Source organism: Odocoileus virginianus, chromosome 24 (assembly GCF_023699985.2).
Source record: "Odocoileus virginianus isolate 20LAN1187 ecotype Illinois chromosome 24, Ovbor_1.2, whole genome shotgun sequence".
Lineage (NCBI taxonomy): Eukaryota > Metazoa > Chordata > Mammalia > Artiodactyla > Cervidae > Odocoileus > Odocoileus virginianus.
In genome coordinates this window covers 27,965,205-28,229,332 of record NC_069697.1, presented here as the reverse complement: position 1 = coordinate 28,229,332, position 264,128 = coordinate 27,965,205, and the positions used below count along the sequence as shown (strand labels likewise).

The 264,128-nt window shown below is 42.6% G+C and overlaps 9 protein-coding genes, 2 non-coding genes and 4 pseudogenes across 19 annotated transcripts; 9 read left to right on the top strand and 6 right to left on the bottom strand.

Moving 5' to 3' along the window:
- Nucleotides 1-5,655: 5,655 nt before the first annotated feature.
- Nucleotides 5,656-6,000, bottom strand: LOC110133164 (large ribosomal subunit protein eL38 pseudogene; annotated as a pseudogene).
- Nucleotides 6,001-9,972: 3,972 nt separating this feature from the next.
- LOC110150708 (tubulin alpha-1C chain) lies at nucleotides 9,973-17,764 on the top strand. Its single transcript, XM_070454486.1, has 4 exons — nucleotides 9,973-10,083; nucleotides 13,859-14,081; nucleotides 14,224-14,372; nucleotides 16,687-17,764. The coding sequence occupies exons 1-4, from the start codon at nucleotides 10,081-10,083 to the stop codon at nucleotides 17,659-17,661; spliced, it is 1,350 nt and encodes a 449-aa protein (XP_070310587.1). The 5' UTR covers nucleotides 9,973-10,080; the 3' UTR covers nucleotides 17,662-17,764.
- A 16,307-nt stretch (nucleotides 17,765-34,071) lies between these two features.
- Nucleotides 34,072-37,725, top strand: PRPH (peripherin). 2 transcript variants are annotated; one of them, XM_020913766.2, is made up of 9 exons: nucleotides 34,072-34,690; nucleotides 35,061-35,121; nucleotides 35,295-35,390; nucleotides 35,776-35,943; nucleotides 36,047-36,172; nucleotides 36,262-36,482; nucleotides 36,598-36,647; nucleotides 36,928-37,007; nucleotides 37,260-37,725. In XM_020913766.2, the coding sequence occupies exons 1-9, from the start codon at nucleotides 34,149-34,151 to the stop codon at nucleotides 37,323-37,325; spliced, it is 1,410 nt and encodes a 469-aa protein (XP_020769425.1). In that variant the 5' UTR covers nucleotides 34,072-34,148; the 3' UTR covers nucleotides 37,326-37,725. The 2 variants fall into 2 exon arrangements, with proteins under 2 accessions (XP_020769425.1, XP_020769424.1); XM_020913765.2 differs by having other exon boundaries at nucleotides 37,257-37,725.
- A 15,802-nt stretch (nucleotides 37,726-53,527) lies between these two features.
- Nucleotides 53,528-59,541, bottom strand: LOC110150718 (ribose-5-phosphate isomerase-like; annotated as a pseudogene).
- A 70-nt stretch (nucleotides 59,542-59,611) lies between these two features.
- On the top strand, nucleotides 59,612-66,481 carry TROAP (trophinin associated protein). Of its 5 annotated transcripts, none has more exons than XM_020913778.2 (15): nucleotides 59,612-59,800; nucleotides 60,076-60,224; nucleotides 60,318-60,504; nucleotides 61,175-61,332; nucleotides 61,422-61,559; nucleotides 61,752-61,834; nucleotides 62,330-62,382; nucleotides 62,852-62,973; nucleotides 64,070-64,186; nucleotides 64,291-64,374; nucleotides 64,476-64,535; nucleotides 64,780-64,914; nucleotides 65,059-65,692; nucleotides 65,971-66,164; nucleotides 66,312-66,481. In XM_020913778.2, the coding sequence occupies exons 2-15, from the start codon at nucleotides 60,081-60,083 to the stop codon at nucleotides 66,357-66,359; spliced, it is 2,157 nt and encodes a 718-aa protein (XP_020769437.2). In that variant the 5' UTR covers nucleotides 59,612-59,800; nucleotides 60,076-60,080; the 3' UTR covers nucleotides 66,360-66,481. The 5 variants fall into 5 exon arrangements, with proteins under 5 accessions (XP_020769437.2, XP_020769436.2, XP_070310586.1 ...); XM_020913777.2 differs by having other exon boundaries at nucleotides 59,612-59,831; XM_070454485.1 differs by lacking the exon at nucleotides 59,612-59,800 and adding an exon at nucleotides 59,839-59,991 and having other exon boundaries at nucleotides 61,803-61,834.
- Nucleotides 66,482-67,109: 628 nt separating this feature from the next.
- C1QL4 (complement C1q like 4) lies at nucleotides 67,110-71,208 on the bottom strand. Its single transcript, XM_020913791.2, has 2 exons — nucleotides 69,955-71,208; nucleotides 67,110-67,929 (listed from the first exon to the last, which is right to left on the bottom strand). Exons 1-2 carry the CDS (start codon nucleotides 70,489-70,491, stop codon nucleotides 67,750-67,752), a joined length of 717 nt encoding a protein of 238 aa, XP_020769450.1. The 5' UTR covers nucleotides 70,492-71,208; the 3' UTR covers nucleotides 67,110-67,749.
- Nucleotides 71,209-81,412: 10,204 nt separating this feature from the next.
- DNAJC22 (DnaJ heat shock protein family (Hsp40) member C22) lies at nucleotides 81,413-84,767 on the top strand. Its single transcript, XM_020913786.2, has 3 exons — nucleotides 81,413-81,521; nucleotides 82,268-83,225; nucleotides 84,281-84,767. Exons 2-3 carry the CDS (start codon nucleotides 82,386-82,388, stop codon nucleotides 84,482-84,484), a joined length of 1,044 nt encoding a protein of 347 aa, XP_020769445.2. The 5' UTR covers nucleotides 81,413-81,521; nucleotides 82,268-82,385; the 3' UTR covers nucleotides 84,485-84,767.
- On the top strand, nucleotides 84,512-86,980 carry GGH (gamma-glutamyl hydrolase). Its single transcript, XM_070454482.1, is given in 3 exon segments — nucleotides 84,512-85,156; nucleotides 85,159-85,528; nucleotides 85,531-86,980. Coding segments are annotated over 3 exon segments (948 nt in total). The 5' UTR covers nucleotides 84,512-84,937; the 3' UTR covers nucleotides 85,890-86,980.
- A 3,372-nt stretch (nucleotides 86,981-90,352) lies between these two features.
- TRNAG-CCC (transfer RNA glycine (anticodon CCC)) lies at nucleotides 90,353-90,426 on the bottom strand. Its single transcript has one exon. It is a non-coding gene; the product is annotated as a tRNA-Gly (tRNA).
- Nucleotides 90,427-99,412: 8,986 nt separating this feature from the next.
- SPATS2 (spermatogenesis associated serine rich 2) lies at nucleotides 99,413-259,183 on the top strand. 4 transcript variants are annotated; one of them, XM_070454478.1, is made up of 13 exons: nucleotides 99,822-99,913; nucleotides 179,651-179,920; nucleotides 217,255-217,334; nucleotides 224,749-224,857; nucleotides 225,952-226,001; nucleotides 233,006-233,267; nucleotides 234,478-234,657; nucleotides 237,089-237,224; nucleotides 248,815-248,873; nucleotides 251,986-252,095; nucleotides 255,007-255,109; nucleotides 256,243-256,457; nucleotides 257,932-259,183. In XM_070454478.1, exons 2-13 carry the CDS (start codon nucleotides 179,896-179,898, stop codon nucleotides 258,241-258,243), a joined length of 1,641 nt encoding a protein of 546 aa, XP_070310579.1. In that variant the 5' UTR covers nucleotides 99,822-99,913; nucleotides 179,651-179,895; the 3' UTR covers nucleotides 258,244-259,183. The 4 variants fall into 4 exon arrangements, with proteins under 4 accessions (XP_070310582.1, XP_070310579.1, XP_070310580.1 ...); XM_070454479.1 differs by lacking the exon at nucleotides 99,822-99,913 and adding an exon at nucleotides 100,194-100,297; XM_070454480.1 differs by lacking the exon at nucleotides 99,822-99,913 and adding an exon at nucleotides 176,454-177,261.
- Nucleotides 107,864-109,962, bottom strand: LOC139030942 (transmembrane protein 79 pseudogene; annotated as a pseudogene).
- LOC139030941 (uncharacterized) lies at nucleotides 174,175-176,550 on the bottom strand. The gene is made up of 2 exons (XM_070454886.1): nucleotides 176,457-176,550; nucleotides 174,175-175,485 (listed from the first exon to the last, which is right to left on the bottom strand). The coding sequence occupies exon 2, from the start codon at nucleotides 175,474-175,476 to the stop codon at nucleotides 174,175-174,177; it is 1,302 nt and encodes a 433-aa protein (XP_070310987.1). The 5' UTR covers nucleotides 175,477-175,485; nucleotides 176,457-176,550.
- Nucleotides 181,393-181,499, top strand: LOC139030995 (U6 spliceosomal RNA). The gene has a single exon (XR_011483425.1). It is a non-coding gene; the product is annotated as a U6 spliceosomal RNA (small nuclear RNA).
- LOC139030843 (abl interactor 1 pseudogene) lies at nucleotides 201,654-204,651 on the top strand (annotated as a pseudogene).
- Nucleotides 256,542-257,852, top strand: LOC110147012 (uncharacterized). Its single transcript, XM_070454884.1, has 2 exons — nucleotides 256,542-256,620; nucleotides 257,179-257,852. The coding sequence occupies exons 1-2, from the start codon at nucleotides 256,542-256,544 to the stop codon at nucleotides 257,709-257,711; spliced, it is 612 nt and encodes a 203-aa protein (XP_070310985.1). The 3' UTR covers nucleotides 257,712-257,852.
- Nucleotides 259,184-264,128: the final 4,945 nt, after the last annotated feature.

Genomic DNA, 264,128 nt, shown 5'->3' with positions numbered 1-264,128 from the left:
CTTTCCCAGCATCAGCATCATTTCAAATGAGTTAGTTCCTCACATCAGGTGGCCAAAGTATTGGAGTTTCAGTTTCAGCTTCATCATCAGTCCTTCCAATGAATATTCAGGACTGATTTCCTTTAGGATGGACTGGTTGGATCTCCTTGCTGTCCAAGAGTCTCTCAAGAGTCTTCTCCAACACCACAGTTCAAAAGCATCAATTCTTCGGTGCTCTGGACATGGAACCGGACATAGAACAACAAACTGGTTCCAAATAGGAAAAGGAGTACGTCAAGATTGTATTTTGTCATTCTGCTTATTTAGCTTATATGCAGAGTACATTATGAGAAACGCTGGGCTGGATGAAGAACAAGCTGGAATCAAGATTGCTGGGAGAAGTATCAATAACCTCAGATATGCAGATAACACCACCCTTATGGCAGAAAGCAAAGAACTAAAGAGCCTCTTGATGAAAGTGAAAGAGGAGAGTGAAAAAGTTGGTTTAAAACTCAACATTCAGAAAACTAAGATCATGGCATCCCATCACTTCAAGGCAAATAGATGGAGAAACAATGGTAACAGTGACAGACTTTATTTTCTTGGGCTCCAAAATCACTGCAGATAGTGACTGCAGCCATGAAATTAAAAGACGCTTGCTCCTTGGAAGAAAAGCTATGAACCTAGACAGCGTATTAAAAAGCAGAGACATTACTTTGCCAACAAAGGTCCATCTAGTCAAAGCTATGGTTTTTCTAGTAGTTATGTATGGATGTGAGAGTTGAACTATAAAGAAAATTGAGTGCTGAAGGCACAATTGGAATAGAAAATATTTTGTTCTAAATTGCTATATGAGCACAAAATATCCCTATACATTATTTGTAACATGTAATTTGTAACTGGACAGAAATAAGTTCTTCAATATTACTGGTAGCCTAGCAGAGAAAACAGACTGAAAAACCCAAGGTTTGGTTTTATCTGAATTCACTTCTCTTTACTATATGTGGATCCTATATATGGTGACATAAAGCCCAAGCTTCCCTGAGCTGGAGTAGGTATTCAGTACTTCTTTTCCTAAAGCATTGTAAGACTCCAACAAAAGTCCCATATATAAGAATGTATCTAATGTACTGGTGATTCTAAGAAGACCCTGACTGAAGCATGTTTTCAACTTTGCTCATTTTTGTACAACTCACATGTACAGCAGAAGTCTCAAGTGAGAGTATTTCAGAATATTAGGGCTGGAAGAGGCCTTAGAGCTGACCCTATCCATGCCCCTCATACTGCATACACAAAGTCTGGGGTCCAAGGAGGAGGAGGAGGACCTCTCCAAAGTTATAGTGCCAAAAACGGCAGAGCTCTGGCTCTCTGTTAACAACTCAATGTTTGTGATCAATTCTGAAAACTGTCAGCTAGAAAGTAAGCCTTTCCTCACTCAGTAATTTTTAGACCCATAAAGACCTGTTTACATAAAAGGTTAAAATTTTAACTGTCCACGCAGGAAAAAGATTCCCCACCCCTCCAAAAATGAAATCCAGCAGGGGGGCATAAAACTTAAATATGGATCCCAACTTAAATATGGATGATTAAAATGATTTTCAAATGCAAGAAGATGCATCTTCGTCTCTGAATTTGTCTACCAGCACCACCACCCTGGTGGTGCTTTACTAGGTATATGTACTCTGTATTGTGTATCTCATTTAGAACCTACAACAGTGTATCAACCTACAAGTTATACATTATCCCCATTTTATAAGGGTGGTAATTCAGATATTAAGAAATTTGCTGAAGCAAAATTTGCTAGAAATTTGAAATTTGCTAGAAAGCAAAAAATGCCAGAATCCAAAACAAGGTAATCAGGACTATAAAGCCTTTAAAGACAGTGTGATTTCTCAGGGGCAATCTGCTTGAATGTGAGGAGGAAGGGAGTTAGAGAAAGAAAAAGAAAAGTATTTTGTTAATGAATCATATGAAAACAGAATCTAAAAATAAAATGACTATTAATATTTTTTTTTTTACTTTTTATTTTGTACTGGGGTATAGCCAGTTATGGAGGAGCCTGGTAGGCTACAGTTCACGGGGTCGCAAAGAGTCGGACACGACTGAGCGACTTCACTTCACTTCATAGCCAGTTAACAAACAATGTTCTGATAGTTTCAGGTGAGCAGGGAAGGGATTCAGCCATACATATACATGTATCCATTCTCCCTCAAACTAAATGCCTATTATTTTTCAATCACCACACTGAACTATTCCCATCCAGGTTACTAGTGACTTCTGTGTGGTCATTTTTGAGTTCTCATCTTGTTTGGCCTATGACATAGGCATATGACACTGCTGATCATTCCTTCCTTGGTTTCCAGGACTTCACACTCCCAGGTTTCCTCCTAACTCAGTGACTGTTCCTTCTCAGTGTCCTTCATGGGATCTGCCTCCTCTCCCAGGGCTCAATCCTTGATCCTCTTCTCTCCTGTTTCTATACTCATTTCCTTAGTGATCTTGCCCCATGTCATGCCTTTAGAATGGCACTTAGATGTATATCTCTACCCAGATCTCTCTCCCTTGAGATCCACACTCTCATATCTAGCTATGTCCTGAGCATCTCCACCTCTACATGGACATCTCAACGTCTGGATTTAACATCATCAAAGACAAACCCCTGATAACACCCCCTTCCAAGCCTGCCCTATTCTCAACATTTTGCATCTGTTGATGGCAAAATCTTGTCTTACTCATTCAGGCTAAAAATCCTGGAAAAATGGTTGGCTTTTCTTCCCCTTCGTATGTGAGCCTCCAGGAAATAATTTCTGCATTATCTTCAGAATGTAACCAACTGTAACCACTTTCTGCCACTCCCTCTACTACCACTCTGGTCTGAGTTTCCATTATCTTTCAAAGGGGTCTGCAGTAAGTTATCATCCTGCTTCTCCCTGAGCCCTCCTATAATCTGTTCTCAACACAACACCAGAGGGATCTTAAAAAAAAAAGGTAGTCAGGTCATGTCACCACTGTTTTGCACCCTACAGTGGCTCCTCGTGTCAGTGTTAAAACCACCGGGACCTTTTTTTTCTCGGTTTGTTACTTTACATACTGAATAGCAAAATCGATCAGCCATGCGTATGCATATATCCCTCCCTTTTGGACTTCCTTCTCATTAGGGTCACCTCAGTGCATTAAGTAGAGTTCCCTTGCTATACAGTATGTTCTCATTGGTTACCTATCTTATTCATAGTATCAATAGCATATATATGTCAATCCCAGTCTCCCAGTCCCGCTCATCCTGCCCCCTTTTCCCTTTGGTATGCATATATTTGTTCTCTATGTCTCTGTCTCTATTTCTGCTTTGCAAATAAGATCATCTATAACACTTTTCTAGATTCTACATTCTCTTCCGTTTAGTCGCTCAGTTGTGTCTGACTCTTTGCAGCCCCATGGACTGCAGCATGCCCAGCTTCCGTGTTCTTTGCTATCTCCCCGAGTTTGCTCAAACTCATGTCCATTGAGTGGATGATACAATCCAACCATCTCATCCTCTGTCGTCCCCTTTGCCTCCTGCCTTCAATCTTTCCCAGCATCAGGGTCTTTTCCAGTGAGTCAGTTCTTCACATCAGGTGGCCAAAGTATTGGAGCTTCAGTTTCAGCATTAGTCCTTCCAATGAATATTTAGGACTGATTTCCTTCAGGATTGACTGATTTGATCTCCATGCAGTCCAAGAGTCTCTCAAGAGTCTTCTCCAACACTACAATTCAAAAGCATCAATTCTTTGGTGCTCAGCTTTCTCTATGGTCCAACTCTCACATCCATACACGACTCCTGGAAAAACCATAGCTTTGGCTAGATGGACCTTTGTCGGCAAAGTAACGTTTCTGCTTTTTAATATGCTATCTAGGTTGGTCATAGCTTTTCTTCCAAGGAGCAAGTGTCTTTTAATTTCATGGCTGCAGTCACCATCTGCAGTGATTTTGGAGCCCAAGAAAATAAAGTCTGTCACTGTTTCATTGTTTCCCCAACTATTTGCCATGAAGTGGTGGCACTGGATGCCATGATCCTTGTTTTTTTTTTTTTTTTTAATCCTTGTTTTTTAAATGTTGAGTTTTAAGCCAGCTTTTTCACTCTCCTCATATGTGTGTTACTATACAATCCCTGGTGGCTCAGATGGCAAAGCGTCTGCCTACAATGTGGGAGACCTGGGTTCGATCCCTGGGTCAGGAAGATCCCCTGGGAAAGGAAATGGCAACCCACTCCAGTACTCTTGCCTGGAAAATCCCGTGGACAGAGGATCCTGGTGGGCTACAGTCCATGGGGTTGCAAAGAGTCGGGCATGACTGAAGGCCTTCACTTTCACTTTATACAATGTTTATATTTCTCTTTCACTTACTTCACTCTCTATGGCACACTCTATAGAACCCCAGGACTTTGTAGTAGCTTATATGAAGCCACAAGATCTGGCTTCCATTGCCTCTCCAGCCCTCACCTCCTACTGTTCATCTCTTCCAGTCAAGCTCTCCGCCTGCTCTCCCTCCAGGATCACTACACCCTCACCTTTGCCTGGGGGGCGTCGGCTGCACCTTCTCAGTGTTCTGGGCCCGCTCGTCTCCCGGGGTCCTGACTAGCCCCTCAGGACCGTCAGCTCTGTTCACATCTCACTTAACATTAAGGCTAACCTTGACCATCTTGCTTACATTGCAACCTCCTCCCACACTCTCCCCTCCCAGCACCCTCATTCCACTTTGCTCTGTTTTTCTATAGTTTACTTATGTTCATTGTTTATCTTTCTTCCCCATCCTGCTCTAGAACATTCACTCCATGACACAGAGACCTGTTTTGTTCACATACTTATTTCCAAGCACCTGGAAACTCTGCTGAATATATATTTATGGAATAAATTTAAAAATGGGAAAGTACTACTAATTAAGACAAAAATATCTAACAACAAACTAAAGTGCTAGTTATTCCAAATTTCAGAATACCTTTCTACACAATAGGTGCTCAGTAAGCATTTGATGAGTGAATTATGTACTATAATTTGAAAAGGAATCTCTGCACACATTTCCACAGCATCCATTTTGTGTACATGAGTTGGAGTGTATCTTGAGTTCTGCCTATTCAGTATCTGAAACTCATTTTGCCGTTTTCTACTTCAGGAAAAAGTACTTTAACATATTTTTCTACTATTCAGTAGAATATTTCTTTTTTAAATTAAAGTACAGTTATGGCTAATTCATTTCAATGTATGACAAAAACCACTGCAATGTTGTAAAGTAATTAGCCTCCAACTAATAAAAATAAATGAAAAAAAAAAGTACAGTTGATTTACAATGTTGTGTTAGTTTCAGGTGTAAAGTGATTCAGTTTTATATATATATATATATATATATATATATATATATATATTTCAGATTGTTTTCCCTTACAGGCTATTGCAACATATTGAGTATAATTCCCTGTACTGTACAGTAGGTCCTTGTTGGTTATCCATTTTGTATATAGTGAAAGTGTTAGTCGCTCAGTTCTGTTCGACTCTTTGCCACCCCATGGACTATAGCCCACCACGATCCTCTGTCCATGGAATTCTCCCAGCAAGAATACTAGAGTGGGTAGCCATTCCCTTCTCCAGGGGATCTTTCCAACCCAGGGATCAAACCCAGGTCTCCTGTACTGCAGGCAGATTCTTTTTTTTTTTTGAGAATTTAAAAAATTTTAATACAGTTCAAAGCAGCGTACGTGGTTCATTTCAGTTCCTTCATAGCCAAACCTGGGGGCAGGGACTGCTTCAGCTTCTCTGCCTTCTCTTTGTCTGTGATGACCAAGGTGTAAAGGTATCTGCTGCATCGAACTTTAAACTTCCCATTATCCTTGTTTTTCTTGATCTTGACAGACTTGGTGTCCTTGCGCCGGGCCGTGAGCAAGAAGTCCTTGATTTCCTCAATTTTGCGAGGCATAGCGACGAGACGCGGGGCGCGCGGCTGGAACGTCAAGGGGCGAGAAGCGAAGACAGCGGAAAAGTGCAGGCAGATTCTTTACCGTAGTGTGTACATGTTAATCCCAAACTTCTAATTTGTCCCTCCTCTCCCTTCCCCTTTGGTAACCATGTTTGTAAGTCTGTGTCTGAGTATTTCCATAAATTCTATCACTCAGAGGTGGCTGAGGAATTTAAGAACTAGGATAACATGATGAAAAGGTTGCAGGAAGGGGAACCCCTTCTAGCGCCCAGGAGTGGGCACTTGTCTAACACTGAGAAATGAATCATCCAAGGAGACACACATACTTATTATTGAAAGGTTGGGTCTGGCTGCTCGCTGCCCAAAAGTCAATAAACAGGCCCAGTTGGTGGAAAGGAAAGTTTGCTTTATTTCAGATGCTGGCAACTGGGGGGAGGGCAGACATCTATCCAAAGGCTGATTCCCCCCGCTGACAAGCAGGGGGTAGGAACTTTTATACACAGAGTAGGGAGGGGGGTTGGCTACATACAGAAACAGCATAGTGAGCTCTGATAGTCATCTTCAGATTGCTCATTGGTAGTCTGACTAGCATCATCTTGATTGTTTTAGGTACAGTTAATCTTCAGTTCCAGAGTCTATTTGTTCCCATTTCTTTGAGAACAGTTCTTGGAATTGTGGCAGCTCATGTCCTGGGTACAGTCTGGTCATCTTGTAGTTAATTTTTCCAACTGGGGTTTCAGTATCTGTAAGACAGCTCACAGGATATGTCTCAGAATATTATCCGTAGTCCTTGAGAAGAAACTAAAGGTCCTTGACTATGCTTCATGACTACATTATTATTATTTGATCTCCTTTGACTGTTTTCCTTTGTTTGCGCATTTCTCACTTCTCTGATGAAACTTATTCTTTGCTAAAGTTTTCCACAGACAACAGGCAGGCAGAGGACATGGCTTGGGGGAAGGACCATAGGGTCATGCTCTGTTTCATGCTGACAGAGCAAGAGGTTTTATTGAGAAGGGGTGCCTGGGCAGAGAGCAGGAGGGTAAGGGCACCCAGGAGGTCTGCTCTGCCACATGGCTCACAGTCCCGGATTTTATAGTAATGGGATTAGTTTCTGACTCAGGGTCCTTCCTGGTGGTGCACACATCTCTCAGGATGGATGGATTCCAGCAAGGAGGATCCCGGGAGGTTGGTAGGACACGTGGCATCTCCTTTTGAACTTTCCTGAATTCTCCAGGTTGGTAGTGGATTTTTAGTTCCCTGTTCCTTACCAGGACCTCCTGTCACAGTGTAACTCACATGAATGGTTATGGTTCCTGGCCAGGGTGGGCCGTTCCAGTCAGAATTTCCCTTAACACCTCCCCACTCAGAGATTGCATACTCAAGATGCTTCTTGGTAATCTCTTTCTTCTGTAATTACTCCCTGCTGAGATTCTTTGCCAACTAGCTGGGGCCTTCCTGGTGGCTCAGTTGGTTAAGAATCAACCTGTAATGTGGGAGACCCATGTTCTATCTGAGTGGGAGAGATCCCCTGGAGAAGGAAATGGCAAACTACTGCAGTATTTTTGCCTGGAAAATCCCATGGACAAAGGAGCCTAGCCGGCTACAGTCTATTGGGTTGCAAAGGGTCAGACACAACTGAAGCAACTTAGCACAAGTGGGCGTAGGCATGCGCAGGAGGCCCAACAGGCCCAGAAAAGGAGGCAAAATTTGGGGTGAATTTTGAATGTGGTGGATGCAGAACTTGTCACTTTCTTCTGATTGGTTGGTGGTGAGATAATAGGGCGGTGCTCCAGGAATCTTGTGCTCAACCTGAAGTTACCATCCTCCACCTGGGTAGGGGCCCAGGTTCTGCAGAACTCAGAGATACTGTTATGCATATTCCTTGAGTAGGAACCAGGCTCCAAGGCTGTACCACCACTAGATTTCTCCTATTTCTGCTTTCCCTTCCTTCCCTGATAAGCAACGGTTTGAATCGGCCCTTTGGAGTTCAGGGAAGATCAAGGAGGCTGAATGAAGCCTATATCACATAAACAAGAAAAACATGAAGTAAAGGATGCTTCTGAGGAATAAATCGTTGCATGGATGGTCAGAGTGAAACTGAGCCGCACCTTGCAGGTCCTTCCCAGTTTCAAAAGCCCCTCCATGTCCCCTGTGTCTTATATGTAGAAAACAGAAAAAAGTCTCCCAGGCCTTCCTTGAGTGCCAAAGAACAAGCCCAAGCAGTTACTGATAGGGTCACAGGACACCTAGTTCTTCCTGAAGCCATAAACATAACAACCTGATGCATTATCTTTGAGTTGTTCTACAAACGCTAAGACCCCCGCCACTCAGGAGGATGTAACTACAAGTCCACCACAAGCACACAGACTCCAGACTGGTTGGAACCAGAAGGTTGAGATTCTGGAAACATCACCCTGTTACCTCACCACCAACCAGAGAGAAGAAGGTCCAGGAGCTGGTCAAGCAACTATGACCCTTTTCGCTAAGTCTTGCCTGAAAGTGATTGGAGGGTTCAGGTCTTTTGTGCACCCAGCATCTATTCTTGCTTTTAGCCTTTGAAATAAATCTTTCTGTGCTCCAAACTCCCAGGTTCTGAAAATTGTTTGGCTTCAGTGAGCCAGGGACACTTGGGAACTTGGGTTGCATAACAAAGAGTGGTATACTTAGGGTGAGGTGAAAGTGAAGTTGCTCAGGTGTGTCTGACACTTTGTGACCCCATGGACTGTAGCCTACCAGGCTTCTCCATCCATGGTATTTCCCAGGCAAGTGTACTGGAGTAGGTTGCCATTTCCTTCTCCGGGTATCTTCCCATCCCAGGGATCGAACCCAGGTCTCCCACATTGTAGGCAGACACTTTACACTCTGAGCCAGCAGGGAAGCCGTAGTGAGGGCCTAACTTTGTTCCAGCTGTGTGACCTGCAACTAGTTTAATTACTCTAAACCCTAGTTTCTTTATCTGTAAAAACGAGGCTAAGGCACAGCATTTGTCTATGGATGACATGTGATTAACATTGTCTGAAAAACAAACAACTCTGCTTAGTAAGCAACTGAAAAGTGGAAACTATTATATGCTGGTGTGCTCATCGTGTCAGACTCCTTGAGACGCCAAGGACTGTAGCCCACCAGGCTCCTCTGTCCATGGGTTTCTCCAGGCAAGAATACTGGAGTGGGTTGCCATTTTCTACTCCAGCGGATCATCCCCACCCAGGGATCAAACCTGCTCATCTTGCCTCTCCTGCACTGGCAGGAGGATTCTTTACCACTAGCGCCACCTGGGAAGCCGGGGTTAGCATTATAATGAATTTGGGGCGGGGGAAAGACTGCTTTTGCACCAGTAGGAAGGAGCTTGCTGTTAGGAACCAAACGGTTCATTTAAAAGGAGGTAGGAAAACAAGGAAAGAAAAGCAACAAAAAAGGTGAGATTCAAGATTTCAAGTTGGTTTGTGCTGATTAGGACCCGGAATGGGGAACCTTAGGCCTTCCCTCTTGGAAGTGCCTCAACTGCGAGAGCTGCGAGCGTCGCGGATCCCCGCGGTGGAAGCAGCCGGATCGTGTGGGAGGTCCTGATTGGGGGCTGTGCGGCTGGGACTGGCTGAAGGCCACCTAGGTCGCCCTCCAGTCCAGGGTCGGGGGTCCGGAGCTCCGGGACCAGGCGGGCAGCGAGAGGAGCCGCGCCCGGAGGGCTCCGCGTCCGCGCCTCCCTCTACCTGGCGCCCCTCCTCGCTTACGCGTCGCCCACTGCCGTCCCCACCCTTCGCCTCGCTTCTCCTTCCAGTCTCCGAGTGCATCCTCTTCCTCACCCCACCGGCCCATTCCGGGACCCCAGGATGCCTCCTCCCCTTCCTGGTTCTTCTGGCTGGTTCCGTAGAGTTTGGCTTGAACTTTTGAACCCACCAATGAGCGCCGTGCGCCCCTCCTCTCTCCGCCCCGAGGGTAAAAGCCGGCCGAGGGCTGGGAGGCGGGGCGCCGGAGGCCGGGGCGGGGCCGGGTGCCGGCCCTCCTGACACGTGGCCCGGGTAGGGGTTTATAGGATGCCTCCGGGCCCCGGGCCTCTCACTACTTCTCCCCCGGACTCCTTAGTAGTCTGTCAGTGGGAGATCTTCACGGCCGTTCCCTCACCTGTTGCAGCCCCGCAGAACCGTACAAGTCTCCGTCATGGTGAGTGGGGGTCCCCGGGCGGTGGTGCGGGGGCAGACTGCGGAGCCCGAAGGGGCGTTGGGACCCCAGTGCGAGTGCAGCCACGTCCACGCCTCCGGGCACACTGGTTTCTGGTGGCCAGGTTGGGAGAGTCGAGTTCACCTGGCTGACTCCTCGTCGGGCTCGAAGACGCGGCCTGGGCACTGCCTGGAGTGGAAGTGAAAAAACCACTTGATCCTAGAGAGGGGCCATTCAGAGATTCCTTCGGGGCCGCTACTGCCCCAGGAAGGTCCGAGAGCCTTCGCACCGGCTCCCAAGGACTTGTGAAAGCTATAAATCCTTCCCATTTCCTGAACTGATCTCACCTTCCCACAGCCTTACGCAAAGGACCCCTGGAGCACCTCGGTGCTCCAGCATAGTAGGTGCAGATGTTTCCCGGCGACCCCTCCCCTGTGCCCTGTGACTTGCTGCTGAGTCACCTGTGGCCAGACTCTGGGAGGAGTTTCCAATTGCACCATCCTCACCTGTGGCCGGGATGGCGGGGGTGGGGTGTGCCCGGGAACTCTTGCAATTGCGCCAACCCACGTGAAGGATATAGGCAGGCTCCTCCTTTGAAGGAAATTAACTGTCACGTTGTTTAATCCTGCGTTTCTAGTGTTAATTTAGTGGGGAATTTAATAGCTGGAACTTTCTTCTTACAGGTTTTGAAAAGTCCATAAAAGAGACATTTACTTATAAAGTCACAGTAAACTAGTACTGACAAAAGTATTCTTGATTTAAAGAAACATGAAATTACACACAACTTGAATATTTTCTATTTAGCTTCCAGAGGTTTTAGAAACAAGTATCTTAGGCAACATCCGTTGGAGGTCTACCTAAAGCAGGCCATGAGTATCAAATGTTTCAAAATATCTTTTCTTTTTTTAAAAAAAAAAGGAATATAGTAAAAATAAATAAATAAAAAGGAATATAGTGAATAAACAGTTACCCTTTTTAGGGACTACCACAGTTATCAAAAGGATGTCTGACTGTAACACTTGGTTGAGTGCTTTTTACTAAGCCAGACCAAAGGACACTGGTAAATGTGTTATTGAGAAAATAGTGGGAGTGTATAAAGGGCAGGAGATCAGCAGCAGCAGCAAACCTATAAAGACATACACTGGTTAGACTGTATTTTACAAAGGACAGGGGCTGATTATCCCGTTAAGGCTAGACTAAGTGACTCTATCACCAGTATCTCACTTCATCTCCCACCTGGCCAGGGGAGAGTGGAGGGCAAGCAGGAGCCACAGTCTAAGCCATACTGTTGCACAATATGAAAAATTTTTGAACTCAAAAGGCTTCATTAGGCTGGCAGGGTCTTCTCAGATATTTTATCTCCTTGGGACCTGGAACTGTCATGGGCAAATATCTGGTTCTTTCCTGGTTTTTAGGGCTGTGGAATGTCCAAAGCCCAGTTAAAGGTAAACACGATGCAGTGGTAAAAAGTCATGGGTTCATCAGAACAAACTCCCCTTTCTCCTACAGCCTTAGAGCTCAACAAGTAGATGCAGGTAATAGTGAGCTTGCTGATGAGGTCAGCAGAGCATAATTGCTTTATGGGGAGTATGGTGACAAGGAGGGAAGCATAAATCAAAGGTTATGAGCAATTGGAGGTTTTGTCTTGGGGTTATGAGACTAGGCCCTTTGACATTTTAGGCGATGTTGAATTTTTTTGAGATTCCTATTGTTGTTCAGGTGGTAAGTTGTGTTCGACTCTTGGTGACCCTACCGACTGCAGAATGCCAGGCTTTCAGTCCTTCACTGTCTCCTGGAGTTTGTTCAAACTTGTGTCCCTTGAGTCGATGATGCTATCTAAAATCTCACCCTCTGCCACCTCCTCCTTTTGCCTTCAATCCTTCCCAGCATCAGGGTCTTTTCAAATGAGTCGACTCTTTGCCTCAAGTGGCCAAAGTATTGGAGCTTCAGCATCAGTCCTTCCAGTGAATAGTCACGGTTAATTTCCTTTAGGATTGACTGGTTTGATCTCCTTGCAGTCCAAGGGACTCTCAGGAGTCTTCTCCAGCCCCACGATTAAGAAACATCGATTCTTCCATGCTCAGCCTTCTTTACAGTCCAACTCTCACATCCATGCATGACTATTGGAAAAATCATAGCTTTGACTATACAGACCTTTGTTGGAAAAATGATGTCTGCTTTTTAATATGCTGTCTAGTTTTGTCATAGCTTTCCTTCTAAGAAGCAAGTGTCTTTTAATTTCATGGCTGCAGTCACCGTCTGCAGTGATTTTGGAGCCCAAGAAAATAAAACCTGTCACTGTTTCCACATTTTCCCCATCTCTTTGCCATCAACTGATGGGACCAGATGCCAGCTTTTTCATTCCTCTTTCACCCTCATCAAGAGGTTTTTTTTTAGTTCCCCTTCACTTTCTGCCATTAGAGTGGTATCATCCGAGGTTACTGATAGTTCTCCTGGGAGGCTTGATTCCAGCTTGTGATTCATCCAGCCTAGCATTTTTCATGATGTATTCTGCATCGACGTTAAATAAGCAGGGTGATAATATGCAGCCTTGATGTACTCCTGTCCCAATTTTGAACCAGTCCATTCTTTCATGTCTGTTTCTAGCTGTTGCTTCTTGACCTGCATACAGGTTTCTCAAGAGACAGGTAAGGTGGTCTGGTATTCCAGTCTCCTTAAGAATTTCCCAGTTTGCTGTGATCCACACAGTCAAAGGCTTTAAAGTCCTATTAAGAGCTTTCAGAACCCTCAAACTCTCTTATTTGGAGAAAATGTAATAGGAGATATTTGATGTGGATACTTGAAAGACTGCTGTCTCAAGCAGCCAATTTGATTATGATGGAAATACAATAAAAATCCTGTTTGTTTTCCTCTTAAATCTGTGGGTTTAGATTCTATGTTCACTGCCTTATTTTACCAAGCAGAAATGAGTTTGGTAACTTATAAATGACCTTGTTCAGCAAGTAAAGGAAAACAAACGCTTGCCTAACATCGTTAAATTTATGAAATTATAGACTCTTCTTCCACAATGCCAGAGAGAGATGTACATTTTACTAGAAAGCAGCTGATTTCTTAAACTATTAGTGAAGTCTTGGTGACACCTCTATCTTTTGTTACCCTATTTCCATCTGCCTACCCTCCCCCACTCTCCCCTCAAGGTGTGTGGACAGTGAAGGAAAATGTTTTTCCCTAAGATTAAATACTTCCACAGGGATAACAGGATGCCTTTGACCACAGTCTTTAAAGTCCAGGTAACTGCCGCTTATCTGGTGTTTTTTCCATGAGTCATACAACTGTAGTTTGCTGGTTTAAGCTGGTTTTAAAGGGAGAGGCAGAAGCTGTTTAAAGAATAGAATGAAAGAGGGATGGGAATGAGCTGTAGTTACACAGTCACACAGGGAATGATTCAGAGCTGGAAGGAGGAATTTTGCATGCCTCTAAGGAATCAGCAGGCATATTTCCCAGGAGTTGGGGAAAATCTATTGCTAGAGCAGCTTGTGTCATTCTGAAGGTAGAAACCTGACCATGAATATCTAATGTGGCTGTAAAGCGAAAGTCTGGTCTCTGGCCTTGTCTAGTAGTTCATTAACATATCTGTGGTTTTCCAAAGCATTTTCTCTGAATTGGCCTGTTGTTTGTGAAATAGTGCCTGGGCAGGCATGGCCTCCAGAAAGGTGCTGGTCTGTCTTGAAGGTTAATAGTCATTTCCGTGTGAATCATTCCCAAATGTCCCATCCGATGTGTCAGATTCTGACACTTCCTTTCTTCCTTCCCACAGCGTGAGTGCATCTCCATCCACGTTGGCCAGGCTGGCGTCCAGATCGGCAATGCCTGCTGGGAGCTCTACTGCCTGGAACATGGCATCCAGCCTGATGGCCAGATGCCAAGTGATAAGACTATTGGGGGAGGAGACGACTCCTTCAACACCTTCTTCAGTGAGACAGGCGCTGGCAAGCATGTGCCCAGGGCAGTGTTTGTAGACCTGGAACCTACAGTCATTGGTGAGTTGACCTCAGTAACCCCAGAGAGATCCCAGGGATCTGGGACAGGAGGTGTGTCCTGGGAGTTCTACTGATGCCCTGAGATGGAGCAGACTTGTGTAGGCTGTTAGTGATGGGTGGCTGCTTCATTTTCCTTTTCCAGATGAGGTTCGCACTGGCACCTACCGCCAGCTCTTCCACCCTGAGCAACTTATCTCAGGCAAAGAAGATGCCGCCAATAACTATGCCCGAGGTCACTACACCATTGGCAAGGAGATCATTGACCTCGTCTTGGACCGAGTTCGAAAACTGGTAAACAAAGAACTTTATAAAATAGGATGATGGTTTTCTCTTAGAGCTTTGAGAGACCAGACTATGAGAATCATTCTTTGTGCACTAGAATGAGCTTTTTACTGCCCACTATGACTTGACTTCTGAACCAAACGGTCCTGTGCTATGGAACAACCTCTTGAGGCTGAAGTGAGTGCTGTTCGGCCTCTTCCTGTGTCTTCTAAGGCAGATTTGGGCAATTGCTCACTCATGAGGGCAGTTTACCTGAAGTCAAGTGAGTACCAGGAAGGCTTGACAGTTTTACTGACACTTAAGCCCATTAAACATACTTGTTCATCTTAATCAGGCAGCTTCCTGGCTCCAACCTGAGGCATCCCTTTTTAGGTCATCTTAGTCACAGTGGTATGTGGCTGGCTCTGAATGTAACTATTTGATCAAACTCATAAAAATTGGAGAGCTACGCTATGTTGCTACACAAAGTTACAGCAAAAGAAGCCGATGAAATCCCGACTAGAAACAGCTGCCATTGGACACTTCCAGCAATCCTGGAAGTGGAGTCAAGGGACCTCCCTTGTTGGGGAAGCAAGTATAAGTCACTGGAACTTTGAAAGTATTAAGATATAACCACAAAAAGCAGTACCCTTGTTTTTCTACTAGAGCTCAGGGCAGTGTAGACTAGCCTTGAGGCAGAAAAATCTAAGGTAACTGTATTCACATCGGTAAGGTTGATAAGGGTTCTGTGCAGATCATTTTAATTAAGAGTCTGGCAATCAGATGACTGTGCTCCTTAGGCATACAGGCAACTTGTAAGTAATTAACTAAAATCAAGAATAAAGGCCTGGGTGGAATAGCTTGTCAGGAAATTCAGTAACGCTAAGGCCAGCAACAACAGGTCTGTTTTCAAAAGAATGGCCTTACATCGTTCTTGGCTTCATACTTTTTCAAATGTTTATCATAGTCTTGGCAACAAAATTGGGCTAATGGTTCCCCTGTTTGCAAGTGAAGCTTGAGCTACAAGTACTGACTTGGAAATCAGGACCTGCCTTCAGGCAGTTCAGTTCAGTTCAGTGGCTCAGTCGTGTCTGACTCTTTGTGACCCCATGAATCACAGCACTCCAGGTCTCACTGTCCATTACAAACCCCTGCAGTCTACCCAAATTCATGCTCATCGAGTCGGTGATGCCATCCAGCCATCTCATCCTCTGTCGTCCCCTTCTCCTCCTGCCCCCAGTCCCTCCCAGCATCAGGGTCAGGGACAAGTAAACTAGTGAAAGTCATTGAGGTGTCAGCTTCTGGAGTGAAGTTAATTAAGCACCAGAACAATTGCATTTGTCCCTGTGTGATTACCGTGTCCACAAGAGTCTTAATGGGTGGAGACTGGTAAACTAGAGTCTGCCCCTTGCACTGATCTCATTCAGAGGGTGGACCCATAGAAGTGACTAAGGGCTTAGTAGCGAATGTCCACAAATCTTGGAGTACCTTAAAGTGAAGATTGTCCAGAGAATACTGTCAGGTTAAGATCATCCTTGCAACCATAGCAGTTTGTTGGCCAAAAGAGCTCAATTAAGTGGTGGAAAGCCCCCGTGACACAAGGACATGGATTTGTGACAGTAAATCACCTTTCCCGGAATGAATAGACTTTCTGCTAACTAGTGCTGACTGTGTCAGGCCCTATTCCAGTACTTATTTAACTCCCAACAACCGGAAGCAGATTACTATTCTCCTCAGTTAGTAAATGAGACACTGAGATTGTGGAATGAATTTGGTCACAGGCACATGGCAAGGAACTGGTAGAGCCAGACCCAGCCTTGTCCTAGTGCCAGGGCACCGAATCTTCACTCTTCTGCTGTACTACAGCTCAGAAAGCAGCTGCCAGAAGTTCTGTAAGACATCCATCGTATGGGGCTGGTGTGGTCTCAGGCCTGCTGTTGGCAGCCCTCCAACTGCTAAGAGGTCGCCTTTGCTCTGTGGTCATGTCAAGGGCAGCAGAGGTGAGCCTCCCGGTCACCAAAACTTGGGCCCTGCGTCCATTCCAGACTTCATGATTCCTGTGCCTGCAGAAATGAAAATAATTCATTTAAAATAGCCTTTTCACAGATCCCCTCCCTCCAGGCCCCAAGAGTTGATTGTGAAGTTTCTCTCAATCACTTAGCACTTAAAAACTCTTTAGGACTGCTTTCTTAGCAAATATTGTTCAGAAATTTTCTGGAAAAAAAAAAAAAAACAGTTTTCTGTTTTTTTTTTTTTTTTAAGATGTTGATCAGTGTGGTTATGGATGCAAAGAAGTCACTCCAGCTGTCACAAAGGGTAAAATTAAACCTTTTCTCTTTTTCAGGCTGACCAGTGCACGGGTCTTCAGGGCTTCCTGGTTTTCCACAGCTTTGGTGGGGGAACCGGTTCTGGGTTCACCTCCCTGCTGATGGAACGTCTCTCTGTCGATTATGGCAAGAAGTCCAAGCTGGAGTTCTCCATTTACCCAGCCCCCCAGGTTTCCACAGCTGTCGTTGAGCCCTACAACTCCATCCTCACCACCCACACCACCCTGGAGCACTCTGATTGTGCCTTCATGGTAGACAATGAGGCCATCTACGACATCTGTCGTAGAAACCTCGACATTGAGCGCCCAACCTACATGAATCTTAACCGCCTCATGAGCCAGATAGTGTCTTCCATCACAGCTTCCCTGAGGTTTGATGGAGCCCTGAATGTGGATCTGACAGAGTTCCAGACCAACCTGGTGCCCTATCCCCGCATCCACTTCCCTCTGGCCACATACGCCCCTGTCATCTCTGCTGAGAAAGCCTACCATGAACAGCTCTCTGTAGCAGAGATCACCAATGCTTGCTTTGAGCCAGCCAACCAGATGGTGAAATGTGACCCTCGCCATGGTAAATACATGGCCTGCTGCCTGTTGTACCGTGGTGACGTGGTTCCCAAAGATGTCAATGCTGCCATTGCCACCATCAAGACCAAGCGCAGCATCCAGTTTGTGGACTGGTGCCCCACTGGCTTCAAGGTTGGCATTAACTACCAGCCTCCCACTGTGGTACCTGGTGGAGACCTGGCCAAAGTAGAGCGAGCTGTGTGCATGCTGAGCAACACCACAGCCATCGCTGAGGCCTGGGCTCGCCTAGACCACAAGTTTGACCTGATGTATGCCAAGCGTGCCTTTGTTCACTGGTACGTGGGTGAGGGCATGGAGGAAGGAGAGTTTTCTGAGGCCCGTGAGGACATGGCTGCCCTTGAGAAGGATTATGAGGAGGTTGGAGCTGACAGTGCTGAGGGAGATGATGAGGGTGAGGAGTATTAGCATGTCTGCTGCAGTTTCTTCTTGGGACTGTCTTATTTATTTGTGTCAGTGGAGATGTCCACTGTGGCTGTATCTTGTCAATAAAGGTGATAGTTGCATAGCAGAGCTGAATTTGTAGGTCTGAAGTGGAGTTTCAACAAACATACTGCCTTTTTAAAAATTTCTGGGTTTTTTTCCCAGTTTTTTTTTTTTCATTTTAAAGCTCTCAGGTATTCTTTTGTTTTTATTTTTAATTGGAGGATAATTGCTTTATAATATTGTGTTGGTTTCTGCCATACATCAACATGAATCAGCCATAGGTATACATAGGTCCCCTCCTTCTTGAACCTCCCTCCCACCTCCCACCCCATCCTACCCCTCTAGGTTGTCACAGAGCACTGGGTTTGAGCTGCCTGCATCATATAGCAAATTCTCATTTACTCTTATATATGGTAATGTATATGTTTAAGTGCTATCTCTTAGCTCATCCCACCCAAAGCTCCCAGGTATTCTTGTCTGCTGTGACCACATGTGGAGTAGCAAGGGGTTGGGTAACATAGCCAATAAATGGTGGAGCCATAACTCAAGTCGCCAGGCTGACTGCCAGAACTACTGCAGTCTTTATTTCATAAAGTGTTGGAGTCACATCGGAAGGGCTTGGAATTTTGTGCTGAGTTTTCGTCCTTGGCCAGATTCTACAATGGCAAACTAGGGCTGTGCTTTAAGAAATCACTGGTTGGAGAAAGTAGAGCATGCTGAGACACACAAGTACAGTAGTCTCAGGTGGTTATGGTATTGGTCCTTGACCCAGTGTATGTCATGGGGAATATTTGAAGTAGGGGAATAATAAGGAAAATTGAAGGAGTATGTATGTAAGAAAGGTTGAAGACCAGAGGTCCCCAATTTGGATGCTTTTCTGAGCACCTACTGGAAGCTGTGTGGTTCTTGAAGGGGGCAGGAGGCAACTATGAAAAGATGAAGGTGGAGGAAGAATGTGCGGGTGGCTGGAGAGTTTGGTGATTGGTGCTCAGGGACCAGTGGTGTGGCCTCTGAGGTTGAACTGAGCAATGAGAGAGGACAGCGATCATCAGGGCCAGGTCATGCAGAAGGGAGGAGCCATTTTTGATGCTTAGGTCCTGGTCTGAGTGGGAAGGCCAAGCAAGTGGCAGGAGGTGAGGGTCAGTGCAGGTCTATTCACCTTGGCTCCAGGACTGAGCTTATTCAATGGTGCTCAGCTACCATCTTTCTTTTCCCACTGGTGTTTTCACCTCTTACTCATTGCTACCCTCTGCCCCCTTACTCTTTAAGGAGAGCATTTTAAATATGCACATTCTGGGAATTCCCTGGTGGTCCAGTGGAATTAGCACTTTCAGTGCTGAGGGCCCACGTTCAATCCCTGATTGGGGAACTAAGATTCCACAAAGCACATGGACCAGCAACCCCCTCCCTCAAATGCACATTCTGTCTTGGAGCACAGCTTCCAGCCTGAGCTGTCTCAGCTTTGTGCTCGGAATGGTTGTCACCAGAGCAACCGTTGTCTCATGCTTTCAAGGCCATGCCCAACCTGCCCCATCCTTGAGTACAGCCAGCCACTGCTACCCAAAGTGATGGGCTAGATTCCTTCTGCAGGCTGAGCATGGGCGTCCTGGGCTGAAACAATGAACCTTGGAGAGGCTGGCCACTCCAGCTGCGCTCAGACTTTCCCAACCTGGGGTTGCGCCAGTGAGAGCTCTGGAGGGAACAGGATACCCAGGTGTGAGAAGGAAGAGACAGATCATCAGCGTCAGCTGAGCACAGCGCCCCACGACACCTGAAAGGTCCATTCTCGGAGCCAAGCCGGAGACCCAGAGAATGGGGTTCAGGGCTTGCCTATTCTCCTCCTCCTCCCTCAGCCTTCAGGAGAGCCAGACAGCACCTGCAGAGCCTGAAGCCCTGGGGCCAGTGCCCCCCTGCCCTAGCCCCCTGGCTAAGAGCGAGCCCCTCCAATTACCTCCATAAGCCTTACAGGTGAATAGCCTGCCAAGACGTGGAAGGGGCTGGAAACGTTTAAGCAGCCACAATGGTGTGGGGGGTGAAAGAAGGTGAAAGAAGAGTTTAGCTGAGAAAAAATATTCCAGTAGAACAGAGCCTGGGGAATTGGAAAGGGCAAAGTGCCAGAGCTTGGAGAGGGAGCTGTCCTTGTAGTGATGATCCCCCCCCCACCCCTGTACTGGTGAGAGAGTGAAGAGAAGTTAGCCTGCAGCAAGAACAAATATACCCCAAGGTCTCAGTCACTGCTTTGTGCCTGACAATCATCCGATCTGCCCTTGAGCACAAATGGAAAGTCTGCACTCAGAACTGCCGCCAGGGCTGAGGCCACTGGGGCTTGATGGGGATAAATGGAGAAAGCCTAAGAGGGTGCAGCCCCAAAATTGGCTGGCACCCCAGATTCTGTGGGCGTCCCCGATAGCTCAATTGGTAAAGAATCTGCCTGCAGTGCAGGATACTAGAGTTCTATCCCTGGGTCGGAAAGATCCCCTAAAGAAGGAAATGGCATCCCTTCCAGTATTCTTGTGTCAGCTACAAATTGGCACAAGAGCGTTGCCAAGGACTGAACAACAAAGGCATTTGCCACCTGCCTCTACAGAGTGTGAACCCCACGCTGCTATAGCTGTTGACCTTCAACACCCCCTGAGGGAGCTCAGGGTGGAGTGAGGCGCTCTTGCTCCAGGGGATCTGGTGGGACAGGTCTTTAGATAGTTGACTGTTTTTAGGAACAGATTTTATGATCTCAATCCTTGCATCTCCTCATATCTAGAGAAGCACTAAATCCCTTCCTGGTGATATCAGGTCCTCATGATTAACAAAAAGCCTTTTTTCAAACTGAGTGCTTCATCTTCTTGAACTCCCCCTTCACCAAATCCTTATATATTGTCTTCCCCCCGCTGCAGGTTTGGAGCATCTCTCAGGTATCTGAGATGCTGCCTCCGGAGCTGCAGTCCTCATTTTGACCCAAATAAAACTTCACTCACAACTCTCAAGTTGTACATCTTTTTCCAGTCAACACTTGCCTGGAAAGTCCCATGGATAGAAGAGCCTGGCGGGCTACAGTCCATGGGGTCACAAGAGCCGGACTTTGTGACTGAACCACCACCAGACTCTGCCTGTGTGCTCAGTCACTTCAGTCATGTCTGACTCTCTGCGACCCTGTGGACTGTAGCCTGCAAGACTCCTCTATCCATGGGACTTTCTAGGCAAGAATACTGGAATGGGTTGCCATGCCGTCCTCCAGGGCATCTTCCTAACCCAGGGATCAAACCCGCCATGCAGCTAATATGCTGCTCTCACCTGACCTGACCGATGGAACAGTCTGCTTCCACCCCATGGAGGCTGCCCACCCTGGGGGGGCGTCCCATGGACCTCCTGGCAAGGCTGCAATTCGTGTTGGGGTGAGGAGGAGAGAGTGACTGGGAGGACCAGCGATGCTGGCCGGTCTGCCGGTCATCCTGTTTGGGAAGCAGCTGGCAGGCGTCTCTGCTCCAGTGGAAATCTGTCGAACAGGCCCCTTTCAGGCTAGGGGTGGCCAGGTGAGGTTATCTCAGAGTGTGTCTTCAGGCTCTAGGTGTGTGGAGGCCCCGCCTGGGGTTGTGGGAGGAAGGGGAAGCTCTGTCAGGGTGCGGGGAGCGCCTTTCCCTTCTGGGGTGTTGCATGATCTTCACAACACCTGTGAGGAGGGGACGTGCCCACACCAATTTCCACAGCTGAGGAAATCGGGAACCTTGGAGAGATTAAGCATGTAACTTAAGGCTACAGAGCAAGGAGCCAAACTGAAATCTGATCACAGAACTCTGACTCCAAAGCAGTACTCCACTCTGCCCAGCAGCCCTGGGGAGGTCGTCACTGTGCCTGGCAGTCTTTCCAGTTCCTGGGAGGAGGGACACGGAGGCCAGCCCTCGTGTGGAGCTCTGGGTGGAGCCACGGTTGGAGAACAGAGATCTTGTCCTGCTGTTGTGGGGAGCCACATTCCTGGGACCGGGTGACCCAGGGGAGCAAAGTCAGCAGCCCCCCTATCCAGGCTGTAGCTTCCTGAGTGAGGGGGCCTTTTTTCAGGTCTTCTTCTGAACTCAGAGACTCAGTTCTCAGATCATACAGACACAGAGTCTGTCCTTGGAGGGTAGCTGCTGTCACCTGGCTGGACTTGTGCTGACAGGACACCAGCCACCACACAGACAGGACGGCTCTCACCCAGAGCACTGCCCCCCTAAGCCCCGGGGCCAGGGTGGTCAGCTCCTGTCAGCCAAGGCCACACAGTGAAGTTGGCAGAGATGACCCAGGCAGATGGCTCCTGGAGCCCACTGCCAGAGTTCCTATCTGGGAGGCCCAGGGCAGAAGAAGGTGAAGGGAAAATACACCTAGTGCGTCAATGTGGGGAAGGTTCCCATCCTCACCCCCGTGGAGAAAGTCCCCTTGGCTGACATCTCATTAGCCTGTCACCGCCCCATTCATTCCTCTGAGTTTGTCAGCCCTGAGCAAAGTCAGGTTCTGGAAAATGGTTATTTCCTCCTCTAACGCTCCCTCTGACTGCAGCAGGAGAGAACCGTTCAGCAGCGAGGAGTCTTTCAGAACTAGAGATGTGTCTTCGGTAGTCATAATATGGAAAATGCTTTTGAACACTTGTCTCACCACCAGATGACTTCTTTTTCTCTCTCTTACTAAAATAAGAACAGAATATAAAGCATTCCTAATTACATGAGAATTTTATCTACATTCACAAATTAGTTTAATTCATTGGGAAGGTGAGTATAAATACACAATCTCTTTGATGTCACCTTTCCCCTCCTCCCACCCCAGCCAGCTCCACTCTGTTCTTACCAAATATCTCATTTGGCTCAAGGGAGATGTCTTGCTCAACAGTAAGCTGATAGTGAAATGCCTTTGACAAAGGTAATCATGTCCAATTGTCCATTATAAAAATTACTACAGTTTTAAAGTTTAATTCATTTTTTTTCACACTTTAAATTTTTTATTTTGTATTTGGGTATAGCCCATTAACAATGTTGTGGTAGTTTCAGGTGAACAGGGAAGGAACTCTGCCATACATATACATGAATCCATTCTCTTCTCATTCATTTTTTTATTAATTTTCCTTGGAGTATAGTCACTTTACAGTTTTGTGTTAGTTTCTACTGTACAGCAAAATGAATCGGCACACATATACACATATCCCCTCCTTTTTGGACAGATTTCCCATTCAAGTCCCCATAGTGCATCAAGTAGAGTTCCCTGTGCTCCACAATATGTTCTCATTTGTTATCTATTTTAGGCATGCATACTAAGTCCCTTCAGTCATGCCCAACTCTTTGCAACACTATGGACTGTAGCCCACTCACCAGACTCCTCTGTCCATGGGATTCTCCAGGCAAGAATACTGGAGAGGGTTACCATGCCCTTCTCCAAGGTATCTTTCTGAACCAGGGATCGAATCCATGTCTCTTATGTCTCCTGCATTGGCAGGCGGGTTCTTTGCCACAGCACCACATGGAAAGCCATCTATTTTATACAGAGCATCATGTCGATCTCAATTTCCCAATTCCTCCCACCACCACCACTCCCATTCATTATTTTTAAAGAGCCTATTTGGTTCAAGCCATTATTCTAGGTTCTACAGGGAATATACTTAGCTTTATTGTCCCCCTCAGTTTTTAGATCACATAGGCACGATCCTAATTTGAGGCAGAACAGACCACATGTCAGAAGCAGCAGGCACATGTGGCAGCCACCATCGTGTGTCTACCCCAAAGCCATTCCTGGCTGGTAGTTTTTAACCTGCCAACATAACCTCTGGGCCTCTCCAGCACCAGGGTGAATCCTAGTCTAAGCTGATCGAGGTCATTAGAGTTCCCTCACCAGGGTCTGGTTAAGGAAGCAGCAGATAACGCAGTTATGCAAATGAGAGGTGAGGTAAAGTCGGCTGGATGGGGCTTGGTGGGAAGATGTTCTTGGAAGAATTTCCTTGCTCTTAAAAAAAGGAACACTAAAAAAAAAAAAAGGAACACTGGGAAACTTTTCTTTTTTGAAACTTTAACATTATTTTGTGAGCACATAACACTTGATGTTGCTGCAGTTATCTTGTGACCACAAGGGAACCGACATGAGGACAAAAGCAAACATTCCAAGTCTAACAGAACAGAAAGATGTAAAGACCCTGGGTCCTTGATTATTGAGCGCCTCAATTGACGAGTCCTGAAACTTCTCTCCGTAGTGCATTTTTCATTATGTGAGATTCTAAGCCTTTTATTGTTTGGGGGCATTTTGAGTTGGGTCTTCAATGCTTCCTGTCAAAAGTATCAATGTTATAATATAAAAGCCTTATGCAATAGTTCATGGAAACTTTTAGTAAGACAATAATAAAAATATTAAGACCTTTAAAAAAAAAAATTGTGTAATCCCTTTGGGACTTCCCTGGTGGTCCAGTGGCTAAGACTGTGCTCCCAGTGCAGGGGGCCTGAGTTTGATCCCTGGTCAGGGAACTAGATGCCACATGCTGCAACTAAGAGTGTGCATGCCACAACTGAAAAGCTCCCACGTGCCGCAACCAAGAGCCGGGGCAGCCAAATAAATAAGTATTAATAAAATAAAATGGTATACTCCCCTTTGCAGTGCAAGCACTGGCCTGGGAGAGTAAAGTTCCATGCCTCCCTTCCTTACTTTGGTTTTTGCCTGTAGTGCCTGGTCAACCAAACCGATCTGCTGCTTCTTTCCAGTCTCCCCAGGAGTTATGGGTGAACTGAAGCTGTAAATTGAAAGCACACAGAGAATATCTGCAGGACTGAAAAAACCTCCTTCCCTTTTACATGCAGCAGGGAACGGAGACAGAGCCTGGTCTGTGGAGATCAGGTAGAAGAGCAAGGAGGCCCCACTGGAAGGAGCATCTCCCTCCAGGAAGCCCAGCCAGAAGGAGCCAGGGCAGTCCTAAATCTTCCAGGGCCAGAGGCGCTTTGAGCTGCCCTTTGAGACAAGGGGGTGGAAGCAGGGGACTCTTAGCACAAGAACCAGGCCAGACTCTAGGGGCTCCAGGGTGTGAATAGGGGTCACTTGACCGGTTGTTTCCTTGTGTTGGGGGGCCCTTGGGTCCTCAAGAGGAGAAAACCTGAGAGGCTTTTTCGAATTCTCTGGTCCACTTGGTTTCTTCTGCTCTCCCCTCCTGCTCCCCTCTCTACCCCACCCTCATCTTCTCTCTCCACTTCCATTTCTCCCTCCCCTCCCCCTTCCTCATCTCATTTCCTCCATCACCTCCCTTCCCTCTGCTCAGGCATCAGCACAGTAATGTGCAGCGGAAAGAATTTGCCTGGAGACTGAGACAGCGTCTAACAGGGATGACGGTCAGCCCTCAACAGCTGGGAGAACCACAGGCTCCGAAAGCTCGGGCCCAGCCAGACTCAGCCGTCAAATGAGCGCCTGCGTGGCCTGCAGGCAGAGGGCAGGCAGGGCAGTTTGTAGGGCATCAAACTCTTTGAACTTGTCTGTTCAGCTGCCACCTGGCCTCTCCCTGCAGGAGGTGGGGGACGTGGATGGCAGAGTGTCATGATTGCAGAAAAGATTCTCCTGGTAGCTGGCCTGAGGGCAGGAGCCCTGTGCTGGCCCATCTCACGGACATGCATGTGCTCAAGAAGTTCTTATCAGACAGTCTCTTATAAGAGAGCTGCAGAATCAAAATGGAGACCACGATGAGCAGCCCGGGTTCCATTCTGATAAGTGATGTGACTAACTGCAGCTGCCCCTTCTCGGTCACACTTACTCAGGGGCCAGAGCCACTGCTTTGTACTGAAACGACACTGAGGACTGACTCTCTAGAAAGAAGGCCATGGACATCATGGCACTTCACCCCGAACATTCCTGCAGGCACCTCCTAAGAACTAGAACATTCTCTTACACAATCAATTCCTGTCTTCACATCTAAAAACAGGAGCAGTCATTCCATAGCATATAATCTACACAAATTTCTCCAGTAGCCTTTTTCTTCTTCAAATCCAGGATCCAATTTAGGTTTGAACAGTGAGTTTAGTTGTTATATCTCTTAGTTTCATGTCTAGAACTTGTCCTACTATAGTCGGCTGAGTGGTGCCCCTCCCCCTCCAAATAAGACTTGTCCACATCCCAAAACCAGCGAATATGACCTTGGGAAAAGGGTCTTTACCAGATCAGCTGGGCTTCCCAGGCAGCTCAGTGGTAAAGAATCCATCTGCCTGCCAATGCAGTAGACACAAGAGAGGCAAGTTTGATCCCTGGGTCAGGAAGATCCTCTGGAGGAGGAAATGGCAACCCACTCCAGTATTCTTGCCTGGGCAATCCCATGGACAGAGGAGCACGGTGGGTTACAGTCCGTGGAGTCACAGAGTCAGACACGACTGAGCACACACGCATGAAGAATGAAACAAGATTAGTTAAGGACCGTGAGATCATTCTGGGTTATCTTGGTCCCCAAATTCAGTGACACGTGTCTTTACAGGAAGGAGAGGAAGACACAGACACAGAGGAGGAGAAGGCCATGTGAAGGCAGAGGCAGAGATCAGAGCACTCAGCTGCAGCCAAGGAACGCCTGGAGCCACTGGAAGCTGGAAGAGGCAAGGAAAGATTCTCCCCTAGGGCCTTTGGGAGTAAATCTTACCAACATCTTGATTTCCAGTCTCCAGAACAGTGAAAGAATCAATTTTTATTGTTTAAAACCACCACATTTGTGGGCTTCCCTAGTAGTTCAGACAGTAAAGCATCCACCTGCAATGCAGGAGACCTGAGTTCGATCCCTGGGTTGGGAAGATCCCCTGGAGAAGGAAATGGCAACCCACTCCAGTATCCTTGCCTGGAAAATCTCACAGACAGAAGAGCCTGGCAGGCTGTACAGTCCATGGGGTCACAAAGAGTTGGACACGACTAAGCGACTAACACACACAGCTAACACCACATTTGTTGTAGTTTCTTATGACATCTCTAGAAAACTCATACACTCACTTTTCTTGGAATCATCTTATAGAATGTCCTAAATCTGAAATTGTCTTCAGATTGACCTTTTAAGGTCATAAACCTGGTCACATCATTTGCCTGCTTAAAACCCTCCAATGTCTTTTCATGGCATATAAAGCAAGCTAGAGGGGAGAAGGAAATGGAAACCCACTCCAGTACTCTTGCCTGGAGAATCCCTTGGATAGAGGAGCCTGGTGGGCTACATTCCATGAGGTTGCAGAGTCAGACACGACCAAGAAACTCACACACACACCCAAAACTGAAGAGATACTTGATGGCGCAAGGGTACACTTTATCCACTCTCCCATCTCCTGCAGGAAGCAGGATGGGGCAGGCAGCACCTGGGAGGCAGGATGGCTCGACTGTTCCCCCAAACCCTTCTGGAGTCTTGGGGCCTCAGTGCCTGCAACAGCTGGCCTTGAGCAAATAAAAGACTAAGTTGTTTACTGTAAAATAATAATAATAAAGTAAGCTAGAGGGAAAGGGAAATGGCAAACCACTCCAGTATTCTTACCTGGAAAATTCCATGGTCAGAGGAGCCTGGCTGGCTACAGTCCATGGGGTCCCAAAGGAGTTGGACACCACTGAGCGACTAAACAACAAAAACAACAAATATTGGTCTCTATATACATACGTCCCACTCCAATACTCTTGCCTGGAAAATTCCATGGACGGAGGAGCCTCGTGGGCTGCAGTCCGTGGGGTCGTGAAGAGTCAGACATGACTGAGCAAGTTCACTTTCCCTTTTCACTTTCATGCATTGGAGAAGGAAATGGCAACCCACTCCAGTGTTCTTGCCTGGAGAATCCCAGGGACGGGGGAGCCTGGTGGGCTGCCATCTTTGGGGTCGCACAGAGTCGGACACGACTGAAGTGACTTAGCAGCAGCAGCAGCATACACATACGTAAAAGAAAAGAAATTTGCACCTTTAACATTAACAAACTACTAAATGTAAAATATTAGATAGCCAAAAAGGACCACTCTGAAGCACAGGGAACTCTATATTCTATAATAATCTAAATGGGAAAATAATTTTAAAAAGAAGAAATATATGTATAACCGAATCACTGCTGTACACCTAAACTAACACAACAATGTAAATCAACTATACTCCAATATAAAATGAAAATCAAGTAAAAAAAAAAAAAAGAATCAAAACAAAAAGGGTAAGCTAGAGGGACTTCCCTGGTTAAGAATCTGCCGTCCAAGGCAGGGGACACAGGTTTCGATCCCTGGTCATGGAATTAAGATCCTACATGCTGTGAGGCAACTAATCTCTCACTCCACAACTACTGAGCCCATATGCTCTAAAACCTGAGCACCAAACTAGAGAAGTCCTGGCCACAATAAAGACACAGTGCAGCCAAAACAAACAAAATAAGCTATAAACTTTTCCCTCTGATTTAAAAAGCCCAAAGTGGCCTGACTCCTCCTCACTCCTCTTAACTCACCTTTCTTTTTCTCCTCCTCACCCATCTCACTCCAGCCTCACCTTTCTGCAGTTCCTCAAACATGCCAAGTTCATCCCAGACTTACCCTTGCCTAAGCGGCAACCCAATACAATTCTTCATCTTTGAATCCTGGGTCAGGGGAAAACAATTATGGAGGACATTACTGGGGTCTTTGTGGGGAGGGCAACTATGAATATGGACCATATATTAGATGATATTTTATCAATGTGAAATGTCTTGGGTGGGTTAATAATATTGTGGATGTGTAGGAAAATGTTCTTATGAGATCCATGCTGAAGTATTTAGGGGTGAAATATAATGTTTGGAACTTACTTTCAAAGGAATTATGGGGAAATATTAACAATTGGTAATTGTTATAACCTGGGGAAAGGGTATTGCATGCATGCTCATTCATGTCTGACTCTTTGCAATCCCCAATGGACTGTAGCCTGCCAGGTTCTTCTGTCCTTGGGATTTTCCAGGCAAGAATACCAAAGTGGGTTGCCATTTCCTACTCCAGGGGAACTTCCTGACCCAGAGATCAAACCTGAGTCTCCTGCATCTCCTGCATTGGCAGGTGGATTCTTTACCACTGTGTCACCTTGGAAACCCTTAGTATCCTATGGCCATAAGCTGCTCTCCTGTTCTCCAGTTGACAGGTAGCTGGTTGGAAGGTTCAGGCAGGTGGATGGAGAAGCAATTTTACCATGCAGGAAGGCCTGGAGATAATGAACAGAGTGGAGGATGGTGGCGGGTGGGGAGTTGAGGACAGACTGCCTCCTTCCCTGGCTTTTGGCTTCTGGGGTGCAGAAGAGGTTTCTAGAGCTCAGGGGAAGAATGAAATCAGGGCTCAGGACCAGTAATACCAGTGCTGCTATTTTAATTTACACACTCTTCGATAACTCTCATCTTTAAAAAGGAGGTGATAAATAGTTTTGGAGCAGCCTCCAAATTTCGATGTTCCTGAGCTTTGAGTGTTAAGCTCAATAAACCTGGATGGTTCAGACGGCAGACATGTCATTCTAGCACCTTGCCAGCAGGTGGCAGCAACATACCTCTCTATTTTCCAGACTCCACAACCATGGGAAAAATTTTTTTCAGACGCCTCTGGGTTCCCTTCAGTTGAACAGTTGTTTGACTTAGATCCTGTACTAGACACTAGGGATATGAAAGTGAATGAGATGTGAATGCTGCCCTCAAATATTGTATTGTCAGGGCGCAGGAGAGTCAGACATATAAACAGATGATTCGTTTACTATCAGTAGCTGTGTGACCTTGGGCAAGATGCTTAACTTCTCCATGCTTCAATTTCCTCAACTGTAAAATGGGAATAGTGTCAGTACTTATGTCATAGCATTACTGTGAGGATTAAAAGTGATAATGTGTAAAATGCTTAGCACATAGGAAATGAATTGTGGGCTTGAGAAGACTTGAGAGTCCCTTGGACAGCAAGGAGATCAAACCAGTCAATCCCCAAAGAAATCTATCCTGAGTATTCACTGGAAAGACTGATGCTGAAGCTGAAGCTCCAATACTTTGGCCACCTGATGCGAAGAGCCGACTCACTGGAAATTACTCTGGCGGTGGGAAAGATTGAGGGCAGGAGAAGAAGGGATTGGCAGAGGATGAGATGGTTTGATGGCATCACTGACTCAATGAACATGAGTTTGAGCAAATTCTGGGAGATAGTGAAGGACAGGGAAGCCTGGCTTGCTGCAGTCCATGGGGTCACAAAGAGTCAGACACGACTTAGCGACTGAACCACAACAGCGAGAGAAGTGATGAGATGGAAAAGATACCCAGGGTGCTCCCTAACTGGGAGGAGTGGAGCTCCAAAATGGAGATCATGGGGAAAGGATTCCACTTTGGTGGAGCCACTCTGTCAATGGGGATCCTGAAGCTGGGCCAGCCTGGGAGAGCCCACCTGGAATGGAGCTGGACTCCTTCTGGCTGGGCCTCATCTCGCTCCTACATGCCCAGAACACAGAACACCAGCAGGCCGTGAAAAACCAGGATGTATCTTCCTGGAGAGGGAGCCATAATCAGCTCACTATACAACCTCAGATCAGCAATTCTGTCCCCTTGAGCCTCAGTTCCTACCTAAGTGATGGGGTGGGGATCACAGGAACCAAGGGATGGTGCCAAGTTCCACATGTGGGACACTGTGGAGAGCTGGTTGTATAGTCGGCCAATTCAGGGACAACAGGGCCTTGCATCTAGGGATGTAAAGATGAAGAAAGCAGGAAAGCAAGGAGATCTGGGGGAAGAAAACTGAAATTTCCCAGAATGTGGAATGGAGGTTGAGTCAGTCCTAGACCTTGAGGGGCAGGGAGACCCCAGCTGACACTTAGATACAACTAATGAGGGCTGTGTCATTGCTTCTGCGTGTCTGTTTACTGTCTGTCATGTAGGAGGGGAAAAGGCATTCAACAATGTTGAGCACTTATTATGAGCCTCACGACATGTTAATTGCTTCATGTACAATACCTCAATTAGATCTCATGACACCTCTGCGAGAAGGTATCATCATTCCTGTTTTACAGATAAAAAAATGGAAGCTCAGAGAGGACATATAACTTGCCCAGGGTCACACAGCGAGTAAGTGCCTGGTTTGGTAACCTGATCTCTTCTTCCATGATTTTTCCTCCATTCCACCTTAGCCTTAGCTGGCCACTCCCTTAGCAACACCCTGGGAATCTTATCCATAAATGTCCCAGGCCTAGAATCTCGAATTTACGCATCCTGCTCTCTGAAAACAGCATCCTACACTCTCAGTGCCTCTTTCGACCCCTTTATACTGTGACTATTCTTTGATCTCACCTGAAAATCTAGCTGTGGACCTCTTAACTCTCCCAATACCCCACCTTCTCTTGCCTACACACCCTTCCTCATCCAGCTTTGAGTCCATGGCCTGTCATTTAGCAGCTATCTTGCCAGTAACCTAAACTTCATTGCATACCTGCCTTGCAAACCTCTGAATACATCCAATTGTCTGTTGAGTCTTCACCAGAGCAGCCAAGGACAGCAGAAGGAGGAGGGGTATTAATAACACTGGCTAATTCTTGTACAGCATGTATTACGTGCCAGGCACTAAGTGCTTCACATACTGGAATCCATTTACTTTTCCAACACTAGGGGGTTACGGTACCATTATTATCATCCCCACTGATGGATAAAGAAAATGGGGTGAACAGAGGTTAAATCACTCAAGCAAACTCAAAGCATACAGCTAATTAGGTTGAGGAGCCACGATCAAATGCATGCAGCCAGTCTGTCCAGTGTCCATGTCTTAATCAGTGCGCATTTGCCCAGGGCACTGAAGTTACCCTTTCCTCCTTCCATCAGCCAGGAAGTACTGGGCTCCTGCCACCCTTTTCCCCACCCCACTGCTCTTAGTGGGGGCAATCCAAAGGAAGTCCAGATCCTTCCTCACTGTATTTGGGGGCTGACAATATCCCTCTAGAGATTTGTAATTGTAGTACTGGTAGTAGTAAAATTAGCTTAAAATTTCAGCTTTTATTATATGCGTCCTAAGTATTTTACATGTATGTATGTAACCCTCCTGACAACACTAAGGTGGAAGCCATAATTATCCTCCTTTGGCTGGAGCTCATGAGAGGACATATTACAATAATGACCCTATATTTGTACAGCAGAGTGTTGGAATCAGATGGCAAATGTGGCAGCTGGACTAGAGCCCTGGTTCTTAGCCGTGACACTTTTCTACCTTTCTTCTGTCCCCAGACCTCCCAGGCCCCACTCTTTCTGAGTGTGGGGGAGCAGTCTTCTCCGAGTTGCCAGCAGGCCTGGTTCCCAAACCCAGGTCAGACCCTGGCCCGACAGCTCCCAGGCCCTGCGGAGGTGGCTCTGCTTCCCTTTACTCTGAGGCTTCTGGGTGGTGAGCAGGGAGCTGAAGCAGGGGAGGGATGGGAACCCCACCCGTGACTTCTCAGGCCAGCCCCCGAGTCTGCCAGCAGTTCCCTACAGAGGTAAAGCCTGAGCTGGTCCTCCCCAGGACTTACCCCTCTGCAAGAAGCACCAGCTCAGACTCCCAGTCCGCTCCGGGGACAGCAGACAGGGGCGGGGCGGGGCCTAGGATGGAGTGGATGGGGCTCCAGTGGCAGCTGGGGGTCAGAGCGCAGGGCTGCAGCAGAAAGCACCACGGCTTCCCCAGTCCCCTCCTCATTCTTATCAGGCCCCCCAGACCTAGCCCAAGCCGGACCCTACCCCCTCCCCACTTTCAAGACCAGCCCTGGTTCATCCATCCCATCCCCTCTCTCCCATCCTCCCTCTTCCCATTCCCCTGGCAACCAAACCAGACTCATCAAGGAGAAGGACCTGGCAGCAGTGCAGAGAGAGACTAATAGCCGGAAGGAAGGAGGGGCCTGGAGAGGAGCCGGAGGCGGCAGGGATGTGAGCGGGAGGGCGTTGGCCCATCTCTGAGGCCATACAAAGGGGGGAGGCTCCTCTGCCCTGCAGTGCAGAGGAGATGGCCGGCCAGGCAACCGCCCTCCTTGTCCAGAGATCCAGCCCGGAGTCCCAGACCTGATTCCCCAGACGCCCAGCTCTTGTCCTCCGGGCCAGTCTTACACAGACCTGTCCTTACTGGAGAGCCCTGGAGTCCCCGGCGGCAGCAGCCCCATAGCTCCCAGCAAGCCCAACAGGCCTCAGCTCCCGGCTCCTGCAGACCACCCACGCTGCTTGCCCACTCCTGAGCAGCCTGTGCCTGCGTTCTGGAAGCCATTTGACATGGAAAGGCCAGACATCAGCCTCTCCACTAATTGTGCAGTGGGGAAGGGTATGAAGGGATGCGTGGTTGTGTGTGTCTAACCTGTGTGCACATAAGTATACGGTGCTATTATGCTTCTGCATCTGTGTGCACAAGCGTGCAGCTCTGTTCTGGGCCTTTTTCTCCTCATCTCTGAACCGGTGGGGATGGGCACCTTCTCTTTCCTCTTCTCTACCCATCCAGCCCCGCCCATTGCTGGGTACCTGCCGCTCCTTAATACTGGAAATGGTCCATCTCGCAGGCTTGGCAGCAGCTGCCGCCCCTCAGCCCCCTCCCCTTCCTACCTCAGGAATGGCCCTGGTTCCCGTAAGGCCGTGACTGAGCAGCGGTTGATTGGGGGGAGGGAGAACCCAGTAAAGACAGACAGCACTCACTGGCTCACTGAGCTCGGCCTCTGGCAGGGGCAGGGCTCAGTCGTCTGGAGTGGGACCCAGAGCTGGGACCCTCCGCCCCCTCTGATATGCCCACCTTGTTGGGGCCTGGGGTGGATTTGGGATCTGTGTCTTTAAGGGTGAGACATCAGCAGGCAACCCCCTGGCCAAGTGTCCAGGGGAGGGGGAGGGGAAGAAGCCAGTCCATTAGCGGCAGAGCTGGCGCCAGGCAGCAACCCTGCCCAGAGCCCTGGGGATTATGGAGAGAGCAGCCCTCCCTCACCCACCACGGCTGCCTCTGCGCTCCGGGCCCCCAGATCTCCCTGGGTGTGGTGACGGAGGGGTGAGCTGACAGCAGTTGAAAGTGAAGCCTAGCCTTCAGGGGACATGTGGAGTCACAGACTCTGGGGCCTAAGCCAGGCCGAATCTCCATCACCTGGGCCACCTCCTCCTTGCTCATGTGAATCCTGCCCTTTAACCTCCAGGCTTCGTATTCCCCCTACTGTGACCAGCTCTTTCAGCCAGGGACACCCCAGTTCAAGTCAGGCCCTCCCATCCTAGGCTCCAGCTCTGGATGCTTGCTAGAAGTCACTGGCCCTCAACGCCCTGCCTGTCTGTGGCCTGTGGTCGCCATCCCTGCTTCCTTCCCCGTCAGCAACAGGGGGAATCAAGTGGGCCGGGCGCCAGCACCAGGAGGGAGCGTGCAGCACTCCCGCGGCTCCGCAGGGGTGGGGCGTCCCCCTCCCCACAGAGCCCCACTGTCAGGCCAGTGGGAGGAGCTGCCCAGCCCCCTCCCCCCGAACCCGCAGGCCTATAAATCCGCCTCGCAGCGGTCGGCGGCTCCTTCCCCGCGCCCGGACCAGCTCTGCCTTCGGTGACTGCCCATCCTCGGCCGCCATGAGCCACCCGTCGGGCCTCCGGTCCAGCGTCAGTTCCACCTCCTACCGCCGCACCTTCGGGCCACCGCCCTCACTGTCCCCGGGGGCCTTCTCCTATTCGTCCAGCTCCCGCTTCTCGAGCAGCCGCCTGCTGGGTTCGGCGTCCCCCGGCTCCTCCGTGCGCCTGGGCAGCTTCCGCGGTCCCCGGGCGGGCACGGGCGCCCTCCTGCGCCTGCCCTCGGAGCGCCTCGACTTCTCTATGGCCGAGGCGCTCAACCAGGAGTTCCTGGCCACGCGCAGCAACGAGAAGCAGGAGCTGCAGGAGCTCAACGACCGTTTTGCCAACTTCATCGAGAAGGTGCGCTTCCTGGAGCAGCAGAACGCGGCCCTGCGTGGGGAGCTGAACCAGGCCCGGGGCCAGGAGCCGGCCCGCGCCGACCAACTGTGCCAGCAGGAGCTGCGTGAGCTGAGGAGGGAGCTGGAGCTGCTGGGCCGGGAGCGCGACCGGGTGCAGGTGGAGCGCGACGGGCTGGCGGAGGACCTGGCAGCGCTCAAGCAGAGGTCAGAGGGCAGGGCCAGGGCTGGGCGGCGACCGTCGAGGCTGCCCTCGGGAGGGAGGAGCCGCCCCCTCGCCTCGTCCGCCTGGAAATGTGCAGGCAGCACCCTCGCCGGCGGGCACTCCCCCACCACCACCACTTTGCTGAGTCTCAGGGGAGGTGAGGGAGGGGGAGTTACTATGTCTCCCCCGTATACAAAGGGGCCCCACCCCAGCTTCCAGCCGTTTACAGAAAAAATGGGGCAAGTCCATCAGGTAGCCCGAAGACCCCTCCCTAGAGACTGCAGTAGCAGCTCTGACCCAGATCCTGGGGGTCGCGGTCTGCAGGCTGGGCGGTGACCCCGGAACTCAGTTTCTGCACACTCTTCCCACCAGGTTGGAGGAAGAGACTCGGAAGAGGGAGGATGCGGAGCACAACCTCGTGCTTTTCCGTAAGGTGAGCTCGGTCTCCCCATCCCCACGCCTACCCACTGCCTGCATATCCAGGGTGGCATCTGTGGGCAAAGGGAGGCGACCAGAAGCCCTCAGAGACAGACGGGGAGGGCCAGGCTCTTCCTCGGCCTAAGCAACCCCTCCCTGCTCTCGAACCCCCACTGCCACCCCCTGTAGGACGTGGACGACGCCACCCTGTCTCGTCTGGAGTTAGAGCGCAAGATTGAATCTCTGATGGACGAGATTGAGTTCCTCAAGAAGCTGCACGAGGAGGTGGGTGGACCCAGGTGTTAGGTGCGACTTCCGGAGGTTGAGGGTGGTCTCTTTGGAGCTGGGGGACAAGCTCATGAAGAGAGTGGCGGGTGGAGCGTTGGAAGAGAAATGAGATTCACTGAGTAGACGTGCGCCCGTCCTCCACCCCCTCTACAGGTGGTTAGACTCACACCCCTGCGCCACCTGGTGGCGAGCAGCGGAGATGCATCCCTGTAACCTGGCCGATGACAGTACCCGCGGGGCGCGAGCTGCGCAGGCCTAAGCGCCTTGCGCTCCCTGGCGCCCCCTTCTGTTCATTCAAGTGTTTCTTCTCTTTTCTGCGCGCCAACTGCGCGGCCCGCGTGGGATCTGTGCGGTGAACTCGGCATCTTGCCCTGGGCGACAGGAGCTGAGAGACCTGCAGCTGAGCGTGGAGAGCCAGCAAGTGCAGCACGTCGAGGTGGAGGCGACCGTGAAGCCTGAACTGACAGCGGCGCTGAGGGACATCCGAGCCCAGTACGAGAGCATCGCGGCGAAGAACCTGCAGGAGGCAGAAGAGTGGTACAAGTCCAAGGTGCGGGGGCGCCGGGGGGTTTGGGAGGGCCTGGAAGGGTGGGGCGCTGGCGGGGTAGGGCCCATCTGGCCCGCTCACCCCCGAGTTGCCACCCTCGCCGCAGTACGCGGACCTGTCGGACGCCGCCAACCGGAACCACGAGGCCCTGCGCCAGGCTAAGCAGGAGATGAATGAGTCCCGACGCCAGATCCAGAGCCTGACGTGCGAGGTGGACGGGCTTCGCGGCACAGTGAGGACCCGGCTGCGCGCCCCGGCCCCGGGGGTGGAGGACGAAGGCTGTGTTCCCCCTACTGAGCCCCTCTTCACCCACCTCCCCAGAACGAGGCGCTGCTCAGACAGCTGCGGGAGCTGGAGGAGCAGTTTGCCCTGGAGGCCGGCGGGTACCAGGCGGGCGCCGCGCGGCTTGAGGAGGAGCTGCGGCAGCTCAAAGAGGAGATGGCACGACACCTGCGAGAGTACCAGGAGCTTCTCAACGTCAAGATGGCCCTGGACATCGAGATCGCCACCTACCGGAAGCTGCTGGAGGGAGAGGAGAGCCGGTGAGGGGCGGGTGGGGCGTGGTCGGGATGGGTGGGGGTGGAGGAGAGGCGGGTGGAAGGCCAGAATCCCCCCCCAACCCCAGGCCGAGTAGCTGACTACAGGTTTCGTTCCCAGGATTTCCGTGCCAATCCATTCCTTTGCATCCTTGAGTATAAAGACGACTGGTGAGTCTTCCGCGTCTGACTTCCAACCTGTCTGTCCCCTTGTCCATTTCTACCCTGACTGGACTCTTGCTATGGCTCTGCTCAGGAACTGATTCTTGCCTGAGTCTTAGTCTGTCCTTGCCCCTGATCCTCGGGCCCTGCCCCTCCCCACCCGTCTCCTCCCAAAGAGATATTCAGTTCAGTCGCTCAGTCGTGTCCGACTCTTTGCCACCCCAAAGAGATAAAGGGGCTTGGATATCCCAAGACTCCTCCCCTCAACCTCTCATCCTGCCTTTTCCAGTACCTGAGGTGGAGCCTCCCCAGGAAACCCACAGCCGGAAGATGGTTCTGATCAGGACCATTGAGACCCGGGATGGGGAGGTGAGATGGGCCTCTTGAGCCCAGGACCCCATCATTTCCCATAGTATTTCTGACACCAGCCTGGTGTAAGTAATCTTCAGGTGTTTGTGGGTGAGTGATTCTTGGGGTGAGGGTGAGACAGGGAGATGGAGGTGGATGTTCAGACGGGAGCCCCAACTGGTTGAGAGGGAGGGGGTACACCTTGCCACAAAGGAGCTAGAGGGAGGTGGTGCTGAGTGAGGGGTACCCCTCACATGCCTCACCCCCCAGCAGGTGGTGACAGAGTCTCAGAAGGAGCAGCACAGTGAGCTGGACAAGTCTTCTCCTCAGAGCTACTGAGCTGATCGGAGCTCTCTGCCCTGCCCCAGGCCTCTAAGGCCAAATCCTGACACCAGTTTGGAATTAGTCTTCTCCCCTCTGCATGTGTCCAGGGGATGGCGCCAGTCACCCCTTCCCTGGCCAGTGGCCAAGCCCTACCCAGCACTGTAGCTGGGTCTGTCCCTGACTCTCCATGCCCACATAGGCATGATCCATATGTTCCCCACTTCTAGTCCTGCTAAGAGTCTCTATGGTCCCCATTTCTTGTCCTGGTAAAAGCCTGTATGTTCCCCCATTTCTCATTCTGGTAAGAAGCTGACAAACCCCAAGACGAGTCTATTCCTGCCACAACCCCAAGGTCAGTGGGTGGGTCAGGGTCTGAGTTTCACTTTTAAATCAAATAAAACTGTTATCAAGGGAACCCTCTTCAGTGGTGATTATTTTGTAATGTATAAATATATGGAATCACTATGTTATATACCGGAATGTAATATAATACTGTAAGTTAGTTATATTTCATTTTTTTTAAAAATCATGGAATCGTAAAGAGAGAGAGAAAACTCCCCAGTGCAGTTGTGTTTGTGTCATGGGAGCATCCATGCAAAGGAGGCTCAGCACTATTTTCCCCTTGCCTCAAGTCATTTCTTCTCTGACTCACTATCTCAAATCTATGACTCCTGTCTACCCTCCTGATTTTCCTCCTACCTCTCTGTCCATTCCTTCTCAACTTCCATTCCCCATCTACAACCCTGAATAACCAAAGCAGAGCCCTTCATCTTGCTCTCCACTGTCTGCAGTCATGGTCTTCCTTATGGATTCTCCATCATAGATGAAGATACCACTAGGACCTCCATTGCCCAAATTACAGCTCACCTCATCTTATACCCTTTCTTTTCTTCACATCCTCCAATTCTGTTAATTCTCCTTCATAGCTGTTTCAAGTTTGTCTGGTTCTCCCTGTCCCCACTGCCACCCCACTGGTCCAGGCCATGCTCATCTCTTGCCTGGGTTACATTTTCTGCCTCAGTAGTCCTTTCCCCTGGCGTGGCCCTGCCACCCACATGAACCTGTTCAATGCACTTAGCAAGCGGATCAGATTCTGCTACCATCACTCCTTCCCATGTTTGGAAGTATCTATTAACATGCTATCGTCCACTCCGTTCCATCCTACCCTTATCTTGAGGTCAAAATCCACTTCTGAATTTAGAATGATTTTCCTCACTCGATTATAGTGCGAGGTGCAGAGAGTAAGCCAGAATCCCTGCTTCCAAGGAACTCACAGTCTGGGTGGGGGACTAGACAAATAAGCATACAATTCAACCCTGAGATGAGTGGCATGACTGGGATAAGGAGATGGTGTTGGGGGAACATGAAGATGAGCACATAATCCAGTCTTGGGGTAGGGATGACTTCCCAAAGGAGGCGCCATCACAATGAGCACAAGAGAACAAGTAGGAGTTATTCAGGTGAAGCAGGAAGAGGAGGGGGACTTTCTAGGTAGATCCGTCAGCCAGAAGATGAGAGAGAGGGAGTTTGGAAAGTAAAAGTAGTTCTATGTTGCTGAAATGAAGGCTAGAAAGGAAGGAATGGTGTTGGGGTTGGAAAGATGATGAGGGCCAAGTCACCGAGGGCCTTATATGACATATTAAAGCCCTCAGAATTTATTCTAAGGAAAAAGGAAAGAAAAGGATTTAATAGGTGAGGTATTTAGACCTGTATTTTAGAAAGATCACTCTGGCTGTGGGGTGCAGAAAGAGTTAGAAGGAGATGGAAGACCAACTCAGAAGCTGTTGCAGTGAAACATGCAAGAGATGATTGTGGGCAAAGAGGTGGATAAATTTGAGAACTATCACCCTAAGGGATGATTTTCAGTGTGAGAGAAAGGGAAATAGCAAAGGTGATCCAAGGTTTTAAAGGGAACAACCAGATAGATGGTGGGACCTTTCATAGAAACAGTGAAGATTAGTGTCGGGGAATGAGGGGGCCATAGACAGCAAAATTAGTTTTTACTTATTGAGGCTGAGATGCTATGAAACAGCCAAGGGAAAGGGCTGGCAGGCAGTTGAGTCCACAGGTTTGGAGTTCAAGTGTGATGGAATACTTTGAGAGACTTGAATCTATCAGGATGCTCTCGGCTACAAGTGACAATAACCCCATTTTTTAAGAAAAAGAAATTAAACATGTATCTCACGTAATCAGAAGCCATAGGTAGGTGGGCTCTGAGGCTGGTTCAGTAGCTCACTATAGTTAATTCCCCTATGTATGAACTTTCAAGTTGTGAACTTTCAAAGATGTGAATGGGCCAACTGTTGTACTGTACTCTGTACTTTTCAAGGTACTGTACTGTAAGATTTAATGTTTTCTTTATTTTTTGTGTTTTAATGTATTATTTGTATGAAAAATATTAGAAACCTGTTATACTACAATACAATACAGCCAATTGTTTTAGTTGGGTGCCTAGGCTAACTTTGTTGGACTTATGAACAAATCAGACTTAGAAATGCACTCTCTGAATGGGACTCCTTGGTATGTATGTAGGGTACTTACTATAAAGTCAAGGACCCAGGCTCTGTCCATGGTTCTGCACAGCCTTCCTCCTTGGAGGGCAGGTTCATCATTGGGATGGTTCTCTTCATGGTCCAAAGCAGGATGCCAGCAGCTACTGGATGATGCTTCTGTTTTCACATCCAGTGAAGGAAAAAGAAAACCTTTCTCCCAGGTATGAGATTTAAGTCCTTTCCTTCCAGCTGTCTGGCAAGGATCATTGGTATGTCTGCTCCTGGAGCAGTAACATTCACCAGGGGGAGCCACTTACTGACTTGGGCTAATCATCTAATATGGAATGGATGCTGGGGATTAACCACAATATCTACTGCAAATATTGCAAGGTTCCCACCACTGTCACCCTTCACACACATTCCTTATACCCCTTGCCTTCTCTCCTTTTCATTCAGTGGTATTTATAACATCAGAGGAGAAATATCACTGCAGAAAAGCAGACCAAAACTTTGGAGTTTCAAATGTTTAGATTTTCAAGTGAGCAAAAATTCCAGTTTGGAAACTGTCACATCAAAGTCTGTGGCCTGGGTTTGTACTGGATAGAAGGAAGGGTTTGTACTGAGGAGAAGGGCCTCTCGGGTGTTGCATATGAGAGGAAAATGAAACCACTCAAGAACAGTGTATTGGGGCTTCCTTGGTGGCACAGTGGTTAAGAATCCTCCTGCCTATGCAGGGGACCTGGGTTCGATCCCTGGTCTGGGAAAATCCCACGTGCTGTGGGGCAACATGCCCTAGAACCTGCGCTCAGCAGCAAGAGAAGCCACTGCCGTGAGAAACCCGTGCACTGCAAGGAAGAGTAGCCCCCACTTGCTGCAATTAGAGAAAGCCTGTGTGAAGCAACAGAGACCCAGCACAGCTAAAAACAAAACCTTAAAGAAAAGAATGGTGTATTAAGTGAGAAAAGAGAAGGGCCTTGGGGAGACGCATAGAGGAGCAGAGGAAGTGACTCTTAAATACTAACTGGCAGAAATGGTAGAAGGCCTTAGGAAGCCACAGCAAGAGAGAACTTTCAGGGAGGGAATGGGTAGTCACATGGGAGGATGCTGGGGACACAGGTTAGCTAATAGCTGGGAAATTAGGGCTTATCGTCAAGGAAGATGTTACACCTCCTGAGGGCAGCTTCAGGCCGGGGTACTTTCAGAGACAAAACATTGTCAACTGAAGAGTGAATGAGAGCTGAGAAAGTGAAGAGCAGACCACCCTCTCCCGAGATGTTTGACTGTTAAAGACAAGAAACTGCTGGAGCCAAGAAAGATCTGTGTTTGAGAAGTGAAATTTTGAAGAAAGGAGAAACTACACCAATAATTCTCAAACTGCAGGTCATAAAATATTATAATAAATATTTTTGGGTCAAGTCAAATATTTTAATAAAATAAAGAGAATAGAAAACTTTAGGATATTGTGAATGTTTTATTTTCAATGTATTTATATATGTATGTTCTAGGTTTTCATGAAAAATACATTTTTTATCTTGGATTTTAGGTGGAAAACTGAAAAAGACAAGATTTGAATGTGTTTCAGTGCTGGGGAGAAGTAGAAAGAATCAATTTGTCACAGCTGGAGCCAGCCACTTATTGAAATGGTACACCTCAGACTTGGCTGTGACTGAAGAATTTGAGGAAAACTCAAAATCCAATTCTAATCAAGGGATCTGATGTTAACCTCAAGAAGACAGGGCTGGGATTTGATTGTAATTAAGAAAGATCATACTGCATTGATTTTATTGTACTCTGCTTGTTGGAAGAAGGGAGGTGATTTTCATGTCATCTTGTAAGAAGGTCACCTCAAAAGTGAGGATGTGGCCACAGTTACTTAGCAGTTCCTAGAGGGAACTAGTTTTGGTGGGTGTCCTGGACTCCAGGTAGGTGCCCGCGGTGGTGGTGGAATAATTCCTCAGGGGCCACCTGCTGGGGGTAGGAAAGAGGGTTCAGTTATCCGATTTGGGAAGAATAGAGACTAACCCAATATCTCAAGTAAAGGGGAGCTCATTGTGATGTTACACAGGGAAATAAGGGGGACAAGAATTGCAGCTGCCTGGGGTGGAGTGGGAGTCACCTCCCAGGACCCCAGCAACACGTGTGTGACAGGCACTCTGCAGCCCCATCGGGCCTCACCGAGCGGGAAGGTGACAGGAAGCCACCTTAGTGGCAGGAGCACAAGGCTCCCTGACCCACGGTCCTTCTGCTTCTGTTGCTGTGGTCACAGGAGCACATGGCCCCACCCTCTGCCCTGGCTGTTGCAGACTCGCAGTATCTTCTTACTCGGGGCTTCAGTCGTCCTACAGCTTCCGTGGCCTGACAGCAATGGCGCGCTGACTTCCGGAGCTTTCTCTGGTTCTGCTTTCACTTCCTGTCACAGAAGATGTTCACTTTGCCAGCCTTGATAGGTTCGTTGACGCTCTCCTTGCCGTCTACAAGACACACTGAGAGATACCCAAAGGCCGATGGGCTTCTCACGTCCTGTGCAATTCCGCTCCCTCGGGTAACAAATGTTGTTCAATGCATAACAAATGTCAGTTGTATTTGTTCCTAAACCTTTGACAATCATAGTTGTCATAGAATCTCAGAGTTTAAGCAGATTTATTTATTTTGTTAAAAAAAATTTTGGTGTGGACTGATTTTAAAAAGTCTTTGAGCTTACCAGATGGCCAGTGGTAAAAGAATCCACATGCCGATGCAGGAGAGGTTGGTTTGATCCCTGGGTGGGGAAAGATCCCGTGGTGGAGGAAATGGCAACCCACTCCAGTATTCTTGTTTGGAAAATCTGATAGACAGAGGAGCATAATGGGCTCCAGTCCATGGGGTTGCAAACAGTTGGACAGACTGAGCAACTGAACACACACATATTTTAGAAGTCTTTATTGAATTTGTTACAATATTGTTTCTGTTTTATGTTTTTTTTGGCCAAGAGACATGTGGAATCTTAGCTCCCTGACCAGGGATTGAACCTGCACCCACTACACTGGAAGGCGAAGTCTTAACCACTGGATTACTAGGGAAGTCCCCAAACAAATATTTTTTAAGCTAATGAAAGAGTGTGAACAGAACAATTTTTCCTTACCAGATGCTATAGTGGCTAAGAATCTGCATTTAAATCTTGTATCTTCTTACCAGTTCACCTTGGAAAAGATACCTGTTTGCCTCCATTTCCTCATCTGTAAAATGGAGATAACAATCATTTCCTAGGCTTGTCATGAAGATGAAATGAGATGATTTGTGCAGAACTGAGTGAACTTGACCACAGTGTCGGCAGGAGAATGAGGTGACATGGTTCAGAATATGGCTTCCTGAAACTGCTTGCCTCAGGAGGGACCCGTCATAAATTATAAACCAGGGATCGCAGTTCTAATGATCCTTCAACAGTGTAAATGTCAAACATTTGTTTTTGTTTTCTGTTTCAAGGGGACAGCTTGAGCATGAAAGTGTTGTACACTTTTTCATACTGGGTTAATTCTTATTACTACTGTAACAAATTACCACAAACTTAGTGGCTCAAAACAATAAATTTAGTATCTTACAGTGCTGTAGGTCAGAAGTCTAAAATGGGACAGATCTGTGTTCCTGCTAGAAGCTCTAGAGAAGCCTTTTCCAGCTTATAAAGATTGACTGTCCTGTGGCCCTCTTCCATCTTCAAAGCTAGGACTCACATCTCAGTTAGCATACCTTCTCTGACCCTGATCTTCCTTTTATAAAGATCCTTGTTATTACATTGATGTACCCAGACAATCTAGAATCACTCCCCCATCTCAAAATCTTTAACTCATATCATCAAAGTCCCCTTTGCCATGCTAATATTAAGGTTGGTGCAAAAGTAATTGTGGTTTTTGCATTGTTACACTTTGCTGTTTGATATTGGAATACATTCTTAAATAAATGCAGTTATATACAGCATTTTAATGCACATTTCTTGCTTTATGTTTTTTGCCAGTGACATTACTTGTTGTTTATTTTATATTTATTTTAGACAGTAGAAACGATGTTGGACAAAAAGCAAATTGGAGCAATTTTTTTTTATTCAAATTCAAAATGGATCTTAAAGCAGCAGAGTCAATTCGCAACATCAACCCTGCATTTAGTCCAGGAATTGCTAATGAACATACAATGCAGTGGTGGTTCAAGAAGTTCTGCAAAGTAGATGAGAGCCTTGAAGATGACAAATGCAGTGGCCGGCCATAGGAAGTTGACAACAATCAGTTGAGAGAGGATCATCGAAACTGATTGTTCAGCATTTGAAACAAATTGAAAAGGTAAAAAAGCTCAATAAGTAGGTGCCTGACCGCAATTTTAAAAAAAATCATTGTTTTGAAGTGTTGTTTTCTCTTAATCTAAACAACAACAACCCATTTCTCATTGGATTGTGATGTTCAACAAAAGTGGATTTTATATGAAAACCAGTGACGACCAGCTCAGTGGTTGGACTGAAAAGAAGCTCCAAAGTACTTCCCAAAGCCAAACCTGCACCAAAAAAAGGTCATGGTCACTGTTTGGTGGTCTGCTACCTTTCTGATCCAGTACAGCTTTTTGAATTCTGGCGAAACCATCACATCTGAGAAGTATGTTCAGCAAATCAATGAGATACACCGAAAACTGCAACATCTGCAGCCAGCACTGGTCAACAGAACAGGCCCAATTCTTCTCCATGACAACAGGCCCAATTCTTTTCCATGCTAATGCCTGACTGCACATCCGACAACCAATGCTTCAAAAGTTGAATGAGTTGGGCTATGAAGTTTTGCCTTGGATAAGGTGGATACCTTATTCACCTGACCTCTTGCCAATCAACTACCACTTCTTCAAGCATCTCGACAACTTTTTGCTGGGAAAACACTTCCATAACCAGCAGGAGGCAGAAAATGCTTTCCCAGAGTTCATCGAATCCCAAAGCACAGATTTTTATGCTACAGGAATAAACAAACTTATTTCTTGTTGGCAAAAATGTGTTGATTGTAATGGTGCCTATTCTGATTAGTAAAGATGTGTTTGAGCCTAGTTATAGTGATTTAAAATTCAATGTCCAAAACCTGTTATGTTTGTACCAACCTAATAAAACTTTCACAGGTTCTGGGGATTGGGGCTGGACACCTTTTGAGGAGGGCATTATGGTTAGCATAGTCTGCTCTTAGGCCTCTAAAGATTCATGCTTATCTCACATACAACATATATTTATCCTATTTCAAGATTTCCGAAAGTCTCAGTTACAGCAGCAACCAAAGAGTCAAAGCCCCTCTAGGTCTTGCTCAGAAGTCCCAAATCTCATCATTTAAATCATCTAAATTAGGTATGGGAAGCTCCAGGTATAATCTATCCTGGGAAGAAATTCCTCATCTGTGGACTTGTGAAACTAGAAAACAAGGCATTTATTTACTCCTAAAATACAACGGTGAGACAGAAATAGGATAACAGTTACAGACATTCTCACTCAAGAAGGGAGAATATGGGGGGGGGTGGAAAAGAAGTTTCTGAAGCAATTTCAAAATCCAGTTGGGAAAACAATATTAGGTTTTAAGGCCCGGGAATAAGTCTCTGTGGTCCTGGCTCTACCTTCTGGCTGCACAGCCCTGCCTTTGGAGTCATCTCTCCTTTTTCATGTGTTTTCATCTACTTGTTTCTTGGTTGTACAACTGTGGGAGTCTGACAGCTTTCTTCCATTTTGCCCTCTTTCTGTCCCTTTCACTACAAGCTGGAAGTGTCTCTGCTTGTGTGACATCCTTAAGTACTGTGTGGGTTTCCTGTGTATGTCTCTGGGATTTACCCCATTAGACAAAAAGAACTTTCACAAATCTTTTTGGATAATCCCATTTCTATGCTTGGCTTTTGCTCAGATGGCTAAGGAGATCCATGAGTCACATGGCTAATCTCTCCAAATGGTCCTTTGTGTTACTGAATACCTTGACCTTTGATGCTTCCTAGCTGCTAAAGAATCCACCTGCAATGCAGGAGACCCTGGTTTGATTCCTGGGTTGGGAAGATCCTCTGGAGAAGGGCTAGGCTAAGCTACCCTAGCTCTTAGGCTTTCCCGGTAGCTCAGCTGGTAAAGAATCCACCTGCAATGTGAGAGGCCTAGGGTTCAATCCCTGGGTTGGGAAGATCCCCTGGAGAAGGGAACAGTTACCCACTCTGGTATTCTGGCCTAGAGAATCCCATGGACTACACAGTCCATGGGGTTGCAGAGTCCGACACCACCGAGTGACTTTCTTTTTTGTTGTTGTTGTTAACAGTTTTATTAAATTAAACTTTGTTGTATTGAGATGTTTGTGGGTTCACAGGAAGTAAAAAATAATGTAGAAAGATGCTATGTACCCTTTACCTGGTTTCCCCCAGTGGTAACATCTTGCCAAACTATAGTACAATGTCACAACCAGGATACTCAACATTGATACATTTACATCTTTACCAGGATCTTTGCTGTTGCCTTTTTTTTTTTCCCATTTATTTTTATTAGTTGGAGGCTAATTACTTTACAATATTGTAGTGGTTTTTGTCATACATTGACATGAATCAGCCACGGATTTACATGTATTCCCCATCCCGATCCCCCCTCCCACCTCCCTCTCCACCCGATTCCTCTGGGTCTTCCCAGTGCACCAGGCCCGAGCACTTGTCTCATGCATCCAGCCTGGGCTGGTGATCTGTTTCACCCTAGATAATATACATGTTTCGATGCTATTCTCTCGATACATCCCACCCTCGCCTTCTCCCACAGAGTCCAAAATTCTGTTCTGTATATCTGTGTCTCTTTTTCTGTTTTGCATATAGGGTTATCGTTACCATCTTTCTAAATTCCATATATATGCGTTAGTATACTGTAATGGTCTTTATCTTTCTGGCTTACTTCACTCTGTATGATGGGCTCCAGTTTCATCCATCTCATTAGAACTGATTCAAATGAATTCTTTTTAATGGCTGAGTAATATTCCATGGTGTATATGTACCACAGCTTCCTTATCCATTCGTCTGCTGATGGGCATCTAGGTAACGGAGTGACTTTCACTTTCACTTTCAGACACTAACCAAAGGTTGTCCAGTTACATTCTTGTATTTCTCCTCAGGGCACACTTTCCAGACAGTAAATGACCTAATTTTACCATCTTTTGCAATATGGGTAGGCCAAGAATTTCCCAAATACCACATTCTGATACTTTTCTTGCTTAACATTTCTTCCTTCAATTTATCTCTTCCCTTTCAGATTTTACTGTAAGCAGCAAGAAGCCAGGTGCTACCTTCAACACTTAGCAACAAAGCTAAATACCCAAGTTCATTGTTACAAATTCTGCTTTTCACATAAATGTAAGACTCAATTCTGCTAATCGTTCTCTGCTAAATAAAATACATTTCCTCTCTTCTGTTTTCCAATAACATGTTCCTCATTTACTTCTGAGTCTTCAATGCCAGCAGCACCTTTAATGTTCATATTTCCACCAACAGTCTCTTTGTGATGATTTATATATTTTCTAAGGTAATCAAATATTTTCTACAATTTTCCTTGCTTCTTTCTGAGCCCTCACTAGGAGAGTTAATATTCATATTTCTACTAACAATCTGTTCAAAGCAAGCTAGGGCTTTCCCTCCTATTTTTAATAAATAGTTTATTTATCAAACAGTTTCAACCCTGGTATTGAAGCCTGTTGCAGAGTTTCTATTATGCTCCTCAAAGTTATTCCAGACTTTCTACATCACCAAATTTCAAAGTTGCTTTCACAAAATTTTAGGTATTTACATTTAGGTATTGGCTATAGCATCCATTTTGAGGTATCAAAATCTGCATCAGTCAGGGTGCATCCAGAGAAGCAGAACCAGTAGGAGGTATATATTTAAAGACTTATTGCAAAGAATTAGATTATACAATTACAGGGGCTTGCTAGGTAAGTTCATAATTCATAGGGTGGCTTCCTGGGCTGGCAGCTGGTTTCCTCCCAAGGGTGAGTTTTTCCAAGAGAGAGCACCCAAGACAGAACAACAGTCTTTTTATCCCTCAACCTTGGAGGTAGCATCACATCACTCTGTCATATTCTATATCCAAATTGCCCTCAAGGGGAGGGGATGACACAAGGCCACATCCACCAGGTAGGAGGGATAATTGTGGCCTATCTCAGAGGCTTTCTGCCACAGGCAATGAGTAGTTGGAAAGGTGAACTACAGTGCAGAACTCTCAACAGAAGAGCTTTTCTGTGGAGATGAGGAGTAGCACAAAGGATGTTCCATGCTCCAAATGCTAGAAGCAGCAGACCAGGAGGAATAAACAAGATGATTAAATTGAAGTTCAAAGGAGCAACAACCCATTGCCTTGATCCCTGAAGAAGTGATGGAAGGCTTCTCCTACTCCTTCCCTGTTTTCACTGAAAACAGCCTAACAATGAAATTATCATGTGAAGCGACATCCTCCTCACCCTATGTGGGCTCTTTAAAAGAAAAGCAAGACTGGTGGTGCAATGGTTAGGATTCTGAGTTTTCACTGCACTGGCATGGGTTCGATTAAGACCTAGCAAACTGTATGGTATGGCAGAGAGAAAGAAAGAAAAGGAAGAGAGTCTAACCAGTAATAACAGTTACAAAAATGAGCACGTAATTAAGAATCACTAAATATTTCAAGAAACTCTGCGAAAGAGAGAAAATAAATTCGACTTTAAAAATAAAAAGAGTATTTTTTTCAGAAATGGAAAAGCTGATCCTCCAATTTGCATGGAATTGCAAAGGGCCTGAATAGACAAAACAATCTTGAAAAAAAGAAGAACAAGGTTGGAGGACTCACACTTCTAGACTTCAAAACTTATTACAGATAAGATAATCAAAATAATATGGTATTGTCATAGGATAAACATACACACCAATGCAATAGAACTGAGAGTCCAGAAATAAACCCGTAACTCTATGGTCAATTAATTTTTTGACAAAGATGCCAAATCCATTCAAAATACCATGACTGGGTGCCTTAAAACAACAGAATGAATTTTCTCACAGTTTCAGAGGTGACAAGTCCAAGATCAAGGTGCCAGCATGGTCAGCTTCTGGTTAGGGCTCTGTTTCTGGCTTGTAGAGAGTTGTCTTCTCACTGTGCCTTCACTTGGGTGGGGGAAAGGAAGAGCAAGTTCTCTGATGTCTTATCTTACAAGGGCACTCATCTGATCATGTGAAATCCACCCTTATGACCCCACATAAACCTAACTAATCTCCCATAGGCTCCATCTCCAAATACCATCACATGGGGGGTTAGGTCTTCAACATATGAATTTGGGGGGATGCAATTCATTCCTCAGCACTCCCTTTCCCCACAATACAACCTCCACAACTGTAACATATTATAGTATTTTTCAAGTGAAAGATAAATAAATTTCTATCTCATTTAAGCCACTGCTACATGGAGCTTATCTTTATAATAAACCATATTACAATCTTTCTTTTTCTGAAGGAGAAATGGACTGATGAAGTATCACTATTGTTACTGGATTAAGGTCTGTCTAGTCCAAGAGATAATTTATACATTTTACAACATACAGCAAAATTCTTTTATCTCTTTGCCCAGACTCATATATTTACTACCTTTAAAAGTTTATGTTAGAGAATAGAAAATGCTTGTTTTTTTCCCTTTCTTTTCCATTGTGGTTTATTATAGGATATTGAATATAGTTTCCTGTACTATACAGTAAGACCTTGTTAGTTATCTATATAGCAGTGTGTATATGTTAATCTCACACTCCTAATTTATCCCTCCCCCACCTCCTTTCCCTTTTGGTAACCAGAAGTTTGTTTTCTATGTCTGTGAGTCTGTTTCTGCTTTGTAAATAATTCATTTGTATCATATTTTAGATTCCACATATAATGATATCATATTTTTCTTTCTCTGACTTACTTCACTTAGTATGATAATCTTTAGTTGCACCCATGTTGTCATAAGTGGCATTATTTAATTCTTTTTAATGGCTAAGTAGTATCCATTGTATATATGTACCACATCTTTATCCATTCATCTGTTGAAAGATATGTAGATTGTTTCCATGTCTTGACTGTTGTAAATAGCGCTGCTATGAACATTGGGGTGTGTACGTCTTTACAATGGAGAAGGCAATGGCAACCCACTCCAGTACTCTTGCCTGGAAAATCCCATGGATGGAGGAAACTTGTAGGCTGTGGTCCATGGGGTCGCTAAGAGTCAGACACGACTGAGCGACTTCACTTTCACTTTTCACTTTCACGCATTGGAGAAGGAAATGGCAACCCACTCCAGTGTTCTTGCCTGGAGAATCCCAGGAACAAGGGAGCCTGGTGGGCTGCCTTCTATGGGGTTGCACAGAGTCGGACACGACTGAAGTGACTAGCAGCAGCAGCATGTCTTTACAAATTAGAGCTTTTTCCAGATATATGTCCAGAGGTGGAATAGCTAGATTCTATGGTAATTCTTTTTATCTTTTTTTTAAGGACTCTCCATACTGTTTTCCATACTGTTGGAGAAGGCAATGGCAACCCACTCCAGTACCCTTGCCTGGAAAATCCCATGCGGAGGACCCTGGTATGCTACTGTCCACGGGGTCGCAGAGTTGGACACGACTGAGCAACTTCACTCATACTGTTTTCCATAGTGACTGTGCCAACTTACATTGTCACCAACAGTGTACAAGGATTCCTTTTTCTCCACACCCTCTCCAACACTTGTCATTTATAGACTTTAAGAAACTATTTATTTGTGCCTTTTTGGTTGCGCTGGGTCTTTATTGCCTGTGCACAGGCTTTCCCTAGTTGCAGTGAGCGGGGGCTCCCTCCGGTTGTGGTGTGAGCCTCTCACTGTGGTGGTTTCTCTGGGTGTGGGGCATGGGCTCTAGGCGCTGGGGCTTCAGTGGCTGCAGCTCACAGGCTCCAGCAGTTGTGGCTCACGGGCTTAGCTGCCAGTGGCATGTGGAATCTTCTCAGAACAAGGACTGAACCAGAGTCCCCTGAACTGCAAGGTGGATTCTTATCCACTGGACTACCAGGGAAGTCCTGTTATTTGTAGACTTTTTAATGATGGCCGTTCTGACCGGTGTGAGGTAGCACCTCATTATAGTTTTGATTTAGAAAATGCTTATTTCTTAATACCTAAAATGAGGAAAGAAAAGTTGCAAATGATCATCATCATTGTCAGTCAATTCTGTGCTAGTCAAGATTTTAAAAGAGGAATACTAGCACCTTTCTTCTAGGAATGAATTACCAGGTCAGGCCCATAGAGCTTGACTGTAAGTGAACCTCTTTGCTACCCCTTTTAAGATAAAAAGGAGTCTTAAATATTTGAAATGAAAGAATAAACCTCTCCAGCAGAGGGCTAAGAAACCACAGTAGGTTATGTCTGTTGGGTATATTACTTAAAAATTTTTTTTATTTAGTTTTGGCTGTGCTGGGTCTTCGTTGCTGTGCTGGCTTCTTGTCTAGTTGAGGCGAGCGGGGGCTACTCCCTAGTTGTGGTGTGTGGTTTTTTCATTGCAGCAGCTTCTCTTGTAGCAGAGCACGGGCTCTAGGGCACGTGGGCTTCAGCAGTTGCGGCACACGGACTCAGTAGTTGTGGCTCCTGGTCTCTAGGGCATGGGCTCAATAGTTGGCACACTGGCTTAGTGGCTCTGCTGAATATGGGGTCTTCCCGGATTAGGAATTGAACCCAAGTCTCCTGCATCGGCAGGTAGATTCTTTACCACTGAGCCACCAGGGAAGCCCTTGGGTATATGAACCTTCAAATAAAGCAACTATAGAAAAATCCGTTTTTGGCTGATCTCTTTTTATTGTGAAATTTAAAATCTCAATTCATTAACTGGACTCTGGCAAAGAGAAGAGAGCCTACCTTATTTTGACAAGCTCCTAAGATATTTGGTAAGGACAGTAAAAGCCTTTGAAGTATTTTAGAGCATGTGAATGACATGGTTTATTAAAACAAAATGCCAGTCTTGAACTCATGGTTTTCAATACATTTAGATATAGAAATACAGATGTAAATGTACTGAAGTTGTGCATGTATGCGTGTGTGTGTCTGTATAGAATATATGCCCCAGCTCTGTCCACTGAGAGGGCCTGGAGGTTAGAAATACCCTAATAGCTATGAGCACAGCTAGGGTCCAGCTCTTGGTTTCTAAATAACATTCTCCTCTAAAAAGAATCAGAGTTCCTTGGAGAAATGGCTGATTCCAGAGCTGATGCAGGGAAAGTATAAATTGAGCCTGAAACATGTTTCTGTGCCAGAAAGGGAAAAAAAAAAAGAGCTAAAAAATGATGAATGCTAAAGAATACAAATATGCTGAAAGGATACAGTGGAAAACTTGAAAGGGCTCCTGCTGACCGAATTAGAGATGACTTGGGGAACAGGATAGGTAATATTAGTAATGGAATAATAGTCCACTGAATATAATAGGAATTTATGAATACATGGTGATATAATTAAGTAAAGTGAAAGTTTTTATGAGGAATGGAATATTTACATAGTATTAAAGTTGTTGTTGAGTCGCTAAGTCATGTCTGACTCTTTTTTTGACCCCATGGACTGTAGCCTGCCAGGTTCTTCCGTCCATGGGATTTCCCAGGCAAGAATACTGGAGAGGGTTGCCATTCCCTTCTCTAGGGGATCTCCCCAAGTCCAGGGAGCAAACCTAAGTCTCCTGCATCGGCAGGCAGATTCCCTACCACTGAGCCACCTTCCTAGGTGGCTCAATTTCAATATTAAAATACTTCACCCTAAATATTAATGACAAAGGATAAAGAGTGGTTTATAGTGAAGAAACCTGGCAGATACCACGTCAATCAAATAATCAGAGTTCCAGGAAAAATGGACACAGGCATCACCTGATAGAATGAAGTGGAAGGAAAACAGCACCATTTCTGTGACAGTCCTGTCAGAGATGCACACCCTGAGTCTAATTATGAGGAAACATCAGGACAAACCTAAATTTAAGGACATTCTGCAAATAACTGGCATGTCATTCTCAAAAGTGTCAGGCCATCAAAGTAGAGAATGAAGAACTGGGAACTTCCCTGGTAGTGCAGTGGCTAGGACTCTGAACTCTCAATGCAGGGGATTGGGGTTTGATCCCTGGTCTGGGAACTAGATCCCACGTGCTGCAACTAAGAGCTTGCATGCCACAACTAAAGACCCTGCATGCTGCAACTAAGACCTGGTGCAGCCAAATAAATAAATAAACTTTTTTTTTTTTTTTAAACGAAGAACTGTTCCAGTTTGAAGGAGACTAAAGAGACATGACAACTAAATGCAACACATGACTCTGGATCAAATTCTTTTGCAATAAAGGACATCACTTAGACAACTGGCAGAACTTGAATGGGGTCTGAAGGTTAGATGATAGGAATGTATAGGTGTTCTTTCCTTGATTTTGATGGCTGCACTGTGGTCATGCAGGAGAATGTCCTTGTTAGCAGGAAATATGCACTAAAGTACTGGGGGGAGATAAGGCAACATATTGGCAACTTACTCTGAAATGGCTGAGAGAAATTTTTTTATGTAATACTCATGCAATTTTTCTTAAGTTTCAGATTGTCTCACAAAAAAAGGCCATTCTTTAGAGAAACTTTAGGTGAATTCTCACAAGTCAAGGTCAAGGCACTGTTAGTGTTTAATAAAATGTTGGTAGTTCACTACAGTGATGTAAGAAATAAACCAGCAAAGTCAAATAAAACAAAACAAAAAAACTCAACAAAGAGTAAGACTGAAAGGGAATTTATAAAACTGTTTTGATTTGCAGAAGACATAATTATGTCTATAGAAAACCCAACAGAATCAATTGACAAACTAGGAAAACCAAGAAGTTCATTAAGGTTACAAGATAGAAAATCAATTATATTTCACTACAGACCTAAAGGAAATATTTGCAATGTCTGAAGTGGACATGGGATTAATATGCAGAATACACAGTGGCATCTTATAAATCACCAGGAATAAAGACAGGAAAACTAATGGGAAAAAATGCACCAAGGATACAAGGAGGCATTTCACAGAAGGAGAGCTCTATGGGCTAATAAGAACATGAAGTAACATTCAAACTTACTAGTAATTAGAGAAATACAATTTAAAATAATAGTTCACTTAATACCCATTGAGTTGTAAACATTAGACATTTGTATAATATCAAATGTTGGAAAGGACAGAGGTAATAACTTTCAAGTAACATTGAAAGCATCTATCAGCTTTCAATGTGTAACATACTCTTATACATCAAGAGTGTAAACAGATTCAGACTTTCTGAAAAAATGATCTGGAAGTACTTACCGAAACTAAGTTTTCATAAATTTCTTGATTCAGAAATTCCATCCCTGTATATATGTCCCAGAGAAATTCATGAACAGGTTTGCACGGGGCAACATAAGATGATTTTTTAGCACTAGTAGTAGAAGTAGGGAATAAATAAGCAAAGTATGATGAACGCTTACCATGGAATCCTATGCAGTTGTCAAAAGCAATGAATTAGATTTTATACAGCACTAAGGATTGATCCTAGAAACAGGGTTGACAAACAACAAAAAAAAATAAAAATCAAATCATATAGGACTTCCCTGGTGGTCTAGTGGTTAAGACTATGCTCTCAGGCTTCCCCGGTAGCTCAGTGGGAAAAAAAAATCCAGCTGCCAATTCAGGAGGCATGGGTTCAATCCCTGATCCAGAAAGATCCCATGTGCCACAGAGTAACTAAGTTCCTGCACTACAACTATTGAGCGACTGCTCTGGAGCTCAGAACCACGACTACGGAGCCCTCGTGCCACAGCTACTGAAGCCCACTCACCCTAGAGTCCATGCTCTGCAACAGGAGAAGCCATCGCAAGGACAAGCCTGCACACCACAACTAGAGAAAAGCCCACACAGCAACGAAGACCCAGTGCAGCCATAAATACATAAATAATTTTTTTTAAAAAAAGGACTGTGCTTTCACGGCAAGGGGCTCAGGTTTGATCCCCAGTTAGGGGAAGTTCTGCACGCTGCACAGCATGGCACGGAAAACAGAACAAAACAAAACATAGTTTGTGCATGCTGAGTCATGTTCCACTCTTTTCAACTCCATGGACTGTAGCATGCCCGGCTCCTCTGTCCGTGGGGTTTTCCAGGCAAGAAGTATTGAAGTGGGTTGCCATTTCCTTTTCCAAATACACACACACACACACACACACACACACACACACACACGGCAATGTTTGTGCAAATTAAAAACACATACACGAAATAACCTGTAGTACATTGAGTAAAAGAATTCCCAAAGATGTCCACATCTTAATCCTCTGAATCTCTAAGTTATTAACATCTTATGTGGCAAAAGGGACTTTACAGATGTAGTTAAGGATCTTAATATGGGGAGATAATCTTAGATTACATGGATCAGACCAATATAATCACAAAGTCTTCATAAGAGGGAGGCAGGAGATCACAGTGTGAAGTAGATGTGACAACAGAAGCAAGAAGTTAGAATGATGGAAGAAGGGGCAACAAGCTAAGGAATGCTGGCAACCTCTAGTACCTGAAAAGGGCAAGCAAACAGATTCTCCTCTGAAGCCCCCAGAAGGAATGAATCCAGGCCAAACGTTGATATTAGACTTCTGACCCCCAGGGAATAAATTTGCATTATTTTAAGTCACCAAATTTGTGGCATTTGTTACAGTAGCAATAGGAAACAAACATACAACCTTACATATTTTATAAATGCATGTGTTAAGTCGCTTCAGTCCTGTCCAACTCTTTGCGACCCTATGGACTGTAGCCCGCCAGGCTCATCTGTCCATGGGGATTCTCTAGACAAGTGTACTGGAGTGACTTGCCATGCCCTCCTCCAGGAGATCTTCCCAATCCAGAGATCGACTGCATCTCTTATGTCTCCTGCACTGGCAGGAGGGTTCTTTACCACTAGTGCCTCCTGGGAAGCCTCATTTTATACACATGCATAATTAAAAACATATCAGTCACATTACAGTGGTGTCTATAGGGGAAAACAGGGAGTAAAGGGGGAGGTGATAGAATAAAACAAGAGAAGTGGCTTGCAACTCCCCATATTCAAGGTCCAGCAAAGACAAACAGAAGCAGGTCACAGACTGCTCTATAGAAAATAGGTTAAACGCTATTATAAGTGTGGCAGATACTCTGATTATCAGCCCTTTTAAAGGCTTTTATGGTATAAAGTCAGTCTCCCTGTATGTTGATGCTGTGAAGGCAGTGCCCTGAGGAGCAAACATAAATATTTTGGTACCAGAAGGTATGTTGCTCATGGTGAATCACTGAATTTCTCTTACTAATTTGATTAGTGTGATCCCAAGACCACCTCTGGGTAGCCTGACAAACTCAAGTTTCCAGGTGTGTGAACTTGGACCTGGACTGTGTTGGTATAAAATTGTATAAATATGTATAAAAAATCATATAAAGGCACTGTGCAGCCAGCCTCCGGTGGTGTTTCTCCATCCTTGGTGTTTCTCCATCTTTCGGACTTCAGCCTTACTCCTCTATGTGTACCAAATGTCTGACAAAGCGCCTTACACACAGTAAGTGCACAGTATTTTTCAACAGCCATCCCTGCTGATCTAGTAGTTGGGATCTGGTACATTCACTGTACCTGTTAGTGGAATGAGGTGACACCCACCTTCCCTCCAGTCAGACCAACTTTCTAGTTTTATTACCTAATATCCTATGTTCCATCCACCCCTGAGGACTTAGTCTTCTCTGAACACTCCAGAGAAGTGTTCCTAGCCTTTGCAAGTACTGTTCTGAGTGACTAGAAGAGCCTTCCCTCTTGTAAAAAGGAAGCTCAAATATTGCTTGTTCTCGGAGGTCTTTGCTATCTCTCCATGTATTCATTTGATCAATTATTCATTCATCTCTTGACTCATTCAACAAATATTGAACACCTCTACTGCCAGGAACAATGCAAGGCACTGAAAACATAATGTAAGCCAAAAATAAAAAGGTCGCCACCTTCATGGAGGTCTAGCAGGAGAGCTCAGGTTTTATAAATATGAAATATTATGTTCACATTGGTGAATATACAATTACCAACTGAGATACAAGCTCTGAAGAAACAGTTCTGTGAGTGCACACAACTAAGGAAACTTTTTTTTTTTAAAGATTAGGGAGTGTTGTGAGTAGAGGGGTTCAGGGAAGGCCTCTATAAGAAAGTAACAGTGAACATCAATTTGGAGGTGTGAATAGGCATGCTGGGAAGTATTCCAGACAGAGAGACTAGAAGGAACATGACAAATTTCAAGGATTGGGAGTGGCAATAGAGTTGGAAAACAGAGAACGGGAAAGTGATATAAGATGGGGAGTTGGAGTGGGGAGAAGTCAAGGCACAGCGGCAATACAATCAGATTTGCATTTTGGAAAGATTATTCTAGCTGCTATAGGGTGAATGGATTATTGTGGAGAGCAAGAGAGAACAGATGGTGGGAGGCTTTTGCAATCCTCTAGGGGAGATTAGGTTGAAGGTAATGAGGAGGAAGCAAGAAAATGAATTCCAAAGATAATGAAAAGGTGTGAAGAGGAAATTGGAAGGGGAGGGAAAGAGGAATTCGAGAATAACTCCGAGGGTTGTGCGACAGGAAACACTGGAGTCAGGGAGAGAATCTATGTGTCCTGTACATTTGAAACCATGGCCCATTCCCCTCACCCTCTCAAGTTGTCCACCTGGCACAGACACGTTAAGGCAAAGGTTCAGAGAGACGTGGCCGCCTCCGAGGTGGGTTGGGGACATGAGAGGAACACACTAGGCTCCTGCAAGGCCGGTTCAGAACGGCTTCTCCCTCCTGTTCACCAAGCTGTTCTGCATCCCGAAGTAGGCTCTCTCCACTATGCTGATGAACAGGCCCATGTCCAGCATGCCTGGGATCATTTTGATAGCTGTGTTCACTTTACTCCATTTGTGGACCCAGTCAAACTTCCAGTCCAGGATAAAGTTCCCACTATCCCTCACCACAGGACCTGCCTTGTTGACAGCCAGCAGAAGTTAAATCGTGCCCCCAAACTTCTGCGTCCTGGTTCAGCTCACTGCGACATTGGATGACCTTGATGGGGATTCCCCTTGTGCCACTGATCCCCGAAGTTCTTTGAATCTTTGCTGAAATCGGCGATCACAATGAAATGGATGGCTTTGCCGGCCACAATCTTCTGGGTCAGGCGGCCTCCACCGCCCTTGTGAGGTTGGGGTCAGCATCTACTTCATCAGCACCATCAATGGCGTGGCCGATCTCTGGTTCACTGAGAGATAAGTCATACTGCAGGATAAACTTATGGGCCTGGAAGAAAGTGGGAAAACAAACTTGGTTCAGATCCCCTCATTTCACTCTTTTAGCTATTTGTTGCACTGTGTGGACAATTGTAGAGTCACTACCAGTTCCCAACACGTGGTTATTCCTCACCTCCTTCTCCACTGCCGTGCAGCCTGCTAGCTTCTTGACCTCCTCTGCCTTTGACATCGTGGAAGAGCCCAGGCAGAGGTTGTTAACCTGCTTGCACCCAGTACTTGTGCTGCCAGGGCCGAGCTGCGCACCTCCTCAGGACTGCCCCAATGATCCTCATTTAAGTCTTCTTTCTTATCTGTGAAATGAAGACCATACCTCACCATTCATAAAGCTTTAGTGAAAAAAAGAATTTTCTGATGTTGCCAAAAACCTTGGCTTTCTCTGTCCACTGAAGCCGGAAAGAAAAAATACGGAGAGAATTTGGAGGAAATAGAAAGGTGGCTTTAAACCTCAGCCAGCCTGGAGGGGAGAACATGCCGCAAGAACTGTGGCCCCCTTCCCCCACTGAAGAATCTGGGGAATCATATAGATGAGGGCTCACAGTCAGGGGTCAGTGATGTGGAACAAATGTGTAAGGATCTTGTATTTTTTTCCCTCTTGCATTGTTTCAAAAACACTAACAGACTAGAGTCAGGCTGTTGTTGTTTAGTCACTAAGTCCTATGCGACTCTTAGCGACCCAAAGGACTGTACCCACCAGACTCCTCTGTCCATGGAATTATCCAGGCAGGAATATTGGAGTGGGTTGCCATTTCGTTCTCCATGGTGTAAGGTAGCCCAGCAGTTGGGTCCACTGTCTTTCATGAATTGTACAGTGGCCTCCTTTCTGTAGTATAAGAAAAAAAAAAAAAAGAGAGAACTACAAGGGGAACTCTGCAAAGACTGGTGTAAAGGTGAGCACCAAACACAGGACGGGATTAGCACTGAGTTAGAATGTAACGAACAGGAGCTACAGGAGCACAATGTAACTCACACAGAGTTTAAGGGAGATACATATAGAATGTAGTTTACATATCAAGTTAGCCTTGATTACCGACTACAGATCCGGAAGTTAAAGTTAAAAAAAAAAGAACTCAGAAAAGAGCAAGAGAAAAAGGAAAACTTTTTTCTTTTTTTCACTGTAACCTTTCATTTTTGTTACTGTTAGTTCAATTTTCTCCAGACCTCTCCGCCCGTTTGGAGGCAGTTCCTCGACCCAGGCAGACTTTTCCCACAAAGTGTCTGGACAGGCGTCCCCAAAGCTTGACGGCCTAACTCTGATCAGAGCTGAGTCAGGGGCTGGGGCCAGCCTCCAACACTGTCAGTCTGCCTCACTCAGGACACAAGCCCTTCCCACAATGCCGAGAGACTGGACCTTCCCGCACCAGTCCCGAGACCTCGCGAGAGTTCGCCAGCGCCCGTTGTTGCCCAGGCTCAGAGCCGATGCCTTCCTGGACCTCAGAACGGTCTCCTCTTTCCTCTTCCACTCCGCGCTCCGCTCTCGGATTGGCTGGTTGAGTCGGGTCATTTTTTTTCCTGGCCAGAAAGCGGCTCGGCAACTAGTCTTTCTTTTGGCCCCGCCTCCGAAGCCTGTAGATTGGATAGCTGAATCCTGCGTCACGCGCCTCCGCGGGAGCGCAGACGAGCCAATCAGGAGCTTGGCGTATTTTACAAACTGGGGAAGTACCTGGAGCAGAGGCCGAGAGTGTCGGGGGATAAAGCGAAGAAAGTGGGGGAGACCCTGAGGGGTTCAGGGGGAGGTGCGGCACGGAGATCTTGGAGGGAATGAGGGCTGCCGGCGCTCGTAGGGAAGAGAGGCAGTTCGGGGTCCTGGGACGAAATAGAAGGTTCAGAGTGTCAGATGACCGAAAAGCGCCCTTGCAGGCGCCGGGTCTTCTGGACGCATGGATTTGGGCGGAGGTAGGAGTATCTGGAATGTCAGGACCGAAGCCTCGAACTGGCTGACCTTTGATTCCTGATGCTTTTTTCTCCTTTTCGTTGTAGTCGTCATGACCACCTTCCAAGCCACGAAGGATCCTCTCCTCCGGGGTGTATCTCCCACTCCTAGCAAGATTCCCGTTCGCTCTCAGAGACGCCCACCTCTCCCCACTGTCAAACCCAGCGCCGTGGACCAGGAGAACCAAGATCCAAGGGTAAGAGGAGCCTGGGGGAGTGAAGACAGTAGCTGCAAGGAAGCAGCAATGCACCCCAACGCTGAGCTCAGCTTTTTTTCTCCCTTACCCTAGAGATTGGGGCAGAAGCTCAGTATTCAGCGCCCCCTCGCAGACTCAGCAGGCCCCAGGCTGAAAGTCACATGTCAGACAGAGCAATCTGAGAAATTGGTGGGGAGCCCTCAGCTCCGGAACCCCTTGGAGGAGCTCAGGCCTAGCCATGGGGGTCAAAATGTGGGCCCTAGGCCACCTACCCAGACAGGTATCTGTTGGAGGCTGTAGAACTGGGTGGGAGAATGGGTTGGTGCATTGAGGTTTGGAGGCTTGGTAGTCCTGCCTCTTCTGCTTACTATAATTCCTAGTCCCTGCTCCTAGAAAGCTCTTTGCTCTTAGAGGCCCTTTCTTTTCTTCAACAATGTGTCATCTCTTCTAAAGCCTTTTCCCGCTCCCCTAGTCACTATCAATTGTTCTTTGTTCTAATTATTTGCTGAACTTTACTTGTTTATTCATTCATTTATCCATTCATTCGTTCATTTATTAGATGCAGCTTATGGGATCTTGGTTTCTGGACTAAGGATTGAACCTGGGCCAAGACAGTGAAAGCGCTGAGTCCTAACCAATGTACCGCCTGGGAATTCCCTGCAGTTCTTTTATAATATGTCCATACTTTGACTTGAATCTGTTACCTGTCTATGGTTTGATGATAGCTTCCTGGGGATGGGGGCTTTGTCGTATTCATCTCTGGGTGGCAGTGTCTAGAATAGTGTCTTATGCAGATTAAAGTCCTATGAATGTTTGTTGAGCTGAGTTCAGTTATATGAGTCTCTTTGGCTCACTCTTGCACCTCAAGGTGACAATGCTAGGCTCTCCAGCCCCTCAGCCTCCCCTCCTTCCTGTCCCTTCTCTCCTTTCCTTCTCTTCTTCCCTTGCAGAGGCTCCAGGAACCATAGAGTTTGTGGCTGACCCTGCAGCCCTGGCCACCATCCTGTCAGGTGAGGGGGTGAAGAGCTGTCGCCTGGGGCGCCAGCCCAGTCTGGCTCAGAGAGTACTGGTTCGAGGGAGCCAGGGAGGCACCATCCGGAGGGGTCAGGTAATGAGCCGGGATAGGAGGAGATCAGGCTGGGGTAGGCTGAGGAGGGAATCCTGAGCCTGTACTGAGAGTCTCTTTTGGGGTCCCAGGATGCCCGGGCCTCTGCATATTTGGCCCCCAGAACCCCTACCCATCGACTGGACCCTGTCAGGGCTTCCTGCTTCTCAAGGCTGGAGGGACCAGGGCCTAGAGGTCGAACCTTGTGTCCCCAGAGGCTGGAGGCTCTGGTGAGTGTTCTTGAGGGGCTGATACTAGGTGCTCCTGGGAACTCCTTCTAAGGACACAGCTGGGCCTTGGGATGGAAGGTACCTCCTGGTGAGCAGAGGTGTTATATGGAGGCTGATGGGGTTGGTTGTGAAACCTGAAGGTTTGGAGCCTGCTTCTGACTCTCCTTTTTCTCTTGCTCCGGTGTGGCTCAGATTCCACCTTCAGGGCCTTCCTCTCACCCCTCTGCTCCTCCCTGTTTCCAGGAACTAAGAAGAGAGACCAGTGGCAGCAACAAGTAAGGAGGGTGTCATTTGGAAAAGAATGATTCAGTGTCTGATACAGGGGTCCCTCAGGGCTGAGCCCTCTGGTAACTTTAGGACTTCCCACCAGCCTGGGGGTGGGGGGAAAATCTGTGAATGCCCAGGGTGAACCCTTGCAATGAAGTTCAGGTCTTCGTAGTCTGGCCTCAATATGGCATCAGTTTCTTCAGGTTGTGAGGGGCGGAACGGGAAAGAAATGAGAGGTGCCATCCCTTGTGTAGTGGCTAGAGCATAGACTGTGGGAACAAATGGGGTTTTGGTTTGATTCCTGACTCTCAGGACTCATTGGTTGTTCAAGCTTGCCTTACCTGCCAAGCTTCAGTTTCTTTAATCTGTCAAATGAGGACAATGTTTGTATCATCATTTGAAGTTGTTGTGAGAATTAGATGATGTTTGTAAAGCACTTAGCACAGTGCCCAGCTCATATCTGGTACTCAGTGACTGCTTGCCACTGTCCTTGTTGTCTTCAGGACTTCAGCAAGCCAGGCCTCAGGATCCCTTCTGGAGCAGCCTGTGCAGCCTGGTGAGTGTGTCTGGCCCTGGGGAGAGAACGTCAGCTGGGAGCCTGCTTGTAGGGAGCAAACCGAGAGAAAGCTCAGGAGGGCTGTCTCGGGAACACCAGATCAGGAGGAGACAGAGAGGAAGAGACCTTCTCCATAGGCCAGAGGTTTGCCCGGTTGCACTTGTGTCAGAGGAGGTGGTCCCCATTTCTATCCTCTCTCTGCCACTTCCTGCAAGATATACCTTCCACTCACTGTCCTATCGTCAGCCCCTCAGAGCCATCACCACACCCCTAGCCCACTCAGGGTATTCAGATTAATGGGTGACTACTGAGATAGTGCTGGGTTCAAAGGGGTACTGGATGGGTCCCCAGCCTTGATGGTACAATGGTGGCTGTCAAACTGGCATACCCTTTCCGGAGGTTGCAAAGCCATGTGCCAGACTTTGATGTATGTTTCAGACACTACAGCAAATTTCCTGTCTCCTCCTAGCTTCCTCTCTCCCTGAAGGGGAACCTGAAGTTGTCACTCAGTCAGATGAAGGAGGAGGCGGCCCCCTTGGCCTGGCCCAGCGGGTACCATTAAAAGAAACCCGAGATAAAACCCACACCAGGGTGAGATGGGACCCTCCTGGGATGGGGGAAGGGGCAGAGGATGTGCATGAGGGATTCCCCAGCAGCAGTGAGGATTGTGTATAGAGCCAAGCAGTCCCCGCTTGGATCTCAGCATGTTCATTGGGTCCTGGTTTGTCCTAGATGGACCCAAGGCCTCTCCAGAGGTCACAGTCTGATACATATTTATGTCACCATCAGGTCAGTGCTGAGAGTGAGACAGATCTGACAGCTCATTCATTTCCTCCACACACAAGGTTTTATTGACCAACTACTGTGTGCCAAGCACTGTTCTAGGTTCTGGATATACAATAGGAAATAAGTTCACATTCTAGAGGGGAGACAGAAAATAAACACTCATGTAAAATATATAATATGTCAGATGGTTATAAGTTATCTGTTAAAAAAAAAAGGTAAGGTACTAAATTGTTAGTTGCTCAGTCGTGTCCAACTGTTTGCAATTCCATGGACTACAACCTGCCAGGCTCCTCTGTCCATTGAATTTTCCAGGCAAGAATACTGGAGTAGGTAGCCATGCCCTTCTCCAGGGGATCTTCCCAAACCAGGGATCGAACCTGGGTCTCCTGCATTGCAGGCAGATTTTTTACTGTCTCAGCCACCAGGGAAGCCCCCAAGGTACTATAAGGGAAGGAGACTGGAGGGAGTGGGTGGTATTGCAGTTTCAGGGGTCGAGGGAGTATCACTGAGGTGTGGCTACATGAAGAGTAGAAAGATTTGAGGGAGTGAGCCCCACAGATATCTGGGGAAGAACGTTCCAGGACATGAGAACTTCAGATGTACATAGGGTGTCTACCTGTTACGCTTAAGGATCAGCAGAAAAGCAAGACTAAAGCAAAATAAGAAGGAGAGGAAGTGAGGGTTAGAGCAATGACAGGATCGGGTTGGGTAAGGATTTATAAACCAGTATAAGACCTTGGCTATGACTTGGAATGAGTGGAAAGCCATGGGGAGGGGGATGACCAAGGGAGGGACATGATTTGATTAGCTGTTAAAGAATCACACTGGTTGCTGAAGTGAGAACAAGACAGAGCAGTGCCAAGTGGGAGGGATCACTCTTCCTCCTGGTTCTTCTCCACAGGACTGCTGTGACTCCTGCCTGATGCCCTCCCCTGGCCAAGCAGTGCCACCTGCCATCACCCAGCCATCACCCTTTGGACGGGCTCAGCGTGTACCATCCCCTGGCCCTTCAGCTCCAGTTTGTATCTGCAGCTACTGGGGGCTGGGCAAGGGCAGAACAGTCTGGCTGGGATCCCTGCTGGTCTCAATCTGTCCTGCTTAGCCACCCCCGTCTCTCCCCAGATCTCATATTCAGTGTTGCGGCGTCTTGCCACCCGCCCCAAAACCCAGTTCACACCACTCCCATCAGCCTCCAGAGTTCAGCAGGTAAGAGGGCAGGGGTGGTCACAGGCCTAGGCTAGGATTGGGGGAGGAAGAGGATGATGGATGGGTACAGGGAGAGTCATGGCATCTCACTTCTGACCCAGGCCCGAGGGTTGAGTGGCCTCTCCCCTCAACCTTGCCCTGAAGAGCCTGCCCTGCCCTGGGTAAGTATCTGAACTTCCCTATCCTGAGATACCTCATTCTGTCCTGTTGACCTCAGGCCCAGCATTGTTGAGGCAGGTGGGCTCTTAAGAAAAAGCTGTCTAACCCTCCAACTCTCCCTGCTTCTCTGTTGCTCCTTCTAATCCAAGTCTGGGGACACTCAGTTAAGGACCTGATCCCTTCCTCATGAGGGTGGGACTCAAACTAGTCTTCTTCTTACCCCAACCTGGCTTCCTCATGTGGCAGGAGCAGATTGCAGTACGGTTATTTGACCAGGAGAGTGGTATAAGGTTGCAGGAGGGGCCTGGGAAGCCACCTGTGTCGACTCCTTATGGACCCCACGCCAGTAGAACCCCCAACTTCCAGGAGCTGAAGATGCAGGTGGGCTGGTGTGGGTAACAGCTTCAATGGCTGATGAGCATTGACAGGGCTGGGACTGAGAAATAGGCGTCGGGGCGGGGCATGGGAACAGGACAGTGTGGGTACAAGGCGTGCTGTTGACATCATGCTCTCTCCTACCCACAGCGCATCACTATCCTGCAGCAGCTTTTGCGGCAGGAAGTGGAGGGGTTGGCAGAGGGCAAGTGTGCCCCCCTTAATGGAAGCTCCTCTCTGGATATGGTGGAACTTCAGCCCCTGCTGGCTGAGATTTCTAGAACTCTGAATGCCCCTGAAAAAGTACCTGAGGCTTTTCACCTTCCTGGACTGTTACAGCACCCTGAGCTGCCAAAACCCTACTTTCCAGAGGAGTGTGGGGAGCCAGAGCCCTGCCCTGGAGCAGAGCCTGAGGTTGCCCCGCCCTGCCCTCCAGCTGATTCAGGCCCCCCAGAGTCCTGCCATGGGGGGAGGCCTGAGAAACCAGAGCCCTCCACCCAGGAGCAGCCTGAGGCGTCAGAGCGCAGCCCTCCAGTAGAACCTGGACCCCTTCAGGCCTGCCCCCAGGGGCAGGTAGGACTCCCAGAGCCCTCCACTACCGTAGATCCAGGGGTATCAGAAGCCTGCTCCCTGGAACTCAGAAATCCAGAGTCCAGCTCATGGCCCCGCACCAGTCAGTGGGCTCCAGCGACCACCAGCCTGACCTTCTCCTCCCAGCGCCCACTTTGTGCCAGCCCCCGTATCCGCTCACTCCAGTCCCTGAAGCTCTCACCAGGCCCAACAGGTAAGGAGTTGCTTGGGTGGGGTTGTGAGCAAAGGAGGTTCTCATCTCTTGCTGGAAGCGGGGCCTGCCCTGCACCAGATGATCCCACGCTTTCTTTCCCCTACCTACTTTGCCCCAGCCTGGCTCTCCCACTGGGGTGGGCGGGTGGGTGGTATGGCACTTTCAGCCCTGTACTCCTTATTGGCTTGGCCCTGGTGAGGGGTGAGAAAGGGAAGTATGTGGTGGGAGTCTTGGACTTCAGAGTCCACCCTGAACTTTCCATGGCCCTTGGCCCTCAGGTCCCAGCCATCCGGCCCCTCGAACCATGGCCCTGAGGCAGCGCCTCAAAGCGTGTCTGACCGCCATCCATGGCTTCCACGAGGCCTGCCTGGACGATGAGTGTGCCTTCTACACCAGCCGAGCCCCTCCCTCAGGCCTCACCAGGGTCTGCACCAACCCCGTGGCCATGATGCTGGAATGGCAGGATGCCCTGGTGAGCCTTCCGTCCACAGCCAGCTGTACCTGCACAGAGGCCTGTGGGAAGTGGGGGCAGGGGGCGGACCTCGGCTTCTTTACAGTGGGAAGAGCTGGCTACAGTTCAAGAATGGCTGGGCTGTGACGAAGTCTTCTTTCTCCCTAGTGTTTTATTCCAGTTGGTTCTGCTGCCCCACAGGATTCTCCGTCATGAGGCATCTGCATCCACTCACTCCTGTCCTGTCTTGCTCCTTCCTTTTAACCTTATTTATTTTCCACACCGTGGATTGGAACTGACACCCTTTTGTCCTTCAATAAAGTTTCTAAAGTGTCCAAGTGTCTTTTCCTGTGGTCCTGCCTAGGCCAGCTACTGCTGTGTTGCTTTTGTCCACATGGTGGCAGTGTTCTCCAACTTAGAGGTCAGCCTTGGGTTCTCCCCCTCCCCCAGCCTCCCTCACCTAGGAACTGACCAGGTCACCCCACCCCTGCCCACCCCACCCTCCCAGCAGGCTCTAAGAGTGAATCTGTTGGGGGGTGGGAGGTGAATGTAGGACTTTGGGGACCTGCTTTTCTCCTTCCTCCTTGATATCTTGGCCACTCCCAGGAGCCATCAGCAACTCTCATCGCATAGAGCTCCCTAGAACTCTTCCCCCTCGGCATCGGCAAAAAGCAGAAGCACCAGACCCATATCTCTGAGATCATCCCTTGTTAGTGTCACTCTGGTTGGTGTCTCCCTGTAGTAGAAGGCCTCAAAGCTCTCCTGAAGCTGACACCCTTGCTGTATCCGAATAGAAACCCTGGGCCACTCCCCTCCTCTTCTCCCCCAGAGGCAGACCTTGCCAGGGATAACTAAACCTTTGCCTCTGGCAGAGTGTAATAGGGTAGGGGTCCTTGAGAGGAGTGAAGGGTTCAGTCACTTTCCCCTACTCTGCACCAAGTTAAGAGGCACCCACATTCTCCAACTTCACTTTATTGGAAGAGGCAGCAGCAGCTGTAGCCCCAGGGCCTAACCCAGATGGGGGTGATATGGAGACTGTACAGGATGAGTTTTAAGTGCTAGGAAAGAACCAACTGGTTCCCCCAGTTCACAGGAAGACTGCCAAAGCTAGAGCCTGAAGCCTGAAAATGATGAGGGAGGAGGAGATGGCAGAGAAGTCATGACAGGACCAGCGCCTACCGGGTCTCCTCTCCTCCCACCCAGATGTGTTCTCCCTTCCCCAAAGCCAGAGTTTCCCTTCTGTTTTCCGCTTTCCGTGCCTCTATGCTACAGCTAGTGAAACTTCCCTAGCTTCTGGCAGAAGAGGGGGCCGTGACCCGTGACCCGCGCCGCTCTGCTGCCCCAGCTTTCACAGGCATGCGACGGATGCTGGTGGTCCCTTCCCGAGGCGCTCTGCTCCTCCACCGGCTTGCTCAGCTCCCCAGCCACATAGTTACACCCCGGAGCACTAAGAGTCCGCCCATTAAGGCCACCTCCGGGAGCAGGAGGATCCGTCCACCGCCGGCTCTCAAAGGATGGGGTGGTGCCTTGGGTGGGGCAAGCTGAAGGTGGTAGGGAGGGGAGCAGAGGCGAAGGGCGAGCGAGGGCGCCCGGGGACGGGGCCGGCTCAGTCCGGGTAGATGATGAAGCCAGAGAAGGTGCTGTACTTGTTGGTGTTACCGCCGTGCACCTTCCCGCCGTCCAGCTTGATGAAGACTTCGTCGCCCACATCCAGGTGCAGGATCACGCTGTTGCTGGCGTAGTCGTAGTTCTGGTCGGCATCCTGGGCGATGGCACTGGCCCGGACCTAGTAGGGAGAACAGGACAACCCACTCACGCTTTCTACGGAGCTGAGGTGAGGAGGGGTCGGTCAGGGAGGTGGAACTGGACCTGTGAAAGCAACACGACGGTAACAGACTGCAGGGGTCGGGAAAGACAAGGTGCTCCGCAGGCACCGCCATTCATTCACTCACTGCCGGGAAGTGGGCAAGTTTCACACCTTCTCTGGTCCTCCATTTGAGCTATAAGGTGGGAGGTAATAATAGAACCTACCTCATCAGGTTGTTTGGATTAAATGAGTTACTACACGTAAAGTGTGTTAAAACATGCTTCACACAAAGGAAACGCTATATAGATTTTCTATTAGTATTATCATTTAAAAAGTAAGAGTTTGACTCGGATAATTTCTAAGATTCTGAACGCGCTTTGACCTCCTAAACTCGTGTTCCCATCCCCCGGTGACAGGGCACAGGCATGCCTGTACGTGTGCAAGCGAGGGAGCGGGCTGCGGGAAGGCCAGTCTGTATAATCGCCCCTCATAGCACACGAGGGTGCCCCGACGTGGGGGTCACTTTCCGCCCCAACAGGTAGCCCCTCCCCTTTCTGGTCTCGCTGCTGCAGGTCGCCTAGCGCCGCCAGCCCCCTCCCCAGCCCCCCTCTTGCTGTCCCGCTGGGGGCTGGTTATTAACTCATTAATTATTCATCATTATTCTAATCACTATTTACCGTCCCCAGGGCCGCAGCGCCCGCACCACAGAATACAGAGTGGGAGCCGCGGGGCCCTCCGCCCTCGGGAACTGACACATTCTAGATACACACACCCCCACGGCCCCTCACAGACAGCCCGCATAGACCAAGCACACCTACTCAGTGCCACAGGCATGTAGACACCGACCCACTCACACCTCCGAACCCCGCACCCACAGACACACTTCATCATGCACACACACTCTACAGTCTGACACACATACGCTCTCACTCCCTTTCCCTGGTTTCCTGGGGTGGCTCTGCTGGGAGGAGACCCCAGTGTAGTGCCTGTGGGTCTCGGAGGCGAAAGGTGCTGCAGCAGTAGCAAGACCTGGGGATTGGACAGCTGGGAGGAGCTGGCCAGATGCGCCATGGTCAAATGACCCCATCGGACAGCAGAGTGAGGAGGTCACAGCTCAGCCCTAACCTTATACCCTGCGGCTTCTAGCCTCCCAGGCACAGTTCCCCACCCCCACCCCAAGGCCTCTTTCCGTCTCTGTGTGTCTCAGACTGGACACTGAGCTGAGTCTTTGGGGCTTTTCTCCCAAGCTAAGGCAGCAGTGACTCCGACTCTGACCACAGGACCCGACTGGGGTCCGAGGCTTCTGTCCTTTGCCTCCTTCCTTCTCCCAAATTCGTTCCTGCAGACCACCTGGCTGGCCCTTGAGCTGCCACATCTTCTACCTCTGCCTACTGACTCTGTATTAGCTGAGGGTAAAGGCCACTTTAAAACCAGGGACTCCAGGCCTTGGAACTAGCAATAGAGTTGCCTGGAAAACAAGCAAGTGTTTTCTTTCTTTTTTACTTTATCCTCAAAAATTCAAGCTTAATGCCCCCACATGGGAGCAGCTACCAATTGCCCACCGCCTGTAACTCAGATTCCATGCTAATTTGAAAGAGCCGGACTCTGGTAACTAGCTCATGGAGCGACTGTGTAACCTAAAGGCCAGGAGAGCTGGATGAGACAGGACCAGAAAAGAGGCTAGTTGGCAGGGTGAGACACCAGAGAGGTTTGGTGTATAGTTGCCTACAGACGGACTGTGAGGTAGCAGCTGCTTATACAATAAGATTTGCGTTCTAATTCTGACACCCTTCCTAACGTCCCTGTGAGACCCTGGGCAGGTCATTTCCTTTCTCTGGCCCCCAATTCCTTTTCAGCTAAGTGAAGCGATTTCTAAGTTCTTGGCAAGCTGGCCTTCTTGGATTTAGTGACGCTGTTTGGGGAAGAGATTCGGGTTGTGTAATGAAAGCAGAGGGATTTAGAAAGCTTCCCTCTCTGGGGCTGGATGGGAGGGGGGCATCTCACCTGTCCATTCTTCATCAAGTCGGCCCACATGCTGGTGCCGTCACCGCCGCGCATAAGCACATGGTAAGCGAAGAAGTAGACACCCGGCATGGGGCAGGTGAACTTGCCACTGGCCGCCTCATAGGCGTTGCCCACGTTGGTCACCACGTCGTCGAAGCGCAGCACCTCGTAACCCTCGTGTGGCCGCCGCAGGCCAGCATAGAAGGCAATTCGAGGCACGTAGCCGGCAGGGGGCGCCACTCCACCGGGGCCTGGGCCGGGAGGGCCCGGAGGACCTGGCCTGCCCGGCTCTCCTGGAGGCCCTCTAGGACCTGGTGGTCCCGGGGGCCCTCGCAGACCTGCCTTTCCGCGCCGTCCCGCCTCCCCCTTGGCGCCGGGAGGGAAGGGGGGCACGGAGGCGGGCGCGCCGTCGGGTCCTGGGCCTCGAGGCCCGTGCGGGTCGCACACCATGCGGCACCGACCCAGCATCTCGTAGTGCGCCGGCCCCTGGGAGCTGTGCACTAGCAGCGGAATGGCCACCAGCAGCAGCAGCACCATGGCCACCCCGACGGCCGCGCCCGCCACCCGCTTGCGGCGGTTCAGCCGCGACGCGGCCAGGGCCAGCAGGTCCTCCTCACTCTTGGGCGCAATGGTGCCGGAGGCCTGGGGCTTCCCGCGGGCCCCAGAGGCGGTGGCCGGGCTCGGGCTTGGGTCGGGACCCCCCCGACGGCTGCACCCGGCCCCCCCACCCCTTCGGGCTCCCGCCTCAGCGGTGCCGTTCCCCAAACCTTCCGTCAAGGCGGAGGTTCCTCCGTGGACCAGAGGCAGCTCCAGACGGTTCAGAGTCCGTGGTCCTCTATTGCCCTCTCGTTCAATCTTACGTTCCCGGGCGCCTGAAATCGGCGGCTTCTCGGACGGCTGGTTTCTTACGGATCTAGGATGCCTGATCTCCGGACAGCTGCTTTCTCGAGGATGGCGGCGCCTAGGTCCCCGGCTACCCAGACGGATCGTTCTAGCCGGAGCTGGGACTGCTCTCCGCGCTCTGGACGTCCCGGGCTCTGCGCTGCGGGTGATGCCCGCCGGACGCGACCTCCTCTGCAGGTTTGCGCTCTAGCTCTCGGCGAGCCCTGACCCACCTTTCTACCCTAGCCGCGGCCCCAGCCCCCTGCTGGAGCCCTGTCCCCACGTCTTCCTCCTGCTAGCGCTCTCCCTCTCTGCGTCCCTAACCTTCCTCCCCTCCCTCCCTGGGCGGCAGTGCGGGTGGTGTGAGCCGGCGCGCGGCGGGAGCCGCTATAAGCGGCCGGGGGGTGGGGGGGACTGGGGGGGGGGGCCGAGCGACCCCTGGCGCCCAGAGAGGGAAGCGTGGAGGCGGGGCAGGCCTGGGCCCCCGTCCCGCGTCCCCCCAGTCTCTCGGTCCGTGACCCGCTCTTAGCCAGTTCTGCAGGGATTCACTGCCTCCACCCTATCCTTACTTTCACCCTCTGCCCTGAGTTTGGTATTCCCAGAGCCTGAAGGCGGCCACAAACAGCGATGGGATAAAAAAGCGGTCGAGATACACATAAGATAGAGGTAGATTCCTGAGCAAAAATGAGCCCTCCCTGGCTCCCCCCACCCCCACCAAAAAAAAAAAAAAAAAAAGCCCGCAAGCAAACAAAAAGGACTAGGAAAGAATAGAAATTTGCCACTCAGTGCCCATGACCAAATAATATATGGTCAAGGGTTCAACGGGTACGTGTTGGCCCAAACTGGAAAAGGCAAATCTCCAGGCACCTCTACTACCCTCGACCCCAGGGTTGAGGGGCGCAGAGCAAACGAGAGAGCGAGGGAACAGAGGGAGAAAACAGACCAGCCTGGGAAAGCACAGGAAACCTACAGGAAAGCAGAGAAGGAGCTACAGAGAAATCAAAGGGCCGGAAAGCCAAATAGAGAGGCAGAGACAGAGACAAAGCTTGGCAGAGAGACTGACAGCCCCAGAGGGGGAGAGGGGGAGACAGAGACGGAGAGAGAGAGACGGGAGCCAAGACAGGTTGACAGATCGAGAGAGAAATGTAAATGGCGCGCTGCAGAGAGACACCCAGGTCCGTGTTCGGACTCCAATGTGACATATCAACTGTGGGGAAGACGCGGAGGCGGGGCGCTTCTTGGAGCAGTGTGGTAGGCTCCGGGCCTGTGCCTTGTGACAATGTGCTGGCAAGTGTGGACGTGTCCATGGGACCCTGGCCTTGTGTGTCCCTGGGTGAGTGGGATTGTGGATCGTGTGTTGTCTTTGTGTGTATATGTGTGAGGGCTGTTGGAAGGGAGGTTTTATATTTGTCTTTCTCCTAGTCCCTAAATGTGGTACCCCACAAATGTCATCTCTCCCATCTCAGGACTGAAGTGTTGAGTTTACTGGGGAGAAAGAGTCAGAAGGCCCTGCAGGCCCAGCCCAGCCCCACCACTGCCCTTGTCCTAGACCTTGGCCAGCACCAGGATCTCTGCCCCTTCCCCTTCCCTCAAAGGGCTGCGGTCAGATGGAAACTCAGAGAAGTTGGACCTCACATAACGAATGTTTAGGGGAGGGATTTGAAATTGGCTATGCAAAGTAATAGAACAGATAATGCAGATTCAGTGCTAGGCACCCTCCTGTGAGAGGTGAGTGGCCCTTCCGGTGCCAAGAGGAAACATCCTTCCTCAGGACCTGGCCCCTCGAGGGCAAATTTCCTGCTCACAGGGTCTCCAGGTGCCAGAAGCTTGAAGAAGGGGTCCCAGGACTGGCAAACTGGGATATTTGGAGGCCCTGGAGGTGGAAAGCTGCAAAGGATCTCTTACAGACTAGAATAAGCCACTACTGTAATGTATAAAAATACAATACATAAAATGAGAGTCCAGGGTACATCAGGGCATGATTATTGGGTGGAAGGTAATTCCTTCATCTCTTGTTTCCTGTACCCCTTCTCTGCACCTCCCAGCCCATAATGGTGCAGGAAGAAAGAGGTTGCTGAGGCTTGGCCTGTTGGAGGGAGGCCCCCTATGTGCTTGAAAGGGTTGGGAGAGAAAGGATTGGCAGTCAGTGGGGGAGGGGCCTTCTCCAACCATAAATACAAATTTTATTCAAGGTCTTTGTCGCCATTTGTCTTCCTTGGGGGGCTAAGGGCCATGTCGCCCCGTGCATGTCTAATTCCAAATCTGCTCCCCCAGGCTGGATGATGGATGGATCAGAGAGGAGAGAGCAGGCCAGGGCTCACACTGGCCTCCCTGGCCGATCCTTAAGCCCCATCGACCCCAGGTCGTTCAACCTCTCCCTCCTCCTCCCCCTTCTCCCACCACCCACTCACTAAAGGCCCTCTCTGCTCAGCCCTGCTCCCCATCCCTCTCTGCGACTTACCAGGGCCCTCTTTTTGAGCTCCTCCACCTCAGCCCTTTTCAGGTCCTAGCCCTCTTCTCTCTGGAGCTTGCCTTCTCCTCCTGTCCCCAGCCCAGACTGTGAGCTTCGGTGACCAGCAGGGCTGCAAGGCGGCAGCGGGTGTGTGTGGTGGGGGAAGCAGGCTTGGCTCACAGGAGCCGAGGGGCCAGCTCCATGAATTTATTCATGTTCTGTTGCTCTTTCCCCACGCTCTGGAATGAAGCTGCCAGCTCACCAGGTCCTTATTGCTTCCTCTGCAGCTGTCACATTCGGCTGAGGAGGGACCTGGGTAGGGTCAAGGCCAGCTAGTGCTCCTGGGGCCAGAAGCCAAGTGTCTGGGCTCAAGAGGAACTGCTGGGGCCCAGGCTGGGTCTGGAACAATTTACTCAGAGCTCCTTGGGCAAACCGAACTGGGAGACCCAGGGAGGTGATGTGGTTGGGAATGGGAAATAGGTAGAGAGATGTGCTTCAGGGCACAGAATGGGCAGTGGAGGAGGGGAGAGGGGGAGAAAGGCTTTGAGTTCCCTAGGTGCCCCCTATTGAAAAGCACAGCCCAGTCTGAATTCTGCCTTACCCTCTGCCCTTGACTCTCTACTAACCCTGACCCTAATCCCAAAGTATCCACTTGACACTTCTCCAATCGTAAAATAAACCCTAACTCCATAACCTGATGCAAAATGGAACTCATCCTCACCTGTTCTGTCCTGGAACCCAGGGGTCTCCCAAGAATTTTCTCCAGGGCTTACAACCAGGTGTGTGTCAGAGTTCTGAGGACTAGACTTTAGATTAGCATGTGATTAGCATATGATTTGCATGTGATATATCCCTTCTACTCTGAGGAAGTTTTCTTGTTAAAATTTTATGAAGTCTAGCTGAAAGGTCCTGGCTCCTTGAAGTCTTTTTGTTCCTTCTCCCACACTCCTTGTCACAGACCCCTTCAAGGGAAGAAAGGGAGTGAGGAAATGAGCAATAGAAAACTCATGGGAGGAAAGATCCTGGCAGTGTGATTGACTCCTGTCACTTGAAGGGTAACCTCCACAAGCTTCAGTTTCCTCACCTGTAAGAGCAGAGGAACCAGCTGGTTGATGTTACATCACCTCTTCTTCCCCACCTTTCAGGGCCATTATACTGTGGTTCCTCTCCATTTTCCTCCATCCCACCCCCCATACACACACTCTGGCTTTCAGTCCCCACATGTTAACGTAACACAATTGCTTCCAGTTCTGGAAGCAATATGAGTTGCATGGTACCAGACTCCTGGTATGAAAAGAAAGGAAAAGTGCCCACCTGAGAGGACAGAGAATAACATGGATAGGGAAATAGTATGATTGAGCGATTACAGTATTTTAGAGCTCTTACAAGTAAGTTCTCTCATTGCATCCTCGATGAATCCCTGAGAGGTGGATATATTGTCTCCATTTTACAGATGAGGAAACTGAGGAGAAATGCTTGCCCTGTATCACCCTGTAAGTGGCAGCCCTAGAACTCGTGTTCTGATCTCCTGGCTTCCTTTTCACTGCCCTGGAGAGGAAAGATGACACCCAAGGAGGTGAAAGGGCGAGAAAAGCAAGACAGAATTGGGGAGAGAGATGTGAATGGGTTTCAGGGAAGACCTATGTGTTTGAGGCCAACGCGGCAGGGCCTTGGCTCAGCGTGTCCCTCATCCTCCACCCCCAGCCCTGACTCCCAACAAGGAAACAAAGACAACCGCAGAAAAATATGCCCCAGAGGCGGAAAGCAGGAGAGCTGACCGGAGTTGCTGAGGACCGCTCTCCTCGCCGCACCGGCGGGAACACAGTTGCGGCCCAAGAACCTTCGCACACTTTGCCCTCCCGCGCGAGGGTCGACAGGCCTCAGTGAAGGGCAAGAGCGCAGGTACGCCGCCAGGCCTAGGCCCTCCATTCATCCTCCGCGCAGCTCGGTGCAGCCTTAGGTTTAAAGGGTCGCCTCCAGAGCTCTTGGGGCTGAGAACAGGCTCCTGGCTCCACAAGGAGCGGGTAGAGATGGCTCCCCAGCTATCTGTCAGGTCAGATCACGCTGACTTCCTTCCGCAGCCCTTGACCCCTTGCCAGGTGCGGTTCCTCGCACTAGCCTCTCTCCACCTCCTTCTGCTCCCGTCTCCCCGCCGCTGTCCACCAGCTCCAGTCTCCAGTTAATGAAATCTGGCGAGCGGCCGCACAGACGGCGGTCGATCCCTTCATTTCCCCGCCGGGATAGTGGATCCCGCGGTGGGAGACCGACGGGTGAGCAGAGGATAGGTGGTGCGGTGAACCGAGGGCCGGTCTCTGACTGGTGAGAGCCCGAAGCGCTGGAGGCAGCGCCAAGCTGGAATCTTCGAAGGCTCGGAGAAACGAGGTCGGCCCCTAGGATGCCTTCTGCCCGGGGTCCCTAGTTCTTTCCTTTTGTCCAACAAGAAGGAGACTTCGCAAACCCCATACCCATCGCGCCCTGACCTGGGTCGACCTGGGACTCCTGGTCCCGCATCCTAGGCGGATCCGGTTCCCTTGTGCGAAGCGCGTGGCTGTTCTGAGCCGGCGGCCGCGGCCCGGTGCTTCCTCCCACCTCCTTCCATCTCTTCCTCCTTTCTCCCCCTCCTTCCCTCGCTCCCTCCCCGGCGGCCGCGGCCTTTATTAGGGATTCCGCGGCTGTCGGTCCCGCCATCCATCCTGTCCGCCGGCAATTAGGCGGCCAGACAAAGAGCAGCTTCGGATGGATGAGGGTCCCGGCGGATCGGAAATGTGAAGGGTCAGCGCTGCCGCCCGCGGCGCACCCCGCTCCCCCTCCGCATAATCACCGGCCGCCCGTCACTCAGCCGGCCGCCCGGGGAGCTCCAGGGCCGGGGCTGGGGGAGGGCGGGGGCGTGGGACTGCAGCCTAGGCGCCTAGGGCAGGGCGAAGGCCGACCGACCTGCCACAGGGGCGCCCCCTGCGGGAGAATGAAGGACAGCAGGAGGCCCGAGGCACCTGGAGGAGAGAGAGGGCAGGGCAGGGTGCCCCGCGATCCCTGAAGGCGGACGCGAGGACTGCTGCCTGGGGGCATCCTGTACGGCTGCTAGGACTTTGGCTGCGGGGGAGAGGAGAATGGGGGCGTACGCGCCCCCTGCTGGGAGGCTGGGGACGAAGCCCTAGGGCCTCGGGTCTGTAGAAGTGGAACCGAGCCCAGGATGAATCCCCTTAGGGTCTGTAGCCTAGTGCGCCTCCTATTGGATTAAAGCGATACTCGCTTCTGTTGCCGGATCTCTTAAATGAAATCTAACCGGAGAACATCAAACCCAGAAAAGCTCCAAGGCTGGGCAAGCCCGAAGGGAGCCAGAGGAAGTTCAAGGAGTCCGGGTTTTACTGCGGATTCTTTGGCGCTAGCTCCCAGCTGACAAATCAACATCTCAATCTGACAATTAGTAGTGGAGGTGCGGGGAGAGGGGCTCTCGCCGCCTGGGCCGCTTAGCCCTCCCGGCGGGCGGCAGAGAGGTGGGCGGTGCTGGCAGTGATGAACGACTCCGGGGGGGCCCCGGGCCCCGAGCGCGCATTCATTACTCGACTGACAGGCGGGCGGCAGGCCGGGCGGGCCGCGAGTGGACGTGCCAGGAAAAAGGCAGAGGCAAGAGCAAGATTAAGAGAGGTGTATAGCAGCCCAGTGCCCGGCAGCTCCCGGTTCTTCACCTCGACCCTGGTACTTGACTTCCTTGAGCTCAGCGTTTTTGTTGGAGCTGGCCGTGGTCGCAGAATTTGGGTAGCGGGGACAGGGGTTTAAGCCTTCTGCTTAGGTTAGGCGAATGAAGGTCTAAGATGTCAAGAAAGTGTGTAGACAGGCTTTAAGACTAGGCGCTCCCGCCTGACCTCGGAGGAATTGTGCGTGTCTGCGCACACAGGGGTGGTGTGTTGTGACAGGGATTGATGGGTGTGGGTCGCGTGTGGGGGTCGGCGATTGTGTGTGTCAGTATTAGGGATGTGTCGGCCTGATTTTGTCAGCGGAGGTGTAAGTGCTGCGTGTGTCTGAGGAGGAGCTGCCACCGCTCCCTGCGTGTCTGTGTCCCACCACCCCCCTTGCTGTCAGCTCTCTGTCTCCACTTCTGTAGGAAACAGCAGTGTGCCCGGTGACAGCTGAGGTGTGCTGCTGGGGGTGGGGGGATAGTGTTAACTGTGAGGCTGCTGGTTCAACAACTGCTTCCCTCCACCACCTCCACCCCAAACATCATTGCTCTCTCAATGCTTTTTCCGAAGTCTGGGGACCCGGCTGCTAAGTCCTGGGGAAGGAAGTGATGACTACCAGAGTTTTCTACCTTCCACATACTTGTATACATATACGCAGTCTCCATCTCATATATAGTCGCTAATATAAGATGTGATCTACAACCCCTTTGGCCTCCCCAGGCTGCTGGTGGATAGAGAGGAGGAGGTAGATCTCAGGAAGGGAAAGGGCAGACCATCAGACCTCTAAGAGAGCCCACATCTTTGGGGCCTAGGCTAGTCTTCCAGGATCCTTACCTTTTGGGTTTCAGGTCCAATTACTAGTTGACACCTTAGGAGAATGTCCTAATTATATTCTAATTCCTTTCCCTAATAACCCTCTTTCTTCACCTGACTTTGTCTCCACTCTCCTTCCCCCTCTCAAACACACCAGAAGGTTGACCTTTCCATTCCTGAATCTTCCAGGCCTACAGAGCAGAGAGTTGACACGATTCTGGGTCTCTGGTCCTCTGTTTTGGTCAATGTGTCTTTGAGCCACTTGCCCTTCGCTTGCTCTTCTTTAAACATAGGGTGTCTCTTGGAACCCTCTCTGTTTTTGTCTCTGCACCCCTTTGTGTCTGTATATCTCCAGGTTTAGGAATCTCTTCCAAATTCCGCCCCCCCCCCCCCACATTTAGGGGTCTCCCTTTGTTTCTCTGGGGCTTCACCCTCTCCGCATACCCAACGCAGCAGTGAGGCCCCTGGGGACGGGGAAGGGAGTAGAACTTCCTTTCTGCACCCATCCAGAGGCGACTGCAGCCTAAGGATGGCTAGGTAATGCCAGGGCCCTGACACGACCGGGTCGCTTCTCATTCAGGGCACAGACACCTGGTCGATGCCCGGCTGTCCGCCCCTCTCCCCACCCACCAGCCGCCCTCCTCCAAGCCCCCGCCCCCTCCGCCCGCCCGGAAAAGGCAAATTTGACATTTTTAAATCCCGAGCCTTGGAGGGATCGATGCGGCCCCGGGGCCCCGCCCGGGGTCGATATTCCTGATTGGGAAGCGGCCACTGAGCGGAGCGCGCGTGTAAATCACCCGGACTGGGGGAGGGGGCGCGGGAGCCGACCGCTTCCCAGACGCTGGGAGCCACGCGAGGTCCCGGCCCGACCCCACCCCAGGGCAATGGAATGAGGAGAGAGATAGGCCTTAGACCCGGAGACAAGCCAGCCCTTGGACTCCCGCCTCCCCCGCCCATCTCTAACTCTGTGGGCCGGCTCCGGTCTCGCTTCAGCGGCCGCCACCCTCCGTTGCCCCTGGAGCCGCCGGGGAGGCCGGTGTCGGAGCCAGCCATGCGGCGGCTTCTCTCCGGCCGCTCCCGCGGGGCCTGGGCTTCGGCGGCGGCTGTCACGAAGCCGACAGGCCGGGCCGGCCGGGAAGGGGAGGGTGGCGGGGGAGAGGTGGGGGGACGGCTGGCGCGGATATGGCTCACAGTGGGCGCGCAACAGATGTTTGCGGGATTGAGGGACAGCAAGGCGGCGTGGGCACCGCGCGGCGCTGAGCCGGGGCTGAAGGCGGGGGTGGGGGGCGGGGGCAGTCCAGACCTGTCGGGGGTGAGAATCTGGCCTTCTAGCGGGGGTGAGCAGGTGCCCCTGGCACTCAGGGGAGGCTGAGTTGGATAGACCACCCCCCACTCCGCCCCCGGTCCGTGGACCAGGGTAGCAGAGAACAAAAGATATTGGGGGTGAGAAGGCAAGTTCGGACCCCACCTACGGCCGCTTCCGCCGCTCCTGCCCTCCTAGCCTCTCATCTCTCGGCTGGAGAAACCGAGGCAGCGGAGGCTGAGAAGGGACAGGATGGTTAAAAGCGATGTCAGCCACGAGGCTGGGGGTAGCAACCAGGATTCCCGCTTGAGTCTCTGAATTCACCTACCCGTCCCCAGTCCTCTTGCGGGTAAATACACCGCCACGTTCCCCGTGCCCCCCCCCCCCCCCCCCCCCCCCGCCACCGCAGCTCAGACCCTTCCCTCCTGCTTCAGCGTGTCAGATCACCGCCCCCCGACCCCGCGCCAATCCCCACCCCGCGCCAGTTTATAGAACAACAATTTGGGGAAAACAATCCAGGCCGAGTGACGGCCCCGTAATTGTGACAAAGTGAGTGCGGGCGGCTGGAGAGCGCGCTCAGGCGGGAGCGCGGCGGGGCGAGGCGGAGGTAGGGGCGCCTCCAGTTCGCCCCCCCCCCCACCCCGTTCTCATTCCGGTCATCTCCCACCCCTCTCCTTGACCCTTCTCCAATTTTTCTTCTCTCAGCTCCTCGCGCCTCCCCTCGCTCGTTCCTCCATCGCTCTTTCCCTTTCCTCTCGGTAACTGCTCTTCTCCAGCCCCAGCCCCGCCGCAGCCCCTCCCCCGGTGTGCTTTTTTTCCCCTCTCGCTTCTCGCTGTCTCCTCCGCCCTCCACTTGTTTCTCCATCTTTTCCTCGTGCTAGTCGCCCTTGGGACCCTGGCCCCCAGCCCACAAATCCGCTTCTCTCCCTCCCCAGTCCTGGCTTCCTGAAGTCGAGCCCTGAGCTTCCTCCCGGGTCCCCACCTTCTGGGAGGCCTGCGCTGCCCGGCACACAGTGGGTTCCTCCCACCCCCTCGGCGACAGCCCCCAGGCCCAGGCAGGCTGCCTCTCCCCTCCCGCTGGGCTGCCTCTCTCCTCCCGCTCCGTAGCTGCCTCTCCCACCCTATCTCTGCGCCCGGAGCCAGTTTGTTTGTCCAGCGGCGGCCTCGGCCGCTCGAGCTGTTTGCGGAGCTTAGCGCGCCGCGGCGCAGTGCCGGCCCAATTAAGTCTCATTCATTATTCAGCGCCCCGGTGCTCCCGCGCCCAGCAGCTGGCGGCTCCAGCGTCGCTTTGATGCCCCTCCCGGCCCTGGCCCCTCCGTGAGTCCTAGGGAGCAGACAACGGGACCTGCTTTCCCTCCCTGGACCAGGAAGAGGACCGAAGGGGCGAAGGGAACAGAATCTGTCGACTGCGGGGAGACGACAGGGGCAAGCCCTCCAGGCTCACCCCACCCCCAAGTCAAAGATGGGGAAACTTGAAGATCCACTCTTTTTCTTTACAGAGGAGGAAACAGGCCCACCCCACCTCCCCAAAGCCAAGGTCACGTAGCAGCGTTGAAGCCCACGACATTGAAATGAGGGGATCTTGCATCCCACTTCCATCCCAGCATTGAGGCGGGAGGACGCCGCAGACTAGTCTCCTGGTGGGGATGTCCTCACCCCTATCCTTTTTTGCTCCTGGTTCTCTCTCGCGCCAAAGTCAGTGATGTACAGCTGACTTGGGGTTCCTGAGGGATTCTCAGGTCTCTGGCTTGGATCTAGATGTATTGCCCCCGACTGGCGGGCCTGGAGGCGGGGCAGTGAGGAAACTTGAGGGGAGAGCCTCTCTCTGCAGCCGGTACCCTGGTGTCTCTCCCTTAGGCAAATTGGAAATGAAGCCATCCAAGGCAGTCTTGAACGGCAATGGAATAGGGAGAGAGGACTGAAGCCTGAGGTGAGGGAAGAGTCACCCTCCCATTTGTGAGGCTGCAAAGCGGTGATCAAGGGCTTCTTTTTTGCTTTTATAGGCCCCCCACCCCGCCCCGCCTCGCCCTGGGCTGCTTTGCCCCAGCATCTAGACAAGGTGCGTCTAGGGATCCGCCCGACACCTCCCGTCCGCAAGCGGCAGCGCCACCTGGTGGTCGTTCTGTAGTAATGTAGGCGCTCTTGGCCTGGAGTGGGCGCTGCGCTAGCCGGGTTGAGCCTGGGAAGGTGGAATGCGCCAGAAAAACCTAAAAGGAAGTTTACCCGAGAGGGCAGGCGAGTGAGCCCCAGCCTGAAAGGTGATCCCTAAAGGGCGGGGGAGGGCCTTGGGGAGGAGGGGCCTGGCCAGGACGGCCCAACTTCCGTGACACAGCAAACGCTGAAAGACAAAGTCCACTTGGATGGAAGTGGGAGCGGAATGAGAGGGGCCATTTTGACTGTGGTCAAAGGAAATGTGTGATCTGGCATCCGAGGTACCCAGGTACAGCTGCTCACCCTGGGACTAGCGGGTACTGGCTGGTGGGCCTGAGCCCCACAATACGGAGGGACCTTGCAAGTTTGTCCTGGAAGGCGGTGGTTGAAATGTGAGGTGCCTGGGTCCAGGTCAAAATGTAGCTTTCTAGACCTGGAGGGAACTCAGGACCTCTTTCAAGTTTGACTTGTATCAAGATTTCTTGGTCTGGAGAGATGGGAGGCTGGAGAAGGGCTAAAATCTCTGCCAGGGGTCTGTGGGCAGCTGCAGTCGGAGTTGAGGGACGGGGGCGGGGAGGGGGGCGGTTAGGTTGTATGGTAGGGGACTTTAAAAGTTGTATAGGAACTTTTCAGGGACATTGTATTTTATTTGATTTTATTTTTTATTCATTAAAAAAAATTTTTTTATTTATTTTTATTTTTTATTCATTTTTATTCACTCACCCCCACTCCCAAACCAAGAGTCCTTCCAGGAGGTAGGTGGTCTGAGGGGAGGTCTGCAATTTAAGCTTATGCTTTTTTGTCCCTGTGCTGAGTTCTCATTTATTCAACCAAAAGCACTTATAACTTTTTTCTCTAAATTTGGAGTCACTGTGGTTATAAAGAACAGAGATGAGATTCTAGACCTAAGAATATGGGAGAGCTACAATTGCAGGGACACTCAGGAAGAGCTGGACTTGACTAATATTGGAAGGAGAAGTGTTACTGTGTTGGGGCCTGGACATAATCTTATGACTGCTTTTTTCCATGTCTTAGGGTCTAAGGATAACTCTGAGGCCATGACTGCCATGATTCTCACAGACGACTCCAGATTTCTGCATTCTAGGCAATGGCAGGTGCCACTGGACTTAATGTGAGACCGTCTTCTTAGAGGATGGCCAAGGGGCTCCTGATGACATACGCCCTTTGGGCTGTAGGGGGCCTTGCTGGTCTCCACCACCTGTACCTGGGACGGGACAGCCATGCACTGCTCTGGATGCTTACCCTGGGCGGTGGTGGTCTAGGCTGGCTCTGGGAATTCTGGAAGCTCCCAAGCTTTGTTGCTCAGGCCAACAGAGCCCAGGAGCAGAGGCAGAGCTCAGGAAGGGGGATACCCCCTCTAAGTCTCATTCGCTTTGTTGCCCAGATGATAGTGGGCATCTATTTTGGCCTTGTGGCTCTCATTAGCCTTTCCTTCATGGCCAGCTTCTATATTGTGGGCCTCCCACTGGCAGTTGGCTTAGGGGTCTTGCTGGTGGCTGCCATTGGCAACCAGACATCAGACTTAAAGAACACTCTAGGGGCCGCATTTCTTACTTCCCCTCTCTTCTATGGCCGCCCCATAGCCATCCTGCCCATCAGCTTGGCTGCGAGCATCACAGCCCAGAAGCATCGCCGCTACAAACCTTCAGCTGGGTCAGAGACGCTCAGCGTGCGGCTCTACCGTCTGGGCTTGGCTTACCTTGCTTTCACAGGCCCGTTAGTGTACAGTGCGCTCTGCAACACAGCTGTCACCCTCAGCTATGTGGCAGATACTCTTGGCTCCTTCTTGAGTTGGTTCAGCTTCTTCCCCCTCCTTGGGCGCCTTTTGGAGTCTGTTCTCCTTCTGCCTTTCCGAGCCTGGAAGCTACTGGTAGGAGATCATAGCATCAGCAGCAGCTACTTCCAAGAGTGGGCGAAACTTTATGAGTTTGTTCACAGTTTTCAGGATGAGAAGCGTCAGCTGGCTCTCCAGGTAAGGTTTCTGCCCTCTCATTGCTGTCTAAGATGGCTCCAGGAGTTAGGCTAAGTCTCACTGGAGCTGGTGTGGAGGTACTGTTTTCATGTCTGCTGGGTCAGACCCCAGAAGGGTATCCTGACTTCTCTGGGCTTCTGTGTGCAATGAGTGATGGTTCAGTGACTCTAATAAGGAGTGGGAAAAGATATATGTATGTTATTTTCTTTTTACTGAGGTATAATATGTATATAAAGTACACTAATTTTATGTAGATACCTATTTAACCACCACTCAGATGAAGGTATGGAATACTTCCATAATTAATAAGGTTCCTTTGCGACTTCCCTGCCAGTCCAGTGGTTAAGACTCTGAGCTCCCATTGTGGGGGTCATGGGTTCGATCCCTGATCAGGGAACTAGGATCCTGTATGCTGCACAGCGCAGCCAAAAAACAAAACAAAACAAAAAAGGAGATTCCCTCATGCCCCTTCCCAATGTATACTCCTTTCCTGGGAAAGAATCTGTATTCAGACATTTATTACCATAGATTAATTTTGCCCATTCTTGGGCTTCATATAAATGGGAATCATCCGGTGTGTACTCTTTTGTGTCTGAGTTCTTTCATTCAACATTATGTTTGTGAAATTTACTCATACACGGGATTATAAATTGTTTTCATAGTTGTTTGATGTCCCATTATGTGAATATACCACAATTTATCTATCCATTCTATTGTCAGTGAACATTTGGATTAGCTGCTACAAACACTCTTGTACATGTCTTTGATGGACATATATGCTTATTTTGCGTATATGTAAGGAGGAGACCTTGTCAAGGATGCCAAGTTCCATGTTGGAAAACGGGCATCTGTGATTAAAAGCAAATCCTGGTTCTTGCCATGAGATCTAGAACTTGTCCATGTTTCAGAAGGTTGGAATTCTAATCTGAGGCTGTCTGCCTTTCCTGCCAGCAAGTGGAAGCCAATTCCAGCCTGGTTTAGGAAGGTAGCGAGGAGAGATCCAGGAGCCCTGACAACTTATGAGGTTCTAATTTGTTGGCTTCTGTTTCCCTAAGGCTTTTGGTCTCTCAGAGGGGGCAACAAATGAAGAAATACATGGCAGATACCGGGAGCTAGTGAAGACCTGGCACCCTGACCACAATCGGCACCAGATGGAGGAAGCTCAGAGACACTTTCTGGAGATCCAGGCTGCGTATGAAGTCCTGAGGCAGCCCAGGAAGCCCAGGGGATCCTGGAGGTGGGAAGAAACTTCCCTTTGAGGTTGGGCTGGCAGAGTTGGATCTCTTGTCCCAGCACAGCTTTGCCCAGTGAGGCATCCCAACAGTGTAAAAGAAACTGTCATTTGCAGTGTGTTCTCAGTTGCTCAGTCGTGTCTGATGCTTTGTGACCCTATGGACTGTAGCCTGCCAGGCTTCTCTGTCCATGGGATTTCCCAGGCAAGATTATTGGAGTGGGTTGCCATTTCCTTCTCCCAATCACTTGCAGTGGAGATGAGAAAGCCTTAAAGAGGTGAGAAAACTATTGTGATTTTGAATTTCTGAATTATTGGCTATTGTAGTCCTGACTTTTTTCTTAATCCACATAGTGAAATGAAAGACATATTATAAAACTAGCCCCCGCCCGACGCCCTTGAGCGGCCCGGAGACCGCCGCTGCCTCACTCGTCGGCTGGCCGGTGGTGCCTTTGAAAGGCAGCGGGAGGCAGCGAGCGCAATGGTGAGACTGGGTCGCCTGCTGAGCGTGTTGGGCCTGGTTCTGTGCGGGGCGGCGGGCCTCTGTCTGAGCGCCCCTCCCGCGCCCACCCCCAAGAAGCCCATCATCAGAATATTAATGCAAAGGTGCCATAATAAGAACATGAAAGCCCTGGGAAAATACTATATTGCTGCATCCTACATGAAGTTTCTGGAGTTAGCTGGTGCGAGAGTGGTACCTTTGTAAGGCTTGATCTTGAAAATGAACAGTATGAAAAGCTTTTCAAATCTATTAATGGAGTCCTTTTTCCTGGAGGAAGCATTAACCTTATGAGGTCAGGTTACGCTCGTGTGGCCAAAATGTTTTACAGCTTGTCCATAAAGAGTTTTGGTGAAGGAGACTATTTTCCTGTGTGGGGCACCTGCCTTGGATTTGAAGAGCTTATTTATCTGGTCAGTGGAGAGAGCTTATTAACTCTTACAAATACTGTTGGAATTAAACTGCCGCTGAACTTCTCTAGAGGTACATTGCAGAGCAGAATGTTCCAGAATTTTCCTGCTGACTTGCTGCTGTCATTAGCAGTAGAACCTCTGACCGCACATTTCCACAAGTGGCCGTGATGAATTTTACGAAGAATGAAAAGTTAAAGGCGTTTTTCAATATATTAACTACAAATACAGATGGCAATATTGACTTTATTTCAACCATGGAAGGATACCGGTATCCAATATATGGCGTCCAGTGGCATCCGGAGAAAGCTCCTTATGAGTGGGGGCAATTCGAGGGCATTTCCCATGCACCTAATGCTGTGAAGGCTGTGTTTTATTTAGCAGAGTTCTTTGTGGCTGAAGCTCGGAAAAGCAATCACCATTTTGAATCTGATGTTGAAGAGAGCAAAGCGCTAATTTATCAGTACCGTCCAATTTACACTGGAAACGTTTCTTCGTTCCAGCAAAGTTACATATTTGATTGAAAGGCTTCTCTGTGTTAACAGGAATTCTGATTAATTCCCTGAGTAAACTGTTATAATAATGAAAAACGTGCTACTTGTGGCAGTAATAGGTCACAAAGATGCCTTTTCTGTGATGTTACTGACTCTTGATTCTTCATTCAGTATTTTTGTGTATCACATTTGATAATCAGTGAGACAGATAAATAATCATAGCATATTTCATGGAAAAGCTTTGTTTTATTTAAAGATTAGGAAATAAATTTATTGAAAATACAAAAAAAAAAAAAGAAAGACATATTATAAAACCAATAAAATATCTTTTAGAGACTAGACCACCTGATTTCACCTCTGGTATAGTGATAGATCATGGAGGAGGTTTACTTAACTTTCTTTATGTGCAAACCACCGAGTGAGGTGATTGAAGGAAAATATAAGGGTTCTAACATTTCACAAGATGTCTTGTAGCAAAAGTATTTGATCTTTTCTGTAGACTACCGAGGTGTAAGACTGGGGTTAAGTTTGAAAAGGCTGGAATTCTAATCTTTTCAGGAAAATACTTAAATTTCGGTTATAGGAGAACTTTTTAGAAGCTGTACTTTTCCAAAGAAGGAACAAGTTGCTGTGAGGTGGGGGATAATCCCCCCATCACAGACCCTTCTGCTTGGAATATTGTGGTGAACTTTCAAACTTTACACAAATGGTTGGACTGGCTGAATTGTCAGGTCTTCTTGAAACTCGGGATTTGATTCTGAGCTATACACCCTGCTCCCTAGTCTTTTCCAGTCTGGTGGGGGATAATAACAACAGGTACACATATTGAAGACTGCCTTGTTCTGTGTTTTGAACTGTGTCCTAAGAGGTGTAAACAGAATGTGTTAGAAAATTGCAGAAGGGATAGATGATACTGTTTTATGGGGACTTATGGGAAAATTCATGATTTTATATTTCATATGTCTTTGTGGGACTTTGGGGAAACCCTAGGGAACCAACAGCTTGAACATCTCAAGGGGGCCTTATCTCATTCCCAGTTGTAGAAGGAACAGCCCAGGATGCCTCAGTTTGAAGAGGAAGCCTGGAGATCAGGATCATGATAGTAAAATTATGTACCTTTTCTCCAGCTTTCTTTATTTGTGTGTACCACCCTCACACTTTCCTGTTTTCTGAAAGTTAACTCTGAGTAGTATGTGTGTTTTTAAAAAGCAGAATTACTTTGGCTTGTATTCCCTACTGAGTAAAAAAATGGCCCAATCAATTGAGAGGAATGACATTTATAGATGTTTTTTCTTTGCATCCATATATATAAAATACTACCCAGTGAATTTATGTACTACAATTTTAAGGCCAAATTTAACTTTCACACCTTTTTCTTTTACTTTTTTGTTTGTTTTTTGTTTTTTTACTTTTCTGTTTGTTTTTTGAAGTCGGAATTGCTTTTTTTGGGGTGAGCTCGGCAGGCCTGCTGTGGTCAGGTTCTTCCCTCGGAGAAGGAAAAAAAAGCCTGCTGCCTCCTCCTGCCACCTACCTGAGTTAGTGGAACATGCAAAGCTCAGAGGAGCTGCCAGGGCCTGGGGGCGATGGAACAGGAGCGGGTGGCACCAGCTGGGCTGCTTTGGTCAGCACGGACCACCCAGGTGGTGTCCTGAGCCCACACAGGGGCTGAGGCTCCCTGGGAGAGGCGGGCAGGCAGGCAGCACCCCAGAGTTGGGGGCCCACAGGCCTCGGGTGGGGGCGGGGTGCTGAGGTCACAGTAAGCAGAGGCCTGCAGGATCCCAGCCGTATCTGGCCAGCATGCCAGAGAGCTGGGCAGTGACGAGCCTTTCATCAGCAGGGTCTGTCTCCTACCCTTGGTCTGGGTCCTTGGGGCCTGGGGGACACAGAAGGTACTTACTAGGGAGCTGAGACTGGAAGGCTAAAGCCAGAGGCCTGGGGTCTTGGGGGCCTGGCTGGGTCTGCTAGGGGACCTCATCTTCCCTGAGGAAGGGGCTTCCTGAGCAGACTAGAAGAGGCAGCACAGCCTGCAAATCAGCTGGTTGGTCCTGAAGACCTGAGAGTAGCTACTCCGGAACGGTGGGGCAGGGAGAACCTTGCCCAGAGGGATCCTTGGGGAGATGGGAGGGCTAAGTTGTTTCTTTTAATTTACTCAAATGTTTCATCATATCAAGTTATTTCTCTTTTTTTGTCAGTATTTTTTATTGAAGTATGGTTTATAATATTTAATAATAATAATAATTTATAATATCACACTTTAAAAATTAATTAATTCCTTTTTGGCAACACTGTGCCTTCATTGCCGTGAGAGGGCTTTGTCTAGTTGCGATGCCTGGGCTTCTCATTGCGGTGGCATCTCTTGTGGCAGGGCGCTGTCTCTAGGCATGTGGGGTCTAGAGTTCGGGCTCAGTAGTTGTGACTCACCAGGCTAAGTTGCCCTGAGGCATGTGGAACCTTCAAAGACCAGGTATTGAACCTGTGACCTTAACCACTGGACTCCCAGGAAGTCCTGTCACACCTTTTTAAAGTGGCCAAAAAAATTGATGTATATATTTTCTTTGAAAAACACAATTCTTCAAATTATCATGTGGAATTTTAATAAGCCATTTTCATAAGCTATTAGTAGTTTATTAACATGATATGTAGTACTATATCTGTAAAATATAAATATATTAAAAATAGTCTATAAGGAAAAAGAGACAAAAGAGTGATTGGGGTTTGCTTGATTTGTAAAATTATTTTACTATTCTCAAATTTTCTTATGAGTTTTTGTTACAAAAATACATTTCAGTTAATTTAAATGAGAATTGTTTATGAGCAGTTTCTATTTTTCCCACATGAGCAATGCTACAGTAAATATCTTTAAACGTGTACTGGGACTTCCCTGGTGGTCCAGTGCAGGGCACATGGATTTGATCCCTGGTCCAGGAAGATCCCACATGCCTCAGGGCACCTAAGCCTGTTTGCCACAACTACTGAGTCCATACTCCCTATAGAAGAGAGAAGCCTGTGCACCACAACTAGAGAACAGTTCCTGCTGGTCACAGCTAGAGAAAGCCCAGGCACAGCAAGGAAGACCCAGCTCAGCCAAAATAAATAAATAAATAAACATGTGTGCTGATGCTTTTTGTTTTTCTGAGGCTAGATTCCAATAAGTGATAAAGTAGGATCAAGCAGAATATATGTTTTAATACCTTGATTGCTATTATATCAGGTTACTTTTGGAAAAGACTAACAATCTACACTTTTACCCGCAGTACAGGTAGTCCTTTCTTTGTTACTGGTATGTACTGTTACCTCTTTTCAATTTTTTGCCAAGGTGATGGGTGAGAGATAGTATCCGAAGACTTCAATCTGCTTTTCTGTGACTTCTAGTGAAGTTCAGTATCTTTGCACAACATTTTAAAAAATTTGTTTTCTTTTGTTTGTTTTAATTTTGGCTGTGCTGCCACTGCAATAAGAAGCCCTTGCACCACAACAGAGTAGCCCCTGCCGGCTGCAACTATTAACAGTAGAAAGCCCATGTGCAGCAACGAAGACCAGCAAGCCAAAAATAAATAAATAAAAAGAATCTTCCCCTCTTAGTGGGAAATACTGTTTGGTTAAACCATCTTCGCATTTCATCTTCGCTCTTGTCCTAGCCTGTGAGCATGTACTGAAATTGAGTGCTTGCCAGAATTAGGCTACCTACCTACCCACAGTGGACATCTAGATATTCATGTATCTAATCCTGTAGCCCAGCCATTTTTTGAAAATAAAGAAATGGTACAAGTCACATGAATTTGGAACCTCTGGAAGAAAATTCTGCTTTGCCACCAAACTGGAACATTATAATCACTTAAGACTTTTCTGAGAATGTACTTCCTAAAGACCCTGACATAGTGAAAATCAGCTGAAAGTAGAAATTCACTATGAAATAATTATTTTTAAAAAACCAACTAAGATATTAGCAGGTGAGAGATCTTCTTTTTCTCTACCTGAGTTGATATAAATGAAATCCAATGATGTTGTATTCTCCCACTCCTACAAATAAAAGTGTACAGAACCTTTAAAAAGTTGGAATCAAACTGAGAAAGCCTCTCCCCCAAGTACTCATCTGGTGCAGCACAGGGTCTAGAGATGACCCAGAGGTGACCATCTTCCCAGAGATGACCATTCTGGCTTCTGAATTAATTGGAAATCCCATACCTGTCCCATCTTTTGGGCATCCTTAATTGTTATTCTTTTTTAAATTTTTTATTTATTTTTTAATTGAAGGATAATTGCTTTACAGAATTGTGTTGGTTTCTACCAAACATCAACATGAATCAGCCATAGGTATTTTGTTGTTCTTTTATTGCACTGAAATTTGCTTCCCTGAAATTTTTTTCTAGATCTCCCATTTCTTGTTACAAAGAACAAAAGCCATTAAGAAAGCTTTTTAAAACATATATATATATTTATTTTTATTCACTTATTTGGCTGTACCAGTCTTAGTTGCAGCATGCGGGATCTAGTTCCCCAACCAGGAATTGAACCTGGGGCCCCCTGCATTGGGAGTGAGGAGTCTTAACCACTAGACCATCAGGGAAGTCCCAGGAATGCTTTCTTGATAAGAACTTGTCCTTCCCTTCATACCCCTTTAAATTTTCCCTTTTCTAGATTAAACATTGTCTTGTTTAAAGATGCACTGTAGTTTGATAGAAAGAGGATGGATGGAGAAGTGAGAAGATAGGGTTTTCCTTCTACCTCTTGCATGACCAGCCTACTGACTTAGAATGAGCCACTTTACTATTCTGGGCCTCAGTTTTTTCTTTGTTAGGTGAGGAAATTGAATTTAGATAACCTTTAAGATTGCTTTCCACGCTGGATTCTGGGTTTTTGTTTGGATGAGGCTTGTGTTAAATAGTTTGGTTTGACATCTCTCTGCCCTCTTGTGGACACTGTCTTGGGAAAAAAATAAAATATTTACTTATTCAAAGAACAATATCATGGCCACCCCCAATCAAAAATTCACCTGTATCAAACTGTCTGTTTTCATTTATTCATGTTCTCTTTTAGTCCTCATCCATAAATGTACATACCATATCAGGGATATAATCTTATAGTTTTTCCCTTCCCTAAATCATAGGCATTGATATATATTACTAGGAAGATGTCATATGTGTATATATATATATATATGTATATATATATATATTTTTTTTTACTGAGCTATAACTCACATACCATAAAATTTACCCTTTTAAAGTATACAATTTAGTGATTTTTAGTTTATTTATAAGGTTGTAAAGTCATCAACACTGACTCCAGACCATTTTAAACCACTAAAAAGAAATCCCATACCTATTACAATTCTCTCCTCTCACCAGACCCTGGCAACTACTAATCTACTTTCTGTCTCTATAGGTTTGCCTATTCTGGACCTTTTAAGTAAATAGAATCATACAATGTTTCTTTTTGTGTCTGGTGTATTTCACTTAGTATAATATTTTCAGGATTCATCCATGTTGCAGCAGGCATTATTATTCTATATTTTTACTTCTTTTCAAATAACATAATTATACTTTAATGCTATGTAATATTCCCTTATTGGGAGACATTTAAGATATATATATATATATATATATATTTGCTGATACATATTTGTTGTTATAAAGAATGCTGCATCAATATTTTCATGTTTCTAATTCATCTATTCTCTTGAATTATTTCAGAATAAATTCCCATGGGTGGGATTACTGGGTCAAAGGGTATGAACATTTTTATGACTGTTGTCAATATTGCTCTTAAATTGTGGTGCCCAGAACTAAATGCAATTCTCAGATGTGTTCAGACAGAACAAGGTACTGTGGAGCTATTAAGTTCTCAAGGTCTGGACAGTATATCATCCTTTATATCAAGCAGTCTAAGAATTTATTAGCTTTTTTGGAGGGGGGTGGTTTCTCATGGAGCTTATAGCCAACTAAGGCCCTTAGGTCTTTTCCTAGGCACTGTGTCTTCAAGCTGAGTTTTCATCTACTCTGGGACTTAGGAGGCTTTTGAGGACTCCCTGGCTGGAATTTAGTATTTCTTTGCTTTCTTTTTTTCTCTAACAGTGAGTGTGTGGCCCTAACAAGCCAGCAGGTCTCGGTTTATTGCAGTGTTCGATGAGAACTGCAGATGGCGCCTTAAGGCTGTCACAGAGTAAATTACGTCCCTTCACCTTTTTTTTTTTTTTTTAGGATCTAGTGGTGGTACCTCCTTTAGTTCAGTTCAGTTGCTCAGTTTTGTCCAACTCTTTGCGACCCCATGGACTGCAGCACGCCAGGCTTCCCTGTCCATTCATCACCAACTCCCAGAGCTCACTCAAACTCACATCCATCAAGTCGGTGATGCCATTCAACCATCTCATCCTCTGTTGTCCCCTTCTCCTCCTACCTTCAATCTTTCCTAGCATCAGGGTCTTTTCCAATGAGTCAGTTCTTCGTATCAGGTGGCCAAAGTATTGGACTTTCAGCTTCAGCATCAGTCCTTCCAATGAATATTCAGGACTGATATCCTTTAGGATGGACTTGTTGGCTCTCCTTGCTGTCCAAGGGACTCTCAAGAGTCTTCTCCAACACCACAGTTCAAAAGCATCAGTTCTTCAGCCCTCAGCTTTCTTTATAGTACAATTCTCACATTCATACATGACTACTGGAAAAACCATAGCTTTGACTAGATGGACCTTTGTTGGCAAAGGAATGTCTCTGCTTTTTAATATGCTGTCTAGGTTGGTTATAGCTTTTCTTCCAAGGAGGAAGCATCTTTTAGTTTCATGGCTGCAGTCACCATCTGCAACTAAAGTACCTCCTTAGTCGGTTCATTACCAGAGTTCAGTCCCTTCCTTTTGTTGGGAAGGTTAGAGAAACCGTGAACGTCAAATTAAGCGTTTTGTAGATGTCATTTGATCTTTTGAGAAACTCTGGGGAAATCTCAGGGCTTTGCTTGAACACAAATTTCATGCCCCTGCTTTGGTTTTTGAAGTTCATACCCCGAGAAGCTGACGTTTTGGCTTCTCTTCATGTTCCTTGCCATCTCTTCCTGTTAGTGGCAAGGGATTGAAACTTGTTCAACTAACTGGTTTTGTTTGTTTTGCTCAGGTGGGTTTTGAACAACAAATGCAGAAAATTTACATAGGGTTCCAGCTAAATGAGGTTACATTTCAATAATTTACTGCTTTCTTCATTTTCATATTCCTTTTCTTCCCAGTTCTCTTTATCCCCACCTTTCATCCATCTGCTACTTGTAAACTATTATATTAATAATTTTCAGCAAGACCTTGGATTTTCTGGATTTAAACTTCACTGGTAAGTTTCAACAGAATAGAGCAGTGCCCTTTGTGGGAAAGTTGGAAGGGAATGATTTTAAAACCCATTCTGTGCCAGACCTAAATTCCATTTGGGGATAAGAAGGGTTGCCCGGAACATCCTCTCCTGGGCAATGACTAACTTAGCATGAGAGCCTGGCTTTGCAAGCATCACTTAAAGGGACGTTTTTCCAACCATCAATAGGTCAGGCACCTTTCAGATGAATTACTGTCAGGAAAGGAATGGGAAGCATATAGAGGAAATCTAGGTGTCTTCTATTCATATATTTCCGGGTCACAGATCTGAGGGCCATTGAGGCTCCTGTTACTCCCCCGCTTCTCCTTCCTACCTATAATCACCAGTTTGAACTTGGCTTCTCTTTAAAAAAAAAAAAAAGATTAAAAATTATTTACTCATTTTTGGCCGTGCTCGGTCTTTGTTGCTACACACAGGCTTTCTTAAGTTGCAGAGGGTGGGAGTGGGGCTACATTCTAGTTGGGGTGTGAGGGCTTCTCATTGCAGTTGCTTCTCTTGTTGTGGCGCACAGGCTGTAGCGTGCAGGCTCAGTAGTTGTGATGCACAGGCTTAGTTACCTTGCAGCTTGTGGAATCTTCCCGGACCAGGGACAAGCCTGTGTCCCCTGCGTTGGCAGGTGGGTTCTTAACCAGTAGACTACCAGAGAAGTCCATTGGCTTCTCTTGCTACCTTCCCTTTCATTCCTGGGGTCCACGGTAAAGAGTGTAAGTTTACTGCTTTTCTATGTAATTTGAGTTGAAAAACACTTGCTCATTTTATATTGTGTGACTGGGAACTCTGCCTCTTAGCAGTTGACTTTTTTGTACAGCCAAGAGACTGATCACTTCAGACCCGTCTCCCTTCAAACTCTTACTTCTTGGCCATCAGTGTGTTTCTTGTTCTCATGTCCATGTCTTTGCTGATGTCAGTCTTCTGTAATTCTTTTTCTCCTCTGCTAATCCAAATCTTTATACTTCTTTTATGATCCAGCTTAAGGTTTATCTCTAAATGATGCCTTCACTGATTAGGTCCATCTCCAGTAATCTTTCCTCTTTGAATTCCTTCAGCATTCTTGTCCACTTTGTACTGTTCTATCAAGCATTTTCTTACATGTTGCCATATAATCATTCTGTATCTCATGTTGTTGTTCAGTTGCTAAGTCGTGCCCAACTCTTTGTGACCCCATGGACTGCAGCATGCCAGACTCGCCTGTCCTTTACTGTCTCCTGAAGTTTGCTCAGATTCATGTCCATTGAGTTGCTGATGCTATCTAACCATCTCATCCTCTGCCAACCCCTTCTCCTTTTACCTTCAATCTTTCCTAGCATCAGGGTCTTTTCCGATGAATCAGCTCTTCGCATTGGGTGGCCGAAGTATTGGAGCATTAGCTTTAGCATCAATCCTTCCAATGAATATTCAGGGTTGATTTCCTTTAAGATTGACTGGTTTGATCTCCTTGTAGTCCAGGGGACTCTCAAGCGTCTTCTCCAGCACTACACTTTGAAAGCGTCAATTCTTCGGCACTTCTCCTTCTTTATAGTCCAACTCTCAAATCCGTACATGACTACTCGAAAAATCATAGCTTTGACTATATGGGACTTTGTTGGCAAAGCGATGTCTCTGCTTTTTAATACACTGTCTAGGTTCGTCATAGCATTCCTTCCAAGGAGCAAGCATCTTGTAATTTCATGGCTGTGGTCACCATCTGCAGTGATTTTGGAACCCAAGAAATTAAAATCAGTCACTTATTTCACTTTTTGCCCATCTATTTGCCTTGAAGTGATGGGACTAAATGTCATGATCTTAATTTTTTGAATGTTGAGTTTTAAGCCAGCTTAAAACTGGCTTCACTCTTCTCATTCACACTTATCAAAAGGCTCTTTAGTTTCTCTTCATTTTCTGCCATTATTAAGTGGTATCATATGCATATCTAAGGTTGTTGATATTTCTCCTGGAAATCTTGATTCCAGCTTGTGATTTATCCAGCCTAGCATTTTGCATGATGTACTCTGTATATAAGTTAAATAAGCAGGGTGACAATATACAGTCTTGTTGTACTCCTTTCCCAAAAACTTTCAACCAATCCATTGTTCCATGTCCAGTTCTGTTGCTTCTTGACCCTCATACAGGTTTCTCAGGAGACAGGTAATGTGGTCTGGTATTCTCATCTCTTTAAGAATTTTCCACAGTTGGTTGTGATCCACATAGTCAAAGGCTTTAGTGTAATCAATATAGATGTATATGTTTTTCTGGAATTCCCTTGTGTTCTCTATGACCCAACAAATGTTGGCAATTTGATCTCTGATTCCTCTGCCTCTTCTAAACACAGCTTGTACATCTGGAAGTCCTTGGTTCATGCACTGCAGAAGCATAGCTTGAAGGACAGAAGGACTATCTTCTCTCAATGCAAGTAACAGGACATTTACTAAATATGCTAAATTTCTGTTTAAGGGAGTTTGGGTTTCTTGAGCATGAGCCACCCATTCTTTTTGCTTGGCTTTGCAATAGACCTTCCTCTCCTACAAATAAACGAACACCTGCTATTTAACAATTGAGGCTTGATGTCCTTGTTTGTTAAATGAGGACAGTGATGCTTGCCTCACAGGAATGTTGAGACATTCAAATGAGATGTGCTGAGGGCACTTTACAAACCCTAAAACATTTTATAGAGGGTGGCATTATCACTTTTTAAAAAATGGTGACAGACTGTATAGATGAAAGAACATGCTAAAATTCCATGAATGAACTTACAGTAAAGCAGTATTATTTATATTTTTCACATATAGAAACAAATTCACTAGGGATCAATGTCAAGTTTTTAATGAACCTGCAACTGAGTGTTTCAAATCTGAGTTTTGAAATGAGGTTCAAAACTCAAATCTGAGGTTCTGGAATTGTCACTAATTTTGTGATATAAGGATTCAACCTTTGATAATTTAAGGCTCTAACATCTGATACACAATTGAATTTGGGTATGTTACCCATGTCTTTGAACATCAGTTTTGTTATCTATAAAACAGGAAATTCCAACTTAATCAAATCCTTCTAGTAGAATCTTATAGAGTGGATGTTCAAAGAAACATTAATCCTACACAGAAGTTTCCTGGGTAAAAAAAGTTTTCTTGGGGGAAAGCTGCATACTATATACTGCATTCCTTTCAATATTAAAAAAACACATTACCATATTAAATGCTCCTGGAAGGAAACCAATTTATTTTGAATTTTTCAAAATTAATTTTTATTGGTGTATATTTGCTTTACAATAAACCAATTTATTTTTATTTTACCAAGACTTTCCCAAATTCATTTGGACCTGGAATAGTTTTTTTAGATAACATCTATTCAGCATCCACAAAACTACATTTCTAAGACACACAGTGTGGACTACCAACATGAATATTCTTAGGTATCAGAGGTAGTCCAAGCAAAGGGAAAAGTATACCCTGACGAGATATTCTCTGCTGGTCTTCATGCTTGTTTTGTGGTTTGTGGCATCAGCTTTAGTCATCAGAGACTTTAACCTCATTTCCCCCCCCCTAATAAAAACATGGAATCTGACAATCAGTCACTTTGGATATAGAATATCGACTCAAAGAAAAACATGCTAAAATTTCTGATCACAAGGGTCTATTGGAAAATATATTAAATTAGGTCATGTTAATTTTTGCAGCATATATCTGCCAAGGTGACGATTGCATCATGGTTTATCTTTAGTTCTAATTTGCCTCAGTCATTAGGTAACCTGAGATAAATCATTTCCCTTAAGGCTGAACTGAGATATATGGATGTTTTTTCTAAATAGTCTTCTGTTGTAATCCTTAGCAGTTTTATTCTAATCATTTCAAAAATTTGGTTGTTTTTGTGTTTTCTTCAGTGTAGGTTACAGTATTATATTTTGAATTTATTACAGCATTTCCTTTCTTCCAATATAATTAGTAGATTTTAAACAATTTGCCACTGTTTTAAAGCAGGCAATGATCACTTAATTGTGTACCATATAAAGTGAAAACTGTATATGTAGTATAAAGAACAATGAGAAAATTAATCTTTATAGCCCAGGTAAAAGGTATTTTTGAAGCATTTGTTCAATATCCTTTTAGAGGTTGAATGCTATATGGAAAAAGATGGGTCATGAGTTGCAGTAGCCCTCTTGAAAATTCCACTTAGTAAAACAATGCTTTACGTGACCCACCCTTCTGGAAGAGCCATTAGTTTTTGAGTTAAACCTTGTGAAGAGCCTACACCTACTGTCATCCCAGGGACTTGGCAAACTATTCCTTTCAACCACACTCAGAACTCTCGCTTAGAGGTGATATGATTCCATCTCATTCAGTTTCCAGTGATGTTTTGACAACTCATAGATCTGGCCTAGGCATGCTCCTGTATCCATCTCCCTTCTCTTTAAGTGGGATATCCACATATAAAAACTCTCTCCCATTAGACCACAGGCTCTTTTAGGAAAGGCATCATGTCTCTCCTAACAGACTAAGGTTTCCAAGAGTGAGGATTTAATTTTTCTCCCAAGGAAGAAATTATATTAGTTTTGCAGCAGCATCAGGCCCTGTAACAAAGGTGTTACCCAAATGACTTTTGGTTGGTGAAATCAGTCATAGAATAAGATCTTGGATCCTATTGGTTTAGGTCTCATTCTTTAGTATGAAGTTTCCTATTAACTAGGGTGGTATCATCCCATTCCTGCACTGTATGGGAAGGCAGAACTGTGGAAGAATTACTCACACATTCTTCTTTGTTCCTACTTTGCACTTTTCTGTTTTAGCACTTATCATCCTGTTACAGTTATTTAATAGCTTTCATCCTTTATTACAACTGGATACTCTACTTGAGGATAGTGATCTAGTTTTATTCTGTGTAAGTGGCCCACCCCTAGAACAATGTCTCCCACTCATTGGGTGATCAGTGAAAAGAGAGCAGATATTTGGATGGCCTGCTTCTATTTGAATCTTTGAAAGAAGATTCAATAGTAAGCAACACATTGTGAGTGCCCTAACTAGTTGGATGACCTAATCTTCTGTTTCTTTAGATCTGTAAATGATGTGGTTGGATTAGCTTAGACAGTATTAATCAAGGGTCAGTGGGCTCTAGAGGATTTTTGGCCCTTCCACTCCATCCAAAGTTAAAAACCAAAGGACCAGATCTACTTGTAGAGATCTACCTGTACTGCCACTCCAACAACAAACCTGTGGGGACCAAAATTACATTATGCCTATGGTGTCTATCCACTCCCATATCCACTCTCTGGCTTGTGGTTGGTGCCTGCCCAGAGCCCCTTATACTTTGTCCTCAAAAGAGAACATGGGGACAGCCTCTGATTAACCTTTTCAATGCCCAACCTGTAGCCACTCCTGACCAGTTGGCAGTGGGGTGAGTGCTTCACACATAAAGGAAACTGGCTAGAAAGGTGCACAAATATTAAGAGATGGTTCTGGCCCTGGGGTGCTTGGGAATCTAACCACGAATAAGAGTGTTTAGCAGAAAGATTCGACGGGCAATGTGACTGACCACAGCCGTGTAGAGGGATGCAAAGGACTGAGTAGACCAGAAAACCGACACAGAAATGGACTTGGTGTATCTGGTGAACATGGCAGCGAACTTGCTCCCGAAGCTACCTTGCACCAGGCCATGGAGACCCATCCTCCCGCCACCACCCCGCAGCGGCCTCTACGGATTCCCAGGAGGCTGAGCGACAAAAAAGTCCGGACGTCCGGGCGTTTCCCACAGCTGGTGGCTCTGAAATAGCCTTCTGGAATAAAACTTGGGTCGGGAAGGAGGCGAAATGGAAAGTGGTATTAAGTCGTCGGGGAGAAATCGTAGCGCCAAAAACAGAGCCGTCTGGGAGACCAGAGTCCCGGCCGGGATCCAGAGAAAAGCCCCTCGAGCGGTTCCCCTCGAGGCGGCCGCCTTCGGCAACCTCCGGGGGAGTTTCGGCTCTTTCCGGCAGTTCCAGCTCGGGCCCTCTACTCCCAGCGCGCGCTGTCCCCCCGCCACCCCACGCCGCCCAGCTCATTCTGGGACTAGCCATTCTGCGCGCGGCTCCGAGCTCGTGTCCCACACCCCTCCCGACTCCCATCTAGTTTGTTCCACAACCCACTCTTCCAATCCCTTCCCTGCATCGTTCTTCCCGATTCTCGGCGACGCCCGAGCTTCCTCAACTCGGGCGCGCGATCCACAGGGCGGTGTGAGGCGCGAGGGACCCGATAGCGGGAAGGGCTGTAACCCGACGGACAGGAGGCCACCTCTCGCCTCGTGCCTTTCCTTGCGCGGGTCTTCGGCTCGCGGGGCCGCTTTGCGCCCGGGCCTCACTCGCGGGCCGGTTGGCTGCAACGGCCTCGAGCTCGGCGTGCCAGGTTCGCGCTGGCGCGAGCACGCTCCCTATGCGCTGGCTAGCCGGCGCGCACGCGCCCGAGCGGACTGTGGGGCGGGGCGAAGAGCTCGAGCCCCGGCGAGGTCGGTGTGGATCGGCTGGCACTCCGGCCCCCAGCCGCGGCTGCGATTCCCAGCCCGCCGCCCGGCCGAGGAGGGAAGCAGAGAAAGGGGCGGTGGGGGCGGGGCGGCGTCCGGCTCTGGGAGAGCTGGGGGAGGAGCGCGACGGCTGCAGCTCTAGAAGAGGAGGAGGCGGCGGCGGCGGAGCTCCTTTCCTCTTCTCAGACCCCAGAGCGTCCGGGACGCAGAGCCGGAACTGGGGAACGCGGCGACTGTGGGGGCCCGGGATAGGTGAGGCTCAGGGTGCTGGTGGAGGGGTGGAGGAGGGATGAAGCGGGGCACTGAGGTGCAGAGAGCGGGCTTGAGGGAAGGCACACGGGGAGGGAGCAGTTGTTGGGGGTTGGGGTACCGAGAGGAGGGGACGTGAACCCTTTGAGACCTGAAGTGCCCAGATGGTGAAAGGTTTCTGGGGTCAGTGGGGCGGGCCAAAGCACACGGTTCCGAGTTGAGGGGTTTCCAGAGGCTTAGGCCGGGGAAACAATGGAGTGAGGGGGGACTCTGATGTGAGCGTGTGTGGGGTACTGGGTTTTAAGAAACAACGAGAGGTCGAAAGGAATGAAAGAATCGATCATTTGGTATGAGAAGTACAATGAACTGGAAATTCATCGGAAATGCGTAAGGTCATCTGCGTGGGTGTCCGAGATCCTTAGGATTTGGGGGGCAAAGTGGGATTTGAAAATAAGAAAGAGGAGGGCATTCTTGGAATTGGGGGCGGGGGCGGGAAACGGGACGGAAAATATAGCCAAGAGGGGCAGACACATAAAATAGATGTGGTTTGGGTTTGAATTAAAGCAGAAGAGTAAGTCCAGTTAGAGAGTATAGGTTAGGTGGACTGGAGTGGCATTTTTCTAATTCATCCAGGATGACTGGGTTCTTTTAGAAGGTGGATTTTTCTCTGGCATGTCCCTCTGCTAAGGAGTACAAGCTGCTCTTTTAATAATTTGGTTATTTATAGTTCATTTCATTGATAAAGCATTCCTGTAATATTTATTTCTCTTCTCTATGTAATTTACCTGCGGTTAATGAAGCAGGAGAGGACAGGTCACTAGAAACAGGCATCTTGCTTTGAGTTTGGTTATTGATAATGCAGAGTTTAGGGTGTTTGGAGGAGAACCAAGAGTTAGTTTGTTCATTGAAAGGTGATGAACAGCCTTGATAAAGATCTGAGTTATCTGTACTTTGTTAGAATTATGGTTTCTCACTGAGAAATGATCATGTACCATCTGCTACTGGTTTGATGATTGTGAGAGTTTGGTTTTGTCACCAGAAATTCCTGATGCTGATTTCAAATTATCAGGCTATTTTGTACCTTCCAGTTTGAATTCAGGTGATCTGAAAATATTGTGGGGAAGTATTTCAGGGGTTATGTATGATCTTAGCATTTCCTTGATACTTGGATTTCCAGACCAAATTTTGGATGATACTAGATACCAGATTGCATATTTTGAAATTGTAGTTACCATTATGTATTCATAAATAGTCCATATTAAGCCTTTTATTTTGAGGCATTAAGTTTTGCTGACTCATCTAAGATTTCTGGGAATTTTTCAGTTTATATTTCTCAGCTTGGCCTCAGATAGTAGCATTAGGCTATTTTATAAAGGTCCAAAAAGAATGATCTAAATTGTCACTTTTCTTCTGTTATAAAAACTGAACAAAGCAAGAAATGAGTGCAGTTTCCTCATTAGTGATAATGAAGTGCTAAGATTGGTTTCCACGTATCATCTCATTTAATTTAATCCTCATAATCATTTCCTGTTTTATAAATTCAGAGATTAACTTAATAAGGTCACAAAACTAGTAGTGAATAAAACTGAATTCATACCCACTCTGTTTGGACACTTCTTTAAGTGTTCCATGTTGTCTACCTGCTTTTTCCTTCTGATCCTGGTTGTATAAACAGCATGAATTGGTTGAAACCTGGGTCTGGTACAGTGATCTAGACAAAGATTGAGTTGATGAGCTACATCTGTAGAGTTTATTGAAGGTTTATTGTCCCTGTGATTTAACAAATCTTCTGGGATCCAGATAATAGGCAAAAATGTCCTCTTGCTAAGGATTTGTCCTGTGAGCACACTTAATTTTCTGTTTAGTCTAGTGTACTGCTGAAGTACTGTGCATACGTGGCACTCCTCCTTGTGGAAGTCAAGACAGCCAGTTGTGGAGCCAAAGCCAATTAACTCTGGAAAACAATTGAAAACTGCTGAATGCTCAAGTGCCCTCCAAGCACCTGTTGAGTCCACAGTTGGTACTGGCATTATCTCTAAATATAGACAGGATCCTCTTAGAAACCAGGAGTAAAACTACTAGAACAGAGAGACACAGCTGGGGCCTGAGGGAGGAGCCAGAGGTTAATGGCCGAAACATCAGCATAGCCTGTGGAGGCTGATCAGGAGCAGGAAAGGCTACAGATACTAGTGAATTGCAGGAGATGAGGAAATTTTTATTTGTTGAGCAGTTAGGTATTCTAGGGACTGACTGAACTCAGTGTGTTTTATATATGTTACTTTATTAGATCTTCAAATAATCCTATAAGGTAAGCATTATCCTCATCTTTTAAATGAGGCTTGGAAAAGGTTAAGTAACTTTGTAATGATGGTGAAAGAAGTTTATATTTTTACTATTATATTGCTGCTTGCAGTTTCCATTGTAGAGGCACCATATTAAAACTGGAAAATTAAAGTCAGTCTTTAGGATCCACTATGCTGCTTTGTTAGAAGTAAAACTGATTGTCTTGCTGCTTACATTGGAGACTGGAAGGTAAAGCTTATATTTTTCTGATTTAAATATTGGGAAGGGGAGCCCATTCATTATTTAACAAATGTCCTATAGAATGTAGTTCACCTTCTAACATATCTTCCTATCATATGCCAGTGATATGATACCGATATATAAATCTGTAGTGTATGAAAATGCCATGTCCATCCCTCCTCTTCTGAGGTCTTGACTTTCAGGCAGGTCATCTAGGCTCGGAGGATGACAGGGAAGCATGCCTGTTGCAGACTCTTACTACTTTTCTTGATGTTTTTGCCTCAAAGATTTGATCATCATTCTTGCTTGGTTACTTTAAAAAAATTGTGGTAAATACGTAACATCATTTAAACCACTTTTTCAAGTGTACAGTTCAGTGGCATTAAATCCATTCATACTGCTGTGAAACCATCACCACCATCCAACTCCAGAACATTCTTATTATCCCAAACCAAAATTCCTGTTAAAGAATGACTCCTCATTCTTCTTTTTCCCCAGCTCCTGGCAATCACTATTGCACTTTTCTGTCTCTAGGAATATGATTATTCTAGGTACCGCACATAAGTGGAAGTATATAGTATTTGTCCATTTGTGTCTGGCTTATTTCACTTAGCACATTGTCTTCAAGGTTCATCAGTGTTTTATCCTTGTCAGAAGTCCACTCCTTTTTAGAACTGAGTAATATTCCATCATATTATGCATATACCACATTTCATTGATTCATTCATCTATAACTGGACACAGGTTGATTCCACCTTTTGGCTATTGTGAGTAATGCTGCTGTGAACATTAGTGTACAAATACCTGTTCAATATCTGTTCATACGATTATCCTATGTTTAAGTTTTTGTGGCAGTTTGGTTACTTTTTTATATATAATTTTATTTATTTTTGGCAGTGCAGGGTCTTCGTTGCTGCATGGGCTTTTCTCTGGTTGCACGGATCAGGGGCTACTCTCTAGTTGCAGTGTTGGGGCTTCTCATTGGGGCTTTTGTTGTGGAACAGACTCTAGGCATGTGAACTTCAGTAGATGTAGCACCTGGGCTCAGTAGTTGTGGCTCCTGAGCTCAAGACCACAGGCTCAGTAGTTGTGGCTGACGGGCTTTGTTGCTCCAAGGCATATGGGATCGTCCCTGACCAGGGATAGAACCGTATTTCCTGCATTGGCAGGTGGATTTTTTACCTTCCCTGAGCATCCAGGGAAGCCCTGAAGGTAGTACTTGACCTTATGTTTGAGGGCTGTGGTTTTCTCTACTGACTTTTTCTGTCCAGTTTGCAGGACACTTGCACAGGAAATGATTTGTCCAGTTTTTATGGCTCTCTCTTAGCTTCTGTCTAATTATATATATGTATCAAGACATCTAGCAAGCACCTTAAAATAGAGTTCAAGTTAGCAATAAAAGTACTTTTGAAAATCTTGTAGGAGCGTTAGTTGATGAAGAAAATAGCAGTTTCTGTTTTAGAGTATGAAATGTATCCAGTGTGGAAGGGACCATTTGTTATACACAGATTTTTCCAGTCATACCTATAACTGTGGATGATCATCTTAAGAATCTTATTTGTGTATATATTTGAAAAGTCTGGTTCTTCCCTGGTGGTCCAATGGCTAAGACTCCACACTCCCAATGCTGGGGACCCAGGTTTGACCCCTGGTCAGGGAACTAGATCCCACATACTGCAGCTAAGAGCTCACATGCCATAGCTAAAGATGCCGTGTGCTGCAACCTGGTGCAGCCAAAATAAAAATAAATATTGAAAAAGAAAAATGTGTCAGTAGTGTAGATCATCTTCAGTTCACTTTGCTGCCTTTGGTTGAAAAATTTAGGGTGCTTTTTTCATTTCAGGATATTTTATATGTATGTTGTTGTTGTTCAGTCACTCAGTCGTGTCCAACTCTCTGCGACCCCATGGACTGCAGCACGCCAGGTTTCCCTGTCCTTCACCATCTCCCGGCGTTTGCTCAAACTCGTGTCCATTGAGTCAGTGATGCCATCTCATCCTCTGTCACCTCCTTCTCCTCCTGCCCTCAGTCTTTCCCAGCATCAGAATCTTTCCCAATGAGTTGGCTCTTCGCATCAGGTGGCCAAAGTATTGGAGCTTCAGCATCAGTCCTTTCAATGAATATTCAGGATTGATTTCCTTTAGGATTGACTGGTTTGATCTTGCTGTCCAAGGGACATGTATGAGCTGCTGGTTATTGCTTACCTTCTATATCCTTTATTAATTGAAAAGAGTTTGAGTGCCTACTATATGCTTTAAATATTTCAGGAAGGTAGCTGTAATACAGGAAGTACTGTTTGAGTCGATTTTCTCTCCCTCCCTTTATATATTTGAGAGAGACAGAGTTGTCACATAGTACCAAATATAGTAGATTGAAATAGCTGCAGGCTGACAGTGAACTGTTTCTTAGGATGGGTCTAACCTCCAATTTCATTTTTTCTAATTGTCACAAGGAGGTTAATTATGCCTGTATCTTGCTTCTTGAGATTATTGGGTTACAAAGGGACTTCAGGCTTACATGCCATTTTCTGGGAGCCTCTTTCGGAATCTTAGTGAGTTTATACTTACCTTGGATGTGGTGTGTTGGTTCTGAAATATCTCCAAAAGATTTAAAGTTTTGGATATTAACTTTAAATATCCAAACACTTTATCTTTAGGTTGCTGGATATAAGGATTGGCCAGAGGCCAGCATTTACTCTTCATGTTTAGATTTACCATGTGGTTGATTGTGGTGGGTTGCTGAAATATACATGTATCTTCTGCACTGACTCTGCAGCAGCCCTAGGCCTTAAAGTATTCTGTAGGATCTGAGAACATAACCACCAGCTTAAGGCCTCTGCAGTCATTGTCCTATGACTAATTTGTGGTTAGGAGTTACACAGCGATTCTTACTAGTGCAAACCCTAAATAACAACCTTGGATTGTTGGTTAGGATTTTTTTATATTACTTAATTAGCAAAATGACATGATTACTAGTTTTGGAGTGTGTGTTTGTGTCTGTGTGTTCTTTAGAGTTGGTTAAAGGGTGTTGGGATTGAGGAGAAGGTGGTTTGTGATGAAGCCATTATATGATTATAGATGGGTCATGTTAGATAAATGAAGATATCTTTTGTACTTGAAGATACTGCCAATGATGTTACTTCTTATTGACCTGTATAAAGCTGGAAAGACCTGTTTGTAAAACCTACAGTCTTTCCTCTCTTGAATACATGTAATCTGTCCAGTAGCAAATGATTTGCTTCTGTTTAAGGTTACCATCAGTAGTAGAGCAATGCCTGTGTGCTCAGTCACTAAGTTGTGTCCAACTGTTTGCAACTCCATGAACTGCAGCCCACCAGCCCTCTTTCCATGGGGTTTTCCAGGTAAGAATACTGGAGTGGGTAACCATTTCCTCCTCCAGGGGATCTTCCTGACCCAGGGATCGAACCCTCGTCTCCTGCATCGGCAGGCAAGTTCTTTACCACTGAGCCAGCTGGAAAGCCCAGTAGAGCAGTACTTTAAATTATCTACTTAGTCTCTGATTACAACATGCAGTGTGGTCAGCCCACTGCTGGCTCTTCTTGGTATTTTCTACTGACATTGATTAAAAATGTGCACTAGTGTGTGGTGGAAGTGACTCTCTGCTGACTTTGGTTAATAACCTCTTATATCTTTATATAAAGTAAATTGCCATCATAACCTACCTGCATGTCCTGCACAAGCTTTCAGGATAAGGATCTCATCATCAGAGCTCCCTCACATTTGATGGGAACAGTGAAGCTTATTTATAACTATGATGGAATGACTGGAAATTAAGGTGTTATAGGACCTCAGTGGTCCTATAAGGTGGTACTATGGTACAGAACCACCAAAGACTGAGTCAACCATTTAACTCAGATGCAAACTTGATGTTTTGTTACATCTTACCAGTCAGTATACACTTGGTTTCTTGAGAAGACTATCTAATTTCTTTGTTAAGTTGACAGTACTTTAAACAGAGCTTTGTTGGGTAATCATTTTCACCTCTTTCACTATTCAAAGCTTATATTTTATAGAGGTATTTTTTTGTTTTTAATTTTTTGGCCATGCCACAAGGCTTTCAGGATCATAGTTCCCTGACCAGGGCTTGAACTCCAGCCCTAGCAGTGAAAGTTTAGTTAACTGCCAAGGAATTCCTTGAAGATCTTTTAAAAGTTGTTTGACATTTGTCATTTGTCTGCCAGCCCATAATGTTATGATGATGCATTAAGTTAGACTACGCAATATTGTTATGTGATGTTATTCTCCTGTTACAGTGAGTGAAGCTTACTCTCTAGTTGCGATGCACGTGCTTCTTGTTGCAGTGGCTTCTCCTGTTGTGGAGCACAGGCTCTAAGGCACGTGAACTTGCGTAGTTGTGGTGCACAGGCTTAGTTGCCCTGTGGCATGTGGAAGCTTCCCAGATTGGGGATCCAACCCATGTCCCCTGCATTGGCAGGCAGATTCTTAACTACTGGACCACCAGGAAAGTCCCTGGCATAAAATTTTATTTGATGGGGAGATGGGCTGTGAAGGTCCTACTTTCTATCAACATTAAAAAAAAAGAGCAGAAATCTGGCTCTGAATCTCTGCTGTTCTGTCTAGTACTCCCTCTGTGGATTTGGTCAAGTAATTTTTCTTTCTTTTTTTTTGGTGTTAATCGTTTATTATTACATACGCATTCAGACGGTGTTAACATCAACCACCATGCCTTCCAACCACTCCCAGCCACCACGTGTGTGGGCACGCACACACACACACACACACACACACACACACACACACACACCTCTTAGGAAGCAGGTTTCCCTGTCTGCGCCTCTTCCCACAGGAGAGGTATGACTGGGCACTTTGGAGGTGCAAAGTTACAGGGACCTAAAGGGTTGGAAGACAGGAGTCAGCCACTCTGGGCTAGAGCAGCTGTAACGGACTTGGCTGAGGCTAAAGGGCCTACGAAGGCCAGTCATGGAGGGTCCTGAACCCAGGTCCCCAGAAGGTTTTTCACCAAATAGGAAAGTCCTATTTGATCTGATGCCCAGCCTTTACCTAAGGCATAGGCATGTTTCCAGTCTCTTGGAAGCCCTCTGCTTAGACACCCAGCACAGAAATGGTCAGAGATTTGGCTATGCTCTACTGGCTGCCTCTGGCCGGAGGCTGCAGAGTGGGGAGCAGAGTCCAGCCTTTGTGGGCCCTGTGGCAGTGGTCAGAGGCTGCTAAGGAAGGAACCATGCCTCTGCCCCTGCTCCCGTGTCCTCAGCATTCTTAAGGAACACGGCTGTCCACCTCTTTCCCTGAAAGACTGTTTAAGTCCCTCCCACATAATTGTCCCAGGCTCCTAAGGTGAAGGGGAGCACCCCAGGCTCTGATTGGATGGCACCCTTGTTGGGGCAGTAGGTGGGTTCATCCCGCCCAGGAACAGAGGGGGCGGGGCAGCTCAGCCCCGGGAGCGGGGCCTGTAGTCTGAGGCTGAGCAGGCATGGTCAGGGTAGTCCAGGCGGCTCTCAGAGGCAGTGAGCATGCGTTCAGGTTCCACCACGAACATGTAATAGAAATTCCACGTCAGCATGGACAGCAGGGGCAGAAACGTCAGGCTGTAGCCAAAGCTTCGGAAGGAGCGGCCCACAGTGAAGGTCAGCCAGTATATGAGCTGGAAGATGGCAGAGAGACCAGTGAGTAGAGGGAGCAGTTTGAGGGTATCTTGAGGCAGGTAGGTGGAAAGCACGGCCAGGTTGAAGAAGTAGAGGATGAAGAGCTGGACCGACTGGGCCACATACCGCCGGTGGATCTCCACCTCCCGCCGTGGCTCCCCAAAGGGTCGAAGGGCAGAAAAGCACAACAGGCTCAGCCCGTACACCAGGATCCCCAGTACAATGGGGAAGGTGGCGAAGACCCCACAGTGCAAGGTATAGATGAGGCGGGAGCTCATGGTCGGCAGGCGTAGGGCATCGAAGGGCAGGAAGGCATATGCCCCGTAGAGCAGGCAGGGGAAGAGGATGAGGGCGGCTCCCACCGAGGCCACGGCTCTCAGCACCTCTCGGCCCCCACAGCCCCCACAGCCCCCACAGGAGTGGCCAGGCGGCTTCACCACTGCTTCGGCCCACTTGCACTCCAGGGGCTCAGGGTGGGTGGCCCGGGAAGGCAGGAAGGTCCGGTGGTGCTTGCTCTCGCTGGCCTCACAGCACACAGTGAGGTCCTCCTGGGGCCGCCGCTCAATGCACTGTAGGTCGATGGGCACGAAGGCCCGGGCTGCCTTCTCGGGCAGCAGGCTGGCTTCATCTTCGGGCAACTCCTCTAGTTTGGTGGGTGGCTCTGACTCAGGGGGTTCAGGCTCAATGTTCCTCCAGCCGGGGGGATCTGGGAACAGGGCACTGGGCTGGGGGCCAGTTCCCCAAGGCAAAGTGGCAGCCTCACTTACTGTGCTGTCTAGACCATCCTCGGTCCCCTCTCTGGCTGTGGGAGACTCAGCCGAAGACCCCACTCTAGAGGACTCAGCTCCAAGGGACTCAACCCTATCTTCCCCTTCCAGCTTCCGGCCACTGGGGACCAAGGCCTGGGGTGGGCTCTTCTCCAGGGCCTCAGGCCCCTTCACTTCCAGCAGGGCCAGGGTCTCGGGTTCTGTTGTCCTGGGACCCGACTTCTCACATCTTACTTCTCACGTCTACCACAAAGTCATGTCACCTTTCCATCTGGAGAGAGGTAGAGGGTCCCCAGCGTCCGGGAAGGAGCTGCCCAGCTCTTCTGCTGGCTCTCTCAAGTAATTTTTCTGAGCCTGTTGTCTGTGTTTCTGAATCTGCACAGGATTGTCAGGACTATTGGATTTTTTTTTTTTTTTCTGAAATGAAATCCACAATGCATAAAATTAACTCTTTTAAAGTATACAGTTCAGTGGTATTTAATAAATTCACTGTGTTGTACAGTCATCACTGTATATAATTCCAGAACTGTTACATCAACCCCAGAGGAGGCCGTATACCCATTATGCAGTCTCTCCTCATTCTTCCCCCCAACCCCCCGCCCTGTCTCTGTTAACCACCAATCTCTGCAAATTTACCTGTTCTGGATATTTCAAGTAAAAGGAATCATGTAATATGTGATTTTTTGTGTCTGGCTTCTTTGATGTAACATAGTGTTTTTGAGGTTCATCCATGTTGTACTGTGTGTCAGTACTTCATTCATTTTTGTAGCTGAATACTATCCCACTGTGTAGATATATCATATTTTGTTTATCCATTTTTTCTGTTGATGGGCAGTTGTTTCATTTCTGCCTTTTGGCTGTTATGAGTAATGCTGCTTTGAACATTCATGTACCATTTTTTGTTTGAATACCTGTTTTCAATTCTTTTGGGTTTATTCCTGCGGGTGGAATTGCTGAATCACGTAGATTTCTTTTTGGGGAACTGCCATGCTGTTTTCCACAGCGGCTATATTATTTTACATTCTCAGTAAAATAAACCCAGCAGTGCACGAGGGTTCCAGTTTCTCTACATCTTTGCTGATACTTGTTATTTTCCTTTTTTCTTTGATTATAGCCATCTTTGTAGGTATGAAATGGTATTGTGAATTTTATTTGCATTTCCTTACTAATGACTGGTGATGTTTAATATGTTTTCATGCACTTATTGGTCTTTTGTGTATCTTCTTTGGAGAAATGTCTATTTAAGTCCTTTGCCTGGTTTTAAACTAGATTGTCTTTTTGTTGAGTTATGACTGTTGATTTTTAATAGCTATGTAATGCTTAGATCAGTGAGTGCACATAGTAGGCACTTAATATTATAATTATTTTTGGTACATGTGACCTGAGTTGGAAGGAAATGTTGCATAGCTTTTCCAAATAGGAGTGGACAGGCAAAAAAAAACAACTATCATTTGCTGTCAATAAAAGTTAGACTCTGGTAGTGTTGATAATTTACTTTGGATCGACGCTCCCAAATCAAGAAATTAGGGAGACATGTGCATAAAATCAGTTTATCTTTGGCAGAAATCAGTGTTTCGTTACTGTTTAGTTTGTTCCTAAGAGCTTCTTAGTCAACAGAAGAGTCCTAAATGCAGTACTTCGGTGTAATCTCAGAAATGACAAAATGATCTCAGTTTGTTTCCAAGGCAGACCATTCAGCATCACAGTAATTCAAATCTGTGCCCCAACCACTGATGCTGAAGAAGCTGAAATTAAATGGTTCTATGATGACCTACAAGACTTTCTGGAACTAACACCAAAAAAATATGTTGTTTTCATCATTAGGGATTGGAATGCAAAAGTAGGAAGTCAGGAGATACTTAGAGTAACAGTCAAGCTTGGCCTTAGAATACAAAATGAAGCAGGGCAAAGGCTTACAGTTTTGTCAATGTGTCAAGAGAACACACTGGACATAGCAAACACACTCTTCCAACAACACAAGAGATGACTCGATATATGGACATTACCAGATGGTCAATACTGAAATCAGATTGATATATCCTTTGCAGCTGAAGAAGGAGAAGCTCTATGTAGTCAGCAAAAACAAGACCTGAAGCTCATTGTGGCTCAGATCATCAGCTCCTTTTGCAAAATTCAGGCTTAAATTGACGAAAGTAGAGAAAACCGCTAGACCATTCAGGTGGTGGTGGTGGTGTTCAGTCACTCAGTCGTTTCCGACTCTTCTAACCCTGGACTGCAGACCATTCAGGTATGAACTAAATCAAATCCCTTATGATTATACAGTGGAGGTGACACATTGATTCAAGGGATTAGATCTGGTAGACAGAGTGCCTGAAGAACTGTGGATGGGAGTTTGTAACATTGTACAGGAGGTGGTGACCGAAACTATCCCTAGGAGAAAGAAATGCAAGAAGGCAAAGTGGTTGTCTGAGAGGGGCTTACAAATAGCTGAGTAAAGAAGAGAGGCTAAAGGCAAAGGAGAAAGGGAAAGATACACCCAACTGAATACAGAGTTCCAGAGAATAGCAAAGAGAGAGAAGAAAGTCTTCTTGAGGGAACCATGCAAATAAATAGAAGAAAACAATAGAATGGGGAAGACTAGAGATCTCTTCAAGAAAATTGGAGATACCAAGGGAACATTTCTTGCAAAGAGGAGCAAAATAAAAGATAGAAACAGCAAGGACCTAGCAGAAGCAGGAAAGATCAAGAAGACATGACACGAATACACAGAAGAACTGTGATCTTAATGGTCTGGAGAACCATGATGGTGTGGTCACTCACCTAGAACCAGACATCCTGGAGTGTGAAGTCAAGTGAGCCTTAGGAAGCATCACTGTGAACAGAGCTAGTGTAGGTGATGGAATTCCAGTTGAGCTATTTCAAATCTTAAAAGATGATGCTGTTAAAGTGCTGCACTCAGTATGCCAGCAAATATGAACTCAGCAGTGGCCACAGTACTGGGAAAGGTCAGTTTTCATTCCAGTCCCAAAGAAAGGCAATGCCAAAGAATGTTCAAACTACCATACAGTTGTGCTCATTGCACATGCTAGCAAGGTAATACTCAAAATCCTTCAAGCTAGGCTTCAATAGTACATGAACCAAGAACTTCCAGATGTACAAGCTGGATTTAGAAAAGGCAGAGGAACCAGAGATCAAATTGCCAACATCCACTGGATCATAGAAAAGGCAAGGGAATTCCCAAAAAAAAGTCTGCTTCTGACTACACTAAAGCTTTTGACTGTAGATCATAACAAACTGAAAAATTCTTAAAAGAGATGGGAATACCAGAGCACCTTACTTGTGTCCTCAGAAACCTGCATGTAGAACAAGAAGCAACAGTTAGAACCAAAGGTGGAACAATGGACTGGTTCAGAATTGAGAAAGGAGTACAAGGTAGTATATTGTCGTTCCACTTATTTTCACCCCGCCTATTTAATTTATATGCAGAACTTGCGCATGCCTGCCAAGTCACTTCAGTTGTGTCCAACTCTTTGCAACCTATGGACTGTAGCTCACCAGGCTCCCCTGTCCATGGGATTCTGTAGGCAAGAATACTGGAGTGGGTTGCCATGCCCTCCTGGGGATCTTCCTGACCCAGGGATTGAACCTGTGTTTCTTACATCTCTTGCATTGTAAGGCGAGTTCTTTACCACTAGTGCCACCTGGGAAGCCCATATGCAGAGTACATCATGCAAAATGCCAGGCTAAAAGACTCACAAGCTGGAATCAAGATTACCAGGAGAAATGTCAATAATCTCAGATATGCAGATGACACCACTCTTACGGCAGAAAGCAGAGAGGAACTAAAGAGCCTCTTGATGAAGATGAAAGAGAGTGAAAAGCTGGCTTAAAATTCAACATTTAAAATACTAAGATCGTGGCATCCAGTCCCATCACTTCATGGTAAATAGCTGGGGGAAAAGTAGAAACAGTGACAGATTTTATTTTGGGGGGCTCCAAAATCACTGCAGATGGTGACTGCAGCCACAAAATTAAAAGATGCTTACTCCTTGGAAGAAAAGCTATGACAAACCTAGCCAGCATATTAAAAAGCAGAAACATCACTTTGTGGACAAAGGTCTGTGTAGTCAAAGCTATGTTTTCTCCAGTAGTCATGTAGGGATGTGAGAGTTGGATCATAAAGAAGAATTGGACCAGTGCCGAAGAATTGATGCTTTTGGATTGTGGTGCTGCTGAAGACTCTTGAGAGTCCCTTGGACAGCAAGGAGATCAAACCAGTCAATCCTAAAAGAAATCAATCCTTAGTATTCATTAGAAAGACTGATGCTGAAGCTCCAGTACTTTGGCCACCTGATGTGAAGAATCAACTCATTTGAAAAGACCCTGATGCTGGAAAGATTAAGGGCAAAAGGAAAAGAATGACAGAGGATGAGACGGTTGGATGGCATCACTGACTTATGGGCATGAGTTTGAGCAAACTCTGGGAGATAGTGAAGGATCAGGAAGCCTGGTGTGCCTTAGTCCATGGGATTGCAGAGTCGGACAAGACTTGGTGACTGAACAGCAACAATTAATATAAAGCTTTGGGCTTCCCAGGTAGATCAGTGGTAAAGAACCTGCCTGCCAATGCAGGAGATGCCAGAGACATGGGTTTGATCTCTGAGTTGGGAAGATCTGTAGTAGGAAAAGGCAATGCGCTCCAGTATTCTTCCCTGAAAAATTCCATGGACAGTGTAGTCTGGTGGGCTATAGTCCATGGGACTGCAAAGAGTTGGATACGACTGAGTGACTAAACACACACACACATAAAGCATAAATGTCATCTAGTTACAGTGTGTTAGTTTTTCATTCCTGTCTGATTCTTTGCGACCCCATGGACTGTATGTAGCCCATCAGCCTCTTCTGTCTCTCTGCCCATGGAATTCTCCAAGCAAGAATACTGAAGTGGATAGCCATTCCTTTTTTCAGGGGATCTTACCAACCCCAGGATCCAACCCTTGTCTCTTGAGTCTCCTGCATTGGCAGGAGGATTCTTTATTGTTGAGCCACCGGGTAAGTTATAGCTGAGATTTAGATAATTCTTCTTCATTCTACCCTTTATAAGACATTTGTTATAAATGCTGTAATCAAAAGTTTTTGGAAACTGGGTCAGGGTATCCTACCTTTTATACTGAGTGGTATGCAGTTGGTGTATCATTGTTTTTATGCATATTGCCGCTTGGCTTTATGGGGTGGTCAAAAGAAGAAGATAGATAGAATAGGAGATAAAAATAATTATTAATTTAGAATTTTACCCTATGGTCGGGATATCCATCTAGAACCGATGAATATATTTGCCAGGTTTGTGGATAGATGTACTCATTTCATTATATCATGATGTGGAGTAGGGGTAGTTGCTTTAGGCAGAACATACTGTGTATAAGTCAAAACTTGATTATTTTCTTGAAAAAGGCAAAAGAGTGTACACTTTCAGGAAGTGGCGATTATTCAAATCTGTCCTATAGTCCCATGCTTTATTCTTTAGGCCTCATCTCTGAACCCTCCTATCTTTTGTGATGCCTCTGTGTTTTGGTCCATTACCTGAATTCCCCTGAATTCTGCCTGGAATGCCTTGTAGTAAGTCTGTTGGGAGGAACTCTTGCCTTTCTGAAGTCTTTTAGGCAAATCAAACACTTCTCTGTTGGGCTTTTAAATCTAACATACTTACAGAATAGCACTTTTATCATGTGTGCTGTGCTTAGTCAGTGATATCTGACTCTTTTTGACCCCATGGACTGGAGCCTGCTAGGCTCCTCTGTCCATAGGGATTCTCCAGGCAAGAATACTGGAGTGGGTTGCCATGCTCTCTTTGAGAGGATCTTCTTGACCCAGGGATCGAACCCAAGTCTCCCACCTTGCAGGCATATTCTTTACCGTCTGGGCCACCAGGGGAGCCCTGTACTTACAAAATGCACATTAAATTTTTAAAAATCAGTGCATCCACATGGTAAAATCGGTGCATGAACAAAATTAAAGAGTTCAGAAGTAAATGGCAAAAATAGTTTTTCCAGTTCTCTTCCCTGAAGAAAGCTGTGGGTAGTACTTCCTGGAAGTTTGTCCTTCCAGGGTTATTCTTTGCTGATATAAGAATTTTTATAGTGTGTGAAAGGCTCACTTTTTCCTTATTTTTTACTGCAGAGTAATTTATAAATATTGAAAAATTCATACACTATAGAAATATGTAGAGTGAAAGAGTTCCTTTACCTTGATCCTTAATCCTTGTCCTTCTCAGTAATAACTCTCCTCCACAGTAACATTCCTCTCTCCAGAGGTAATCCTGTTATAACCCTAGTGTGAACCTTTTCAGATTATTCTGCTTATGTTTAACATAGGTCTATAAAGTAAAATATTTTTTGTATGGTTATTTTATGATATTTTATATACTATTCTATATCTTCCTCTTAACATGTTTTGGAGATTTTTTTTCACATCAGTATGTACAGATCCATTTTATTCTTTTAACCTCTGCATGATGTTCATTCCATAATATACATATACTGTTTTTTTTTAACCATTTCCCAATTGATGGAAATATATGTATACCTATAGCTATCTCTGGAGGTATATAGATACCTGTATACATCTATCTGTTGTAGTTTCTAACAGCACTTCAGTGAATACTTAAAAAAAAAATTATTTGACTGCATCAGGTCCTAGTTGCAGCACACAGGGATCTTTCGTTGTGGTGCTGGGGCTTTTCTCTAGATGTGCCGCAGGCTCCAGAGCAAGTGGACTCAGTAGTTGTGGCCTGCGGGCTTAGTTGTCCCACAGCAAGTGGGTTCTTAGGTCCCTGACCAGGGATGGAACACATGTCCCTTGCATTGGAAAACAGATTCTTAATACTGGACCACCAGAGAATTCACAGCGAGTACTTTTTTTTTTAATAGGCCTCTTGTGGGACATATATGAGTGTTTTTCTAGGTTCTAGAAGTGGATTGCTGAGTAAAAGGGTATATTATTCTAAAAGCCTTGGTGGTGGTGGTGTTCAGTCACTCAGTCACATCTGACTCTTTGTGACCCCACGGACTGCAGCACTCCAGGCTTCCCTGTCTTTCACCGTCTCCCAGAGCTTGCTCAAACTCATGTCCATTGAGTCAGTGATGCCGTCCAACCATCTTGTCTTCTGTTGTCCCCTTCTGCTCTTTCCTCAATCTTTCGCAGCATCAGGGTCTTTTGCAGTGAGTCGGCTCTTTGCATCAGGTGGACAAAATATTGGAGCTTTAGCTTCAGCATCAGCCTTTCTAATGAATACTCAGGACTGATTTCCTTTCGAATTGACTGGTTTGATCTCCTTGCAGTCCAGTGGACTCTCAGGAGTCTTCTTCAACATCACAGTTCAAAAGCATCAATTCTTCAATGCTCAGCTTTCTTTATAGCCCAACTCTAACATCCATACATGACTACTGGAAAAACCATAACTTTGACTAGATGGATCTTTGTTGGCAAAGTAATGTCTCAGCTTTTTTTTTTTTTTAAATAATTTTATTTATTTATTTATTTTTGGCTGTGCTGGGACTTTGTTGTTACTTGGGCTTTTCTCTAGTTGCAGAAAGCGGGAGCTACTTTCTAGTTGCAGTGTGAAGGCTTCTCATTGCAGTGGTTTCTCTTGCAGAGCACAGGCTCTAGGGTGCATGGGCTTTAGTAGTTTTGGCTCCTGGGCTCTAGAGCACAGGCTCAGTAGTTGTGGCGCGCAGGCTTAGCTGCTCTGCGGCATGTGGGATCTTCCCAGATCAGGGATTGAAAGCATGTCTCCTGCAATGGTAGACGGATTCTTTACCACTGAGCCGTGAGGGAAGCCCTGTCTCAGCTTTTTAATACACTAAGTTGGTCATAGCTTTTCTTCCAAGAAACAAGTGTCTTTTAATTTTGTGGCTGCAGTCATCATCTGCAGTGATTTTGGAGCCCAAGAAAATAAAGTCTGTCACTGTTTCCATTGTTTCCCAGCTATTTGCCATGAAGTGATGGGACCGGATGCCATGATCTTAGTTTTCTGAATGGTGAGTTTTAAGCCAGCTTTTTCACCTCTTTCATCTTCATCAAGAGGCTCTTTAGTTCCTCTTTGCTTTCTGCCATAAGGGTGGTGTCATCTGCATATCTGAGGTTACTGATATTTCTCCCAGCAATCTTGATTCCAGCTTGTGCTTCATCCAGCCTGACATTTCTCATGATGTACTCTTATGCATAGAAATGCCGGGCTGGATGAAGCACAAGCTGAAATCAAGATTTCCGGGAGAAATATCAGTAAACCTCAGATACGGAGATGACACAACCCTTATGGCAGAAAGCAAAGAGGAACTAAAGAGCCTCTTGATGAAAGTGAAAGAGGAGAGTGAAAAAGCTGTCTTAAAACTCACCATTCAAAAAACTAAGATCATGGCATCCGGTCCCATCACTTCATGGAAAATAGCTGGGGAAACAACGGAAACAGTGACAGACTTTATTTTCTTGGGCTCCAAAATCACTGCAGATGATGACTGCGGCCACAAAATTAAAAGACACTTGTTTCTTGGAAGAAAAGCTATGACCAACTTAGACAGTGTATTAAAAAGCAGAGCCATTACTTGGCCAACAATGGTCCGTCTAGTCAAAGCTATGGTTTTTCCAGTAGTCCTGTATGGATGTGGGAGTTGGACTATAAAGAAAGCTGAGTGCCGAAGAATTGATTCTTTTGAACTGTGGTGTTGGAGAAGACTCTGGAGAGTCCTTTGGACTGCAAGGAGACCCAACTTGTCAATTCTAAAGGAAATCGATCCTGAATATTCATTGGGAGGACAGATGCTGAAGCTGAAACTCCAATACTTTGGCCACTTGATGCGAAGAACTGACTCATTAGAAAAGACCCTGATGCTGGGAAAGATTGAAGGGAGGAGGAGGAGAAGGGGACGACAGAAGTTGATATGGTTGGATGGCTTCACTGACTCAATGGACATGAGTTTAAGCAAGCTCTGGGAGTTGGTTATGGACAGGGAAGCCTGGCGAGCTGCAGTCCATAGGGTTGCAAAGAGTTGGACATAACTGAGCAACTGAACTGAACTCTGCATATAAGTTAAATAAGCAGGGTGACAGTATACAGCCTTGTCATACTCCTTTCCACATTTGGAACCAGTCCGTCCCATGTCCGGTTCTAACTGTTGCTTCTTGACCTGCATACAGGTTTCTCAGGAGGCAGGTAAAGTGTCTGGTGTTCCCGTCTGTTTAAGAATTTTCCACAGTTTGTTGTGATCCACACAGTCAAAGGCTTTAGTGTAGTCAATGAGTCAGAAGTAGATGTTTTTCTGGAATTCCCTTGCTTTTTCTGTGATCCAGTGGATGTTGGCAATTTTGATCTCTGGTTTCTCTGTCTTTTCTAAAGCCAGCTTGAACACCTGGAAGTTCTTGTTTCACCTACTGTTGAAGCCTAGCTTGGAAAATTTTGAGCATTACTTTGCTAGCATGTGAAATGAGTGCAGTTGTGCAATAGTTTGAACATTCTTTGGCATTGCCTTTCTTTGGGATTGGAAGAAAACTAACCTTTTCCAGTCCTGTGGCCACTGTTGAGTTTTCCAAATTTGCTGACATATTGAGTGCAGCATTTTCACAGCATCATTGTTTAGGATTTGAAATAGCTCAGCTGGAGTTCGATCACTTAACACTAGCTTAGTTCATAGTGATGTTTCCTAAGGCCCACTTGACTTGGCATTCCAGAATGTCTGACTCTAGGTGAGTGATCACACCATGATGGTTATCTGGGTCATGAAGATCTTTTTTGTATAGTTCTTCTGTGTATTCTTGCCACCTCTTCTTAATATCTTCTGCTTCTGTTAGGTCCATACCATTTCTGTCCTTTATTGTGCCCATCTTTGCATGAAATGTTCCCTTGGTATCTCTGATTTTCTTGATGATATCTCTAGTCTTTCCCATTCTATTGTTTTCCTCTATTTCTTTACATTGATCGCTGAGGAAGGCTTTCTTTTCTCTCCTTGCTATTCTTGGAATTCTGCATTCAGATGGGTATATTTTTCCTTTTCTCCTTTGCCTTTTAGCTTCTCTTCTTTTCTCAGCTATTTGCAAGGCCTCCTCAGACAACCATTTTGCCATTTTGCATTTCTTTTTCTTGGAGATGGTCTTGATATCTCCTCCTGTACAGTGTCACCAAACTCTGTCCATAGTTCTTCAGGCACTCTATCAGATCTCATCCCTTGAATATATTTGTCACTTACATTGTATAATCATAAGGGATTTGATTTAGGTCATACCTTAATGGCCTAGAAGTTTTCCCTACTTTCTTCAGTTTAAATCTGAATTTTGGAATTAGGAGTTCATGATCTGAGCCACAGTTAGCTCTTGGTCTTATTTTTGCTGACTCTATAGAGCTTCTCCATCTTTGGCTGCAAAGATTATAATTAATCTGATTTCAATATTGACCATCTGGTGATTTCCATGTGTAGAGTCATCTCTTTTGTTGTTGGAAGAGAGTGTTTGCTATGACCAGTGTGTTCTCTTGGTAAAACTCTGTGTTAGCGTTTGCCCTACTTCAATTTTATTCCAGGACCAAATTTGCCTGTTACTCCAGGTATCTCTTGACTTCATACATTCCAGTCCTCTGTGATGAAAAGGATGTCTTTTTTGCGTGTTAGTTCTAGAAGGTCTTGTAGGTCTTCATTGAACCGTTTAGCTTCTCCAGCATTACTGGTTGGGGCATAGACTTGGATTACTGTGATATTGAATGGCTTGCTTTGGAAATGAACAGAGATGATTCTGTCATTTTTGAGATTGCACCCAAGTACTGCATTTCGGACTCTTTTGTTGAATATGAGGGCTACTGCATTTCTTCTAAGGAATCTTTGCCCACATTGGTAGATATAATGGTCATCTGAATTAATTCGCCCATTCTGGTCCATTTTAGTTCACTGATTCCTAAAATGTTGGTGTTCATTGTTGCCATCTCCTGTTTGACCACTTGTAATTTACCTCGATTTATGGACCTAACATTCCAGGTTCCTATGCAATATTGTTCTTTACAGCATCGGACTTTACTTTCACCACCAGACACGTCCACAACTGGGCATTGTTTCTGCTTTGACTCACCCTCTTCATTACTTCTGGAGCTCCATGATATGTGGGATCTTCCTGGATTAGGGATTGAGCCCATATCTCCTGCATTGCCAGGAGGATTCTTTACCACTGAGCCACCAGGGACGTCCCACAGTAAATATTTTAGGGCAGTATTTTGAGGCTATGCAAATACACTGTTTCTCTTAAAAGTTCACCTGTTAATTTTAGCACTCATCAGTAGATCTTGTCTGTAGCAGTTATTACTGTGGTATCTTAATGGTTATTTTCTACTTCTCTCATTACTTCTACATTTATTAATTAGAATTTTTCTGTAAAGAAACTTGTACTTGTCCCCCACTTATTTATTTAATAATTTATTATTTACACACTGTGAACTCTTGGGTATTTATTATTCTTTGGATTATAATATTATTTACTCTGTTGCTCACTAAACTTTAAAAAATAGTAGCAGTTTGCACTGCAACCTGTAGTTGTAGATAACGAACCTACATACTTACAGTATTTGCTATTATCTGATGAAATAAGTGTTTTTGTTTTTCTTGATTTAACATGATGTTGAGTGTGCTGTATATGTTTATTGACTGTATTTCTTTGTAAAATGACTTTTTATATACTTTCCTATTTTAAAATTTGTTGTATAGAAGTTTTTTATACTCTGGATGTTAATCTTCTGTTAAATAATTTTTTTTCCTTTTAGGAAGGAATTTTTTTCTTTTTTCATCTTTATAAGAGAAATATGAATATGTGTGTGTTAGTCACTCAGTTGTGTCCGATTCTATGTGACCCCATGGACTATAGCTCACCAGGCTCCTGTGTCCATGGAATTCTCCAGGCAAACATATTGGAATGGGTTGCCATTTCCTACTCCAGGGGATCTTCCTGACCCAGGTCCCTTGCATTGCTGGCAGATTCTTTACCATGCAAGCCACTAGGGAAGATGAAATATGCTTATTGCAAAACATACATAAAGTGAAAAGTGAAAGTCTCTTGACCCTTTCTTCAGTCTCATTTCCCATACAGAGTACTTTTGTTGCCCCACAGGCTAGCAGTTTGGTATTTTATCCTTCCAGAACTTTTTCTGTATAGTTGCCAAAACATACATGTATGTGTTGTGTGTGCAGGTACACATACAAACATGCCTATATAAGTGTGTATGTATATGTAAAAGCATACATTTTGATAAAAATAGAATCATAGAATATTCTTCAATTTTGCTGTTAATCGTAGATTTGACAAATCATAGAATCCTAATTTGTTGTAAATGTATGTTTCAGTGTCTTTCTCTCACTAGAGTATAAGCTCCTTTGTATAAAGACTGGTTCTTCCCCCAGTAAGATACTCTTTTTCTGTGTAAATGACACCACCATTCAACTATTTGCTCATGCCAGAAACCGTTCATTTTTTAAACAAAATATTATTGAGTTCCTACTATTTTTCTGGCCTGCAGTAGTGAACTAACCTTAAAAATCTTTGCCTGCATACAGTTTATACTCTGGTAGAAGAAGGCAGATATCAAGCAGAGGAGTGAAATGTTTCAGTTAATGGTTAACTGGTATTGGAAAAAACAGAACAAAAAACAGGAAAGGAGACAGGGACGCTGTGTGAACATGTGACTGTGTGCTTGTGTGTTTGTGAGAGAGAGAGCGAGTGCAGCTGAGAGACTGAGACAGAGAAGTGGTAAGGGAAAGCCTTGTTGAGAAAGTCATCTTTGATTCCTTTCTCTTCCCCATACCTCACATCAGATCCTTCTCCAGTTCTTATTGCTTTCATCTTCAAAATATATATCTCAAGCACACCATCAAGTAGGTGGATTGCTTTGGCAATAGTGAAAGTTTTCTTCTGTTGTTTTAATATTCTCAGTGAGTAAGGAATCAAAGTGCTCAGCCTAGAGAGAGAGAGAGAGAGAGAGAGGGGAGGACGTGAATGGTGGTTTGTAGACAATGGAGAAGATGTGAACTTGACGGGGAGAGGGTGAGAGTGGCTGCCCCAGGGAAATACTGTAGTATTGTTGGTGGCATTAAGGGCCTGTCGAGGTTTGTGGTCATGAATTTAGAGAGATTAGTCAATATGGTTTTTTTTCCTTCAGCGACTTTCACCTGCAGCGTTGTACATTTGGGGTGGATTTAACTAGAGACAGGTTTTTTTCCCAGATTGTAGAACAGAACATGAGAGGGTCAAGGCAAAGAAAATACATGCAAGAGAGTGATTGTGATAATACACTGTGAAATTTAAACCAAGTTAGGAGGGAAGGGGGGGGTGAAGTTGCCAAGAGGTGGTGAAAAGATGGTACAATCAATTAATTGAAGGTTGTGGTGGGATCAAAAGATATTGGAATCTGAGTTGGTGAGAGATGGAGCTATAAAGAAAGTAGGTGGTGGTCAGAGAGTGGGATATAAAAATTGATATTGTGGAGGCGTTGTTGTAGGCTGTGTAGGTGAAGGACAATATCATTGGAAGCATGAAATTAAGAGAAGTCAGATAGGAATTCAGAGAGATGAGTGTTAGATTATCAGTGTGAAATCGAAATCACTGAGACTTAGGAAGAGTATTGTAGAGAGTCACAATGTAATAGTTTTCCAGAGGAAAAGAATCAGTAGGATATAGAATAAGGTTTATTATAAGAATTGGCTCGTGCAGTTATGGGGGCTGAGAGTCTGGGGGCTGTAAGCTGGCTACTCAGGGAAGCCAGTAGTGTAAAACAAGGAACACCGATAAAGTTAAGTCTGAGTCCAAAAGTAGAAGATTGATAGCTCAGCTCAAGCAGTCAGGCAGGGAGAGAGAGAATGAATCTTCCCTTCCTCTGCCTTTTTCTTTTTATTTGGTACCTCAGTGGATTGGATGATCACCTGCTTTATTCAGTCTGCTGATTCAATGCTAATTTCATTTGAAAACACCCTCTAAGACATACCCAGATAAGATAATTTAGCCAAATACCTGGACACCCTTTGATCCAGTTGAGTTGACACATAATGTTAACCATCACAACCTGGTAATGGGTTATGTTTTCACATGATATTCAAAGTAGAGATTTTTTTAGGAAAGAGGGAAGGAGGATCAGTGAGGAGCAAGGATGGCACTCCTCACCCCAAAGTCCAGTTCTGTGAGGGGTGTGGGGAAGATAACTTTTACTACTGAGGGCTGTGAGGGAAGTACAGCCTCAGAGGAGAATGAGGTTTCCATTAGAATAAGTCGAAGGGTTCAGAGTAGAGGTTGGAAATGGAGGGCACAGTGGAAGGGTATCAGAATTTGGAGAGGGTCCAGCAGCACATGGGAGAGAGCAGGGAATGTGTAGAACTAACTGAGGATTAGAACATGGAAGACAGAGGTCTGGAAATCTGAGGCTTCTTTTGATGAACAACATAAACAGATAAAGAACATGAAAAGATTAGGCCTGGTAGATAGCAAACAGATAGATCCAGGAGGTGAGGGTGTGGCTGTTGGGAGGGGCAAGGAGTCCTGGATCCTGGGGAAGGGAATTCTTTTAAATTTTCGATTAGTTTTGTACAACAGGATGTTTTGATATGCATATATATATATGGTATATTGTGGTGAATTGATTACTATAATCAAGCTAATTAACATTTTCTCAATAGCTACCTTTTTTTTGGTGATGCGAGTGCCTGAAATCGTTAGCAAATGTCCAGTGTCCAATACAGTATTACTGACTGTACTCACTATGATGTATGTCACATCTCTAGGCTTATTCATCCTGCATAACTACAACTTTGTACTTTTTCACCGTCATCTCCCCTTTTCCCCTGCCTCCCTGCTCCTCGTAACCACCGTTCTACTCTCTGCTTCTAAGTATTTGACACTTTTAGATTCTATATAGTGAGATCATGCAGTTTTTTTTTCTTTCTGTGTCTGCCTTATTTCACTTAGCATAATGTTCTGCAGGTTCATCCGTGTTGTTGCAAATGGCCAGATCTCAGGAAGGTCATTTTTCTTCCAAGCACTCGGACCCTCTTAAATATCTATCTATGGTGGGGAGGAGTGTCTCATTCCAAGGGTAAAGGGGACTGTTTTAATGAATCCTGTGAGCTCTCTCTTGATAACTGCTTATTAATGACTTTTGCTTTAAATCTTATTATCTAATATTAATATTAATAAATAATACTGATATTTCTTTTGATTACTATTTGTATAGTGTATCTTTTAATTTTCCTTTAGATTTTCTACCTTTCTGGCTCACTTTGCTTTAAGTGTATCTTGGTAATCTGTAAATAGTTGAGTTTGAAAAAGTCAGTCTGACAACATTGTAAATCAACTATCTCCTCCCACCTGAATTTTTTGAAAAGTATATATAAAAAAATCAGTCTGGTAATCTGTCTTTTGATAAGTTTAGTGTTTTCATTTTTAATGTGATTACTGATAGTTTGGGCTTCCCTGGTGGCTCAGAAAAGAATCAGCCTGTAATGTGGGAGACCCATGTTTCATCCCTGGGTTGGAAAGATCCCCTGGAGAAGAGAATGGCAACCCACTCCAGTGTTCTTGCCTGGAGAATTCCATGGACAGAGGAGCCTGGCAGGTTACAGTTCATGGGGTCACAAGGAGTCGGACACAATTGTGTGACTACACTTTTCACTGATAGTTCAAGATTTATTTATGTCGTTTTAGTTTATACCTTTTTTTAAAGCCATGTTTCTTATTCTCATGTATGTTCTTTTTTTTCTTCTACTGATTTTTCAAGTTGAACACTATGTATTTTTCTTTTTAGGAATTGACGCTTAAAGTTTTTAACATGCACGTATATTGAACTCTAAAATTAGTTTCTTTGCCTTCCTGAGCGATACAAGAATCTTACGATGCTTTAAATCCCATTCCTCTCTCTACTCCAGTCTTTATTTTATTGTTTGATAGTTTCACCTTAAATCTTGCATACTGTGAAATATTTCAGATACACAGATAAAAATAGAGAATAATGGAAACACCTGTGTACTTAGCCACAGTGCTTTGTCTCATCGTAATTATGCCATTTTGCTTCATATCTTTTTTTAGTTGATTTTTTTTATTGTGGAAATTTTCAGCATTCCACACGTGTGAAAAGAATATCATGAGTTCTATGTACCCTGATCTGACTTTAGCGATTACCGACATTTTTAAAATTTTTAGTTTCATCTGTCCTTCTTACTCCTCTTTTGATCAGTGGTTTGAGTACGGTAGACACAAGCCATCCTTTTCTAAAAAAAAGTTCTCCATTAGCCTTTCAGCTAATGGTTTTAACAGTCTTTGATGATTGTTGCTTAGATCTATTTTCTTAAGGCTTGCAAAATCGTGGTTTTTAAATGCTATTATTATTCTGTATTAATTAGCTGGACTCCTTGTATAAAGAAGAATTTTCCTTCTTTAACTCTTTGATTACTGTGAAGTATATGGTTTATACAGGAGAGGCAGAATAAATGTTTTGGTTTTTTCTCTTCATCAATATTTAGCATAGTCAAATGAGTTACTGCCCTACTAAACTTCAGTAGTGTGACCAGTGAGGTTTTTTTGTTGGTTTTAGAGTATGATTATGGAATTAATGGATTTTAATGTATTTAATATGTTTCAGGCACTGTAGACATTATTCGTGTTGTAGTTGATATTGTCCTATCTTAGTCTAAGTGGGAACTCACTTATGTTGACTCCTTATAGTAAGACCCCAATAGTGTTTGATAGCTTTCTTGCTTTTGGTCACAAGAAGTATCCTAGGCTCATTGTTTATTTCCTTCCATTATCATGGAATCAGCCATTTCTCTAAGGCTCCCTGATTTCTCTTATTGGGAAATGGTATTAACAAACTATAATTTAGGCATCAGATTTTTTTTTTAAAGCATGACAATTAGGTCATTCTCCTTTCTTCTCCAGAAGTAACCACAATAACATATTCAGTGCCTGTTAATCCCCTGCATGCTTTAAAAATTTTCACTGTGAATATACACTCAAGCTAGAGAGTGTCCCTCTCATTTAATCTCTGAGTTTGTGATGTGTTTTACAGTTGCTGTGCTGTGCTTAGTCATGTCCGACTCTTTGCAACCACTTGGACTGTAGCCCACCAGGCTCCTCTGTCCATGGGGATTCTCCAGGCAAGAATACTGGAGTGGGTTCATGCCCACTCCATGCCCTTCTCCAGGGGATCTTTCGAACCCAGGTCTCCTGCACTGCAGGCAGATTGTTTAAATCTGAGCCACCTGGGAAGCCCAAGAATACTGAAGTGGATGTTCTGTCCCTTCTCCAGGGGAACTTCCCAAACCAGGAAGTGAACCAGGGTCTCCTGCATTGCAGGTGGATTCTTTACCAGCTGAGTACCCAGGAAGCCTGTTTTACAGTTGATTAGAGTTTAATTGGCAAAGTTTTTTCTTAATGGTTTGTAAGATAATGATGTGTTTTAATTGTGACTTCTTAGATTGAAGAAAAACAGTATTTTATTTAAGCTTCGTAAAAATAGCAATTTGCCTTTCTTGCTTAGCATGGTTTTTGAGGTTTTTTTTTTTTTTACTTTTGCCTTTAATTAGTTATTATTAATTATGCACTAAGCACCTGCAAACTCACCACCCAAAAGAAGTGTAAGGATCTTGACAATATCCTACAAGTAACTATATGATCTTCTTTCCTATATCTCTTGACTCTGTTCACAAGATAGCATCATCCTGAAACTGCTTTGATCATTCCATTGTTTTCCTTTTTTTTTTTTTTAAGTTAACCTTTGGTCTTGAGATAATTCTAGATTCACATGCACTTGTAAGAAATAACACAGAGCGATCCTATGTGTGTCCCTTGTTTAAATGTAATTCTAGTTTAAGTTTTCTGCAAGTGTTTAGTTTTGTGGCTATACATTTAAAAATTCATTTGCCTGTTAATAATGTTAAACAATTGTTAATGTTGCTTGTTGTTAGCAGTTTTTAACCATTACAAACAGTGTTGTAGTGAGTAGAGTTTATGGGTCTCAGGTTTGTGCATGTTCAGCTTAATGATGTACCATCAAATTTTGCTTTCCAAAAAGTGAGAAAAAAAAGTGAAGTTGCTCAGTCATGTCTGACTCTTTGTGACCCCATGGACTGTAGCCTACCAGACTCCTCCATCCATGGGATTCTCAAGGCAAAAATACTGGAGTGGGTTGCCATTTCCTTCTCCGGGGGATCTTCCCGACCCAGGGATCGAACCTGGGTCTCCCACATTGCAGGCAGATGCTTTAACCTCTGAGCCACCAAAGAGGTTGTTTTAATGTATGTAACCTTTACTAGTGTGTAAGAATTCCTTCCTCATGCCAATCCATAATTTTATTGGTTCTTTACAACTTTTGCTGATGTTGTGTGTCATACTATTTTATATTTAAAATTGTGGTCTCTCAATTGTTAGTGAGTTTGAGAATATTTTTTAAATATTTATTTATTTGGCTGTGCTTGATCTTAGTTGTGGCATGCAAGATCTTCCATTGTCATTGCAGCATGTGCGATCTTTAGTTGCAGCTTGCAGATTCTTAGTTGGGGCGTGTAGGATCTAGTTCCCCAACCAGGGATTGAACCCAGGCCACCTGCATTGCGAGCCGGGAGTCTTAACCACTAGACCACCAGGGAAGTCCAGAGTTTGTGCATATTTTAATTCATTTATTGTCATTTAATTTTTCCTCTGTTGTGAATTGTTCATTACCATGTCTTATTTTTCTATTTATTTGTTTGGTTTTGTTTTAGATTGAGTTATAAGTATTCTTAATTGGAATACAGATCCTTTGTCAATATGCGTTGCAAATATTCTCCTGATCTGTGGCTCTCCCCACCCTGTTTTTTATTGCTCTTTAGTTATTTTGCTTTCTAAAGAGGGTGTTCCAATGTGTGTACCCTGTAATAGTGTATAAGAATTCCTTCCTCATACCAATCCTTAATTTTATTATGCTTCCCTAGTGGCTCAGTTGGTAAAGAATCCACCTGCAATGCGGGAGACCCGGGTTTGATCCCTGAGTTGGGAAGATTCCTTGGAGAGGGAACAGCTACCTGCTCTAGTATTCTGGTCTGGAGCATCCCATGGGCTATAGTCCGTGGGGTTGCAAAGAGCTGCACATGACTGAGTGACATTCTCTTCCACTATTTATTTTTGGCTGTGCTGGGTCTTCGTTGCTGTGTGCGAGCTTTCTCTAGTTGTAGCAAGCTGGGGCTACTCTTCATTGTTGTGTGAGGGCTGCTTGTTGTGGTTGCTTCTTGTTGTGGAGCATAGGCTCTAGGCTGTGAGGGCTTAAGTAGTTGCATCACGCAGGCTTAGTTGCTGCTCTGAGATGCCTCAGACCAGGGATTGAACTGTGCAGGCAGACATAGAATAAACTATATGTCTTTAAAATGGACAGCTTGGTAAGTGGGACATAGAAACTGTCCATTAGCTCCCAAAGTTTTCTTGTTTCCTTTGTCATGCCCTTCCTCCTCTACTTCCTTCCCTCTACCCGAGGCAACCATTAATCTACTTTCTATCACTAAATTGGTTTGCATTTTCCGTTTTATATAAGTGGAATCATATTGTGTATACTAATTTTTTGTGTTGGACGTCTGGCTTTTTTCACTCAGCATAATTATTTTGAGATTAATCCATGTTTATGGATGGATAGTGTGTATTAAATTTTTTTATGCATTCAGTAATGGCCAGCAAAGGTCCGTCTAGTCAAAGCTATGGTTTCTCCAGTAGTCATGTATGAATGTGAGAGTTGGACCGTAAAGAAAGCTTGAGTGCCAAAGAATTGATGCTTTTGAACTGTGGAGTTGGAGAAGACTCTCGAGAGTTCCTTGGACAGCAAGGAGATCCAACCAGTCAATCCTAAAGGAAATCAGCCCTGAATATTCATTGGAAGGACTGATGCCAAAGTTGAAGCTCCAATACTTTGGCTACCTGATGCGAAGAATTGACTCATTTGAAAAGACCCTGATGCTGGGAAGGATTGAAGGTGGGAGGAGAAGGGGACAAGAGAGGAATGAGATGTTTGGATGGCATCACCGACTCAGTGGACATGAGTTTGAGTAAACTCCGGGAGTTGGTGATGGACAGGGAAGCCTTGGCATGCTGCAGTCCATGGGATCACAAAGAGTCGGACACGACTGAGTGACTGAGTTGAACTGAATGGACTTTGAATTGTTAGCAGTGTTTTACCACTACAAATAAAACTGCTGATTTGTGTGCATGTCTTTGTATGGACATGTATTTTATTTTCTCTTGGATAAGCACCTAGGAGTGGAATGACTGGGTCGAACGAATGCTTTAATTACTTTCACTTTTAAAGAAACTGCCGAAGTGCTTTCCAAAGTGGTTGTGCCATTTTTACACCTCTGTGAGGAGTTCTAGTTGCTTTGCATTCTAGGCAAGACTTGATGTGGTCTTTTAATTTTAAAAAACTTCAGCCTTTCTAATGGTTGTATAGTGATAACTGAGGCTTTAATATGCCTTTCCCTAGTGACTGAGAAAGTTGAACAACTTTTCATGCTTGTCTCTGGTGAAGTGTTTTAAAATCTAATTCCCGTTTAAAATATTGAGTTGTTCATTTGCTAATTGTTGTGTTGAGAGTTCTTTATTCTGGATACAAGTCCTTCATTAGATATATGATTTGTAAATATTTTCTCTTAATCTGTGCCTTGTCTTTTCAAAGAACAAAAGTTTCATGCTTTTGGTGATATGACTGAGAAATCTTTGAAAAAAGTTATGAAGTTATGAATTTTTTTTACTTCTGATTTCTTCTAAAAAACTTAATAGTTTTTAGGTTTTTACATTTATATCTGCAATCTATTTCGAATTATCTTTTGTATGTGATACCAAAGTATGGATGAAAGTTCATTTTTTGCATATGGATATCCAGTTTTTCAGTACTGTTTGTTGGAAGACTAAACTATTTTTTATCTTTGTCAAAAATCAGTTGTCTCTATATGTGTGGGAATGTTTCTGGACCTTCTGTTCTGTTCCATTAATCTTTGTGCAAGGACCATGTTGTCTTGATTAGTATAACCTTATAACACATCTTGAAATCAGGTAGTGTTCACCCTCTGACTTCTTTTTCAAAGTTGTTTTGGGCGTTCTAGTGCCTCGGTATCTTCATATGGATTTTAGAACTAGCTTGTCAGTTTCTACAAAATTGTCTGCTGGGATTTGAGTTGAGATTACATTAACTATATTAAAAAATCAATTTGGGGAGAATTGATATTCTAATATCAAGTCTTCCAATCTAATAACAGATATAAGTGTATATATATCCATTTATTGAGGTCTTTAATTTCTCTCCAAAATGCTGTTTAGTTTTCAGTGTACAAATCTTTCACACCTTTTGTCAGATTTATCCTTTTTTTTTTTTTTCCACTGTTGAGTACTATTTTGATAAGTTTTTATTGGAGTAGAGTTGATTTACAATGTTGTGTTAGTTTCAGGTGTACAGCAAAGTGAATCAGTTGTACGTATATGTATATCTACTTTTCTTTAGCTTCTTTTCCCATATAGGTCATTGCAGAGGATTAACTAGAGTGCCATGTGCTATCCAGTAAGTCGGTCCTTATTAGTAATCTGTGTTACATATAATAGTGTATATGTCAATCCCAATCTCCTAATTTATCCTTCCTTCCCCCCCCATAACTATAAGTTTGTTTTCTATTATGTTGACAATTTATGTTTTATGAATAAGTTCATTTGTGCTATATTTCTCAAAGTATAAGCAATATTGGGCTTCCAGGTGGCTCAGTGTTGAAGAATCCATGTGCCAAGCAGGAGACGCCAAGTTTGATTCTTGGGTTAGAAAGAGTCCCTGGAGAAGTAAATGGCAACCCACTCCAGTGTTCTTGCCTGGGAAATTCCATGGACAGAGGAGTGTCCATGGAGTTGTTTAGCAACTAAGTCCAGACATGACTTAGCAACTAAACAGTAACAACAACAACAAAAACAAAAGAACTACAATTGATTTTGTATATTGTTCTTGTATTCTGCAACCTTCTTAATTCCACTTAATCTAGTACTTTTTTTTTTAAGATTTCATCAGGTTTTTCATACAGAAACTGTCTGAGGGTAGGGACTTTGCCTTGCTCATCACTGTATTTCCAGCAATGACAAGAGTGCTTATACAGGTAGATACACAAAAAATTTTGTTAAATGGATGGATATATTCACTGAGTAATTTCCTCCATTAGAGTGTAAACTTTGAGAGGATAGGACATTTTATTTTGTTCACTGGAGTATTTCCCAGTGCCTGGAACGGAATCTGGCATGTTGAAGGTGCTCGGTAAGTATTTGGTGACTGACTGAATGAATGAGTGAGAAAAATAGTTTTAAATAAGGATGGAGGTCAGAGTAGGGTCATTTAATAAAGAGTTATATTTGCAATGCTGAGAAGCTTTCATTTTAGACTCCTTGGTAGGTTTTAAGCAGGAGCGTGACATGAGCAGGCTTACATTCAATCTATAAGGATCCTTTCAGCAATTATGTGGAGGATAGTTGAAACATTATAAAACTATTGCTGTAATATAGGAAAGAGATGAAGCCCTGATGGAAGTTAGCTGGAATGGAGAGAATAAATTCAAGGGAATTTAGAAATATATTTGATTGCTATAATGACTGGATTAAGGTAGGGGAAGATGGGAAATAGTCTAGCATCAGTTCCCAAGTTTCTTATTTGGGGGACTGCCCAGAGTAGATGGGCTTCCCAGGTGACTGAGTGGTAAAGAATCCACCTGCCAGTGCAGGAGACGCATGCGATGCAGGTTGATCCCTGGGTTGGGAAGATCCCCTCGGGGAGGAAATGGCAACCCACTCCAGTATTCTTGCCTGGAGAATCCCATGGACAGAGGAGTGAGAATTACAGTTCATAGGGTTGAAGAGTTGGGACACAACTGAGCAACTGAGTGTGCACTGGAGTAGGCACTCTAAGAACTAAGAAGTAGGCACTGTGCTGCTGCTGCTAAGTTGCTTCAGTCGTGTCTGACTCTGTAAGGGAGTAGATAAATTCAATTGAGACAAGTTAATTTTTTTTTAACATGGGAAATCTGGATAATTTTATTAATTTTTGGTAGATTTAGCTGTATTATGTATATTCTTTTTTCCTCCCTCACACATTCTTAACACTTTAAATGTACAAAACCTACCCCCCTCTTGTTTTTTAGAAAATGATTTGAGTTAAGCAGTTCTTTTATTAGGGGCTTGTTCCATTTGAGTTTTCAAGTGGAGATGTACATAGGTAATGTGGAACTTGGTTGAGAAGGTTGTTTCTGTACTATTTCTTACAATTACAGTTAAAACAACCTGATGATTTTGGCTTGTTCTGTCTCAGGCAGTTCAGCATGCTTTGTCTCTAGTCCTTGCAAAACTGTACTAGATTTTTCTTCCTTTCATTTTTGTCCTTCTTTATTCGGCCCTTGCCAGATAGATGTAATAGATTCCTGCCTTCTCACTCCTGCATTTTTCCCATGTCCACATACATTTTCCTCTCTCTTCTGTTTTTTCTCAAAGATCATTTTTTTCTTTTATTTAGGTTTTCAGTCAGTTCAGTTCAGTCTCTCAGTGCCCTGACTCTTTGCGACCCCATGGACTGCAGCACGCCAGGCTTCCCTGTCCATCACCAACTCCTGGAGCTTGCTCAAACTCATGTCCATTGAGTCAGTGATGCCATCCAAACATCTCATCCTCTGTTGTCCCTTTCTTCTGCCCTCAATCTTTCCCAGCATCAAAGTCTTTTCCAGTGAGTCAGCTCTTTGAATCAGGTGGCCAAAGTATTGGAGCTTCAGCTTTAGCGTCAGTCCTTTCAGTGAATATTCAGGGCTGATTTCCTTTAGGATTGACGGGTTTTATCTCCTTACAGTCCAAGGGACTCTCAAGAGTCTTCTCCAACACCACAGTTCAAAAGCATTAATTCTTCGGTGCTCAGCTTTCTTTATGGTCCAACTCTCACATCCATACATGACTAGTGGAAAAACCATAGCTTTGAATAGATGGACCTTTGTTGTCAAAGTAACGTCTCTGCTTTTTAACATGCTGTCTAGGTTTATCATGGGTTTTCTTTCAAGGAACAGGCATCTTTTAATTTCATGACTGCTGCCACCATCTGCAGTCATTTTGGAACCCAAGAAATTTTAGGGTTCATTTTTATCAGTTACACATACACATAGTTTGTAGAATCAAATAGTTCTGTAGTTTGTTTAAAAAGGATAAAGCACCTTTCCTTTTTCTTTCCCTGTCTTCAGAGTTACTTTTAGTTTTTTTTTTAACATTAAAAAATTTTTTATTTCTATTTTGGCCATGCCACGAGGTGGGATATTAGTTCCCTGACCATGGCTTGAATCTGTGCCCCCTGTAGTGGAAGGTGAAGTCTTAATCACTGAACCACCAGGGATGTCCTTTTTTTCTGGTAATTTTTTTTTATCAATAGTTAATACTTTTTGGTATTTGCCTCCACTTCTCTAAAGAATATACTTGTATTGCAATTTTGGTACCATCAGTTGTAAAATTCATCATTATTTTATAGACTGCTAAAAAAGAGAACTAGACCCAAGTTGGGTAATCTGTAAGAGGCCCTGCATAAACCTGGGGAGCTACATGAGAGTGTAAATTAGAAGCCCACCAGACAGAAAAGGACAGTAGGGCAGCTTGCATGTCCCAACTTTGGTGTTGTGTAGGATGGGCACAAAGTTTCTTCGGAATTTGAACTGGTTTTTTAGATTGTATTCACACTACCTATATGGTACCAAAAACCCAAGCAGAGATTTTTAATTAGAGATTGTTTCAGGTTGGTAGTGTCATAGGTGCTTAGAAGAAACAAGTAACAATTCTGTCATGAATTGTGTCTGGATCTCAGAGATGTTAAAGTAGGAAGAAAAAAAAGGCATCTTAGCATCAGTGAAATATGGGGTCCATGTGCCAGACACTGTTCTTTCTTCTTCTAGGAGTTTTGCTGTCATGGAAAACAGAGAAAAGGATACATAGCTGGAGGGGAAACTGCAGAAAAGAGTTGTCTTTTAAAATGGGAAAAGTAATTGTACACCTGAAACTAAGATAATATTGTCTGTCAGTTATACCTCAATTAAACCTAAAAATGGGAGAAGTAAGAATGTGCTAATACACTGTCGATAGAGATGATCTCTAGTAGGGAGGGAAACGGTCGGTGGTGATACAGAAGTGAAAATGAGGAATGACAGGGCAGAAGGGTTTGGGATCTGGTATCCAAGTGGAGGCATTGACTTTAGACAGGAGCAGTCAGTTCATCCTCAGAAAATCACAGGAGGGAAGATAAGGCAGATGGGAACGGATGCTGGTAGTGATAGAGATTGCTTTCTGTTTCACTGAGAAGATGGAAGGAAGGGCAGCAGCTGGGAGTGAGGATGGAGAGGTGTTAATGTCTTGAGGAGGAAGGAACATGAAGTGGACCTGTAGGGAGGTGTGGGAGAATGAATATCCAAGACAAAAGTTGTAGGATTGTCATGCTGAGCTCCCAGGCCATTTGAAGTTAGTGACTGTGAATTTTAAGTGAGACTGTTTTGTATAGATGTGTGTGTGTGTGTGTGTGTTTTCATTTATTTCATTTCAAAGCCATGATTAGTTGCATGGTACAGGCATAGAGTTGAGAAATGGTTGTATTTTTTATCATGTTATTAGGGAAATTTTTAAATATGCAAAAGAAAGAGAACCCTCATGCACTCATTACACAGCTCAACAAATATTAACTCATGGCCAGTCTTGCTTTATCTGTAGTATTACCCACTTCCACCCTTATTTTGAAGCTGTCCCAGATATCATATTTTATGCATAAATATTTCATATTGTATCTCTAGAAGATATGTACAGTTACCAAAGAATAACCATTACCACATCAAAAAAGTTAACAGTTCTTTAATATCAAATATCCTGTCAGTTTTCAAATTTCCAATTGTTTCTCTCTCTCTTGCTTTTGCTTTTTTTTTTTAATTACTCAAAAAAACCTCATTTAAAAATTTAGTTTTCTGACCCTGTGTTTGTGCCTTTAACACTTCCAAACGATTTTCTGCTCTTTAGTAAGAAAAATATGCTTGATCTTGCCACAGACGCCTTTAGCTCACATGGAACCATGATAAGCCCTGCTGACCCATTTTTTTGTTTTAGACAACCTTGTAGGAACTTTAGGTCTCACAGCACAAGCTCCTTAAAGTTGGCCTGGGCACACTCCACATTTGGATTTTGCTGATTTCCCAGCCTTCTTGGTTTGAAGGTAAACAATTCTGTTACCTGGAGTTTGGTTAGCCTAGTTTTGTTAGAGGCCATATTGCAGGACAGTCTAAGACAGAACATCAAATGCTGGACCGTCCTGAATGCGTCTAGATATCGTCCCTTGAAGAGGAAAAAGAAAGCTCTTGTAAGTTCAAAAGTCAGGTTTAACTCCAGTTTGCTCTTAAATGTCCTGTTTGACAGGGAGTTGTATTTAACAAGGGTAGGTGTTTTCCCAGGCAAGTATGATGAAGTGTGGGGGAGTGCAGGAGTCTCAAGGTGCAGGAAAGGAACTGATTGTAATGATGGACCTTGAGCTCTAAGCCAAGGTCGGAAATGAGGACAGGAGCAGGGTAGGATCAATTGCTTGTAAGTTCTGTTGAGGTCAAAATACTGTTGTAGTTGGGGTGCCAGAAGGAGCAATTGCAAAGATAGGAAGTGGTGATTGGAGAGAGGGATGTAGATGAAGTGGAGAGCATGGAAGGACTAGAGTTAATCATACTGACAAGTTCTAGTATGTTGACAGAGGAAGTGAGTGGCTAAAGTAGCATAAAGGACAAGATCATTGCATGCAAGAGGTCAAGGAACTGAGGTCAGAGTATCATAGCAGTCATCTAGATGAACATTTGAAATCACCTGGAATTATGACAGGCCAGTGAGGTAGGAACTGAAAGCTTTGAGGCCTGAGAAGTGACCCACCTTATCTAGATGAATATAACAAAGGGGTGGGGAGGTGGAGGTATGGTCTGAGAGAGGGCTTTTTTAGGAAGGAATAGAGGGGAATAATCTGGAAACAGAAACAAGGTACATGGTGAGTACCTCCTACTCCTCCCCCCGCCCCCACCCGCTCCAGGTACATAGTGTCAGGGGTGTGGGAGAGAAAACAGCCACAGATCAGACTGTAGAGAGAGCAGTGGCCTCAGCTATTAGATTTCCTCTTGAGCAAAAAGGTGACGGGATCATTCAGACAAGAGGTCAAAATATAGGAGATTTTGTTGATAAGTTCCAAAGGATATGGTGAAAAGATTTCAGGAATTGAGGGATGAGTAGGAGAGGGGGGAGTTCATGAAAGGGATGTACTTAGCCATATGGGGATGTGAGTGGAGGATTTAGGATGGCTCCAGAGTTCTGGAATTCTTGCAGTGAGTGATATAAAGGAGGGTTAGAGATCATGAGATTAGTCTTGATGTTTCAAAGCAAACTGTAGTATAAGCAGATGCAGAGTAGCGGTATGGGAAGAAGCTGCGGAGCAAAGATGTCCTTTGCTGCTGGTACAGGTGTCGAGGCTGGGGAGTGCCTCAACAGTGCCTCCAGCAGAGCTGGAGCTGTTACTTGCTTTCTTCTCTTAGGGCCGAAGTGGTGTACTGTAAAAAGAGCTGTTAATCCAGCTCTTTAATAACTAGACTTCTTTGTTCTGTTTCCTGTTGTTTACTTTTCCTGCTTCTGTTTTTTCCCCTTTCTTACTGAAAAGTCGAATATTTGGATATTTTCAGTACTCTACCCTTAAATATCCTGGAAACTGGTAAATGATGCTGTTGCTTGCTTAATGGGGACATGACAGCACAATTACAGTAAGGAAGTGGGACTCTCCACTTTAGAGTTGGAAAGGGAAGGGAGCAAGGTTTCAGGCAGAATTAGCTTTCAGTTCCTTTAATCTGACTAAGGAAACAGAGGAGTTAGAAGAGGGAAAGAGTTTGACCTGGGTGCTGGGAGGGGAGACAAAAGTACTGTTTGGAAGGTGAGAACCTGCCCAAGGATCTGTCTCCTGACAGGTTCTTGAAAAAGCTGTTGCTGGCTGGGAGACTTGACTATTGCTAGATTCGTTCATTTCAACGGGTATTTCCTAGCATCTTCCATGTGCCAGGCACTGAACTAGATACTTGGGAGATTGTGTGGAGCAGATAGACAGGTTCCTCCTTACCTGGGTTTACAGTCTAGCAGGAAAGACAGTTACTATGAACAGAGGTTACAGTTTAATGGGAATGCTCTGATAGAAGTAGTGAAGGCTCCTTGGAAGCCTGTAGAAAAAGCATTGATCAGTCTCAGATTGGGGTAGGGAGGGGAAGGATGTAGGTGCTGGAATTAGTGACATGATCCGAGACCTGAAAGGAGAGTGAGAATTAGCCAGGCAAAGAGAATAGGGAGGAAAGTTAATGTCCAGTGACATGTTTGCCTCTTCAACTTCCAAACCTTATCTTAGCCAGGGGAACAGTGCACAGAATCATCTATTCTGATCACTGTCTTTGTTCCCGGTATTCCTATATACCAGATGTTGGCAAGCTGCTGCTCACAGGTCTGGCCTGCTGCCTGTTTTTGAATAGTCAGCAAGCTAAGCATAGTTAGCAGCTCAAACTGTAAGCCAGGAATGGTGGTAAAATTCAGATCCAGATGTCTTGATCCCAAGTCTATTTTCATTCCACTGATCACATTGTATCATAATAGTTTATATTTTTCTCTCTCAAGAAAAGACTTGAGCTTGAATGATGGCTTGCTTTTTCTTATCTCTACCATTTATTTCCAGCACAGGGTGAGTCTCAAGTCAGTGTTTATTAAATGATTTTCATTTATGTAATTTCATTTGCCGCCTAACAAATCCTGTGAGAATAGCACATAAAATTTTCTAATAATTTGTGTTTACTCTTTTATATATCATTTCTTCCATTTTTAGTAGCAATCCTTTTTAAATACGTCATTTAAAAATAATGTTAAGTGTAGCTAAAGATAATTAGAAATATTTTATGCTATAACATATACATTTAGGAATTACTGACTTACATATTTGTATAGCTGTTTGTTCATAGAGTGAATGTAGTTGGCTTTCCTTATTTTCAGGTTCTGCATGGACAGTTTCAACCAACTATAGATTGAAAAAACAGATTCCAGAAGGTTCTGAAAAGTGTAACTTGAATTTGCCACCGACTGACTGATTACATAGCATTTACAACTATCTATAGTGTGTTTTAATTGTATTAGACATTATTAATATAAGTAGTAATCTAGAGATGATTTAAAGTATCCAGGAGGATGTGTAGGTTGTATGCAAATACTGTGACATTTTATATAAGGGACTTGAACATCTGAGGATTTTTGTATCTGCAGGGGTTTGGAACCAGTTCTCTTGAGTGGATACTAAGGGATGAGTATAATCTTGGAATGCTTGATATTTCTAGTTTTTGTCAGCTTTGTTTGATCTCTATATTTTCCTTTGTCAGCTGTGAGTTATAGCTGCTGTCTGTCACCCCCCAGCACCCCTATTTACATGGTCATGTATGGATGTGAGAGTTGGACTGTGAGGAAAGCTGAGCGCCGAAAAATTGATGCTTTTGAATTATGGTGTTGGAGAAGACTCTTCAGAGTCCCTTGGACTGCAAGAAGATCCAACCAGTCCATCCTAAAGGAGATCAGTCCCGGGTGTTCATTGGAAGGACTGATGCCGAAGCTGAAACTCCAGTACTTTGGCCACTTCATGTGAAGAGTTGACTCATTGGAAAAGACCCTGATGCTGGGAGGGATTGGGGGCAGGAGGAGAATGGGACAACAGAGGATAAGATGGCTGGATGGCATCACTGACTCGATGGGCATGAGTTTGAGTAAACTCTGGGAGTTGGTGATGGACAGACAGGGTGATGGGGTCGCAAAGAGTCGGACACGACTGAGCCACTGAACTGAACTGAACTGTACTGAAAGTGAAAGTGAGGTGGTTTTGTTCTTAAGGATTTTATCACCCAGTTGGAGAGATCAAAGGTTGAGGACAATCATAATGTAAAAGTGTATTAACTCCAGACTTGTCTATCTCATTGCCTACTTAACATCTCTGTGTGTGAGTGTCTGATATGCATCTTGAACTTAATGTGCTTCCCCCGAGATATCAGGAAATAGAGACTCCTTCCAGTTACTTGATCCTTAAACCTAGTTGATGCTTTTCTCACTGTAACATTTCACATCTAATCTGTTAGTTTTGCCTTCAAAACACATACTGAATCTGATCAATACCATTTCAATACCGTTTCTGCTGCTACCACCAAGATTCAGATTGCCATTCTCTTTTTCCTGGATTATTACATTAGTCTTCTGACTGATTTCTCTGCCTTTTTCCTTATCTCTGTACAGTCTGTTCTAAATAGACATCCAGAATGATCCTCTGAAAAGAAAGTCAAGTTGGGTTGTCCCTCCTTGCTCAAAATTTTCCAGAGGCTTTCCATCTCAGAGTCAAAAACAAAGTTATGGGACTTCCCTGGTGGCCCAGTGATTAAGAATCTGCCCTGCAATGCAGAAGACACAGGTTTGAGCCTTGGTCAGGGAACTAAGGTTCCATATCCAACAGAGCAACTAAGTCTGTGCAGCACAACCAGAGAGTCTGTGCCACAACTGAGACCCAACACAGCCAAATCAATCAATCAATTAACTAAAATCAAGCAAACCAAATAACTAAGTTCTCACAGTGGCCTTAAAAGATGATACACAACCTTGCCTCAGTTTATCTCTGTCCTAATTTCCTGTGACTTTCCTCTGCTCATGTCCCTCTAGCCACAATGACATCCTTGCTGTTTTCCTAAGATGCCAGGTTGTTCCTTCTTCAGAGCCTTTATACGTGCCATTGCCTCTCCCTGAAATGCTTTTTCTGTGGAGGTAGCTTGACTTTTCCTCTTTCTTTCAATGTCAGGTGCAAATGTCATCTTATCAATGAAGTCCTAGGTCTCTTTACCCCCCTGACCCCACTTTATTTTTCTTCAGAGACTTACTCGCATCTGTTAGGCTGCTTGTATACATGTATATTTTAATTAATTAAACAATTTTAACTTCTAAAAATTTGCTTCACTGCTGTCTCCCCATAGGCATAGAACAGGGGTTCACAAGCCAAAAACACCCTGCTACCTGTTTTTGCAAGTGAAGTTTAATTAGAACATAGTCATGCTCAGTCATTAGTGTAGTGTCTGTGGCTGCTTTCACACTACAACAGTGGAGCTGAGTATTGCAGCAGAGACTGTAAGGCCTGTAAAGCCTAAAATATTTGCTGTTTGGCCCTTTACAGAAAAAGTTTGCTGACCTCTGGGCTAGAACAATGTCTGGTACCTAGTAGGCAATTGAATGAACATGACAGAAGTGTTCATTGTCAGGGTACAGACTGTAAGTTGCTAGTGAGGATATAGGTTAATATTTCAGAAATCATTAGACTTTAATAACTAGGATAATTTGGGAGTATGTCAACCATAAAAATTTGTTCTAGCTGAGGTTCTTGAATTTATTACACTCATTACTACCTGATTGCAGAGATGCACCAACTTTGTGAAGGCTACACCTAATTTGAAGAATAGTGTTCCAAAGGCACAAAGTCCTTTTATTTATTTATTTTAATTTTAATTTTTCTTTGCCCCTGCCATGTGGCTTGCAGGATCTTAGTTGCCTGACTAGGATTAAACCTTAATGGTGAAAGCATGGAGTACTAACTACTGGGCCACCAGGGAATTCCCCAAGGTCCTTTTAAGTGTTACCTTTTATAATAGTACTACAGAAAGGACTCTATAAACAATGAGTAGATGGTAGTTGGTTGCGTGCTGTGAAAAATATGAACTTAATGAAGGGATATATCTCTCAGTCATTTATGGGCATATGGAATAGATAATAATAATAGTAATATTTGGCTTCTTGGATTAACCTGATTATTTCAGGTACTTCTAATAGTGTTTTAATAACATCAAACTGGAAAAAAAAAAACAACTCAGAAGAATCTGGAAACTTGTATTACTTCTGGCATCTTGTCTTTGTCCAAATCTTACATTTTTAAAAGCTACATCCAGGGAATAAATAGTATCAGTCAGATAAAACACCTGTGTGGAGAGGTGGAGAAGATTTTAGAAGTGTTTTAGTTTTAAAAGTCTTTTTCTGGTAACTGAGCTTAGGGTAGAGGAGGAGTCTTAAATTACTGCTTATTGGACTAGGATACTGTATCTTTAGAAAACTAATTCAAAAATGATAAAGAATGATGGAGTAAGAGCTGGGAAAAACTTGGTCCAGTAAATATTTGAATGTACCCAAGCCACTTTGTTAGACATGGGGATACAGAGGTGAATAAGACAGTGTCATTGGCCTCATGAGACTTACTATTTAATCCTCATCCCAGTTGCCCTCTCACATCATTTTACATTCTGCAGTGGAAACTAAAGCTTGAGAGATTGGTTCCTTACTAAAGATTATGTGCTGCTGCTGCTAGGTAGGTTCAGTTGTGTCCGATTCTGTGTGACCCCATAGATGGCAGCCCACCAGCCTCCTCTGTCCACAGGATTCTCTAGGAAAGAATACTGGGGTGGGTTGCCATTTCCGTCTCCAAAAGATGATGTAGCTCGTTACTGATAGAACGGAACTAGAACACGTGTTTCTTATAGAACACATGTTTCTTATGTGGGGAATAAAAACAAAATATTCATATATGCAGAGTTTGGAGTGCTTGCTAACGTGCTTATCCCTGTACTAGGTGCCGGGGGATGCAGTGGTAAGTATAATGGCCCCATCCCTTTGATGTAGTACTTAAAGAAAATTTGGGGGGGAAACCAGAATTTTTCCCACTATATTGCATTATACTTTTTACAGTCATTTATTAATACCTTATGAAAAGTTAGGGGCTCTCAAATATTCATTCTTTAATGTGATTTAGTTCATTGAGTTTAGTGTTTTTCTAACATCTTAAGGCAGTTTTATTGAGGGACTTTTGAATGAGAAAGGAAGAATTAGGTAGTTGTGGACTCTCTGTAGGAAGAGTGATCTTTATTTACTAATATTTCAAAATTTGTACAGGGCCTAAACTTATGCTATATGAGCAGGAGGATTTTAAATCCGCCATTTTATTGTTGTTGTTCAGTCACTAAGTCGTGTCTGACTCTGTGATCCCATGGGCTGCAGCACGCCGGGCTCCCCTCTCCACTGTCTCCCAAAGTTTGCTCAGATTCGTATCCATTGAGTCAGTGATGGTGTCTAACCGTTTCATCCTCTGCTGCCCTCTTATCCTTTTGCCTTCAGTCTTTCCCAGCATCAGGGTCTTTTCCAATGAGTTGGCTCTTTACATCAGGTGGCCAAAATATTGGAGCTTCAGCTTCAGCATCAGTTCTTCCAATGAATATTCAGGATTGATTTCCTTTAGGATTTAAAATCAACCATAAAGTGAAGTCGCTCAGTCGTTTCTGACTCCTTGCGACCCCATGGACTGTAGCCTGCCAGGCTCCTCCATCCATGGGATTCTCCAGACAAGAATACTGGAGTGGGTTGCCATTTCCTTCTCCAGGGGATCTTCCCAACTCAGGGATTGAACCGGGTCTCCCACATTGCAGGCAGATGCTTTACCCTCTGAGCCACAGTCAGCCATATTATGGGTTAAATAAATTTTTGCACACTGACCTTCTCTTTCCTTTTAGTTACCCAAACTTGGGTATATGTCATATGTATATTGGTATGTATATGCTTGGGGGTATATGTATTACTCAGTGTTCGAAGAATCATATCTAAAGTAGAACACATATTTTATTCTTTAAAATTTCTTCCCAAAGTGATTATGATTATGTTTGATTTTTTTCTTCTCAATGCTTGCTTGCTAAAATATATATATACATATGACAGTCTAGGAAAGAGTGAAAAAAGGTTAATTAAACTGCTAAATAATTTAGGATGTTTTAGTTATTTGGTTTCATAGAAGATTAAAGCTTTTTTCCTTACAAAGTCTAGTTGAAAGTGTTTATACAATGGAGAAAGTAATTACATTTTCAGAGTAAGTTATCTTGACCTCAGGCCTCCTTACTTTTCCTATTCCAGAATACCTTATGCCATTCTGCTGGGGCCAATTAGTACTTGGCTCAGCTGTTTTAATTTCTGTACAGAAATTGAGCTTAACCATGTTTATAATCTGTGAACATCATATTCCATTTTTTCTTTTAAGAGCTAGAACATTAAATTCTCTGCCAGTGATCTAAAAACATTGAATTTTATATCTTCAAATGCAAAAGATTTTTTTCTCTGAGCTTAGACTTGCATTTAACAATGAGGAGACATTAGAAAGAGTGGTTCATTATATATTAGTGATGATTATTCTAGGTCTGCTGCAGGTATGTACGTGCCAAATGTGTGTGTGCATGTTCAGTTGCTCAGTTGTGTCTGACTCTTTGTGACCCCATGGAGTGTAGTCTCCCAGGTTCCTCTGTATGGGATTTCCCAAGCAAGGATACTGGAGTAGGTTCTATTTCTTCCTCCAATGGATCTTCCCAACCCAAGGATCAAACCTGCTGCAGGTATAACCACGTTTTAAAGCACTGCAAATTAGTGTTATGTTGCAGAGATTACATGACTACTAGTCTCAAATTATTTATTCAGTAAAAAAAAAAAATTTGTAAAATAAGTGAAATAATATGCAAGTAAGTAGCAAACCATTAGTTCTGTGTGTGTAAATCTAGGTGCTTTCAAATAACATTTAAAGTTAGGCTGACATAGTTTGAAACATAATACTTACCACATTATAATTGTATATATTTGAATCACCCATAAAAATACTTTTTACTGTGGTCAAATCAAATATTTCAACTGTGGAAAGAAGGAGTTGGGGGAGCATAAAGATATTATTTTATGTCATTTTGTTGGTAATATATAAAAGGGGGTTTCCCTGGTGGATCAGCAGTAAGAATCCACCTGCCAGTGCAGGAGACTCAGGTTCGATCCCCTGGAGAAGGAAATGGCACCCCACTCCACTATTCTTGCCTGGGAAATCCCATGGATAGAGGTGCCTGGTGGGCTACAATCCATGGGGCTGCAAAGAGTCAGACATGACAAGTTTGTCCTCCTAACATTTCAGGCTAGAGTCTCCAGGCATGTTGTTGCAGTTATGAACAAAACCACTCCAAACTTGGCATAAAACTCTTGTGGTTCTGGGTGTTGACTAGGCTCATGATTCTTCTTTTTTTTAAAAATTTATTTATTTTTGGCTGTGTTGGGTCTTTGTTGCTCCATGGGCTTTTCTCTAGTTAGAGGTAGCAGGGGCTGCTCTTCATTGCATTGCTCAAGCTTCTTATTGCAGTGGCTTCTTTTATTGCAGAGTACAGGCTCCAGGGCACCAAGCTTCAGTAGTTGCAGTGTGTGTGCTTGCGTGCTAAGTTGCTTCTGTTGTGTCTGACTCTTTGAGACCCCATGGACAGTAGACCACCAGGCTCATCTGTCTGTGGAATTTTCCAGACAAGAATACTGGAGTGGGTTGCCATTTCCTTCTCCAGGGGATTTTCCCAACCCAGGCATCGAGCCCAGGTGTCCCAGATTGAAGCCGCCAGGGAAGCCCAGAGTAGTTGTGGCACTGGGGCTCAATAGTTGTGGTTCCCCGGCTCCAGAGCATAGGCTCAATAGTTACAGCCAGTGTGCTGAGTTGCTTCGTGGCATGTGGGATCTTCCTGGATCAGGGATTGAACTCGAGTCTTCTGCATTGGTGGGTGGATTCCTTACTACTGAACCACCAGGGAAGCCCGCTAAGTGATACTTGTGCAAAAAAGTGTGTGTAGTTAGCCTGGTCTGGAGTTATCTTGGGGGCCCACTAGACTCACATGTCTGACACTTGAACAGGGAAGTCCAAATAGGTAGAAGCTGGAATAGTTGGGGCTCCTTGTTATCTCCCTCGAATTCTGTATAGTCTTTCCAGCATAGAGGAAAGACTTCGTGGTAGCCAGACTTCTTACATGGAGGCTTAGGGCTACTAAAGTACTTGTTCCAAGTAAGAGAGCCAGAAGGGAACTGCGTTGTCTTTTATGACCTAAATTCAGAATCAGTGTCATTTCCACTGCCTTTTATTCATAGAAGCAACTCACTAAGGCCAATCCATATTTAAAGGGAAGGAAAGGGAATTAGAGTCTACCTCTTGCTGGGAGAAGTGTCAAGAATGAAGTGAAGTGAGGTGTTAAGTGTTAGTCTCTCAGTTGTGTCCTGACTCTTTTCGAGCCTATGGACTGTAGCCCGTCAGGCTCCTCTGTCCATGGGATTTCCCAGGCAAGAATACTGGGGTGGGTAGCCATTCCCTTCTCCAGGGGATCTTCCCAACCAGGGAACAAACCCCAGTCTCCTGCATTGCAGGCAGATTCTTTATTGTCTGAGCCACCAGGGTAGCCCCTGGTGTCAAAACTATGCAAAACTTATTTCAAAGCTGGTTTAGTCTTCCCTCTGGCTACAAATTATTTATCTTCCTCCAAATGCAAAACACAAGCACTCAAAGGCAAAACTGAAGCCCTCAAATTCTTACCTAGTACAGCATCAGGCTCAGGCTAGAGATCCAGGATCAGTTCAGTTCAGTCGCTCAGTTGTGTCCGACTCTTTGCGACCCCATGGACTGTAGCACTCCAGGCTTCCCTGTCCATCACCAACTCCTGGAGTTTACTCAAACTCATGTCCATCGAGTCGGTGATGTCATCCAACCATCTCATCCTCTGTCATCCCCTTCTCCTCCCACCTTCAATCTTTCCCAGCATCAGGGTCTTTTTAAATGAACCAGTTCTTTGCATCAGGTGGCCAAAGTATTGGAGTTTCAGCTTCAGCATCAGTCCTTCCAATGAACACCCAGGACTGATCTCCTTTAGGATGGACTGGTTGGATCTCCTTGCAGTCCAAGGGACCCTGAAGAGTCTTCTCCAACACCACAGTTCAAAAGCATCAATTCTTCAGTGCTCAGCTTTCTTTATAGTCCAACTCTCACATCTGCACATGACTACTGAAAAAAACCATAGCTTTGACTAGACGGACCTTTGTTGACAAAGTAATGTCTCTGCTTTTTAATATGCTATCTAGGTTGGTCATAACTTTTCTTCCAAGGAACAAGCATCTTTTAATTTCATGGCTGCAATCACCAGCTGCAGTTTTTTTGGAGCCCAGAAAGATAAAGACTGTCACTGTTTCCATTGTTTCCCCATCTATTTGTCATGAAGTGATGAGACCAGATGCCATGATCTTAGTTTTCTGAATGTTAAGGTTTTAACAATTTAACATTTAGAGATACAGGATCTTGTCATCTAAATCAGATCCAGGTGGAGACAAGGCTATTTGGATATAGTTCCTTGGGTGTAGCTCCTTGAGTACCCTTGCTTTCAGTTTGAAGACTTGTGAACTAAAAAGTCACATTATAAAAAAAAAAAAAGTCACCTTATCTTCTCCCATACCCAGACCACCCAGTATGCAATAATGGGCATAAGGTAACAACTATAGACATTCCTATTAAAAAATAAAGAAGGATGTAAAGAATAGAAGTCACTGGTCCACATCAATTCTGAAATCCAACCAGGCACATATTGCTAGTTTTAAGATTAGTTTTAGCCCCTATTGCTCAGGAACCATCCTTAAAGCCTCTGTTCATTGTGTACTGTCTGTGTCCTTTTTAGTCCAAGATGATAATGTTTCTGAATGTAAAATCCTCCTCTGTGAATATTTTTGAAGGGTTCACTCTGTTAGACAAAAGCCACACTTGCACACTGATATAAGCCCTTCTCTACCTTAGGCTTTGTAGAGGACGAAAAATGTTTTCCTTGACCCTTCTAGGGTTCCTGGCTGGGTTTGAAAATTAAGCTGACAAAGTACACAGATTTATCTAATGTATGTTTTATATGAAACAGGAGATATAAATGAGGGCTCAAAGAAATGTTTGAAGCTGAGTATTTTATGCTAGGTTTAATGAAAAGTGGACAGGGTGGAGAAATGATAGATCAAAGAATATGAAGTCACAGTGCATAAATTGGTGGAAGTTTAGCATGGCCTACTGTTAGGACTGGAGAAGGAAATGGCAACTCACTCCAGCATCCTTGCCTGGAGAATCCATGGACAGAGGAGCCTGGTGGGCTGCTGTTCATGGGGTCACAACAGAGTCGGACACGACTGACGTGCCTTAGCATGCATGCATGCATTGGAGAAGGAAATGGCAACCCACTCCAGTATTCTTGCCTGGAAAATCCCAGGGACGAAGGAGCCTGGTGGGCTGCCGTCTGTGGGGTCGCACAGAGTTGGACACGACTGAAGCGACTTAGCAGCAGTTGTTAGGACTCCTTTTCTTGTCCCTTTGTCTTTGGATATACAGGTGCTCTTTTCTTACAGGTATAGGGAGGGTGCTTCTTACAGGAGGGTTTTATGATTTGCCTTAGGGGAGAAGAGTGGGGAGAAGACTAAAGTGACCTTCCTCTTTCTAATCTCTTCTCAGATATTTCAGCTTAAAATATTCAATATGCCAGGGTGCCATATTTTGGTTTTAGCATGTCCTAAACCCTGTCAGCTTCCTTAAAACCTTTTATGGGACAACACCTTTAATGTTCTTAGAAAGACTTTTGTTTGAAAAATTTTGAGACTCCACCTTAAATCTCTTTCAAGTCTTAACTAGGGGTAGGAAAACTGGCCAGTGATCTGAGATTTGTTTTTACTTTTATTTTTGGCCTTGCCATGCGACTTGCTGGATCCCAGCACAGATCAGACCAGCGCCCCTTGCAGTGGAACTGTGGAGTCTTAACCACTGGACATCTAGGGAATTCCCTGTTTTTTTGTTTTTAAAGGGCTGTTGAAAAATATAAAAAGAATGTTCAACGGAGACTGTGTAAGGCCCTCAAAGCCTAAAATACTTACCAGGCCCTTTATAGGAAAAGTTTGCCAACCCTTGGTCTGAATAAGAGTTTAATCTTTAGGCCATGTTTCCCTGACACTACCTTGAATTTGATCATTGCTCAGAGGGCATTTCTTCTTTTTTAAAAATAATTTTATTTTTATTTTTGGCTCGGGTGGGTCTTCGTTGCCACGAGGGCTTTTCCGAAGTTGTGGTAAGCAGGGGCTACCCTCTAGTTGTGGTGCACTGACTTCTCATTACTTCTCTATATTCTGCTCGAAAATTATATAATTCCTTCTTTTTCTCATTGCTACCTGTGCTTTATGGAACACAACTAAAAACACAACCACAAACAATTGACACTTTTGACATTCCGCCTAGAAATCTCCGTATCAGGTTCATCATTTTATTAGTTCAATATATATATATAAGTCAGTACATTAGTTATCTCTATTTTTCACATTACTGCAGGTGACAGCTTTGCTAAACTTTCCACCATTACCTAATAAGATTCTCTTTTCCTGTTGCTTCCAATAACACTCTCCTCACTTTAATTATTTTTATTCTTGATGTAAGCTTCAAATAAGCAATTTATTTTCTTTTATTATGATCTTTGTCATTTAAAAAATAATTTTTATTTATTTGTTGTTTCATTAGTTATTTTTGACTGGGCTGGGTCCTTGTTGCTGTGCGGGTGTTTCTCTAGTTGTAGAGAGTGAGGACTACTCTTTAGTTACAGTGCACAGATTTCTCATTTCAGTGGCTTCTCTTGTTGCTGAGCACAGGCTCTAGGGTGCATGGGCTTCAGATATTGTGACTCTTGGGCTCTAGAGCATGGCTCAGTAGTTGTGCAGAGACTTAGTTGCTCCATGGCATATGGGATCTTCCTGGACCAGGAGTTGAACCTGTGTCTCCTGCATTGGCAGATGGATTCTTGACCGCTGAGCCACCACAGAGATCCTCCTCACTTTCTTTTTAGCCAAGGATTAGTAACCTTTTTCTGTCAAGGGCCAGATAATAAATATTTTGTTTTGAACTTTATGGTCTCAGGCACACCCATCCAACTCTGCTCTTGTAGTGAGAAAGCAGCCATAGACATAGACAGTATGTAAACATGAATGTTGACTGTGTTCCAATAAAACTTAATTTATGAAAACAGGCAGGCAGGTTGAACTTTGCCAGTAGATTGTAGTTTGGTGACCCCTGTTTTAAGTCTTTATATTGACAACTTCCTGCCAGTGTCCTTGAGGCCCCTCAAGGACTGTCCTAGAGCCACACAGCACAACTGTTGAGCCTGCATGAGGCACCTATGAAGCCCGTGCACCTAGAGTCTGTGCTCTGCAAGAGGAGCCACTGCAGTGAGATGCCCATGCACCGCAGCAAAGAGTAGCACGCACTCACTGCAACTAGAGAAAGCTCGCAGCAACGAAGCCCTAGTGCAACCAAAAATAAAATATAAATAAATAAAAAGAGTAAGATCCTTCAGGCTTTCACTAACACTTTCAAGGCCCTTCTTGCTTTCTCCTGCCACCCAGTCCCAAAGCTAAACATTTTAATTTTTGTAATGGAAGTAACCCACTCCTTATACCAAAATCTGTTTTGGCTGTCTGTTGCTGTGTAACACACTATGTCAAAAGTGAGTGATGTAAAATACCACTCACTTTTTCTTTCACGGTTTTTTGATGTTTGGACTCAAGTAGGCAGTTCTTTCTCTTGGTTTCTCATGATGATGCTATCAAATGATAGCTGGGTCTGGAATCAGATTTTAAAAGCATTCCTTACCCGGAAGTCTCTTACACAGTTAGAGGCAGATAGTAGTTGAGCCTGGGGTCATCTCCAAGGATTCCTCATTCACAAGTCTGGTGGCTGGCCTTGGGAAAACTCAAATAGCTGGCACCCCTGTCTCTAACCCTCTGAGGCTTCAGTCCATAGACTCTCTAGCATCAGGGATTTAGGGTGGCTGGATATCTTACATGGTACTTCAGGACCCCAAGCTTGTCTGAACTGGGAGGTTGCCAGACGGAGGGTTTATCACCTTTTATGACCTAACTTCCGAGGTTGTACAGTGTCACTCTGCTTTGTTCTCTTCATGGGGAGGAGAATTAAAGTTTTTTTTTTTTTTTTTTTAAGTGGTGCCACGTGGCTTGTGGGATCTCAGTTCCCTGACCAGGGATTAAACCTAGGCCCCTAGGAGTAGAAGCGCAGAGTCCTAACCACTGGACTGCCAGGAAATTCTCAGACTCTTATCTTTTTTTGATAGGAGTAAGATTAGAGAATTTGCAGAGCTATTTTAAAATGCAAAATGCCCTACCCATACCCCTATCAAAAAATTTTGGAAGCTAGCAGATAGTGGGTCACGCTTTGTTAGAGCAGGCTTTCTCTTCCCTGTTCATGGGGATGGTGGAGGTAGGAGAGCACCTCACATGGTTTAATGTTCAAGAATGGATTTGTCAAGAGCTATGGAAGGAGACTTCACCATTACAAACCCTTTCTGCTTCAGTAGAGATAGAGCCTGGGTTCTCTTTTATATGAGAGTAGGTATAATGGTACCTCCATCTCAAGGAGAAAACAAAAGAAACAAAGAAATTGGAAAAAAGCTCCCAAACTGTTAAAAAGTTCTACCACTGAGATTTGCTTGAATTGATGAGTAATTTTTCCAGGGGTTAAAGAGCATGTGTACTCGTGTGTTATTTACACTTTCAGTTGAGTTTAGCTAGCTGTCTTAATCAGAGAAGGCAATGGCACCCCACTCCAGTACTCTCTCCTGGAAAATCCCATGGACAGAGGAGCCTGGTGGGCTGCAGTCCATGGGGTCACTAAGAGTCAGACACGACTGAGCGACTTCACTTTCACTTTTTACTTTGATGCATTGGAGAAGGAAATGGCAACCCAGTCCAGTGTTCTTGCATGGAGAATCCCAGGGATGGGGGAGCCTGGTAGGCTGCGGTCTGTGGGGTTGCACAGAGTCGGACACGACTGAAGTGACTTAGCAGCAGCAGCACCTTTCTTAATGCCTGCAGGGATACCTTTAAGGGAGATTTTTAAAAGGGGGCAGGTGATAGAATTTTAAATTTGAGGACTCTAGAGCCGGTGGTAATGTGGGTTCTAAGAAATTTTGAAAAGCATCAGGGAATAGTCTCTTGAATCACTCTACTGTCCAAACCCATCTGAGGAGACTTTACTCCTAAACCTTACTATAGTGATCTGGCTCTGGAGATAAAATATTTGGAAAATTTGGGATATTTTATTATATATATTTGTAGAGGTTATTGTGTTATTTTTTCTCTCTAGATAGCATATTAAAAAGCAGAGACATTACTTTGCCAACAAAGCTCTGTCTAGTCAAGGCTATGGTTTTTCCAGTGGTCATGTATGGAAGTGAGAGTTGGACTATGAAGAAAGCTGAGTGCCGAAAAATTGATGCTTTTGAACTGTGGTGTTGGAGAAGACTCTTCAGAGTCCCTTGGACTGCAAGGAGATCCAACCAGTCCATCCTAAAGGAGATCAGTCCTGGGTGTTCATTGGAAGGACTGATGCTGAAGCTGAAACTCCAATACTTTGGCCACCTCATGCAAAGAGTTGACTCATTGGAAAAGACCCTGATGCTGGGAGGGATTGGGGGCAGGAGGAGAATGGGACAACAGAGCTGGATGGGCATCACCGACTCGATGGACATGAGTTTGAGTAAGCTCTGGGAGTTGGTGATGGACAGGGAGGCCTGGCGTGCTGCGATTCATGGGGTCGCAAAGAGTCGGACATGACTGAGGGATTGAACTGAACTGAACTGATGATGTTATTTTTTCTGTCTAGATTAAAAGAAGGTGGTAGTAAATATATTTTGCTCTATTATTTATGGTCCAGTAGGCAATGCGAATATTGCATCTTTATATTCTATTTGTTTTCTTTTTTTTCCCCAGTGATGCTTCTGTTTAGTTTTCTCTCTGGATTTGTGCATCATGAGGGAATTTACCCAAATTCTCTGATGATGTGAAAGAAGGAAGATGATTTAGTGAATAGGAAGTTGTTAAGTAAATAGCTACCTACCATATTGCTCCTCCCACTTAGGGAAGAAGAAATGACTATATTTAATCACTTACCTGGTTTGTTTGTTTTTTTCCCCCTTGGTCTCATGATCTATACATTGTTGAATTGAGAGTAGAGAGAAAAGCCTGTTAACTTTTATTTTAATTATTTTTTTTTACTTGGTATTTAAGAAATACCTTTACAAAGCTTTAATAGAATCCTACAAACACATGCTCTAGGGAAGAGTCGGAAAAGAAAGTTTTGGAATGAGTTACATTCCCAAGGAGGAGGACATTTGAACTACTGAAAATGGTGAAGACTTCTCACTGTAGTTTAACTTCAGTTGCAACTTGGAAGAGTAACATCTCTTTTGAGTCATAGCATTCTGTACCTTTTCCAGTTGTTTTGTTTATCCCCATTCTCTTTTCTTCTAATTGACACACATTAGCACCAGAAAGATTCCTGCTGGTTTGGAGGGAGTCAAGATGGAGGGGGAGAAGGAAGAGTTAACCTTTCTTGCTTTTAAATTGGCTAGTATTTACTTAACTAATTTCAACTAGAGAACTTATCTTTTAGAATATTTAATGCATGATATCCTGCATGTATTATACATTCATATTAAGAATTATAGTAGCATGGATTTATGAATGACATGGGTAGCAAATTATTTCCAATTTAAATTATGCATTTTTGTACAAAATAATTACTTGCTAGAGTAATATTTTTTGGCATGTTGCAAGCCATGAAAGTGGTTTTGAAGATCTGAATGAATGCTGAGTATAAAGATTTTTAGTACAACTTGATTTTATTCTTTCTTTCCTGAGAGTGTCAGGGGATTAGTTTGATCCTGAGTGAGGATAAAAGCTGCTTTGTGAAACCAGTAATCCCATAGAGACTACACTGGTTTTAGAGCTATTTTAAATTTGGGACTTAGAAAGCCAGAGGATCTGAGAATTAGATATGCCTTTTACGCCTGTATTATAAATTTAAAATATGTTGTTGATTTAATGTTTGGTTTGTGTATTGCTTTCTGGCTTTGACTTCTTTAGGTTGTTTATTTGAATCAAGTTAGTTAAAAAATATTTAATTTTTATTGTGACATACACCAATAGAAGACAACTATTAGTTTGAAACAACACATATATTTAATATTTTTATGATTGTACAGTTGTTGACTGGCAAAAAAAATCTTCTGGATCAGGAAAGCAATTGTCACATGTAGATTTTTACTTTAATATGAAGATGTAGCATCTTTTTAAAAAATTGAATATAAACTTACTGTATTTTTTAATTTAGCTTTTATTTTATATTAGACTAGTTGATTTACAATGTTGTGTTAGTTTTAGGTGTACTGCAAAATGATTCAGTCATACATATATATATGTCTATTCTTTTTTCAGATTCTTTTCCCATAGAGGTTATTACAGATTGAGTAACTATCTTTTTTTAGTGACTGTAATTAACAAAAGTAGTTCATACAAAAGATTCTAAGCATGTCTGAAATGATGAAACTCTGTTCTTGAGACAGTCCTTTGTTTATACTATGCATTAGGAGAAAAAAGCATCTGGAAATGTAATTTTCAAAGAATTCTTTTGTGAATTATGGACTCTTTTAAGAATGATCAATTTCAACAATGACTATGCTTTTTAGAACAATGACTGTGCTTCTTAAAGTCTTAAAATTTCAGAACTGGGTAGAGAGAGGCCTAAGTTTTGTCTGGCCTTCCTTAAATATATTAGTGTAAAATGATGTTTCTTTCCCTTGAACTTTTGCATTAAAATTTTCGTCTTCCATGGTATATATAATGTGTTGTATAAAATTCATTGTTAAAGGATGGTTAGACAAAATCTTGATTTTTATATGGATGTAAAATGAACAGATGTAAAATATGTTATTTAATTCATTAATTAATGGGAAAACCAGAAAGATAAAGGAGAATTCAAAGTTCTGCATGTGTATAGGATCAGGTATGCTAAAATGAATTTACAGATCTATGCAAAACTGGCCTATCCATAGGGATGGGGGGAGTGATTCTTTCCTCACTGGACAGAATTTGTTTGTAAGTGTATGGACATGAATCCTTTGTAATGCTGTCATTTAAGTACAGCTTAACAGTTGTAAAACAGCTCAGAGGTCATAAAGAATGCAAACCTTGTAGAATCAGGTAACTAGGAAAGGTGCATGTTACACAGTGCCCAGTTTTCCATTGAAGATACCAAGTGATCTTCTTGGTCCATCTCAGTCTCTTACAATTTGTCATAAAAGGACAAAATAAATAGGGACTTCCCTGATGGCTCAGTGGATAGAGTCTGCCTGCAGCGCAGAAGGCATAGGAGATACAGGTTCGATCCCTGGGGCTGGAAGATCCCAGGAGGAGAAAGTAGCAACCTACTCCAGTATTTTTGCCTGAAAAAAATACCATGGATGGGGAACCTGGTGGGCTGTAGTCCAAAGGGTCTCAAAGGAGCAGACACAACTGAGCAACTAAGCGCACACACAGTTTTCCATTGAAGATACTAAGTGATCCTAAGAGGTCTCTCACACTTTGTTATAAAAGGACATAGTAAATGGATCTGTATTCTCACTTTTTTATGACAGTCCTATGTCTGTTAGTCTTGGGGACTTAACTCTCATTACTTGTAAATAAAGTCAGTCTTCAATGTGAAAGAAAACTAAGCTATTCTTAGATGGATATTTTCTGGTATTTTGATCAACACTGGAACACTTTTTCAGGTTAGTGTTGAATTTTGGACCATTGGCAAGTATTTAAACTGTAGCTTGAAATGGTTAGGTAGCAAATTCAAGACTACCAATGCCTAATATTTTGTAGATATTCAGTTAGTAAAGAGCAACAGTAGTAATTTGAAGGAAAGTGGAAGTCTCTTGCCCAATTTTAATTCTTAAAAGTATGTATTATTACAACTTTAGTAACTTCTCAATGTTAAATACTTTTTAGTTGGGCAGTTGAAGCTTGGTGAGAGGGCATAGCGATGGCATTATCTACTCCATATTCACGCTGTTTGTAACTGAACCTTTGCTGTTTCATGACCTTTTTATTCCTCTTGTATTTTTTCTCTTTCACTTTCCTGATGTTGTTGCAGCAGTGTGCTGTAGCAGAAAGATAGATTTGTGGTCTCATAGACCTGGGTTTGAATCATCACTCTACCACTTACCAGCTCTTAGTTCTTGGGGAATTCTCACAGGTTTAAGTTCTTTTTAAATGACTGATAAATACTAAAGAGGATTACATGAAATTTGTATATAAATGATGTAATGGTGCATGATAGGCAGTAAGTATTAGTTTTCTTATCTCTTGCTCTTAGACCTTCAAGCCTCCCTGCCTTCTCTCCTCTTGTTTCCATTATGGAAACAAGTGGAGTCATTTGGTATGACCTCCTTCATCTTCCCTCTTCATTCTCTACAGAGGTGTATGTTTTCTTACCTTTTTTGTTTCAGTTTCTTTTAATTCACAAGATTGTTTTGAGGATTAAATAAAATAATGTGTATGAAATTGCTTAGTACTTATCCTAGCACATATTATGCATCAAAGGAAGATTAATGGTATCTGAGAGTAAGGTTAGTATTATCTTTGCTGTTACCTTTCCTTTAAGTGTTACTCTCTTTGTTGTATGTTCGAGTTTTCCTTCTTTTTTAAAAAATACACATATTATGAACTCTTTTAAAAAATTCTTTTCCCATTTATCTCATTACAGAGCATTGAGAGGAGTTCCATGTGTGGTAGTAAATCCTTATTAGTTATCTATTTTATATATGGTAGTGTGTATATGTCAATTCCAGTCTCCCAGTTCATCTCTCTCCATTCTTTCCCCCCTGGTAAACATAAGTTTGTTTTCTGCATTTGTGACTCTGTTTCTGTTTTGTAAATAACTTCATTTGTACCATCTTTTTTAGATGCCACATAATAGCAATATCATATTTGTTTTTCTCTGACTTCATTCTGTATGACAATCTCCATATTCATCCATGTTGCCTGCAGGTGACATTATTTCATTCTTTTTTATGACTAAGTAATATTCCATTGTGTATGTGTACCACATCTCCTTTATCCATTGCTCTGTCAGTGGACATTTAAGTTGCTTCTATGTCCTAGCTATTGCAGGTGGTGCTACAGTGAACATTAGGGTGCATGCATCTTTGGTTTATGGTTTTCTCCGAGTATATGCCCAGCAGTGGGATTGCAGGATCATGTAGTAGCTCAATTTTTGGTTTTTTAAGGAACCACCATACTGTTCTCCGTAACAGTTATACCAGTTTACATTCCTATCAACAGTGTATGAGGGTTCTCTCCTCCTCTTCTTTCAAAATATCTTCCTTTTTAAGGGGTAAATTCTTGAGGGGAAAACCCCTTTTGCTTGGCGTTGCTAAAACTCTGGCTAATACTGTGTTTCTTGCATTCCTTTATTGTCAAACTTCTTGGTTGAATAGGTAAGGGGTTTGCCTGCCACTTTTCCACCACCTACTCTTCTCATTAAACCCTTGCATTCTGATATATCATAATTTCCTCCTGAATCTGAAACAGCGCCCTCCCAGTTAAACTCCCACAAGGCTTAGAATATAGCAAGCATTCAGTGGTATTAGTTGAATAATGAATGAAATGAGAAGCTTTAAAGTACTATCACTGAGGGCTCTCTAATGCTTTTGATCAATGCTTTTAAAGAATTCTAATAAGAAGCCATTATGCCTAAATTCAACCTAAGTAGATGCTGATGTATAACATGAATATTGTTATTTCAGAAATCCCTCATTTGTATAAGATTCCAGAAAGAAATTTTGAATACTTTGTTTTAGAGAAAGTTTAACTCTCAAGGCAAATTTATTAGCAAAAGCATGTTTCCTCTTTTTCAGATCAGCAGCACTCAGACCATGGTTTTTTCCCGTTCAGTGATATTCAGACCTTGGTTCTTGAGCCCCAAGTAGTCCTCTCAACATCTGTCTTCTTTGAAACCTTCATTACACTAACCAGACTATGCTGGGATAGGCTAACTGTGCTGCCCTTTTGTTAACAGTAATAGCCAGTATGGCACCAGAGGCATATTCTTTTTGGGGGGCATATTCTTTTAAATATAGCATCTCAGCTTTGGTGAATTTGATTTTTCTTTTGTCATTTTAATAAGTAAGTTTGTTTACAGTTAAAGTTTTAGCTTTATCTAGTAGATAATATTAGTTTGCAAAAAGTAATTAGAGCAAGCTTTCTTTGATTAGAGATAAAGGTATTATTCAATATCATCCAATCTTATATAGTTTACTATTAATTGAAAAGATTGGTTAAAGCAAGAAATAAAAATGATACCTATGTATCACAAGCATTTTATTTTGGCTTAAAACAAATAAGTGTACATTTATTCATCAACCTTTTGATATATTATGTATGAATCTGCTGCTGAGAGTTTTTCATCTATCTGGCATTAATTGCACCCCGTGATGCATTGCTTACAACTTCCAGTTACAGTTTTTCTAAGTGGAGTGAGAACTCTTGAAGACTTGAAGCAATGTGTATAGATTTCTCTTAGATTTCTGATTTTTCCTCAATTTTATTTATGTATCTCACCCACACTTAAGTTCAGGACAGAATTTCAAATGATTTAATAATATATGGGCCTTCAGCTTAGTTTTCTAAGAAAGAGCAACTTTTCTTACATTCATAGTTTATTAATATATTTAGTATTTCTTTACAATCATGTGATTGTAATTATAGACACAACTGGCATTAAGTACGTTTGAGAACAGATACATCAGACTCAGTGTAGTGTAGTGGGAGCAGAAATGCCCCAGTGTTGGTGTTGCCTGTCAGCTGTCAGTGTTCAGCCAAAGGTATTGGTTTGTGCCCAGTAGAGGGATAGGAGAGTATCAGTTAAATAGCCCTGTTAAGAGGTAAAAAAGATGTCTTTATTTTCTTTTTTTAAAAATAAGTTTGAGGTATAATATACATGATGTAAAATGCAGAATCCTTAAGGGTACAACTGGTAAATTTTTGCACAGTGTACACACCTATGTCACACTCAGATCACAATAATATATAGAGAATAGTACCAGGATCCTAGGAGCCCCCCAGTACCCCGACCCAGTTTCTTTCCCACCACTATTCTGACCTCCATCACTGTCTGTTGTTCTGACTTATTTATGAACTTCATATGGTTGGAATTGTATACATACACTCCTTTGCGTCTGACATTGTTCACTAAGCACTGGTTTTGAAATTGATCTGTGTTGTGTCAATAGCTTATTCCTTCTCACTGCGGTGTATAGTATTCTACTCTGTGAATACACCACAGTTTATCCATTCTGTCATTGGTAGATGTTTAGGTTTATTTCTTGTTTAATCTTATAAATAGTATTGCTGTAAACATTCTCATGCCTGTCTCTGGTATACATATACATGCATTGTGTTGAGTATACTCTTAGGATTGGGATATCTGGTTATAGGGTATGCGTATAGGCAGCCTTAGTAGATTTTACTAAATAGATTTTTATAGTCCCACTAGCAATATGTGAGAATCAATTATTCCATACTCCCCAATGGCCCTTTAAAGGAAAACTTTCCTATGTATTTATTTTTATCATTTTTGTTTGTGTATTTGGTTTTTAAAACTATTTTATAGAATATTCATGAACTCACCACTTAACTTGAGTTTAGTACTGAATATTGACAGTCTTAACATGTTCTCCTCTCTAATGTCCTCTTGCCTTTCAAAGTAAATACTATTCTAAATTTCTTTTTTATTCTTTCCATAGCCTTTTCAAAAAAATAGTTTTATCAGGTGTATATGTGTGTCTAAATAATATATTGTCTAGTGTATTTTTTTAAAAAAGAATATGCAATCTGAGAATCAGTTTCTTTTTTACTTAATGCGTAACAATTATATTGCTGAGACTCATCTGTATTGTTGCATACAGTTGTAGTTGACTCATTTTCTCTACCATATAATATTTCATTTAGTGGCTATATCACAACTTATTTATTTCCTGTTGATGACATTTGGGTTGTTTCCATTTCTTACTGTTACGAATTCTACATGTTTTCTGGTGTACCATGAACAAGAATTTCCCTTGATACTTAGTAAAGTAACTTCTGGTAATAGCATTGATAAATATTCTACTTTATGAAATAATGTCTATATTCCAGAGAAGTTTTACCAGTTGTGTATTCCTATCAGCAGTAGATCAGAGATGAGATCCTTTTCATTATGAGAGAATTTAAAATTATAACCTTAGTTACTCTTAGCAATGTAAGACTATTTGTATTTTCTATTTTTTATGTGTTTTTGGTGATTTGTGTTTTTAAGAAATTTGTTACCTAAGTTTTCATATGTATTGACATAAGGTTGTTTGTATTTTTGTCTTATATTTTAATGTCTGTAAGATCTATAGTTTTCTTTTTTAAATTCCTGATACTGGTAGTTGTGCTTTTTTTCCTTTTCTTCTTCTTTTAGGGATTTCTTGGTGGGTCAAGAAATCAATTTTTCTTTCATAATTTTTTTCTTATTACATTAAAAATTTTTTAAATCACGATAAAATACATGTAAAATTGACCACTTTAACCAACTTAAAGTGTGCAGTTCAGTGATGGTAAGTACATTCACATTATTGTGCAACTATCACCACCATTCATCTCCAGAATTTTTCATCTCCCCAAATTGAAACTCTGTACCCATTAAACATTAATTCCTAAGTCTTCTCCCCTACAGCCCCTGGCAACTTTGTCTCTATGAATTTGACCACTCTATAAGTAGAATCATATAAGTAGATTCTCATGTAAGTTGAATATTTCTTATATACTACCTTGTATAGTTAGAATCATACAGTATCTCTCTTTTTGTGACTGGTTTATTTCACTAACAATTACATCCTCAAGGTTTATCCATTGAGGATGGCCTAAGGTTTTTTAGCATGTGTCAAGTATTGGCACATAGTTGTTGTTCAATCACCCAGCTGTCTCCAACTCTTTGCGACCCCATGAACTGCAGCACACCAGGTCTCCCTATCCCTCACCATCTCCCAAAATTTGCCCAAGTTCATGTCCGTTGTATTGGTGATGCTATCCAGCCATCTCATCCTCTGACGCCCTCTTCTCTTTCTGCCCTCAGTCTTTCCCAGCATCAGGTACTTTTCCGATGAGTCAGCTGTTCGCATCAGATGAGCAAAATACTGGAGTTTCAGGCTCAGCATCAGTCCTTCCAATGAGTATTCAGGGTTGATTTCCCTCAGATTGACTGATTTGATCTCCTTCCTGTTTAAGAGACTCTCAGGAATCTTCTCCAGCACCACAGTTCAAAGGCATCTATTCTTTGGCCATCTGCCTTCTTTATGGTCCAGCTCTCACAACTGTACATGACCACTGGGAATACCATAACCTTGACTATATGGACCTTTGACAGCAGAGTAATGTCTCTGCTTTTCAACACAGGGTCTAGGTTTGTCATAGCTTCCCTGCCAAGAAGCAAATGCCATCTGATTTCATGGCTGCAGTCACCATCCCAGTGATTTTAGAGCCCAAGAGGAGGAAATCTGTCACTACTTCCATTTTTTCCCCTTCTGTTTGCCATGAAGTAATGAGCCAGTTGCCATGACCTTAGTTTTTTTAATATTTAGTTTTAAGCTGGCTCTTTCACTATCCTCCTTCACCCTCATCAAGAGGCTCTTTATTTCCTCTTCACTTTCTGCCACTGGAGTGGTATCATCTGCATATCTGAGGTTGTTGATGTTTCTCCCGCCTATGTCGATTCCAGCTTGTAACTCAACCAAGCCCAGCATTTCTCATGATATGCTCAGCATATAGATTAAACAAACGAATCTTGAACCAATCAGTTATTACCATACAGGGTTCAAACTGTTGCTTCTTGACCCACACACTAGTTTCTCAGGAGACAAGCATGATGTTCTGGTATTCCCATCTCTTTAAGAGCTTCCCACAGTTTATTATGATCCACACAGTCAAAGGCTTTGGCCTAGTCATTGAAACAGGCAGATGTTTTTCTGGAATTCCCTGGCTTTCTCTATGATCCAGTGAATGTTGGCAATTTGATCTCTGGTGCCTCTTCCTTTTCTAAATGCACCTTGGACACCTGAAAGTTCTTGGTTTGCATAATGCTGAAGCCTCGCTTGCGAGGTTTTAAGCATGACTTCACTAGCACGGGAGATGAGTGCAGTTGTCCAATGGTTAGCACATTCTATAGTACTGTCCTCCTTGGCACATAGTAAGTTATCTTAAGTACTTATTAATTGATCAGTTTTTTAAGTTAGGTATTTAGAAATCACTTTTTCTGTGTGCATGGGATTTCCCTTTATAGAGTAGAATCACTGAATAAAACTCTTAATTGCTGTATTTTGTTTTTGCCTCACAGCTGCCTCCATTTCTTTGTGCTGCTTGTGCATCTGTGCTTTGGGGAGATGGAAGGAATGGAGTTTATATGTGTGTGGAGGGGATGAGGATTAAATGATCAGTATTGTTTAAAACCATTATTGAAGAATTTATACAGCTGAGAATGATTTGGCTTGATTGGGCTTGGCTTATAGCCACCTGCGTGAGGAGGAGGAGGCTACAGACAACTCTAACCACCCAGCTAGCGGTGAAATAGGAAGAGACAAACGTGTGTGTGTTGCCCCTCTGCTCCTTTGAGTCCCCTCTACTCCCACACTACAGCTGCCGCTGATGACTAATGTTCAACAGTTTGGAGGATTCTTGTGCCTTTTAATAGTAGTAAGAAGAGTTGTGATAGCACGTGGTTTCTGATTTTCCACTTAGAATGTATTTTAAATTTCCAGAAATACTATTTTGTTCCAATTCTGTGTTGTTCCAATTCAGTGTTTACATTTAAAAAGAGGAATTTATTGGTTTTTCTAAATGAAAGTTCCATTTTCCAGAATAAAATTTGTGGTGATCAGCTTTATAATTATGGCAGTTTGGGGGTTAGAATGATACATGGATTGGAAAGTTAGTGCCAATGAATAAGGACATTTGTTGAGAAAACAGAATTATGGAAATGTCAGCTTTTGACCTAAGGACATCATCTCCTTTGTTGCTAGTTATTTTTTAGAGTATATCAATGCATTACTTTGGGTCCGTCTGCTTTTTCATGTTCCTTTATAAGGCTAATGAGAATACTTATTGGCAAACTGATGATATATTGTGGAATAAGAACTCTTGATTGGTTTCTCATAACCAAAACTCTTTAAGTCAGGAAAAATGTTCTTATAAAAAAAGTATTACAATTGTTTTGAAGAGATAAGATGCTTATATGTTCCAGTGCAAGAAATATATAAAAGGTTGATTGAAACATATAAAAAGGGTGATTGAAAAGTCTTTCTTAACCTAGTTTCCTATTTTTTCAATTTCCATTCTTCAACAGATCATCTCTGTTGGCTAGTTTCTTGTTTATCCTTTCAGATACACAATATTTATGTATATATGATAGTATACATTATTCTTCTCCCCATCATATTTACTTAACAATATATCAATACATAAACGGATGTTCTCTTTCCTCAAAAATATTTGCATAGTATCTCATTGTGGGAATAAACCATAATTTATCAAACTAGTGTCCCACTGATGGACATTAAGCAAATCTATCAGTGCCATTTTTCCACCAGCATTGCTCAGTTTGTGCATCTCTGTCACATTTTGGTAGTTCTCCCAATATTTCAAATGTTTTTATTATTGCTATATTTGTTATGTTGATCTGTGATCAGCGATTTTTGCTGTTACTACTGTAATTATTTTAGAGTGCCACAAACCATGCCCAAGTGAGAGGAAAATTTAATTGATTCTGACTGACCCACCAACTGACCGTTCCCCTACCTCTCGCCCTCTCCTCAGGCTTCCCTATTCCCTGAGACACAAGTGTTGAAATTATAGGCAGACTTTGCTTTATTGTGTTTCACTTTATTGTATTTCACAGATATTGCTTTTATTTTTAAGCATATTGAAGGTTTGTGGCAACCCTGCATTGTCAGATGATGGTTAGCTTTCTTTTAGCAATAATGTATTTTTAAACTAAAGTACATACATTTTTTTTAGATATAATGCTATTGTGCACTAAATAGACTACAGTATAGTGTAAACATAACTATATGCACTGGGAAACCAAAACATTTCTATGACTTACTTTATTGTGATGTTCACTTTGTTGCAGTGATCTGGAACTGAACCTGCAATCTCTCCAAGTTGAGGCTGTACCTATAAAATCACAATATTCCATTTCCATCTCCCTCTAGTCTCTGGCTGACCACCATTCTCCTTTCTGTTTGTGTGAATTTCAGTACTTTAGATACCCTATGTAAGTAGAATCTTACAATATTTTTCTTTTTTATGACTGATACTTCATTTGGCATAATATCCTTAGGGTTCATTTATTTTGTGGCATGTATTAAGATTTCCTTCTTTTTAAAAGCCAAATAATATTCCATTGTATATGTATGCCACATCTTGTTTACCCAGTCATCTGTTGATAGACATTTGGGTTGTTTCCATCTCTTGTCTGTTATAAATAATGCTACAGTGAACATGGATGTGCAAATATTTCTTCGATATCCTGCTTTAATTTCTTTTGGATATATATCCAGAGGTGGAATTGCTAGATCATATAGTAGTTCTATTTTTAAATTTTGAGAAACCTTCATATTATTTTCCACAATGGCTACACCATTTTATATTCCAACCAACAGTGCACAAGTGTTCCAATTTTTCCACATCTTCAACAACACTTATTTTCTGGTTTTGTGTCCGTGTGTGTTTTGTTTTGTTGCTGTGGTTGTTTTTGTTCGCAGCGATCCTAATCGATATGAGGTGATATCTCACTATGATTTTGATTTGTGTTTCTCTAGCTATGAGTGATGTCAAGCATCTTTTCATGTCTTTGTTGACTGTTTGCTTATCTTCTTTGGAGAAATGTCTATTCAAGTTGTTTGTTCATTTTTAGGTTGGTTCATTTATTTTTCTGTTGTTAAGTTGTAGGGGTTCTTTATATATTTTGATTATTAACCCCTTATCAGATATATGATTTGCTAATATTTTCACTCCGTTGATTATTTTTGATGTACAGAAGTTTTTAATTTTCATATGGTCCTTTGTCAATTTTTGCTTTTTTTGGCTGCTTTTGGTGTCATATTCAAGAAATCACTGCAAACTTCTGTGTTATGAAGCTTTTCCTCTGTGTTTTCTTCCAGGAGTTTTAGATCTTATGTTTAGGTCTTTAATCCATTTTGAGTTGGTTTTTGTATGTGGTGTAAGTTAAGAGCCCTGTCCTTCACCATCTCCCAGAGTTTGAGGAAACTCATGTCTATTGAGTTGGTGAGGCCATTTAACCATCTCATCCTCTGTCATCCCCTTCTCCTCCAGCTTTCAATCTTTCCCAGCATCAGGGTCTTTCCCAATGAGTCAGCTCTGCATCAGGTGGCCAAAGTATTGGAACTTGAGCGTCAGTCCTTCCAATGAATATTCAGGATTGATTTCTTTTAGGATGGACTGGTTTGATCTCCTTGCAGTCCAAGGAACTCTAAAGAATCTTCTGCAACTCCACAATTCAAAAGCATCAATTCTTTGGTGCTCAGCCTTCTTTATAGTCCAACTCTCACATCCCTACATGACTACTGGGAAAACCATAGCTTTGACTAGACGGGCCTTTGTCGGTAAAGTAATGTCTCTGCTTTTTAATATGCTGTCTAGGTTAGTCATAGCTTTTCTTCCAGGGAGCAAGCATCTTTTAATTTCATGGCTGCAGTCACCATCCACAGGGATTTTGGAGTTGACGAAAATAAAGTCTCTCACTGTTTCCATTGTTGCCCCATCTATTTGCTATGAAGTGATGGGACCAGGTGCTTTGATCTTATTTTTTTGAAAATTGAGTTTTCAACTTATTCACTCTCCTCTTTCACTTTCATCAAGAAGCTCTTTAGTTCTTCTTCACTTTCTGCCATAGGGTGGTGTCATCTGCATATCTGAGGTTATTGCTATTTTTTCCAGCAGTCTTGATTCCAGCTTGTGCTTCATCCAGCTCTCTATTTCACATGATATACTCTGCGTAGAAGTTAAATAAGCACAGTGACAATATACAGCCTTGGTGTACTCTTTCCCAATTTTGAACCATTCTGTTGTTCCATGTCTGGTTCTAACTGTTGTTTTTGACCTGCATACAGATTTCTCAGGAGGCAGGTAACATGGTCTGGTATTCCTATCTCTTGAAGAATTTTCCATAGTTTGATGTTATCCACACAACTGAAAGCTTTAACATAGTCAGTGAAGCAGTAGTAGATGTTTTTCTGGAATTCTATTGCTTTATCTATGAACCAGTGGATGTTGGCAATTTGCTCTGGTTCTTCTGCCTTCATAATCATATTTAGTATAATTTTTATATAGCTAGGTTTATCTCTGCCATTTTGGTACTTGTTTTTTGTATTATATCTTTTGGTTCAATTGTTCCTCCTTTATTACCTTATTTTGTGTTTAGTTCAGTTCAGTTGCTTAGTTGTATCTGACTCTTTACGACCCCATGGACTGCAGCATGCCAGACCTCCCTGTGCATCACCAACTCCTGGAGTTTACTCAGACTCATGTCCATTGAGTCGGTGGTGCTATCCAACCATCTCATCCTCTGTTGACCCCTTCTCCCCCTGCCTTCAATCTTTCCCAGCATCAGGGTCTTTCCCAATGAGTTGGCTCTGCATCAGGTGGCCAAAGTATTGGGAGTTTCAGCTTCAGCATCAGTCCTTCCAATGAATGTTCAGAACTGATTTCCTTTAGGATAGACTGGTTGGATCTCCTTGCTGTCCAAGGGACTCTCAGGAGTCTTCTCCAACACCACAGTTCAAAACCATCAGTTCTTTGGTGCTCAGCTTTCTTTATAGTCCAACTCTCACATCCATACATGACTACTGGAAAAACCATAGCTTTGACTAGATGGACCTTTGTTGGCAAAGTAATGTCTCTGCTTTTTAACATGCTGTCTAGGTTGGTCATAACTTTTCTTCCAAGGAGCAAGCATCTTTTAATTTCATGGCTGCAGTCACTATCTGCAGTGATTTTGGAGCCCTCCAAAATAAAGTTCTGTCACTGTTTCCACTCTTTCCCCATCAATTTGCCATGAAGTGATGGGACCAGATGTCATGATCTTAGTTTTCTGAATGTTGAGTTTAAAGCCAACTTTTTCACTCTCCTCTTTCACTTTCATCAAGAGGCTCTTATAGTTCTTCTTTGCTTTCTGCCATAAGGGTGGTGTCATCTGTATATCTGAGGTTATTGATATTTCTCCCAGCAGTCTTGATTTTAGCTTGTGCTTCATCCAGCCCAGCATTTCTCATGATGTATTCTTCATAGAAGTTAAATAAGCAGGGTGACAATATACAGCCTTGATGTACTCCTTTCCCAATTGGGAACCAGTCTGTTATTCCATGTCCAGTTCTAACTGTTGCTTCTTGGCCTGCATACAGATTTCTCAGGAGGCAGGTCAGGTGGTCTGGTATTCCCATCTCTGTAAGAATTTCCTAGTTTGTTTTGATCCACACAGTCAAAGGCTTTGGCATAATCAATAAAGCAGTAGATGTTTTTCTGGAACTCTCTTGCTTTTTCGATGATCCAACAGATGTTGGTAGTTTGATCTCTGGTTCCTCTGCCTTTTCTAAATCCACCTTGAACATCTGGAAGTTCATGGTTCACGTATTGTTGAAGCCTGGCTTGGTGAATTTTGAGCATTACTTTGCTAGTGTGTGAGATGAGTACAATTGTGCGGTAGTTTGAACATTCTTTGACATTGTCTTTTTTTGGGCTTGGAATGAAAACTGACCTTTTCCAGTCCTGTGGCCACTCTGAGTTTTCCAAGTTTTCTGGCATATTGAGTGCAGCACTTTCACAGCATCATCTTTTTTTTTTTTTTCATTTATTTTTATTAGTTGGAGGCTAATTACTTTACATCATTGCAGTGGTTTTTGTCATACATTGAAATGAATTAGCCATGGATTTACATGTATTCCCCATCCCGGTCCCCCCTCCCAGCATCATCTTTTTAAAAAAATTAATTTGTTTATTTTAATTGGAGGCTAATTGCTTTATAATATTGTAGTGGTTTTTGCCACACATTGACATGAATCAGCCACAGGTGTACCTGTGTTCCCTATCCTGAACCCCCCTCTCAGCTCCCTCCCCATCCCAGCCCTCAGGGTCGTCCCTTGGCACCGGCCCTGAGTGCCCTGTCTCCAGCATCGAACCTGGACTGGCAAACTGTTTCACATATGGTAATATACATGTTTCAGTGCTATTCTCTCAAATCATCCCACCCTTGCCTACTCCCACAGAGTCCAAAAGGCTGTTCTTTACATCTGTGTCTCTTTTGCTGTCTCACAAATAGGGTCATCATTACGATCTTTCTAAATTTCATATATATGCGTTAATATACTGTATTGGTTGTTTTCTTTCTGACTTACTTCACTGTGTATAATAGGCTCCAGTTTCATCCACCTCATTAGAACTGATTCAAATGCATTCTTTTTAATCATAGTATCATCTTTTAGGATTTTAAAAAGCTCATAGATTTTTTTTTTAAGTGTATGATTTTAATTATTTTGTTTTGCTGTCTTTGAGTTATTTTCTTTTACTTTTTTAAATTTTAAATCAGCTTCCCTTTTATATCTCCAAACTTTTGAAACACCATTCTGGATATTATAACCCTTATCGGTTTGTATTTCTTCTCCATAAAATAAGAAGAATAGTTACCCCTATCACAATAACTGGAGAAAACCTCAGTAGAAACTCAACACTGTTTTTCAGTAAGAAATACCTAATGTTGTATATTTTGTTTAGTGAAGACTGAGTTGGTCGTATACTAAGCAAGGTGGAAATAGCTAATGTGGTCAGTTTAAAAGAAGCAAATAATTTAAAATACAAAGGCTTCCAGGTGGTGAGTTATTTTCTTAGTGCTTGCTCTAGACATTCCAAAGTGCATTTTAATTTATCACAGTCTACTTTAGATTAATGCTAGTTTAATTCTGTAAGATAGCATTTCTTACTCCCTCGTTTGTACAGTAATTGTCATATATATTATATTTGTTATAAACATAACAATAGTGTTGTTATTGCTGTTTTATACAATCTTTTAAATAATTTTAGAGAATATATACATAATACATATATATATATATATATATATATATAGCATGTGGAATCTTAGTTTCCCAAACAGGGGTCAAATTCACATCCCCTACATTGGAAGTGCAGGGTCCTAACTACTGGACCACCAGGGAAGTCCCAAGAGAATAAAATTTTTGGAATGCATTCTTTTATGTTTACTCATATATTTCCTTTTCCCAGTACTTTTCATTTCTTTGTGTAGATTCAAGTTACCATCTGGTGTCAATGGATTCTTTTAATTTATTGGGGATGTCTCTATTTCATGTTCATTTTATAAAATAATTTTATTTTTATGTTTGGCTGTGCTGGGTTTTCATTGCTACACAGACTTTCCTCTGGTTAGGCAAGCAGGGCTACTCTCTAGTTGTGGTGCACAGGCTTCTCATTGTGTGACTTGTCTTGTTGTGGAGCATGAGCTCTAGGATATGCAGCCTGCTGTAGCTGCAGCCTGCGCTCAGGAGTTGCGGTTCCCGGGCTCTAGAGCATAGGCTCAATAGTTGTGACACATGGGTTTAGTTACTCTGTGGCATGTAGAATCTTCCCGGATCAGGGATTGAACCCATGTCTCCTGCATTGGCAGGCGGATTCTTTACTACTAAGCCACCAGGGAACCCCCACCTTTGTTTTTGAAAGACAATTTAGCTATCTGGATACAATATTCTTTTTTTTTTAATTTATTTTTAATTGGAGGATGATTACTTTCCAGTATTGTGTTGGCTTCTGCAATATATGAACATGAATCAGCCATAGGTATAAGTATATCCCCTCCCTCCTGAGCCTCCCTCCCACCTTCCTCCCCATCTTGCCCTTCTAGATTATCACAGGGCACTGATTTGAGCTCCCTGCGTCATACAGTAAATTTCACTAGCTATCTAAATTACATATGGCAGTGTATATCTTTCAGTGCTGTTCTCACCATTTGTCCCACCCTGCCCTTCCCCCTCTGTGTCAACAAGTCTTTTCTCCATGTTTGTCTCCACTGCTGCCCTGCAAATAGGTTCATCAGTACCATCCTTCTAGATTCCATATATATGCAGTAGAATACAATATTTATCTTTCTCTTTGTGACTCACTTCACTGTGTATAATAGGTTCTAGGTTCATCCACCTTATTAGAACGGAGTCATATTTGTTCCTTTTTATGGCTGAGTAATATTCCATTGTATATGTGTACCACAACTTCTTTATCCATTCATCTGTCAGTGGACATCTAGGTTGCTTTCATGTCCTAACTATTGTAAATAGTGCTGTAATGCACAGTGGGGTGCATGTGTCTTTGTCAGTTATGGTTTCCTCACAGTATATGTCCAGTAGTGGGATTGTTGGGTCATATGGTAGTTTTATTCCTAGTTTTTTAAGGGATCTCCACACTGTCCTCCATAGTGGCTGTTATCAATTTGTATTCCCACCAACAATGCAAGAGGGTTCCCTTTTCTCCTTACCCTCTCCAGCATTTATTGTTTGTGGATTTTTTGATGATGGCCATTCTGACCAGTGTCAGGTGATACCTCATTGTAGTTTTGATTTTCATTTCTTTAATAATAAGCAGTGTTGAGCATCTTTTCATGTGTTCATTAGTCATCTCTGGATACAGAATTCTTACTTGACAGTACTTTATTTCAGCATTTTGAATACGTTATTTCATTGCCTTCTGGTCTCCCTTGTTTCTGATGAGAAGTTAGCCACTAGTTGTATCTTTGTGTCCCTGTAATATTATACTCCCAAGATTTTCTGTTTTGGGCTTTCATCAATTTTGCTATATGTCTAGGTATAGTTTTCTGTGTTTCTGTTGTCATGGTTCATTTAGCTTCTTAAAGTGTAGGTTAGTTGTAAAAGTCAGTTTGTATAGTTTTTGGTCACTGTTTCTATAACCTTTCCACTTCTGGAACTCCTAATTCATGTATGTTGGTACATTTGACATTGTGCCACAGGTCTTTAAGGCTATGTTTGTCTTTATTCTTTTCTCTCTTCAGATTAGATAATTTCTGTTACTCTTTCCTCAGGTTTATTTTTTATTCTGCTTCAGTGTTCAACTCTGGGGTTTTGTTTGGTCTTTTTTATAATTATTTTTTGTTGTTGAGATTTTCTATTTGTTTAAGGCATTGTTCTTATAATTTTCCTTAGTCTTTTAAAGCACTTTGAAGTCTGTGTTTGCTAAGCTGGCATTGGGCCTACTCAGGGGTGTTTTCGATCACATGGGGTCTTTTTTCCCTTCTCAGTTTGGGTCACACTTTCTTGCATTTTTACATCTTACAAATTTTTGATGAAACTGTGGACATTTTACATAATATATTGTAGCAGTGTTGGATTCTGATTTTTTTCCCTTTTGAGGGTTGTTGTTATTATTGTTTTTAATTATTGTAATTAATTATTATTGTTTTTAAAGTAACTCTCCTGAGCTAAATCTGGAATTTTTCTCTGTGGTGTGTGCTGATATCTGCTCAGTTTTTTGTTATTTTAATTTCTGTTTTAATTTTTATGTTTGGCTTCCTGGAGTGACACCTGCATCTGCATTGCTTAGTGGTCAGTTAATGATTGGTCAAAGATTGTGCTAGATATTGTGCTAGGTGTTGTGCTAAATACCTGGTAAGACTTCTACTCTCTACTGATCTTTATCTGTTTGAGGAAGCTCCTTTAAAGTTCAGACCATTTCAAAGTCTGCCCTAATTTTTACCTTCCACCGGGCCCTTTTGTGTCTTTTTTGCCTGTGTAAAAGGCAGGCTCCTGGTGGACCCTCTTCAGTGTGAATGTGTAGACATTTATCAAGGTCCCTTATAGTTTCTTCTCCAGATTTCCTTTTTTAATTTCTGACTAGTTTGCTGGTCCATTGTTTGCGCTAACTATGACAACAACCGCAGGCTATTGGAACCTTTGGTCTTGCTTTTCTGTTTGTCCCCAAGAATGCAAACTCTTATTGACAATGCAGATAGGATAGGCATGGGCTTTTTCTGTGCTTTGCTTTAAGTAAAGTCAGCCTTCTTTGTCGGTAAAACTGCTGGTTTTTACCACTTTGGTAGACCCACCTTCCCCACTGACCTCTGGGGATGGGAGTAGCTTTAGACAGTAATGCCACAGACTCCCTCTGTGCTCACCCCAAGGTTCAGCAGTTTCTTAATGAATAACTGCAGAGAAAGTAACATGTGAGAAAAAGCTTAAAGGAAGTGAGGAAGTATTCCATGTAGCTATCCAGGGGAAGAACATTGCTGGCAGAGGCAACACCTTAAGGGCCTTAAGGTGAGAACATATCTAAGTTATAAAATGGACAATAAAGAGGCCAGTGTGGCTGGTATAGAATACTGTTATGCCCGATGTCCGAATCCCCGAGCGGGAAGAGAGAAAGCTACCAAGAGACAATGCAAAACGCAAGAAGGGAGTTTATTGCTAGCTCGAGCTAGGGCCCCCGCTGTGTCCAACGCAGTGGCGCACAGGCTGAGAGCCCCGAGCCCGGTTTTCTACCCATATTTATAGAACATCCAATTTCAAACATAAGCAGGGGTCATTTAGCGAAGCGGATTGGTTACATGTTCGCGGGGGTCTTTTCATTGGTCAGACATTCGCGCGCGCGGGATCTTTCCGTAACAAGTTCTGATTGGCTGTATCTGGGTGGCCTGATAGTCTCTGACTGGTTGTGTCTTGGTGACCTGATAGTCGCCTTAGTTGCCAGGGTGAGGGCCTGGTCTTCCTGCTTCTGCCTCCTATCATGGCGTTATGTTTACTCTTTCTACATTCCGTTTGTTCTCCCTACATTCCCCCCTGTCTTTTGATTATGGGGAGGAATCTTCCTCTTCTTTATTTCGACCTATCGGCCGGTATTGTTGCCTTAGCACCATAATCTGGATAGTATTTAGCTGTGTCCTGATAAAGGTGATCAGTCTATTTAAAATACAAGGCCCAATTGTAAGTATTAGTATTAACAGTAAAAGTGGGCCCAGGAGGGTTGAGACCAGAGTGGTTAGCCAGGGTGACCAGGATCCAAACCATTCCCACCATCCCCGTTGGGCTTCCCGTTCCCTTTTGCGTTGCGCTAGTCCCTCTCTCACTTTCGCCATTGAATCCCTCACCACACCTGTATGGTCCGCATAGAAACAGCATTCTTCTCCAAGAGCTGCGCAGACCCCACCTTGCTGAAGAAAAACTAAGTCTAATCCCCTCCTATTTTGCAATACTACTTCAGACAAGGAGGTTAGAGACTTTTCTAGGTGGCTGATTGATTCTTCTATGCGAGTCAGGTCCTCGTCTATGGCTGCTCGGAGAGAGGACAGCTCCTTGGTTTGTAGAGACAGTGAAGCTATTCCTGTTCCTGCTCCTGTCAACCCGAGGCTGAATAAAGCAGCCATGGTGATTGCACTAAGTGGCTCTCTCTTTTTTCTACGTACTCCTCGGGTCCCAATGTGAGTACATAACCTCTTCAGAATGGTATAAAATCTTTGGCATTATAGCAACCAGGACACAAAATTCTTGACTCTGGTTAAAAACCTTCACATTCAAACATGGGGTCAACCCCGTGTGTGAACAAATCCACCATCCCCCGACCCCTGGCACAATCCAGTCCTTTCCTTGAAGGCTTAGATTACCTTCAGGTCTGAGCACACAGGGAAGTCTTGTCCCGTGGTACTGTGCCTAGGCAAAGTCCTTGTCCCCATACCTCCTTCATCGTGAGACCAACCTTACGTTCCTCCCATCGACATTGGGGTGGGTTCTGGCCTGAAGATAAGTCATAGGAGACGTTGAGGCCTATGGCCTCATAGTAAGGGGGGCGAGGATTATAGCACAGCCAGCAGGATTGGGTTGCATTAGGGTCAGTATTATTTAAAGTTGCAAAGGCTGCATTTACTAAAGCCCATAGAGGATCTGGGGGGAGCGGACTAACAGTTGTGGGTGTTCCCTGCGAACCAGGTTTAGAGGGGCCAGGCTCTGAGGTCCTTCTGGCCTCTGGGCTGGGCCTGCGCGAGGACGGAGGTTTTGGAGCTATCACCTGGTTTGGTCCCAGAGCTACTTTGGGGGCCAAATAGAGTGGTCCTAGTTTTAATTTAAGCTCAAACCGGACTCCAGTGTCATATCCGTTCTTGTAAAGACGGAGGCCCCAGACACGGCCAAAATCCCATCTGGTAAATCTTTTTCCTTCATCTGTGAACTCAATCTGTAATGGGAAACACTGTCCTGGTTTGGGCATTGTCTGCCAGTTACGGTGGTTGGGATCTGACTTTACGCTAATAAGGTCCCTATTAGAATCCCCTCGGAGCCAGTCTACGGTCCCGGTGGTTTCACATCCCCAGGCGGCGCAATAAAAAGAGTCAACTCCCCCACATTTATTAATTTGGCTCCGATCTCTACCATCCCCTGGGCAAACGTACACAGGTACCTTATTCCATCCATGAGTGAACAAGCCAAAAGTGCCATGGGCAAAGAAGTCACTTAGCTGGTGGGGACCAAAGCCATTGCTGTCAGCTACCAGGACGCATAAGTCGAAAGTCAAAATAGGGCCACCATGTTCCCCGAGGGGCCACATTCGAGCTTGAGTTGATCAGTTTTCCGGTCTCTGGATTGTAGACCACCCAAGTCATATTGACAGGATGATGGGGATCGTCCATGTGGCCATGAGAAGTCATCCCTGGATTGACGATGGCTGCCATCAGCAAGAGGACTAGGAGGCTCCCCGGCGGGTGAGCTTCAGTTTCAAAGGATCCGACGGATGAGCATTCGCCTTCCATTCTGTCTGTGCCTTATTTCGTTCCTCTGGCGTGGCCTGCCGCACGTGGTTGCAGTGAACCCAGGGTCCAATCCCGTCAACCTTAACAGCGGTAGGGGTGGTTAGGAGAACAACATAAGGACCTTTCCATCTAGGTTCTAATACTCTAGATTGGTGTCGTTTTACCCAAACCCAATCACCCGGGCTAATATTATGTGTGGGGAGTGCCTTCTCATTTTGGTCCTCGTATACCTCCCGGATCAACTTCCAAACACGGTTATGCACCTTGCTTAATGCCATTATTGTTTGCCGGAATTGTCCCAGAGCAGGGGGTGGCAGGCACTTTCCTTCAAAAATAGGATACACAGGAGGGGGTCTTCCATACAAAATTTCAAAGGGGGTAAGGTTCAGCTTATATGGGGTGTTACGCGCCCGGAAGAGTGCGAAGGGAAGGAGGGTCACCCAGTCCCCGCCAGTCTCTATTGCCAATTTTGTCAGTGTTTCTTTTAGGGTCCGATTCATTCTCTCAACTTGTCCTGAGCTCTGGGGATTATATTCGCAATGTAACTTCCATTTCGTCCCCAGAGCTCGGGCCAGCCCTTGTACAATCTGGCTCACAAAGGCAGGTCCGTTATCAGAGCCCATAGTCACTGGCAGCCCGTACCTAGGCACTATTTCCTCTAAGATCTTTTTAGCAACCGATTTTCGGGGGGGACTTTCTCCCTCTGGGCCATTCCTTTCCTTGAGTCTCTCTTAGAGCACTCGTTTTTCCAGTGCCCCAGTTCCTTGCAGTATGCACATTGATCTTTCTTTAAGGTCTGTCTTTCTAGCTTCTCTTTCTTTCCCGCTTGTCGGCCCCGAAGCTCCCTCGCTCCTGATCCAGTTCTCATCCCCGTAAAAAGAATCTTGGCTAGCTCCTTCTGGTTCTTCTGGTTCTCCCTCGTCCTATATTCCCTATCTTCTTTCCTGATCCTTTCTGCTAGTTCTCTCTCCTCCCGTCTAATCCGTTCTTCCCTTTCCTCTGCAGTCTCTCTGTTATTGAACACTTTCTCAGCTGCTTTCAATAAGTCCTGTATTGTCTGCTCTCCTAGCCCCTCTATTTTCTGCAATTTCTTTCTGATGTCTGGAGCTGCCTGGTTTACAAATGCTAGTATCACGGCGGCGCGCGATTCGTCAGCCTGGGGGTTTATGGGTGTGTATTGTCTAAAAGCTTCCATTAGCCTCTCTAAGAAGGCTGCCGGACTTTCAGTGGGCTCTTGCCTCACCAGATTTACCTTTGCCAAATTGGTTGGCTTCCTTGCTGCAGCCCTCAGGCCAGCCATCAGAGTCTGGCGGTACACTCGGAGACGCTCCCTACCTTCCGCCTGCTCAAAATCCCAGTTAGGTCGCAGCAAGGGAAACCCCTCGTCCACGAGATGAGGCTGAGTAGTAGGTCTCCCGTCGACACCGGGGACTCGTTTTCGTGCCTCTGCCAGGATTCGCTCCCGTTCCTCCGTGGTGAAGAGTACCTGTAACAACTGTTGGCAATCGTCCCAGGTGGGGTTATGAGTAAACAGAATAGAGTCTAAGAGGTCAATGAGGCCTTGGGGCTTCTCCGAGAAGGGGGGGTTTTGTGTTTTCCAATTGTATAGGTCACTCGTGGAGAAGGGCCAGTACTGATAGGTCCGTTCTCCGCCCGGGTTAGCTGGTCCCACCCGGACGGGGAGTGCCTGAACGGTGGATGACGGTAACTCTGGGTCCCCAGGGTCTTGCATACTCCTATCTCCCCTAGTCCTTCCCCGGGTCCCCAGTGCTGGTCCTCCCTCGTGGTCGCCCCTTGCCGCCCTTCCTGATCCTTCCCCTCCACCCGGGGGTTCTAAGGGGGGTACATAAGGGGGGGGTCTTGCTTCTGTTTCCAAGTCTATTAGGTTTGGGCAAGAGGCATCCTGAAAGACCGGTTTTGAGCTCTCTTTCTTCTTAGTTTCTTCCGAAGTGAGTTCCATCACCAGGACCTGTGGATTAGAAGTTCTGTGGACGAAAGGTTTTAACCAGTTAGGTGGGTTTTCTACCAGATCTTGCCAGACCACGATATAAGGGACCTGGTCTGGATGGCCCCAGGGGTCTGGCGCCATTATCTTTTCTTTCACCGCCTGTATTATGGAGGGCTGAAACGTACCCTCCGGGGTCCATCCGACCTGGAGGGTAGGCCATTCTGCAGAACAAAAAGTTGTTAATTTACTTTTCTTGACTGACAGAGACAAGTTATGAGCCCTGGCTCTCACATCCGGAAAATGATCAGTCATGAGAGAGAGTGGAGTAGATTCTCCCTGACCCATAGTTAAGGAACAAGTGGTATGGAAGAAAGGGAGAGAGAGAAGTCAATGAGAACAACCACCAAAAATCCTATCAGGAGTGGTGGCGGCCAAGAGGTTGGGCTTATGGTATGCTTTTGGAACTGTTTATGTGCCTGCGTCGTTGCACGGAAGTTTTCTTGCTGGGGGCGGGCACCCTAGGGGTTTCTGGCCCGTTCCGTGACCCCCTTATCCTTTCACGGGAGTCTTCAAGTGGCAGGCGCCCTAGCGGCTCTTAAGTGCCTGACCCGTGCCCACACCAAGAATTTTAGGCCACGTTCTCAGTTTGAGATATTAAGGGGGAGCTTCACCCGGTCGGGCTCTAGTTACTTAGGCTCACTTTTGTTGGGCCTTCAGAGTCCACCAGAGTGTAGCCCTGGCCAGGACTCATCAATTGCCCTCACAATTGTTCGCCCGTTCACTGAAGCTCCCAAAGAGATTAGGAAATTGAGATCAGATCAGACAAAACGAAATAGCAAATGACACACCAAAAGAAGACAAGAAGCGAGACAATGCCGGCACTCACACAAACACGGAACGGCGCAGACAAACACACGGACAGACAATTGTCGGCCGACAACCAAGTGCTAGGTCTCTGGGGGGTGCGCTCCCCCGTAACAGACTCAACTTACCAAACAGTGTCCACTGGTCAACTGCCGCGGGATCAGGGGACGAAAGACCCCTTTCTCCGCAGAGCCGGTCGCCTTCCAGCGTTTTCGCTGGCCTTGGTCTCACACCGGCAGGAACGTTCCCTGCACCAGCTACCCCCCTGCTCTCCTAGCAGGCCCCGGTTTTACACTGGATTTCCCTGTACCAGTTACCTCCCTGCTCTCCTAGCAGGCCCCGGTTTTACACTGGATTTCCCTGACCTGACTGGGTACCGGTACCGTTCGGATTCTTCCTTCTGTCTCGGGAGGTTTCTCTCCTCGCCAAGGGATCCCGGACGAGCCCCCAAATGTTATGCCCGATGTCCGAATCCCCGAGCGGGAAGAGAGAAAGCTACCAAGAGACAATGCAAAACGCAAGAAGGGAGTTTATTGCTAGCTCGAGCTAGGGCCCCCGCTGTGTCCAACGCAGTGGCGCACAGGCTGAGAGCCCCGAGCCCGGTTTTCTACCCATATTTATAGAACATCCAATTTCAAACATAAGCAGGGGTCATTTAGCGAAGCGGATTGGTTACATGTTCGCGGGGGTCTTTTCATTGGTCAGACATTCGCGCGCGCGGGATCTTTCCGTAACAAGTTCTGATTGGCTGTATCTGGGTGGCCTGATAGTCTCTGACTGGTTGTGTCTTGGTGACCTGATAGTCGCCTTAGTTGCCAGGGTGAGGGCCTGGTCTTCCTGCTTCTGCCTCCTATCATGGCGTTATGTTTACTCTTTCTACATTCCGTTTGTTCTCCCTACAAATACCTGAGAGGAAGGGTAGCGGGATGTGAGGTCAGAGAAAGAAAGGGTGCATGCGGACAGGGTGTTAGAGCAGATAAGACCTTTAGGCCACTCTGAGGGCTCTGGCTTTTACTTTGAATGAAATGAGGAGCTGCTGGAGGGCTTTGAATGGCATAGTTGGGACATAATGTCTTATAATTTTAAAACAGCTATGTGAAACAGAAGCCTGAGTGGCAGAATAGCAGACTCAGGATGCCAGTTAGGAGACTATTATGGTCTTGATTATAGCAATGCAGGTGAGAAATGATTGTGTCTTGGACAAAGGTGGTTGCAAGTGGAGATGGTAAGAAGTGGGCCAGTTCTGGTGTATGTAAAAGGTAGTGGTGAGGGAACGATACTGATCCCTTATTTCAAAGGAATTTTCCTGTATTTCATCTGTGAATGTTTTTTCTGTTCCCTTTATTGAGTCCTCTGTTTTTGGAGTCTATTATATTGATTCTAATTATCCTTAGATTGGGTCATTTTTATCTTCTAGTATTATCTTCTAATTGCTTTAACTTCTTTTATGTTTTTATTATTATTATTATTATTATTATTCTGAAAGCCTTTCTCCATCCCATTCATTCTATTTTCATTTGAATCTGTTCTGTTTGTTACCTTATTGAATCTGTAATTGTGGTATTTTGTTTTTTCAAATTTTCTTAGCTTTGCAGTCATCTTTCTTTTCATTCTATTTATCCTTATTCATTCTTTTATTTATTTCCTAGCTCTTATTTTATTTACTCTAAATTCTTATTTAAAGTATTCAAATAAGTATTCAATGGAAAATCTTTGATTTGGGGGGTTATATTATTTTCCAGGTTTAGTTCTTCATCTGCTATCTGCTACATGGTAATTTATTTTCTCTCATTGTCTTTCTCTTTTGTTACTGGAGATTTGATAGTTGCTGTGTCATTTTTATTGATTGCACATTGCTGGATCTCAGTTCCCTGATCAAGGATTGAACCCGGGCATGTGGCAATGAAAGCTCAGAGTGCTACCACTGGACTGTCAGGGAATTCCCTAAGAGGCTGTTGTTACTCTGAAGTCCTTATTTTACATGTATCCTTTTTTTAAAACTTCATTTTATATTGGAGTATGGCCAGTTAACAATGTTGTGATAGTTTCAGGTACACAGCAGAGCGACTCAGAACAGGCTTTTACTCTTGATGGATTTTTTTTTTTACTTACTCATGACTTATCCCTTTTATTCTTCTCCACACTGAAAAAATATTTCGTATAAGTTTACTCTTATTTCCTTCTTGGGTTACATTTTGTAAAGTTTTTTTTTTTTTTTCTATCAGGTATCTAGGTACAAGAGTACTATGATCCTCCTCATGCTTTCTTTACCCAGAAATTGTGGACATGTATTTATTAAATGTTTAGTAATAAGGGAGGAAAAAGGCATTTGTATCTTTGCAATTTATAAAAGCTTTCTGTAGTATTGACTAATCCAAATTCTGATGTTTCAGTTTTCCTTATTAAATTAAATTCCCTTTTTTCTCTCCTTTTCCCTCTCACCCTCCCCCCAAATGTCTTGCAGCTATATTTGAGCTGGGAAACCTGAGGAGAGGTTAGATAAAGGAAATTATAGAGGAAGAGAAAAGACCCTTGATTTATATAAGAAGAGCAGGTGGTAAGAGAGATCTTAGGGAGTGATAAGAAGTAACTGTTTCGGTTTGTGAAGTAGAGATGGAGATAAGATTTTTGAGATAGACACAAGAATAAGAAAACATGCTTTCTGAACTGAGAAAATAGTTTGATTATAAGATTAAAATTTCTTAAGGAGCAAATTATTGCTTTTTTTTAAAGAAGGTTTACAGTGATTTCTTTTTTGAGAAACTTTTAAAAATCAAATTATAGTGGATTTACAATGTTGTATTAATTAAAATATTGCTTCTTACAACTGTATTCTTTCTAGAGTAGTTTTTTTTTTTAACAAGTAAATACCCTGTTTTTTCTCTCTCTTTTAAATAATTTGTTTATTTTTGGTTGCGCTGGGTCTTCTTGCTACATGCAGGCTTTCTCTAGTTGTGGAGAGCGGGGGTTGTTCTTTGTTGAGGTGCACGGGCTTCTTGTTGTGGTGGCTTCTCTTGTTGCGGATCACAGGCTCTAGGAGCACGGGCTTCAGTAGTTGCGGCATGCGGGCTCAGTAGTTGTAGCTCATGGGCTTTAGTTGCTCTGCGGCACATGGAATCTTCCTGGACCAGGGATTGAACCCATGTACCTGCTTTGGCAAGCAGACTGTTACCCACTGTACCAACAGGGAAATCCTAGTTTTCTTTTAATAACTAGTTTCATTTAGAAAAAATGTAAAATAAAGCATGTGGATATCTGTTAAAAATTTTGTACAGCTGTTACTGTCATAGTGAATATGTGTGTATGTTTGTTTTCCCCCTAGAATCTCCCTGGAAAAAGAGACATGAATGTCTGCAATGATATTTCTTGACACAAATTTGATATGAGAGAAGAAAAGGAGATTGACGGCTAGTGAACAGGATTTCAAATAACCAGGATTTTATATTTATCACCTCCAACTACAGCCTTCGGTCAACTCCTTTTAAATCAAAGATAACTACAGTCAGAACCAAGACAAGGCAAAATAATACTTCTCTTCTGCATTTTTTGAGATTAAAGAAACCTGAAATGTCTAGGAAACAAAACCAGAAGGGTAAGATTCCACCTGGGCATGAATTGTTAAAAGCATAGTTATAGAGTCATGATCACCATTTCTATCTGTACATAGTTTTAAAAAACGTTCTCTTAATGTGTTTTGAGTGGTGTTATACTTTTGCTCACCTAGTGTACTACTACTGATAGTTATAACTTATCTTTTAGTCATGACCGCAGTTAATTTTAGAAGAGTTTGGAACATTCACAATATTATCTATTGTCCCTTTAACTAGCTGGATATTAGATTATAGCTTTTTGTGTTACTAGTTTGGGAATTCATGTAGCAATTGCTTTTCTACTCTTATAAACTTATTAAATCGTAATATAATTTCAGGAAATCCAAATGCATATTGAAAGTGCACTTTTTGGAGGGTGAACATATGTTATAGAGGTAGGATATAACTTACTTCAGAATATTCTATATCATGTGAGTTGATGTTTCTTTGGAGACAGGAAATGAAACGAGTAAATGCTTCTAGTCACTGATCTTTAGCTTTCCTTCTGGGGTTGTAACTCTAGCTTTTTGTGTAAAGTATAAGTTGCAAAGAGTCAAGAAATAGCAAAAATAGTTATACAGAGAAAAGGCCAACAGAGACTACAATTTTTCAGCTTTCCAAGAAGACCTGCGAAAATGTAAAGGGACAAATAGCACTTAAAACTGTCACATATAACTGGAATGTATTTGTTAAAAGAATGACCGTAGCTATCCTAGATTTTTTTCCCCTCATTTAGTTTAATTTTCAATTTAAAGTTGTTCTTTAATTCAAAACAAAGCTATACATCCAGGTCTCATATGTTAAATATGAAGGGAATGCTTAATTTTTTTTTTTAATTGAAGCATAGTTAGTGTACAGTGATACATTAGTTTCAGGTATTCAGCAAAGTGATTCAGATATGTATGTATACACATATGCACTGTTCTTTTCCATTATAAGTTATTATAAGATATTGAATATAGTTCCCTGTGCTAATTAGGCCTTGTTTACCTATTTTAGATATACTATTGGGTATATGTTAATCCCAAACTCCTAATTTATCCCTCCCCACCATTGTCCCCTTTGGTAACCGTTAAGTTTTGTTTGCTAGGTATATGAGTCTGTTTCTGTTTTATAAATAAGTTCATTTGTATTTTTTTTTTTTTTAGATTCCACATATAAATGGTATCATATGATATTTGTTTTTCTCTTTTTACTTAATATGATAATCTCAAGGTCCAAATCTATCCTTGCTGCTGCAAATTTCTTTCTTTTTTATGTCTGAGTGGTAGTCCGGTGGTGGTGGGTGGGTGTGTATCACATCTTTATCAGTTCGTCTGTTGATGGACATTTAAATTGAAAGAAATGCTTTTAAACTTCTTAATTTTGACTTGGCAAATCAAAAACCTCACTATAAGAAAACAATATACCAGAGCTGCGTGTGGTTTTGAAAGCTTTAGTTTCACTGTATAGCAAACCTGTGTAAAGAATATCTGAGCTCACTTCGGTAGCACATATACTAAAATTGCAACGATACAGAGAAGATTAGCATGGCCCCTGTGCAAGGATGACACGCAAATTCGTGAAGCATTCCATATTTAAAAAAAAAAAAAGGAATATCTGAGCTCTAAAGAATGGTTAGATTACTAAAGAAGCTGAACTCTTCCAGGGAGTGAGATTTATCATCTGAAAAGTTTTAAAAATTTCATCTAAAAAGTTTAGCATTTAATTTTTCCCCCCAAAAGTAATCTTTAGCAGATTGCTTTGGCCTTTTAAAATCTAGAGTCTTTGTTTATTTCATCTCTATGTTGTCCCACAGATATAAAAAAGTATCAATGCTTTCTATAATTGGTGTCCAGTTACTATACAGTAAATGTAGATTTTAGATCACATCATAGGCATTAAGTGCTAACAAATTTCGACTAAACATAGCCTGCATATACACTTAGTTGAAACAAAAGAAAGCTTTTATGTCATTTTGACTTTCTCTGAAACAAATATATACTTATATATAACCTATATATGTATTGGTTTTATATATATATATATAACTATATATATATGTTCAGATATTTGAACCAAAAAAATACAAAATACATATAAAATTCTATCTCATTTAATTCATTTATATATTTAAAATTACATTGTTTTGGGTTTTCAGTTCATTTCAGCTCAGTGTCACTCAATTATATCCAATTCTTTGTGACCCCATGCACTGCAGCACACCAGGCCTCCCTGTCCATCACCAACTCCCGGAGTTTACTCAAACTCATGTCCATCGAGTTGGTGATGCCATCCAACCTTCTCATCCTCTGTCATCCCTTTCTCCTCCTGTCTTCAATCTTTCCCAGCATCAGGGTCTTTTCAAATGAGTCAGTACTTTGCATGAGGTGGCCAAAGTATTGGAGTTTCAGCTTCAGCATCAGCCCTTCCAGTGAATATTCAGGACTGATTTCCTCTAGGATGAACTGGTTGGATCTCCTTGCTGTCCAAGAGACTCTCAAGAGTCTTCTCCAACACCACAGTTCAAAAGCACCAATTCTTCTTTGCTCAGCTTTCTCTATAGTCCAACTCTCACATCCATATATGACTGCTGGAAAAACCATAGCTTTGACTAGATGGACCTTTGTTGGCTAAGTAATGTCTCTGCTTTTTAATGTGCTGTTTAGGTTGATCATAACTTTTCTTCCCAGGAGCAAGCATCTTTTAATTATAGTATTCTAATAATTATACTGACTTTATCAATTTAGTTATAATAAATTAAAAAGATAGATGCTATGGTAGTTTTTGTTCTCTAGAGACAACTCATTTATTAAGTGTCATTTTGTAATGAGTTATGTTTTTATTCCACAGTAGACCATGGTTCCATATTTTTCTGTATCAGTAACATTTGTGAATTTCTTAATGAAATATTTAGTGGAGTTAAACTTGTATGGCTTAAGTTAAGGTGCATTTTAATTACAACTATTGATTGCTCCAAGCCTTTTAGCCCAACACCTAGCAGAAGTCAATAAGATCAGTGCTTCTCAAACTGTGGTCTGTGAATTAAAGAAATACTTTAAAATGGAGAATGTTTAGAAACTCTTTTATAGTGGTTTGACAGTGCTGTAACGTCTAGACCCTTTCAAGGCAGTTTTATTGAGGTGTAATTTAAATACTATAAAATTCATCTATTATAAATGTACAGTTTTATTACTTTTAGTAAAATTTTTTAAATTTTAATTTTGGCCGTGCTGTGCAGCTTGCAGGATCTTAGTTCCCTGACCAGGGATTGATTGAACCCAGGTCCTCGGCAGTGAAAGTGCAGAGTCCTAACCACTGGATTGCCAGGGAATTCCCTGTTTTTAGTAAATGTATACAGTTGTGCAACCATCACCACAATCCTATTTTAAAACACCTTCCTTTCCCCTAAAGGTATACCTAGTTACCTGCCTACAGTCAGTCCCTTCTTTCAGTCCCGGGCAACATACCTACTTTCTCTGTCTTCAGTTTTGCCTTTTCTAGAGATTTCTAATAAACAGATTAATCCAGTATGGTTTTGTGTCTGGCTTCTTAATGCTGTTTTTGAGGTTCATTAGTGTTTTTGAATGTATCAGTAGCTTGCCGCCTTTTACTGCTGAGTAGCGTTAAGGTTATAAAAAGTCGCAGCGTGTTTCTTTTACACTCTGCTACTCATAATACTTGTGTGACCAGAAGTGTGGATGTTTCTCCCACATTGACCAATTCTCTGATACCAGCAGAGTGTCCCTACAGTCCAGTTCAATCATGACACTACCTTCTTGGAGTTAGTGTTAGATCCCACAGGTTAGGGGCTCAATCCCTCAAGACTGCTCCCGCTTCAGACACAGTCCACGAGGAGCAGGTTCCCAAGTTATCCACCCTCAGTCCATCTTGACTACAAATGGGTGGTTTCTACAACCCTCCTTCTCAGGTTCAGTAACTTGCTATAATGCTCACAGAAGTAAGGGAAACCACATTTATTGGTTTATATACACAGTAGAGGATGTTATAAAGAATACAGATGAACAGCCAGGTGAAGGGATGTATAGGGTAAGATCTGGAAGGGTCCCCAGTGCAGGAGCTTCCATCTCCATGAAGTTGAGGTGTACTACCCTTCCAGCACACCGGTGCATTCACTAACCTGAAAGCTCTCTGAACCCCATACTTTATAGAATTTTTTTTAAGGTTTTATCACATAAATGTGTTCAAGTATTAACCCTTACCTCTAATTCCTCCCCTTTCCCTTACCCAACAGATGGGAGTGAGGCTGAACATTCCAAGCCTCTAATCATGGGTTGATCTTTTTGGTGAGTTTAAAGCCCCCTTCCTGAAGCTCTCCAGGAGTCCACCAAATTGTTCATTAGAACTAAAGATGTTCCTATCACCCAGGAAATTTCAGGGCATTTGCAATCTCTATTAGGAACTGGAGTCAAATACCAAATATTAGAACAATGAGATGCTCCTAACATCTTCATTGCTTAGGGACTTATGAAGGTTTTAGGAGCGCTAGCTGGAGTTAGGGATGAAGACAAAAATATTTATTTCTTATTATATTATAGTATCACAGGTTATATCACGTTTCATCTTCCATTTACCAGGTTCATTTGGATTCATTTGGATTAGTTCCAGTTGTGGCTATTATGAAGAGTTATTAATTATTAACATTTGCCTACAAGTCTTTGTGTAGACATATGTTTTTGTTTCTCTTGGGGACGTACCTAGGAGAAGAATTGTTTAACTTTCCAAGAAATTACTGTGCCAAACTGTTTTCCAAAGTGGCTGACCATTTTATAATCCCACCAGCAATAAAGTGCTGGTTTCAAATGCTTCTTATCCTTGCTGACACTTGGTATGGTATCATTTTCATTATAGCTATTTTTATAAGTATAGCTATTTTTAACCTATATTTTATAGATAATACACACCTGTTTACTGGGTGTATAATGATATTTCATTATGGTTTTGATTTGTACTTCCTTAATGTGGTTTTGATTGTATTTCCTTGGTAGTCAGCGATGTTCCTATTTCTTCATGTGATTATTAGCCATTTGTATCTTATTAGGTGAAATGTCTGTTTAAATTCTTTTTTCATTTTTACAAATTGTGTTATAGGTCTTTTCCCCCACACCCTGCAAATTTTTTTTAGTTGGAGGCTAATTACTTTACAATATTGTAGTGGTTTTTGCCAAACATTGACATGAATCAGCCATGAATTTACATGTGTTCACCATCCCGATCCCCCCTCCCACCTCCCTCCCCATCCCATCCCTCTGGGTCTTCCCAGTGCACCAGCCCTGAGCACTTGTCTCATGCATCCAACCTGGGCTGGTGATCTGTTTCACCCTTGATAGTATACTTGTTTCAATGCTATTTTCTCAGAACATCCCACCCTCACCTTCTCCCACAGAGTCCAAAAGTCTGTTCTGTACATCTGTGTCTCTTTTTCTGTTTTACATATAGGGTTATCGTTACCATCTTTTTAAATTCCATATATATGCATTAGTATACTGTATTGGTGTTTATCTTTCTGGCTTACTTCACTCTGTATAATGGGCTCTAGTTTCATCCATCTCCTTAGAACTGATTCAAATGAATTGTTTTTAATGGCTGAGTAATACTCCACAGTGTATATGTACCACAGCTTCCTCATCCATTCGTCTGCTGATGGTCTTCTAGGTTACTTCCATGTCCTGGCTATTATAAACAGTGCTGTGATGAACATTGGGGTGCACGTGTCTCTTTCAGATCTGGTTTCCTCAGTGTGTATGCCCAGGAGTGGGATTGCTGGGTCATATGGCAGTTCTATTTCCAGTTTTTTAAGGAATCTCCACACTGTTCTCCTTAGTAGCTGTACTAGTTTGCATTCCCACCAACAGTGTAAGAGGGTTCCCTTTTCTCCACACCCTCTCCAGCATTTATTGCTTATAGACTTTTGGATAGCAGCCATCCTGACTGGCGTGTAATGGTACCTCATTGAGGTTTTGATTTGCATTTCTCTGATAATGGGTGATGTTGAGCATCTTTTCATGTGTTTGTTAGAAAAGATGCTCAACATCACCCATTATCAGAGAAATGCAAATAGCCATCTGTATGTCTTCTTTGGAGAAATGTCTGTTTAGTTCTTTGGCCCATTTTTTGATTGGGTCATTTATTTTTCTGGAATTGAGCTGCAGGAGTTACTTGTATATTTTTGAGATTAATCCTTTGTTGCTTTGTTTGCTATTATTTTCTCCCATTCTGAAGGCTGTCTTTTCACCTTGCTTATAGTTTCCTTTGTTGTGCAAAAGCTTTCAAATTTCATTAGGTCCCATTTGTTTATTTTTGCTTTTATTTCCAGTATTCTGGGAGGTGGGTCATAGAGGATCTTGCTGTGATTTATGTCAGAGAGTGTTTTGCCTATGTTCTCCTCTAGGAGTTTTATAGTTTCTGGTCTTACATTTAGATCTTTAATCCATTTTGAAAACTTTTTAAATTGAGATATAGTTGACTTACAATATTATATAAATTTCAGATGTACAACATAGTGATTCATGATTTTTAAGGGTTCGGTTCAGTTCAGTCACTCAGTTGTGTCCAACTCTGCAACCCCATGGACTGCAGCACACCAGGCCTCCCTGTCCATCACCAACACCCAGAGTTTTTCCAAACTCATGTCCATTGAGTCGGTGATGCCATCCAACCATCTCATACTCTGTCGTCCCCTTCTCCTCCCACCTTCAATCTTTCCCACCATCAGGGTCTTTTCAGATGAGTCAGTTCTTCCCATCAGGTGGCCAAAGTATTGGAGTTTCAGCTTCAACATCAGTCTTTCCAATGAACGAACACTCAGGACTGATCTCCTTTAGGATGGATCGGTTGGATCTCCTTGCAATCCAAGGGACTCTTAAGAGTCTTCTCCAACAACACAGTTCAAAAGCATCAATGCTTCTGTGCTCAGCTTTGTTTATAGTCCAACTCTCACATCCATACATGACTGTGGGAAGAATCATAGCTTTGACTAGATGGACCTTTGTTGTCTGCTTTTTAACATGCTGTCTAGGTTGGTCATAACTTTTCTTCCAAGGAGTAATCATCTTAATTTCATGGCTGCAGTCACTATCTGCAGTGATTTTGGAGCCCCCAAAAATAAAGTCAGCCACTGTTTCTACTGTTTCCTCATCTATTTTCCATGAAGTGATGGGACTAGATGCCAGGATCTTAGTTTTTGAATGTTGAGCTTTAAGCCAACTTTTTCACTCTCCTCTTTCACTTTCATCAAGAGGCTCTTTAGTTCTTCTTTGCTTTCTGCCATAAGGATGGTGTCATCTGCATATCTGAGGTTATTGATATTTCTCCTCACAATCTTGATTCCAGCTTGTGCTTCATCCAGCCCACTTTTCTCATGTTGTACTCTGGATATAAGTTAAATAAGCAGGGTGACAATATACAGCCTTGAAGTACTCCTTTTCCTACTTGGAACCAGTCTGTTGTTCCATGTCCAGTTCTAACTGTTGCTTTCTGACCTGCATACAGATTTCTCAAGAGGCAGGTCAGGTGATCTGCTATTCCCATCTCTTTCACAGTTTTCCACAGTTTATTGTGATCCACACAGTCAAAGTCTTCAGCATAGTCAGTAAAGCAGAAGTAGATGTTTTTCTGGAACTATCTTGCTTTTTCGATGATCCGGCGGATGCTGGCAATTTGATTTCTCATTCCTCTGCCTTTTCTAAAACCAGCTTGAACATCTGGAAGTTCATGGTTCATGTATTATTGAAGCCTAGCTTGGAGAATTTTGAGTATTACCTTGCTAGCATGTGAGATGAATGCAATTGTGCGGTAATTTGAGCATTTGTTGGCATTGCCTTTCTTTGGAGTTATACTTCATTTATAGTTATTATAAGAGATTGTAGGTCTTCTTACTGATTTGTAAGCATTTTTTATTCTGAGCATTATCAAGTATATGATTTGCAAATATATTTTCCCAGTCTGGCTTATCTTTTCATTTTCTTAATGGTTTCTTTTTCTTTTTCCCCTGCTGTGCAGCTTGTGGGGTCTTAATTTTCTGATCAGGGATTGAACCTAATCCTTAAGCAGTGTAAGCATAGAGTCCTGATCAGTGGACCACCAGGAATTCCCAAAGGTGTCTTTTTAAAATTGAAAGTTTGTAACTTTGATAAAACCCACTTTATCTTTTCTTAAAGTGTAGAATAATAAGGTGTAGAGTGAATCTGATCTTCCCTGGTGGCTCAGTAACAGAGTGAGTCCTCCAACCCTTTCCCACACCAAAGCTTTAGTGGCTATCCTGGTTCTTTTATATTTCCGTAGAAATTTAGACTCAGCTTATCAATTCATGCAAAAATATCTGCTTGGAGTCTGATAGTGATTGCACTGAATCAATAGATTTGTGGTGAATTGGTTATCTTTGCAATATTGAGTCTTTCAGTTAATGACTATAGCATATCTCTACATTTATTTAGATGTTGCTTTCTCTCAGCAATGTTTTACAGATTTAAGTGCACAGACCTTGCAGTTTCTTTGTTGAGTTTGTTCCTAAGTAATTTATTCTTTTTAGTGCTGCTGTGAATGGGACATTTGATTTTTGTTGTTGTTAAACTCACTTATTAGTTCAAGTAGTTTTTGGTAGGTAACTTAGATTTTCAATATACAGTGTCATGTCCTCTATGATTAAAGTTGTTTTTCTTCCTCTCCTCCATTCTAGATGACTATAATTTCTTTTTTCTTGCTTTCTGCATGGGCTTGAACTTCCAGTTTATTGTTACAAAGAAGTATGAGAGCAGACATTTTGCCTTGTTCTCACCCTTTGAGAGAAGCGTTTCATCTTTTACCGTTGAGTTATTCCTTGGAAGGAAAGTTATGACCAACCTAGATAGCATATTAAAAAGCAGAGACATTACTTTGCCAACAAAGCTCTGTCTGGTCAAGGCTGTGGTTTTTCCATTGGTCATGTATGGATGTGAGAGTTGGACTGTGAAGAAAGCTGAGCGCCAAAAAATTGATGCTTTTGAACTGTGGTGTTGGAGAACGCTCTTGAGAGTCCCTTGGACTGCGAGGAGATCCAACCAGTCCATCCTAAAGGAGATCAGTCCTGGGTGTTCATTGGAAGGACTGATGCTGAAGCTGAAACTCCAATACTTTGGTCACCTCATGCGAAGAGTTGACTCATTGGAAAAGACCCTGATGCTGGGAGGGATTGGGGGCAGGAGGAGAAGGGGACGACAGAGGATGAGATGGCTGGATGGCATCACCGACTCGATGGGCATGAGTTTGAGTAAACTCCGGGAGTTGGTGATGGACAGGGAGGCCTGGCGTGTTGCAATTCATGGGGTTGCAAAGAGTTGGACACGACTGAGCAACTGAACTGAACTGAACTGACTGATGATGTTCAGTTGGTAAAGAGTCCACCTGCAATGCGGGAGACCCAGATTCAATTCTTGGGTTGGGAAGATCCGCTGGAGAAGGGAAAGGCTACCTACTCTAGTATTCTTGAGTTTCCCTTGTGACTCAACTGGTAAAGAATCCGCCTACAATGTGGGAGACCTGGGTTTGATCCCTGGGTTGGGAAGATCCCCTGGAGAAGGGAAAGGCTACCCAGTCCAGTATTCTGGCCTGGAGAATTCCATGGACTGTAGAGTCCATGGGGTCACAAAGAGTCAGACACGACTGAGAGACTTTTACTTTCAATTCATGCTGTTAGATGTAGGTTTTTCCTGGAAGCCCTTTATCAGTTTGAAGACGGTCCTCTCTTTTCTTACCTTGCTGAGTTTTTACATGAATGTGTTTCTGATTTTGTCATATGTTTTTTATGCATCTATTCCAGTGGTTCTCAAACAGGGGTGATTTTGCCCCTAGGGGATATTTGTCAATGTCTGGAGACATGTTTTATTGGTCACACCTTGGGGCCATGGTGCTATTGGTGTCTAGTGGGTGTGGGTCCAGGATGCTGTAAACATCCTATAGTACACAGGACAGCCCTTCACAACAAAGATTTGTTGCCTTAAAATGTCAGTACTGCTGAAGTTGAGAAACTCTGATCTATTGTTATGATCATATGTTTTTTTCCTTTATTTATATAGAGCATTATATTAACTTTCATATGTTAAATCAATCCCACTTGGTCATAGTTGGCTATGTTACTGTTTTCTGTTTTCTAATATTTTGTAATATATATCTACACCTGTATTCATGAGAGAGGTCTGCAGTTTTCTGTTCTTGTAATATGTTTGTCTAGTGATGTGTTTGTCTAGTGTACAATTTGTTCAGAAGAATATGCCATGTGTGCTTGAAGAGAGTGTGCATTGATCTGTTTGGTGGAGTATTCTATATATGTCAGTTAGATCAAGTTGGGTGATTATGATGTTCAAATCATCTATATCCTTACTCATTTTCTGTTTAGTTCTGTCAATTACTAAGAGAAAAGTTTTGAAATCTTCAGCTGTAATTGTTGAATTGTGTATTGTTCCTTTCTATTCTGTTAGTTTTTAATTCACATATTTTAGGACTCTGTTATTAAATGCATATAGATTTATAATTGGTTATGTACTGCTGATATATTGATTTTCTTATCATTATAATTTTTTATCTCTAGTAATATTTTTGTCTTTATAAAGTTTTAGTTTTTATGCTGGTAATATAGCTATTCCAGTTCTCTTATAGTTACTGTTTGGAAGAAATATATTTTTCATCCTTTACTTTCAATCTATTTATGTCTTGGAATCTAAGGGATATCTCTTGTATACACTATATAGGTAGATCTTGCTTTTTATCCAGTCTAACAACTCTGCATATGTGCATGCTAAGTCGCTTCAATAGTGTCCAGCTCTTTGTGACCCCATGGGCTGTAGCCCGCCAGGCTCCTCTGTCCATGGGAATTGTCCAGGCAAGAATTCTGGAGTGGGTTGCCATTCCCTCCTCTAGGGGATTTTCCCAACCTAGGGATCAAACCCCTGTTTCTTACATCTCCTGCATTGGCAGGTGGATTCTTTACCACTAGTGCCACCTTGGAAACCCCTCTAACAACTCCACCTTTTGATTATTTAGTCCTTTCCATTTAAAATAATTATCAGTATGATTTGGTTCATGCCTGCCATTTGTTGTTTTCTGTATGTCTCATTTTTATTCCTTTATTACTCCTTTATTGCCTTCTTGTGTGTTAAACATACTTTTTAGTGTGTTTTAATTCTTCTGATTTTTAAAGCCATTTAAAAAAATTATTAATGATTGCTCTAGGTTTTTATATGCACCTTTTACTTATCACAAGCTACTTCAGGCTAATATTGACTTAATTCTGGTAAAATACAGTAACTTTGTTCCAGTATAGCCTCATTTCCTCTCCTCCTGTTTTGTACTCCTGTTTTCATATACATTATATCTATATATAACTATATATTTAATTATAACAATATTATGTTATTTATTGCTTTAAACAATCTTATGCTTTTTGGAGAAACTGGAGAAGAGAAAAAATATATATACCTAATCTCATATTTACCCAAATATTTTACCATTTTGAGGACCCTTAATTCTTTGCTCTGGATTTGAATTCCTGTCTGGCTTCATTTCCTTTCAGCCTGAAGGGCTTCCTTTAGTTTTTCTTGAAGGGTGTACCTGATGGGAATGTATTCTTTTAGCCTTTTTAAAACTGTGGAATGTTTGTATTTTAACCTTCATTTTTGAAGAATAGTTTTACTGGATATAGAATTCTTCTTTGACTTTTTTTTTTTCTCTAGCCCTTAGAATATGCCATTCCAGTGAATGTGTCATATTATTCTTTGTTTGTGATAAGGTATTTTTCTACTGTTGCTGGTAAGATTTTCTTCTTTTCTTCTAACAGTTTGACTGTTATACAGCTTGGTATGGCCCTCTTGGGAATTTCATCAAATGTTGGGCATTATTTCATCAAAAAATTTTTTTTCCTGCTGCTTTCACTCTTGCCTCTCCTGCTAGAAATCCTAGTATATATGTATATTGGTAAGTTTGATGTTATCCCAGAGGTAACTGAGGCTATGTTCATTTTTCTTGCCCCCCCCTTTTTTATTTCAGATTGTTTACTTTCTATTGATTTCTTACTTATTTGTTTGTCTCTGCTGGGTTTTTGTTGCTCTTGGACTTTTCTCTGGTTGCACTGAGAGGGTGCTACTCTCTAGTTGCGGTGCATGAGCTTCTCATTGCAGTGGTTTCTCTTACTCCAAAGTGCAGGCTTTAGAACTTTTGGGGTTCAATAGTTGTGGTTCATGGGCTTAGTTGTCCTGCAGCATGTGGAATCTTCCCAGACCAGGGATTGAACCTGTGTCTCCTGCATTGGCAGGTGGATTCTTTACCACTGAGCCACCAGGGAAGCCTTGTTGATTTCTTTTAAAGTTTGCTGATTCTTCTGCCATCTCAGATCTGCTGTTAGGTCTATGTAGTAAATTTTTCATTTGGGTATTGTATTTTTAGTTAAACTTTCTTTTTAGCTCCTTTTTGTCATTGTTTCTCTATTGAGATTCTCTGTTTGCTGAGTCAGTGTGACCATATTTTCCTTTAATTCTTTGAATATGTTTATATTAACTGTTTTAAAGTCTTTAAGTCTACTAGCTGAGCCCTTGCAGAATATGTTTCTATTGATTGGTGTTTGGGTTTTTTCCTGTATATGAGTGAATCTTTCTTCTTTTAAAATTTTTTTAAAAAGTAGATAGTTTAGATCATATATTGTATTAACTCTGGGTTTGTATTAATTTTCTGAGGGTATTTTTAAAACTTAGTCTGAATGTAATGAAGAATCTACTTCCTCCATGTGTACACTCACTAATCAGCACATTTTTTAATTCTAATTTTTATTTTTTAACTGTGCTTTTTAAGGGATTGTCCCTGCGTCTTCAGTGTTTAGTGGTCAGCCAGTGATTTGGACCAGGGTTGTGCTCAAGACATCTCAAACCTATAGACTTTTATCCTCTGCTGACTGATTTGTGTGGAGCACATTGAGTTCAGACAGTTCTGAGTTTTACATTGACTTTTACTTTCCACTGGCCTCTTGGGTCTCCCCAGTGCACATGCATACTTTCTCATTTAGTTAGGGATGTGTAGAGAGTTTATTTAACTTTTCTTTTTTTTTTTTTTTTGCTGGCTGCACCACACTGCTCGCAGGATCTCAGTTCCCCAACCAGTGAAAGCATAGGGTTCTAACCACTGGACTGCCAGAGAATACTCTCTCCAGCTTTACTGCGGCTTTCATTTATAGGATTTCTCTGATAAATTTCCTGTTTGTTTACCACTCAGTCAACTAAGACTCCAAATGCAGAAGAGCAAAGGAGCAAGTTTTTCATTTCCTACTGAGTTCTATACTGTAGCTGACAGAGGTTTTTGCTGTCCTCTCCAAATCAAGGCTGCTTTCTCTGGGAATAAAGCTGTTGATTTTCATGGCCTTCCCGCCCTAATAGAAGCTATTGTTCCCCAGCAGGTGGAAATAGAATGGGAGCAGTCCTAGGCACGAAGGGTATAGACTCCACTTTTCTGACATAAGACTCTGGCAGGTTCTCAGTAGTTTGTTGTGTGCCTGTGGTTGATTTCCATAGCCCTGACGTGGTCCTTGGCAGTTTTATTCGGTTTCGTTCCTGCGTTGTAAGGAGAGGATTTGCCAGCTTGTTGACTGCCTCTTGGGCCTCCCTGGTGGCTCCGCCAGTGACGAATCTGCCTCCAGTGCTGAAGACCTGGGTTTGAAAGATTCCCTGGAGAAGGAACTGACTACCCACTCCAGTATTCTTGCCTGGAGAATTCTGTGGGGCAAGGGTCTCCAATCCGTGGGGTCCCAAAGAGTTGGACACGACTGAAGTAGCTAACACTTTCACTCCATCTTAGCCCTTCAGCCCAGTTTTTATTATATTTTATAAAAGTATTGGGGCTCAAAGGATTAGAAATTGAAACAGTGATTAGTTATTATAGATTGTTTGACTAGCACTGAGTTAAGTAGTGGCACTAGTGAGTAGGTCTTTAGACCTTAAATGGTCTACTGACTCATGTGACTTACTAGTTAACTAGGTAAAAAAATGTTTCTGCTAGAAATCTCCTGTGGGCTTACCCTTGGTTTTTGTGTACTGTTTTTTTGACATCTAAATGTTGAAAATCATGAGATAAACAAAAGAACCTGTGAGTAGAACTCATGTCAAATATTTGAGACCTTATTAAATTTACAGTGTGAATTTATAGTGGGATAGGTATGCATCATTTTTTACCTTTTCCTCTCTCATCGCTGAATTCAGCACTGGATGACAGAAAGCCAGCTCTAGGGGTAACCAAGATTGGGAATATAGACTTAGTTGTGATTCTCACAGGTTATTAGTCTATCTTACATTATTCCTGATTCTGTCTCAAAGAGCCTTTAGACACTAGAGAAGGGTGAGACCAAGCATTGTAATTTTATTTTATATTTTAAGAGTACTGATTTGTCAGATGATTTTATCTCCCAAACTTAACTGTGTATCAAAATCATCCTAGAGATTAAAACAATTTTTTTGAATCACTGTCTTAAGAGGGATATACTAGATATCACTCTGCTGATAGTGACTGTTCTAGATGTGAAAACTGTTTGCCTGTCAGTGTCTTGACTATATCAGATTACAATGATAAGAGCAAATTCGTAAGTAGTGTACTTTTTTGTTGATGTTCATCTCACATTTATATTTAGTTCTCTCTCTTCCTCTTTTCTCCTTTGTAAAACTATTCAGCCATAAAATACCTCCACATTTGATATTTAAACCTCTGAAACACTAAAATAGCTGACTGGAGCTTCATAGTTGATCATATGTGACCATTTCTTTATCCTGTGGTACCATGTGCTATCACTTAATCCCTTTGGTACCTTTTGTCTTATACAGGGCTACTGATATATTTCTCTTTTCCCCTCCCTACCTCAACTTTTTTTCACCTTGTAAAACTGAAATTCTGTACCCATTGAACAGTGACTCCCTATTCTCCCTTCCCTCAGCCCCTGACATCCACCATCTTACTTTTGTCTATGAATTTGACTGCTCTTGATAACTCATACAAGGGGCTTGGATGAAGCAGAGAGAATAGAGTAGCTGAGAAACTGAATGCTGACAAGCCCTGGAGCCAGGCAGACTGCAGTTGATGAAGAGGGCCTTCTGGGGTGTAAGGGGGCCCTTGTCATCCCCCTTTGCTCTAGGATAGGTTTGAGGTAATATAGGTGCATGCAAACAAATCTTCTCGGGAAGACGATAACCTCACAAATTACTTTTACCATAAATTTTTAAAATTTATGAGTCTTTAGTACACAAAGAAAAATAATTAGAAACATGAGGCAATGAAACAGTAACAGCATGGAACAAGAAGCAGTAGCAACAGAAATGACATACAGGAGCCCCAAATATTGGACTTATCCCAAACGGACTTAAATATTCTTAAAGTGTTCAAGGAAATAAAGAATACTTGGAAAAATTTAACATAGAACTGGAAATCTTGAAAATCTTACAATCTTGAAAGAATAAAATGAGCCAAATTTCTCAACAGAAAGAATAGAAGACAGAGGAATGATATCTTGAAAGGGCTGAATAAAAATAGCTGCCAGTCTACAATTCTACACACATTATCTGCAGTGAAAATATCCTTCTGGAACAGAGAAAAAATAAATGGCTTAAACAGAAATAAAACCCCCAAAATAAAACAGAAATCATCACTATCAGAATCCACTGAGGAAAATTCTAAAGGTATTCTGAATAGAGAAGAAGGATGACCCAGTTGGAGATGCAGGATGGCATGAACAGCAATGAAAACCACAAATTTATGGGCAAATCTAAATGAATATTGATTGTATAAAAATAATAAGCATGTCTTATTAGTATTTAAACATACATAAAGGATAATACAAAATCAATAACCCATAAGTTTGGAGGGACATAAGCTTTCTTGCTTTGTCAAGGAAGAGGGTAAAGCTACTAATTAATATTAGGATTTTGCAAGTCACTAATAGTCAGACACAACTGAGCGACTGAACTGAACTGAACTGAACTGAACAGACATTATAATCTCCAGGGAAACTAGATACATAGATGTACCTTAAAGATATTATGCTAAGTGAAACAAGCCCATCACAAAAATACAAATATTGTATGATTCTACCTGTATGAGATATCTAGATTAGTTAAATTCAGAAAAATAGAAGAATGGTGGTTGCTAGGGACTGGGGGATATGGGGTATTGTTCAATAGATTATGAAGTTTTAATTTTGCAAGATGAAAAGACTGCAGATTGGTTGTACAAAAATGTGAACGCACTTAATACAACTGACCATACATTTAGAAATGGTTAAGATGGTAAATTTTATGGTATGCATTTTTTTTTTACTGCAGTAGGAAAAAAATGGTGACTAAGCAAAAGAAAAATGTTCTGGATGTTGTTGTTGTTCAGTCACTAAGTCATGTTGCAGCTCTTTGAAACCCTGTGGACTGCAGCACCCTAGGCTTCCCTGTCCTTCACTAGTTCTCCCGGAGGTTGCTCAAATTCATGTCCATTGAGTTGGTTGATATTATTGCACTTTGCAGATAGTGTGTTGTTTTTTTCTTTTTATTGAAGGTTTGTAGCAACCCTGTATCCTCAGATGATGGGTTATAAATTATTTTTTTTTAATTAAGATACATTCATTGATTTTTTAAAACATAATTAGACATAAGTCTAAGACATATTGCACACTTCACAGACTACAGCATAGTATAAACATAAGTTTTTTTTTTAACATAAGTTTTATATGCATTGGGAAACCAAAAAATTTGTGTGACTCACTGTATTGTAGTATTTACCTTATTGCAGTGGTCTGGAACCAAATCTGCAATACCTCTGAGGTACAGTCTGCAGATCAGTGAGCTGAGTGTCTATCTTAAGAAGTTAGGAAAAGAAAAAAATTCAAAAATGTTAAAGGAAATGGGATGATCAATGAATAATAGACTTCTAATATTTATGATATTTCTTCTTTTTCTTGCTTTATTGTAATTGCTAAGACCACAAGTTGACCAGAAGTAATGAAGCAAGAAAGTTAGCTATGTGCTATATGAGATGATGAATGTGTTAATTATCTTGATCTTGTTAATCTTTCCACAATGCATTATGCTGTATACTATAAACATATACAACTATATTTGTCAGTTATTCTTCAGTAAAGTTAGGAGAAATAGAAAAGAAGTAATAAAACAAGCATCTTGTCTTGTTTTTTTGACCTCAAAGGAAAAGCTGTCTCAGCATTTCAGCCTGTGTTGATGTTTTCTGTGGGACTTTTTAGATACCTACATAGAAAGCCCAAAATAATCTAAACTATTAGAATTAGTGATTTTAACAATGTTGCTGAATATAAGATCATTTTACAAAAAGCAGTCCCACCTATTTACATCAGCAATAAGAAGTTAGAAAATGAAATCTAAAAATAGATGCCGCTTACAACTTTACCAAAAGTATAAAATAGAAATTTAATGAAAGATGTGTAAAAACACTATCAGAAAGTGATAAAGCATTATTGAAAAAAAGAACATTTAAGTAGAAGGATATGCCACATTCATGGGTTGGAAGACTCAATATTTTGAAGATAACTGTCATTCAAAATGGATTTATGTAATAGGTTTAATGCAGTTCCCATTAAGGGCTTCCCTCATAGCTCGGTTCATAAATCATCTGCCTGCAATGCAGGAGACCTGGGTTTGATTCCTGGGTTGGGAAGATCCCCTGGAGAAGTAAATGGCAACCCACTCCAGTATTCTTGCCTGGAGAATCCCCATGGACAGAGGAGCCTGGTGGGCTACAGTCCATGGGATCGTAAGAGTCGGACACGACTTAGCAACTAAACCACCAATTCCCATTAAAAAAAAAAAAAACACTTTTTTTAAAAATATAGTTAGACAAAATGATTCTGAAATGTATATAACAATGCATAGTGCCAAAAATAGCTAAAGAATTCTTGAAGGACAACAGCAAGGCCTGAGAATTTGTTGTATCAGATATTAAGATATGACAAAGCCACAGTAATTAAGATAATATGAAATAGCCTTAAGTCAGAAATATAGACAAATGAAGAACAGAGCCTAGAAACAGATCTATTCATATGAAGAGTTTTATTTCTTGAAAAGGTGATACTGAAGAACACTGAGGAAAGGATGGTCTTTTTTCTGTTCTGAGACATTTAGAAATCCATATGGTAAAGATATATCTCTTGTTACTTACTTTACTTGTTTAGGCACTCAGTCATGTCCAACTCTTTGTGACCCCATGGACTGCAGCTCACCAGGCTTCCCTGTCCTTCACTATCTCCTGGAGTTTGCTCAGACTCATGTCCATTGAGTTGATGATGTCATCCAACCATCTCATCCTCTCATCCTCTTCTCCTCATGCTCTCAATCTTTCCCAGCAACAGAATCTTTTCCAGTGAGTTAGCTCTTCACATCAGGTGGCCCAAAGTATTTGAGCTTGAGCTTCAGTATCAGTCCTTCCAATGAATATTCAGGGTTGATTACCTTTAGGATTGACTGGTTTGAGCTCCTTGCTGTCTAAGTAAGTAAGTAAGTAAGGTCGCTCAGTCGTGTCCGACTCCTTGTGACCCCATGGACTGTAGCCTACCAGCCTTCTCCCGTGGGATTTTCTGGGCAAGAGTACTAGAGTGGGTTGCCATTTCCTTCTCCCCTTGCTGTCTAAGGGAGTCTCAAGTGATTTCTTACTTTACTTCATACCTGTAAATCAGTTCCAGGGTTTGGGCTATAGATCCAAATATAAATGGCAAAACAGCAAAACTTGTAAATGATAATTTAGAAGACCATCTTTCCAGACCTGACAGTAAGAAGGACCATTAGTTTTTTTATTGTTGTTGTCATTTTTACTTTTTTCCTTAGTAGCATTTTTTATATGTTTTAATAGACTATTTTTAGAGCAGTTATAGATTTTAAGCAGGAAGTGCAGGGATTTCTCATATGCCTCCTGCCCTTAAGCATGCAAAACCTCCCCCATTGTCAACATCCTTCACCAAAATTACACATTTGTTACAGTTGATGAACCTACACTGATACATCATTATCACTGAAATTCCATAGTCTACATTAGTATTCACTCTTGTTGCACATTCTTTGGATTTGTACAAATATACAGTCACGTATATCTACTGGTATTGTATCATTCAGAGTAATTTAGCAGACCTACTGTTAAACTTCTGTGTTTTGCTTATTCAATCTTTTCATCCTCCTTACCTCTGGTAACCACTGTTCTTTTTACTGTCTCCATAGTTTTGTCTTACCAGAATGTCATGTAATGGGTATCATACAGTGTGTAGCCTTTTCAAATTGCCTGCTTTCACTTAGTAATATTCCTTCATGTCTTTTCGGGGCTCATTAGCTCATTCCTTTTTAGCACTGGCTAGTATTCCATTGTCTAAATGTATCATGCTGTGCTGCTGTGCATGTCTTGGTCGTGTCTGACTCTGCAACACCATGGACTGTAGCCCGCCAGGCTCCTCTGTCCATGGGGATTCTCCAGGCAAGAACACTGGAGTGAGTTGCCATGCCCTCCTCCTGGCGATCTTCCCAACCCAGGCATCGAATCCAGGTCTCCCATGTTGCAGGCCAATTCTTTACCAGCTGCGCCACCTGGGAAGCCTGAATGTATCATAGTTTATCTATTTACCTACTGAAATACACCTTGGTTATTTCCAATTTTTGGCAGTCGTAAGTATAAAGTTTCTCTAAACATCCACGTTCAGGTTTTGGTGTGGTCGTAAGTTTTCATCGTCTTTGGTTAAATACCGAACAGTGCAATTGCTGAATCATAGGGTGAAAGGATCCTTAGTTTTATAAGTAAGTACCAGATTATCTTCCAAAGATGACTATATCATTTTGCATTCCCAGTACTGATGAATGAGAGTTCGTATTGCTCCACATCCTTGCTAGCTTTGATGTTAATATTCTCAATTTTGGACATTCTAAGAGATGTATAGTGGTAGCTCATTTTAATTTGCATTCGCCTAATGACATATGATGTGGCACATCATTTCATATGAGTATTTTTCATCCATATATCTCCTTTGGTGAGGTGTTTATTAAGGTCCTTGGCCCATTTTTAATTGTATTGTTTCTTATTGTTGAGTTTTAGGAATTTTTCGTAAATTTTGAATCTTTTGCAAATATTTTCTCCCAGCCTGTGGCTTGTCTTTCATTTTCTTGACAGTGTCTTTTGCAGAGCAGTTTTTAATTTTAATGAAGTCCAACTTATCAATTCTTCTTTCATGTACTGTACCTTTGGTGTTGTGTCTAAAATGTCATTGCCAAACCTGAGGTCATCTAGATGTTTTCCTAAGTTATCTTCTAGGAGTTTTACAGTTTTATATTACATTTGGGTCTGTGATCCATTCTCAGTTAATTTTTGTGAAAGGTGTAAGGTCTGTGTCTAGATTCATTTTTTTGGCATGTGGGTGTCCAGTGGTTCTAGCACTGTTTGTTAAAGAGACAATCTTTGGTTCACTTTGTATGCCTTTGTTCCTTTGTCAAAGATCAGTTGATTATAATCCGTGTGGGTCTATTTCTGAACTCTGTTCTGTTCCATTGATCATTTTGTTTATTTTTTTCACCAATACTGTACTGTCTTGATTACTGTAGCATTATAGTGTGTCTTAAAGTTTGTGTCAGTTTCTGAACTTTATTCTCTTTCAATATTGTGCTGGTTATTCTGGGTCTTGCTTCTCCATATAAACTATTTTTTTTTAAATAAAGCAAATTTATTTATTTACTTATTCTTTCATTAGTTTATTTATTTTTGGCTGCACTCAGTCTTCGTTATCACACATGGGCTTTCTCTAGTTGTGGCAAATAGAGGCTACTCTCTAGTTTCAGTGCATGGGCTTCTCATTGCAGTGGCTTCTCTGGTGGCAGAGCATGGGCTCTTGGCACTCGGGCTTCAGTAGTTGCAGCATGTGGGCATGTGGGCTTTAGAGTGAAGGCTCAATAGTTGTGGTACAGATGATTTAGTTGCTCCATGACACGTGGAATCTTCCCAGACCAGGACTTTAACCTCTGGACCACCAGGGAAGTCCTTCATATAAACTTTAGAATCAGTTTGTCAGTATTCACAAATTAAATTGCTAGTATTTTGATTGAGATTGCATTTAATCTGTAGACCAAATTGGGAAGAACTGAAATCTTGACAATATTGAGTCTTCCTATCCATGAACATAGAATATCTCTCCATTTATTTAATTCTTTCACTTTTTTCCTCAGAGGTTTGTAGTTTGTAGTTTACCTCATATATATCTTATACATACTTTATTAAATTTATACCATATTTTCTTTGATATGCTAATAATATTGTGTTTTTAATTTCAGATTTCGCTTGTTCATTGCAGTTATATATTAGCCTTTATCCTGCAACCTTCTTATAATCACTTAAATCCAGGAGTTTTTAATAACATTTTCAAAAATTTACTATTGAAAACTTTAAATTTTTGTATAAAAAGTAGAGAGAATAATATAGTAAACTCCTGTAAACCCATCACTCAGGTCCATAATTTGTTAATTATGTCCACATATGGACACATGTCCAATCCCCCCCCCGCCAGTGGATTATTTCAAAGTAAGTTTCTGACATCATCTCAGGGAAGAACTTTTTAAATAGACATAAAATCACTAACCATAACAGAAAAATTTCATGTCAATGCATTATTACATTAAAATTAAGAACTTATATTTATCAAAAGGTACAGTCAAGAAATTAAAAAAGGTCACAAGGCCTGCGCGAAGTGCGTGGAGGCGGGTGGAGAAAGTGAGGAGGAAGAGAAGGAGGTGCTGTCCCACAATACCAGGCGGGAGGGCGGGCAGGCGGTTTGTATCCGGGCTGTGAGGTGCTCGGAGCCGCCGCGGACCTTGCTGTTGCCTCTGTCTCTTTAACGCGAGAGGAAGCGATGCGGAGGGGTGGAAAATGGCAGAGCTGCAGATGTTACTAGAGGAGGAAATCCCGTCCGCCAAGAGGGCGCTGATTGAGAGTTACCAGAACCTGACTCGAGTAGCGGACTACTGTGAAAACAACTACATACAGGCTACAGACAAGAGAAAAGCTTTAGAAGAGACCAAAGCCTATACAACTCAATCCCTAGCTAGTGTCGCTTATCAAATAAATGCATTGGCTAACAATGTGCTCCAACTGCTGGACATCCAAGCCTCTCAGCTCCGGAGAATGGAGTCTTCCATCAATCATATCTCACAGACTGTGGACATTCATAAAGAGAAAGTGGCTCGAAGAGAGATTGGTATTTTGACGACAAATAAGAATACATCAAGAACTCACAAAATAATAGCACCTGCGAACATGGAGCGGCCTGTCAGGTATATTCGGAAGCCTATTGACTATACGGTTCTGGATGATGTGGGCCACGGCGTCAAGCATGGAAATAACCAGCCTGCAAGAACTGGCACACTGTCGAGAACAAATCCTCCTACTCAGAAACCACCGAGTCCTCCCATGTCAGGCCGGGGAACGCTGGGACGAAATACTCCTTACAAAACCCTTGAGCCTGTTAAACCTCCAACAGTTCCTAATGACTACATGACAAGTCCTGCGAGGCTGGGAAGTCAGCATAGTCCAGGCAGGACGGCTTCTTTAAATCAGAGACCGAGGACACACAGTGGAAGCAGCGGAGGAAGCGGCAGCCGAGAGAACAGTGGTAGCAGCAGTATTGGCATTCCCATCGCCGTGCCTACACCCTCACCACCCACCATTGGACCAGCAGCCCCGGGCTCAGCTCCTGGTTCCCAGTATGGCACAATGACCAGGCAGATTTCTCGGCACAACTCTACCACCTCCTCGACATCTTCTGGTGGATACAGACGGACCCCCTCTGTGACGGCTCCGTTTTCTGCTCAGCCTCATGTTAATGGAGGGCCACTTTATTCTCAGAATTCAATTGCTGATAGTCCAACTCCACCTCCACCACCTCCACCAGACGACATCCCCTTGTTTGACGACTCACCACCTCCGCCACCTCCACCACCAGTGGATTATGAAGATGAGGAGGCCGCGGTAGTTCAGTATAACGACCCATACGCAGATGGGGATCCTGCTTGGGCCCCCAAGAATTATATTGAGAAAGTTGTGGCAATATACGATTATACAAAAGACAAGGATGATGAGCTGTCATTTATGGAGGGTGCAATCATCTATGTAATCAAGAAAAACGACGATGGCTGGTATGAAGGAGTCTGCAATCGAGTGACTGGTCTGTTCCCAGGAAACTATGTGGAGTCAATCATGCACTATACTGATTAAATTTTTGCTTTTAAAGTAGGTTCTTATTATCACTCAGTCATACTGTGGGACTATTAATGGTTAACAGAATTGTCTTAAAATGTTTTAAAATGTGCCCATATTTTCAGAACATGCTGTTTTATTGGTATAATTGAATGTCTACCTATAAGCATAAATCTCCGAGGCAGTTTGCGGATCACTGAACAGCATTCTACACGAGGCTGCCTGTCACAGATTGTGCTTACATACTTCCTTATGCATTGTTAACCTGATGACCAGCCTAAACGTTCTGGGGGTGTGGGATCTACTTAACAAACCGTGACTCAGATCGTGCCATCATGTGTCGGTGCAGCATGGTCACTAACGCTCTCTCAGACTAATACAAAAATCAGAACACTTAAATGCTGGTGCTGGTCATACTTTCTGTTTAGACGTGCTCATTCTTGAAATGTACTGTTTGTTTAAAGCATGCATACACATTTATGTGTTGAAATATACTTTTAAAAAGTCCAGGATGCTTCCAGTTTGTGTAATACTTACTTGGGAGTACTCGTACTTAGGTCTCTTGAGATGAACTGAGTCTCTAAGTTCTCCACGTGAAACAAAAACAAAGGGTTACCTGTAATGTTGTAATTTGTACCTAAGTTTTTTTAATCAGTGAATTTGCATTATAAATTTTTTTCATTCATAAATACATAAGTGAACCAAAGGTTTTTGTCCTTTCCTTCAGTGGTTTGCTTTAAAAATAATGATAAATAAAAGATACCAATTTATTGCAGAATTATGGTTCTATTTTCTCAATATATTAACTTGGAAGAAAATTTAGCCTTATCTCAATCTATCCCAATAGCAGTGGCTGATTTTTGCAGAATTTAAAATCAGAGATGGTTATTTACAAGTCAGTCTACTGAATTCCTTTTCTAAAGTAACTTTTACAAAGCTAAGATAATGTGTCAAAGTGCACATGCTGTAGGTGAGATTCTTAAGGACTGTTCCAAGTCCTCTGGTTTTCCAGTGGACTGTCATATACTGATTCACTGATAGGAAATGCTAATTATCTTTTACATTTTTTTTTTCAGTAGAAGTAAATGCAGTGGATTTTTGAATAGGCACTGTTTAACCCATCTCCTGGCACTTGCAACATAAAAAGATTTTAAATATAAAGTAAATGGGGGGAAAAGGTGTGCCATGTATTAATCACTGAACAGGGATATACCTGACCAACAGAGTTGTACTGTCTCTGACATGATTGAAATGCAACGTGTGCACTTTGCGTGTCTCCCCTTGAGGGAGGGTTCGAGGGGTTCTTTCTCGTCGTGTATAATCTCTGCTGCCTAGGCCATTAAAGTAGAGCCCTCAGTTGTGGGTTTCTGTGTTTCAATGATTTGTTTGGATTTCAAGTTAGTTATGTACTACTGGGCGTTTCAGACTTACAACAGTGTAGTAAATGGTTAGACTAGTGCAAGATGTTTATTTCTGAAAATTAAAGGCCATTATTGCTACCAAATCAATGTGACTGTTGCATACGCATTTTGCCTTTGTTAATCTTAAACATGATTTCAGTATCACTGGTGATCAGCTACCTTCTTCATTTTTTCAAGTGGACTGTTCTCTTAATTTTGTATATAACCTGTTGTCTAAATTTTATGTACAGTCTTTTATAATAAACCATTCTCCTATATGAAAAAAAAAAAAAAATAAAAAAGGTCACAAGATGGGAAAAGAAATTTGCAAAGCAGTGTGATATAATATACTAAAGCTGAAGATGTGCATACCCTATGACTTTTTTTTGCTTTTTATTTTATTTTGGAATATAGCCAGTTAACAATGTTGTGATAGTTTCAGGTGGAAAACAAAGAGACTTAGCCATATACATGCATGTATCCATTCTCCCCCAAATTCCCCTTCCATCCAGGATATCACATAACATTGAACAGAGTTCCTTGTGCTATGTAGTAGGTCCTTGTTGGTTATCCATCTTAAATATAGCAGTGTGTACATGTCAGTCCCAAACTCCCTAACTACTCTGTCCCCCATCTTCTCCAGTGGCAACCATAAGTCTGTGAATCTGTTTCTGTTTTGTAAATAAGTTCATTTGTATCATTTCCTTTTAGATTCTGCTTATAAGGATGTCATACAATATTTCTTATATGTCTCTTTCTCTGTTTGACTTAACTTCACTCAGTATGACAATCTCTAGGTTCATTCATGTTGCTGCAAATGGCGTTATTTCATTCTTTTTAATGGCTGAGTAATATTCTATTGTACATATGTACTACATTTTCTTTATCCCTTCCTCTGTTGATGGGCATTTAGGTTGCTTCCATGTCTTGGCTGTTGTAAACAATGCTGCAGTGAACATTGTAGTGCATGTATCCTTTTGGACCATGTGTTTTTTTGTTTTTTCCAGATATACAACCAGATGTGGGATTGTGGGGTCATATGGTAGCTCTAGGTTTAGTTTTTTAAGGAACTTCTATACTGTTCTCCATAGTGGCTGTACCAATTTAAATTCCCACCAACAGTGTAAGAGGGTTCCCTTCTCTTCACACCTTCTCCACCTTTATTGTGAGTGGACTTTTTGATTATAGCCATTTTGACTGGTGTGAGGTGATACTTATTGTAGTTTTGATTTGCATTGCTCTAATAATTAATGATGCTGAACATTCTTTCATGTACCTCTTGTCCATCTGTATGTCTTCTTTGGAGAAATGCCTATGACTTAACTTCTGTTCCTGCATATACACAGGAGAAATGCATTTCCAGGTACACCAAGAGACTTGTACATTAATATTCAAAGCAATATTGATTGTACTGGCCAAAAACTCTAAGCACCCCAGTTGTCCCTCATTAGCAGATTAGGTTAACAATGGTGTAATCATACAATAAAATATTATTTAGCAAAGAATAGACTATATTTACTTGTAAGAAGACACATGATCTTACAGGCACTGTAAAGGCACACACACATAAAGTATTCAATTCCATAATTGTAATTTCATATATAATAACTCCATATATTTCACAATAAAATTTTTTTTTAAAGAATTTATTAAGACAGATGGACTTAAACAAGTGTGCTATTTAGGTAGTATGTTTCTTACATTCAGAAGTATAATACTTAAAAAATCTAGTGTCCACTTTGTGATAATTGTAACAACTATTTAGAAATAGAAATGTCTATAATCAAAGTAGATTATTGATCCATAAGTCAGTTTAAGAAAGAAAAGCTGACATATTTAATTCTTATTTGCACGAAGGTTAATGAATGAAGAATGACAGATTTTGCAGTGCTGTACATTATGAGAAAAGTAATTATTTTGTTGGAGACAGATGTAATTAGATTTGTCTTGTTCATTTCTCTGGTTTGAAATATGGGGGATGAGTTGGGATAGAGAAGGAAGACATTTACTATTTTACAGTGCTAGAGGGAACATCCATAGAAAAATCTTTTATAATGACAAGTAGGATATCTCTTAAATCTAAACAGAAATTAGTTCTACCACCTAGTAATTCTAAAAAAAATTGCTCCTCCTTACTTTCCTTCAACTTCTCAGGAATTCTGCCAGTTAGTGTGCACTGATCTTAGTAACTGAAGGTTTGTTTTACTTTTAAATATCATAGTTCATAAGTGTTTTAATTTTTTTGACTTATGGTATTGAGTTTCTTTCCTGGACTAGCTGGCAGAATTCTTGAAAATCTGAAGGACCGTGAGGAACAGAAAAAAACAAAAATAAAAACCTGTGCATTCAACTCACCCAGTTCCTGTCCTAAACCCAGAACTATGGCATATATTGTAAGGACATCCAAGAGTGATGATTCCATAAAATAGAAGAGCCATTAACTAGAGAAATATCAGCAAAACCTAAAAAGAGGGTTTGACTTGTAAGAGAGACTAAAAATAGGCCCTTAGTAGGGGAAAGTATGTTTTTCTTTAGACGTAATGTTTTTCTTCAGACTCAGCTCACACAGATGCATATTAGAAGACTTGATTTATTCACAGACTGATTTTCTGGTTTTTGGATTATCTAGTTTTCTTGATTATACAGACACTTAAACACACACACACACGTTTTTACTGGCTGTCCATCTTTTAGACACACCACAGTTTATTTTTTACTTTCACAAAGGGCAGGAGGAGATTAACAAGTGGAAAAATGAAACTCAGTCAGTCCTTCTCACTACTTGGAAGTAAAGAAAAATTTAGCTAGATATTTTACTTTTTATTCTATTTTAGTCCCACTTTCCTTAAAAAACAAACAAACTGAAAGTTGGCTACAAGCAGATCACAAAATAATTGCCATGTGGCTTCATAATTTTCTAAATAGCTATTTGAATTCATGTAATCTGGATTTATGTACAAAGTTTTGCAAATAAAATATTAGTTCAGAGATAATGTAGAATTAGCAAATAACATGTACTGATAGTTATGAAGATTTAGTTGAGTGTTTTTTTAATCACAATTTTTAAGTGCTTTAATCTTTTCAATTTATGAAGTTGAGTTTCTTTTTTGAAACAGTTGGCAGGATTCTGAGAATCTAAAGGACAGTATGCAAAAGGAAATAATTTTTCAAATTACTCATTTTATTTCATATGTGGGAATACTAATTCCAGACTAATGAGAGATGGCATTGAGACAGAAGAGGGTGGACATTAAAATCAATATTATTGCCTCCTGGCTGTTCTCTGGAATATATCACTAAGAAAATTTTGAAAGGTGGTGGACTGAATTTCCTATCTTCCATTCAACCAGCAAACCTTTTAAATAATGAGACCATTCAAGAACTTTTGGAACTTAAAAAATAGAAGCTTATTCTGTCGCATCTGCTTGAAACCTGGGAAAATATACTAGTAAGAGTAAAGTAGAATTTAATTTCTTGCTTATTAAAAACCGTGACTTTCCATCAAGCTCTACCTTGAAAAATCAGAACTTATTCTTGATGTTAGGAAATTTCCCAATGTAAATGTCTATAAAAAGAGGCACAAAATACATCAGAATGTAGTTGAAAAAGCACTCAGAGGAGTGAAGAAAAAAATTAATCAGCTTTTAAGCCTAGATGACTTGCTTAGGAATTCCCTGCTGGTCCTGTGGTTAGAACTCGTGCTCACTGCCGAGGGTGTGGGTTCGTTCAGTCCCTGCTTGGGGGGAACTAAGATCCCACCAGCCTTACAACAAGGGCAAAAACAAACAAAACAAAAGACTAGATGATCAATGAAAGCAGAAATAACAGAAAGGTAGAAAGCTGTTTTCTTTCATGAAAGACCCACTTAGCAGATTGATTGTTGAAGTGTGGATTTTTCTGGACATTTAAGCTACATTAGTTATCTGAAATGGCTAAGAAGACCAGTTAATGAGACCCCTTACAATCCACTAAGAGTATTTTTTTGGGTTAGGCCATTGTCAACTAGGATGGAGGCTTCTTAAATAACTTTTAATAACTGAATATATTTTAAAAGTGTTAGCATTTCAGAAAGCTACAACAGTACACTATGGTAGAAATATTTAAAGCAAACTAGAAATCTTGCAAAATGGCACTTTGACATAGTTGCCTTTCTTAATTTCCCATCTCTGATTTGCTTCCCTTCTAAGCCTGATTCCCCTTCATTTATACATAATCCCTCCACCTTTTAAAATTGATATCTTATTTCTTACACAAAACAGTCATAATTCTTCCAAGCTTAGGTGGTAAGTGGACAGAAGCAAGAATTACCACCTAGGAAGCTAAAGTTGGTGGCATCTTCAATTTTGAAGTTATGAATACACTCCTAGGCTTTAGCAGTAGTGCCTGGGACAGTATTCTTTTCCTTGCACTCACATTTGTACAACATAACCCCTCTCCCTATGTGTGCCATTAGTTCATGTGAAGAAAATGAACTCCACCATGTGGATTATTCTCAAAATTGGCATGAGAAAAAGCAATTGCAAGAGGCTAATTATTTTCTTTTAGGTGGTTGAGTACTGGCTGTGTTCAATCTAAAGGAGAACTTCAGATTCTTTAATTGTTCATGAGATAACACTTCTGGTACGTTGCCTCTGCTTATGAGTCTGCCTTTTAGTTTTTAAGAGGGAGTCGATATAGTTTGAGAAAATATGACAAGTGATTATCACACTTGTTAGGTTGTCTAGGGTTCTTCACCCCTGGCCTTACCTGCATTTAATTGGCTCATAAATGTATGGTCTGTCTTATGCCATGGTGAAATGTGAATAATTTTGTTATCCAGCTTGTTTCATGTATGTATGAGGAATATCAGGGAGTAATAACAAAAATCTGAGATCCTTGGAAGAAACATGATATACCACCTTTTTGTTGAAATAATGCGACTTGAGAACTAATATATTTGATGAGTTACAGCCCTAATGGGTAGCATAAAACTTGGACTCAGTCTTTGATTCTGCCGTAGGTTTCTTACTGTAGACTTTGGGTACTGAATAGTACCATAACTGATTTTTCTCACCATTGTAAAGTTAAGAGAAGGTTTTGGAAGGGATCATATTTCCATCTTTCTGTTTGCTTGTCAGATCGGATAATACAGTGATTTACTATCATGTCAGTGAAAAAATACATAAACAATCTAAAACAATAGGTTTTTAGTTGTTAAAGTCAAAGACACACATTCAGTAACCCCTGTGAGAATCCTTAGACCTACTCCATGCCTGGGAAGCTCCCTTTATGCTTCTCTCAACTGTAAGCAGCCAGGAATTTGAGGGGACAGGCTTTTCCATGAAAGAAACAATCTTCTCATTGATAATCAGATTGAATTCACTTCAGTACTTTCAGAGAGCCTTACCATGTCTTCATAATATTAATTCTGCTAAATATTTTTAGGTAGAACGCCAAATAGTAAAGCTTTTAATAAACTCCACCTCATTTGTTATGGTGGGGGTCTAGTATATGCATTTGTTGTTGTTGTTCAGTCTCTAAGTCGTGTCCCATTCTTTGCGACCCCATGAACTGCGGCACACCAGACTCCCCTGTTCTTCACTATCTCCCAGAGTTTGCTCAGATTCATGGTTATGCTATCTAACCATCTCATCATCTGTCACCCCTTCTCCTCCTGCCCTCAGTCTTTCCCAGTGTCAGGGTCTTTTCCAGTGAGTTGGCTTTTTGCATCAGGTAGCCAGAGTATGGAGCTTTAGCTTCAGCATCAGTGCTTCCAATGAATATTCAGGGTTGATTTCCTTTAGGATTGACTGATTTGATCTCCTGCAGTCCATGGGACTCTCAAGAGTCTTCTCCAACACCACAATTTTTTTTTCCACTTATTTTTATTAGTTGGAGGCTAATTACATCATTACAGTAGTTTTTGTTATACATTGAAATGAATTAGCCATGGATTTACATGTATTCCCCATCCCAGTCCCCCCTCCCACCTCCCTCTCCACCCGATCCCTCTGGGTCTTCCCAGTGCACCAGGCCCGAGCACTTGTCTCATGTACCCAACCTGGGCTGGTTATCTGTTTCACCCTAGATAATATACATGTTTCAATGCTGTTCTCTTGAGACATCCCACCCTCGCCTTCTCCCAGAGTCCACAAGTCTGTTCTATACATCTGAGTCTCTTTTTCTGTTTTGCATATATGGTTATTGTTACCATCTTTCTAAAGTCCATATATATGCAACACCACAATTTGAAAGCATCAATTCTTTGGTGCTCAGCCTTCTTTATGGTCCAATTATCACATCTGGAAATGACTGCTAGAAAAACTGTAGTTTTGACTATACAGCCCTTTCGTGGCAAAGTGATGTCTCTGCTTTTTAATACACTGTCTAGATCTTTACTTCCAAGGAGCAAGTGTCTTTTAATTTGTGTCTGCAGTCATTGTCTGCAGTGATTTTGGAGTCCAAGAAAATAAAATCAGTCAGAGTTTTCAGTTTTTCTCCATCTGTTTGCAATGAAGTGATGGGACTGTATGCCATGTTTTAGTTTTTTGAATGTTGAGTTTTAAGCCAGCTTTTTTACTCTCCTCTTTCACCCTCATCAGGAGGCTCTTTAGATCCTCTTCACTTTCTGCCATTAGAGTGGCATGGAATTACTGTATCATGATAATTATGTCTTCAGTTATTTAAGGAGCCACCATATAGCTTTCCATAGCAGTTGTGTCATTTTACATTCCCACCAGCAATGTATGACTGTTTGAATTTCTCCACATCCTCACCAGTACTTGTTTTCTCTCTTCCTTTCCTCCCTCCCACTTCCCTCTGTCCCTTCCTGCTTGCCTGCCTTTCTTCCTGCCATCCTCAGAGTTGTGAATATAATCAGAACTTTTAACCAAATTAATTATGAAAATACAGTTTTGTCTTCAGGTTAAATTATTAGTTAAAAACAATTAGACTATGTTTCAAAGTTTTTTGAGATATGTGTTCAGTTATAAAAAAGACATAGAGATAGATTCCAACAGACACAGAAAAAGGTACTTAGCATCACTAATCAGGAAAAGGCAGCCCAAACCATAATGTGATACTACCTCACACCTGTAAGAATAGTTATTATTAAAAAGACAAGAAATAGCAAGTGTTGACCAGGAAATATAGAACTATTCATCAGTTCAGCTTCTGGTTATGTATCCAAAGAAAGCAAAAACATTAACTTGAAAGGACACATGCACCCCCATGTTCATTGCAGCATGATTTACAATAGCCAAGGTATAGGAGCAACCTGAGTGTCTTCATATGGTGGAAGAATGGATAAAGAGTGTGGTGTGTATTTATACAATGGAATATTATTCAGCCATAAAAAGAAGATATTGCCATTTGTGACACCATTGATGGACCTTGAGGACATTGTACTAAGTAAAATAAGTCAGAAAATGACAAACCATATGATCTCATTTATATGTGGGATCTAAAACTTACAGAGGAAAAGAGCTCATAGATACAGAGAACAGATCGATGGTTATCAAAGATGTTGGGTGGGAGGAGGGCCAAAAGGTACAGGGGTACCTTTGGGTAAAGGGGGTCAAAAGGTACAAACTTCCAATTATAAAATAAGTAAGTCCTAGGAATATAATATACAGCATGGTGACTCTAGTTAATAATACCATATCGCATATTTAAAAGTTGCTAAGAGAATATATCTTAAAGTTCTTATCACAAGAAAAAAGTTTCCCTTAACTGTGTATGTTGATAGATACTAACTAGACTTTTTGTGATCAATTCACAGTATATACAAATATCAAATCATGCTACATACCTGAAACTACGTAATGTAATGTTATATATGTGTGTCAATATATGTGTGTCCGTTAAAAAAAAAAAGAAAACTTGTTCAAGTCTGATTTGATACATGTGATAGTCAGACTCAGGTATTTCTATGTTGTCCTCATTGAAACAACTGTTGCCTGATTTTTTAAGCCAGTGAAAACAATATGTTTTCTAATGTTTATAAATATGTCAGTGATACTGTAAATAGCATACTTAATCCGCTAAAACTAGTGTTGGTCACTCAGTCGCGTCTGACTCTTTGCAACCCCTGGACTATAGCCTGTCAGGCTCCTCTGTCCATGGAATTCTCCAAGCAAGAATACTAGAATGGGAGCTATTCCTCCTCCAGGGGTCTTCCCACCCCAAGGATCAAACCCAGGTCTTCTGCATTGCAGGCAGATTCTTGACCATCTGAACCATCAGGGAAGCCCGCAAAATGTTCCTAAATGTGTGGTATTTGAAATAATTCCAAGGAACTTGTGAGATGGTTCCTGATAGAATGAAATAGATGGTAATCTCAAGGGTTCCTCATATCCTTTATGAATCTTACCTGAGTATAATATTTAACTTCAGTTTTTTTCTTTAAAAATTTATGATCTTTTATCATAGGGTAGGTGCAAAAGGATGAGATCTTACCTCATTTACCAACAGTGAAATTAAGTAAATCTTAGGCTTACTTTGCATGAAAAAATAAGAGAACTGTTAAATCACTAAATATTATTGGTAGGAATTAAAATTTATTTTCCCTATAATGTTGAGAGGCACTTAAGCTCCAGTTCATTAAAGCAGGATTTTTTTCATCTACTTGAGTTTGTTAGTGTAAGTAAAAAGACAATATTAGCTGGTGAATAGACAAGTTAAGATGTTAAATTATTGCTTTCCCATTTTGGCAAACTCATGATTTAGAATATAAATACAAAATGGGCATTTGTACCCCGGGGGGCTGACCTGTCCAGACTGCAAGTCAGACTACAGGTTTCTTGCCTTGGGCTTCTGGTTGAGTTTGGCTGTTGGGCATCATAAGGCGGGAGACCAGAGGCAGAGAGGAGAGTGCGATAGGAGTATCTGTTCCTCTAGTCTTTGCCTGAAGGGTCACTGTGGTCTTACTGTGTCCTCTGATTAAAGGACTGTTATCCTATGGCCATCTTCACACCAGATGAAACAAAGATGAAAGAGCCTTCTGTCTCCGGATTCCAGTAATTGCTCCCTCCTTACCGTCTTTAAAACCTCCAGTAGCAATATATATGGCTATTCTTAGCCAAGGAGTACTGTGCTCTCTCTTGTGGTTTCCCTACTCCCTACCAGCACCTTCGAAAATAGTCCCTTCATTTAACTCTCATCACATTTCCCAGTCTCAGTGTGCTGTTTGTTTCCTGCTGAGATCCTGACTGAAATAGCTTCTGTATGTATTTTTAATCATTATCCCAACTGGTATGCCAGATAAACTCTAATAATACTTATGCTAATTTGGGGGAGGTGATCACTGAAAGTGTTTGCAGAACTACCCTTTATTTTCACTGAGCTTCATTTCATCTAGCGTGTTGTTAAACGGAAAAAAAAAAAAAAGGTGTTAGATGATGTATAAGAAGTTAATGATACCAATAGCTTATTTAAATATAGGTCCCAAAATGTTTTTTTTTGTTTTTTTTTTTTAATTTTTATTAGTTGGAGGCTAATTACTTTACATCATTACAGTAGTTTTTGTTATACATTGATATGAAGTAGCCATGGATTTACATGTATTCCCCATCCCAGTCCCCCCTCCCACCTCCCTCTCCACCCGATCCCTCTGGGTCTTCCCAGTGCACCAGGCCCGAGCACTTGTCTCATGTACCCAACCTGAGCTGGTTATCCGTTTCACCCTAGATAATATACATGTTTCAATGCTGTTCTCCTGAAACATCCCACCCTCTCCTTCTCCCAGAGTCCACAAGTCTGTTCCATACATCTGAGTCTCTTTTTCTGTTTTGCATATAGGGTTATCGTTACCATCTTTCTAGAGTCCATATATATGTGTTAGTATACTGTAATGGTCTTTATCTTTCTGGCTTACTTCGCTCTGTATAATGGGCTCCAGTTTCATCCATCTCATTAGAACTGATTCAAATGAATTCTTTTTAATGGCTGAGTAGTATTCCATGGTGTATATGTACCACAGCTTCCTCATCCATTCGTCTGCTGATGGGCATCTGGGTTGCTTCCATGTCCTGGCTATTATAAACAGTGCTGCGATGAACATTGGGGTGCATGTGGCTCTTTCAGATCTGGTTTCCTTGGTGTGTATGCCCAGAAGTGGGATTGCTGGGTCATATGGCAGTGAACAATGAGGTACCATTACACGCCAGTCAGGATGGCTGCTATCCAAAAGTCTACAAGCAATAAATGCTGGAGAGGGTGTGGAGAAAAGGGAACCCTCTTACACTGTTGGTGGGAATGCAAATTAGTACAGCCACTATGGAAAACAGTGTGGAGATTTCTTAAAAAGCTGGAAATAGAACTGCCATATGACCCAAAATGTTGTTTTAAGTATCCCCTCTTAGGATGGGATGGAGAGGGGGGTTCAGGATGGGGAACACATGTACACCCATGGCTGATTCATGTCAATGTATGGCAAAAAACCACTACAATATTATAAAGTAATTAGCCTCCAATTAAAATAAAAAGAAAAAAATAAAATTAAGTATCCCCTCTTAAGAATCTGCTGCCAATGCAGGAGATGTAAGAGATATGGGCTTGATCCCTGGAGAAGGAAATGCCACCCAACTCCAGTATTCTTGCCTGGGAAATCCCATGGACAGAGGAGCCTCGTGGGCTACAGTCCACAGGGTCGCAAAGAGTCAAACACAACTGAGCGTTTAAGCACCTTTCCCTAAAAAAGATTGGTGGTTGGATTCTTCGCTAAGATTACTGATGTTCTTTGTATCATCTCAGTGCTCATTAACGTGTCTTTGAGAGGGGGTACAGTTGACCCTTGGATAAATGGGGGTTAAAGGTGCTGACCCCTGAGTGCAGTGGAAAATCCTTCCAGTTGGGCCTCAGCGTCCACAGTTCTACATCCGTGGATTCAACCAACTGCAGATTGTGTATGCTGTAGTACTTACCATTGAAAAACATCTGTGTATAAGTAGACCTGGGCAGTGTTCAAGGGTCAGCTGTACTTAACAGCAGTCAAGTTATATCATCTGGATAACCTAAAGCAGTTCTGAAAAGGTTGCTCAGTAGTATTTTGGCTGTGTAAAATTTTCATCTGTATATACTATGTTTCTTTGCATTTAATAAAGATAATTTAGTGTTAACCGTATTAGGTCATCATCTAGAAAATTCAGGCTATAAGTACTGAGTTCGTGTAAATGTAACCTGATTTTTCCTTTGGGTAGCAATGACGAAACTGCCAGTATTACAGAGGTTAAAAATTAATTCACAATTCAATGGTAATTGACAGGCGTACTTTCTCTTGGAATGAAACAGGCTGTATTCATATCCTCTTTTCTACTTTTAGAAACAAAATACTGTTATCATTCTAATGTATAAATTATCAATCTTCTGCAGTATTATATAAAACACATTATAAAGATTGAGCTATAAAAGAGGCTTTAATTAAAACACATCTGTAATGATACTAAAAGAATTTGGAAAGTGTACTAGAATATTGCTCTATTTTTTTATACTCCCATCTTATTCTGTTCAGACTGCTCTAACAAAATACCACAGACTGAGTAGCTTATAAACAATAGAAATTTACTTCTCACAGTTCTAGAGGCTGGAAATCTGAGATCAAGTGCCAGCATGGTCCAGTGAGGGCCTTCTGGGTTGCAGACTTCTCATTGTGTCCTCACATGGTGGCAGAGGTCTCTATGGAATCTTTTTAATAGGAACACTGATCCCATCATGAGAACTCTGCTCTCCAAAGGCCTCATCTACTAATACCATCACTTTAGGATTTCATTGTACGAATTTGGAGGTGAAAAGACAAACATTCAGACTATAGCAACCCCTTTTCTCAAATTTTCCCCTTTTACTTACTTTGTTGAAATTTGAACTCCCGAAGTACTCCCAAGTATGGTAGCTTGGATCTGCAATGTTGATACCACTTGAGAGTAAAAATCTCAGGCCACACATCAGACTCTTGAATCAGAACCTGCTGTTTAACTTGAGATTCCTCCAATGATAAGTATACACATCAGAATCTGAGAAGCACTCTAGCTATTTCCTAGGATCACGTCTCATTAGAGTAAAACAAAGTTGTCAAGTGTAAAAGCTGAGGTAATTTTTTGATCACATAGTCATGGGTAAAGAAACTGATTAAATTCACAGATAGCCTTTTCTAAGTGCAGACTCTTTTCTATTATTTCTTACATTGAACTAAGTTCTCCCATTTATGCTATTAATATAAACACTGGTACATTGCTTTATCATATATTATATTGGGAACACAAGCAAATATATTTATGAAATTCATAGTCTTAAGAATGTGATGTGTGTGTGCAGTCTAGAAGATGGAAAGTGCTTTTATGTGTTGTTATTAATGTTATAGAGACTCTCATTCTCACATTTTCAGATTTGTTAGTGTTAAATTTTACCTTGAGCTATTTACTTACAGTATTTTTAGAGGGACTTTTATATTAGGATAGTTAAAGATATCAAGGATTACTGGACAGTCTAATATAATTGATTTCAATATTTGTCTCAAGTTGTGACAATTTCTACTAAAATCAAATTTAAGTTCACAATTTGAATGCAAAAGTAGTTATCAGTTATGTAATAGAATTTGCAAAATAACAACTAAGTTCTGCTTAGTTCTTAGCTTTTTATGGGAGAAAAGCAGTTAGTATTGGCCCTTACATTTTGCAGGCTGTTATGTTAGTTTTGGACCCTGTTGAATATATTTTTCTTTCTCATTCTTTCAGATTCATCAGGATTCATTTTTGATTTGCAATCTAATACTGTACTGGCCCAAGGAGGAGCTTTTGAAAACATGAAAGAAAAGGTATGTCTAGTTACTGTGGATAGGAAACTTGAATGTCTTGTTAAAATTTAGGTACTAATAAAATAATTGGCTACAAAACTCATTAAGAAAGTGAAAATTAAGAACAAAACTGTATGAATGCCACGGTATACCAGAGAGTAACTCCCATGAAGGTTTTGAGGAATCAGAGCCTGTAAGTATGAACAATTTTCTTTACACGTATACATATACATATATTTATTCTAAATTCTCTTGGACACCTTAATATTAATTAATACAACAGTATATCTATGGCTAAGTGTGTATCTCATTTGCTAACATTCTTTAAGGAATAGTCTGAATAGGATCGTCCCACTCACTTGAAGAGGATTTTTAAGACCAGGAGACTTTAGGGCAAGAAGAGAAATTTTCTAAGTAACATATCTTTGGAAGGGAACCAGGTTGTCTTTAGTAATATAACCCTTAATGAGCTATATTGAGAAAAAACATAAAACAAAAGCTTTACATGTGTTCTCCATCTCATTTAAAAAGTAAATCATTGATTCTGGAGTCATAGATACATATTGGTTCAATAATATAAACAATGTTGCATTTTCAGTTATGAGAATTTTGCCTTTATCTTTGAATCTGTAAGTTTTGCCTAAAGCCCATTTTCTAGTGATCACGGTAAGTTTTTTGTTCATCTCAAAAATGTGTATTATAAATTCACCCTCTTTGAATTATAGATTATATACCGTCCCACTTGTATAGTTTTATACTTTATCATTGTTCAATTAAGCCTGAAACAAAAAAAAAGTATAGAATGACATGAAAACAAGTGTACTAAAAAAGACTTAGGTCCTAATACGGGTTCTACTAATAACTTGAACAAGATTCTTTACTTCTCTTCATCTGTAAAAGGGCTTCCTTTTCGAGAAATATGGCAGACTAGATATCCTGAAAGCATTTCTAATGTAAAGTGGTTACAAATACAGAATGAAAATGATATACATCATTTTAAACGCATAGCCGAGGAATTCCCCGGTGGCCCAGTGATTAGGATTCTGTTTTCATTGCCGAGGGCCCAGATTTATTACCGGGTCTGGGAACTAAGAATGCTGCAGGCTACATGGCCTGGCAAAAAAAGAAAAAAAGCATAGCTGAACCCAAGAAGGGATATCCCTAGGGGCCAAAAATAGAGAAGAAACTGAAAAGCTGAGTGGTGAGCTGGAGCTGAGTAACTCTGATGTGTTTTGCCAGTCTCAGTAATAAATGGGTTTTTACCACCCAAGGCCCCAGATCTCAAAGCTTGTCCTGGGTTAGAAATTGGAACTGAGATCTTATATAAGGTTGAGATCCTGAAAATGTTTCATCTTCAGGGAAAGGTAAACTAAAACAAATCTTCCTACTGACTTTGAACACAATATTAATATTCTTACTGTAAATGTTCAGAGGAATATATTTAAGAAGTGAAAATAAACTCAACTTTTTTCACTAGTAGTAATATTCTGTAATTATTTTATAATATTATAGAATAAAACAAATCAAGAAATATGTTAATGTTTTTAAGAGCTAAAAACTTTCAGTTAAGAGAAATACATGTTCAAAAACGACTTTATAAAAAGTCTTTATAAAAAGTCTCTTTATAAAAGTCTTTATAAAAAGTCTCTAGGTCCACGGGTTAGAGCTCTGTGCTTCCACTGCAGAAGGCATAGGTTCAGTCCTGCATGCTGCACAGTGTGGCCAAAAAAAAAAAAAGTGCCTTTTAATATTACATTTAAACTGATGGTGTCAGTATAAACTTATGTTGTGAAAAGCAAAATTTCCTAGTTCTGTTCACTGAAAGGACCTAGAAATAATCACATCCTAGTATTAGGTTGGTGCAAATGTAATTGCGGTTTCAGACTGTGAATTTTAAATCATTGTAACTAGGCTCAAATGCATCTTTAATCAAAATAGAAACCATTACAATCAACACATTTTTGCCAACAAGAATAAGCTTGTTTATTTTTATAGTGTAAAAATCCATGCTTCGGGAGCCAATGAACTCTTGGAAAGCATTCTCTGCCTCTTGCTGGTTATGGAAGCATTTTCCCTGCAAAAGTTGTCAAGATGCTTGAAAAAGTGGTAGTTGTTTGGCAAGAGGTCAGGTGAACATGGCAGATGAGGTGGAACTCCGTAGCCCAATTTGTTTAACTTTTGAAGCAAATGTTGATTGTGCGAGGTGCAGTTGGGCGTTGTCATGGAGAAGAATTGGGCCCTTTATGTTGACCAATGCTGGTTGCAGGCGTTGCAGTTTTCAGTGCATCTCATCGATTTGCTGACCATACTTCTCACATGTAATGATCTCGCCAGATTCAGAAAGCTATAGTGAATTAGATGTGCAGCAGACCACCAAACAGTGACCATGACCTTTTTTTGGTGTAAGTTTGGCTTTGGGAAGTGCTTTGGACCTTCTCGGGGCTTCCCAGGTGATGCTAGTGATAAAGACCCCACCTGCCAATGCAAGCGAAAATCTAAGAGATGCGGGTTCGATCCCGGGGTTGGGAAGATCCCCTGGAGGAAGAAATGGCAACCCACTCCAATATTCTTGCCTGGAGAATCCCATGAACAGAGGTGCCTGGCAGTCTACAGTCCACGGGGTCGCAAAGAGTTGGGCACAACTGAGCAACTAACACTTTCACTTTTCTTTGGTTTTGAGAAGTGTTTTGGAGTTTCTTCTCCATCCAGCCACTGAGCTGATCAATGCTGGTAGTCATATAAAATCCACTTTCTGTCACACATCACAATCCATTCAAGAAATTGTTGTTACACAATAAAAGAGGATGACACTTCAAATCAATGGTTTTTTTGATTTGCTATCAGTTCATGAGGTACCCACTTATTGAACTTCTTCACCTTTCCAATTTGCTTCTAATGCAGAATGACCATAGATTGGTCGATGTTGAGTTCTTCAGCAACTTCTCGTGTAGTTGAAAGAGAATCAGCTTTGATGATCCTTTCATTTGGTCATTGTCAATTTGCAATTGCCGGCCACTCTGCTCCTCACCTTCAAGGCTCTCCTCTCCTTTACAAAACTTCTTGAAGCACCACTGCACTGTACGTTCGTTAGCAGTTTCTGGGCTAATGCATTGATGATGTTCAAATTGTCTCCACTGCTTTACGACCCATTTTGAACTCAAATAAGAAAATTGCTTGAATTTGCTTTTTGTCTAACATCATTTCCCTAGTCTAAAATATATAATATATAAAATATATAAAATAATATAAATAATATATATTTATATATAAAACATATAGATATATATAAAATATATAAAATAAACAGCAAATAATAAGTCATTAGCAAAAAAAAGTGAGAAATGTGCATTAAAATGATGTATAACATAATCACATTTATTTGAGAATATATTCCAATATCAAATGGCAAAGCTCAGCAGTGCAAGACCACAATTACTTTTACACCAACCTAATAGCAATAAACACACCTAGCTCTTAGATCTTAGTTTCTAACTACCACTGCCTACCAAAAAAAAAGGGGGGGTCTTCTTGAAGAAATAACCAATTTCACATTGTCCAGTAAGACAAGAAATGAAGATTATAAAGAATAAAAAGGAGGGGGGGGGAACTGCAGTTATTATAGATAATAGAATTGCCTACATAGAATAACCAAGAAAGCAACAAATTATTAGGAATAATGAAGTCATCAAAATAGTGGGATATAAAATTGACATATAAAAATGAAAAGAATATGCAGTTAATTGTAAAGTGTATATTTTTAACCTCAAAAGATACAAAATACCTTAGGAATAACTGACAAAGTTGGCATATTCGTTTTGAAGGGAAAATTGGCATTTCTAATGAATTTTTAGATTCACTACTGTTCAGAGTTTTGCCAAGAGAACGCGCTGATCATAGCAAACAGCCTCTTCCAACAACACAAGAGAAGACTCTACACATGGACATTGCCAGATGGTCAACACCGAAATCAGATTGATTATATTCTTTGCAGTCAAAGATGGAGAAGCTCTATATAGTCAGCAAAAACAAGACTGGGAGCTGACTGTGGCTCAGATCATGAACTCCTTATTACCAAATTCAGACTTAAATTGAAGAAAGTAGGGGAAACCAGTAGACCATTCAGGTATGACCTAAATCAAATCCCTTATGATTATAAAGCGAAAGTGAGAAATAGATTCAAGGGATTAGATCTGATAGACAGAGTGCCTGATGAACTATGGACGGAGGTTTGTGACATTGTACAGGAGGCAGTGGTCAAGACCATCCCCAAGAAAAAGAAATGCAAAAAGGCAAAATGGCTATCTGAGGAGGCCTTACAAATAGCTGTGAAAAGAAGAGAAGTGAAAGGCAAAGGAGAAAAGGAAAGATATACCCATTTGAATGCAGAGTTCCAAAGAATGCAGAGTTCCAAAGAATAGCAAGGAGAGACAAGAAAGTCTTCCTCAGTGATCAGTGTAAAGAAATAGAGGCAAACAATAGAATGGGAAAGACTAGAGATCTCTTAAAATTAGAGATACCAAGGGAACATTTCTTGCAAAGATGGGCTCGATAAAGGACAGAAGTGGGATGGGCCTAACAGAAGCAGAAGATATTAAGAAGAGGTGGCAAGAATACACTGAAGAACTGTACAAAAAAGATCTTCATGACCCAGATAATCATGATGGTGTGATCTCTCACCTAGAACCAGACATCCTGAAATGTGAAGTCCTTAGGAAGCATCACTACGAACAAAGCTAGTGGAGGTGATGGAATTCCAGTTGAGCTATTTCAAATCTTAAAAGATGATGCTGTGAAAGTGCTGCACTCAGTATGCTAGTAAATTTGGAAAACTCAGCAGTGCAGTGGCCACAGGACTGGAAAAGGTCAGTTTTCATTCCAATCCCAAAGAAAGACAATGCCAAGGAATGCTCAAACTACCATACAGTTGCACTCATCTCACATGCTAGCAAAGTAATGCTCAAAATTCTCCAAGCCGGGCTTCAACAGTGCATGAACCATGAACTTCCAGATATTCAAGCTGGATTTAGAAAGGGCAGAGGAACCAGAGGTCAAATTGCCAACATCTGTTGGATCATCCAAAAAGCAGGAGAGTTCCAGAAAAACATCTGTTTTATTGACTGTGCCAAAGCGTTTGACTGTGTGGATCACAGCAAACTGTGGAAAATTCTGAAAGAGATGGGAAAGCAGACCACCTGAGCTGCCTCTTGAGAAATCTGTATGCAGGTCAGGAAGCAACAGTTAGAACTGGACATGGAACAACAGACTGGTTCCAAATCGGGAAAGGAGTACATCAAGGTGTAGATTGTCACCCTACTTATTTAACTTATATGCAGAATACATCATGAGAAACGCTGGGCTGCATGAAGCACAAGCTGGAATCAAGATTGCTGGGAGAAATATCAATAACCTCAGATACACAGATGACACCACCCTTATGGTAGAAAGCAAAGAAGAACTAAAGAGCCTCTTGATGAAAGTGAAAGAGGAGGACTTCCCTGCTGGTCCAGTAATCAAGAATTCACCTTCCATTGCAAGGGTCACGAGTTCAATCCCTGGTCAGGGAGCGAAGATTCCACATACCTTGCGGCCAAAAAAAAAAAAAAAAAACACAAAAAAGCAATATTGTAATAAATTCAATAAAGACTTTTTAAAAAAAGAAAAGAAAGTTAAAGAGGAGAGTGAAAAAGTTGGCTTTAACTCAACATTAAGAAAACTAAGATCATGGCATCCGATCTCATCACTTCATGACAAATAGATGGGGAAACAGTGGAAACAGTGACAGACTCTATTTTGGGGGGCTCCAAAATCACTGCAGATGGTATTGCAGCCATGAAATTAAAAGATGCTTGCTCCTTTGAAGAAAAGCTATGACCAACCTAGACAGCATATTAAAAAGCCAGAGACATTACTCTGCCAACAAAGGTCCATCTAGTCAAAGCTATGGTTTTTTCAGTAGTCATGTATGGATGTGAGAGTTGGACTATAAAGAAAGCTGAGCACCAGGGAATTGATGCTTTTGAACTGTGGTGTTGGATAAGACACTTGAGAGTCTCTTGGACAGCAAAGAGATCCAACCAGTCTATCCTAAAGAAAATCAGTCCTGAATATTCATTGGAAGGACTGATGCTGAAGCTGAAACTCCAATACTTTGGCCACCTGATGCGAAGAACTGACTCATTTGAAAAGACCCTGATACTGGGAAAGATTGAAGGCGGGAGGAGAAGGAAATGACAAGAGGATGAGACGGTTGGATGGCATAACTGACTCAATAGACTTGAGTCTGAGTAAACTCTGGGAGTTAGTGATGGACAGGGAGGCCTGGTGTGCTGCAGTCCATTGGGTCACAAAGAGTTGGACACGACTGAATGATTAAACTGAACTGTTCAGAAATTCTACTAGTGATTATATATACAATAGACACATCCTCTCACTGTTCACTAAAGACTTGTTTTCCTTTTTTTTAACAATTTGCTAAGCATTGTTGTAAGCATTCAGTAAATAAGCATAAGCGTAGGAATGTTTACTATGGCATTTTTCATAGTAGCCAAGCACTGGAAAGAATGTAAATGTCTGTCAACAGAAAAATGATTAAATTGGCTATATTCACACAATGGAAATGCTATTTAGCAGTTAAAATAAATTACTGATAAATAATAATGAGATGTATTTACCAACATGAAAAATCTAAAAAACAATATTACATGAGAAAGCAAATTAAAAATAGATATGTATGATATTGATATGTAATGCAAACAATAATATGTCTTACCCTTGGATACAGACATACATCATAAAAGTACAAAAACAAATATTGAAATAACACCAAATTCAAGGTAGAAATCTCTGTGGAGAGGAGGGAAATGGGATTTATGAGAAGCTTCATGGGCATTTCAATTGCATATATTTTATTTTATTAAACTGGCCATCATAGTGAGTGTTCATTATGTTTTATGTATCTGAAGTAGTTTATAATAACTTAAATGATATTTATAGCATTATTATACAATTAAATGATATGAAATAAATGTTTTAAAAATGCTATGCAAAAATCTAAATTATTATTGGTGGTTTATTCTGGTGGTTTGTTAAACTTTACTCCTTTCTCTGTAGTATGCTAAAAATGAGGAAATGTTGATGCTAAATTAATACCTGATACCTGAATTAAACCACCCTGAGATAAGATCTGGCACAAATCTTCTGTTTCTGGAAATGTTCTGCTTTTTCTAAGTTTTAAAGTTAATTTTTTATGTGTTGGCATCATTCATCTATTAATCATCCCAGTGAGATGGTTGTGTGTACTCTCGCTGATACTAAAGTGATATGATACACCTTGTTAAAGATGAAATGGTACCCTTACTGTTATTCCCTGTAATAGGCCTCAGCTTCCAACTGATCTCCTGATACTAGAATTAAATGACCTTATCTTCTTTTTCAGATAAATGCAGTGCGTGCAATAGTTCCCAATAAGAGTAACAATGAAATTATCCTGGTTTTGCAGCACTTTGATAATTGTGTGGACAAAACAGTACAAGCATTTATGGAAGGTAACCCTAGCTCAATATTTTTGCAAGCTCATATTTGTTCAAATAGAAGTTGCTTCAAATTTCTATAACATTTATTCGGCAGTCTGGTATTTTATAGATGATATAGCAGGCCCTGTGCGATTTTTAAAGATATCTTTTAAAGCTCCTTTTTTCAGTCCTAGAAGTAATTCATTCATAAGCTATATGATACTTGGAATAAGAGACAAGCAGAGAAGACTCCTTCATTTTATTCAGAACGTTTTCTAATGACAGTTAAGAAGAAATAAGGTAGCCAGTGGTATAAGGAACTTGATTGGAGTTGGATTGAATAAGAATTTAAGAAGCAATGACAGAGCAGTGGTCCAGTGGCTCAGCTACAGATGGCAGATTTAGGGACTCAATAGTCTTTTTTAGGCTCTGACAAGTGATTTAAATATATGGATTTGAGTTTCCTTATTTACCATACAAAAAATGGTATGCTTAGTCAAACCTTCTGATTTTATAGAGTTGAGGAGCATTTTACAAAATTCTTTCCACATAACTTATTTGGGAAAAACTGTCTGAAGTTGTCTCTTTCATTGAACAGTGACACTGATGTCAAAATAGATCTCCCTCTTTTTACTTTTCTGAATTTGCCAGTGTAGAATAAACAGGTCCAAATACTGGAAGTTTTTTCTTTATCATCATATTTTTTTTTTATAATGTTAGTATTTGGGTCTAGGGTAGTAGACGGTTCTTTCTGAAACAATGTAACCAGGTGGTGTGTAATCTTCTGGAGGAGAGGGGACACCATACTTGGGCTGAAACCAGTCGTCTTTGTATTTGGTTAAATCTACATACATAAAAAGAAGCTTCAAAATGGTCAGGCTACATTAGTCTCTTCCTGGAAGAACTTACTGAAGAAATTAAATGGAGAAGGGGGATCTAAATGGGCAGGTATTCTAAAAGGTAAGCATGATATGATTATCTCAATACATTAGCTTAGATACCTGAACCATCACTTTTCCTATTGGGAGAGGGAGACTTTCCAGCAGTTACAAAATTCAGGGACACTAATTCCTGCTTGAGCATGCCTGTGATGGGAGATAAAAATCTGTGACTGGTTTCTCTTACAGGTAGTGCCAGTGAAGTACTCAAAGAATGGACAGTAACAGGCAAGAAAAAGGTAAAAATGAATTAAATTTAAGTGTGGTATCCCTATTTGTATTATAAAAAAATTAAGCCCTGCAGAAATATTGAAAGATTTACATGTGCATCTTCAGTTTACCTGGCTAAGAAAAGTTTTCTTCCAGGACACTGTAACACTGCTATGTACATAGAGTACCACAGTCTCCTCCATGTGATTTCAGGCAGAAAGCAGAATTACTCTGCCACCACAGTTGCAGAGAGTGTATTAATATTAGGCAGGGATGAAACAAGAGAGCATGTCAAGGACAGCAGAGCTCCTCTAGAGAAAGTGATCCATTCCAGTGGTTTTCAACATCATTCATATCATACGTCAGTTAAAATAGTTCAGATTTTTAAGTCAGACCACTTGTGTTGTAATCTCTGATATTAATCAGCTTTAGCCTAAAGCCTAAAGAGAAGCTTTGCTACTTTTAGCTATGCAGAGGGGTTTAATGGTCTAGTTCAGGGAGATATTAGAAGATAATAGAAGGCACTTGGACTGTGGAATCAGTCAAAACTGGATTTATATCCTATTCTACTACTTACTGGTTCTATTTCCTGGGAATATTGTTTAACCCTAGTGAGCCTTAGTTTGCTCATCTCTAAAATAGGAAAATAATATTGACAACTACAAGTTTTTTAGTTCAGTTCATTTCAGTCGCTTAGTCGTGTCCAACTGTTTGCAACCCCGTGGGCTGCAGCACGCTAGGCTTCCCTGTCCATCACCAACTCCCGGAGCTTACTCAGACTCATGTCCATCGAGTCGGTGATGCCATCCAACTGCCTCATCCTCTGTTGTCCCTTTCTCCTCCCACCTTCAATCTTTCCCAGCATCAGGGTCTTTTCAATTGAGTCAGTTCTTCTCATCAGGTGGCCAAAGTATTGGAGTTTCAACTTCAGCATCAGTCCTTCCAATGAATGTTCAGGACTGATTTCCTTTAGGATGGACTGGTTGGATCTCCTTGCAGTCCAAAGGACTCTCAAGAGTCTTCTCCAATACCACAGTTCAAAAACATCAATTCGTTGGGGCCCAGCTTTCTTTATAGTCCAACTCTCACATCCATACATGACTACTGAAGAAAACCATAGCTTTGACTAGATGGATCTTTGTTGGCAAAATAATGTCTCCTCAAGTGTTTAATACAATATATAGCATATCAGTTCTCCTTATCCACTTGAAACCAAAAATGCTTTTCCCAAAAAGGACACTAGCTAACCTCAACATGCTTCCCATAGCTCTTAACTCTAAATCTAGTTCCTTTAGGAAGTGCTTGAAGTGTGAATTTGAATCAAGTATCTCTATGAAATCTCTTTGGAGTCTATATTAGGTTAGTGCTGGAGTTCTGGAATGCTTTCTTGATGACTCTAAATCACTTCATTAGGAATTCTGCTAAGTCTTGATTAAACCAGACTTGGGAAAAAAAAGAAAACAGGCTTGGCTCCAATGACCCTTGAGAACTTTTTCTAAGAACTTAATACTACCGCAGATTCCCCTGAAGCTTTCCATACCTGTAGCTTTGAATATTTGCTTAACCACTTCCCATGGCTTTCACCAAACCCAAATAACTGTGCGTATTCTGATTTATTATTTTATTGGCCAAGGATAATAGGTTATTAGTAATGTAATATGTGCACAAAGCTGGGGAAGTATGTGTTGGAGATACATAAATTCCTTAAAATTTGGAGAAAGAAAAATGGCTTCAGTTTGGCAATCCCAAATACCCAAATCACATCCAGTTAACTGTTGGGATTAGTTCAATAGGATATGATCATGAACGGTTACTGGGGATAGGTATTACATGCATAGGACAGTGACACAAAAACTTAGACAGCTCACATGGGAGAAAGTAATTAAGAAAAGGAGAAATGAGAATTGTGGAGAGGAAAAATCCCTTACTAGATACATGATTGCAAATAGTTTTTCACATTCTGTGGATTGTCTTCTTTCTCATGAAGTCCAGTTTGTTTTTCTTTGTTAACTGTGCCTTTGGTGTCATCTCTAAGAAATCCTTACCAAATCCAATATCGTGAAGCTTTTGTCCTACATCATTTTCTTATAAGTTTTGTTGATTTAGGTCTTACATTTAGGTTTGATCCATTTTGAGATAATTTTTGTGTTACGTTTCAGGTTAAAGTCCAACTTTATTCTTTTATAAGTGGGGATTCCAGTTTTTCCAGCATTATTTGTTGAAAAGACTGTCCTTTCCCCATTGAGTAGTTTTGGCAAAAATCATTTAGCCATATATGTTAGAGTTCACTTCTGGGCTGTTTATACTATTTCATTGTCTCTGTGTTTGTCTTTTATAGTATTTTTGTCACTCTGCATGGCTTGCAGGATCTCAGTTCCCTGACCAGGGATCAAACCCCTGCCCTCCACAGTGGAAGCAGAATCTTAACCACGGGCCACCAGACAAGTCCCTTATACATCTGTCTTTACCCTAGTACTACACTATTTTGATTAGTGCAGCTTTGTAGTAAGTTTTGAAATCAGGTTGTATGAGTCTCCCTGTTTTGTTCCTCTTTTTCTTTAAATTTTTTCTTGAAATGTTGATTTACAATGTTGTGTTAATTTCAGGGGGTACAGCAAAGTGATTCAGTTATATACACACACACACACACACACATATACATAAATTTTTTGAGATTCTTTTCCATTGTACCAGCTGAACCACAAGGGAAGCCCATTGTAGGTTATTAGAAGATACTGTTATAGTCCCCAACAGTAGGTCTTTGTTGGTTATCTTTTCATATATAATAATGTGTATATTTTAGTCCCAAACATACTAGCCCTCCCATACTAGCCCCGTTCCCTTTTGGTGACCATAAGCTTGTTTTCTATGTCTGTGAGTCTATTTTTCTTTTGTAAATAAATTCGTTTGTGTCCTTTTCTTTTAGATTACACATATAAGTGATATCATATGATATTTGTCCTTCTCTGTCTGACTTATTTCATTTAGTATGATAATCTCTAGTCCTCTTTTTCAAGATTGTTTTGGTTCCTTGAGAGTGCATATGAATTTTAAGATGGGTTTTTCTGTTTCTGCAAAAAATATCATTGGGATTTTGATATGGATTGCATTGATTCTGTAGATCACTTTGGGTAGTATTGACATTTTAATATTAAATCTTCTAATTCATAAATATGAATGTGTTTCTATTTGGTTATGCTATTATAAATTGAATTATTTTATAATTTACTTTTCAGATTGTTCATGTATGGAAGTACAACTGATTTTTGTGTGTTGACTGTATCCTGCTGCTTTGCTGAATAGTTCTGTGTGTGTGTAATCTTTAAAATTTTCTATATATAAGATCATATCTTTTGCAAACATATTTTACTTTTTCGTTTCCTGCTTGGATGCCTTTTGTTTCTTTTTCTTTCTTAATTGCACTGGCTACAACCTTCAGTACTGTGTTGAATAGAAATGGCAAAAGTGGGCATCCTTGCCTTGTTCCTGATCTTTGAGGAAAAGCTCTCCTCTTTGACTGTTGTTCCATGTGGGTTTTTCATATATGTATTTTATTATATTGAAGTAGTTTCCTTCTAGTCCTAGTTTTTTTTTTTAGTGTTTTTATCATGAAAGTATATTTTAATTTTGTCACATGTTTTTTCTGCATCAATTAAGATGATCGTGTGGCTTTTTTCCCCTTCTTTCTGTTAATATGGTGTGTTACATTGATCAGTTTTCTTAAGTTGAACCATTCTTGCATTCAGGGAATAAATCCTATTTGGTCATGGTATATAATTATTTTAATATGTTGTTGAATTTGGTTTGGTACTGTTTTGTTGAGAATTTTTGCATCAGTGTTCATAAGGGATATTGCTTTGTAGTTTTCATCTAGTGTCTTTGTCTAAGTATCAGGGTTATGCTGACCTCATAGAGTGAGTTAGATATTGTTTCCTTCTCTTCAGCAGCTTTTTTTTTCTTTTTTTTTAAGTTTGGCAGGAGTAAATGTTTGGTAGAATTCACTAGTGAAGCCAAGGCTTTTCTTTGTCAGGAGATTTTTTATTCATGTTTCAGTCTCCTAACTAGTTAGATTTTCTCTTTCTTCATGACAGTATTGGTAGGTTTTGTGTTTCTAGGAATTTGAACAATTTCATCTAAGTTATACAATTTGTTGGTATATGATTGTTCATAATATTCTCTTACAATCAATAGTAATGTACCCACTTTCATTTCTTATTTTAATACGTTGAGTCTTCTCACTTTTTTCTTAGTCCAGCTAGCTAAAGGTTTGTCAACTTTGTTTTTATGAAGAACTAGCTTTTGGTTTTGTTGGTCTTCTAAGTCATGTAGAAAACAAAAAGAAGAGTAACAAACCATTGTTATAATAATACTAGCTTTTGTAGTTGTGCATATATTTTACCTCTGCCAAGTTCTTTATTTCTCTGTGTGCCTTCAGAAGACCATCTAGTGTTGTTTCACTTCACCTTACAGGCCTCCCTTGAGCATTTCTGGCGGGGCAGGTCTGGTAGTCATGGACTCCCTCCTCTTTGTTTATCTGGGAATGTCCTAATTTATCCCTCAGTTTTGAAAGACAGTTTTGCTACATAGAGGATTCTTGGTTGGTGGGTTTGTTTGTTTTTTTCCTTTTAGCACTTTGAATATATCTGCCTACTGCCTTATGGCCTCCTATGTTTCTGATGAGAAATTTGCTAATCTCACTGATGATCTCTTGTGTGTGATAAGTAACTTCTCTCTTGCTGCTTTCTAGATTCTTTCTTTATCTTTGGGAAGTTTGGTTACAACGTGTTTCATCCTCTTTTAGAGGTTGTTAAGCTTCTTGGATGTTTATAGTCATGTCTTTCATCAAATTTGGAAAGTTTTCAGCCATTATTTCTTCATACGTTCTTTCTTCCCTTTCTCTCCTCTCCTTATCCAGTTTATACAGTGCATATGTTGGTTTGCTTGATGGAGCCCCACAGGTCCCTTAGGCTCTTCACTTTTCTTCAGTCTTTTTTTTTCTCTTCCTCAAACTCAATAATTTCAGTTGTGCCATCTTGAAACCCACTGGTTCTTTCTTCTGATTTCTCAGATCTCCCTTTGAATCCCTTCAGTGATTTTTTAAAAAAAATTTAAGTTACTGTACTTTTCAGCTCCAGAATTTCATTTTTGATTTCTTTTTTAGATTTAATTTCTTTTTCTATCTCTTAATTAATATTTCCATTTTGTTCATACTTTGTTTGCTTGACCTTCCCCACATTTTCCTTTAGTTCTTTAAACATTTTTAAGGCAGCTTTTTTTTTTTTTCCCATTTTTGAGGGGTGGGGTTTGGTTGTACTGAATCTTCGTTGCTGCATGGGCTTTTCTCTGGTTGCAGAAAGCAGGGACTACTCTCCTTTGTGCTGTTTTGTACTCTGCAGCTAGCAGGGACTAGTTGCATTGTGCAGGCTTCTCATTGCAGTGACTTCTCTTGTTGTGAAACACAGGCTCTAGGCACGTGGGCTTTAGCAGTTGCAGCATGTGGGCTCAGTAGTTGGCAGCTCCCAGGCTCTAGAGCACAGGCTCAGGTGCACAGGCTTAGTTGCTCCATAGCATGTAGGATCTTCCCAGACCAGAGATCATGTCTCCTATGTTGGGAGGTGAATTCTTTACCACTGAAACACCAGGGGAGCCCAAAAATGCACTAGGCATTTGAGTAAAAAAATCCTACTTATGGAAACTGCTAGTTAGGAACATATTAAGAATCCATGTTTATATAATTAAAATTAATCTTTGGATAAAAAAATAAAGGCTTTAATATATCTCCCAACAAGTCTTTCTCAGGGAAAGTTTCTATTGATTTATTCTTTTCCTTTGTATTGGCCATACTTTCTTATTTTTTTGTGTTCTTTGTGATTTTTTGTTGAAAGCTAGACATTTGAATCTAATAATTTGATAACCCTGGAAACCAGATTCTCCCTCTTTCTCCAGGTTTGCTGTTTTTTGTTATTGCTATATTTTAAAATTGTTGTAAGCTGTCTTTGTACCAAGGGTCAGCCTAAGGTGTAAACTTAAGGTCTTCTCAGATCTTGTCTATGCTTTTCCCTGGGCATGCATGATTACTTTCAATTTTTTTCTATATATAAAGTTGTTTTTGAATGTCCTAGTCTTCGATGTCTGTCTCCTGAAAGGGAATAAAGAGAAATGAAGTGGGGAGGAAAGGTACCACCACTTTAATTCCCCCAAAGGAATTAAACTTCAACCAGAAGGGGAGGGGCTTGGAACAGTGGGAGAAGGTGCAGCATCAGTGGCTGCCTGCCTCTGTCTGTACCTTTGTAGTGAAAGGCAACAGTCAGTGACCACGACACAGCTCCCAGATATTTGGAAGACAGGGTCCTTTTAGCCTACCCTGACTCCAGCAAGCTATGTGCCAGCTGCTCCAAGAACAGGTGCAAGGCTGCCTGTTCCCTAACTGGGGGTGGGGGGGTGAGTATCTGCTACTGTGCTCAGAACTGAAATTGACTGAAATTAACTGCAATTTATCATCCAAGTCTTCTCCTGGAAATTATAAGCCTTCAGTAGACTCCAGACTTCCAAAATAGTTAGACAGATTCTGCCAGTGTAATTGTTGTCTAGGTGAGGAGACAGATTTCTGATGCAAAATCCTCTGCAGTGCAGATTTAATTTATCTTTATTAAACTGAAGTTTCACTTCATTCCATATGTTTATAGCTACACCAGTTTTTCTATTGGATTATTATTTTGTTTGTTTAAGAGCTTTCTCTATTTCTTTGTATATATTACACTTTTTTTTCACATTTTGTAATTTATCTTTTGATTTTTCTTATAGGGGGTTTTGTTATGCTTTGCTGTTTTATTTTTATGTGTTTGAATTTATCTTAAGTATTTTACACAGTTATTTTAGTCAGTGGTTTAACATACACAAAAATGTATTCAGTTTCTGGAAGAGCAAATGAGAAATTGGTAATATTGGTTGCCTATGGGTAGCTGGCATCACCTCTCTGGTTTGTCGGGGTCTTCTTTTTCTTTTCTTTTTTCAAATCTTTAATAACCATTAGAACAAAAAGAAGAAAAGCAAGCCAAAACCTGCAGCAGAACCAAGTAACAGTATCCCAGATTCCAATAAATCGGTTTCCGTTCAAGAGGAACAATCTGCACCCTCCTCAGAGAAAGGTGGTATTAATGGTTATCATGTCAACGGTGCCATCAATGATACCGAGTCTGTGGACTCACTCAGTGAAGGTATGGAGACACTTTCAATAGAAGCCAGAGAACTGGAGGATCCTGAGTCTGCCACATCAGAAATGCTAGATAGAACAGGTGAGTATATTAACAGGTCCTTGGAAAGTTCCATTCTACTGAAAAATACAGGGACTTCTTGGTTGAGAAAGCAATCAATAAATTAAATCTAGTTAGTTTTTTAATTTTGTTATTTATGTGAAAGAGTCACATTTGGTAATTATCAAAAAGGCCTAGAAAAATATAATTCTTATTCCATTGTTTCATATTTTAATTTTAGTCTAAATCAGCCTTGTGGAAATCTTCTAATTTAATAGTTCTGTAATACTTAGAGATTACAGAAGGTGACCTTAGGTGTTTTTTTAACTTCACATTTATTAAAGGAAATGATGATCATGAGTTGATATTGATGTTATTATTCCAAGACTCAACACAGTAAGGAATATATAAGCATTATTGTAATCCTATGGCTTTCATTAGACGTAGACTGTTGGTTTTTATAGTCTCACATTTGTTTTTTAATAAAGAATTAAGATTAGTATTAGTTGTAAATTCAGATAGCTTGTACATTTTGTTTCATTAACCATTTTGATGAGTACTGGAAAGATATTGGGAATATATTTGTAAAAATAGGCTTTTTAATTACTTGTTTGTTAATCCAGTTCTCTTTGCTCTGTTGCTGCTGGCTTTATAAATGTAATGCCATTTTTTAAATTATGCTGTATATTTCAGATTTTTTTTATTGATTAGTTCGAGCACACACACGTACATACAAAGACTTAGAAAAAAACATAGCACCTCAAACAAACCATAGATAGTCAATGGCCTCTATTTTTTTCTGAACTAGCTTTCCTTTATTTCCTAACTCTTTGCCCTTTCTATTTCCTCAAGCTTTTAAAACTCTCTTTCTTTCCCTGGAACAGTGTAGAAATCTTTTCCTCAGAATAACTTAACAGAAGCTTGTCAGAAGGTGGTGATATTGACTCTTCACTTCCTTGTGACCAGAACTGCAAGGAAGTTATTAACAAGGTCCAGGGAATGAGCTAGCCTATCTGGAGATGGGTTAATAAAGAACTCTTCTCTTCAGTCGTGTGCCTCCTGGGCTAAGCCAGATGATACTCACAGCCCCACTGACTCTGCTCTTCATCCTGTTTTGTCAGTTGATTCTATTCACAACCTTTTAAGAGGCATTGTTTTACTGCATTTTTACCTTTTTACTTCATGTGTACTTAAAGACTCCTTGATTTACCCTTAAACTCTACTCTAAAATACTGGTCTCTTTATTTGACAGGATCCATGCTGGAGAATGGTGTCTCTGATTTTGAGTCCAGATCTTTGACTATGCACCCTACTCAGAATTCTCAACAAAATAGGAACGCTGCCAAGTCTCTCTCAAGAACTACTGTAGGACCTCAGCTTTCAAATCTAGGCATGGAAGATGTTCCCCTCTCTTCCACCAACAAAAAGCTTGGTAAATCAAAGACCTTCCTTTGAGAGAAAGCAAAAAGAATCTGTGTTTTTAGCTAGAGAGAGCAAATTATCTCTTTCTTCTCAGAGATAAGGTTTCAAAAGTGACTATCCATGATGATCCAGCCTTTCCCCAGTTTTGTGTACACAGTTGGAGTCTGATAGTAGTATAATGCCATACAGTCTTCAGACAACAATAGTGGTCGTTTTTTGTGAATGAGGGTCAAACTCTGCGGCTAGCATGACTTTCTGCTAACATTAACCTTCATTTTATTTGCTTTACTGCAACATGTCTGTGCTATTTCCTTCATTTTTAACTCCAGGTTGATTCAACAGTTAAAAGCTTTGCCATCTCTGAAATGGCAAAGAAATATTGATTAGTTCGAGAAATATTTTTTTGAAGAAAATTTTAGTTTCTCTTTTCAACTTCATGCTTTTACTAATACCTATCAGACTGTAGCTTTAAACAAGGTCATTTTCTCTTAAGTAAATCCTTAGCATTGATTGATGGTAGCCATTTGCTGTTTTTTTTAAACTATAATAGTTATTTAAATAATCAGCCAATAATTAGATAGACGATAATAGCCCTTCTATCGTCCATTTAAGGATGGCAGTCCACTTACCTGAACAAATGAAACAGAAAAATGTAAAAAGACCCTTGTAACCTGTAGCTCTGTATTGAATTATTTATACCGCATGAACCAAATTTAATTATTGAGGCTCTCTTTTTTCATCTTTCTAACAGAGCCCTCAACTTGTCCAGAAAGGCAAGTCTGAGAGTATTTAGTCAAGCAAAAATAAAGGAACAGTGCTTGAAAGCTTTTAGGTAGATTTTAAAAGAAATCAGGTTGAGATGAGGAAGGATTTAAATTAAAGATTGAAAATCTGTGTCTTGGCACTTTATAAATTTGTTAGATCAGTTATTCTAACTACCAGTCATAGTAACTTTGACATCAGTGAATATAAAAAGGTTACAATAGAATTCTCAGAAACTGGTTAAAATATGTTGGGTAGGTAAATATGCTTCATCTTTATCTACAGTGTTGACTTACTCACTTAAAATGCTTCGAACTGTACTATCAAGAGAGAACTTTATCAGTTTTGTAATATCTACATGGTGAATTGTGTTCTACTAAATCCTGTTATGTAGGGAGTTTTGAAAATTTGGTACCACCTCAAATAATTTTTCATTTTGGGTTCTTTTTTTAGTCTTTTTCTCTCTGTGCTTAATTTCATTATGGATAGTTTCTAAAATTACTGTCTTCAAATTTATTAATCTTTTTTCTCTAAGTTTTTAATCTGCTATTAATCCAATTCAGTGTATTTTTCATCTCTGATTTTTTTTTTCATCTCCAAAGATTCTGTTGGAATCTTTTTAAATATCTTCCATGTGTCTCCTTAACAGATTATACTATTCCTCCGCCTTCTTGAACATGTGATATTTGATTATATTAGCTGTTTTGATGTCCTTACCGACTTGATTCTATATCTTTGTCATTTCTGCACCTGTTTCTGTTAATTGATTTTTCCCTTCATTATAGATCAGTCATGTTTTTCTGCCTCTAGTAATTTTTTTATTAGATGCCAGACATTGTGAATTTTGCTTTGTTGATTGCTAGATATTTTCATATTTCTTTAAATATTCTTGTGATTTATTCTGGAACTGTTACTTGGAAACAGTCTGCTTGCTTGCTTAAGCTTTGTTAGTAGAAGTAGCGCAGCCTTTAGTCTCAAGCTAATTACTGAGGCAGTACCCCTCTAAGTACTCTACCTGGTGCCCCACTATGCTGGTGTGAACATAGACTATTCCTGGTCTGGGTGAGCTCTTAGGATTATTCTACCTGCTCCTTTCCAGTGGTTCTTTTCCCTGTTTTGGGTGGTTCTGCACACGCATGCACTCAGAATCCTCTGTGGATCTTTGTACAGTTTCTTCATTGCTGTGTAGCTTTCTCCTCTCCACTGTTCTGCCCTGAGAATTCTAGCCATCTTAGCCTCCTTGAACTCTCAACTCTGTCCCCTCAATTCAAGGAGATGTGCAGACTCAACTTAGGATTTCTCCTCCTTGCATTGCAGCCTGGAAACTCTCTTATGGCAGCATGTTGAGGCCATCTTAGGCCTCACTTTTTTTGTTTTCTGTGTTCTTGTGGAGGGTGGTAAGAAGTACTGCATATTGTTCATTGTCTGAAAACCATTGTTTCATATATTTTGTGTATGTGTGAAATTTTTTAAGACAGGAAGGTAAATTCAATTCCTATTACTCCATCTTGGCCAGGATACTTTAAAAAAAAAATCTATGAAAAATTCAGTTTTCTGTTGAGGGTGGCCATTTAGGAAGCATTCTTAGTTATGAGATGTTAGTTATGTTACATGCTTAGGTATTCAGATCCAATTTTCAAGTTACCTATGTTCTTTTTTTTATTGGGGTTCTTTCCAAGGTTCTAATATTGAAAAATCTGTGAAAGACCTCCAGCGCTGCACAGTGTCTCTTGCACGATATCGAGTTGTAGTTAAAGAAGAGATGGATGCTTCTATTAAGAAAATGAAACAAGCTTTTGCCGAATTGCAGAGCTGGTAAGTTAAGTTGCATTTTGTATCAGTAGCATGAAAATGATAAAGATGGTTAACCATTCACCAAGTTCTTTAATTCCTAACTCTTAACTACTCTACACAGTGGAGGAAGACTTAAAAATCCTATGCTATGTTTTGCTTTCTGCTTCATTCTGTTTGTGGTCACAGTTTAAGAATGAGTCGTAGAAGAAACTCATGCTTTAGGAATGGACCTAAGGTTAATATTGTTTGGAAAGGGACAAGTAATTATAGAGTAGGTCACGCTCCTTTACATTAGGGTCTGTCTTTTAAACCAGGAACCTGTAACCAATGACATGATGTTTTTGAACAAATCAATATGCCAGCAAATTTGGAAAACTCAGCAGTGCAGTGGCCACAGGACTGGAAAAGGTCAGTTTTCATTCCAATCCCAAAGAAAGGCAATGCCAAAGAATGTTAAAACTACGGCACAGTTGCACTCATTTCACATGCTAGCAAAGTAATGCTCATATTCTCCAAGCTAGGCTTCAACATTACATGAACTGAGAACTTCCAGATGTTCAAGCTGGATTTAGAAAAGGCAGAAGAACCAAAGATCAAATTGCCAACATCTGCTGGATCATAGAAAATGCAAGAGAATTCCAGAAAAACATCTACTTCTGCTTCATTGACTAGGCCAAAGCCTTTGATTGTGTGGATCACAACAAACTGTGGGAACTTCTTAAAGAGATGGGAATCTCACCTGCCTGCCTCTCACCTGCCTCCTAAGAAACTTATATGCAGGTCAAGAAGCAACAGTTAGAACCAGACATAGAACAACAGACTGGTTCCAAATTGGGAAAGGAGTACATCAAGGCTGTATATCGTCACCCTGCTTATTTAACTTATATGCGGAGTACATCATGAGAAATGCCAGGCTGGATGAAGCACTAACTGGAACCAAGATTTCTGGGAGAAATATCAATAACCTCAGATATGCAAATGATACCACCCTGATGGCAGAAAGTGAAGAGGAACTGAAGAACCTTTTGATGAAAGTGAAAGAGGAGAGTGAAAAAGTTGGCTTAAAACTCAACATTCAAATAATTAAGATCATGGCATCTGATCCCATCACTTCATGGCAAATAGATGGGGTAACAGTGGAAAGAGTAACAGACTTTTATTTTCTTGGGCTCCAAAATCACTGCAGATGGTGACTGCAGCCATGAAATTAAAAGATGCTTGCTCCTTGGAAGAAAAACTGTGACAGACCTAGACAGTATATTAGATAGCAGGGACATTACTTTGCCAACAAAGATCCGTATAGTCAAAGCTATGGTGTTCCTAGTAGTCATGTATGGATATGAGAGCTGGACCATAAAAGAAGGCTGAGCACGAAAGAATCGATGCTTTTGAACTGTGGTGTTGGAGAAGACTTTTGAGAGTCCCTTGGACTGCACGGAGATCCAACCAGTCAATCCTAAAGGAAAGCAGTCCTGAATATTCATTGGAAGGACTGATGTTGAAGCTCCAATACTTTGGCCGCCTGATGCAAAGAGCTGACTCATTGGAAAAGACCCTGGTGCTGTGAAAGATTGAAGACAGGAGGAGAAGGGGATGACAGAGGATGAGATGGTCGGATGGCATCACTGACTTGATGGACATGAGTTTGAGCAAGCTCTGGGAGTTAGTGATGGACAGGAAAGCCTGGCCTGCTACAGTCCATGTGGTTGCAAAGAGACACGACTGAGTGATTGAACAACAACAACATTAATATAAAGTAGAAAAGATGTCTTTGTTTTCCTCCCTCCTTTCATCTTTCCTAATGACCCCACTCTAGTGGTCTCTTCTGTTCCCTATTATTAATCATTGATTTATTTTAATTTTGTGTTTTTTAAACTTGCTTTAAAAAATTCTCATATCTTAAAATGTATTAATATGCGTTCTGTAGGTGAAATAGGGTTTAGTAGCTAAAGAGTTTTTGAGTCCATTGTAGTGAAGTGGATGAACCTAGAGCCTGTTATACAGAGTAAAGTAAGTCAGAAAGAGAAAAATGTCACATATTAACATATATATATGAAATCTAGAGAAATGGTACTGGTGAACCTATTTTCAGGGCAGGAATAGAGATGCAGATGGACAGTACGGACTTGTGGACACAGCAGAGGAAGGAGCGGGTGGGATAAATTGAGAGAGTAGTACTGACATATATACACTGTCGCGTGTGAGATAGATGGTCAGTGGGAAGCTGCTGTGTCGTACAGGGAGCTCTGCTCAGTGCTCTGTGATGACCTGCAGGGGTGGGATGGGGCTGGGTGGGAGGGAGGCTCAAGGAGGAGGAGATACATGTGTACATATAGCTGATTCACACTGTTGTACGCAGAAACTAGCACAACATTGTAAAGCAATTATCCTCCAATTAAAAATAAATAAATTTAAAAGAATTCTATCTCTTTAACCATCTGAGAAAATGACTAAGTAGCATACAAAACAAACAGGTCCCTTTCCAAACATGTTCAATCATACTATCTGATTTCTTCGTACTGATTTCTGTCCTGTGAAGAGGGAGCCTTAATTTTTACTTTATGGTTAAGAATAAAGAACTAAGAGTAGAACATCACAGCTTTGCCTTGACAAGCCTCCAGTCTCCATGATTGTTTACTTTACTGACTTCTTTAACCACAGGATCCGATTCCATTTAGAACCAGCCTGAACCCGGAAATACAGTTCCGGGAGAGAGACTTAGGACTTGGAACCCAGCCAGGGGGAGCCTCCTTTAATAAATGACAAATGAAGTGGTTTCCTGCCTACAAACTGTGTATTTAGGATTGATTAGCAGGTGTAGCAACCAGGTCAATTTAACTTGAGGAAAGAGATTACCTGCACTTTCCTGCTAGTGTAAAGCCTTCTCTCTGGCTGATTGGGTCTTTAAACTGGCTTATTTCCATGCCCCCTGTAGTTGCTACTTCAAGATATAATTGGCAGGTGAGCTAACTCCCTTTGGCACTGAACCAGAGCTTGGAGTTAATGTCACTTAGGAAGCCATTTTTTGTGTTGCTTATAGTATAAAAGAAAAGAAAAGGGTTCTAACAAATTTGCAACAGTAAGATTACATTACACCTGACCGGGCACTAGGGGAATTATATGGATAAGTGCTTTCACACTGGGGCCAAATGAAAGCTGACATTTACCTGTGGAGAGGTAAAAGCAGCGGCTTTCCAGGATGTAAAATGTCAGATCTGTCCTTATTGGTGATCCAGTAATAATCATCACTAGACCCAGGTTTACTTTTCTTGTTAATTAATAAAATCTCTGACACATTGTTGGAGCTCCTAGTTGACTTAAAGTTTAAGTCTGTTAGGGAGCAGGATATGAAGTGGAACTTGAAGCTAGAGTGTGTAAACTATTTTGAACGGTTGTCATTGTATGTGTCAGTGCAAAGGATACACACTCAGCCTGCCTTTTAAATAAAGTTTCTGTTTTATTGAAAGTCAAAAGGTACTTATTAAAAGGAGAAAAGTGGTAAGAAATTTGAGATTCTGCAACGCATAAAGTCAATATAAGCCTGTGCTTAAGACTGAAGTTTTTCCTGACTGATTCCTCATTCACCTTAGAAAAGTTACTTCCTTTGATTTGAGCTTCTCTTCTTATATTAAACTATCACTAGTCTTAACAAATGCTTTTAGGTCCTTAAATTTAAAATTTATCTATAGAGATGCTGAAAATTCAGAAAATCATTTTATGAACAAAAGCACTTTCAAAAATGTCTAAAAACCATAGAGATAAAGGAATAGGCTACTGTTATAAGGTGTTATCAAAAAGGTACCTAGCACTCTTTAGTTTTAAATTATTCTTCAGTTTTTGCATGTTTAGTACATTAACATCTTATTTCGACTAGTATTTGGCCTCCATGGTTCTTGATAGTCTTTGACTTAAAATTCTAAAGAGTCCATTGTAGTGAAGTGGATGAACCTAGAGCCTGTTATACAGAGTAAAGTAAGTCAGAAAGAGAAAAATGTCACATATTAACATATATATATATGAAATCTAGAGAAATGGTACTGGTGAACCTATTTTCAGGGCAGGAATAGAGATGCAGATGGACAGTACGGACTTGTGGACACAGCAGGGGAAGGAGCGGGTGGGATAAATTGAGAGAGTAGTACTGACATATATACACTGTCGCGTGTGAAATAGATGGTCAGTGGGAAGCTGCTGTGTCGTACAGGGAGCTCTGCTCAGTGCTCTGTGATGACCTGCAGAGGTGGGATGGGGCTGGGTGGGAGGGAGGCTCAAGGAGGAGGAGATACATGTGTACATATAGCTGATTCACACTGTTGTACGCAGAAACTAGCACAACATTGTAAAGCAATTATCCTCCAATTAAAAATAAATAAATTTAAAAGAATTCTATCTCTTTAACCATCTGAGAAAATGACTAAGTAGCATACAAAACAAACAGGTCCCTTTCCAAACATGTTCAATCATACTATCTGATTTCTTCGTACTGATTTCTGTCCTGTGAAGAGGGAGCCTTAATTTTTACTTTACGGTTAAAAGGAATTTGAGTCTTAGGTTAAGCTGTTTGCCTAACATGACATCATATTTAAGTTGCAGACTCAATATTTGAATCTATGTATTCTGACTCCCAGTAACTTATGATCTTTATCCCACCCATCATCATTGGTGGCTCACTTCTGCACTAAAGCTGGAAGAGAGACTCTTGGTGCATGTCTCACGCATAGGTTTGATTCCTAGTACCCAGACCAGGAATCTAACTGTGCCCCTCTGTAAATTGCTGCTATTTCTTTTTCCCAAAACATATTGTAAGATATCATCGAGTCATCTGGTCCCTAGCGTTACTTTAGAATTGAGATGCTCTTTGAGTCCAAATGTGTGTATCATACTCATAAAACCAGTGTTGGGGGTATGGAGTTTTATGAAGCACATGAAGTGTCATTAATTCTGCCAACAAAAGCTACTAAAATTTTTCTTTTTTTTTGTCGTTTTATATGAGAAGGAGGAAGTGTCTTCAGAAAAATAAAGGTGTTTGCATTGGCTGGGCTTTGCTTGGATTTCTGCTTTAGTGGAATTAGAATAAATAGGTTTTAGGTTTTCAGCAAATAAAGTATAACTGTTTTGTAAGAACATTACTGAGTGGTTTAGAGTATAAACCCTTGAAATAATTAGTTGGCTCAACAGTTGCTAGAATTGTTTCTGTTATAACATTGTTTTCTAATGCGGCTGGGCCTTCCCAGGTGACACTGGTGGTAAAGAACCCGCCTACCAATGCAGGAGACATAACAGACATGGGTTCCATCCCTGGGTCGGGAAGATCCCCTGGAGGAGGAAATGACAACCTACTCCAGTATTCTTGCCTGGAGAATCCCATGGACAGAGGAGCCTGGCAGGCTGCAGTCCATGGGGTCGCAAAGAGTCGGACACAAAGAAAGCGACTGAACACAAACTAATGCAACTATCATAAACAAATGATAGTTAATAGTTTTTTGGAATCAAGAAATTACTGAAGGTAATAGTATAATCAGTAAGCTACATGTTAAAAATATTAATTGAAGGGCCTGCTTTAAAAGATGGACATATAATGTATCTTAGAGATATGAGTGGTGATGCTACAGGGACAACTATTTTGACCAAGTAAATTACACAAAAAGCTTTAGAGTAAGTTGAGGAAATGGGAAGATGGTAAAAAAAAGTCTTGGTAAGGAGGGAGGGAAATACAGAACGTTCAGACATTTACCAGTCTTTTTCCTTAACAGTGACAGGACATCTAAAACCATCCTTTGTGATCAAAGACAGGAAATTCTGTGTGCTGTATAAGGCCCAGGCTTAATAAGACCTCGTGTTTTTCTAAACAGAGTCCCAATGATATTTAGCAGAATTTCATTAGTGGTTTCTGAGTCTAGTGTATCAGATGCTCATCATGGTGTGTTTCCATTCAGGTAATTCACAGAACAGTTGCAAGCTTAGTACCCTCATATCCTGAGTGAGCAAGGTAACAACAGAAAGTCTGGTGGTGTGAATGAGCCTCTCATCACTCTGAAAGGACTCATTGCTCATACTTATGGCATCTAAAAAACTGTTACTTCAAACCACAGGTACTTTTGAATCTCTCGGCCACAGATTCCTACTGGCACCACCACAGCTTAGGAACAGATGGGAAACTTCAGCTAAAGTTTCTTCATTGTCAGAAAGTTATATTACATTAAATTACTACTTTTAATTGTGAAAATTGCCTCTGCGCTTTCTCTTATGCTTAACCACTTTCCACTTCTGAACTCTTCTCACTTTCTCTATTGATTTTGTGATGCACATGTTTCCACAGCTTAAACTTTCAGAATACAGAAAAGCTGAAGGGGTAGTACAGTGATCAATGTCTTTGCCATGTGTGTGTGTTTTAGTAGAACCATTTGGAAGTTGCAGGCATCATGACATGTCATCCCTAAATGCTTTAGCATTAATTACCTAAAACATAGTCATTCATCTATACAACTGTAATACATTATGTGATATACTTTTAGTGTTTGTGTTGGTTCAGCCTACTTCAGTGATACCATCAGTTAGTAGTGCCTGAAGGCACTCACCTGGGCCCTGTACTACTTGTGGCCCCCACCCCATGAATCAGTGTTGCGGCAAACAGGCCCTTGTGGCTCTAATGATTGCTACATGCACCTCAGCAACAATCATCAGGGGATTTTAAAAAACAAGGTTTATTACTCACAAGTCCTGGAGGGTACATGGCATGCCTAGGAGAGGATGAAGCTTGAGTCATGCCTTTATTGGGGTCCAGGATGGGGTGCGTTGAGTTTTGTGGGTTCATTCTTTGTTAGTGAATTTAAAACATAAGAGCAAGAAAGAATTAAAGTGTGGGAAGGAAAAGTCCCGGTCACTCAAGTGGTCAGTTATGTAGCTCACCCAGGACCTTCTAAGAGGATGGCCTGGCCTGGCCCTTTCTCTTGTTGTATAGCTTGTTTATTTGAGATGATTATCTTTGAAGTGAATGTTGGCAACCAAAAGCTTAATGTCAGGCACGTAAATTATTATCAGAAGCACTGATTGTCAGGTACTTACACTACATTTAATTTAACATTTATTCATTTTTCTATTTTAAAGACTTGTAAAAAATTTAATGAAAAATTGCAGAGATTCATCAGGCTTCTCTCTGAAAAAATATCCCAACAGTTAGTCCATAGATTCCTCTGTTTAATGCTTGGCTGACATCACAGAACCTTTCAGTAGATGTTATCGATAGATAGTAACATGACAGACAGCACACAAAAAGAAATAAAAGTCCTTATTGCTTTTCAGTGTTTTTTGGCATGGAAAGGTAAGCTTATTTTTTTTAATTGGAGTGGTCATATGACCCTTGGCAGAGGAAATGACAACCCACTGCAGTATTCTTGCTTGTAAACTCCCCTGGACAGAAGAGCCTGGCAGGGCTACAGTCCATAGGGTCACTAAGAGTCAAGACACGACTGAGCACTCATGCCGTCATATGATTCCCCACATACTGAACTGTGGATTTCTAATGATCACCAATGAGTGATTCAAGAAACAAAGCTTGTGTAAAGGGATGCTAACCATTCTTGTAGGAAATAGAAGTGCCGTCCTGATGTGCTAGCTCATAGTGACACTAAAAAGTCTAATGATGATGGTACTGTTTTTCCTTGCTGAGAGTGTCCTGTGACACTCTACTGTCTCATAATAAAGATTGTAAGCTGCAGAAAGCTTACTTGTTTGCTAAGCTCTTTTAATAAATATTTTACAAGCTTTGTCAGTTAAATTTGTCATCTGACGGACAGTGTCTGCATCTTAAGGTGATTCAGCAGTAGAGGAGAGGTGAAAATACTGAACTCGAGGCCTGGCAGCTCCTATCTCAGATGTACTTTTGTTTTGCTTTTTAGGTATTCCAAATGCTGCTAGAGTGCTTGGAGTGAAATGTTTGCCAAGGTTTGGGAAATACTTTCTTAGCAAAAGTGTTGCTACCTCACAATAGTTGTATCTTCTCTCTAGTATGGCACTTTGGAATTAATATGCCGACCAAATTTGTTACAAGTCTGTGTATTAACATCATGCATAATGATTATCAAACCAGTTCTTTATCACTTCACTATAAAGGATTTTACTCCTTGAGAAAATGTCCCTGCCTTATACTTTTTAAAATATCTCACGCTAAAAGCAGGAATAGAAGGAACATACCTCAACATAATAAAAGCTATATATGACAAACCCACAGCAAACATTATCCTCAATGGTGAAAAATTGAAAGCATTTCCCCTAAAATCAGGAGCAAGATGAGGGTGCCCACTCTCACCTCTACTATTCAACATAGTTTTGGAAGTTTTGGCCACAGCAGTCAGGGCAGAAAAAGAAATAAAAGGAATCCAGATAGGAAAAGAAGTGAAACTCTCACTGTTTGCAGATGACATGATCCTCTACATAGAAAACCCTAAAGACTCTACCAGAAAATTACTCAAGCTAATCAATGAATATAGTAAAGTTGCAGGATATAAAATTAACACACAGAAATCCCTTGCATTCCTATACACTAACAATGAGAAAAAGAAAGAGAAATTAAGGAAACAATATCATTCACCATTCCAACAAAAAGAATAAAATACTTAGGAGTATATCTACCTAAAGAAACAAAAGACCTATACATAGAAAACTATAAAACACTGATGAAAGAAATCAAAGAGGACACAAATAGATGGAGAAATATACCATGTTCATGGATTGGAAGAATCAATATTGTGAAAATGAGTATACTACCCAAAACAATCTATAGATTCAGTGCAAGCCCTATCAAGCTTCCAATGGTATTCTTCACAGAACTAGAACAAATAATTTCACAATTTGTATGGAAATACAAAAAAAACTCGAATAGCCAAAGCAGTCTTGAGAAAGAAGAATGGAACTGGAGGAATCAACCTGCCTGACTTCAGGCTCTACTACAAAGCCACAGTCATCAAGACATTATGGTACTGGCACAAAGACAGAAATATAGATCAATGGAACAGAATAGAAAGTCCAGAGATAAATCCACATACCTACGGACACCTTATCTTTGACAAAGGAGGCAAGAAATATACAATGGAAAAAAGACAACCTCTTTAACAAGTGGTGCTGGGAAAACTGGTCAACCACTTGTAAAAGAATGAAACTAGAACACTTTCTAACACCATACACAAAAATAAACTCAAAATGGATTAAAGATCTAAATGTAAGACCAGAAACTATAAAACTCCTAGAGGAGAACATAGGCAAAACACTCTCCGACATAAATCACAGCAGGATCCTCTATGACCCACATCCCAGAATATTGGAAATAAAAGCAAAAATAAACAAATGGGACCTAATGAAACTTAAAAGCTTTTGCACAACAAAGGAAACTACAAGCAAGGTGAAAAGACAGCCTTCAGAATGGGAGAAAATAATAGCAAACAAAGCAACAAAGGATTAATCTCAAAAATATGCAAGCAACTCCTGCAGCTCAATTCCAGAAAAATAAATGACCCAATCAAAAAATGGGCCAAAGAACTAAACAGACATTTCTCCAAAGAAGACATACAGATGACTAACAAACACATGAAAAGATGCTCAACATCACTCATCATCAGAGAAATGCAAATCAAAACCACAGTGAGGTACCATTACACGCCAGTCAGGATGGCTGCTATCCAAAAGTCTACAAGCAATAAATGCTGGAGCGGGTGTGGAGAAAAGGGAACCCTCTTACACTGTTGGGGGGAATGCAAACTAGTACAGCCACTATGGAGAACAGTGTGGAGATTCCTTAAAAAACTGGAAATAGAACTGCCATATGACCCAGCAATCCCACTTCTGGGCATACACACTGAGGAAACCAGATCTGAAAGAGACACGTGTACCCCAATGTTCATCGCAGCACTGTTTATAATAGCCAGGACATGGAAGTAACCTAGATGCCCATCAGCAGACGAATGGATAAGGAAGCTGTGGTACATATACACTATGGAATATTACTCAGCCATTAAAAAGAATTCATTTGAATCAGTTCTAAGGAGATGGATGAAACTGGAGCCCATTATACAGAGTGAAGTAAGCCAGAAAGATAAAGACCAGTACAGTATACTAACGCATATATATGGAAGTTAAAAAGATGGTAACAATAACCCTATATGTAAAACAGAAAAAGAGACACAGATGTACAGAACAGACTTTTGGACTCTATGGGAGAAGGCGAGGGTGGGATGTTCAGAGAGAACAGCACTGAAACAAGTATACTATCAAGGGTGAAACAGATCACCAGCCCAGGTTGGATGCATGAGACAAGTGCTCAGGGCTGGTGCACTGGGAAGACCCAGAGGGATGGGATGGAGAGGGAGGCAGGAAGGGGGATCGGGATGGAGAACACATTTAAATCCATGGCTGATTCATGTCAGTGTGTGGCGAAAAGTAATTAGCCTCCAACTGATAAAAATAAATGGAAAAAAAAAAGTGCATAAAATATCTCACTCTATAGTCTCCATATTAACTACTTTGTGCTAACATAACAACATACAGAGCTAAACTGAGTTGGGTTTTTTTTTCTGTGTGTGTGTATGTATGTGTATTTATATGTGTGTATGTATATATATGCATATGTGTGTGATTAGTTTTACAACCAGAAAAAAAGAGAACTTTTATTAACCCTGTAGTTATACACCCATTCAAAAGGAGAAATTAGAATGAATTTCAACTCTGAAGAGAGTTGGAACATTTTATGTTTGTACAGATAGTGAAGCTTTAGTTCTTTTTTTGCCACTAGTAAGCAAAATGGATGTGGTAAGGAAAATTATTTGTATCTAGAGGTTAAATACTAGGGCAACCTATTATCTCTTTATATGTTCATTGAAGATGGTGGGCTCTTTTATAAGGACATGGAAAAGCTTTCCCGTGCTTACAAACCATTTACATTTATAGTGGAGAAAATTATAATTGCCTGTTTAATGTTCTTTTTCGGTAAAAAGCCTTCCAGAAACCTTTGATTCCATCTTTTCTGGATTACTGTTAAACGTTTACCCAAAAATAGTACCAGTATATGTGTCTTTTGACTACTCTGCATTCTAAAGACTAAAGTGCTGGTGGACTTGGTAAGCAACTGTGCTAAAATGTTGAAGATCTATAAATCCTAATTGTGGTTAAATGTATTGTGCCCTAGCAGGGGTATTGCTTGGTAAAAATTCATTAGAAGCAAAAGTGACCAATTTTATAGACCAGAATATAAAATAAAATATATGCACAAAAGTAGAAATATGTAATTTTCATGAGGACTTGTGCTTTAGCACAACTTACCAAAAATTGTTTTGTGGTTTGCTACTGCCATCTACTGGTTCTCAACTCTTAAATGTCTAGCTACTGGCTTACTGTAATATGTATCAGTAGAAATAAAAGGGAGTTGGATTTCTGTATTGAAATCTTTAAAATAGTCTTTGCTGAGGGCAAGATAAGATTTTCATGTGTGGTATATACGTGCTTATTTTGTAGTATGCTTTTAGGGAACAAACGCATAAGTCTTTCTCCACTATTAACAACGTGCTATTTTTCTGTTTGAGTTTCTGATCCAACATTCTTTCCCTTTGTCATCCCTTCCTAGTTTAATGGATCGGGAAGTGGCGTTGCTTGCCGAAATGGACAAAGTGAAAGCTGAAGCAAGTAAGATTGATCTTTATTAAAAGTATTAGCAGTTAATAAGTACCTGCCTCTCAATCCCCATAACAAAAGCTCAATGTAAATGCCACAGTAAGAGTTTGTATTTAGTTAAAACAGTCTTGAGCAATTGTACTGTGCTGGCATAGGAATGCTTTCAGGTGAAACAACTTTATAATAGCCTGTTTATCAATATTTCCAAATTTTAATATTTTGAATATAGATTTCAGTGCCTACATCATGGTATCTGCCACCTCAGCACCAGCTAAGGAAAATCAGTTATCTTGCAGGTGCCTGGGTTTTATTTTGTTTTTACCTTCAGTGACTGAATAATTCCTTTGGGTTTTTTCCTACTTGGGAAAAAGCCTTTGGAATAATCAGAGACTTTACCAGGTTGCCTACAGTTAATATATATATATATCCCTGTCATTACCTCTGCAGAACTTTGTATTCTCAGTTTGTTGAAACTTCACTCAGTGTCTGTTATCCTTGGCTAGGGAAAAAGTCAATTAATTGAGGGTTCAGGATCCCCATGACTAGGACTCTTTGAAAGATTACTAACACAGTTTCTGGAAGAATAGTCTAAGTTGAATAATTTGTGGGATTTTGTACAGAAGAACCCGTTTAAGCTGTTTTTGTCATTTCTGTTAAGGGTTAGGTTAAACATAGACAGCTGTATGAAAAGAAGAGAATGTCAACTGCTCTTTGTACAATGGCATTGATTTAGGGCTTTTCAGCAGTTTTTACCTTCGTGCATTGAATGACAGATTTGTAATTAGGAAGGTTGTTTCTTTTAACCTGCTCTCAAACTGTTGAGAATGGATATAGGTTGAGATGACTCACAGTTAAATCATTTGTGTCTGTGGTCTTGGGCCAGAGGAGGCAGCTTTGAAGCACTGAGTTGAGTTCAGTTTTGATCCATTTTAACAAAGTGTTGGATACATAGCAGAGATGCCATCCATTGTTTTTCAGAGGTGAGATTTCACTTAAATTGAGTGGTATATCCTGAAATTTCTAGTGACAGTCTCGGTCCATTCTTGTACCGATGTATTCTCTTTTTGAAGGTGAAGTTTCAGAGAGGAAAAAAGACATAGTCCTTACTGTTGAGAAGAAGATTCTTTTAAAAATATATCTTTAAAAAATAAAAATAAAATATATATTTTATAGAAAAATTTTAACATATTTCAAATAGAGAGGCTGATATAATTACCTGCGCCCCCTCCCCCCCGCCCCCCCGCCGCAGCACCCAGCCTTAACCAACTATCAATTCATGGCCAGTCTTTTAGGATCAAATTCAGAGCTACAGAGTTTTGCTCAAATTCATCAATTTTATATCAGTATCTCCTTGCTCCCATGCTAAAAATCCTAGTTCTCAACGACATTAATGTAATTACTCTTTTACCAATAATATCAAATTTCTTTTTTATGTATTATAGTTTTATTAATTATATATTCATAGTACTTCACAGTTTAGGGTTTTACACACTCATTCTTATCTGATCTTAACATCAACCTTATGGGAGATTTAGGTTTTCTGACTTTTTAATTTTTGTCATTTCATAAATGAAAAAACTAGTCCCTTGGAAAAATGTGACTTGTCCAAGATCATATACTTAGGCTCTCTGAATTATATGCTATGTGTAGAAATCTATACTTGACACATTTCTCCATCTTGAGACTTGTAATTTTATCTTAGAATCCTAGAATGCTGAAGCTGAGAGAAAGTAAATTTGATACAAATGACAAATAGATTTTATCTTGGGAGCCAGACCAATAAATCATTTGTATTTGTTGGGCCTTTGTGTTGAGAAACTTTTGTATGCATGTTCCTAATTTATTGCAAAAGTGTGCCCTTATTGATTAACCTGACATGGGTATGGGCAGCCCATCCATATTTGTGGCAAATCAGACTGAGTCAACCTGCTATAGACATTCCAGCTCTCTAACATCGGATGTAGCTCTTTAAAAATTCTATTTTTTTCTAACATAAATTTGGCTAATTTCTCAGTAGGTTATAGGATTCTGTGCATAACAGTTAGGAATTGAGTATAACTGCATGCCATGGAATGGCCTAAATAAATGTGAGGTTCATTTTCTCTCATGAAATGAAAGGTCCAGAAGTAAGCAGTCCAGGGCTGTAGGCATCTCCAAAATGATATGAGGGACCCAGGCTTCTCTCTTCTTCTCCCCAGCCAACCTGACAGGGTGTTTGTCCTCTGTAGTCCCTGGCTCTTTACTCTGAGAGACTCCTTATTGTCTGTTATCTTTTGCGGCCATACTTGATTTATGTACCTCGGTGCAAACCGAAGATGATGGTTTTTTGGTTTTTTTTTTTAAGATGATGCTTTTTTAAAAGCAGTAAACAGATTTCCCTGGCAGTCCAGTGGTTAAGACTTCAAGTTTCCACTTCAGGGGGTTCAGGTTCCATCCCTGGTCAGGTAACTAAGATCCACAGTGTGGCCGAAAAACATTTTTTTCTAATTAAAATGTTTAAAAAGTTATTCTACAAAAAAATAGCTGTGAACAATCTAAATATGCATCATTAGAGAACTTGAGTATTGTGGTATTCTGTATATGCAGAGAGTATATTAGGGAAATATACATGAAAAATTGTTGTCAGTGGTTTCTTCCAGGGAGGGGAACACAGAGTCAAGTGGAAGTTTAATTTATTTGTTTGGCTGTACCGGGTCTTAGTTGCAGCATGCAGGATCTGTAGTTGCAGTGTGTGAACTCTTAGTTGAAGCTTGTGGGATCTAGTCCCTGACCAGGGACCAGACCAGTGCCCTCTGCATTGAGAGTGCAGAGTGTTAACCACTGGACCACCAGGAAAGTCCCAGTGTACATACTTCTTAATAAATTTTTTTTTAATTAGGAAGAGGAGAAAGAAAAATGACAAATGATTTGTGAGTCTTTATGAGTCATAAGAAGTGTTTACCATATTAACTGCCTTTGGAGTTCCTCAAGAAGGTGAAAACTGGACCTTTGGTATTTTCACTTTCTGGGTGGGTGGGCAGCTAAGCCTTTGGCAGTGCGAGCACACACTGCAAGGCCTGTATTTCCAGTCCTTCTTTGTCCTACTTAGCAGACCCTAAGAGTCATGCTCCCTTTCCCTCTACAGTGGAAATTTTGCTTAGCCGTCAAAAGAAAGCCGAACTTCTAAAGAAAATGACTGATGTGGCTGTTCGGATGTCAGAAGAGCAGTTGGTCGAGCTTAGAGCTGATATCAAGGTAAAACTTCCTTCTCTTTTCTGCCTTTCTTCTTACCCTCAGGGACTAAAGTAACAAATCTCCATAATTCATGACGATATCTAATATATTGAACTCATGACCCCTTCTTCCCAAACCTGGCCCTTTTCCAAGTTCTCTTGCTCTGTAAGTGGTACTGTCATCTGCCCAGTGTCCAAAGTGGAAACCTTAGGAAGTTTCTCCTTTTCCCACATTTAAATCTATCAGCAGACCCTGTCCATTTGACCTGCACAATCTCAGATCTGACCTTTTCTCTTTGTCTCCACCACCACCATTATGATCAAGCTACTGTGATCTCTTGCTTTGACTTCTGTAGTAGCCTCTTAACTGATTCCAGTTCTCCACTTGGCCACCACCTTGCCCTCCTCACCTGCGCATATCTGTTCCTCACACTGCAGACCCCGCTTCAGGCTTCCCATTGCTTTCAGAACAGGCTCTAACGCTTAGCAGCCTGTGGGGCTCCGTATGGTCTGGCTCTACTGCCATCCTTTGCGCATTGGCCCCCTTGCTCCCTGTGCTTCAGCCGTGCTAGCTCTCCTTTCCACAGGCATACCTGTTCCCTCCTGTCAGGGCTGTTGCACATGCTTCCCCATCTGCCCAGAACATTCTTTTCCCTCCTTTCTCCCCCACTCCCCCCCAACCCCCTACCCCCCACCATTCCAGCTCACATCTCATTCCTGATCTCCTCATCCTTTCTGGCTTTCCTGTCACATCCCCTCTTTGTGCCTTCCTAGCACACTTATAATTGTATGTGTAGTTGAGTAATCTGTCTTCCTCACTCGATAGGTACTACTGTGTCTCCAGGGCCCTGGCATAGTGCCTTGACACCTAGTAGGTGTTCAGTAGACATTTAAATAGTTGGTTGGTCAATTCTGATTTTATAAGAGAAAAATGAGCAGTTTGAGATGTTGGTTATATTGTAATCTGTCTATAAAGATTACTTGGATTCAATACTCAGACGTTTTAAATTCTTTTGTAAAGAACAGTATTTCTGAGACTAAGATGGGAACCCGAGAGAGGCTGGGTTAATCATGGGTAACTTGTAGACACCAGCATTCTTATTAATTGTTTCTCAACTGTGAGTTGTATGAACCAGGGGTGTTGGCCTTCTCTACTCCCAAGACCTAACTCTGCTCTTTCTGTAGTGTGAAATTTACTGCCATATTCAAGAGGAATACTTGCTCGGGAGGTTTTATAACAGCCTTTGGAAAATAAAAGCACAGACAGAAGATCATCTGAGACCTTACAGGCATCCTGGTTACTATCCTGACCTAGTCTTTCATGCAAACCTATATGTGTTATCCCCTCACCCCTTCCCCTTAGACTATACTGGGGAGAAATAGTGAAGCCAGCAATGTAGGTTTTAAAGTACCATTTTCTGATTAACTAAGGCTATTTTGCTAAATTTTATAGAGAGTCTTCCTCGTATTGATGCCAGTCAGTCTCATTCAACTATCTGGGAGAAGCCGGAAACCCCTTTGGAATTAGATAAGAATTCTGGCTTTCATAGGCTTCATCTGTTCCCCTTCCCACGTGGTTGAAGAGCTGCTAGAAATATTTCTGCAGGCTGACTAAGGATCTGTTTCTCCACGTTTTCAGTGTACTGAAGTGGGTGCTGTGCAATTTAAATGTCTTATTTCCAGATCATTTTATTTCCGTCATTCCTGTTATGTCTTTGGCTCAGCAAACCCTAGAATTTGCTTCAGAATTAATCTCAGACTGATATTACATGTCTGAAGGCTTTGTTACAGAGATTCATGAGCTTTCCTAAGCCACAATATACTCTGAAGCTTTAGGACTTCAAGGCCGAAAACTAATTGTTATTCCTTCTCTCCCATTTATTGCTTCTAGGCGCATCCCAAGGATTGTGATGCATTTGACTCTACCCCTTGAAAATCCATAGTGGAATTAGGACACCCCCAGACAAAGTATTGCTCTGAGTAGTTCAGTTCTCCCAAATTGTATCTAGGCCTTTAACTTTTCTTTCTTATTCTCTTTTTCATCTGAAAAAATGATTCCAGCCTACGTTAGAAATTGTTTATTGAAATAGACCCTGGAAGCACTTTATTCCTGACATTTTTCTAGTCCCACTATTTCTATAGTATAGTTAGTTTTTGACCCAAGAGGTTGGTTACTTCTCGGCTCAGTCTGCTTAAAAGGATTAAATTACTTGCAGCAGAAACTCTTCTGATTTGCAAAGCTGACTTTTCACATGAATGATTTTCCAACTCAAGAAATTGTTCCTATTTCAAGGGCTAACAAATCCTACTTTGTATAAAGAGGTGCAGTGGGTTTCCTAAGGAAGTTTCTATTAAAGAACACCAAACCATTTATTTAAATGGAATCATTGTTGTAACTGTGGACATTTTTGCTGCCTCTGCCGGTGTATATAGTGGAGCAGTGTGGAGAGTAGCCAACAGTGGCGAGAAAGATGGCCCTCCATCGTGAGTTCCTTCTCCTTCCTTCAGTTTCTCTTGATTTACACCTAATGACCATCATACAGCATTTCATAAAGCTCCCAAATGGACTTATCTTTGGACTCTTAAAGAAAATGGCTAGATTTTGTCAGCCACCCAGCATTGGTAATATATGGCCACTTAGTGAAATTTGAAGCACAAAAAGGAATCAGTTGAAAGTAATCCTGTTCATCTGTTTATGGTTGGTTTAGTCACTAAGTTGTGTCCGACTCTTGTGACCCCGTGGACTGTAGCCTTCCAGGCTCCTCTGTCAATGGAATTCTCCAGGCAAGAATACTGGAATGGGTTGCCATTTCCTTCTCCAGGGGATCTTCCTGGCCCAGGAATTGAAGCCAGCTCTCCTACATTGCATAGCAAGCTAGAAATCCCATACATTGTTTGTCTCACCTGGAGGTTTGTCTTTGTCTTTTCTCCAGCACTTTGTTAGTGAACGTAAATATGATGAGGATCTGGGACGAGTGGCCCGATTCACCTGTGATGTAGAGACCCTGAAGAAGAACATTGATTCATTTGGACAAGGTGAGATGGTGAGAGATGCAGGGTGCTGGAGACGCTGAGGAGACCACCACCCTCTCCTAACTAGAGACTGAAGTGCTAACTGGCTTCTCCCCTGATTCTCCGTCCCTCTTGGGTTTTGGTTTGCTTGCTTGCTTTTATGAAAAGGGACTCAGAGACACTTAACAAGTCAGTGAACACAGATGCTTTGAGCTCTGAGGATGGGCATTTCCCAGCTCCCTAAATTTGTGGTGGTTTTTTCATCATTTTCTGCTGAGCTTTGAGGTGTTTGGCTACAGTGCTGCCCTCAGCTTACTCCTCTCCAAAATGGAGGTAACACTACCTGCTTGGCCTGGCACATAACCGGGATGGTGGGGGGCGAGGAGGCGGGAACAGAGATGCCTCTAAGATGAGCGCTTGTAAGTGAGGCATCAGTCAGACCCAGAGAACCTGAGCTCAGCTCTTCTGTTCTTTAAGTCTCGGCGTAAAAGTGAAATAAATGTTGGACTTAGGGCAGGGATTGTGAACTCAACATTAGCCCAGGCTTAAAACCAAGGAAAAAAATCTAGGGACTACTTTTAAACCATTGAATTCTGACAAAACTTGAAAATGTTAATATTTTTCAACTAGACTGATATTTTGAATTTGGAGTTACGTTTGCAGAAAGAACCTTAGGAAGATAGATATTTGTTGTGAAGACTAGTTCTGTTTCATACGTAACTCATCTTGCATCATTCAAATGTTTAAAAAAGAATTTAGCTTTTCATTTAACTTTTTCTTTCTTTGCGAAGTCGGTACTTTAGAATGTTCCTTGCATAGGAAACTGAACATATGGCCCATACTATTGTTCCTAGGCTTAGTCAGCCACTGGAGCCAAAGCCAGGCGTTGAGGTGGTAGGAACGCCAAGAAATCATTAGTTGGTGGGGGGATGGGCCGCTCTGACGGATTGTTGCAAAGCTGTGGGGATTTGGAAGGAGTGGAGGAAGAGGGCAGAAGGGAGGTTTTCCTTCCTGTTACCTCCTTAAAGCTTAGCTTTACAAATACTCAGACAGTTCTTTATCCTGAATTGCTCATTGTGAAATGGAGAAGCAGGGAGAACATTACCAGTCATGCCTTTCTATCACGTGACCACATCTTTCTCATATTTCTGTCTCAGTATCCCATCCAAAGAACAGCTATTCCACCCGATCTCGATGTAGCTCGGTTACATCTATGTCTTTGAGTAACCCGTGTGATACGTCTGCTGCTGCTGCTTCCACCTGTGCCTCTGCTCCCAGCCTTACAAGTGCTAACAAGAAAAATTCAGCACCAGGGGAGACTCCTACAACCACAGCAAACTCCGGTGGCCGATCCTACCAGCCTCATCGAGAGGTAACCTAGCTTCCACACTGAGCAGGTTAGGCAGAAAAGCTTTTAAACCAGGTTGTCACAGTTTAAATGCTGACAGCTCAGTACATGACCCGCTTCTCTTTATGCCCCTTCCACACCTATCTTGAATCCCTCCGGCCTCAGTTAGTTCCAGAGAAAGGGTTTGGTGTGTATGTTCCAGTTCACCAGCCAGTTTAGATTTCCCGTTGCCAGGACTACTGACTTTCTGATGTTGGCAGTGATCCTCACTGTCATAGGCAGTAGTCTTGCCTGGTAATTGGTCACACTGGGAGTCGTGCACCCATCTGGAGGTGGAAAGCACCACAGTGGTAGGTTCGCCAGAATGCGACTGAAGCAGCAGCTCCCTGGAAGCCCAGGGAGAGCATACCCCGGAGAGAGAGGAGCATGAACCAGGTAGGGCAGGGAGCAGACACTAGAAAGTAGTAGCAAAGTAGATCATAGTGAAGCTTATTTTATTATTCAGATGTTCATTATCTTTACCAATGGCTTGTGATCTACAAAATTCAGACATGTGATCAGACACTTGCCCAGTTGAAGGCTTATAACAGCCCCAGAGAATATTTTTTCTTCCTCAGCCCAGCTAAAGAAAAGCTCTTCAGTGGAGAGGAGCCTGAGGTGAAAGGCAGAGGGGAGATAGCAAAAGATTTATGAGTTCTCATTAGGTCTAGTTTGGATCAGCTGACCAAATTTTGTGAGTATTAAGAGAGAACCGAGTCCCAAGCATGGGATGCCACTGCTAGGCTTTCAGAATACTCCTGTACGTCCCTCCAGGCCACGGAGCTGGCAGCCCAGGGGGAATCTCAGAGTCCAGAAAATCTGTCCCGCAGCCCTGTGTCAACTCCTGAAGTATTTAGGATAAACTTTATATTTCCAAATGGAGACAAGTATGATGGGGACTGTACAAGAACATCTTCTGGAGTCATTGAGAGAAATGGAATAGGTATTCATACCACTCCGAATGGGATTGTCTACACAGGAAGCTGGAAAGATGACAAGATGAATGGTTTTGGAAAACTTGAACATTTTTCAGGAGCAGTATATGAAGGACACTTTAAGGACAATATGTTTCATGGACTGGGAACTTATACATTCCCAACTGGAGCAAAGTACACTGGAAATTTCAATGAAAACAGGGTGGAAGGCGAAGGACAATATACTGATATCCAAGGACTAGAATGGTGCGGTAACTTTCATTTCACAGCTGCTCCAGGCCTGAGGCTAAAGCGCCATATGTAGATAGCCTGCATTAAAGTTTTAATGTGGTAATTGAAGCTTTTACTTGTAAGGAAAACAACTAAATCTGTCATCTGAAATAACTCATACACTATCTAGTTACTTTTGCCAATAAAACCATCAGTCATTTAAAAAAAAAAAGAATACTCCTGTACATTGAACTGGCACACATGAGGTGCCCTTATACCGCTGTGCTCTGAACATTGTATTCTTTTATCCTCAGGTATTGCCAGGAAACAGACGAGGAGGACAAGGCTACAGGCCACAAGGCCCGAAGTCCAGTGACCCCACGAACCAAGGGCGACATGATAGCATGGGTCGTTACAGAAATAGCTCATGGTATTCATCTGGTTCCAGGTACCAGAGTGCTCCATCCCATGCACCAGGAAACACTAGTGAACGGGGCCAGGCTCACTCTGCAGGGACCAATGGGACTGGAGCCAGCATGGAGCCTGGCCCACCCAAGCCCTCATTCAGGAAGGGGCTCCCCCAGCGCAAACCTAGGACCTCTCAGCCTGAAGTTGTGAACTCTTGAAAATGCCAGCCAATCTCTCTCTTCTTTCCCACACAATTCAACTTGGTAACTGGACTTTAGGAAACTTATAGTTAGATTTAATAACAAAAAAGTTTATGCACATTACTTTTTATGCCATTCTAAATATTTTGCCATTCTGAGTATTTTGGTTTCTTCTCTCCTCGTTTCCTCTTTACCATTTTTGGAAGGGAAGCTGTTTGTTTTTTTTTTTTTCTTGACCTTTCCCAGTGAGATGGATTGATTCTGACTGGTCATTTCCACCAGAAATCACAGGCAACTGTTGCCAGGTTTCCCAAGGGTAAGCAGTGTTCTTCCTGGTGCTCCAGGCCTTCCGGAGGCCTGAAGAAGCCTTCCTCAGCCAACCCGACTGTCCAGGCGTTCAGGAGGAAATGGATCACAGCTGGTCTTGCTGCCTTTCCATCTAAGCAGAAGCCGCATGTGCCTGTCAATTTCCCTATAAACAACAGCGTGACCAGAAGAGGCAGCGAGGGGGTTGTGTACAGCCCTGAATTAGCCAGAAAAGGGGAAATTGAATAGGTGAAGATGGAAGAACTCTGGGACACATTTGAGAATCTGCTTGTGCTCCTAGACTGTGCCTGAGACTGACACTCAGATTGCGGTTTTAGCCTCTTGCTTGGCAGCATAGCTTAACCTGCGGTTTCTTCCATATGCCCAAGCCTTGTTTTCTTTACTTTAGGCTGCAAACCAGTCTAGGGAAGTCTATGGGAAAGTAGCATTAATTCAAGGGAAAAAAGTATTTCTTCATTTCAGTGTTTGAAGATTTTTGTTGCTATTGTTCTCCCTCTTTCCTGATTCTTATTCTGACCCTGAACCAAATTTATAGCAGTATAATTAGTGTTAATCTAAGGTGTCAACCATCCAACAATTGCTGCAGTCAATCTTTAGACTCGAATAAATAAAAACAATTGCATAAACATTCCCACGTTTGTTTCACTGCAGGAAGCGACTTCATTTCATTACTGTTTTTCTCTGGGCCTCATGGGGTAGAAGTCACTCGGACAGCTTGTTTGGGGCTTCAGTGAGGGTATCCAGTTCCTCAGTCATTTGTCCACTGCTTTAGCTTCAGAACCAGATTAAATACAAAAGTCAGGGTGAGCAGATGCAGCTGTTTCTCTTGGGAAGAGGTCTGTAGGAGACAAAAGGGTAACTTTCCAAAGGAGAACCTACCAGCTCTGAAAAATCAACTGCCAATAGCTCCACCAGGCAGCCAGAGGCTCTGTCTACACCCCTGTCCTCCACCCTGTCCCTTCACAGGAATAGCGGTTGTCACTACATAATTGGGTTCCTGCATGTGGCAGGTGGTGCCGGTGTCAGACAGCCGCCCCATAGCTGCCCCAGCCTCTGTGATTTAATAACAGCAGAGCTTTTTCTTCTCAGCGTTTGTTCTCCCAAGTCTGCTGCCCAGGCTGTAAGTGGTTGTGGTGCAGAACCTAGCTGCCTCGGGGCTTGCCCTGGCCCTTTGGCTAAAGCTGAACTGCCAGGGTTCAGGTTGGTTGCACAGATCGAGAGAGAAAGAGTGTGTGTGTGTCTTTCAGTAAAGAAAACAGTAGTCAGGGAATACTGGGAAGCCATTTTCTAAGGGGCTGGCTACCTCATTTGGGGGAATTTATCCAACAATACCATCCATGTGCTCTTATTTAGGAAAAAAGTCCTGCGTCTTTGATTAATTGCTTACCTACACTTTATAGGAAATAAAGTGTATTGAGATTGAAGTGGCCTTGAAGGATTATGAGGCCATCCCTGTACCCAGGCAAGACTGTATTTAACCACCTAAACAGATGGGAAGCCACATGTTTGTCAAAACTGCCTTGAAGTTGAAATTAAAATTTCCTTATAGAAGAACATTCAAAGATTTTTTTCTAGGACCACAAAAAGTTTGAAAATTATGAAGCTTTTTTATTTTTACACACTGTTTTTAATTACAAAAGTAGCATTTAAAATATCAAATAGGGACTTCCTGGTCTGGTGGTTGAGACTTCACCTTCCCGTGTAAAGGGTGCAGGTTTGATCCCTGGTCAGGCAGTTAAGATCCCACATATCATGGCCAAAAAAGCAAAACATAAAACAGAAGCAATATTGTAACAGATTTAATACAGACTTTAAAAATGGTCCACATCAAAAAAAAAATCTTTAATAAAATATCAAATAATGCACAAATGTAAAAGGAAAAAAGGTTTTCCATGTTCCCATTCTATTCCTCGGGGGTAATAACTGTTAATAATTTGGCATATATCCTTACAACCCTTTTTCAAAGCATATATGTACATATACACATACATACATAGGCTTTTAATTTTTGGTTTTGTTTTTTATTAAAGGAGCATACTATATGCATTCCACCATTCTTTTTTTAGATAATATGTCTATACCATAATTAATTTAGGATCTCATGTTGTAAATATTCTGCTCCTAAATTTGCCAGTTTGACTTTCTTCAGTGAGGAGAAGTTAGGTTTATCTTAAGTTTGACTGTGCAGCTCATCCTCTGCTCCCCATGACAGCTCTTCCTTCCAAGAGAAGGGAGGCTCTGTACCCTGGGCAGTTCCTGCTGTGTGTGCAGAAACATCCTACCTAATCATCATGTTTCCTTCCCTTTCTATTTTGTCCTACAGATCAATCTCGTGTCCTTTCCCAGACTAGGAGATAGGATTGAAACTTCAGGTTTAGATTTGTCAATTATGTGCCACATGAGAGAGAAAATTTAAATTAGCATGGTTTCTTTAGGTACATTAAATATTTCATGGGCCCCTTATTTACAGCAGTTTTTTAAATTCACTTTTTAAAAACCTAATACAGGCTCATTTTTTTCAAGTTACAAAAGGATACATGATGTGAAAGTAAAAAAATACTTGGCTACCTTGTCCCACTCCCCAGAAGAAATTACAAGTTTCTTATATAACTTGCCACAAACTTTCTAAATCCAAACATGCAAACATATATTTTCTCTCTTTTACATAAATGGAAATCATATTATGCATATTCCTAAACAACTTGCTTGCTTTTTTAATTTGTCCTTGCTTTTTATAACTAGTTTCTGTTTGGCTTTAAGAAAAATCAATATATGTGAATAGTTTTTTGAAAAAAACAAACCTAAACAGTTCAAATGGATATATGATGAAAAATAAGCTTCCATCCCACTCTGGACTATGTATTCCCTCTCCAGAGGCAACCACTGTTAAGTTTCTCGTCTCCCTTCAGAGATTTGCTATATTGACATACGTATATCAGAAGAAAGTACACTGCTTAGGCCTCTTAACATTGGTATACATAAATATAGCTGTTCTTTCTATGGTTGCATAGTATCTCATTGTATAAATTCATCATAATTAGTACCAGTCCCTAATGATGATTTTCAGTTTTTTACTATTACAAGTATTGCTCAAATGAGCATCTCTTAATACACAGGTCACTCATCACATATGAGAGTATATCTTTAGGATAAATCCCTAGGAGTGGAATTGTTAGACCATACAGTTACTGATAAAGTACTCTTAAAAGATGCATGGTTTTACACTCATACCAACAATGTTTGGGAGTGCTTTTTATAGTTGCTTAGCTGGAAGCTAAGGAGAGAGAAAGATAATTAAAACACAGCCTTTCATGGGGCTGATAGACTACTTGGGACAGCTGACATATACAGATAAAACAATACAAGGTAATAAGTAGTATTGCATCGAAGAGCCTTGCTGTCTTCTGTGAGTAAAATGGAACAGCACTACTCACAGGGCCTGTGCTTCAACTAGATCTATACCAGTGGGTGATCAGGCACTTGTTCAGTGGTTTATATTTCAGAATCCCAAACCAAGGGTATAGTCTTGTGAGTATGAAAGTTATGTATGGGGTACAACAAGATGAACTATGTTAGGTTGGGAGTGGCCTGGAAAAGCCACGACACATGGTCATCAATCTATGAGCCTCTGCTTTTGGAGAAGGTCATTAGAATAATGGCTTGTCGTCCTGGAATTCCTGCCATCTGACCGAACAGAGTGAGGGTTTGTCTTGCCTAATCTACAGGTTTTATCCCACCTTATCCCATCTGGGGAAAATTATATCCACAGAGAAGCACACTTCATGGAAGAAACAGGTATCCAAAATGGTACATGTCTGGAGGTCAGCAACTGATTCAAGGAACTATTTTGTCAGTATTTTAATCAGTTCAGAGTACCAGACCATAACGCTAGTAGCCAGAACAACATACTGTAAAACTAGCCCAGCTAGACTTCTGGTAGTTTGAGCCACCTGAATGCATTCTTGGCTTTAAACGTTGAGGCACCTTCTGGGTGCTAGGCACTCTGCTGAGTTCTGAGGCCAAGAGGTCCCAGCTCTTTCCTCACCCACTTTGCAGGTAAAGGAACGAGAGCTCTTAGCTGCTCCTTAAACAGAAGCAGTGTCTGGTGGCCAGGCAGTGCGGTAGAGTGGAAGGACCCTGGGATTTTGATACATATGCATATGTCCTAAGTCTCTTCTGTCATTTCCACTCTGCAGCCCCATGGACTGCAGCCCGCCAGGCTCCTCTGTCCATGGGCTTCTCTAGGCAAGAATACTGGAATGGGTTGCCATGCCCTCCTCCACGGGATTTTCCCCACCCAGGGATTGAACCCACATCTCTTCTGTGTCTTCCTGCATTGCAGGCGGATTCTTTACCACTTGTGCCACCTGGGAAGCCCTTTGAGACATATATTTGGATTTTAATTTTGGCTTCATAACTTGGTAGCTATGTGGCTCATTAACCTTGGACCAATAGCATCTCTGAACCTCTTCCTGAACTGGGAAGTGAAGACAATGGTCACTGCTTCACAGAGGGGTAAGGGAGGTATCAAGCAGGTGCTGGAGAGTAGGATCCTCATGTCCAGGCTAACCTGTGACAAGTTAAACATTCACTAACTCTTTGCTTTTCTGTCTCTCCCGCCCTGTTAAAAATCGCATGAAAGACTTCCCCAATCTCCAGCCATACAGACCTAATTAACCAAAGGAATACATAAATAATAATACTTGAGTCATCCTATTCCTTGCAAAGCTTTTTTCTTTTGAGTGTATATCCCTCTAGCACCTCTGTCCTGACAGCTGTCAGGAAAGCACCACCCCCCTCAGATGCCCTCCTGTGCCCCACCCGACCCCAGTTTCTGAACTACTCAGGGTGACATGGCCCAGATGCTGATGGTGCCAACCAGGACAAACAGCGGGACTGTGGCATCTCCCTGGGGACAGCCAGGGGCTGTCATTTCCCCGCAGGTGCCGAGGGAATTTCCTTACCTACACTGTGACTCCCTACCGGGGAAACGCTAGCTGAAGATTTTTCTGGGTGAGGAAACTCACCCACCATCACCACCATCAGCACAACTGTTCTCCAGCCCACCCGCCCCTTCACAGCCGTCAAAACAGCAGGAACAAATACCACCCACTCTATTCCCCAGGGAAAAGTCAGGTCTCCTTTTTATGTCTCTCTTCAACTTAACCCAGTTAGGCTTTCTCTGTAACTAGATTTCAAACAAACCCATTTTCTGGTGTTGCTCAAACTCGCAGGTGAGAGACTGAGAGCATTTCTCAGACTTACTCCCTTGCCGAATCCAAGTAGGTGGGGCTTGTGGTCCACTGCAGTGTCTCCCCCACAGCCTGAAGTCCAGGTGGCTGTTCACAGTCGGTAACATCAAAATGCCTGTGTGTGTGTGTGTGTGTGTGTGTGTGTGTGTGTGGTTCAATCATGTCTGACTCTGTGGCCCCATGGACTGTAGCCCACCATGCAATTCTCCAGGCAAGAATACTGGAGTGGGTTGCCAGAAGATCCAGGGGATCTTCTGACCCAGGGATCAAACCCAGGTCTCCCACGCAGGCAGATTCTTTACCATCTGAACCACCAGGGAAGCC

Coding starts and splice junctions, on each gene's coding strand:
- LOC110150708 (XM_070454486.1), top strand. Junction 14,082..14,223: donor CCTGGAACCTACAGTCATTG/GTGAGTTGACCT, acceptor TTCCTTTTCCAG/ATGAGGTTCGCACTGGCACC. Junction 14,373..16,686: donor TGGACCGAGTTCGAAAACTG/GTAAACAAAGAA, acceptor TCTCTTTTTCAG/GCTGACCAGTGCACGGGTCT.
- PRPH (XM_020913765.2), top strand. CDS start 34,149: ATGAGCCACCCGTCGGGCCTCCGGTCCAGCGTCAGTTCCACCTCCTAC. Junction 35,944..36,046: donor AAGAGTGGTACAAGTCCAAG/GTGCGGGGGCGC, acceptor CCCTCGCCGCAG/TACGCGGACCTGTCGGACGC. Junction 36,173..36,261: donor TGGACGGGCTTCGCGGCACA/GTGAGGACCCGG, acceptor CCACCTCCCCAG/AACGAGGCGCTGCTCAGACA.
- TROAP (XM_020913776.2), top strand. Junction 60,505..61,174: donor TAGGCCACCTACCCAGACAG/GTATCTGTTGGA, acceptor CTTCCCTTGCAG/AGGCTCCAGGAACCATAGAG. Junction 61,560..61,751: donor CCCAGAGGCTGGAGGCTCTG/GTGAGTGTTCTT, acceptor GGTGTGGCTCAG/ATTCCACCTTCAGGGCCTTC.
- C1QL4 (XM_020913791.2), bottom strand. CDS start 70,491: ATGGTGCTGCTGCTGCTGGTGGCCATTCCGCTGCTAGTGCACAGCTCC. Junction 67,930..69,954: donor ACTTGATGAAGAATGGACAG/GTGAGATGCCCC, acceptor TCTCCCTACTAG/GTCCGGGCCAGTGCCATCGC.
- DNAJC22 (XM_020913786.2), top strand. CDS start 82,386: ATGGCCAAGGGGCTCCTGATGACATACGCCCTTTGGGCTGTAGGGGGC. Junction 83,226..84,280: donor AGCGTCAGCTGGCTCTCCAG/GTAAGGTTTCTG, acceptor TGTTTCCCTAAG/GCTTTTGGTCTCTCAGAGGG.
- SPATS2 (XM_070454481.1), top strand. CDS start 99,574: ATGCGCTGGCTAGCCGGCGCGCACGCGCCCGAGCGGACTGTGGGGCGG. Junction 248,874..251,985: donor CAAAGTGAAAGCTGAAGCAA/GTAAGATTGATC, acceptor TTCCCTCTACAG/TGGAAATTTTGCTTAGCCGT. Junction 256,458..257,931: donor CCTACCAGCCTCATCGAGAG/GTAACCTAGCTT, acceptor TTTTATCCTCAG/GTATTGCCAGGAAACAGACG.
- LOC139030941 (XM_070454886.1), bottom strand. CDS start 175,476: ATGGAACTCACTTCGGAAGAAACTAAGAAGAAAGAGAGCTCAAAACCG.
- LOC110147012 (XM_070454884.1), top strand. CDS start 256,542: ATGACCCGCTTCTCTTTATGCCCCTTCCACACCTATCTTGAATCCCTC. Junction 256,621..257,178: donor AGTTCCAGAGAAAGGGTTTG/GTGTGTATGTTC, acceptor GTGAGTATTAAG/AGAGAACCGAGTCCCAAGCA.